Source organism: Labrus mixtus, chromosome 4 (genome assembly GCF_963584025.1).
Source record: "Labrus mixtus chromosome 4, fLabMix1.1, whole genome shotgun sequence".
Taxonomy (NCBI): Eukaryota; Metazoa; Chordata; class Actinopteri; order Labriformes; family Labridae; genus Labrus; species Labrus mixtus.
Window position 1 is genome coordinate 31,539,476 of NC_083615.1, and position 288,358 is coordinate 31,827,833.

The following is a 288,358-nucleotide window of genomic DNA, read 5'->3' on the forward strand; positions in this document are numbered from 1 at the left end:
CATTGTTGTCTGCAGAGGGGAGACCTAGTGAAGCTGGCAAGAGTTCAACCCAGCAGAAGATCGAGAGAGAGAGAGAGAGAGAACAGGGGAGGGAGAGAATGATTAAGGGAGATAGGGAGACAGTGTGCTTAAGGCTACATAAATATAACATGAACTCTATCCGCTAGTGGCAGGCTAGCAAGCAGCACAATGGGCTGATGTTCAGGAGCGCTTTGAGCAGACGTGGAGAATACACTGTGCTACCTCCTCACCTCAGGAATATCAGTCTTTGATACCTGAGAGATGGAAAGAGTGGTACAAGGGAGGTTGTGTGTATGTGTATGTGTGTGTGTTTGTGTGTGTGTGTGTGTGTGTATGTATGTGTGTGTCTGTGTGTGTGTGTGTGTGTGTGTGTGTGTGTGTGTGTGTGTGTGTGTGTGTGTGTGTGTGTGTGTGTGTGTGTGTGTGAGTGTAAGACAAAAGGAGGTAGAGTTCAGTATACACAAACGTGCAGTTTCAGCAGTGTGTGTGGCCCTAACTCTACACTCAGTAGAGTTTGTGTGTAATCACTCTGCTGAAAGATTCTGTTGTGTTATTGGTCATATTTTACCATCCTGGCAGAACAGTTGGTTTAATGGGTAAAGTTGTATTTCAGAACCCAATGCCTCAAGTTCTCAAGTTTTTTTTTTTTGCCAAAGACTGTATCAATAAATCATGGACATATTCTAAGTGATGTCACCTATTGGGTTCTGAAGATGAGTTTTGAAGCCCAAGGATGGTAGTTGCCATAATGGAAAAGCTGTCTCAACTTATCTTACAGTCAATGTGAAATCACAGGAACTGAGGTGTCCTCCAGCCTCCTGGTAGACATACAGCTACAATGTGCCCACCTTTAAAAAATCTCAACCCCTACACTTCCTTGGCGCTGGCACGCTCTGTAGATGTGTGCTTCGGCACGGTAAAGTTCATGCACGAGCACAGGCATGCAGGTACATAATGTGGACAGCCTTCATTATGGTGAACTGGCTCAGGGTTCTGACTGTATCTGACTAATAAGACTCAAAATAAGCCACAAAGTCAGTAAAGTAGCTGTCATGGTCTCTGTGTTTCCCCGATGTGCAGATGTGGACCCGACTGCCCGTCCTTTTTTTTTTTTTCTCTCAAGTTTGCCTGTCTTGTAAACTGAGCACGCTTCATAATTACTTAAAGCCATGCATGTGTTGTATAACGACGTTATGTACAAGAGATAACCATGCTGAGGCCCGATTAGTCCTGGAGCAGTGTGAGTGCAGGCCAGCGGGGGAATGGAGGGAGGGGGGACAATTGTGCTTAAGCAAAGTACTGGACAACTTTGCTAGTGTGAGTGCGCCCTGATTGTGTGCAACACCTGGTGCTAAATGGCTCCAACAATTACAGTTAAAACATTTCTAACAGTAGGCAACTGAAATAAAAAAGATGCTGCACACAATTATTGTCTGTTGGGAAGTAACAACACATTTTAAGAGTTCTCTGCCTGTTTTCAACTTCTGAGCTCCGTTCATTTAGACCAGGGATGGGCAACTTTGGTCACAGCAAGGGCCACACTCATTTAATTCTCACTGCCGAGGGGCAAAATTGTAGGATTCAAAAACGTTTACAGTCAACTATGTCTCAAATTTAACTCAACATATACCATTGATCAAATATTATTATAGACATATTTCTGGTTTTCATGATTTCAGGCGGCCAGTTGCCCACCCCTGATTTAAACTAACTCTGCTTGTCCGAGGAGGCCTGCAGACCTCTGCACTACAGAATATCTGACAAAGCTACCTTTTTCAACCTGTCTGGACTTAACAAGAAGGAGGTTGTATGTCTAGGTTTGCTAGTAGGGAAGCAGGTTTTTTTTATACAGTATCACTTTTGTTATCAAAATTGTTTATATTTGTTCACAATGGCTATTCTCAAAGGCATGTTTGCTTTCAGGAAAAAAATGACAAAATAAGTTGTGTGAGGTCTTAAAAGGAACTTTAAAGAGAAATTCAAATCCACACTATTTTCTCATCTGGAACTCTGTACATGTCACCAATTCATGAGAAACTTGGCTTTGCTCATAGGATAGTTGGTTCCAGAAACTATTTGACACATATACAAATGTTTAAAAAAAGAATTCTTACCCCTCACTTTGCTGTGACTGACCAATAGTTTCAAATCTTAAGCAGCAACCAGGATGAAAACTGTCAAACCTGTCTGGTTCGTGCCCTGTTAGGGCCACCTCAAAGTGGCTTTCATTTTTCATGCTAGTGCATTTCTCAAAATTGGGAATAATTTGGCTACTTTGAAAATATTTGACATATTTGCCGTTTAACTTGTTATTTTATGTCTTTTACAATTCTACAATTCACTTAGTCTTTTAATCTACAAATTAAAAAATATCTACTTTATTAATTCACTCTATTATTGAGAGACATGCTACTCTAACACATAGGCCTGAAATACACACATGCACAATCAAGTCCTGCTGACATGCATTAATCAGAGTGTAGGGGCCATCCACCGAGAGTGCTCTTAAACTGGTAGGGGTCAGGTGCCTTGCTCAAGAGCACCTCTACAGTCAGCACTCCAGCTAACAAACCAATTTCCATGCTTTGGCCTGTACTGGGACTTCAACCAGCAACCCGTCGTTTATATGTATGGCTGCTCATTGTCTGACAGAAAATGTGATAACTGTGCAGCTGCCTGTCTTGTCCAGGACACTCTTGTTGAAAAAGAGATTTTAATCCCAACAAGCTTCTCACCTGATTAAATACAGGTTAAATTGAAAAACACCTCAGGTATTGCTTCCATCAACCCATTTTTTTTAAACTTCTTTAAACTAAGAAAGCTAAATTTAATTGTTATCACAAAATGAGAACTTTCAAAAGTCTGAATTTATCAAGATTAATCAAAAATGTATTCTATTTAATAAAGCAATGTTTTCTCACTCAGCATGTGTACAAAAAACAAATGTATAGAACCCTGTAATGCTTTCACAAAATGTTGGTGCAGGTGGATTAGACTCAAGATCCTTTAACATTTGTGCCAAGTAACAGTAGTGGTGTTACAAAAAAAATGCTTTTTGGATTTCTTTTGTAATCAGGAGCAACATGTTGCAAAAAGACCTTAAAAACTTGGACTTATAAGTAATGAGGTGACTCATGCAAGCTAGCTGCACTGATTTCAAACTTGACATGATTGTCATTATCAGCAATAACCTGACAAGACCTCCTTCTGATCTGCTGTCTATTTAAGCTGCAGGATTTCCGGCCTCTCCCTCTGCTCCTCCACTGCCTGCACTGGCGCTCTTGCTTTTAGCCTCACCATCACCCCAGCATCCAGCTATAGGCTCAGACTACGGGTTTAAGATATCTTACCATCACTCCTCAAATTTCTGCGTGTAAAAATGTGTGTAAAAATAGGCAAAACAATTTGCAAGTAGTGATAAGGTCGGAGCCTATAGACTCTACACACTATGTTCTGCTGCAATGTGTCTCGGGCTTTCTCGCTCCATGTCCTGTAGTTTTCAGTGAGAAGGCAGACTCAGAGGGCTGAACAAACACCTAGCTGTGGGAGTGTCACCCACCTGGGGGAGGGGTTACTGCCCTTTGTGATGTCACAAAGGGAAAATCTCCAAACAGCCTGTTTGAGCACACATTTTCTGAAAAGTGGAGCAGGCAGAAGATGGAGAGGATGGACTTTTCTCATCATCGGGGGGTTTGTAGACAGACTAGAGACACATATTAGTGTTAGAAAAACAAGGTAAAGTATATTTTGGATAATATGACCTTTAAATCTCAGTTCCAGCTGTGTTCAAATTAAAAACAGAAAGGCAAATTACTTTTCTGTACTACCAGCCTTATCAAGCAAGATATATGATGTCAGGGATGAGAGTTTTACTCCTTAGCACTGACTAGACTGCTCTTAGCTGAGACTGAGAATAGATATTCTCCAGTGGACGCCAAAGAAACAGAAGTAGAGGAGATGATTATACTCATTCACTCATAGAGAAAGTAAATATACAAAATCCTACACATTTGCCTAGGTAGGTAAGAGCTTTATATGCAGATAAGTTAAATAACACCACAATACTTCTCAGTTGATGACGGCCTTTTAATACTTAAAACGTAGTGCAAAAAATGGGTTCAGTTTTGCAGTAAACTTTGTTTTGAATACATTTCTAAAAAATGCTGATCCTCACGCTCTACATAGCATGCAGTTTAATCATCACAACACCACCAGCTGTACTCAGCTTGAATTTATATTGGGTTCAATTAATTCAAATGATGAAATATTTTCACAGCAGAGGAAAAATATACAAATGATCACAGAAAAGATATTAAGTTTCTTTCCTGCTTTTCATTTGTGTACAATATATGTTCTTATTATTCCCACAATGTTGATTACATTTCTGCTTTTGTGTTGTGTCCTTTAATGAAACAGGAGCTTCTTTTTACTCCATGATGAATCAACCACTTTCCATAAGTGATTGGTTCATAGGAGACGATGATCTGGGGTGCTGATGGCATAGCGGTTAGGTTGCGCCTCATAGTCCTCCAAGCGGGCAGCCCAGGTTGGATTCTCCTTTCCCGCATGTCGTTCCCCACTCGCTCTCTCCCCAGTTTTCCTATACTATCCACTGTCCTATCAAACAAAGGCAAAAAAAAACAACAACAAAAAAAATGCCCAAAAATAAATCTTTAGAGAAGTGATGATCTATTTACATGAGTATAAGAGGTTATCTTACAGTGTAGTCAGACAGTGTAATGTTATGTGATTACACTGTCTGACTACATCTACAACATGTTTGTATTAAAGTTCTCAGACTTCTGGCACCGTATTTTCTGTGTCATAATCTCACATTCCACATCATTGTAAAACAGACTGCTGTTAAGGTATGAAGTCTTTAAACCTAATCCCCCATTTCTAGGGCTGTAATTCTACATCTGCCCCCGGTTTATTCTATTGATGTCCTGTCTGTATCAATTCCCACTGCATGTCTGTTGGCCGACTTATTCAGTGGCTGATACTTGATGTTCTCTTGTTGTGAGCATAAAAAAGCCAAATCCGCGCGGAGATGACAGAGGGTGTAATCGCTAGCTATGTGATTCAACAATACAACTCTTAGAAGCTATTCAGACTGGGGCCTGTCCTTGACCCTTAAGGAGCTTGTAATGTGGGCTTTTTTCCCACTCTTTGTATTTACCGGCAGAAACAGGGGTGGAGGGGGGACCAACTACTGAGGGAGGGCTTTTGCCCCTCCATGCCAGCAGCATTCACACTGGGGGAGCTATGCATGCACACACACACACACACACACACACACAAATGTGCACGCTCTGGTCTCCTGGCGTGCATTCATTTCATATGGAGGGAGAGGTGAAGGTTGGAGGGTGAGGCAGAGGGAGACAGAAGGGGAGGAAGGGGGGACAAGGGGAGGGAAAAGAGACAAGAGCCCCCCCACCTTCCACACACCCAGCAGGGGGTCAATCTTAAAGGCTGCTCTGTCTCTCCATGGGAGGACGGGGTGGGGGTGGGGGGCAGGGAGGCTCAATCTGTGGAGGGCAGTGGTCCCGCTGGTCAGCACAGGGAGCTCCACGTTACCCAGTTATCCATGACAACCAGAGAGAGAGAGAGGGAGGAGAGGGAGACCGAGAGACAGAGAGGACGAGCAGGGGAGAGTGAGAGAGATGGAGGGGGGGAGAACATGGAAAAGCTCAGCTGCGGTCAGAGAGCGCTCAGTTGGAGCAGAGAGTGAAGAACAAAGCACCCAGTGATTTTCATTTTTTCCTTCTTTGTCTGCTTTATATTGTCCACAGACGTGTCCCTCTTTTCTTTACTGGAAATAAAGGACCTTTGAAGAGGAGACACAAACAGACACGCACACACACTCATGGACTCACACATGAATGTGTACCCACGTGCACACACTGGTGTGGCTAATTGAATTATTTTTATACAGTAAGTCAAACGGTTTCTTTTCCCTGAGACAGAAAGTGCCCTCCAATGCAAAAATAGTTCTCAGTGAAGAGAAGAAATGTCATAAAAAAAGTGTGGTTCTTTTGAAGGGGCCAAAGCAGCATACAAAAGGGCAGCGGAGGCCACAGAGGTAATTTCTTTTAAGCAAATGGCTCAGCAGTTTTCAAACATTTGATGGTGCGTCCGTGCAGTACAAAGGTCTATGTTCTTGTAAGCCCATGACTGGGAAGAAACATTAATTTCATTTGGTCTCGATCCAATGTGTAAAAGATTTTCATTCTCCACGGATAGGTTCTGCTCAGCCCAAATGAATAGGCTTAAACTAATCCTGTCAGATACTGTCCCAAGGAAATTAATCCACCACAAGTGAGTGAAATGAGAGGAAGGGGAAAACATTAAGGGAGCATTTAAAAATGAGAATTCTAATGTTTCGAAAGAATCTGAAACATGACATCTAAAGGGGAATCTAAGAACCTGTTTTTTTTTATCTCTGTTAAATATGTCCTGACCAAGACTCAGTGGAGTCGAAACGCGTAGACTCATCCCTGTTAATAAAGGATTTTTATCTTGCATCAGAGTGCGTCGGACTTTTACTTTAGACTGATCAGGACAGTCATTTATTCATTATTGAAATTGACCTTAGAGACATCAGAATTCTTGCCCTTATTTCCTGTGAATCCATCATTGCTTTGCCTGCCTTCAATTTGTTTTTCTTCATCATAAAAATCCAGGGAATTACAAACATCAAATTCCAATTTGTGCAAGCATTTGGGTTGCAGTGCATGAGACTTTCTGGCCTATAAAATTTAAATTCAATTCTTTGTAATCTCGCTGCCTTAAATTATGTTTCTTTATTGTGGACTAACAAAAAAGCTTTCTCAAACCAAAACAGAGCGATTCAGTATTTTTCATTTATCTAAATAATCAAGACCAAGAATATACTGAAGCATGATGGTATATGTGTCCTTCATAAAGCCTCACAGATTTGTATCTGTAAACCTATAAGCACTTTCTTAGTGTGAACCATTAAACACTTGTCTGGTTAAGGTTGTTTCCTCTTTCCAGTTGTATGTTATTTGCAGCCATATGTAGGCTACTGTTTGGGAACTGTTTGTTTATTAGTGAGGGATGAGGAATTATTAAACAGGTAGACTTACATTCTGTTACAGTTTAGATGGCCAATCATTCTGCTTACTAATTTAGAAACCCAAGAGAGGAGCATGCTATTTAAATGCACAAACATGCAGAGATACAAAACATTGTTGTATTTGGGTCTAACGGTGATATAGTATTACCACACTATGATGTGTAGATGTGTATGATGTGTCTTCCTCTGCAACAAGTGATGGTAATTTGATCACGAGCAGCTCAACATCTCTCATTTTATTGGTTATTTAATGCAGTTCTTAACTACAGAGCCTCTTCCACATCTCACTTTAATCCAAGCCATATTTTCCCTCTGTCTCCTCTCTCTGTTTTCTCAGAGTCCCAGTTGTAGTTGTGTGTGTCGGCCACAGCTAGGCGCTGTTGCCTCACTCTCCCCTCTGCCTCCCCTCTCTCTCCGTCAGCCCAGCCTGCCTCTCTCCTGCCTTCTCTGCCTCAGCCAACCCGGGCTGTGCCGAGCTGCTCCCTGCGGGATCAGAGCGCTCCCCCGCCGGGACCCTTCTCTCACATCCCCCTGCTGGGACGCGGCTACATTTCCAGCCAAGCACTGCCTGCCTTGGCTTTATTATGTGTGTCTGCGCCGCAGCCCCGCCAGCAGAGGCAGGCAGAGGAGGAGGAGGGAGACTGGTAGCCAGAGTCAGGACAAAGAAAAAGCAGGGAGACAGAGGCTAGCGAAGGGTTAGACTGTTTGCAATATTAGGCTGCTATTATTATCGCCGGTAGGGCTTTGAGAAATATTAATAAAAAAGAAAGTGTGGGCAGTAAAAGCAGCATTCCCCTCGGGGTGAAGATGCAGAGGGAGAGCGCTATGTCCATGCCACCAGACCAACACCTCCACTGCCTAGTGTAGATTAGCGGGACGGAACACAGGAGACTGGTCGGTTCGGGTCGCTTTCCTGGAGCGAAAAGAAAAAACAACACAGACTGAAATAGTTTCGATAAACTAAATAAACCTAGACGAGGACGCGAGGAGCACGGAGGAAGCCACGTTTTCATCTGAAAGCAATTTCCCCAACACATTATCTGCCGCTTCTCATCACCTGGACCGTCACGTAGACACGGTGCCGCTGTCACTTTGATCCCCACACGGCGCGGGAGCTGCTCAGGTGTTTGCTGCGCGAAGAAGCAAGAACCCAAAAGCTGTCTGCACCGGAGCACGCTGTTAACGACGGACAGGGGGGATACGAACGGGAAGTTGATCCCGTTAATTCTACAGGTTGTGCGAGCCCTTTCTGTAAAAAGAAAAAACATCAGAGGAGCCAAGCGACGCTCTCCACCGCTTTCCTCCCGGTGTGTTTGGTTTGTTGTCGCTGGACATTCACAGACTGAAGCTGCCGCATTGCAACAGGCAGAAGAAGCAGCAGCGAAGTGGTGGAGAAGGAGGAAGACAACGCGACTGTGTCAGCCTGTATGCTGAAAACGCGGAACGGAACAAAAAACAACAAGAGATTTAAAAAAAAAAATAATCAAAAAGCTGTTCAAGTCCAGAGATGTCGAGACGAAAACAGGCCAAACCGCGCTCCGTTAAAGGTAAGAAAACTGTCACATTTCTACCTAATTTCAACGACCCGAAGTGGTTGAAGAAGCCAAAAACCTCAGCCAACATTTCATGCTCAACTCTTTAGCCTGTTAGCTAATTTAATTGTTTTGCCTCCAATGAGTTTTTAGAACTCTGTGCGTAGTCCTACAGAAGAGGAAGGCTAAATTAGTACCTTTTACCTTAACAATTAGATTGTGCACTTGTACGGTGGGTCCACAAAATGTTTTAATTCGTCCAGGACACGACTAGAATTTTAATTTTAATCAAACTGTCTACATTGTTTAAAACGGTACCTGCATCGTCCCAAATCATCATTCAAAGAACTACATCTTAAATGTGTGTCTCTTGTCCACACGGCTAATTGTTTTCACTTAGCCGCTGATACACTGTCAGAACCTGAAAGATGATACTCTGGTGTATCGTTTTTCTGACAGCATGGCTTGTGCTTTTAGATCATCTTGTTGTAATTCACTTGGTTAATGGGCCCATGTAATCTGGATTATTCCAAGTCACTTAGCCCCAACATTGTATGTCACTATAATCAATAATTTGCATTTCAGAACCAAGAAAATTATCATAACATTATTATTATTTTTTTTCACAATTTGAAGTTCACTGTACCCTGAGGGAGATGTACATCCTTACTGGACATGAATAGATTTCCTCTCAGATTTCCCCAAAAATATTTTTCCTCTTTTCTCAGGTTTTCATGGGTCACTTTGTATCTTTAAAAAATGTAAGGCTAAATATTTGGAATTAACCAAGGTGTTTTCCTAAAGTTCGAGAAAGTCAACATTTATAGAAATCTAATTCTAAAAAGTTAAATTTTTATGAAAGCAAGCCTCAGTTTCGCATTCATTATGGCGCATGGGTGAGTGGGCATCATGCATTAGGGCATGTGGTGGTCTTGGCCTCCATATTTCCTTTATGGGACCCAGATGGGCAACGGGGCGGGCTGGCCATGTGGTTGCCACCCCCTCCCCCATTTCCTCAAACATATAGGCTTTCCCTTTCTGTGGTTATTTGGGAAGCGAGAAAATATCTGACAGTAGTTAAAACAGGGTGTTGTTCATTTTGCGTGATTTTCATTGCAATGATTTCTGGCATCTCCTGCAGATTCTTAAGTTCGGTCCGTTTCTTCTGAGGTCAGTTTGGATTCAGTATATCCGTAGTAGAGGAGGCCTCTCACACATCACATAAAAAGTATAAGAAGTGTTTGCATTGTCTTCGCTATGAGATATGTTTGTGGGGATAATATTCGTGACTTTGGGCTTTAAGTGTAAAGTGTAGGAAACTGTTCATTGTACAGGGGTGTTGTAGGTAAGAAGATGTGATGCGGTAGTTGTCAGATTCTAGCTTCCTCATTTACTGTAAAGCCTATTTTCATCATTATTTCCAGCCCTCCAGCGTATAATTAAATGTTGACTTGGCGTGAAAAGCATCAATTCTGTTTGTAGATAAGTTTGCCGTGGAGGGAAATTCTATCTAAAAGAGTGTCCTAAATTACCCAATCAACCATTTTTGACATGCATCCTACTTCTGTTACAATCTGACTCACAATCGTTGCAAGACAATCTGCTGACACTATGTTCAAAACATTCTGCTCACTTTATTTCATAATAAAGGACTGGAATTAATGTAGCCACCAACAGACTGTAAATATGTTGACTTATATGTGCACATGCACAGTTGTCTGTGTATCTGTATTATAGATTGAATGGACTGGTGGTAGTGAGTGCTTTAGCCTTTTGACAAAAAAAAAGAAATTTTTACTTTTATAAATACAGTTTCAAACAATCAGAAAACAATTATATTACTTACAATGAAAAAAGTTTGATTTGTGCTAAAAAAGTATTTTTTCAAGTTATTATTTCAGACAACCACAACACACTTTGAAAGAGCAGCACTGGACAGATTCATTGGTCCTCCGCAGCTGATTTGCTCACAACAAAATACAGCGGGTATCACCCACACTGCAGAGGGTAACAGCAACATCCTTCTTAAACTGATTCAAGTCCAACTTGAACGGGAAGTTTTTTTTTTCATGTAAGAGGTGGCTGATTTGGCTGTTGTTGCATCCTGCTGTATTGATTGTCATGCTTGTGAATGCAAGATCACAAAACTCATATTTGTGTTTTTGCACGCTGTCTGTGTGTCTGTGCGTGTCTGGTCTCAGCAGCCTGGATAACCAGAGCTTAGCTTTAGACAGGCAGCCAAGCGAAGCATAGCAGAGACGGACGACCACCACTCACTCTCTCTCTCTGTGTGTGTGTGTGTGTGTGTGTGTGTGTGTGTGTGTGTGTGTGTGTGTGTGTGTGTGTGTGTGTGTGTGTGTGTGTGTGTGTGTGTGTGTGTGTGTGTGTGTGTGTGTGTGTGTGTGTGTGTGTGTGTGTGTGTGTGTGTGTGTGTGTGTGGCAAAGGTAATGCAGCCCTTGTAGTTGAGCTTGCATAAGCACCATGTGTTTTGTTTGTGTGTACTCATGCGTCCTTGTGTGTACATGCATGTTGCTATCTTCACTCCACACCTTGCCCCAATGACAGCTTGGCAAGACCTGGGATTGAGGGAAGATGGAGAGCGGGATGGGGGAAAGAGAGATAGAAAAGGGGGGTTGAAGGGTAAAGGGGAGTGAGAGGAGAGGTGTTCGGGGGGGGGGGGCAGCGAACGGGCACAGAGCAGGTGAGTGGGAGCGGGCGGGCGGGCGGGGGGGGGGGAGCCATTGAGGCCAGGATGAGGTGAGCATCGCCTGGGGATTATCTGTGTTTTCATGTTCTTCTGTCTTTCACCTGCTCACCCAACTCTGACTGGCTGGCTTGGCTTACAGACTCATTGGCCGGCCAGGCAAGGCAAAACAAAAACAAAGTCCCATCTCATCCAGCTTCAGATTTGAGTCAGAGGGGTCTCGGTCTGGAGAGCATTTTTGGTTTAAAGATTTTTAGTTGACGGGTTACATGAATGTCTTGTCATTGTTGCTGTCCTCTACTCCTGTTGAAACACTTGCATAGTACCTTTATTAATCATTTCTGTTGTTTCAGATGTAACCAGCTCTATCTCTTCACTGTAAACACAAACTACTTAAAAAAATATTTCTTCAAGGGTCAAGACCATATGACTTGACAAAACATCCTAAAAATTCTTTAAGCCACAGTCTGGTTTTTTTAATGCCCCTAACGTAACCTGCAATTTAACACGTGCTTTCAGGCTTGGGGTTTATTTTAAAACTTGCAGTGCCACACACCTTTTCTTCTTAGAAACTTTTTGAGATGCTTAAATGAATTAGTGGCTCTGCTGCTGTTTTTAGATGCCTTTAGACTTTATTCAAACTTTATAGTGGACAGCAATATGCTTGAGGTCAAACACTGCAAAACGCAACCACTTTCAGATGGCTGACTTCAATACGCACAGGCAATGTCGCCATTTTCGCACTTGTTCCCCAAAAGAAAAAGGTTATAAACTACTCAAGATTCAAGATTAACTTTATTGTCTCACAAAGTGAGAAATTTGTCTTGGGCTCTTCACCCGTGCTGCAGCCATAAAAAAAGACAAACAATCAACATTATCATTCACATCAAACATAAAACGATAAACATTATTTATAAAAAATTAGGTTTATAAACTGGAGCACAGAAAAACTGTGGCGGCTTCTGACCAACCTAATCCCTTTTCAAAATAAACATCATCCTTGCACATAAAAATTGAATATCATTTATAAAACCTATGAATCACTCTGCTCTTATTAAACTCATAAAAATGTTCTGGAAGTATTTCTTGGCATCGTGAATTTCGATATTGTATAAACGTTACTAAATCAATATGAAAATCTGATGGGTAAAAGTGACAATAATTCACATAGGATTATTTTGATAGGCAGCATGCATAAGAGGTCTGTTTTTATTATTGATTCCTATAAATAGTAAGCAATTTCTTTCCCGTTTGTATACTCCTCTGTAAGGCTGCTATACTGTACATCTGGCATTTGGACGCACCCTTATTACGCAAATCCAAATAGAAAGTATTTTAATCAGTTTAAGATTCTGACAGTATCATTTCCTTTTCAATAGAATTGCGTTGTTTCTTTGAGTTACGCTGCTTATTTACTGATCAATTGAAAAAGCGAGGCCACGTTGATAAAAGCAGCCATGAAAGACAGCATTATAAGTGTTCATATTACTGTTACCACTGTGACTAAATTCCTCTAATACATTTATTTAACTGGTCTAGCCTTCACAGCGATTAGGCCTTGTTAACAGTAAGGGGACTTGACTAATTGCAGTTTGTTAATTGAACATGGACTAATTGTGCAGTGATGGGGCATGAAACTAGCTGATGGGATGAGAGAGAAGGAGGGGTGAGCGGGGGGGGGGGGGGGGGGGGGGGGGGGGGGGGCGCTGCTTCTCTCTTATCAAAATATTATTTCAGTGGATTAAGCCGTTTTTAATGTGTGTCTTTAGCGAGGCGAGGCGGTAAAAATCTCCTCCTCTGCTTGCTCCGGCAGCCTCACTATGCTATCTCTCCCTCTCTCTCTCTCAGCTCTCAGCCCCTCGAGTCTCTCATGCATTATGTAGTGATGATTATTACTTAATTACACATTAATAAATCCGCTTCATTTGCAGGACATTAAATGGGAGTTGAGCGCATATGACAGGGAGATGGAGGAGAGCAGGGAAGACTGGAGGTGGAGGAGGGGGGGCACTTGCTTTTCAGCTTTTATTTGGTGTGTTTCGAGTCTTGTTTTAAGACAGTGGAGCCAAATGAGCTCTTTGACCAAGTAGACAGAGAAGGGGGGGAGGTTTGGTTTCGCCTTGTGTTGAACCGAGCTCTTCATGGCTAATGGGATCATTTCCACTCAATCTCCTCCTTGCTCCATTTTCTGCTCTCTGTCTGAATCTCTCTTGTTCTTTCTCTCACCTCTTCACAATTCCTTGGTTCCACCACCCTGCTGGTTGTTTATGTTTATATACTCAGTAAACAGTCTTTCAGTGAAAACAACTGTTTACTGGTTTTTAGCTGCCTTATGGGATCTGGATATTGTAGCTGTTGTTTGTACTGGTCTTAAAAGTCACACACAGGTACACTAGCATTCTCATTTGAAGAGTGGTTAACATTGATGCTGAAGTTGTGCCCCCCCCCCCCAAAAAAAAGATTATTATGTGCTAAAATATTTTCTTATGGGAACATGTGAGTTCTGGTCAAAGGATGGACTTTTAGTATATATTAATTATCTTATAATTTCTAAATAATGAAACTAAGGGCATCACAACCTTTATGTTTTTAGAATTGTCTAGTGGATGTATTGAAATATAAGACAACATTGAATTAAAGCCTATCAGAAGCCAGAGAACCACAGTTTATACACACGTACAGGGAGCATAACACACACACACACACACACACACACACACACACACACACACACACACAAAGTGCTGTTCCACCCTTCCATCTCCAGTGTTACACATTGCCACCGTTTCCCCCTCTTGTTATACCTCCGGTGGCGGATCATGTGTGGAATGACTTTGCCCAATGGTTTTCACGTCTTGAGTGTGTAACATTGCAGACGAGGCACATCAGGGGCGTAAACATCCAGCCTTGAACTGGCAGTATAAAAGCGCCATTCGACTATGGCTCGGGTGGCAAGATAAGTCCTGTAAGTATGGGATTTAAAATGTAATAGGAAACTCCGGGATAGTAATTATTCACTGCCTGGAGTTAAAGTTATTGTCAATTAACTGCTCAAGACTTGAAATGAACAACTGCCAACTCGCCAAATGTGGGTAAAAATTAATTGGGATGGGAAATGTCATCAAGTTACAATCCATGTCTGGTTGCTGCTGAATCTAATTATTATATTTCTACAAGGGCCAAATAACATTGACCACTCCAAAACGGAAGGTCATGTGTGCAAGGTCAACGACAGTTTAATTGACTCCTTTTGGTCATTTTGTAACCCCTGCATTGTTCCAGTGTCAGACAGAAGCACCAATATGAGAGACGTACAGAGTATCTGTCATATCTTTTCCCCTTGTCCCTTTTCGTCTTTCCCTCTCTGCCTCTCTCTCCCCATCTGGCTTTACTATCAGTGAAATGTAATGTCACCCTTTGGCAGCGCTCATACACTTTCATAGGGCGACTGGCTCCTATTAAACACACAGACCCTACACATGTGGCTTGGATTACTTGAAGGCAACAATGTTTGTTTTCTGCAGGTACATCTGAGTGTGTGAGTGTTGGAAAGCACTGTTAATACCTTTTACTGCTTTTATTGATACTAAAGATTTAACAGCTTATCTTGGTTTTGTTTGTGCTGCTACACATAGTGTGTGTACAACCACAATGAGCACCTCCTGTATAAAAGCTGGTATTGGCTTTGCATTAAAGCTCGCTCAACCATTAAATGGCTTTTTGAGAGCTTTGTTAGATTTCCATTGACTCCTCAGCAGGGGGTGGATTTGAGCTTTTTTTCTCAAAACAAGCTAATGTAATTGTTGATTGGTGGAGCCCAGCAGTATAATACAATAAACATAATTTGACTCATGTTGATCTGGACCCAATTAGATCCAAATTACTACGCAACTGAAGACTCAGGGTGGAGCAGCACTAAGTAGAGAAGGTCATTGATATGGAAACACATTTTGACATGACAATATAAAAAGCACAGGTACACATTTAGGCTGAATTCCATTTAGGGGCTGTGGTGTCAGGATTATGCAAGTTTGTTCACTGTCACATTTTCATGGGCTGTTCATTTAAGTTATTAGGTTCAACTTCGACCCGGGCTCATTTCCCGTCATGTCGTTCTCCACCCTCTCTTTCACCGATTTCTGGCTCTGTCCACTGTCCTATCTCTAGATAAAAAGCCCAAAAACAAACCCGATATACTTTATTTTGTTTGTCTGATCTTCTGATGGAACATTTCTGATGTTGATGAGGGACCAGAAAACTTGACATTTTTACTTCTTCATAGATGCAGCAGAGCATTTGACTTGACTAGAATTGATTAATTGTTTCCAAAATCAGATTTAGTTTGAAACAATGGAGAAGGGAAATATCATCAGGTTGTGTAGTGATTTGATGGTTGGAGTTGTGTGTGTTTGTAAAGTCCCACAGTGAGGTGTATGTATGCCAGTGACAGCTCCTTATCAGTGACCTGCCTGGTGTGTGTGTGTGTGTGTGTGTGTGTGTGTGTGTGTGTGTGTGTGTGTGTGTGTGTGTGTGTGTGTGTGTGTGTGTGTGTGTGTGTGTGTGTGTGTGTGTGTGTGTGTGTGTGTGTGTGTGTGTGTGTGTGTGTGTGTGTGTGTGTGTGTGTGTGTGTGTGTGTGTGTGTGTGTGTGTGTGTGTAACAACAGGGTGTCAAGGGCCAGGACTGTGCCATTGCAGCGGCTTAGCTAGCCCCGTTTATCAGCTGCAAACTCACTGGACCTTAACACACACACACCCCTCATGAGACTAACACACACACAGAACATGCCCATGGCCTCAGCTTCTAAGAAGAGGACGATGATGCTGTTGTGACTGCTCACATTCATGCGCAAACACACACGTGCTTGCCAATCCAGACCTAGATTGCCAATCCAGTATCCACCCACCATGTCAATAGATTTATGTCCTGTAGTACCTGTTGTCTTTTTTGAATCTTAATGGATAACTAGTCGGTTACCATCATCAACCACAAAGCTCTCTATTGCCCACTTTTGCCCCCCTTTCCTTGCTGGGATGTTTATCCTTTTTCTGCCGCCATTAAGCTTTTGGACTTTAACATTGACTTTGCGATGGTGTAATATTGATGTCCTGGTGTGTGATTTGCTTAGGGGTTGTGTAAGAACGAGACAGATGACATGTTAACACACAGGGGAGGTTTACACATCTTAACATGCACATGAACACACACACACACAAAGTAGAGCTGCCCTGTTGTCTCCAACGTTACACTTTTATCCTGCTCAAGTTACGCCTCTGTTACTTCCTCCAATGCTGGCTCAGGGTGTAGAACAACTTCCTCCCACCATATCAACTTACATCGCAGAAGAGGCGTAACAGGGACCTAGATATCCCACCTTGACCAGGCAATGCATGAGGGGCTTTATATTTAGTTACAAACTCCCAGAGCCAGTAGTAACACAACATCAGCACGGTCAGGTTCCAAAGTGGTTTTGCTGACTTACACTGTCCCACTTCACAGTGCCCTCTGTTCCTATCAACTTTCTCCACTTTATTAGTCGCTGCTGTGCTCTGTGGTTGTTTTTGAGGCATGGTTTGTAAGGTTTACAGCCTGCCATGCTGCTAACAAAAAGAACCCACAAAGTGCAACGCTTCTGTATCTCCAAAAGAAAAATTTCAACGTTCATTGAGATGTTTCTGGAAATAGTCGACAGACATGACTCAACCCTTTTTGTAACGAGTTATTGATAATGCAATCTTTTTTAATGATTCGATTTGTATAAAATGTTGATAACATATGCCCAACGCAAGAAAATAACACTGACATGTCATCAAATTGCCAATTGAACGGTGTTGATTCGAGTCAGATCAAATCACAGTAGTTTTAATTTTTTTGTAAATTTTGATATATATTTTTGTAAATTGTTTTTTTATATATTCTGATATACATTACTCGCATGAAGAAATGGTTCCAGGTGTTAGAACTGTTTTTTGTTTCCTATTTAAAAGTTATTTTTAAATTGTACATATGAAAATTATTTAAGCTTGATAAATATAGGATTCTGTGGAAATGGAAATATTTTAATAACAATATAAAGACATGAGGCCTTTTTATCTGTGCTTTCACTGCCTCTTACTCTTGCTCATTTCCTCCTCAACCTCTCCTCCCTCTCCTCAAACCTCATGCAAGATGTCCCGTCACTCTTTCCTCCCTTCTTCTTTGCCTTCTTCCCTCCTCCCTCCCTCAAATACCCCCCCTCCATCTTCCACCTTTTCTGTACATTAAACATTAGTGGTGGGGGCAATTAGCAGCTCCCCTCTGCACACCTGGCTGATGCATTATAAATTTATATTATACCAAGCCTTGCTCACTTTGACACTCACACACACACTCAAACACACACAGCTGTTGATAAAAGAATGACTTTTGGGAAGTGGGAAAAATTGTGTGTGTGTGTGTTTGTGTGTGTGAGGACTCCTAGATCTTTATGCCCTCTGGTCTGACCTCGCATAACCTCGTGAGTTTGAGCTTAAGGCCAGGTCAAAAGTCACTGCAGTCCAGTCAGGTTTTCAGACCGAGTACATGTTTTCTTTTGTTTACTTTTTCTAATCCAGTTGTGTTAGATGGTCATTTCTTAACAGCTCAATGGCTGAATGTAAGATTTTCCGCTTTCAGCCACATCCAGGCCCTGGTTTTCTATTTCCATTTATTGTGTGTGCTTTCTTTTTGCACACAGACACACACACACTCAGACCGTGGCCCCAGACTAATGTGCATTGTCCTCAGAGCGTGGACTTTCCAACAGAACAAGCTGCTTGTGTTGTGTTCCTTTTTTATTCAACACTTTGCCGGGTCTTTGCAGTGCGCCCCACTATAGACCTACCAATGCCTCTTTTTAGTGCTCAAGTCTTCAGTTGGTTTTTCTAACTCCTTCCCATTCACCTCCCAGTCAAAAGGCAAGGGCGCCCTGCTGGGAGACATACAATGGAGCAAGACAGAGAGCAGGAGTGAATAAGCGAGCAAAAGAGAGAGCGAGAGAGATTCTGAACTGAAAAAGAAAGAAAAGAAACAATGTGAAAGAAAATACAAGTTTCTTTATTAGTATTTATTTCCCAACAATACATGATGTTAATCATCAGTAGTATGTAAATCCGTTCAAGTATTCAGTTTAATGATTTATTCTAGCGTAATACTAAATTTCCTTTAAGTTGAAATGTTTTGCAGATACAGTCTTATGAGTTTTTTTTCCACTTTTCCCAAACTTCTCTTATAAGCTACAAGTAATAATAAAGTCATTGAAAAGATTTTTTCAATGCTTAAATGAGCAAACACACAAACAAAAATTAATTGATGTTCGCATTGATTTTCATGAAACGATTCAGTTGCATCTGAGCAATTACACCTTACGTTAGATAGATTGAACGTTGGACATGAGTCTCGTAAGAACGTTTATTAATGACTGAACTAAAAAGTTTAATAAATATACCCCTCCCTTCAGGTCTCTTTCAGAAAATCTGCCTCCTTACAACATGGACATTCATTGCCAACGAGACAACCCTTAACAACTAACCAACTAATAAAAACAATTTGGTGGGATTCAGAGCACCTGCTGTTCAAGGGTCATTTGGCCTCAAAAAAGAGGAAGTGATTATTTATTGCTTTAATGGTGTGCTTGCATTCCTCATGGGAGATGATGTCATGTTGCTTTGGCAGTCATATTTGTAGTTGCAGTTGTTACAGTTGTAGTAAAGCAGAATGCCCGAGATAAGAGAGACTAGAACATGTCATTCATCAAAACTCTTCTGTTTTCAGTGTCTAAGGTTCAAATCTTTTGTTACATCATGATCTCTTTCCTCTGTATATTTCTAAAGAAATAATACTTTGAGGAAATATTTGCTGAATGTAGCAGAGCAAAATGTGCACGTCTGTGTCTGCACAAGCAGTTTCAGAAAAGCCAGGGTGACTTTATTGTGTTCTGTTTCTGAAACAACAGCAGAAAAGAACGAGGTGGTGTCCTCTCCGGTTTGTCTGACCCCTAATAGAAGCTTCATGGCTGCATGAAGACAGAATGAATTAGGAATACAGTGTTGGTGGGAAGGTGCTGGTGTAGAAAGATGGTGAGAAGGTGTGTGTATAAGTGTTTGTCTTCAGACCAAAGTTAAAAATGCAGAAGTTCAGACTGCCGAAGACCCATAGTCTATAAGCAGTCTGGGGAACATTATACATAGTCTTCTCTCCTTTCTTTTCCTCTCCTCTGCCCCTGTAGTATAACACTTTCTCCTGACACTTTTATATTTAATTACTACATTTTAAAAAATATAAATCACAAGCTGAGATAAAAGCTCTTAGTCAGAAAATATCTCTACATGCATTTTGATGATTAACATTGGCATGCAGAGATTTATCTAAACATGTACATCAGATTGGTTATTGGTTATTTGATTTGTGTATGTGGAACTTACACCTATATGCACGTAGTCTACAAAGATTAAATTTGGAGAGTAAATCGGAAAAATATTATCGACTTTTCTTTGTCACAGGAATCTTCAAATATTGATCATTCTCAGCTTTTGTCTTGGACTGAGTCTCTCTTAAGTTTAATGCTTTTAGATTTATTCACGTGTACTTCTTAGGCAAAATGTAGACAGCAGACAGACAAATGCAACTTTCTATTAATATATGATTATTAAAATAAAAGAAACCGAATGTAATTTGGAAAGTGAAAGGAGGTCTGTACTTAGCTTAACCCCTTGTTATATCTGAAACAAAGCCTATGTGTTTCAGAAAGACTACCATATCAGCTACTCGTTGTCATATGTGTTTCCGAAAAGCTTTTAACCACAATGATCCTGATTACACTCCTGTTGCTGTCTGCGTAACTTTCTGAAGCTTCAGTCGTTTACTAATGAAGAGACCCAAAGCAAGCTACAAATTTTTAAATACTACAACAAATATGAATTCAAAAATCAACAGTAAAGAATGAAAAAAAAATGAAACCTACACTTTGCATGTAGTAAAAGATGCTTGATTTTACGTCAACGCAAACAACCACACAACCAGCCACGCTCCGAGCGCACTCGCACCGTGTGTGTGTATTTTTCTTGTTACTCCCAGAAGGAGCGTGACGAGCAAGTTAATCTATCCGCCAGCGATGCAGCGTGACACAAAGCTGTTTATTTCCCTTTTCCTCTCTGCCTCTTTCTCTCTTTCTCTCTTTCTCTCTCCTCCTGTACTGCCTAATCAACTTTGTATCAAGCTTAATAATGCCTTAGTGTGAAATCGGTGTCTTCAGTCAAAAAGCACTCCCCAGCCTGTACTACAAGAGAAGGCAATTATGATCCACTCCCTCCGTCCTCCAACCTCCACCCTCCACTTCCACCCATCCTGCTCCTGTTGTTCCTATACTCTACATCTATGTGTGTGTGGGTTTCTGTGTGTGAATGTGCATGCACCTTACCTGCTGTACCTTATCACAGGTATACCATTTGATGCTGTGGTGTACTGTGCTCTTCTCATGAACTCTTTACTTGACTTGTGTTTGTGTGGTTGTGTGTGTGTGTGTGTGTGTCCCAGTCAGTAATGGTGAGCGGAGGCTGCTAAGGGAACTTCTAGTTCAGTTATTTCCGGATCCTTCCCCAGAGTCGATGTACTCCAGAGAAATGCTCTCCCTCTCCTCCTGCCCTCTCTTTCTCTGTCCTACTCCTTATCTCTCTCCCCTCCTTCACCTCTCAACCTTCCCCTCACTGGTGCTCTCATCTTCACCTCTCTCTCAACCCTTTATCTCCTCCTCTGACCTTCTTTACTTCCTTTCTTTTTCGCCTCTATCTTTGTATCTTTTCATGTGTCCCCCCCTCCTCCATACTCCTCGCTCTCTCTTCTCCTGCCTCTTCACTTCACGTCTCTCTTGATATTGATTCCTCTTCCCGCCACACTGTCTCTGACAGACAGAAAAACAAATGTGGGATCAGAGAGGCTCTTTAATCTCACGCTGTGTTGTTTGGCCCTGAACATCAACTCTGCGCTTGTTTCAGTGAGGGTGTGTGTGTAAAAACAGGAGTTCTGCTCTGAACATGTTGAGAGAGGTGAATGTGTTGTGTTGATATGAAGCTCCTACTTTGAAATGCATGTGTGTGTGAGTTTCATGTTTTTATACAGGTTATTTGAGTCATGATTGTGAGATTTTATCCACTATTTAAGACTTACTAACTAGTGGAGTACGAACATAAAAGAGTAAAATAATTTAGTTTCTCAAGTGATTCATTTAACTTTCATCATGCAAACGTGTGTTTTTATTTTTTTATGCACAAGCCTTTGTCATTTGAAGCTGCACGTTCAGAAAAAGTCAGTGAGCCTTTGTTTTTTGTTATCTTATATTACTGGGGTTAAGTTTTGAGATGTGGGAGAGGTTGCATAGCAATGCAGCTGTACAGAACAGCAAAACTACAATTACCTCATATACAAAGAGAGGAGGTGCAAACAGCAAAATGACTGAAGAGATGAGGATGGTTGAGATGACAACCATCAGTGACAGAAGGCAAAAGTAATGATGATGGAGGAGAAACTTGCACAAACACAACAAATATTTGGAACAGTTTGGATCAGAAGAGAGGGAGGGTAGGAGAAGAACGATAAGTGGAGAAGAGATGGAAAGAGCTGAAAAAAGAGACAGCAGAAAGAGAAAGATAGAGAGGGCGATAGAGAGGGCGATGAAGCTTGTCCGCCAGGCTTTGTGTGGTTGTTGTTCTTTCTGTGTGCCATCCATCTAAGCCCTCTGCTACCTCTGTCCCTTTACACACACACACACACACACACACACACACACACACACACACACACACACACACACACACACACACACACACACACACACACACACACACACACACACACACACACACACACACGATGTCCCAAGCCCCAGACTAGCCTGGTGTTTCTGGCCAATGGCTCAGTGCTCGGGATGTGTGTCTGTGTGTGTGTTTCCTGTTTTAAGGCTATTTTGTTCAGAATGCAGGCGGGCAGAGAGAGCGGTTTTACTGCTGATAAAAGTATTTGGTTAATCAGCTTCTGTCCCCGTCCCCTGACTAGAACTACTTTGTGTGTGTGTGTGTGTGTGTGTGTGTGTGTGTGTGTGTGTGTGTGTGTGTGTGTGTGTGTGTGTGTGTGTGTGTGTGTGTGTGTGTGTGTGTGTGTGTGTGTGTGTGTGTGTGTGTGTGTGTGTGTGTGTGTGTGTGTGTGTGTGTGTGTGTGTGTGTGTGTGTGTGTGTGTGTGTGTGTGTGTGTGTGTGTGTGTGTGTGTGTGTGTGTGTGTGTGTGTGTGTGTGTGTGTGTGTGTGTGTGTGTGTGTGTGTGTGTGTGTGTGTGTGTGTGTGTGTGTGTGTGTGTGTGTGTGTGTGTGTGTGTGTGTGTGTGTGTGTGTGTGTGTGTGTGTGTGTGTGTGTGTGTGTGTGTGTGTGTGTGTGTGTGTGTGTGTGTGTGTGTGTGTGTGTGTGTGTGTGTGTGTGTGTGTGTGTGTGTGTGTGTGTGTGTGTGTGTGTGTGTGCGTGCTTGACACAGGCCGTTGAAGTTAGTGGGGCTTCCCGGGGGGCAGGCTGGGGATGGAGATTGGCATCAGACCTCGGCCAGTAGCATCACAAAGTCATTCCTGAGGGACAGGAGGGGCAGCCAATGGGAGAGTCCCTTTGGATAGGAGAAAGCGGGTTGGGGAGGGGAGGTGGGAGCTATGAAATGGGTTGTAGAAGGGGGAGAGACAGGGAGACAGAAAAGGAGGAGGGATGAAGTATAAGAAGTGTCTGTGAGAGAGAGAGAGAGAGAAAGAGAAAGAGAGAGCGAGAGAGTCAGATGACAATTACCCTCTTGACTTCTGTCCAGCACCAGTTGTCAATCAGCCTGTCCCTCCGGGCGGAGAACCAGCCTATCATTGGCTACACTGACCCATATCCCGCCTCTCTGGGCCGCCTGGCCAATGCATGATTGGCCAGAGTGACCCGCTCGTCAGAGAGATCTGGGAACACCAGAGCCTCGGACCGCCTTGGGAATAAATGGCCCTGATACTGTACCATGCGTGCATGCATGTGTTGTTTAGCAAGAAAAAAGACAAAGGGTTTTTCTTATTGAGGCTATAAGTGCTTTCATGGGACAAAGGAGAAGGAGGGACAAAGATAGAAAAAGAGCAAGTGGGAATGTATAGTGTTGAGGAGAGACAGATCACAAAAGGATGTTTGAACAAACATGAGGCATGAGGACAGGGGATAAGTGATGAAGAGAAAAGATGGCAGGATATGGAGATTACAAGCAATGGGAAACAGTAAGAAAAGTTACCAAGGAGAGAGGAGCAAATAATAATAATAACACATTTTATTTTTAACACGTACATTTTTGGAAAAAAGTATATATAATATAATAATATAATGTTTGGAGTTGTACATTCAGGAGGAAGAGGAGGTAGAGAGAGGAAAAAGTAGAGACGTAGATGTTCAGATGTACTGCTCTGTAATAGTGCATAAGAGTGTGTTTGTGTGCTTATGTGTACAATTAAGGGCAACAACAGTGCAAATATATATTTTTAACAACATCAGTGTGTGTGTGTGTGTGTGTGTGTGTGTGTGTGTGTGTGTGTGTGTGTGTGTGTGTGTGTGTGTGTGTGTGTGTGTGTGTGTGTGTGTGTGTGTGTGTGTGTGTGTGTGTGTGTGTGTGTGTGTGTGTGTGTGTGTGTGTGTGTGTGTGTGTGTGTGTGTGTGTGTGTGTGTGTGTGTGTGTGTGTGTGTGTGTGTCAGAGGAGAGACAGAGGAAGGATGGGATCTAAATAAAGCTATGTATTCTTGTCTAATGAAACACGCTACATTCCCAACAGTCAAATAAGGAAAAATGGGAAGAGGCAGAGCTACCACCAGCACATGAAGTCTTTCTGTAAATTCCTAAAAGCTTTAAAAAAAAAAAAAAAAAAGAGTACGAGCTTGATCATAATTTTACTGTTTTTAATTCGTTAGAGGAAAAAAATCTAAGAATCCCTGTCACATCAAGACCAGCAGAGTGTGGTCACAGCAGGGAGCACTTCTTGTGTTTAATTATTGATTTCAATATTAGATTCAGATATTTGTGCTAAAGTGATAAATATTCCTCTTTTTTGTAGTTGGTAGAAGAGTTATCCTCCATTATTTACATCATTGAGACAACATGTCAACGCAGGGTAACTCAAAATACTTTATGATATGTGATACAAGGCCCACTAAAATGATCATATCACACTACATCAATTCTGCAATAATTGATATATTGCAAGACAATCATGTCATGATACATCAAGGTATCTGAGTAATTGAAGAACATTTAATCCCCCTAAACAATTAAAGTGCAGTATTCATTCACTGCAATTTGATGTCAGATTCACCTCTTTCAAGCTTCAAATACTTTTCACCGCTGTCAGTTGTTGATCCCACTGTCTTCTTCTTCTTTGGCCAATTAACCTCAATTCAAGTGATCCTCATTCATGTCATTTGCACCACCATGAGGAATCATGAAGTGGTGAGGTGATAAGTCAATTGGCAAATTTACGGAGCACCATATTTTTTTTCTAATTTAAATAATGATTTGTGACCAGGGGGTGTGTGTTTTTGACAAGAAAATAACATCTGGACCTAAAATTGTGTTTGTAAAAATCATTTATTTTACTATCTTGTCTTTCGTTATTAATATATTAGATTGTGTTAATGTTATCAACAACAAAAAAATGTTTAAAACCGGGTTTATTTATTGATTTAAAGTCATTCAAGAAAATATAAAACAAAAACACTGAAACCCTAAAACAGAGCAAGTATTGAGATCAAGCACTGCATGAGTAAACAAGTGACCTTCAGGATTTACTTTGTTGAATAATGCATAAAGAACAACAGAAACTATTACAAGAGCATTTTAAACTTGGCTTAGCAGGGTGAATCTGGGGTCCAAAAATTGTAAAACAGTTGTTTGAAGTCATCTCTCTCAACCGCCTTTGCAGTCCTTTGCACATGTAATCGGTCTGTTGCCCTTCTTGTTGTAAGACACTCTTTCGCTGAATGACTTTGCCAAAGTTTGCAGAGTGTGCTTTTGTTTTTCCGGCACCTGAGCTGGTCTGTCTTGGTCGACCTCTGACTCCCAGAACTTAACATACTCTTTATATTCTGTGCTCTTTGTGCTTTGGTTACAGTCTTTTTCTTACTGGCTCAGAGAAAGCACTCTGGTTTTCTTCTGCTTTTCTCTTCCCATACCTTCTCTCATCTGTTTCTGTCTGCTGTGTTTGGCAATCATGTAGTCTTGGTGGGAGGTCTCTATCCCCGCTTGTTTCAGTCCAGGCACATGCACAGCCTTCAGACTCCTGTGTGGGTGCATCTCAAGTGCATATATCTGTGTGTACAAATGTGTTTGTCGAGGGATCCATTAGTCTGTTATTAGTACACTGTGGTCCACATCTGGTCATTACTGCAGAACCAGCTCCAACCCCAGATTCTCAAAAGGAGGTTCCAGACTGCTTGAAGCCTGACCTGGGTTGTTGTTTTTTTTAGTCTTGGTTGATTCAGTTATTCAGTCAGTCATTGAACACTTACATATCAAATCCTCAAGGTTTGGCAGCTTACTTTCACAAGTTTGCTTTTCATTTTACTGTAGTTCACTTTAACATTTGGCAATGCAGAGATGAATAAGAGTTCTGCTCATTCAAGAGATCTCAGTGTTAATCATCAGACTGGCAGGAATATCCAATATGATTTAATTATTCCCAGTTCAGACTTTAAAACCTGAAAACCCAGTTTATCTTGGACTATTGGTTTATGACTTCTTACAGTTATAAATCTTGTGTTGACTGAAGATTATTTAAAGTGAATGGGTGTGATTTGTTCAGCCTCAAAACCTACATTTAACATATAGTATAGCTAGTCTTAAGGGTCTCGATGTCAATCTCAACAAAATATATAATGTCATCCAAATTCTTCAGACATGCAGGATTTTGGTTTCACTTCTGAAGTATGTGGAACAGACATGAAATGTCCCCCTATAATCCTTTTTTAATTTCATAGATGCTTTTAATATTATTGAATATTCAGATTTTGAACATTAACTTCATTTTGCAATGAGGAACATGTGTTTACTTATCAGTTGTGATTTGAGTTATTTTTATTGAATGCTGGCTGGATGGAGAGGGAGGACATTGCGTATTAACAGACCATGATTGATAGGTAACTGCAGCAGCTATGATTTATCAGGTGAGCAATTTGGTCTGGCGATGTTCCCAGGTATGTAGCTATAAAGTTTTAGACAGCTTCTAAAGCACCAAAAATGGTTTGTGGTATTAAGAGACGTAAATGGTAACTGATGTCTGTATTCTAACTGTGTACCGTAGTCCTGTTATAGACCTCAAACAGCTGATCACAATCAGATCCATCATTACATTCATCTTATTATAACTGCAGTGTGTTAACCTGTAAAAGGTCTGACCTGCCCTTGGTTTATGTATCATTATGTGGTGTTAAGTGTCTCCTGACCAAACAGGAGTTTTATGCAGCTGCTCGTAAAAAAACACATTTTGTTTGGAGACAAAACATTCAACATAAGATAACAAGTTATCTTATAATTTCTTATTATTCTATCATTACTGAAACATCAGTCCATAATTTTCCTCCACTTATCTGAGGAGTGCCATACCAAGGAACTTTGATGACGTAGGGACCCTTCTTTTTAAAGTTTCCTTTTCTGACTCATGTAAGTTCTGCACCGTTTGTTTTGCTTTAAAAGGGAACACTTCACTGATTTATTGCTTCTTGTTTTCATTTGAGATTTCGGCTTTTCCAAACTGTGAGGATGGGGTGGGTCAAGTGGGAACCGATGAGGATGTAGAGTGAGGAACATGGGTACAGATATAAAGAGTTAGAAGGGTGGTGGTCAAGGAGAGCGCAGGATGAGATCTAGGTTTTTTTAGAGATCAGAGACAAAGGTGAGTAAGTGTGATTGATGAATTGTGTGGTGGGGAGGGAATGCACAGGAAACCCCATTGTGTGGTGGCTTCAGCCATTTCCTGTTTGTGTGCCAGCTGTACTTCCCTCCTTCCTGTTGTACCCAGGAAGTCAGTGTCACATTCCAGCTCTGATCAGCTCTGTGTGTTTGTGTGTGTGTCACAGAGATCCCAGGACTGTGTCATAGTGTAACCTGCATACTTGTTGCTTCCCAGGTTTATTTTTAGGGGTTTCACAAAACAAATTTACAGCCGTACATTTTGCCAGAGATAGACACATGGAGATAGACACATGCAAAATCATAATTCTCGGAAAACAAATCAACCAATGTGTAATGGTCATGGTTTGGAGAGATTGTTTGTACGTAGGTTTCAAGGTCAGGGATACAAAGCTGAATAAAAAAAACATTTAAACAGAGTTTTTCAACTGTCCTTCAATGGAGAATTTGGTGAACAAAAAAGTCTCTGTGCTTTTTGTTGCACAAATTACAGCAGAAACAGCTCACCAATATTTATTTAACTAAGATGCCAACACACCTGGAACGTGCAAGGACTGCTTGATTAACAGATAGGTTTAATACTTCAGTGATGATGCCCATTATATTTACATCTTTAGATGTTGTTCTTGGTGTGGATGGGTCTTAATTGTTTAAACTCTGCCCAAGGAAAATGTTGGTGTTCGATGTATCACATGCGCCAGTCTGCCAAAAACAAGCTTTTTATTTCTAGGTCCCAACCCATATGGGATTTTTGGAGCCGATATCGATATTGGGAAGGAAAAAAACCTGATACAGATATATCGGCTGATATTTTTCTCAGATCTATGAAATAGATCGATATAAATTTACACATGTATTGCATTGATCTCTCAAATACAGTTATATATATATATATATATATATATATATTTTTTTTTTTTTTTTAAAGTACATGTTAAAATTACTTTAAACAAGTGGTGATGTCTCCAAGTGGGTTGTTCGATAGACAATTCTAAAGCTTAAACCAAGCATTTATTTATCACTCAACACAAAATAAAGCAGAAAATCATGCCTGAAAAGCTATAGTCTAACTAAATCAATTTAGCAAATTCATGAAAAGAGAAGCTTTAACAAGTTATAGTTATCAAAACAAACATTTTTATAATCTAATCTATAAACTTTTTCAGCTGCAAAGGAGAGTTAGACCTTCTGATCTTGTGCTTAAATAAAATCTAAAAGTATTTTCTTTAGTCACTGACAAAAAAATGATAAACCTCAATTTAATTAAAACTTTTTTTTTTCTTTTTCTTTCTCGTCAGCGGTAGAAGAGGGGGAGTCTTCAGAGTGTGGAGGGGCCTGGGATGAATCAACTGTCCAGACAGGTTAGTGTACAGACACACAGACGCACACTGCATAGTGCAACACAGCTCCAGTAAGCTGTCAGATCCACACCATTGGGTTTAAGTCTATATATCCCCCTCACACACACACACACACACACACACACACACACACAAACACACACACACACACACACACACACACACACACACACACACACACACACACACACACATTGTTTAATATCAATTCCACATGGTTTCTAACAGCCTGCTCAGAGGGAAATCAAGAAGGAAAAGATGGGGAGAGTGAACATTGAAGGAATTAGGATATAGAGGGCTTGTTGAGGATATTAGGAGAAGCAAAAACCCTGTATATATAAGAGAGAAAGAGGGAATGAGTGGGAGATGTGGAAGGAAAAAGAGCTTTCACTGGTCCCAGGAGTCAAACTGAATGGAAAGAGAGATGACAAAGGGGATATGGAGAAAGAGAGAGATGGGTGGAGGAGGGACAAAAGAGAGATTTGTGTGCTGTGGTCTGGTGATATCCTGGGAGGAAGTCAGAGAGATCTTCTTTTCTTGTTTTTTTTTAATTTATGCCTCTTCTCCAAACTTATAGCTCCATTTCTCTCTCTCCGTCTTCTTTCTCCTCTTCTCGATTGTTACCATCCTGAAAAATAAATTCTACTCGCCCTGTAACCTGGAGTGAAAACGCAACCGCTGAACAAACTGTATTCTGGAGTTCATGTTAAAAGAAGAAATGACAGATTTGAGTCTTTATAAATTACAATTCATTTAATTTAGTGGATGTATTTCCATATATTAACCACTTATAATACAATATAAATCCTTATTGAAGATACATTTTTTTTAAACTTATGGGACAATTCTACTCGATTTTGAGTAAGTAAGTCTACAGAATATCAGCAAAGGCACAAAGTCAGCAAATCCCATGTGATATCTTTCAATGTTTTCAAAGTACATGGATATTCACATCACTCTTTTTAAACACGAAGACGTTTGAGAACCTGTAGAGAATACAGATTAATCGATTAGCAATACTACAGATCAACTTTCTGTAATGGTTTGACATAAATTGATGACTGGAACAAGAGCATCTCTATGAGCGGTCATTATTTTTTCTAAAGATAATGAGCCAGAGCTTTAAGGGCAACACATAGTGCATCTGCAGGCTGAATAGACTAACTCATAGCACATCAGGTCCATTGACACTTTTCATACTATTTGCACAGTATACATTTTCCGAACTGTGGCAAAAAAAAGTCTGACTGATGTAGGTGTTTGTCAGCTGCAGCTACTTTTTCTGCTCTGGTTTGCAGCCTATCAGAGTTCAGTTAAAGACTTCCTCTGACGAGATCCCAGCAGAGAAATAAGATACTGCTGAATGTGGTAAATATGCAGTTATCTCTCTTCCCTACCTCTCCTGCCGTGTCTCTCGTTCAGCTCTTCAGGGATACAGGGGTAGGAAAGAATGACCCTTGGGGTGTTGATGACGTACTGAACCCTCCCTGCCTTGCCCCCCCTTCTCCTGTGCTAACTCTCCTCCGGGGGCTTTATGTCTGTGTGTGTATCTGATGTATCTGAGTGTGCGTGTTAAGGGGGGTGCTGACTGAGGTCCTGGGTGGCTCACTAGAACTGCTGTGTGTGTCAGTTCCTGCAGGAAGCTTCTGTCCCATGACACACACATATGCACACACACCTATCACACACACTTCCTTCCATAAAAGCACGCTGTCCCATATTCCCTTACTCAGCCAGTCTTTCGGTTTTGGATTGTACCGTCAATTCCCTGTCCCAGCATCCTCAGCGTCTCTTTTTCTCTGTGCGCTGTCTCTTTCTGCCTTCCTAAATCTCTATGTGTCTTGATTTCACACCGACTGACTTTCTCTGTCTACTCCCCCCTTACCATTTTAAACTTTTTTATCCCTGCTCATATTAGAGTGTGTGTGTGTGTGTGTGTGTGTGTGTGTGTGTGTGTGTGTGTGTGTGTGTGTGTGTGTGTGTGTGTGTGTGTGTGTGTGTGTGTGTGTGTGTGTGTGTGTGTGTGTGTGTGTGTGTGTGTGTGTGTGTGTGTGTGTGTGTGTGTGTGTGTGTGTGTGTGTGTGTGTGTGTGTGTGTGTGTGTGTGTGTGTGTGTGTGTGTGTGTGTGTGTGTGTGTGTGTGTGTGTGAGAGAGATATGAAATGAGAATTGCTGCCTATCCCTTATTCAAGCAGATTACAAAGAAAAAGAGACCTTGTTTCCTTTACTCCCTGGGAGATAGTGTCGACAAGGACGGGGTGAGAAAGAGAGGGGAGAGAGAAAGAGAGAGAGAGAGGACCCCTCCTCTATCCAATCTCAGCTTTCTCTTTCTGTCTGTCTCTCCTTTTTGCTTTCTCTGGAAAATGTGTATTGAGTTTGGAAAGACCCGTGGGAGGGAAGGCGGAGGGAGGTGGGAGGGTGACTCGAGGGGAACAGCACCGAGCCAACCAATTCTTCCTCTTCCTACCTCTCTTGCTTTCCCTTCCTTCGTCTTCCTCCCCTTAGTCCTTTCTTCTTAAGAGAAAAGGCCATAAAAAAGTGACCTAAAATGCCTCCCCTTTTCCCCTCTGGCCCTTAAGTGGTACAGTAACACATATAGTCCCCTTTCCTTCTGGTTTCCTCGCTTGTTCACTCGCTTCCCCTGTGTGGTGGGAGAAGAAAGACAGGAGTTGGCAATGATGGAAAAAGTAGAGGAGAGAGTGTTAGGAAAGGCAGGTAGCAGCAGAGATACCTTGTTTAGAAAAGAGACGAGTCATCAAGTCAGACTTTTTCATTGCTAAGTGTGTACAAAGCAGTAGGAGGGAGACATCCTGTATGTCTAACCAGACAGCAGCAGAGCCATGTACAGTATGTCTGCAATGAAAACCTCTCTTTCTCAAGAGTCTTGTTTTCTCAATTCACGTCTGACAGTCTACTGGACTACACACACACACACACACACACACACACACACAGACACACACACACATTCACAAACTTACTGTTTCTTTTGGACTACACACACACAGACATATACAGAAAGAGCCAGTGAGTCAGAGTGGAAAAGGTTTGTCAGGTCCCCAAGCTGAAACCGAGAAACTGAGACCTTACTGCATTATTGTTATTCACAGCTAAAGTGCTGTGTGAATATGAGTTTTGTGTGTGTGTGTGCACACACAGTATGTGTGTGGGGACACAGACATGACTGACTTGCCAGAAAGTTGCCTCCACCTCTCAGACGACAGAAGGGTTTGGGTGTGTGTTTGTGTGTGTATGTATATGTATGTCCCGCATACTGTAACCTCCACCGTAACTCATTATTTATTAAAACTGCAATATAATAATATTGAATAATATGTCCATGATAACAAAGTGCAATATTGAAACAAACAGTGCAATAATCTTGAAAATGTGTGTACCTATTATTGATATCTTACCTATTCCTATTCTATTTGATTAATATTTGTATTACTATATTTCTACTGCTATATTGTTTATTTTGGAGCAACTGTAACAATCCAATTTCCCTCTGGGATTAAAAAAGTATTTCTGATTCTGATTCTGATATTTTAGTGTTCATGGAACTGTAATAACGGAGAAGGTAAAACGTTTTCTTTTCAATATGACTTGTTAATATCTACATGGGAAAATCAGTAAATATATGTTGTGTTAATCTTAGTTAAAATACAACTACAGGTAAAAACCATACTGTATATCATCACTGCAGTGGTTGATGCGCGTGCCCCATGTGTGGGGGGTCTTAAAAAAATGGACGTCTCAGTGACATAACCAAATTGGGCGATGTAATTTTGAAGCTGAACAATGGTGATATCTCCACCTAACTTTCAAACATTCCAGGCAAAGAGCGAGTATTGAAGCAGGTCTTAAGCCTCCTGCTTATGGCTACAACGCCAATCAAAGCCCTGCTCATAATCATTCAAATGTATGTATAACTCTTATCTTAATATAATCAAAATGGATAAGTTCCAAAAATAAATCATCACCCTGTACAGTACGATGTGTACTAGTAAAGAAACGAGCTCGTCAGACCAAAAGCATCTTTGAACCAGACTGTAGCAACGTTAATATCTGCTGTCATAATGGGTATTTTTACATGGGTGTTACAATGGGGATTCCTTGGCTTTTGCAGCCAGCCTTCAGTGGATCTGGAGGTACTGCGCATTGGCTTAATTTTTCACCACCTGCGATTGCTGCTTGGTAAAAATGTAATACACACACACACACACTTTATTGTAGATTAGTGAAGATCTAAGAGGTTCTAGGGTTTGTTTGACCGTTAAACCTGGGATAGCATAGAATCTTCTCCAGCGTTTGATATGTCATAAAAATAAAAATTGTAATAACAAACAGTGTTGGGACTAAATAACGCATTACTAATAACAATAATATAGCAGTGAGTTGTTGTCTGTGTGCAGGAAGGAAAACCTCTCTCATAAGAAAGAATCACCGAGCTAAATAACAACGAGCTTAAACTAGCTGTCAGAGAGACCCGTGCTGCAGACACCCGAGACCCAGGTGCAGCTCACGCACTCCATAAAAAACAGCTAGCTTGATTTAAAACACCACCTGCTCCACGAAGCCGGACTATAGACTGAGAGACAGGTATGTTGTCGGCGACGTGCTTCATATGAACGGTTGAGTCTGTTTCTACACCTTGTCACAGCACAGTCCTGCCACAACAACACTGAATAATGAGAACTTTAACATGAGGATTGAAGCAAATAAAGTAACCCTGAAGTTACTTTCCACAGTAACCAGTTTCTTTTATAATGCAGTAGGTTAGTTATTTTTCATAGTAGTAACTGTCATGTGCCCTACACTGATAACAAATACTGTAAATACAATTCTTTTCATAAAGAAATAATGGGATATCAAGAAAAGTTTGTCCAAAAACAAGACCAGCCAGATAAAAATGATGAATGCAAAACAAATGACAAACGAAATAACATAAAATAAAAGAGTTACAGATGCAGAGAATCCTGTAAAGAATCAGTTGATAGATGTTTTTCTGCTGTTCTTGTTTAGCTCATCTGATAAATGAGAAGCAGATAAGTGATTAAAGAAGATGTTTAATTGGAGAATATCTCTGATGGTAGGGGTAGACAAGTGTGAGGAATGTTTAACCAATGTTTCAGAACACAGCCAGTACCACTGTTCTCCTGGTTCAATGTAATATCTTCCTAATGGTCAGAGCTGAGAAAAACAGGACACTGGTCCTTCTCCTTCTCTCTCTCTCCTCTCACTTCCTCTATCTTTTCCTCTTCCTCTCTCACCGCTACCCTCTGGAGGTCCATAATGTAGTTTTAATTTCCCCAAGGTTACTGCAGGAAAACAGTTCCTGTGTATGTGTGTGTGAACTATTATTGCCTGCTTGTGACAGCACACAGTGCATCTGTGTTTTTGTCCGTATTGCAGCATTTAATCCCTGTGTCTGTGTGTGTGTGTGTGTGTGTGTGTGTGTGTGTGTGTGTGTGTGTGTGTGTGTGTGTGTGTGTGTGTGTGTGTGTGTGTGTGTGTGTGTGTGTGTGTGTGTGTGTGTGTGTGTGTGTGTGTGTGTGTGTGTGTGTGTGTGTGTGTGTGTGTGTTTATTGTGTGTCCGTTTGTGTCTGTGTGTGTATTTGTGTTTTTTTTTCGTTTTGTGTGTGTGTGTGTGTGTGTATATTGTGTGTCCGTTTGTGTCTGTGTGTGTATTTGTGTTTTTTTTTCGTTTTGTGTGTGTGTGCACGGAAATTTCAAATAAGTGAGCAGCTGTCAACTTGTTTGTGAATCTACTTTTCTCTCTGTCTGTCTGTGTCTGTGTGTGTGTGTGTGTGTGTGTGTGTGTGTGTGTGTGTGTGTGTGTGTGTGTGTGTGTGTGTGTGTGTGTGTGTGTGTGTGTGTGTGTGTGTGTGTGTGTGTGTGTGTGTGTGTGTGTGTGTGTGTGTGTGTGTGTGTGTGTGTGTGTGTGTGTGTTTATTGTGTGTCCGTTTGTGTCTGTGTGTGTATTTGTGTTTTTTTTTCGTTTTGTGTGTGTGTGTGTGTGTGTATATTGTGTGTCCGTTTGTGTCTGTGTGTGTATTTGTGTTTTTTTTTCGTTTTGTGTGTGTGTGCACGGAAATTTCAAATAAGTGAGCAGCTGTCAACTTGTTTGTGAATCTACTTTTCTCTCTGTCTGTCTGTGTCTGTGTGTGTGTGTGTGTGTGTGTGTGTGTGTGTGTGTGTGTGTGTGTGTGTGTGTGTGTGTGTGTGTGTGTGTGTGTGTGTGTGTGTGTGTGTGTGTGTGTGTGTGTGTGTGTGTGTGTGTGTGTGTGTGTGTGTGTGTGTGTGTGTGTGTGTGTGTGTGTGTGTGTGTGTGTGTGCGCGCCTTTTCCTGCTTTCCTGCTATGACGTGAGCAGCTCTTTCATCATTCTGTTTCCAGACATTGGTGTTGGGTGCTGCTCTCCCTTGCTGCAGGACGTCTCAGGGGTGTGTTTGTGTGTGACTGGTACTCTGTGGCTCAGCAGATCTCTTCCCAGGGGTTTGGGATGCCTTGTATTGTAAAAAACACACACACATGCTATGTTGAGAGGAAGAACATGAGGTGGGAGGCAGAGGGGAGGAGGTGAGCAGAGATGGCGCCTTTATATAGCCATCTAACACACACACCCGACTGTACACACACACACACACACACACACAGAGGGAGTGGGTAAGAGAGGGGTGTGTGTGTGTGTGGGGGGGTCATTCTCTTGAGAGACAGAGAGCAGGCCTTGTTGTGTCCAGCTGCACCTGTTCAGCCTGTGTGTGTGTTTGTGTTTGTGTGTGTCAGTGTGTGTTTGAGTGTGCACTCTTTGCCAAATGTGTCCACCATTCTTTTTATCTGCCCACTTCTCAACATTTGAGCTCAAATAGGTGACTCATTGTGGTGACAGTACGCAGCACTGAAATATTATATTGAAGGTTATCGCGTTCTCTGCAACATTTGATACAGACACAACCTACAAAGAAGAATTCCCCCCCCCCCTTCCATTAACTCCTGCTGCATCATCTCTCTTTTTTGACTGTGCATCAACAGTCAAAAAAGCCTTTAGTGACTCCTTCTACCTGCGGAGGGATAGAGCCGATTAACTTCCTTACATCAACTTGTATTCTGCATTTTCATGAACATATCACCACCAGTAACTTTTCAAGTCACCATTTAAGACGAATGGAATCCGCTGCAGCTAACAGTTCAAAGTTGTCGCCGGCCACAGACGACACAGAGGTAAGGCAGTTTTGAAAAGAGTTCCCTATTGTTTGTACTAAATCCAGTGAGGGTTGCAGTGGTTTTTATGGATTCTTGGATCCGGAAAAAATAAATCCTCCCTAAGCGAGGACCTCTGCTTTTTAAATTCTGCAGCGAGCTCAAACAGAGCGATGAGCCCAGTGGTTGTAGTTTCTCCGGGTGTTGTCAAGGGTTTCCTTGTTGGTTAAAGGTTGTCAGCTGCAAACGAGGACAGTCCTCCTGCTGCACTGAGCTGCATGTGTAGCTGGAGTCCAAGCATTGTTTGCCATTTTTAGAATTTCTAATTTTGCACTAGAACTCTACACATTACATTTATTAAAGATGATTGTGTTGGAAGTCAGAGGAAAAGTTATTAAAACATTACACTAGGAAGAATTGGACTGGGAACCCTCTTTCGCAGGTCCGCTCTCTACATCCCCACCATAAGTCCAATTCTCAAGTCACAATTTATGGGACTGTCAAGAGCCCTTTTTAGACATTTAAAACCACACAGTTGCATTTTTTTTAACATTCTTTGACAATCACAATATACTATTGAAGGTGTATTCAATCGCTGTAATAAATCCCTATGGACACTCCAAGCAGCCCATGCGCTGCAGGCATGATTTTAACCTTGCGGCTGGTTCACGGCTCTGTTGAAGGTGGTGCCCAGCCAGGTACCTGTGTATCCTGGTCCAGAGAGGAGTGCTGTGGAGCAGAATGAAAGCCTTGTGTCAGGACTGTTTGGTTTCTAAACATTCTGCTGGAAGCTCCACACACAGTTTTCCTCACCTTTTGATGCCTGTTTAAGGCTTACACAGGCATAGATGTGTGTGTGTGTTTTATGCATGCTTGGCCTGCAGATATACATCTCTCTGAGCTGTGGAGAGTGTCCCAGACAGGCCACAGTACCAGCTCCTAGCTGCCAAATCTAACACTTGAATAACTACCTTTGCAGTATTACAGTATGTTTTATTCCCCTTTAACTCTCGCTCTAGTCCTGGCACTCGCTCTCTGTGCACTACTATCACCCTGGGGCGGTTCAGGAACATTTCCCAGAGTTCATTAGTTCCCTAGTTTTCTTCCTGCAGGATATATAGAGATGAACGGTAGTCATGCTGACTGCAAGTGTTTGATTTTTGGTGTTCCAGTTTGTGTCTCTACTAGCTTATCTTGGCAACTGCTTGTGACGGAGCCATGTAGTCAGAGTCAGACTGCGGGATGAAGTGTATCCATATTTAGTGTGTGTGGATACACTGTTGGCGGCTTTCCAGTTTGTATCCCACTTATTTTTAAGATGGACAAAACCTCGATCTCGGTCTGTCTTCTCCCTCTCCAGTCCAGTATGTCTAGGGCTTGTTATCATTTACTATCACTAATTACCTAAATGAACTAATTTTACATTAGTAACGAGAGAACACACAACTTACAAACACACCCATGCATGAACACATACAGACACACACACTCTTCTGAGTCTAACGAGTGGTGATTAGTGGGTCTCAGCTAGGCGTGGTTAGACTGTGTAACAGCATTCTGCACTGTGGACTCTGCTAATTCACTTCTCTTTATCTAATTACCCAGGGTGCTCACAAACACAGACACACACACAACCACACACACAAACACAGACACACACGCACACAACCACACACATGAGCCACACACACACAAACACAGACACACACAGAAAACCACACACGAGCCACAGACACACACACCACCTGCATATATCTTTCCTGCAGATATGCAAAGTGACCTCATTATTCCTGAGGTATCCATTTATATAATTATATTTTTTATCTGTTAATAAACAGCACATTGTCCTCAGGTTACTGAGGCTGCTGGGTACAGCCAACAATATAACTTATTACCGTTCCTCTAGAGACACACACCGTGTAAAAACATCTTCCCTGCACATCCACACCTGATGTTGTGTCCTGTCATATGAAATGCCTTCATATGGAAATGATTTAAAATAGCCTGTAATATAATATAAAATAGGACTTTTTCTGATATGTTTTAGGGACTGATATGTTTTCCTTGAATGTGTGTGGATTCTGATGATATACATAGTGTGGAAGCTATTCTCAGAAATCATGGTGCTGCTGCTGCTTTGATATATTAATGAATCCACAGATGAGACTTTCAAAGATGTTGTCATTGACTGATAGTATATAAATATGTTCTGCTTTAAAGCGATGCAAACAAACAACTGCAGACAGACATGTAAGATGATCGTCTGCATAATCCTATAAACATTGATAAGAAATAGCTAGCACTTTCATAGTTTCAAAAAAGTCATGCTTCTTTTTTCTCTTCAGCATGATGTTGTTCATTTATTGACGATGTCATTAAGTTACATAACGTGAGGTGTAAAACGTGCTGACAATGTGTGAGAGGCAGGTGTTGAAAAGGTTCAAAGGTTGTTGCCAAGTTGAAAATAAAGGAGAGTGTTGTTTGCATTCCCCGTTTTTAAATGGATGTGGAAAAAAAGTGATAACCAGACAACATTTGGTCAACTTTCACAGTCCTGAGGTTGTACATATTTTAGGGACAGAAGGAATGTAAAGACACTTCAAGAAATACATAAAAAATAAATACAGTGTGGGGGGAACTGTTATTCTCTGGGTTGGTAGATCAGGCGCTCCATAACCAGAGGCTACAGTCTTTGGTGCACTGGTTGCAGTTACGGGTCCGAAATCCCAACCCTGTTTGGTGCATGTCTTCCCCTTCTCTTTTACTGCACATTTCCTGTTTGTCATGAGCTGTCCTGTCCAAAGAAAAGCAAAAACCCAAGAAATATAAAGACATTGTATTTAAGAGCATAACTCAATCATTTAAAATAAACACAATTCATAAAATGTCTGGAGTGTTAGTGAATGGTCCTCTCTCCTGTTTTGACTATTGTTTTGACCTGACCAATGTCTAAACCTGACATCTTTAAAATCCCATAAAATATGTTTGACACTTGGGACAAGAAAGTGTTGATACCAAAGGTACTTCATCTGCTTTTTTTTTTCTTTATACATACAGATCCTTATTTCCTGCAGACTCGAATAAGTCTTTTCAATCATAGTCTTTCAGGCCAGACCATTGCTGGTTTTCCATACCACTAGCTAGCTAAATTACTTTAATTGCATTGACTGTGCTTCTCAGGTGTGATTCCTTCCCTGATTACATGCACAGAATACAAATCAGCATGGCTCCAATACTCAAGGACTGGTGAAACCTATTCTTCTTAAACATAGCTTTAAGATGGTGATTAAGACTCTTTCTGCTCATGTTGCTGCATGTAGCTTTCATTTCCAGTGACATTTTTATTTCTCTAGTTAAACTGCATGCAGGACCTGATTTTACTTACTGTGAGTCCCTGTGGATGACATAAGAATATAACAGGGTGTCTGGGCTTGGGATTGGAGAGGTTTATGTTTGTGTGTTTGTGTGTGTGAGAGATTGAGTGTGCAGTTATTCCTGGCATAGGGACATTCTGTGACTCAGAGATAATGGTTCTCTGTAGAGCGTGTGTGTATGTGTGTGTCTGCATGTCTATGAGTAACTGAAGCTATACTCTATACTGTGGAAAAGAACGAGAGTGTGAGTAGAGGGTGCACACATGCTATCTGCGAGGGACCACTGTCGTTCTTTTCAATCAGTACCCCAGTGCGCGCACACACAAACACACATATACATGCCCCTCTGCACCCTGGGCACCCATGGGAGATGCTTTCATTAAGTAGGCCTGCTGCTTCTTTCTGGTGTTACAGGGGTGGGAGTGTTGTAGAAAAGATGTAAGATGGTTTGAGGTAGGTCATTTAAAAAAGAGAAAGCATGAGATGAGATGGGTATTTGTCAAAAATGGCCGAATGTGAAAACAATATTGACACGTGTAAGACTTCGTGAAATGCATTTAAACTTTTCTGAATCACAAAAGATACACTGAAAAACATTTTCCTTTTCTGCGGTCCTACGACTGAAAGTGTGTTAAAACCTCCTCTGCAACATGTAGACTGTTGTTTTATTTTAGATCCTGTCTGAACTGGGCTATTGCTGTCTAAGGCTAAAGGAATCAGAACACACTTGCTCTCTTTGTACAAAGGTATAATATTAAATATCAACAATAAACACAAAAAATGAACAAATAAGCAAAGACTAATATGTACAAGGCTAAATAGGATGATATAAGATAATAGTGCAGTGGTGAGTAGTGCAAAGATCCTGAAGTAAACATGAGGTCGTTTTTACAGTATTTACATTTAAAAGTGTGCGTATATGTTAATTTAAATTAAATAATATATGTATATTCTGCTAAGTGAATTGTAACATTGTATATGTTCATTCACAGTGACAGTTTTGTTCCAGGGTTATTTCACAGGGACAGGTCTGACACTCTGTGACTGTTTAGCGTTCATCAGAGTGACCGCTTGGGGGAAGAAACTGTTCTTATGAAAGGTTGTTTTGGTGTACAGTGTTCTGTAACGCCTGCCAGAGAGGAGGAGTTTGAAAAGATTGTGTCTGGGGTGTGAGGAGTCTGCAGTGATACTACCTGCCCGTTTCCTAGCCCAGGACTGGTACAAGTCCTGGATGGGGGGCAGGTTGACACCGATGATTTTCTTTCTGCAGTCTTTATAGTCCGTTGCAGTCTGTGTCTGTCCAGTTTAGTTACAGATCCAAACCAGACAGTGATGGAGGTGCAGAGAACAGACTGGATGATGGAGGTGTAAAACATGATCAGCAGCTCCTGGGGCAGGTTGAACTTCCTGAGCTGACGCAGGAAGTACATCCTCTGCTGGGCCTTCTTTCTGATTATGTCTATGTGGGAGGTCCACTTCAGGTCTGGCCTGAAGGATTCCACAGTAGATACTGTGCTGTTCAGTATGGTTGGGGGGGGGGGACTCCACAGTCTTGAGTGGGTTCAGCTCCAGATGGTTCTGACTGCACCGGAGAGCCAGCTGTTCCACCTCCCGTCTGTAAGCAGACTCGTCTCCGTCCTCGATGAGACCGATGACAGTGGTGTCGTCTGCAGACTTCAGGAGTTTCACAGAAGGGTCCCCTGAGGTGCAGTCATTCATGTAGAGGGAGAACAGCAGTGGGGAGAGAACACACCCCTGGGGGACGCCAGTGCTAATGGTCCGGGTGCTGGATGTGGTGCTCCCCAGCCTCACCTGCTGCCTCCTGTCAGTCAGGAAGTTGGTAATCCACTGACAGGTGGAGGCCGGCACTGTGAGCTGGGTGAGTTTACGGTGCAGGATATCCCGGATGATGGTGTTGAAAGCCGAGCTGAAGTCCACAAACATGGAGTTGAGGTGATCCAGGATGTAGTTCAGACCCATGTTGACTGCATCATCCACCAACCTGTTTGCCCGGTAGGCAAACTGCAGGTGGTCCAGCAGGGGGCCTGTGATGTCCTTCAGGTGGCTCAACACCAGTCTCTCAAAGGACTTCATGACCACAGACGTCAGGGCGACCGGCCTGTAGTCATTGAGTCCTGTGATGGTGGGTTTCTTCAGGACTGGGATGATGGTGGAGCTTTTGAAGCACGAGGGCACTTACACAGCTCCAGTGATGTGTTGAAGATCTTTGTGAAGACGGGGGCCAGCTGCTCAGCACAGACTCTCAGGCAGGAGGGGGACACACCGTCTGGTCCTGGAGCCTTCTCGATCTTTTGTTTCTGGAAGAGCTGGCTCACATCCCTTTCACAGATCTTCAGTGCAGGTGGGGGGTCAGAGGGGAGGGGGGAGGGGGTTGTGGGGGGAGCAGGTAGATCAGAGTCTGAGTGTTGGGATGGTGTTGGGTGTGAAAACCTGCAGTAGAAGCTGTTGAGGTCTTTTGCCAGCCAGTCTATTGTTACCTGCAGGGTGGGGGGTGGGTCTCCCGTAGCTAGTTACTTCTCGCAGGCCTTTCCAGACTTCTGAAGGGTCGTTAGCTGAGAAACTTTGTTTTAACTTCTCAGTGTAGCTCCTCTTAGCTACCCTGATCTCCCTCCTCAGCTTGTTCCTTGTCTGCTTGAACAGGTCCCGGTCCCCACTCCTGTAGGCCTCCTCCTTGGCCTGACGCAGCTTCCTAAGATGAGGTGTTTGTTGTTGTTGTATGTGCAGAAGGTCCTGGTCTGCACACACATGTCCTCACAGAAGCTGACAGACAAAGCATGCCCATAGAAGACATCAAGACGTAGCATCATTGTTTTTTATTTTCTGTACTTTTTGCTCAAGTGCTCTGAAAAGAGTTTATAATAATTGGAAAACACAGATTTGTTTTACACTTATTACATATCTGTATTACAGATGTTACAGATTACAAATTCCATCATTATATTCTTTACAGCTGAACCTAGGGTACACATCCGAATTTCAACTGCATCTCAGAACGTAAGAGACTTGCCTTTGTGCTGAAAAGCTTGTCACCACAGCTTAATAACACATGCTTCAAACGGATCAGAAGCACATGAGGAACAGCAGTCGCACATACACCCTACGGCAGAGCAGTGGTGTCCTTTCCCACAGCTTGATATGGGTAATGATCACAACGGCTAGAGTATTGAGAAGATCACTGTTGGGGTACTTTTTTTTAAAGGCCTTCCCAGCTTCTTCTCTCAGATCCATAAGAGGACAAATAATTATACTGTCCCTGTGTTGATTTGGAAGGGTGGGTAGGTGGGGGGTAGAGGGCACCAAACGGACCCCTGTGCAAATCAAAACACCACAAACTGTGTTGGCATCGCTCATCCTAAATGTATCTTCCTCTGGTCTGACATCCATCTCTCTCTCTTTGTCAAAGTGCACAGTGATTGAGGGCTGATGACACAATTAAAAGAATCGAGCTTAAAATATCCAAAGAGAGAAGCGAAGACAGAGGTGTGCAGGATTGAGAGGTCTGGCTCTGTGTGTGTGTGTGTGTGTGTGTGTGGATGTGTAATCCTGCTTTTTGCTTTTTGAACTGCATAAAAGTGATGCTTCCCTGAAAACAATTTCCTGACATATCTTATTGAAGAAAAATGCAAGGTTTTCCCGGCAATGCGGCCTGAATTAGTACAAATTGTAATAATCAGTTTAATCAAGTTATTCTGTTGCCCACTAGCGATGGTGACAACTTTAAGTGTTACTCGTCTAATCGTGCGTATCCTTTCAGTCGCCACCTTCAGATAACAGTCGGCATATTTTTTTCCATCTTATGAAGCAATACTAAAACAAACATGCTCCCATTAAATATTAATACATATGTTTAAATATCAAAGCAACAGCTTTGAAGCCAAAAAAGGGAGCCCTAGTATCTTTAATCTTATATCACACATACTTTACACTCAGGAAAGTCAAACAGGCTTTCTTGCAAAACAACATATCAAGAGAAACATGTCATAAAGTATTTGAAGCGGACCAGTAAAATGAACTAGCTGGATCGTAATTTTGGCTTTAATCTTTTTCATGGAGTTATTTGTAGGAAATGTATATGACTGTACTAAAGCGAAGGAGTAGAGCATGCTGTGATTTGAGAAAAAAAAGACAGAATGGTGCCATTGCCTGGAGTGATATGCCAAAGATCAATGTTGTTAATGAACTAAAGTGAGTTTCATCTTAGACATATCATTTCACAATTTTATATAAGTTATTATTATCTCGTGAGTGAAAATAATTTAATATCATTAGTACAACACAACGGCACTTAATTACATTCAACGTGCACACACAAACACACACGTATGTGCCCATCTGTGTGTATGGGTACCTGTCTGAGATTGTACGAGCGTGTGCATGAGTGTGGCGTGTATTTAAGGCCGTGCGTGTGTGTGCGTGTGTGTGCGTGTGTGTGTGCGTGTGTGTGTGTGTGTGTGTGTGTGTGTGTGTGTGTTTTGTTAGCCAAGGGGCCACTTTCTCTCCCTGGCCAGACGGTGCTCTCACCACTGGACAGATGGCCAACACCCTCCCGCTCTTCTTCACTATCCCTTCATCTATCCCTCTTTCTATCCCTCCATTACTGTCTTCCTCTCCTACAGCCCCCTAAACACCACATCACCTCAATCCCTCGTTCCCCACCTCCCAGCATCCCTTTCTCCCATCACACCTCTCCCATAATAAATGAGAGTGGGATGGAGCTGGTGCACCTCTCTCTAATCTGTCTCACTCTCACTCACAAACACATTTTCTTGCTTGAATGATAAAGCTATGGTACTCTTGATTACTTCTAAATTGTTTTCTTTTCCCCTTTAACTGCTCAGGTTTGCTTTGCTGAGCTTACAGCAGGTTTTTGGTTCTGAATTCTTTTTTCTTGAAACAAAATTATTTTGAAATAATGGACATCAGAATATATTATTTGCTGCTTGTTGGAAGCCGTTAATCAACAAAGCTTTTATCCATTACTGCACTCACTAAAGTCAATTTTTCAATAAAAGTAATGCAAGTTATTGATTCCCTCTAATGGCCAGTGCTTCAAGTTTTATATCAGAGATTTAACTTTACAGAGTTGCCTGTTTATTAGCTGCACATACTGTATGTCATTAATGCTCTACAAAAGCCCTGTAGCGAATCCTTTGCAAACCTTTGTCTTGAAAAGGGGTTTCTCACATTTGTTCAATTTTAAATAAACTATAGAGCTGTTTTCACATAATGCTCTCCTGAAAATTTCTTGAACACTTTAGGCAGTTTTGTTACCATTCTGAGTTGGTTTTTCAGACATGCACCTTGCAGCGGGAGACAGTCCCTGTCAGTAAGGAGGGTTGGGGTGTTTAAGGAGGAAAGGCATGACTTAAGAAGGTAAACGCAGAAGATACGGAAGAAGCAACATAGACTGCCCTGAGAATGTTTGGCTTTTTCTTAATTCTACCTTTAGTTTGATAAATACACATTATCAACAAAAGAGCGGAGAAGAACATAATGTTGCCGTCACTCTATTTGAGGATATGCAAATCAAGGCTGGTACTGATACAAATGTTTAAAATAACAATTTTGCTGAATCGTCACTGGAATGTATCCTCCTCTCCTCTTCTCTTCTCTTCTCTTCTCCCTTCCTCTCCTCTCCTCTCCTCTTCTCTTCTCTTCTCTTCTCCTCTCCCCTCACCAGTGTCTTCAGTGTCAGTCGTATTGGATCCTCAGCGTTTATAATGTGATAATAAGGTGTGAAAATGGAGACACAATGGAGCAGTGAGGATTGTGCCGACACAGCCTTCCACTGGTCCCCTCTCACACTCTGCCTGTCTGCTACCAGGACACACACGTTCACACACACATGCTGGAGTAAGGCTCCACACACACTTATTACAATTAAGTCAAGCTTACTCTGATTGAGCAGGTAAATACAATTATTTAGTTAAGGAGGACAATGCAATGTACTGTAAAGACACGGTCATGCTTTTATAATTGTCATTTTTGAAAACTTCATTTTAGGTTTTGCTGCATCTAAATACATTAGCTTTTTTTCTAAAAAGGTCTTGTGTTTTTTATCCCAACAGAAGTTCAAGCGTCTGACAGAGAGTCAGACCCCAAAGATCACCCAGGTCAGGGTGCAGAGGATGGAGAACAGGAGGAACACGATGACCATGATGACAGAGAGCATGATGATGACCTCGACGACGAGTCCATCTTCACCTGTGACAACTGTCAACAGGATTTTGACTGCCTGGCAGAGCTCACTGAACACAGAACCAACCACTGCCCAGCTGGTAAGACTGTTAATATGGACACTGTTAGAGTATTCTTTGGAATTGAATACGTCATTGAATAATGTGCTTGTGTGGCCATTGTGAGGCATTAGTGTTGGATAATGTAATTTTAAGTTTTTGGAGAAATAGTAGGCAGAGGAAAAAACAAATTACAGAACCAAGATGAAGAGTTTTAAACTGTAGGTATTCAGATGAGTTCAATGATTTATTTTCTCACCTAAGGGAAACTTATTCTGTTCTAAGAGTTAATACTGAAAACTCTTTTTTAAATTTTCCATCATTATCTGCATCAGTCCAGGTATGGTCAACGATTAAGGAGATACAGACACTGTATTAGGAATGGGGTAGAACTGAATCAACTTGATCTCTTAAAGATAACATCAACAGTATAAATCCTTTCAGATGCAGTAGTTGTGAAAATAAGGTGATTTAGACCTGTCGAATAATGGTTCAGCATGTTTATTGAGTGTATGATATGCTACCCTTTGATACTGAGGAAGGGATGAAATGTTTTGTTGACTCGAGCAGAATCAGCACTCTCATTGGTTCCTTGGGGAATTGGGCCCGCCCCTGTTACTGAATACCTACAGCTATTGGATTCAGTTATACCAGTTTGTCCCATGGTCACGCGCACGCGCGCACACACACACACACACACACACACACACACACACACACACACACTGAGGCTGTTATTAGTACTGGTGTAATTAATGGAAGGGCTGAAAGGAACGCGGCAGGGGCATCTGGTTCCTACAGATTAATCCAAACGCTCACTTAGCAAGCCAACACACACACACACACACATGCACATACTTCCTGCTACTGCAAGACAGTCTGCCTCTTAGCGTGTGAGTGTGTGTGTATTTACTTTTGATAAAAGAAAAATGGTGGGGGGGAGTTGTGGAGGTCTTTTGTTTAAACTGGAAGAGATAGTGTTTCCTGGGACTGTGTAGTGTAGGAGCTAAGACCCCTGCCTCAGCAAGCTCTTATTCATCCGCTTGGCTTGTCATCTAAGCCTACCCAAACCTTTGGTTTTAGTTCTCACTTACTGTCTTGGCCACATAGCTGAAGATGCAATAGAGAGAATTGTCTTTTTGCATTTATTAGATATTATGCTGTGATAAGGAGTAGAAACTATAAAGTGGTCCAAAGGGATGACGGGTGACGCAAAGGTATCTGGCCTATACAGTGCAGTTATGTCATGCAGTAAACCTTCAAATAAAAAAAACCTGGTACCTTTTTAAAGCTGAGCCCATTTAACTTGCCAGGTGTGGCAGCACATAATTATCTGATTGTCTGACCAATAAATCACCTGTTTTTTTAACTTTCACTTTCAATGCCACACATCACATTTACTGATTGCCCTGGCTGCACGGAGGAAGCAGAATGACATTAAAGGTCCCATATTATGCTTTTTCTTGTTTTATATCCTCTTTAGTGTGTTTTCCAAGTGTCCTGTGCATGTTTAGGCACATCTATGTGCAAAAATTCAAAGTCCGCGGAAACACGGCTTCTCCTACGTCCTCCTGTTAGCTGTAGCAGTAGCTGCATGTAACGCTCGGTTCTAGCCCCCCTTGATAAAAATGTGTCAGTCCGACGTCATTGTCAGTGTGAGATCACTGATCTAAGCCCATTGGCTCGTTGTGGCAAGCCCAGCAGCTCATGTTGAAATTTCCGAGAAGCGTGCTGAGCAACTGACCAATAACGACAGAGTGGATCGGCAGACCAATCAGAGCAGACTTGGCCCACGTGGGGTCTAACAGTGGGGGCTCAGCAGAGTGTAGCTGACGGACTCAGAGCGGAGAGGGAGCAAGGAGGAGCAGTACATGAAAACAGACACTTTTTTCAGGCTATTGTGAACGTACAAAAGTAGGTACATAGATTAAATATACGAACCCCAAAAAGGGCAGAATATGGGCTCTTTAAATATTGTTATTGTTTTGTCAGTCTGCACAGTTAAAATCAGGAGGATATTCAGCAAATGCTTGGCCTGGGCCAGGTGGGTCAGATTGGAGCATATACAGTACATGCAAGAGTACATGGATCCCCAACCATGTAAGTGTGTGTTGAGAAATTCAACAGGATACAATTTTGGTCTGACTAACATGTTCACATGCATTTGAAAAGTCCAACACAATTCAAGTCATTTATTTTACTGCATGTAAACGTACAGACAGATACAGAATCGCACACAGACGCACGCACACACACACACTGCCAAAAGCACAGGGCTGCTGTCAGAGCACGGGATGTGGCCTGTGATTTCAGCACAGGAGTCTGGGGAGGGCTACATGTTGCTCAGCGAGAAAGCAGAGGAAGGGAGGGAGGGCAAGAGGGAGCGCAGAAGAAAGAAATGAAATGAAATGATAAAACATGTTTTTCCCAGGAGTAAGAGCGGTTGAGATTGCAGAGTAATCCCCCAGCTCAGCGGGATGTGTGTGCACTGGCATGCAGGGGGTTTGTGTACATTCATCTATGTGTTTGTGTGTGTGATTGTGCATATGGTTGTACATGTGTACTTCTCTGATGTGCATGCAGGATAGTGTATGAAGTTAGTGGTGGGACCACAGCTCTCTGGTTATTATTGAGGAGAGGGCTAAATTAAAACACATGGACTTAAGAATCCTTTTAAGTTCTCTGTTCCAGGCCCCTGGGAGCCAGTTTAGTAGGAGGGCATGGGACGCACGCGCACACACAAACACAGGAAAATCCACAGCCTACTGGGGATACACACACGTCACTCCGGATCTGAATGAGAGTTAATGTGTTCATGCATTTTGTAGTTTGATGGTTCATGTGTTTTTCCCTAAGCAGAAACCAAACAAGCCAGACATCAGCCATCTTCGTGGGGGTGACAAAGGGGTTGCCATCTTGGAGGCAGTAGCTAGCTATGATTTAGAATCTTTTATCATAATAATATTGGAAGAACAAAAACAAATAACTTATAGTCTTCCATCACCACAAAGAAATGTGGGGTCAATGCTGATTCTAAGACAGATCAGTGGCACCATACTTGATTAATCCTGCACTGACTAACTTGCATTCACACTGAGAAACTAACAAGTTGTGAAGTAAAGACTCGAAAGATTCAAACTGAACACATTGAGTTGAAGTTTTACATCCCACAAAAGTTGAATACATAAAATATGCTGCAAAAAATTAAGTATAAGATGAAACTTGAATATTTTAGTCTTAGTGTCAATCTCAAACTGCGGGCATAATTGGATTATTGAATGATATCAGATGTATTTGTGTGAACCAGGTGTTGCTTGAGAATCATGTTGGTAAGCACTGAATTCTCTTCAGAAGCTGGTATCTGTAATGCTAACTATACTGTTGTCTCCAATGGGTCCCAAGTTAGCAGCTAGCTGTGGCTATAACATTGAATGGGTCCCAGGTGCAAGACTGAAGCACCAAGTAATTCAGTGCCACTCTAGCAGAAGGCCTATAAAGAGGCACCATTAATTTGAGTGGAAATTGAACAAACACACACACAGTGGCACAGATCAATGACACATAAATGTGTGTACACCCACTCAAACACGCAGCATTGTAACAGAACCCACACATCTGGTTAATGTAATGCCACATTAATGTGCATGAGCCTGACTGCTCAGCTGGCTGTGGATGTGATAGAGAATTTTTGTTTCAATTACAACTCCATTGTTATTCTGTTCTTCTGCTGCTTTAAGCCTGTGTGTCGCCTCTGCTTTCAAATTGTGGATAAGATGCTCAGTTTGTTTGTTTGTCTGTGGGTGTGTGTGTGTGTGTGTGTGTGTGTGTGTGTGTGTGTGTGTGTGTGTGTGTGTGTGTGCGTTTGTATAAACCATTTTATATTATGGACAGTTCACCAGCATACGTTGGATTTAATTTTGTAAAACGTAAAGAGATGGAGATGTGCTGTCCATAAGAAAATACAGTCATTGGTGTAAACCATTTTAACACAATCGTGATGGACTAAACAGTTTTGGAGTAAGATTGCACATATCAAGCTCCTGCTCTGTTATTAGGGTACAAAGGAAAACCTGTTATTTGTTTCTAGTCTTTATACTTTTACTGAGGATATTATTATTAAGACACCATGCCTCTGTGCATGTGGACAACAGTATTTTCCTAGAGGGCTGTGAAATGCATTACCCACTGTATATGAGCCTTATCTTTTCATTATCATACAGCCTGATTTCCTAAGCTATTCCACATAATTCAGAGGCTCTGAGCACACTTCATGAGGTGTCCATTGTTTTATAAGTTGAATGTGTTGATGTGTGTCTGCTACTTTTAGTACATAGAGGTCTATATCCGTATGCGTACAGTTTGTGTGAGAGAGACTGAGCATGAGTGTGAGTCAGGGGAATGTCGATGGGTCTCAGCAGGAGTCAGAATGTGGAGCAGAGGCTCCCATGAGGAGAGGAGGAGCGAAAAAAAAACCCTCCTACAGATCAAATGGAGAACATTCTCTGGCCCTGTCACACGATTGCACACGAACACACACGCAAACACTGACAGAGATACACACATGGACACATACATCCCACGAGAGACTCCTAAAAAGCTATCTAACCGGCCACAACATTTGAATGTTGGGTCAATGTGTGTGTGTAAAGTTTTAGACAAAATGTTGTCAAACAGCTATGGAGGCATTGTGTTTGTGCATCCACTTGTATGCACACATTTCCACAGACGTCAACAGTTTCCTCACACTCAATCTAGGTGTGAGTGAGAAGGAGGCGAGAGGGGGAGAGCTGTAGAAGATGTCAGAAAAAATCACTTGAGGGGAAAGAGTGTGTGATGAGAAGTTGACTACATAGTAAAGAAGGGCCAGTCAAGGTAGGGGGGCAGACACTGACAAACAGCAAGTCATTAACCCAGGTAGTAGCTTCATAGATGGTGAGATGGTGTGTGTGTGGAGGGAGGTCAGATGCTGTGCATATTCCTTCTGAAGGTATTAGTGAGGTCTTTGTTAATAGCGCACGTTCAGCTGCACTCTCGTCTATTCTCTCTCCTCTCTAAGCGAGGGAGAGGAGGGATTACTAGGGAGCCTGTCTGGCTGGGAAGGAGGGGGGAGACAGAAGGAAATGAGGCAGTAAAAGAAGAGGGGTTGAAAGTGGTAACAGGGAAAAGGATGTAAACAGGTGAGGTTGAGGAGGAGTTAGGCTGGAAGAACTTCAAATGTGCAGAGGGGAAGTGAACGATGGAGAAGAAAAAAAACATGGGCCAAGGGAAGAGAGTGCACGTCTGTTAGTGCAGGGACCCTTGGGTGACTGGTTTGACTCCCCTTGGGACATCTCCCCACTGCTAAGCTTTTACCGTCTGTTACAACCCGCTGTCACAAACACACACACATGCAGAGAAACACACTCAAGCACAGAGAAGCACACACACACACACACACACACACACACACACTCACACACACACACACACACAGCTCGCTGCGTCTGTCGTCAGGATAGCAGCTGAGTCCTGTGAGGCCAAGACTCTTATTAAAACCACAGATCACTTTCTACGTAAGGGAGAGCAGGAGAGGCAGGAGGGGTGTAATCTGAAACAAAATTACAGACAGCCTCCTGCACTCGACCCTGCCACTGACTGTGTGAGTGTGTGTGTGTGTGTGTGAAAGTGTGTTTGTATGGTTCTACCCAGGCAGCTGTTTTGATTGACAAAATGAACACCTTGAGTTTAGTTGCTCTTCCATGTTTTGTTTTATCCTCTTCTCTGCTATCTTTCCTCCTGGCCCTCCCTTTTGCCCTCTTCATCACTATTCGCCCCCCTTTCCCTCCTCCTGCCTCCACTCCCCCCCTTCCCTTCCGTCCCTCTGTGTCTCTGTACCCGGGGGTGGCCCGAAGATTCCTGTGCTAAGCCCTTGGCATACATACAAGTGCGCAGCGCACACACTGAGACACACACAGACACAGCTGGCTGCTGCTCAGGTTTTCCAGGGAGAGAGCAGGAGCCCGGCACTAGAGGAGAGGGGGATGGAGCGAGGAGAGCAGTGGAAGAAGAAGAAGGAGGGGGGGGGTACACCATGCAGAGAGGGAGGGGGGAGGTATGGAGGGATGGCAGGGAGGGGGTGAGAAGGAGAAGGGTTGTTGTGAAGTCATTTTTCATCACAGGGTTCATTTTTCACCGCAGAGTTCTCCCACTCTCTTCATCGCTCTATTTCTCTTTATCTGTCCTCTCCTCCTCCCGTTCCCCTCCCTTGATCCCGCTTTGTCTCTCTTTATCTTCCCCTTTTCCTCTTTTTTTTTTCCCTGTCGTCTTTTCTCCCTCCCTCCTCTTCCCCCCCTACCTCTCTCTCACCCTCGTGCCTAAACTCTTTCCATCCTCTCTCTGTCTCCGTCTCTCTCTCTTTCAGCCTAGTTTCTCCTTTATGAAATATGGATGGGAGCAGTTTTGGGCGCGCTGAGAGGTTTGCAGTGCGAGGGAGGGAGGGATGGAACTTGGGAACTGGCAAGAGAAGGAGGGGGGGAAGAAAGAGAGAGAAAGTGGGGAGAAGAGGGAGGGAGCTCGTGTCTCAGCAGACGTGCCTTGTGCATGCACCTAAACACCTCACTGAGCAATCTGTCAACATGTCAGCAACACATGTTTGGTAAAAAAAAAAAAAAAAAAGAGAGAGCGGTTGGAGGGAGAGAGGAGAGGGTGAAAAAACCTCTCCTCCTCCAGTGGGAGTAATGGCTCCCACCAGGGCTCTGGAAATGCTTTGAATTCAGCAGATTTCTATTGCGGGGTCCTCCCCCGGGGGCATCTTTTTACAATGCCTGCATCTCAGAAATTTGAGCCCGAGGACCCCTGGGGGCGTCCTTTCATAATGCCTGAAAATGTAGGGTTATATTGTGTGCTCTTCCCCATGGGGCTTTTATTAATACCTGTATTCACTGCCACTGGAAATTACACAGGCGGCGCTGCAGGGGCCCAGGCTCGCTCCAGGAAGGGAGAAAGACTCTGCAGGGATGTTTTCTCTCTTCTTCTCTTTCTTCTCTTCCCTTCTTTTTCCCCTCTTTCCCCCCTCCTTCTCCTCTTTTTCCTCCTCCTCCTACTTTGACTCTCTCCCCTTTTTTCTTACTTAATGCAAGAGTGAAAAAGAAGAATTTGCCAAAGGACACAAGAAAGTGTGTGTGTGTGCGTGTGTGTGGGTGTGTGTGTGGGTGTGGGTGTGTGCGTGTGTGCGGGTGTGTGCGTGTGTGCGTGTGTGCGTGTGTGCGTGTGTGCGTGTGTGTGTGTGTGTGTGTGTGTGTGTGTGTGTGTGCGTGTGTGTGTGTTGGCACCAGCTAACCCCCTTGTATTCAGCCCTACTTTGCTCAGAGGAAAAGAAACACTTGATTAAAAATGTAACTTCTCTCTACTCCTCTTCTTCCTCTCTCATCTTTCCCTCTCTGTCCTTGTGTGCCGTGTGTAGATCTTGCAGAGAGCAAATATTTGTGTGTGTGTGTGCCTGTGTTTGAGAGTGTATGTGTGTGTGTGTGTGTGTGTGTGTGTGTGTGTGTGTGTGTGTGCATAGACAGTAAAAATCCTATAGTCCAGTAGCGTTTAGTTTTGCTAGTTGTGTAACGCATAGACTGTCGACTGCGTCTGTCTCCAAACAGTCATTAGAATTCTTCAGCCGAAGGGTTTGCCGCTCCTCTCTCTGTATCACTGTGTTTGTGTTTGTGTTATTTATTGATCAAATATTTACACAGTCAGATTAAAGAAATATACATTTACATATCGTTGAATAAATAAAATGTGTCTGATCTCCGCGATAGAACTGTTTGGATTTAGGATTTAGATGTAGCACTCTGACTGTAGGCCGGTCTCAGTCATGGCTGGACATTACATTTCCTCAATGACAAGAAGATGCCGAGACTGATTCCACTTTTTCTCATTTTATTATACAGGAAAAGATTAAAAGTAACATTACAGAAGTTAGTGCGCGCTCTAACCACTGCGCCACCAGCGCCCCATAAAGCACATTCTACAGGTAAGCTCAATGAGCTTTACATTGAGAACGTGTGCTTTTAGTGATGGATATCAGGTCAACAGGCAGCTTGTCCCAGAGAGAAAGACCACAGTGTCTCAAGGCCCCCACTTCTGGACTTGGTTCGTTGTTTCCATCCATTTCCTTTGAATGTGATATCTCTGGGTTGCCTCCAGATTTGTTATTTGAACATTGTGTCAGCGACATTGTCAGATGCATCCTACTGGTTATCTGTTGGAGAAACACAGACACGTGTTGGACATTGATCAATGACATCCCTCCACAGCAGGTTTTGTGCATTAAGCTGCTTGATTAATTGACACAAGATTCAGAGGGCTTTATCTGATAGATTGTGTTTTCAATCGTTCCCATGCTAGTTACCTGTTGGCTTGAATTGAACTTTGACTTTGAACAAACAAAGAAAGGCTGTGTTTGTATCTCTCCAAGCCGAGCAGAAATGTACCTTAAAGAATCAGCCTGTAGGTCAATGATGGGACTGTGGTGAGGCATAACTATGCAGGTAGTAACAGTCAGAGACGATAAGTATAATCACCTACATTGTTAGTTAGTTACTTACTAACAAAAAATCAAATCAAAACAACAGTGCTCACATCAATAGCTTCTGACTGGTTTATTGTTTGATCATGCTGCCTTTGCTCTACGGTCTAAGTCTATTTATTTATTCTCTCCTTATTGTTTTCCCTGTTTTATCACTTTTCTCCCTATCTTAATTGTTTTCCTTTTAAAAGCCTCCTGTGGACAGGTGTTGAGAACTAGCATGCTTGCTAAAACACTTAAACAATGCATCTGGTTCGTCCAATGTATCTGTGATGTCCATGCCAAATAAAGTCTATTATTATTACTAACAACAAGCTCAGCCATTATATAAGACGTTTTCAGCACAGGCATGTGGATGTTAACTTGTTAGTGGAACCAAAGGCTGATGATTTTAACCCTGTTAACATTATTCACATTCTTCAAACCAATTTGACAACGTTTATTTGCAGACGCTGTGATTGATCTGAAACATCACATAGTTAATGCTTCCCCTCAACTAAAATACATTTAGCTCAATTTCTGACTGTCATGAGTGTTTTCTTTACTTTAGACTTGTCTGCTAGTCTGAATTTATATTTCTCTTTAAGCAATTAAGCAATTAGTTGCTAGCAACATCCCCATTGAGACCAATGATACTTTGATTCTCTCCTGTATTATACCCCTGCAATGAGTTAAAGTGCAATGAAATACCAGTAACGTTATGAGGCTGGTTGTCTGTTATGGCGGCATTTAATCACGTTAGCATTAAAATCAACATATGTGGTGGGGTACATTGACTGTTTCATCAACATCTATCAGTGTGGAGAGTGTTTGTGTAAACCTAGAAAACAAAATTGCACACCAAAATCTTCTTTACCACAACCCAAAATGAAACGTGTGTGTGTGTGTGTGTGTGTGTGTGTGTGTGTGTGTGTGTGTGTGTGTGTGTGTGTGTGTGTGTGTGTGTGTGTGTGTGTGTGTGTGTGTGTGTGTGTGTGTGTGTGTGTGTGTGTGTGTGTGTGTGTGTGTGTGTGTGTGTGTGTGTGTGTGTGTGTGTGTGTGTGTGTGTGTGTGTGTGTGTGTGTGTGTGGATGGGTCAGGATAGAGTTGTCATGGGGCCATGAGGGGGCCTCTTCCATATATGTGTGTGGATGTGAGGGGGGGGGGGGTCTTGATAATGAGGAACAGGCCATTCCCTTGGATTCCTGCACCCCTGCCAACAACCAGGACCCCCAGAACCTCTACCCCCCTTTTCTTTTCCCCTTTTTTTCCTCCAACCTCCTGCTGACACCTGGGACTTTTTTTTCCTCCCTTTCTTACCTCCCTGTTTTTACCTCCTTTCTTCTTCTTTCTCTCACCCCAAGTGGAACCTGCAACCTCCCTCCATTTGATACACCCCCTTTAGCTTTTCTACCTTTCTTTCACCCTACTTTGTCTATTTTACCTACCTTTTCTCCTTCCCTAAATTCTCATCTTTTTCTCACCCACTGTAACCTTATACCTCTCCTCTCCTCTCCTCTCCTCTCCTCTCCTCTCCTCTCCTCCTATGTCCCTCCTTCCGGCTCCTTGCTCTCCCTCCCTGCTGAGTTCTCAAACTCAAAACTGACCACATCCCTTCTTTTCACCCTCTGTCTCCCTTCCCCCACGCCTTCCCTCCATTCTCTCCCCATCTTCTCTGTTCCCTGTGGAGCTGGCCCCAAAGCTCTGATCCCTTCCTCCATGCCCCCAAACTCCCCCACTGTGCCCTCCCAAGACACACACACATGTACACAACCATACACACACACACCCTGTGGCGACTGGCCCCAAAGCAGCCCCTGTTTGTCTCCCTCCCTCTGTTTTTCCACTCTTTCTTTTTCTCCACCTCTGTCTCCCACACCCTGTTTGATGCCTGAGATTTGTTATGCACTTTGCTTTAGCTATTTTTCTCAAGTCTGTATTTCAAATGACGCAATGTATTGCTTCATTATGACCCTTTGTTGGTATACATTTAATTCAATGCTGCTAGACATATAATAACAGATTATGTTGATGTTTTTGCAAATTACTTATTCATGCTGCACACACTGCAAGTTGTCAATAGATGTAATATTTTGGAACACATTTTCTGGTACTTTTAATCACATGATGCACAAATATATGATTTTTAATATGAAAGCCCCTGCTCACTGTGTCACACCTTAAGTATGAAAATGGAATTGACTATTACACTTATCACATTCCAAGTTTAATACATGGATTTACCCAGGTGTTAAACACACACACACACACACACACACACACACACACACACACACGCACACGCACACACACACACCCCGTTTCAGTCACAGACAGTGGTGGCAAAGGGCAGTGTACCACAGGGAGAGGGCCTATAATAGTTTTAACCCAGCGCTCAGGTGTGACTCGTCTTTGTCCAGCCAAATGTCAGAGAAAAGCACAACTCCAGGGAGAGAGGAAGTGGAAGTGGGCGGGTGGAGGGAAGGACGAAGCAGACAGGAGAAGAGGATCAAGGGAGAGTGAGTCTAAAAGCCCCTTTTACACAGCCTGTTTGACACAAGACTGCTACGTCTCGGTTACGCCTCGCCGTGTAAAAGGTACACAGCCACTATACCGCTGAGCCGGCAGCAGCGTTAGATGCAGGGGAAAAACAGTGTCTGTGTAAACAGCAGAGCCAGCATGACAGGAAAGCACTGCTTGTGCACACCAGACCTTTTCCTTTAACATTGCTAAATTACACATTGGGACACCAATATGACAGAGCTGTTTGGTTCAGAGGGACATTTTGAAGGTGGGGTAAAGGCTGAGATCTGGTACAGTGCTATGGTGGAATCTCTGCAGGAAAAGGGACCAAATAATGGAAATTGCAGTAAAGACGAGTGAGGTAAAATGAAGGTTCATGTATTTATCACTGTAAAGGACAGAAATGCACAGTGAGAAAGGGAAAAATAGTAGACCAAGACACTACACAGTGTGCTGATCTAAGCCTGACTCACTCTGTATTTAAATAAGAGACTGTCTTTTTGTTAACCAGCTGACCGACTGAGTTTTTCGTCCAGTGAGTGAGCGGTTGTTTTTGCGAGCCTGTCTGTCTGGTCCCCTGGTTATGTGGGGGCTGGGAGCCCTGCCTGCTCTGCGCCATTCTCTCCCCACCTCAAGAGCTCCCTAGGGGGGCAGCAGGACCAACTCTGCCGGCCTCTCTCTCACACTCCCATTTACCCCCACTGCAGTGCTGAATACACACACACACACACACACACACACACACACACACACACACACACATATTGACGTCAGCTGCTCTGGGCCTTCTCCCCTGGGTGCTACCAGAACCCTTTGTCCCCCCACACCCCCACCCCTCTTCCAACCTCCCTCTTCTCCTTCCCTTCTTCCCCACTTCACTCCGTTCCCTGTCCTTTGTGCTTAAATAGCTGTCCTGCTTACCGCCTGATTGGAATTCACTGCACTATAGGAAGTCACAGGGGAGAGCCATTGTCAAGTGTGTGTGTTCTGTGTTTTTGTGTTTTTCATTTTTGTTCAATGAACATGAGTGCATGCAAATGTATTTTGCAAGTTCAGCTTATGTGTCCGTGCGTTTCATTTTGACATGTGGCATTCTGCTGGGAGGTGAGCAGTTAAGGAAGGAAATTAAATGAAATGGCATGTATTTGGAGAGGATTTAAAAATCCTTCACAATTGGAAAAAATATGTGTATCAAGATGTGTTTGAATTACCTTCAGTAGATGGTTGTTAGCCCCTGTTTGGAGAAGTCTGTCAGTAAGGTTTGCTGTTTGTTCACATGTTTTAAAACAACACTGTCTCCATCTCACCATCGAAAAGAACTAAGGTTTAAAAAAGCTAATTATCTTCAGTCATATTTTTGACTAAAAGAGAGAGGGCACTGTCTAAATCACACAAATACATTGGCAATGCTTTGGTACCAAGACATTTCTAATGTTTTTGTGCAGTCAAGACAGTGTGCAGGAGTTTGCTTGTAGTTTATGTTAATAAAAAAAACAAGAAATAACCTCATATTGGTTTTCTATACTTATACTTCCTATACTACATACATACTTATATTGAGGACGTTTGATTCTGTTATCATGAAATGCCTACCTGTCAGAGTACCGACTCAGCTTAGCTAGTACCACTATGGACTGCTGGATCACATTTCAGCTACTAAAAAAAACTGTCAAACCCTTAAATGATCTGTGTTAGTTTAAGTGTACATTTAGCTTTTAGCAATCTACAGATTTTTTCACGTTTTTGCCCTGTCATTAATAATAGATTGCTAAATTGAGTTAGCTGATATTCCTGATTGCTTGATACATCATTTGCAGATGGGTTCATGCATTGTTCAACCTGTGTGTCCATGTGTGTACAGTCTCGTTAAGGAAACATTTCGTATGGAGGCTGTTCTTCAGTGTATTCTCTGAGTGTTAGGGGAATGCATGTGGCATTATATGTGTGTATGCATGTGTGTTCATGCGTGCTTCTGCTCCCAGCATGATTCCCAGAATCGGGGTTAAGGAACAAGAGAATTCCTCCCTCGTATTCCCTCCTTTCCTCTCCTCCAGTCTCTCTCTCTCTCCTTCTGTCTTTGCCTCTGTCTCTCTCTTTCCCCGGTACAAGTGGGACGTCTTGAAATATTAACCAATCTGCTCTTCATTTTTCAAATATGATAGAAAACACACTCCTAAATAAGTCAGGAGCAAAGCCTGCCGGGGAGCGCAGCAAGACAGGGCACTCAAATAAACAACAAAACAAAAACAACACAAACAACAACAATGAAGAAAGATGGAGAGGGGAAGACGGGGAGAAGAGGCGAGAGACGCTCTTTCTATCCATTCATCCGAGGGGTTGTCTGTTTATCTGATGTCATTGTCTCTCATTTTTTTCCTGCTATGATGAGAAAGGCTTGATTGGAGAATGACAACACTGGGTGGATTTGTGTTCAGGGGGCTCATTGCTTCTTTACCCCACCAGTGCTGCTGGCTGGTGGCCGGAGGGAGCACTGAGTAATGAACTCCCCCAGGAAGAGGCACCGTTACATAGCTCTGTCCTGTTCTCCTTCCTCTCCTTTCCTGGGATAGAGTCAGGTCCAGGGCTTCCATTGATGGGGGAATGGGTCTTGGATAGAGGGCGTTTGGGGGTTTTGGGTGGTAGGGTGAGTGGATATTTTCTCCCCCCTTGTTGGCTGCCAAACCATGCGGCCTGTGAACGAGCAGATAAAATTGTGTGTGTTTGAATCAGTCAAGAAGTGCTCAGTCTTGTGTGCAGAGATTTGTATGTGCCTGCTTTTTCGAGTGTATGTGGGTATTTGGCGTGTGTGTTGGGGAGTTTGTCCTCAGAGAATAGTGTGTGTGGTGGGGGGTGCAGTGACAGCTGCAGAGGGGGGGGCCGGGGGGGCTGACTGCTCGCTGGCTGATAAGGGGGGCTTCACATTAGAGACACGACAAGAAGACTAATAATTCTGCAATGAAAACGCACAAGACACACACACACACACACACACACACACACACACACACACACACACACACACACACACACACACACACACACACACACACACACACACATAAGAGCTCATAGAAGGGAGGAAGGGTGGGAAAAAGTTAAGGAAAGCGAGATCGGGCTGTGGGGCAGAAGAGTTCGATTGTCTGTATGTGTAAGTTGATTGATGTGTTTAGAAAATAGACAGAATCAGAAAGACATATGTGGATGTGTGTGTCTGTAAGATATTTCATCATAAGCCTTTTTTACATTGAAAGTCTGCAACAGCACCGTCATGAAGCTTGCTGTCACTATGCCTTTGTGCTTTTACGTTGAATCTGCAGCAGCGTTACATGTGTCAGTCTGTGATTTAACAATGTGTCACAGTGTTGTTCAAGCACATGGGGCGTCACATACACTCACAATCAGACATGCACACACTTAGGTTGTCAAAATGATACCACCTGTTTTACAACGATACAATCTCTGTTATTTGAATCATCAAGGTATCGAACACCAAAGCTTAAAATGGAAAGGTCTTAAGTCCTATTTTGAACCTAAAGCATGCCGCAAGTGAAATCAAGGAAAGCCTTGCTCCCAGCATGAACAAGCAAGTACATAATCAAACATAATGCAGCTGTTATCAAAGCAACTAATTACACATGTGCTCTACCTGCTATAAAAAGGGACCTTTTACAGCAGGCACATTTAAATGTCTGTCATTAAAAAAAAAACTTTTTTAGGTAACATGATTGTTGTTTTTCCAAAATGGGTTTGAATCATTTCTTTCATTCTTCACAAAAGAAAGTTTGTATTTTTCCAATAATTATAACACCATGCACATCATCCCTGTGTCAGCTTATTTCCATTTCCTTTTTATTTTTGTAAAGGTTTTTGAAAATTGTTTGTAAATTGCTTCAATGTCATACTGGCATGTGCCGGTTTGAGCACAGGTACCCTTGCAATTAGATCTTCACAGGAGAAAAGATGGACAATACAGTGCACCAGCATACTCACCACGTATCAGAGCAAAATGCTCTTTTCAAACACTTTCTGCCTCCACATCCTGCAGATTGTGCTTCTCAGTGACTGAACATTTCCATTAAATCCATTCCAGTATCGTGTGTTTTTCTTGCTCTTTGCTGATGCAATAATAGCCCCCACCAGTCCTTAATTATTCATTTTTTAGTAATACAATCCAAGTTAACGGTTCAAACATTAGTACATAATAAAACTCCTGAGGCTTCGCTTTTAATTTAATTCCACCGTTTAAATTAATTTTGGGGCATGCTTGTGCTTTTAGCTTGCAGAGGGGAGGGGGTTGGGAAGAGACTGAGTAGAGATGGAGGGCAGGAGGGAGTGAAGAGAGCTTGCTTAGGGAGATGGATGTGCTGCAGGTGGAGGAAGAGCCATACAGGTGTTTATGCATGGTGGGGGCTGAATGATAATGAATGATGGAGAGGAAGACAGGGGCATAAAAAGACAAAGGGATAAATCCAGTGGAATAAAGCAATATTGTAATTGGCACACACATTTTACAACATAGTCCAACAATGCTTGAGTTTACACTGAGCAAATCAGAGCAAACACTTGTCTAGAAAAGTATTGTTGTGCTTTTGGTCAATCAAACAACCACATCATATCTAGGGGTGCAATGGATCACAAAGCATTGTTTGGAGCGATCACAGATATATGTCAAGAATCTCTTCATTATTCGGATTGGCTGGGGGGGGGGGGAGAGATTAAACATTATTTTATAACTTTTCCCTCTCCTGGATTTTCCATGACTCAAACTGTGTATTTAAACAGCACAATGCATCTCCATGCATGTCACTTTATACACACACTGGACTGATCTGCTGCACCTCCAATAATATGACATAATGTAGATTTCTAAAACCTACATGTATATGTGTACAACTCCAAGCAGATAAACGTTAAAGTCAATCTCACTGTTAGTAGCTGTTAAAAGTTGAGATTATGAGAACCAGCTGTGAAAAACTGTGAAAAACCAAAGAGCAAAAGGGCGAGTTAGTGAGGTGGACGAGAGAGAGTTTGGAGAAGGATAGAGGGATTCAGAAACAGAGTAAAGGGATAAACAAAAGAAGAGAAAGAGATTAGCCATGCTAATGCTAGGGGGTCCCCTCTAAAGACATGGAAGCACAATGAAGCCACATCAGTCAAAGAGGTATTTCCTTTTCTCTGCCTGCACCACTCTGTGTGTGTGTGTGTGTGTGTGTGTGTGTGTGTGTGTGTGTGTGTGTGTGTGTGTGTGTGTGTGTGTGTGTGTGTGTGTGTGTGTGTGTGTGTGTGTGTGTGTGTGTGTGTGTGTGTGTGTGTGTGTGTGTGTGTGTGTGTGTGTGTGTGTGTGTGTGTGTGTGTGTGTGTGTGTGTGTGTGTGTGTGTGTGTGTGTGTGTGTGTGTGTGTGTGTGTGTGTGTGTGTGTGTGTGTGTGTGTGTGTGTGGTGCTTTACAATAGTTTGGGTCCTAGAGCAATCCGCTTTTCTGCTGCGGAGACCCACCAGTCAGTGGTCTCCATTGATCTACACCCCTCTGTCACAGACACTCCCAACTCCACAGTGTGCACGTCTGTTTGTGTGTGTCCCATTTCTGACTTACTTTTGTACTTGTGATTTATAACTTATGTGTTTTTTCATGTCTCGACATTTTAACTTTCAAAATTTTAGATTAATCTTAAAACATATTATGAAACTTGCTCTGCAAAGTCCCTGCATATCCCAGTATTTGTGTTGCTTTGTAGTTGCAACATGTGTTTGTACTTTGTTTTTTTCTCTGCTATTGGGCACAGCGATAACAAGAAAGTGTGTGTGTTTGTGTGTTTGGATGGTAACAATGTCTCCTCAAAACAATTCTTCTTACTCCAGCCATGCTTGGTCTACCTGGGTGCATGTACACACACACACACACACACAATCACACACAATCACACAGAGTTACACATGGCTCAGCTTGGCGGATGTAGGTTGTAATTACGGGACCCCCTGGTCTCTCTCTCTGTCTTTCTCCTTCTCTGCCCTGCCGCCCTCTCTCCCCCCTTTGATCTGTTTCATGTCACCAGCTAAAGCACACACACACACACACACATCCAAATCCACCTTTTTTATGTTTGTGCGTCCCTCCCTGTGTGTGTCTGAGCACTGCTCTTTGTTGCAGCCAGTGTGTGGTCTCTTACTCACACAGGAGCCTCTTTTCTGGACGGTTTGTTTTGAAACCTAATTTCTCCACCGTCTCAGTGAACTTGATACTCGGGGATTATTTCCTCTCTTACTGACCTTGTGCTGTCATATGTTTGTGTCTATCTCTCTGTGCATTTTGATACATAAAAGCTGACGGCTCCTTGTACATGTGAAGAAAACCCAAATGGTTTGTGGAATGTGCAAAAGTGGGAAGGTGAAAACATTTAGATTTTGACTGCTTTGTATGACACATTCACTGAAATGAGCTGATTGGTTTGTTTTTAAACACAGTTATACTTGTGTGTGTGGGTAGGGTTAGGGTTAGGGTTAGAGGAGGTGTACGTTAAGAGGTGTACTGAGTGGGACTAAAGGGATGATATGTTTGAATCATGATACATGAAGGTCACTTCAGGAATTAGGAAAATTCTACTTCCTGATTGTGTATTTAGCTGTTGGGCCTCTTCTTAACAATGTTTCAGATACCTTGTGTTTGTGTGTATTCCTGAAACTTCTCATACGTAGTTAACTTCTGAACCCCTACATTTGGTTTTGTTATTATTTGTTTTTTTATTATGGTCCTCTTTTTTGTTTCTTTTTCTTATTGTTTGCCTTCCCCTCCCTGTCTTTTCCTCCATTCCCTCTCTCTCCCTCTCCCTCTCTCTCTCTCTCTCTCTCTCTCTCTCTCTCTCTCTCTCTCTCGCTCTCTCTCTCTCGCTCTCTCTCTCTGTCCTTGACCCTCAGCTGGTAATATCATCTTTCTCAGGGGACCAAAAAGGTTTAACACATGAGTAATTATCATAGAGCACACACACTTTGTCCAGGTGGTATGCAGTGAGGTAGTGACTGACTCAGCCTACATACACGACTATGTCACTGTATGTTGTCAGACTTTCATTACAGACTTATTTTGTGGAATTAGAGTGTAATAAAAAACCTTTGGATTACAAAAAGCCTTAGTTTAATATAGCTTTTCATCAATTTGATACACAAATATTCATTGTGTTCCCAGTATTTGACAACATATTTTTAATTTGGAGCGTACTGAACATGACTGATGACATGACTCTTCAGTTCAGGTCCAAATTGCTATCAAAATCTCAGCAATCTTTATTACAAAATCACATCTAAATCACATCAAACAAAGCTTGCTTACACCTACCAACAACACCTACCATATGTATGTACCATGTATACATATTGTTTCGTAGTGTTCCTGTTCCTGTTAATGTAAAATAAGCAAAACCACCCAGAAAATTAAGTTTGCATGAAAAATGTGTCATGAAATTAGCTTCAACATTCAGTCTGACTCAATGTTTCTGCCTCTTTATTTTTTGGTGCATTGCCATTTGTCAGTGCTCGCATGTGTTTGTGTACATTTATGCATATTACTTTCTGGATGGATATAGTGTGTGCCTCTCCCAGTGTGGATTCTTTCTCTCTCCATCTCTCCTGCCGTCTGTGCCTCTAATCCCTGAGTGTGTCACTAATGGCAGGTCCAGGTGTTCTGCTCTGCTCTGTCTCTTCCCTGGGGACTCCTTTTCTGTGTGTGTGTGTGTGTGTGTGTGTGTGTGTGTGTGTGTATGTATTCATCTCATGGGGGGTTTAGGAGCTGTGAGAAGGGGGCTGTCCACGATCCCATCCTCCAGAAGGGAAGGGAGGGAAGGGGAGCGGTGGGCAGGAGGTACCCGCCCCTCGCAGCTTGCTCTTGGGCTTCCCCTGGGCACAGGACCCCCCTCTACCGCTCTCCCCTGGGACTTCGAGAGCCTCATTGCCCCTCAGTTTCTCTCTCTCCTCATTTTCTTTCCGTCTCTGCTTAAATCCATCTCCTGGCAACTTCCATCCCTGCACTGCTTCAGATATTTTCTCTAGCTAGAGAGGCTTTGAAAGGAAAAGTTTTTTTGGGGTGTATTTATACTACATATATGAAAACGGTTTGTTTGTTTACCTGTGTAGATGTGTGTAACAGTGTGTTTGTGTTTTGAACAGCAAGCTCCAGCTGCCTACATCACTTATTTATAGGTCCCATGTACGCGTAGGTGAATGTGGGAGGACTTGTGTGTGTTTGTGTGTGTTATACTGTTGAAGCATCCTAAGATCAATCACATCTGTTTGTTGTGTTTGATTAAAATGATGACTGCACACATAAACCTATATAAGAGTTTCTGGCTAAATGCTAATTATCCATCATTATTCCCAAGGCAGCACTAATCATGCTTTAAAATTATAACTCAGCTGTTATTATTCATAACTGTACGTGCATTATTACAGCTCCATGGATATTTCCTGTAAATGTCCAAGGGGCCTCCTTATGTGCGTGAGTGTGTGTATTTACAAGAAAGTGTGTGCAAAGGTATGAGGCGTGAATCAAGTGTGTCTGCGTGTGTGTGTGTGACTCAGGTGAATGTGTTTCTAGGTTAGCGAGTGGTCTGTCAGTCCACCAAACCTCTTTCTTATAAATAGATGATATAGCCGCCGGCACCTGCACAATGGGACCGAACCACTGTGTGTGTGTGTGTATTCATGAAAGCATGGGTGCGTATGTGGTGTGCTGTATGTGTGTGTTGGCATGGTGTTGTTGTTTATCTAACACTCTGCCTGACAGCTGGTTCTCATTTCCGAGCAAACAAACAGCAGACGAGATGGACAGAGAGCAGGGAGGAGGAGGGAAGGATGAGGAATTTCCTACAAAGGGAATTTGAATTCGCTCAGCCTCATGATTAGTGTCTTGCTCGGAGCTTTGACTGGACGTAAAGAAGCAGGTAAAATGGAAGCTTAGGAAATCAAGGCATGCTGACAGAAAAAGCTTGTTTAGAGAGAATTTAAGGTGAGAGGAAGGTGGTGGGAGGGAACAGATGCACCCTCCCTCAGCCACATGGTGCATGTTTGACTGTAAAGGTAGCTCACTGTGTATGGTCCAGCATTGTGCACTGTTGAAGCCTATTGTAGTGCACATTATTAGTAAAAGAGGTATTTAGTAATAAAAAATAATCCTAAATTGTAACCATGGTGATCATTGGTTAAGGTTGTTGACTGCAAACTGAACTACTGCAAGTTTATGCTCATCCAGGGACTAATTGGCGTAATCTGTCTTCTTTCATATGCGCTGAAAAAAAACTTAGAACAAGCTAAAAAAAAAATCCAGAAAGCACCTAGTGCCCCAGTTTTAACAAAAGACATCACACCTCAATCTGTGCATTTGCTGAAGGGACATACAAGCGGATTTCTCTCTCGTTCGCGCTCTCTCTCCCTCTCTCTCTTGTGCATGCACAAACGATGGCGATAATACGCAGATTGAAAATGTCTGCAATAATATTCAGGGGGCTGTGAATATATGGGCAGACAGCCTGAGTGTCATGTATGTGGGAAACACAGGCCCATTTGAAAAATGAATATCACAGTTCAAAATCACAATCAAGGAAAACAAAAGTACTTAAGGTATACATTTAAATTTTATATACCAAATGGCGGTGCTCAAAATGCAAATGAGGTACAAGAATGCAAAAAGTAGCCGCAATTTTGTTAAAATTATAAAATAGACTACATTCTTATTTCGCACCTGACACTAACATTGCTAGATCCAGCCACGTCTATCATCTTATCATCTAACAGTTGCAACTGTTTTTAGCCCTTGATACCACAGGGGTCTGCAGTATTGCCTCATTTTTTTCAATGTAATACAAGTTCCCATGACACACTTTTGAATTACCAGTCAACCCAATCATCTGATAGTATTAAATTCCTTCTACTTGATTGGTGGAAGCCTCAGATATATAACAACCTTGTGTTCTTTGAGTCTGAATTGACTTTATAATTCAGTAACCTGCACTGACCTTCAGCGCTATGTCGTATGTGTGTTCTCCACTGATGTTTGTGTACAGTATACTTCTGTTTTCTGTGTGGTAGGGACAAACTTGTCATCTGCCAGCTCACTGTCCACCCACCCCCATCCTTAGCCCCCTGCCCCTAACCTTCTGCCCTCAAACACACTCATACACACACACAAACACACACTGCCCATATGGAGCAGTTGGCGCCCAAAAGCGTCCAAAGCAGCCGGACCCATTCCCAGGGCAGAAGGTGAGGGTCCCCACAGCCTGCTTAGTGTGTGTGTGAGTGTGAGTGTGAGTGTGAGTGTGAGTGTGTGTGTGTGTGTGTGTGTGTGTGTGTGTGTGTGTGTGTGTGTGTGTGTGTGTGTGTGTGTGTGTGTGTGTGTGTGTGTGTGTGTGTGTGTGTGTGTGTGTGTGTGTGTGTGTGTGTGTGTGTGTGTGTGTGTGTGTGTGTGTGTGTGTGTGTGTGTGTGTCCATCCAGTCCTCAAGGGCTTGAGTCTTGACAGACTGTTGTATCGTCCTTTCTGTGTGTCCTCTCTGTGGCACTTTTGTGTATGATTTTGCCTTAAATGTGTGTTTGCGTGCGTGTGTGTATTTGTCCCAACAGACTGTGTCCCGCGTGAGCTAAAGGACAGCAGCAGAGGACTGTGGTTCCTCCAAGCATAGGCCGGGGTTTCAGTCCTGTGCATATGTGTGAACTGCTGCACCTTGTTAACATCTTCTAAAATGTGGCTACATGTAACAGATGAAAGTGTGAGTGTTTACTAGGTTGTTATGTTCCTAGGAAACTGTTTTTAATGCTGACTTCATGCAAATTTTGCTAAAGAAAACAGAAAAATCAGACTAGGCAACAAGTGTAAGGTAAGATCATTTAACTTAGCTAAACACATGAATACACCGTCTGCAGGTAAACAATGTCATTTTCTAAGTTTGGCCAATATTAGGTGTGTTAGCACCACCAGCCTCTGGTCCTCCTTGCAGGTTAAATATGTGCTGGTTACCCATCACTCAGGTACAGTGGTTATATGCCTGTTTAACCTGCCAACATACAACTTTGATTCCATTTTCTAGATCAAAATACTGCCAAATCACCTCACGCTACAAGATGCCATTTTACACCGTGCTAGTGTACATTTTTGTAGTAGAGCATCGATGCAGTCTCACAGCAGCCATTTACCAGAGCGACAGCCTTGGCTAGTAGTATGTGGCCGTGTTACAACATTTGAGCGGCAGAAGGCCCAAATTAAAAATCAGGAAGACAGTAGGAAACTGAATTCTTGCTACTGTATTCTCCTCGACTGCCTCAAACAGACAACACAACAGGTAGTTTCAACCAAAGAGGGTGACCGTTCAAATAGACTTTCCTATTGTGCAGTTATCCAAGTTGTGTCAGGCTTATCAGTGACCATGCCAACCCATAAGGTAATCATAGAGTTAGGTAGGAATCTTTCTTGCATAATCTTGTTAAGCTATCCCATGCACCATATGTAGTGTTCTCATGGTGGAGTTGTGTTTCAAAGCCCGGGAGAGGATCAATATTTGTATTGTGGTCTCTAATATTATTTTGGAAACCTCACTCATATCATAAAACAGTTAAACATTATAACGTTCTAAATAAGATAAAGACAGGGACCAGAGAATGACAGATAAGAGTGTGGTAAGCTTGTTTACAATCAGACTTAGCTTAGTATTGCAAAGAGAATTCTATTGTAATTGTGTTATTGTGCTGTTTGTGTAAATTAATGTTTCAGTGTGTTAGCAAGAAAATAAGATTGTGAGTGTGCTGGGCTGCCCAGAGTGAGCCAAGGGTGGAAGTTGTTTTTCTGCCCCCTATGGTGAGTCTGGAGCTGTGTGTGTGTGTGTGTGTGTGTGTGTGTGTGTGTGTGTGTGTGTGTGTGTGTGTGTGTGTGTGTGTGTGTGTGTGTGTGTGTGTGTGTGTGTGTGTGTGTGTGTGTGTGTGTGTGTGTGTGTGTGTGTGTGTGTGTGTGTGTGTGTGTGTGTGTGTGTGTGTGTGTGTGTGTGTGTGTGTGTGTGTGTGTGTGTGTGTGTGTGTGTGTGTGTGTGTGTGTGTGTGTGTGTGTGTGTGTGTGTGTGTGTGTGTGTGTGTGTGTGTGTGTGTGTGTGTGTGTGTGTGTGTGTGGGCGGGCGTAGTCCTGGGGCCATCGGAGGGGGCCTGGGGAGCCGCGGAAGGAGGGATGAGGCAAGAGAGGGATGAGAGGTCAGCATGGGTCTCACTGGGAAAGGTGCTCGTCTGGGCCGATGGCCAAACTGGAAGGTGGAAAGGAGAGTTGGGTGGTCAGAGGGAGAAACGGGCTGATTTTAAGGATTAAAATTTGAGCAGGTAGACAGCTTAACCCAAGGTGAACATATCCATCTGAGGACGAGTTTGAATGCAGGTTTCTTGATAAAATAACACAAGTTCCAATGAGCTAATGGCACTTGGAGATAACCTGTACCTGTACACAGGTCTGTAACAGGTTTGTTACACTTTTACATGACCTGTTTGAAAAGGATATTTCATACTTAATTAGAATAATATAAAACTTTGTATAAAAAGTATTTTTAAAACCTTTATCATTGTCTTTTAAAGTAACCTAACACTACCTTAAGGTGTAATACATTTTTTACTCTGTAAGTCATTTTATTGAAATCGGTTCTGATAGTTAATTAATTGTGTAACCTTCCAAACGGCTTTGAGTATTATTCATTTCTAATTCTTTTGCATGTGTTTGGAGTCAGTTTTAGAGCTGGGAGCAGAAATATTTTTGCTGCTACCAGCTGAGATCCTTTTGATTTAGATATCAAAGCAATAGAAATTAGAGACTTGCATGGATTATATTTCCATTTCGGGCATTTAGCAGATGCTGTTATCCACGGCACACTAATTGAACTAATGTTCTTGAGAGCTGGTTTTCATGTCAGCCAGCCAAGACGTTTATTACATCAGTTTGTGGGTTTACAACTTCATGGCCAAAACCAGCAGAAACCTGGACATACAAGGCAATATTTCAAATATACTTTCTGATGGCTGATAGATTTGATATTAATTACATTTTAGCATCTAAAGTTTCTTTTTGTAAACTTTGCTGCTTTGATGTATTTTCCCTCTGTGTGACAGCCATGACAAAGTGACAGAGTTTGGATAGGGGGGAAGAGGACAGGGGAGGCAGAAACATAAAGAGAGAATGATCAGCGTGTGTGTCTCTTCATTAGAGTGTTTCACCAAGGCTGTGTCCTCCACACGTTGCCACACTGACTCGCCTATTAGAGAGACACACGGGGAGTGCGTTAGTTGTTTGCATGCCTGTGTTTGTGTGCGTCTGTCATTTCAGGTACACTTAGGCGGTCCGTTTAGTTCTCCTCTTTTCTTTTTCCATTTCTTATCACAGACCCCTGGGTTCTCTTCTCTCCTCTCTTTCTCTCTTTTCTCGTCTCCCCTTTTAAAGCGCTGTCTCTTCCCTCTCCTCTGGAGTTCAGAGTCTGTCCATCTGGAACGTCTCCCCCCCCTCCTCCCTCCCACGGTCCCGTCCAGGCCGAGACACAGGGGTGAAGGCCAACACCAGTAGGGGAGAGGCTGTCGGAGGGATGGAGGGAGAGATGTCAGCACTATAATGAGTAACAACATGAAAGCCGACGGAGGGAGGGAAGGAGCGAGGGAGGGAGGTAGTGGAAGAGAGATGAAGACAGAAGAGTAGAGGGACTGCTGGGGACAGAGGGAGGGATGAAGGATAGAGGGAATGGATGGGAAAGGAAAAAGGACTGCAGAGTGAGAGATAAAGCGGGAGCGGAGCGGTTGGGGCCCTGTGGTCCTCCACTCCGCTCCTCTCGTTCATTTTCATTCACCAGAGAAGAAGAGAGAGGAGGAGGAGGAGGAGATGGGGATATGAACAGCGTGCGTCTGCCTGCTCCTGCCTGTTTCTCTTTCTTTCTCCTACTTTTTCCTCCCTCTTTCTTTCCCTCCAGTCCCCCTCCCTAAACCATCCATCCTCCTCATCTTCTCTCGAGGATGCTTCTCTAATTTAACTTTTCATTGAAATTTTCTCCGCACCCCCCTCCCCACCCTCCAGTTTCTCCCAGTTTGTCATTCGGCCTTGTCTTGCCAGGTCCCCTCGCGTCCGACTGACAAAGGCGCCGTTAAAAAGCCGTGTGATCCTCCATTTTAGCGCCAGCCACGCTAGTCAGAGGATTAGGGCTCTTTAATGACGCTAATCTCTCCTCCCCTTCTTTCTCAACAGCCCCCCCCCCCCCCCCCCCCCCCCCCCCCCCCCCTCCAAAAAAAGTGATTTCTCCCTCTTGCTCTGACTGAATCCCCCTCTTGTTCATTTTCTCGTCGTCTCTCCCTCCCACTTCCCCACCTCACAAACTTGACAATGTAACTGACTCACACTGGTGTGTCTTTTAATGGTCCACATGTGTCCACACCAGCACTGTGAAGAAACACTTAGCCAAAGTACTTTTCTTATCCAAGCATGTCTTTGAGAGTGATTTGTGGTGTTTTTTTCTTTAATTATAACTCATCATTTTGGGTTGAGTGTTTCTTTGTGCCGGCGAAAAAAGAGGCAAATGGTGAAAGTGTATGTTGAATGTGTTTTAGATGGTTGAAGTGATGTTTAGAAGTTTAGAAGTCGACCCTGTTGGGTTTGGCAGCAGGGAATGGCTGGGTTGGCAATTTCTAGATGTGCAGCATTTTAACACCAGTCCTGCTAAATTCAAGATTTTGTTGTACAGCTGCTATGGTCAAACAATCCATTACAAGTCATCACAAAGTTGCATGTTCTCTTTAAAGCTCCGTCTTCAACATCCTAAGCTACCTTTTCTCCCAGGCTTTCCAGCTCCAAAAAAAGCTTCCTCTTCTAAAGCCCAACTCCATTTTTACAAAATATTTCACTCTGCAGTAAAGGCATCGATATTTTACTCAAAAGTACATCCCAATGTATTTATTCCTTTTTTTTCCTTTAATCATTTGATCTTTTACAATGTCAGGATCTGACACCATTCATGCTGGCTCAATGTCTTACTGTTTTGTGGTGAGCAGGAGACTTTTTTTTTTTACATATTTATTACATCTTTTTTAAATTATCCAATCAAGTAAAGACTTCAGTAAAGTCCTTCAGTCCAACAATTATAAATACTATAACATTTAGGATGTGTAATGTCTTTTTTTTGTGTGTAGCCAATCAATCAGAAATCTTTGACATCAAACGTTTGCAAAGCAATTCATTGGTTTCAGCACTATAACATCTGGATGAGATGCACATTTAAATGTTTATAAAGCGTCATGTCAGTGCCACAATATTGATCGATGTAGTGGCACTTTCCATGTTTTTTTGTTGATAAACAGTATCATTCACATGAATTGTAGTGAATATTTCTGCTGCCTCCAACACAGAAATGTCCCCCTCCCTCTCTCTGTCTCGTCTACCGTCCTATATGATACAAACTGGATTTTACTGGATTGTAATGAGGTGACTTGTTGTCTTGTTTCTGATTGGTCTAACGAGGGACATCCTCATTCTTGTTGGATTACATGTCAAGTATAATTTGACTTTGAATACAGTTTTCATGAAGTGCAAAGAGGGACACTCTCTTAGAAAATTCAGACACTTGCAAAATGTTGTCTTAGGACAACTTAGCAGAGAAATCTAAATCTCAGACATAAATTACGATTTTAGAAAAGCAACTCTATTAATCTGAAATGAATGTCAGTCTTAGTAATGCTAATAAATGTATCTACATGTTTCAGTTTTCTTCATTATGCTCCCTATCCCTATTGTTCCTGTTATTCTTCTTTCTGTCTTGCTGTTAACTCTTCTCATCATCTCCAGTATTCCTTTTTTCTGATCGATGTTTGTCCTGCACTCTTGTTTTTAATCACTGTGGGCCCTAGCATGACATGCTGTTTGTTTTTCTCCTTCACCACATATCAATACTGCAATTTACTTCTTCATCCTCCTTCCTTCCCTTCTTCATGCTCTCATTTTTTTCCCTGTCTCCCTCTGCCCCATCTGTCTCTCTCACTCAATCGCTCGCTTTCTCTCTCCCTCTCGCCTTGCTGTTAGGCTTCATGTTGATATCTCTATTTCATATATTTTCTTAAGCCTTTTTTAAAATTATTTTCATTATTGCTTCCAGTCAAATTTATAAGTAATGCTTTTACATTTTTTTTTTTAACCCACACACCCCTGCAGAGTTCTATTTGCTCATCGCCATGCCTACATTTTCTCAGCGATCGATTCATCACAAGAATCTGTTCCACCCCCTCTCTGCAAGCCTCAGTACACAGTAGACCACACACACACACACACACACACACACACACACACACACACACACACACACACACACACACACACACACACACACACACACACACACACACACACACACACACACACACACACAGCAGACACTCAAGATTGTGGTAGGAGTTTGTTGAGGTAAAACAGAGTGTGCTTTGCAGAGGTTTCTAAAATTATCAGGAGAAACTTCCCCCCTGCACATGTGTCTGTGTTCATGTAATGGAGTATTGGCTTTGTGATAAATATTGGCACAAATCAAGTCAGACTTTTTTCACTCTAGTTTTCCTTATTTTCTCTCTTTGATTTGTTGCTGGCCCAGTTGATATAGATATCAGATAAAAGCAAAGAAAACAGCCTCCCTCTCTCTCTCTCTCTCCCGCCTTTACATTTTTCAGGCAAATGCTAAATGGCCTTACTGTGCTTCACAGAGCGCACAAAGAGGAGCAGAACAATATCAAGCATTATTCAGCCCCTCTTTTGTCGCCTTGAACCCACTCTGAAGTGTCTATTATTAAAGGAGTCTTGGCCTTTTTGTCGCCTCTGTGCCAGACTGCACAGGAGGGCGAAAAAAAAAGAGGGAGACAGGAAAAAAAAGGAAAGGAGCAATGCATAATCTCCAATGTATGACAGATAAAGGGAGTGAATATCGCCATCTTTCCGCTCTGCTCTCCACATCTCCTAATCGCTTTTCCGACGTTTCAATCTGCCAAGGCCCTAATGAAAATATGATGAGGCGGATCTATGGTCCTTGGGGACGGATGGAGGGATGGGAGGGGAGGGGAGGTGAGGCGAGGGATGGAACGAGGGATGGCTGCAGAGGGAGGATGAAGGGAGAGAAAATACACTCTGTCCTTATTTCTGGGCTCCGTCGGGGATACATAGTTCTTGGAGCTTTCTATTTAGATGTTGCTGCTGCTGGAGTGTCTCTCTCTCTCTTCCTATTCATTCTCTCTTCATCTCTGCCATCCTCATTTTCCATCTGTTTGTGTGTGTGTGTGTAGCCAGGATAAATGTGTTTATTTTTTTGTTTATATCCTCTTTTTCTCATTTGAACTCCCACAGGGTGGCTCTCCCGCCTCCTACCTTCCAAGAAAGATGTAACTTCTTCATAATCATTCTAATGCTCCCTGTCTTACCCCCACTTTTTTTCTGTCTGTGCATGCCTGTCTCTTCTTTTTTTTTTTATAAATCCTGCAGCTGTGTGCACAATGTTTATGTGTGTTTCTTTCTTACAGATGGATCAATGCATTTTTTAAAATGTCTGTTTCTGTGTCCCTCTCTGTCAGATGGAGATGATGACGCAGCAGGGCTGTCCTGGGTGCCTTCCTCGCCCTCCAGTAAAGATGTGGCATCGCCCTCGCAGATGCCAGACGGATGCTGTGACCTCGGCATGGCCACCGGCGGGGAGGAGGAAGGAGGCGCCGGTCTGCCGTACCCCTGCCAGTTCTGTGACAAGTCCTTCAGGTATAAAAGCTCACATGACACATGGTGTGTTAGAGACATCAACACCAGTGTCATATTTGGCTGTTTAGTTGCATCTTCATATCCCACTCATGAATATCAATATGTACATGAATAAACAGTATTTTCCATATTACCATGGTAACATAGACCACTCAGGCAAACAGTGAAAAGAATGAGGTGAATACATTTCTCACTTAGCTCTCCAGGGACTAACTCGAGACCCATTTTAAGAACAGCTGTCACATACACCATAAAGTCATCATCATAGTTCTCTATTTCCATCTTTTCCCCGGATGTCCTCTTATCTGTCTCCCTGTCATGACGCTGAATGGATTTATGTCGTTATATTTCAGTTTAATTTCAGCTCACCTGAGAAACCTAAAGCTCTGTGAGGAACGTTGGGTGGGTGTTGATGTAGGCGACCTTTGAGGACAAATCTGTGCCCGTTAGCTGTTTTGTTCTTTACATATGAAAGTAGTGCTTAACAAAACAGTCAAATGCATCACTTATCATGAACCTTTGCAGTGAAAAATGTAAAAAAAAGAAGAAGGCTGTTTCTGCAGCAACCGTTTCAGGCTTAAAGAGGTCATATTCTGCCCTTTTTGGGGTTTGTATATTTAATATATGTACCTACTAAAGTATGTTCACAATAGTTAAAGTTATAAAAAAGTGTCTGTTTTCATGTACTGCCGCTCCATGCATCTGCTCGCTTCTGACTCTCTCTCTAAGGCTCTGGAGTGTCCACGTTCAGAGTCCCCACGTGGGCCAAGTCTGATCTGATTGGTCTGCCGATCCACTCTGTCGTTATTGGTCAGTTGCTCAACACGCTTCTCGGAAATTTCAACATGAGCTGCTGGGCTTGCCACAACGAGCCAATGGGCTTAGATCAGTGATATCACACTGACAAATTTTTATCAAGGGGGGCTAGAACCGAGCATTACATGCAGCTACTGCTACAGCTAACAGGAGGACGTAGGAGAAGCCGCGTTTCCGCGGACTTTGAATTTTTGCACATAGATGTGACTAAACATGCACAGGACACATGGAAAACACACTAAAGAGCATATAAAACCAGAAAAAGCATAATATGGGACCTTTTAAAAATAAGAAATCGACAGTATGAAGTCAATCTTTGTGCTAATGGTCTTGTTTTTGTAGCTTTACGGTGAACATGTTTCTGTCAACAGGAATTAACATGCCAAAGCAACAGAAACCAACAGTCACAGTCATCAGTGTGTACATGCTACTTAAATTTTTTTGACAGCTATGATGTCATATTTAGTTTATTTGTCTCTTTTGTAAAATACTTCAGTGCCAATGAAATGAAAGATGATCTTTTCATCTTGACTGTTTTTATCTTGATTGTTCATCTTACTCCTTTTGATCCTCCTCAGCCGTCTGAGTTACCTGAAGCGCCACGAGCAGATCCACAGCGACAAGCTGCCTTTCAAGTGTACCTTCTGCAGCCGCCTGTTCAAACACAAAAGGAGCAGAGACCGCCATGTCAAACTCCACACAGGTAGTTATTTATATCAGGCTTTAAGGCGTGCTAACTATGCATTTTCATACTATGATATAATGCTTGTAGACTCATTTAATGAACTTGTGTTTGTTTTGGCTGTTCAATAATGAATATATGAGAATTGCAGAACCAGAATGGAGTCAGGAGTTTTTCTTCTCAATAGTGGCACCAAGTTCAGGCCACACCTGTGTTCGAGCTGTCAGAGTTTTGAGATCTATAGTTTGTTTTTAAAATGATCTTTCATAAATCTGATTCAGGAGATAAGAAGTATAGTTGTCAGGAGTGTGAAGCTGCCTTCTCTCGCTCTGATCACCTGAAGATCCACTTGAAGACACACAGGTACGAGCGTCTGATTCTGTCATAAAATACAAACTTTATGTTGATTAAAATAAGATGCATTGTAAATCAAGAACTCCGAAACTGCTTGTGAATCATCAGTTTGAATTTGATTTCTCTAATTGAAACATCCAGCTCCAGCAAACCGTTTAAGTGCAGCGTTTGTAAGCGTGGCTTCTCCTCCACCTCGTCACTGCAGAGCCACATGCAGGTAAAAGTTACCCTGTTCTTTTTGATGCTATGAAGAATGTGCTTATTATTTCTTTCTTTACAAACAAAAAAGTAAATCAATAATCAGCATGAGAAGGAGACACAATTAATACATTTTCTTCTTCTAATAAGTACACAAGTTAAAGGGAAAAGTAGCAGGAGGCCTTCAATGGTTGTCATCCTGAAAATGGTTGCCTCAGTATTTCACAACACAAGCAGCTCTAAATCTGAACTACTTTTTGACTGTTTCAGGCTCACCGCAAGAATCGAGAGCACCTCGCCCTGAGAAGTGAGAGAGATGGTGGGAAGAAGGGAGCAGGAGGAGATGGTGACCTGGAGCACGACCTGTATATGTGTGATTACTGTGAGGAGACATTCAGCCTTACAGATGAGCTGGAGAAACACGTCCTGACCAGACACCCCCAGCTGTCTGACCGAGCCGACTTGCAATGCATCCATTGTCCTGAGATCTTTCTCGACGAGCCTTCTCTCCTCACACATATTGAAACACAGCATGCTAACCGCAAGCACAAGTACTGCAGAGCTTTGCTTTTTAAAGTTTTAAAAACAGCTGATTATATTAAAATGCGGTGCTTGATTTGAAACTATCTTTGTCTGTATCCACAGATGTCCTGTGTGCTCAGAACAGTTCCCTTCTGTAGAGGACGTTTACTGCCACCTTGACAGCCATCGCCAGCCTGACTCGTCCATTCACAGCGCTGCTAGTCCTGATCCTGCGCTCGGCAGTGTGGCCTCAATGAGCTCCGCGACTCCAGATTCTAGTGCCAGCCTGGAGAGAGGCTCCACGCCAGACTCTACCCTTAAGCCCGGCCATGGCAGTGAACGAGGTCGCAGAAGAGGCACAGAGTCCGTGGACGACATCGGGATTAGCCTAGTTCATCAAGGTGGAGGTATGGTAGGCCTACAGTAGTTACACAAATTCAGATTTGCCAGTCCAGTTACATATCTTGATTTAAAAGCCAACACTTGGCTTAAAAGTGTAAACTACTTTTAAAGGCTTTATGTGATTTTTCACACTTGAATGTAATATAAATCAAGTCTATCCTCTGAAAATAACTCTGTGAGTCATGACTGTCTACAATGGGTGTAACACCCGAGTCCCACTGTCTGTGATGTTTTCAGAGTTTTCAGAGTCCTATCTTCACTTTGTTTACATCGCCCGGACGGCCGGCTCATCCCCTCTCGTATAAAAGTTGTTTAATTGAGGGACTAGAGAAAAGAAGAATAACATACTGTACTCACTGCTTAACTGTGTTTCTAGATCACGCTCATTTCAGGTAAATTTACATGCAGTGTGAAGACACGAGCATAATAAAGATCACTAGCATTAGCATGCTAACACAACAATGCACCGCAAGTTGTTTTGGTTTCATGCTGGTGCTCAAGGGCGACATCTGCTGGATCAAAAAAATCACATATAAAGCCTTTAAAGTTTGAATGTGGACGTTTATCTGTTTGTCTCTACAGTGGGAGGGGGGAACTGGGGTAAAGTGACCTACTCCTGCCCCTACTGCTCGAAGAGAGACTTCCACAGCCTGGCCGTGTTGGAGATCCATTTGAAGACCATCCATGCAGATAAGCCGCAGCAGAGTCACACATGTCACCTGTGCTTGGAAACACTGCCAACCCTTTACAACCTCAACGAACATGTGCGCAAAGCTCACCGCGGCAGTGGAGGAAGTGTTGGAACAGCGGCAGCGACTTTTCCCCTGTTGCAGTTTACTAATGTCACAGCGTTTCACTGTAACTACTGCCCAGACATGTTTGGTGACATCAACTCTCTTCAAGAACACATCAGAGTGTCGCACTGCCTACCTGGTGGGATTGTGGCAGGATCCACAACATTAGGTCTGTTGTGGAAGAAAGTTACTCGTTCTGATCAATTGAAAATAGCTAAAGTTTAAATTATCATATTCTAAGAAATCTAACAATGTAACTGTATTTCTCAATCTTAGAGGGAAACCATGCCTTCTTCTGCAACCAGTGCTCTATGGGGTTCTTGACGGAGACCTCATTGACCGAACATATTCAGCAGACGCACTGCAACTCAGCCACGGGGGGCGGAGCTTCGTCCGGAGGAGCCGTGGCCAAACTGGAGTCTCCTGTACTGCAGTCTGCATCTCAATCTTTCATGGAGGTGAGAATCAAGAATATGCCAACAATTTCATTTCCATAACAAACTCTTTATCTTGACTGCTTTCTGAGGCCCACCGCATGACTCAACCTTTCAGAGTCTGCGTTTGAAAGGCGCTGTTAATCAGAGGCTGTCCTGATGAGCAGAGGGCTGATTCCTGTTTAATTGGGTAGATTCTTGGACTCCGTGTAGTGTTAAATGGAGCATATTGCTAAATTCAAATGAAGGATCTCGGTTCATTTTGCCATGTGATTAACTTTATGAGCTGAGTCTGCTGTTAATGACTCTTTAGGTTCTGCCGTTTTGCTGGCCTGGAGTTTCTCAGTTCATGGTCACATTGGCTGTGCAACAAATTTATCAATATGAACAACTGTCCATCCATTTCTTTTGTTTCTAACTTTTGTTTATTTTGAAAATGACATGGTTTTAGGTTTCAGTCTCCAAATATTTTATTATATGTATATATATATTACTCCTAATTTTATTATATCTTGTAATTGTAACGGGTGTGCCTGTCCTGCTGAAGTTCTAAACTTCACTGGATGCACATCTGTTACTGGTCGTGATATCTGCGTTGTGTTCTGGTGTTGCGTTGAAAGAAGAAGTACTCGGACCACGATCTGCTACTGGTTTCTCATTTATTGTGAACCGTGCTGGCTGCTGCATCTTCTCTCAGTGAGCTTAGCGCGGACTCAGAGAAGCACAACACATGATGTCACGCACACTGCGACCTCTTTAAGTGACAGTAAAGGTATTAACAGTTGAACTTCAGTGAGCCACAAAACACACATTAAACATTTTAAAACGAATATTTCTTCAATGTTTATCAGGATTTGGTGAAGTTTCAAATATAAAATAATAATAATAATTTTAACCTGGTTACATAATGTAGTGACGACTTTAGTTCCTGACCTGTGCTTTCTCTGTCAAAGAAGTCAAAACAGTATTTGCAAATGTTCCTCTGAAAAAAGTAAAAAATGATTTTCTGTGCACAGGTTTACTCCTGCCCTTACTGCACCAATTCTCCAATCTTCGGCTCACTCCTCAAGCTCACCAAGCATATAAAGGAGAACCACAAGAACATCCCGCTGGCCAACAACAAGCGGCAGGCAAAGGTCGCAGACCTCAGCCCGGCCTCCTCGGATGTAGAGATCTCCTCCCCGAAACGCCACAGACTGGGAGGGGACTCCACACCCTCCATGGGGAGCAACGGGGACTACCCTTGCAACCAGTGTGACCTGCGGTTTGCGAGCTTTGAGGGTTTCCAGGCCCACCTGAAGTCCCACCTGGAGATGCTGCTGAGGCGCCAGTCCTGCCCTCAGTGCAACAAGGAGGACTTTGAATCCCAGGAGGCATTGCTTCAACACTTAACAGTGCACTACACCACCACGTCCACCCAGTATGTGTGTGAGAGCTGTGATAAGCAGTTCTCCTCAGTTGATGACCTGCAGAAACACCTGCTGGACATGCACACATTTGTCCTTTACCACTGCACGCTCTGCCAGGAGGTCTTTGACTCCAAGGTCTCCATTCAGGTAAATGAGACAGCCTCCGTCTTTTGAAAATAATTGTGTTACGGTTTGTAAATTTAATATCATAATGAAATAACCACATGAATGAACCTTCTTTTCTTATTTCCCTCTACTTTATCACTTTCAGGTACATTTGGCGGTAAAACATAGCAATGAGAAGAAGCTGTTTCGCTGCACAGCGTGTGCCTGGGACTTCAGGAAGGAGGCGGACCTTCAGCTCCATGTTAAGCATAATCACCTGGGACAGAGGTCAGGCCTCCCAGGTGGGCTCGGGACAGGTACAGTACACCTTTCCTATTATCATGGTGTCCAATTTAGTATTATTCAGGCCTGAATATCTGAAAAAAGGGCTTATGATCATGATGTTTATTGATCGGTAGAAAATAATGCAAATAAACAAAAAAAAGCATTTAGAAATCAAGTCAAAAATATCTAACATCAACTAGCAAAAGAAAAACCTTAATTGGTTGAGTGTTAATGTGACAGCAATCTTGTAGGTTAAACTGAGCTTGAATCTGCACATCTAAATTTCACGTCTGTCCAACAGGGCTCAAGCCTCGTAAGTGCATCTTCTGTGGAGAGACGTTTGGAACCGAGGTGGAGCTCCAATGCCACATCACCACACACAGCAAGAAGTTCACATGTCGCTTCTGCGGCAAAGCGTTCCATGCCCTCTCACTGCTGGAGAGACACCTGAGGGAGAAGCACTGTATCTTCGAGGGTGGCAACATCACTGGCAATGGAGGTGGTACAGGGAGCAGCGGGAGTCAGAACGGGACACCCAATGGGCTGGCGACGTCCTCTAAGCGAGGAGGAGGAGGAGGAGGAAGTGGTGGAAATGGAGGTGCGGGAGGCATTGAGAGAGCAACAGTGGCAGCTGCTGAACAAGCTGACCTGCAGAACATGTTGCTGAAGAGTGGAGGGGTTGGAGGAGGAGGAGCCGGTCAGGGGGGAGATACAGTCAACAGCCATGAGGCGAGCGGAGGTGAGGAAGAGCTGGACAATTCAGAGCCCATGTATGCCTGTGATATCTGTGGTGCAGCCTACACCATGGAGTCCCTGCTACAGAACCACCGGCTGCGTGACCACAACATTCGACCCGGAGATGATGACGCCTGTAAGATTTGTTTTTATTCAACAACTATGTGCTTTACCGTTTAGTAACTGCATATTAAAAAAATGCTTAAGCCTGGTTCACACTGTGCGATTTTTCCCCGTTTGTATAAAAGTGGGGTGTCATGTCAGCTCACACTGTACGACTGAATTGTTTACGACGCCCAACCAGACCTTGAGATTGACGTGCTCACACTGTACGACCTGATTGTTGGACACGGCCGGAGAGCTCACACTGTACGAGTGAAATCGGGACGGAGCGTTGACAATTGTTAATAAAGTTTGATTTGAAAAAAAAACAAAGGACGACGGTTGGTGAAAGAGAAGGAAGTGGAAGTTGTTGTAGGATATAGAAAAGTTGATACAATTGTACATATATAGATACAAGTTTCAGAAAAGTGCTGCACTGATGATCTGTACAGAAAAGTAAAAAAAAAACAAAAAAAAAACGCTGGGTTGCATCCTGCCGCTGGTTGCCATGACTACAGTCCTCCCTTGTCTCTCATGATTATATTGTAGTCACACACAACTTCTGCCGGACCCTTTCATGATGTAATCTTAAAGATTTTAAATTCTAAATATCAAACATGTTTGAAATAAATCGTGGCATCCCCGACGATCGCCGGGAAGATCGGGGACGTTAAGATTGGATCTTTGTACCGCTCACACTACAAGATAATCGGAGCTCAAATTGGCCCGATTATCCTGCAGTGTGAGCCAGGCTTTAGTCCTATGTAAATAAAGTAGAGCTGTACTCATAATGATGTGTCACTGATGATTTAAAAAGTACCTTTATGTACCAGGTTCTCGAAAGAAGAAGGCAGACTTCATCAAGGGGAACCACAAGTGCAACGTGTGCTCCAGAACATTCTTCTCTGAGAGCGGCCTTCGTGAGCACGCTCAGACACACCGCGGCCCAGCCAAACACTACATGTGTCCGATATGTGGCGAGCGCTTCCCCTCTCTGCTCACCCTCACCGAACACAAGGTACTGTTACATTTACTATTTTTTTCTGAGTGTATTTCAGCCTGTTATTAGGAGCTTTATGTGTAGGGAACAAAGTGAGTGCGTACCCTCACAGGTATAACAACACAGCCGTCATGTTGTTGTTTTTCACTTGTCTTACCTTTTAGTCGCTTTCTGTCTGCGTACCGGTCTTTTGATCCTGAAACTTCTCTAGCTGCTTTGATTGTTAAATTGTCCTTGGAGAGGCAATTTGTGCTGCTCCATACAACATGAACAAATGTTTGCATATTCAGAAAAAAGTATTGTGCAAAGAAATGCAGTCAGTTATGACAACAATTTTATCTGTATGTTTATTTTTATATGAAAGAGTAACAAGTAAGTAAAACATTACTAAGATCACCATATTGATTATGATAATATATTTTTGTTTTGATACATATTTGCAAGTAATTTAATGACTTTATACTTTGTGTTTCATTGTATTTATACATTTTGTGTGCTCTCTGTCTGCAGGTGACCCACAGTAAGAGCCTGGACACAGGAACCTGTCGAATCTGTAAGATGCCGCTGCAGAGCGAGGAGGAGTTTATAGAGCACTGCCAGATGCACCCTGACCTCCGCAACTCGCTCACCGGCTTCCGCTGCGTCGTCTGCATGCAGACGGTCACCTCCACCCTTGAGCTGAAGATCCACGGCACCTTCCACATGCAGAAGCTCTCCACTGGTTCTGGACTTTCAGGAACTGTAGGAGGGAATGGAATTGGAGGAGGAGGAGCAGGGGGAAATGGCTCAGCTTCGTCGTCCCCTAACGGGCAGCTTCAGCAGCATAAGCTGTATAAATGCGCCTTCTGCCTAAAAGAGTTCAAGAACAAAGGGGAGCTAGTGAAGCTGGATGTCAACGGCCTGCCTTATGGCCTCTGTGCCGGCTGCATGAGCAGGTAGGGAGCTGTTTTTTATTATTAAGCTTCCATGCAGACAGACAGAGATTTTTTTCAACAAAAAAAAAGGAATTCTGTGCTTGTTATTTCAGAATTTTCAAACATTTTTATATTAATAATGTTTTTCTCCTTAACACAATCACCACAAAGCACACCTCCTTACAGATTATTCTCCATGGCGTACATGGAAAAACATACCTGCATTTATTTGGACAGAGTTTTGGATAGAGAATAATTGTATTGCACAAGTGTTTTAACATGAAAAAAAAAAAGGTAAAATAAATAAAATGCTCAATCAAAACAGGGGTACAAACGGCCAAAGCCCCAGCCAAGGAGGAGCTGCAACGCCCGGGGATACGCAGGGAGAGAAGGCCCTGGCCGGGCTGCGGTGTCCGGAGTGTGGGGTGAAGTTTGAAAGCCTGGAGGATTTGGAGAGCCACGTTCAGACAGATCACCCCGAGGTCAGCCCTGAAACCAGCGCATCAGGAAAGAAGGCTGAGGCTTCACCTGCACCTAAGGTGAGATAAGATAGACTGAGATATTACTGGAAGGTAAATGCTTTTCTGGAGTTTGATTTGGCTTTGGCAACACTTTTGGCTAAGGTGAGGAGGAATCTTGGTAACCTGAGTCTATTTAGAAAAAAAACAGTATTTATTTTCATTTTATCTAATCTTGACCTTTGAAACAGACTGCAAGTAAAGATCCTAGAACCAAAGATTTTAAGTTCCTGTTCTATTCTGCTTGATGTAGGTCAGATAATATGAAAGGAGCTGATCTAGAATAGCCTGTAAATAAGAATAGGCCAGTAACATGTGGACAGGTAAAAACCAACAAGTGCATACAACAAACAGGGAGTTTACATATTCTAATGTTAAAAACTATCATATGCTCTCCAGGTATAGGGAAAAGTATTTTCAATGACTGGTATTCAAAGGGTCTAAGATTTGTGGCTGATTTATTTCAAAATGGTGATTTTATGTCATTCAATCAACTCCAGACCAAATACAGAATACCAAACAGCCACTTCTTTGGTTTTCTCCAAGTTAGGCATTTTGTCCAATCAGATCTGATTATCCCCACTGATCAACCATTGTTGAGCTCAATTGAAAGTTTTCTTCTCAATTTTAGTTTAAATGCTCTCAATGACAGAAAAATAATTTGCCTTTTTTATGACAAATTACATCCTATTAATTGTGATAGGGTTGAGAGAACTAGGGAATTATGGGAAAGGGACTTGGAGGTTGAACTTAGTGCAGAGGCATGGTCAGGTACCTTTGTTTCAGCTAGGAAAATCTTTACATGTAATCGACTCAAAGAAAGCCAATACAGAATATTACATAGACTTCAGCGAACACCACAATTTTTAAACAAAATGAATCCTCAGATCTCCGCCCTCTGTGTGAAGTGTAAAAAAGAAGTAGGAACTTACTATCACTGTGTTTGGCAATGTCCCTTAATATCCAAGTATTGGAAAAATGTTGCCCAGGAGCTTGGCTTAATTTTTCACAGAACAATAAAACTAGAGCCCGCATTGTTTCTCCTGAACTTACCTACGCAACAGTTTTCTCTATCAACAGGACAGCTCGTTCTAAAGGGTAAACTTCTGCTCCTAGCGAGGCGATGTATTCTGTTTCAGTGGATTCAGGAGAAGCCTCCATCAGTCACGCAGTGGTACAGAGAAACATTTAAGGTTTTTCCTATGGAACACCTCAGTGCTAAATTAAAGGGCAATAACAACCTATTTTATAATATTTGGCAACCCTTCATAGATTATCTTCCCACTGATCTGGTTGGCTTATTGCAGAAAGGGTGCCCACACTTTATCTTCAAAAATACATCATAGTCATGTTTTTCCCTTTGACATGTAATTTAGGTAGATAAGATTGTATCTGGTATGATATATGTTATTACGACCCATGTATGTTATTATTTTTATTTTTAAATATATATATATATTTTTATTTTTATTTTCATTCAGTAATTTGGCTACGTCTGTGCTGTCTTGTTCTGTGTTTGTTATGTTAAAAAAATGAATAAAATATATATTAAAAAAAACAAAAAACTATCATGATTTGCATCTCCAATATTATTACTATTATTATCACAAAAGAGGCTGCGTTAAGGGAAATGAAGCCTCACACTATCTAAATATGGACAAAAAAATACATCTTAATATGAAAAAACTGCATTTAGCAGGTAGAGACATCTTTAGGAGTTAATGAAACCCAAAAATCATGCTGCTGGTGTGTGTGTGTGTGTGTGTGTGTGTGTGTGTGTGTGTGTGTGTGTGTGTGTGTGTGTGTGTGTGTGTGTGTGTGTGTGTGTGTGTGTGTGTGTGTGTGTGTGTGTGTGTGTGTGTGTGTGTGTGTGTGTGTGTGTGTGTGTGTGTGTGTGTGTGTGTGTGTGTGTGTGTGTGTGTGTGTGTGTGTGTGTGTGTGTGTGTGTGTGTGTGTGTGTGTGTGTGTGTGTGTGTGTGTGTGTGTGTGTGTGTGTGTGTGTGTTCTGATGCCTCTGTGTTTTTAGCTTGCGAGCGTGCTCGTGTGTATGTCGGTGTGTGTCAGCTGAACCCCACTGGGTCCTGCGGCTGGGGCGTGCTGAGGCATTGTGGGAGCTGTTCGCTCTACTTGATATTGACAGTCAGCCTCCCCGGGACTTTGCGGCATGTCTGTCTATGTGTGTGAGAGTGTGTACTGGCAAGTGCGTGTGTCTGTCTGTTCGGAGTGTGCGTGTGTAAGAAAGTGTGTGTTGGAGGCAGTTCCAAGGGACACTCTCTGTCTTACCTGCACCTTTGTTTCTGCTTAGTCTAACAGCACAAAGCAGACAAAGTAGGATTTCTGTGTGTGTGTGTGTGTGTGTGTGTGTGTGTGTGTGTGTGTGTGTGTGTGTGTGTGTGTGTGTGTGTGTGTGTGTGTGTGTGTGTGTGTGTGTGTGTGTGTGTACTCAGTTTAGCAGGCTGGAGAGATAGTGGAAGTGGGGCCTTTGTGTATTTTGTATGTGTTTGTGCATGAGTGATCGCTGTGTGCCATGAATGGATAAGCAGAGCCTCCTCTTCTCTCTCTCTCTTTGTTTCTCTGTCTCTCTCCCTTGTTTCTCTGGCTCTTTCTATGTCTTTCTCTCTTTTTTTTGTCCTCTTTTCTTCCACACTCCTTCCTTCTGTTTCTGTTTCATTGCCTCTTCCCTTAATCTTTTTTCCTGTTCACTCCCTCCCTTATTCATTTCTGTCCTTCTCTCTCATTCTCTGCAGAGGTCCTAGATGTGTGTGTGTGTGTGTGTGTGTGTGTGTGTGTGTGTGTGTGTGTGTGTGTGTGTGTGTGTGTGTGTGTGTGTGTGTGTGTGTGTGTGTGTGTGTGTGTGTGTGTGTGTGTGTGTGTGTGTGTGTGTGTGTGTGTGTGTGTGTGTGTGTGTGTGTGTGTGTGTGTGTGTGTGTGTGTGTGTGTGTGTGTGTGTGTAAGCGCAACTTCTCCTTCAGCCCTTCCTCCTTTTCATTCTTGCTTGATTAGTGTGAGACTTTTAAGGTTCACATGTTGTGCATATTGAGACTTCAGTAAAAAAAAACTTCCTTATTTACTGCTTTTTTTAATGGCTTGTCACTGAAAAATAAATTAAGTCCCCTTTTCATCATTTGAGCTTGAGAGTAAATTGCTAAGGTATTTTTTCCATCATAGAAAATATTTTTTTTGATCTATAGAAGTCTTTCTTTGTGTGTTTTTGGTCAGCTATTTCTAACATGAAAAATATAGTTTTAAGTGTTTCGTTTTTCTTTATTTGACAGAAAAAGACCTACCAGTGTATTAAATGCCAAATGACATTTGAGACGGAGAGAGAGATCCAGATTCACGTCGCTAATCACATGATCGGTGAGTGATACTCTTTTCCACACGTTACGCTACTGACTGACTGTGTGTGTGTGTGTGTGGTGTGTGGTGTGTGTGTGTGTGTGACACTGATGTTGCACTTTTGTGACTGTAAATGTCTTGTCTCTTAATTTACCAACACTGCTTTGGCAACTTTTTGTTTTCCCAATCACAATTCAATGAAATGCTTTCAGACACTGTGACACACATAAACAGGTGTGAGACTGAGAGGTGAACTGAATATCTGTCAGACGTCTTGTCTGACACTTGTACCAAAGCTGCCCCTTCTGTGTGTTGCAAACATGTCAGGAATCTGTGGAACTCACAGATCCAAACTTTATACATGGAGGGCCTGATTCACAAAAGGGTTGCACGGATTTGCACATAATAAACCTGTGCGTCTCTGTGCACTGGTGCTGTTTGTGTGTATTTAAATGAGCCATTATGCATACATTTTGGGAAATAAACTGCCCCTCTTTCCAGGCAAATCAGCCTCATTGCAATAACTGTATAAAGGCCCAAACAGTCATCCTGTGCATTTAGAGTGTAAATAATGATATTGCTGCTGTGAGTAAGTGGTAACTGCACCATAGTATTTATACGAGATATCACACCAAACTTTCCAGTAATCAGGACAACTATTCCATCTGAATAGTTAGGTGAATTAAAAATAATGTGACAAAAATTACTGACATTACTATTATTGATACAATGGGGGTTATATCAGTTCATGGCTCACAGTGGCTGGACCATGCACACTTCTTCCACCTTTCTGGAGACAGTTGCGGACAGAGGGGATGCAAGTGTTCCCCTAACTTGCTTCATCAAGGGAGGAAGCTTTAAACAAGTCAAGTTTATTTATATAGCACATTTCATACTACAAGCGTAGACTCAATGTGCAGGGAAATATTATTCGAGTTTGGCATCAGAATTAACTGGAAAAAAGTGTCCCCTCCCCTCATAACTTGTCATCTATGGGTGAACAGAATGAGTTTTGTAGAGAATGTAGGTGCAGATAGCTTCTTTTTACATTGAGTGGCAAAGATTAGATCACTGCGCTGGACAACTTCATAGGCATGTTTGGATCACAAGTGTGCGATATGCTTTGTGAATAAGACCTTGAGACAGAGCAGATAGATGGAGCAGCTGTGGTTCAGTGGTCGAATCGGTCGTCCCTCAACCGTGGGTTGGGGGCTCTTGCAGTCACATGTCAATGTGTCATTGGGCAAGACACTTAAACCCAAGTTGCTCCCCCTGCTTTGTCAGCAGTGTGTGAATGTGTATGAATGGGATAGTTAATACTGATGGACACTTTACACAACACCCTCTGTCATCAGTGTGTGAATGTGTAGGTGTGACCTGCAGTTTATAAACACTTTCAGTAGTCAGAAGACTATATACAAGCTAAAGTCCATTTACCAATAATGGGCAATTTCTGGTTCTAAAAGCGGCCATTTGAAAACATACCTAAGACAAGAATTTAATTTGAGATAAGTTTTGTATGAACTATATTAGGAAAAACCCACACATTTTTATTTTTTCTGAAACAATGCAATCAATAATTATAATCAAAAAACATTGCAACATAATGAGTATGATTAAGAAGTCGCTCCCTACAAGTGTACCTGTGGTCACTTTTTTGTGCCTTCCCAGGCTATAATCTATCAAACTTAATAAGCAAGCCATAGCCACCATGTGTGGTAAGCTTCAACATTTTAGTCTCACTAAGTTCTGTTTAGTGCTGAGAACCTACAAAAGGGTTGTCGAGAGCATCTTTTCTTAGTGTTGTGTGTGTGTGTGTGTGTGTGTGTGTGTGTGTGTGTGTGTGTGTGTGTGTGTGTGTGTGTGTGTGTGTGTGTGTGTGTGTGTGTGTGTGTGTGTGTGTGTGTGTGTGTGTGTGTGTGTGAGATTAACTAAATACTTGTGTTTAGAAGCTGCCTCCATAGTTCAGAGTCTGTTCTTTTGAGCTTCCCCTGTGACAGTTTTCTCTGTTTGCTACTAATTTGCTGCCTTAGCATTTCTGTCGTCATGGAGATTAACGAGGTGGACCTGTGAGTTGTTCTGGGGCACAAATGCTCTGCACCCCCCACCTTCTGCCCTGTGCCAGACCTGACAGGCAATCCCAGAGTCACTGGTGTACTCCAATGTGTCTGTGTGTGCGTGTGTGTGTGTGTGTGTGTGTGTGTGCGTGTGCGTGTGTGTGTGCGTGCGTGCGTGCGTGCGTGCGTGCGTGCGTGCGTGCGTGCGTGTGTGTGCGTGTGTGCGTGTGTGTGTGCGCTGACATTGCTCTGAATCTTCTGGTAGTGTCTTGAGACGTTAGATGAGAGCGTTACAACAGAAGTACAGGTGGAGTAACTTTTCCTGCCTCCCCTGCAGACCCCACACACACACACACACACACACACACTCTGTCATCACACACTCTTTGTCTCCCACACACTATCAAAGATGGACCAACATGGACAAACACCCTGGCACGCACACATGAAAGAACACACACAGGAAGTAAGTTTCTACCATCTTTTACCTCCTGTTTCTCTCTGTCGTCTGCTTCCTTCTCCACCAACATTCCTGACACAACTCCCCTTCATTCTCTCTATTCTGTCCTTGTTTACCTGTGACGCTCCTCTTTCTCATCATCCGACCATCTTTGATCTGTTCCTCCACCCTGACGCTCCCGCCGGTCTCTCTTTTCTCCCATTGCCACCCCTTCCCTTCCTTTAATGACAGATCCTCTTCTGCCTCTGTCTCTTTTTTTTCTTCTTTTCCCAGGATTCCCCAACCCCCCCCCCCCACACACACACACACACACACACACACACACACACACACACACACACACACACACACACACACACACACACACACACACACACACACACACACACACACACACACACACACACACACACACAATCACTCACTCACATACCTACCCACACTCAATCACACATACATGCAGTCCCTCACAGTGGTGGCAGTTTTGGGTTAATTAACATGCTAATTGTGTGAAAACCTTGCACAGATTAATTATGACATTGAGGCAGATAATTTTTTAAGAGCTTGCCCACTTCCTTTTATTACACTTTCAGCTCAGATAGACACTGCCACCCCAAGAATAAAGGAACGAAAACAAGAAATAAACTGTTTTTTTTTGCAAAAAAGCATTTGTGGTTCGAAAATCTAGACATCTGAATTTATTTTTATTTTTTAATTTTCAAAGTTTTTGTTTCTTGAGCTCTGTTAATCCCTGCCTTCACTGAGGTAAATATGTAGATATCTGTGTGTTATGACCTGACGCAACAAACCTTTGAAACATGGATACAGATTTTTATCCAGACCTAGCAGCAACATTTTTTTTTAAATTCTGCTCTGAGGTGAGGTGTCAGACAAAATGCAATTAGTGTGAACTGTTAAATAAAACTTGGATATGTTTGGCGTTACAAGAAAGTTTTCTCAAGCCCTAAAGCTTTTCTCTTCAAGTCTTAGATCAAACTGCATTTAAACTGTATTTGTCTCATATTCAAATGACCTGTTTCTCCCTTTCCTTCTTAGTGAAGGTTATGAAGCTTAAATTAAACTTTCTACAGGGTTTATTACACCTACAATCGATAAGGCCGAGTGATTTATTATTGTGTGCCAGCTTTACTCGTTTGTGAGATTTCCTTTTCATGAATTCATTGTATAAGAAAAGGTATTGTATTCTCTATTAATAGCCCAGGCTTTTGTTTACTCCGCTCTATAATATGAACCTGCCTTTATTTGGTATAGGCGTTGGTACGAGACCGGCCTTTAATGATTTTCAATCAAAACTCATGCTCAGCATGACGGAAAAGACTATAAAATAGCACATTTACACCAGAACGAATATTTAAATGATGTGTAAGACATGAACATACCAATAAACAAATTAATTTACAAATCACTGATTTGATGTTACTTTTTAAGACAGCCCTTCCATACTAACCTGCTGCACTGTGGGAGGAGAGGCAGACAGCCTTGATAATATATTTTTGATCTGCAAACTAATCAACACTTCATGCATTCAAGCCTCTAAGACCTGTCTTTATTTGTCAAAACCAGGCTGGTCTGATTATGGGCCTTAAATGGTGATGGGCTTTTATTTAAAGTTTTACTGTACTTTTACTATAAGAACACACACAAACATGACATGCTGATGCTGAAAAACACGCTCCTCCACATGCTTATGGTGTGGGCGTACTTGACACCTATACACAGAGAAATGTACACGTAGGTATCAGCAGATAAAATATGTGAAAACGAGAAAGCAGTCTCTTTCTGTTCTCTCTGCCTCGCTCATCAGGACACACACTCACATATTTAATCTAGCTACCACTGGAAGGAGTGCTTGTGTCACTTTTGATATTCTCTCATGTATCAGTGAAACACCCCAAGGCTTCAGTTTAACTTTCAGCCTCTCTTCCTGTCTGTTGGTTATTCCAAGTGAGCGAGGGGAAGAAAATCTAAAATAACATGAAACATTAAGAGATGGAAAGAGATTTACTCAAACCTGATACCTTTATCAACAGTTTCACTGGTTGATGGAGAGGAGAGGAGAGGAGGCAGTTTCCTATTGGCTGACTGAGTCCAGTAACGTGATTGTCACATTGCTCCATGGGTAATACATGGTGCACCCCACGGTCCTGTTAATTATGCTGTCAGAAAGAAAGAGAGACAACATTCAGGCAGATAGAGGAAGAAGGGGTCAAAGTGAGAAGTCTGGAGAGGAATCTTTGTTGTGCTGAGGGAGAATCAACACAAACATGACAGCTCCACCTGCATGTGAGCACAAACCAGCAGCAGTCATCATATTCATAAGGATAGTTTGATTTCATTATTTTAAAATGGGTTTTTTTGTTTTTATCTACTCCATATTTACTCATAATAATAATAATAATAATCATAATAATAATACGTTCATTTTGTGTAGCGCTTTTCTAAAAACTCAAAGACGATAGATATACTTTATTTCAGACCCATAGGTCCATATCATCTTACGAAAGCAGAAGAAATATAAATACAGGACATCAACACAGGGATCAAATCACTACAGTTCACCATTTTTCAGTTATTAAAATACAAAGAGACATTTGCACCAGTGTTTCCAAAAATACGGGGAACACCTTGTGTCTCTTAGTGTGGGCTGAGTGAGTGAGACACTATGATTACATTTTCTGAATCAATTAAACAACACAAACCTTTACATACATTTTCTCAATACAGCATGAAATGTGGAGACATTATGAGTAACAAACATTTGACTTGCACTCGTCCAGTTTGGTAATTTGAGAAATATTCTGAATGCATCATTATAAGCCACCTGTAACTTTCTAGTTTTAGTTTTACTGTAATTGCACCACAAGTAAACTGTATACAACAGAGGAGTACAGTAACCTCTGAACAGCTTTGTTTTAACATCGTCTGTGCACAATTTGAGTGCCAGGATATTAGCATAACATTAATCCAATAAAGCCCAATGATAGACTCACAAAAAAAATCCTCCCAATTTGCTGGAAGATGTTTTATTTCTTCATATTGTTCAAATTTTAGCCAATAAGGGAGCATCGTTTTGGGGTTTGTAGAGAGAGAGGTTGAAACTGGTTCAAATGGTGGCAGAATTAAGAAATATCATGAATGTGAGTGTGAAAAGGACTTCACACTGACACGATGAGGATCTAGCATTAAAGAGGAGACCCAATGATACGACTGGTGCTTTTAGCCCCAGTTTCTGCTTCACTGTCATAGTATAGTCACACTCTGTGTGTGTTCCTACTAGCTCTGGCTCTCACACAGCACACAAGTTAATTAAAACACCATGTGGTCAATGTCCTGCTCTGGAGGCAGAGCAGAAGATAGTGAGAGAAGGGAGCATATGATTGTAGTGAAAAAGAAAGTGTGTATAAATGATGAAGAGGCAGAAGGAAACAAATCACTGAATCTAGTTCCCTCTTGATGGATACACAGGCTCTACAACTTTTACTGAGTTTATAAGGTGTCATCATGTAATGTCAGGAAGATTCACCTTTAGACAGACAAGTAAAAAACACAAGATTTGATCTGTTATCAGCGAGCGGAAATTTGCCAAGGGGCAAGAGTGCAAAAAGACCCATACAGCAAAGACTTGCAAATAATATGTCAAGTAGAGCCTAAAGACACAAGAAAATAAAATGACTTATTGTTGAATATTCACAAAAATGTAAACAAAGTAACTGTTGTATAAAGAACCACAGGCTAAAGATAAAATAGGTTACTCTGAAAGGCTCTGTAAGTGTAAGAATACTCTAATAGTTGGTGTATCTTTTAGTGTTTGGATTTCTGGTTCTGAAAATAAATTAGAAATAAAAAATGTGGTTATTTGATTTTTGTTTAAAGATCAATGTTGAGACATTTTATCCCGTGCTTAAAGATCTCTGACACACTGCAATCCATGTGGTGCTCCTGCCCTGTTGATGACAACATCCAGTCTCAGAACATGAAACAACAAACTTATTATTTCATTTCTGCTCTCTCGTAACCAAACAAAAATCCAATAACCAAAAGAAACACAGACTGCTAACGCTAGCTTGTGTTGATTGATTGTTGACCGACTTCAAGCTGTGTTTTCTGGAATGAAGCCTCACCCTGTACATGTTTCATACAAACCAGCTATTTTACTCTCACCACCACAGGCCCAAATTTAACTTCCAAAAGTAGCCCAAGTCTATGTAAATTGATTAAAATAGACCCTTGAAATACCCAGAATGCACTTTACCAAAGAAAGCTTAATATCAAGTAACAGGGAAGAACCACTTGAACATTTGTAATGTTTATACTAGCCTTGAAGAGGGAATAATGTTGAAACATTTGTAGTGCTCACATTTAATGTAGTTGAAAGACACAAGCATTCACACACAGCCTCAGTCCATCTCCCACACACTGAGGAGAGAGAGAAAGAGAGAGAGAGAGAGAGAGTAAAGGAGTTTGTGCCTCGGGTACCGTCTTGCCACCTGAGAATTGTTTTGGTGTATTTGAGTGTGAGACAAAAGCCGAAGAGCAAACACAGGCCACGTTCATATGTGATTTTAAATACAGTTGAATATGAACAAGGATTCTTCAGAGTGATAACAGACTTTAATGAGTGAGCTTTTGTGCGTGCCTTCCTGTGTACATGAATATGTTTCTATGACAGACAGGAAACAATCTGTCTATCCAGGTTTTTGTATTGTGTGGACAGGGGCATATCCCACCTGTGTGTGTGTGTTTGTGTAATCACAGAGCGGTGCATGTTCAGTGCTTCTTGCCCCCCATGCTGCTCAGCAGGTGGGAAGTGAATGTAGTTCTTGAAGAAGTGGAAATGAGAAGAAAATTTAGAAACCTTTCTTTTTTCTCTGGCTGAGCACACAAAGTGGAGAGGTGGGGGGTGGGGGGGGGGGGGGGGGGGGGGTGTATATGGGGGGTTAGCGGAAAGATGAGAGAGGACATAAAAAATAGTCGGAGCACAATGGCAAAGGCCGGCATTGTAAAGGAAGGCTGACAGGTTTCATATCTCTGCATGTTGAACTGCCCGGTAAGATTAGTTATTTCTCAGAAAACAAACCATGTTCACCTCTTTCTATCTGCATCCTCTATAAATGTACCCTGATTATTTTTGTGACAACTGCATCACCTGTGCCATTCACATTTTTATATTTTTTACTCTCAGATATCCAAAGGTCTATCCAGGGTTGCAAGGTTACATCTTTGTTTCTTGTTCAGGTTAACTTTGAAAGTAAACAACACTTTTTATAGATACATAGCCTAGCTTTGCAAAGGCATCCCCACTTTTTGATGTTTACAACAGAAAATGGTCCCAGCCAAGATGCAACCCCCAACCAACACCACTGAACACACAAAGATACACACACTCATGCACACACACACACACACTCATGCACACACACACACACACACACACACACACACACACACACACACACACACACACACACACACACACACACACACACACTCATGCACACACACACACACACACACACACACACACACACACACACACACACACACACACAAACATTCCTAAATAAGGTCCATGACAGCATGTTGTGAGTGTTGCATGCAGCCACTAATGCTTTACTAATCACCTCAGTCTGGAATTCACAGCACGGGTCCTCACTTCTCGAACACATGTAGACACGCATACTTCTCCTCTTCTTCACACGGACAAACACACACACACACACACACACACACCCACACACACACAAATACCTAACATGTGTGTCTGCTCTAAACTAGTGCTGTGTGTGTGTGTGTGTGCACAAAGAGCAGCCCACAGCATGTCCTCTCATGTTTCCACTGGTCTTTAATCAGGGACCAATCTTTAATTAGCATACTAACTGTAACTCTTACTTTGTTCTGCCAAGGACTCTATTTCACAACCTCTTGTTCTCTCAACATACTTGTACTTCTACTAACATTAATAACCCCTGCCGTTACTCCCCTCCCTCCATTTATTTTCACTGTCACTTTAGCTTCCATCTGCAGCAGCATTAAGATGTCCGTTAATGTCTCCATCTTTGCGTCCATGCCAATGTGCCACCACTTCAAAACCAAATGTCTCATGTAGTTCAAGGAACGAGTGTGTGACTTTGTGAGCTCCTCATAGACGTTGCAAAGAAAGGTTTTTCAGCGGTTCATTAGCATTACAGTACAACTGGGAAGAAATGGCCTTGCTTGATGATGTGTCACTATCAAGTTATCAATCCACTTTTTTTTTACCTCCCCCACACACACACCACTTTCACACTCAAATTTACTAACCCTGCCCATTTTCTCCTCCGCTCTCCCCCATCCCCACCTGCCTATTGGATGGCCCGTAGAAGAGCCCACCTGTCGGCAAGGTTTGTCCCCTTTCTGTCTCCTTAGCTCGCACTGTGAGCAAAGCAGCATTGTGCTGTCTCACTGCCTGCACATCAGCATTTCATTCCCTTAATTTTTATGATAACGAAAGAGATGAGTTATCATGTTGAATATGCTATGATTTAACACAAGATGTTTTTAAAAAAAAAGCCACATTGCATGATGTGGAAGAAGATTTGGAGTCAGAAATGTAGCTTAAATTAGGCTACAAATTGTGAAGAATCGGCACAGACCTAAGAGCAGTACAAACTGTTTCCATAAAAATATGAAGGGATGATATTAAATGGGACACTTTTAAACCAAATCTTTGCACTACTGCCCCTCACCTAAACTCCTCATTCACCCTATTTCTTGCTCGAGCTGCATGCTTCATCGTCCCCTCCACCTCATACACCCCACACACACACACACACACACACACACACACACACACACACACAGATGCCTTCGAGGTATTGAGTGGCCACTCACCTGGATCTAAGTGCTCCCTGTGGAGTGTGGTGGCTAATGATGTGTCCTCAGCATGAGCTTTACTTACTTATTTACATCAATGCACTCTAATAGAGTTAGGTAGCCTTCCCCATTCACATTCTCAGCTTATCTGATAATTAGTAGCAGGAGACATACTTTGAAACTGTCTTCTGACACATTTCAACTGGCCAGGGTCGGCATCAGTTCACTCTAAATATTTCATTCTAAAAACCTGTAACAGAAACCGTTTTTTTTTTCTTAAAGGTCCCTGAATGAAGTCAGTTACTTTTCACTTTTAAATGTTAATGTCACTTTGAATACCAAAACTAACTTATGAACCTGGCCGTGTGGAGTGATGCATCACATAAACACAGCTCGCTTTTTTGGTTTCTTGAGGTTGCTCTTATCTGACGGTTCAGAGGAGTCAACCTGCAGTCAGCCTGTCTGTTAGCCTGCAGTCAAATCTGTGATGCGCTTGACTAGTAATGTCGGGCTGCTGTCTAAGCAGCCGTCCCAGGGGCTGTGGCTGAGCTGGTATGTGATGTGTGCACACATCTTTCCGTGCTTCCAAGTGCCCCCCCTCTCTCCTTTTCTGACACACTCCCTCCTTTTTCACACCTCTCTGTATGTGTATGTGGCAGCATCCAGGGTCTGGTGTGGTAACTTTGTGTCACTGAAGACTTAATGAGGCGATAAAGAAGCTTTTAGAGTCAATGGAGGTGGATAATGTGGTTGAGAGTTCGTGTGTGTGTGTGTGTGTGTGTGTGTGTGTGTGTGTGTGTGTGTGTGTGTGTGTGTGTGTGTGTGTGTGTGTGTGTGTGTGTGTGTGTGTGTGTGTGTGTGTGTGTGTGTGTGTGTGTGTGTGTGTGTGTGTGTGTGTGTGTGTGTGTGTGTGTGTGTGTGTGTGTGTGTGTGTGTGTGTGTGTGTGTGTGTGGGGTGGAGGGCAGTCTTTGCCACTGGCTGGCTACATGCAGCTCTCTTTTGCCCTGATGCACCTGCACTAATAAGCTGCAATCCACTCTGCCTTCTGTCTTGTAATGTTTGCATGGGTTCCCTTCAAAAGCCCTGTATGAAGAACATTTATTCATTGAGTCACATTCATTCATAGTGTTTTCCTTTCCCCCTCTGTTTCTACTAATACCAAAAGAGTACTGCAAAATGCAGCATTTCACAGATGCATGAACAGGAAGATGTCAACATCCCCTTGAACCAAAGCAATGTGAAAATAAGTGGACAGTTTGTGAAACTGTGTGACAAACACTGTTATGAAGTACTACAGCTTATTCAAGAGTCCTCTCTTTGATAAACAGGGATTTCTTCAGAAGAATCAAACGTAAAGCTGTTTTCACACCCTTCATCCAGTGGCACCTCCCCTCAGAGACCTCAGCTCATACTGTCACTTTTTAAACTGCACTCATTGTGTCACTACAGGTGTCTTAATGACATTGATTCTGTCATAACTGCTCCTGCAACGTTTACTACTTATCGTCTGAAATGTGAGATTTGGTGTGTAGTTAAAAAGCCATGTTAAGAAATGTGTGTTTTGAGGTGGGGTTGTATGACATGCTTGTCTATAGTAAGCGTGTTACCCACAGGAGATGTCGGTTAGCTCAGCCCCTTTATTGAGAAAAGGCTGCAGTAAACTGGCATGGAAGCTAGGCTATACACTTGGAGCCAAATGTTCAATAATAATAATAATTTAGCTAATTCTAGGAAAACCAACATTGATATCAAGGACGATGTGAGTGTGTGCTATATTTAGAAAATGTTCTGCTTATTACTTTGCCATCTGCAATCCAATTTATTTCAGCACTTCTTATTAATGCACCAAATACGTGTTCTTATGCCTGCAGCGCACTGGCCCTGCAGAGTACGTGTCTCTAGAATTCTGCCTTGTAGACTGATAGTTATATTGTGAACTTTGACATGTTTGAGATTATTTAAAGTAACAGATTTATCAAGATAACCCAGCTGACAAAACACAGGATTGTCTGTAAAGTTTGTTATTCCAGCTCAGTTTTACTACTGGACAGTTTCTCACTAAAGGGGCGGAGACGAGCTCCTGCAGCTAAAACCCTTCAGGTTGACAAGTACCTCAACCATCCCCACTTCAAAAAACAAACAAACTACCAGTTTAGGTGGTGTTACGAGAAAAAGAGGTATCCACATTATACATGGCCAGCATGTATATTTAAGAACCAATCTTTCAGTTTGATCATCCTGTGGAAGAAGTTTTAACTTTGTAGAGTTACACTACTACTAGTTAGACTACATACATTTAAATGTTATTTAAACATGCATATCTAGTCAAAAGTCAATATTGTATGACATATTCTAAGGTTAACATGGTGCATGTTTTTATTTAATGCTAAGACAGAGACATCCAGCAAACACAATCAGTACCAAACACATGGTCTCACTGCACACTCATGATCAGTCTGAGCTGGATGTTGGTCTGCACTGTGATGGTATGAACGTAGGAACAGATGACAACACACAACCCCCCCCCCCCGCCTTCCTGCCTCCCATCCCTCCCTCTATCCATCCTTCCCTACATCCCTTCCTCCCTCCCTCCCTCGCCACCTGGAGCCAGCGAGCCGTGACACCAGAGGGAGGGAGGGAGCGATGATGAAGGGACGAGGGACTGGGATGAGGAGGAGGAGAGAGAGGACTACAGAGGGCTAGATGAAGGAGAGAAGAAGAAAGGGGAGGATGTGAGAATGAAAGATGGGGCATATGTAGGAATATATTAATAGAGGAAGATAGAATTCAGAAAGTTTTTTTTAAGAATAGATTTATTTTTGTGATGTCAAAGTAATAAAGGGATTAAGAGAAGTAAAAAAAGGTGCATAGAGCAATCTTTGTATAATGAAGTATTAAACTCATATCGCTAATAGAAAAGTGACTTATTAGCTTAATGCCTTGCTTGTTTGCAAAAACATCTCTGCTTACATCATTTGCATCATTTCTTTTTTTTATTAAATACTGTAAATAGACAAATACAACACAGTCCATAGGAACATGGGAGACTCTTCCATGTGCAGAGATTTACTAAAGAAAGACACTTTTTCTTGTTGTATTTAAGCATGAACTATCCAGGACTATTTAAATAGTGTTCCTTTGTTTTAGCTCTACTCTGTTTCTTATTTACATAATTACAACGGGAACCTGTCCAGTACAAACATTTTCTACTGCATCTCTGATTTTCTGATCTGGACGCGCTGGAAATATCTTGCCAGTAATTCCTGGAAAAAAAAATATTGATAAAACAACTCTTTTTCAACTCATTGCATAGTATTTCTTTAAACCACTGTGACATCCTGTTTCGAGTATTCCTCTAACCTGCTCTTGAACTGTTAAAAGAAAATGTTTTCTGTTTGTTTAGTCCCCATCACCTGCCGTCGTCTGCTTTATTGACTGTGAATGGATACATATACAGAACTGTCAGTTTCATTCTGGGGTTTTTTGTGTGCATGTTGGTGTGTGTGTTTGTGTTTGTGTTTTGGAGGCTAGGAGCGAACTGGTCCCCTGGAGAGCTCATTTTGTCGTCTTCTCGCTTGATTTACCTTCTTCTTCTTCTGCTGTTTATTACCAGTCATTACAAGCTGTTTGGAAACCTAATAGGACACACTGACAAATAGACTGGGAGACATCCAACCAGGATAGGCCTCAGAAAACAAAATAATTGTGTGTGTGCGTGTATGTGTGTGTGTGTGAGTGACAGAGAGAGAGAGAGAGAGAGTACTTGTGTGTCAGGTTTCTTGTTTGCCTGTGAGAATATTTGTAAATGCACCATCAGCTGTCTTAACTCATGTATAGAAGGTGTCTGCATTGTCTGAAGTGATGTCTTTGTTAGCTCTCCCTGTGTACATTAGTGTGTGTGTGGGATGTGAGTGTGTTTGAGAGGAATGCCCATAGATAGAGCGGTACATACCATAACTCTACCTTCAGCCCCCCCTTTGCGTCCCCCTCTCTCTCTCGCTCTCTCTCTTCCTCCTCTCTTTCTCAACCCGTCCAGGTGTGGCTGCACCAGCTGCTAAAGACAACAGGACAATTACACACACACTTGCGCATACACACACAGTGACATACACACAGGCTCCCCTCTCTATCTCTGCTGGCTAATTGTCACAAGACAAACAAGGCGCTTTGCCTTTATGCGCTTCATAAACAGGGGCCAAGCAACAATTAACTCCCTGCTTAATTCACTAACTATTCTGAATTCATTTTCTCCAGTGACAGGCACATCTGTCACAGCTGGTAGCGAGTGAGAGAGCGTGTGTTTGTGTGTGGGGAAACAGAGTTTGGGCCTGTACAGTAATGCAATTATCATATGGCTCTGAGCGCGATGCATACAGCTGATTTCTACTGTATTTTTGAATGACGGGAAATGCCTTGATGCCGTGTGTGTGTGTGTGTGTGTGTGTGTGTGTGTGTGTGTGTGTGTGTGTGTGTGTGTGTGTGTGTGTGTGTGTGTGTGTGTGTGTGTGTGTGTGTGTGTGTGTGTGTGTGTGTGTGTGTGTGTGTGTGTGTGTGTGTGTGTGTGTGTGTGTGTGTGTGTGTGTGTGTGTGTGTGTGTGTGTGCGTGCGTGCGTGCGTGCGTGCGTGCGTGCGTGCGTGCGTGCGTGCGTGCGTGCGTGCGTGCGTGCGTGCGTGCGTGCGTGCGTGCGTGCGTGCGTGCGTGCGTGCGTGCGTGCGTGCGTGCGTGCGTGCGTGCGTGCGTGCGTGCGTGCGTGCGTGCGTGCGTGCGTGCGTGCGTGCGCGCGTGTGTGTGAACAAACAAGAAGAGTCAGCATTTCAGGGTATACGACCAAAGCCATCATTGAGCATATGTTTAGTTTCTTCGTAAAAATATGACATCTATTCATTCATTTCCTCTATGATGTTATTTTATCTTCCAAAATTCTGCAAACTGGTGAAAAAATTGTTCAGGTGTTGCACTTTCATTGCATTGCACTCTGCATATTTAGTTTGTTTGGTTTCTGAATGTGTCCTACAGTCACATGTTAGATACTTTATGATCTTTGTATTTGTGTGGGAGGGGGAGGCAGCAGCGTAAGCTTTTAAAGCATCATGCTGGAAAGAGAAAGGGTATTTTCAAAAGAGAGAGTGGGATCCAGACAAAGGCAAGACAGCTTGGACATAAGTGGATATGTTCAACCTGGGTCATTATTAATCATAACTTCAATAACATTAAATGAAATCACCTGTGTACATCAAGGAAGGGAAAGACTATAAAAATGTAAATTTACACCAGTAGGGTATTGACCTGTTATGTATACAAAGTCAGGAAACCGATGAACAAATTAAGTAAAAAAAATAAGTAATTTGATCTTGCTTTTTAAGACAATATGCCAACCTGCTGGATGGCTGGTATACATACAATCATCATTATGTTTTTCTTAAGCAGATATGTAATTGTTTCTTTGTATATTTATATATTTAATCCTCTAACTAATCATTACTCAATACATAGGGCCCTCTAATTGAGACGTACCTTGATTTGTCAAAACATCATCATCAACACCAGGCTAGTAAAAGAGACTGGGCTTTTATTTGAAGTTTTACGGTATATCAGATTTTTTTGTTTGTTGAAGAGGGAAACTAAAGAGCAGCAGATAATAGGTACAAGGGAAGTGAAGAAGTGATACACATCACCAGAATGATAAGATGGTAAGTGAGACATCAAGAAAACAAGATGTTGACAGAAGTGGTGGTGATTACGCATCAATTGAGTAGATTTCTACTGATGGCAAACGGCAGGAGAGGACACAGGCTGATGCAGAGAGATAGAATCTGCAGAGGACATGGAGGCGAGGGAGACAACTGAATGCAGATCAATAGGTTGACAAAAAGAGAGAGCGCGGATGGGGATGGGTGGATAAAGATGAAAAAGCGAGAAACGGAAGGAGTGTGTGTCAGGGGCGAGAGACACAGAGAGGATGGGAGTGATTTCTACCACATTTTGGCTCACACTCAGTCCTCTTGCTGAGCAGCTGGACTTCATTAGTGGCTGGTGTTAATTACTGGAACTGTTCACACACACACACACATACACGCACACACGCACACACACACACACACACACACACACACACACACACACACACACACACACACACACACACACACACACACGCTGATAAGTGCCCACACACAAGCACATGAATACACATAAAGATACATGCACGCTCACACAGCCTGTGATTCAGGGTCACCTTGCTAGCCTTGTTTGAACCAGCAGAGAGATAGGGGGAGATGGTGCCAGACAGACAGAAAAACTCAAACTCACTCACACACACACATGTGTCAGTCCACTGTGGGAGTTTTCTGTGTTATAAATGATATTTTGAGCAGCTGCATAGAGAGCAGCTGCTAGATAAACAAGTGATACTGTGGTTGACTCCACACTATCAGAAGAGTGCATCGCACATGTTTAATAAAAGTTACAGGTCCAGATGTTTGGAGATAATTCTAAATATGATTATAAGAAGAAGATACAGATGATACAGTCTGAGGTGGGTTTCCTTTGACATCTTCTGGTGCCAATAAAGATGTTCAATTTCCACATATACCATCACAATGAGACAGTAGACTGCATGTAAGAAATTACAGATTGGGATTTCACAACAGCGCAGTAACAAAGTTCGGCTGTCAGTACACCTTTGTACTTAAACATTGCATCTGCAGGGGCGTGATATTGGTGTCTCAGTGTGTGAATTCACATTGCGTTATAGCGAAAGCATGAGGGGCACAATGTTTAAACAGCGGGAGCTTCCTAAACACACACACACACACACACACACACACACACACACACACACACACACACACACACACAGTGCCGCTCTGCCCTGCAGGCTCTGACTTTATACATTGTCTACATCCTGTTCCGCCTCTCTTAATACCTTTGATGGCATATCACTTGCAGAACATCTTTGTCTCATCATCCTTTGTTCATTACACTTTGCATGGGGGTGTAACAGGGGCGTAAATGTCCCACCTTGAACTGGCAATATGTAAGTGACACAAAGTGAAGCCAATGGGGACAAGGCTTACACCTGCTTTCTTTCTAATTGCCAGCAGGGGTTTTTCTCTACTTGTTGCTATAGGAAGTCAGATTAGATGTTAGACAACTATCTTCATTTATCTCTCCAACATCTTGTATAGTTTCTACATTATTCTCCCGTTAAAGTAAACGGGATAAAAGCAGCATCAAGGGGGATTGAAAAATGTAGGAAATATAATGTTGCAACTTTTTCATTACACCAACTTGATCACCATATGACACTTATAGACAGACATATCGCAGCAAGCTCATCCTGTTAATGCTAATATTAAACGTAACAAAGGCTGTATGTTGTTGTAAAGATGTTTCAGGCAAAAAGATGCTTGCAAGCCGGTGTTTTGGTGTAATGTGTGACCCCAGTTAACTGGTGACTCTGAGCCAATGTGTGTGTAGTCACCATAGTTACAACATTTTTTTTTTTTTAAATGTAGTCCTTGTGATTGCCTCTTTGTTCAAAATGATTAGTACATTTTGACATTATAATGAAAAGTGACTCAGCCTACAGCAACCACAGACCCATAAAGTTAAATGTTGCCAGTTAACACGGTCACTCATGTAACCGAAACACCAACATAAATTTCCAAAGCGTTTTGTTGTACAGCTCCTGGCTTTAGGGTATAAATAATATTTTTAACCAACAAGTTTTTATGGTGCTTGCTAGCGATGGCTTGGAGGTTTCATTGTTTAAAAATAAAAGTAAACGAAGTACATTTTAAGTTCAGGTGTCTGAACCTCTAAAAGATCACCGCCCTACATACTGAAAGAATTTTGTACATGAACAAGAAAGTGATTTTGTATTCCTGGATTCTATTCCACTGTCATCTGGCTTGGTGTACACATATCATGTACTTGGCATACATGCTGTATATTTGGGCCTGTTGCCAGTGGCGGTTCATTACTGATCAAGTGATTTTTGTCAGAGGAGGTTTTACAAATGTGAGTTAATTAATAGAGCAGCTGGGGTGAGAGGGGGATAGAAGGCAGGACTTAAAATATAAGCAAAAAAAATGTTTGGGGGCAAAAAAAACATTGAAAAAGCCCATGTGTGTGTTTTGTTTTAGCAGTCTTTGTAAGTCCAGAATAAGAAATCATGATTTGAGTGACAGTAGAATTCAGCACTAGCTGTTGATTCAGCACTGGACTGAAGATGACCGTTACAGGAGAGAGAGGTTTTAGAGACTGGCAACAACACAGCATGAAGTGGGATGCAAAGCCACGCTGGGAGAGGGTGAAGGGTTTCCTTTGGCTCTTAATTACACGGCAGCAGACAGGAGAAAGCAGGAGTGAAAACGAGGAGGAGAAAAAGGTTGAAACAACGGCATACACTGTCGCTCTTATCTTTCGTCTCTAAACAGATGTCGACCAGGCTGTTCTCTTTATTGCAGTACAAAGGCCCTCTGACAAAAACACACACACACACACTGCCATGTGCACACATCATCCTGGGCAAATCAATGCATTCTAGTTGCAGTAATTTCCCAAGGTGCTTTGTCTTGCCCCCCATGGGTGAGCAAGGTGACAAAGCCAGCCACGGTAGACAGAATCTCTTACTTTCCCTTCCCTTCTTTTTTTAGCCCTTGTGTGCTTTCTTTCTTTACCTGCCTTACTTTATTGCTTTCAGACTATCTGTATGTACATTTACACAATATGCACTGCTCTGCTTATACTTATATATCTACATATATTGTATTACATAGGGCATGTAAGTGATCCATCAATTCATTCATTCAGTCAGACCTTCTTCATACAACTAAATGCAAACAATTGACTATTTGCAGGACTTTGAAATCATATAAAATATAAAATAACATCTGCAGATGTGTGTTACACTGTTAGTTATTGTAGATAGGTTTGCCCAAGGTACTGCAGTGTTTTCATCTCTGTCATAATTAAGCCATTCAAGAGTGCGCTTTAAAATAAAGATTATACGATAAGCGGTTTCTTGTAATGTTAAAATAAATATTCTATTTGTATATACTCTTGTTATTGTGTGTCCACGTTAACCCTTTTCTGGTGCAGAGACGTTGTATTGCCTGAAACAATCAGTAATGAGAGATGAGCCTTTACTCGTCAATAACAGTTTAAGTTGACTCAATGATGTTTTTTAAAGTTATTATTCTACAATTATCCCTTAATGTTATTCAGAAACATGCTTCACACACATACAGTATAGGCCCCGGAAACACACACATGACTGAACAACATCCTACCTACAGTATGTGCTGATTACGTTGTTCTTTCTGAAAGTCAAATTAAGCTAACTTCTCCATTAAATTCATTCTTTTCACTGCTTTTCCTGGTCGTATTTCTGTGTGTCTCTTTAAGTTTCCTGAAACACAGGAATGAATTCCATCCATAAACCTTGACTTGGTTCTTTGAAGAAATCACCAATTAACACAACACCAGAAAGTCCAGTAGAAAGCAGTAGAAAGAACTGGAACTGTTTGATTATTATTTTTGAGTCTGACTCTAAAAAGGTTAATTTAAACTATTATTTAAACAGCCTCTGAGATATTAATATTATAATTAACCTCCAAACATTGATAGTTTGATCGCCAGTATGCAACAGTCCCAGAAATGTCCTGCACAGCATTAAACAGGTCTCCTGCAGAGCGCCATCACAATGCCAGTGCTCTGTTTTAAAGGCGCTGTGATCTGGCTGTACACTGCAGGTTTGAACACCAACATAATGATAATTACAGTCATTATGCTAATATTGTATTGTCATCTAACGTGCCTCTAGTTAAGGTGGAGCAAGTCATTTAAAAAAAAACAAAAAAAAACTTTTTTCCTCTTTCTTCTTCTGTGATCCTTCACTCTCTCCACCTCTACCTGCTCCCCTCTTACTCATCCATCCACCTCTTCATCTCATGTTCTCTAGCTCTACCTCATTCTTCCACCTCTCCTGGATGAGAGACGCTCATTTGTGACTGAGCCAACCTGCTAATGGTGGATGGCATGAAACAAAACTAGCCATGCCAAATATACACATAGGCACAACAACAACACACACACCTACACACACTCACACAGTAATTGTACATAACACGGACATCCATCTGGAAATACTGAGACATTATCTTACACACCCAGGAAACATTCCCAGGTAAAGACACACACACGGACACACATCAATGCATAGACACACAACACACTCACACTAATGTATTCACATAACACTCTGTGTGCTCCCCTCTGCATCGCTCCTGGTGCTGCGCTCCCTCTCTGCTCTGCGCCGTGCCTCCTCCTCCTCCTCTTCGTCCTCCACCCCCACCACCTCCTTCTCATTCTCCCAGTACATCTGGCACGCTCAGCTGCTGAGGAGCGCCATAATTATCCCGCCGGAGACGCACACACACACACACGCTCACGCATAGAAACACTGTGTGACGAAAGCTCACACACACTTGTCTTCGGCGATCCGCGCCGCTCCCTGCTGCTCTCCGTCACTACCGGGGCTTCATTAGAGTGTGTGGAGAGTGTGTGTGTGTGTGTGTGTGTGTGTTGATGCATGGTGCTTTTGGATGCTATCCAGATGTTTTTTTCTTTATAGTTGAGGAGTCGGGCGTGTCCTAGATGCAACTGCCCTGCTCCTGTGTGCTCAGTGTTTGGAGTTTGAGTCTCCTCCACGTGACATGCAATTCCAATTTCTTTCATTCCCTTTTCCACTTTTAACTGGCAGGTCCAGTCTGATTTAGCCATCATGCTGGAGACAGCAAGAAGGCAGCAAAGGGTGTCACTGTGTGTGTCAGGGTTAAATCTTGTTCGGATGAAGATGAAAACATGGAATCTGGGCCTTGCACATTTAAGTCTGGTTCACACTGTGCGATTTTTCCCCGTTTGTATAAAAGTGGGGTGTCATGTCAGCTCACACTGTACGACTGAATTGTTTACGACGCCCAACCAGACCTTGAGATTGACGTGCTCACACTGTACGACCTGATTGTTGGACACGGCCGGAGAGCTCACACTGTACGAGTGAAATCGGGACGGAGCGTTGACAATTGTTAATAAAGTTTGATTTGAAAAAAAAACAAAGGACGACGGTTGGTGAAAGAGAAGGAAGTGGAAGTTGTTGTAGGATATAGAAAAGTTGATACAATTGTACATATATAGATACAAGTTTCAGAAAAGTGCTGCACTGATGATCTGTACAGAAAAGTAAAAAAAAACAAAAAAAAAACGCTGGGTTGCATCCTGCCGCTGGTTGCCATGACTACAGTCCTCCCTTGTCTCTCATGATTATATTGTAGTCACACACAACTTCTGCCGGACCCTTTCATGATGTAATCTTAAAGATTTTAAATTCTAAATATCAAACATGTTTGAAATAAATCGTGGCATCCCCGACGATCGCCGGGAAGATCGGGGACGTTAAGATTGGATCTTTGTACCGCTCACACTACAAGATAATCTGATAATCGGTAGTATGAGCTACCAGAAATGAGGACCATATAAGTGGAAGGGTAAAAGACTGCAGTTATTATAATGTAAATACAATCAAAGAATTCACCACCCACACTCTCTCTCTCTCTACAGTGGTAATTGCAGGGGTGGTTTTAGTCTGTCTGGTGTCACAATGTAATTACTGGCCTGTACAGGTGAAGGAGAGGCCGAGGTCACAGTGCTGCTGCCTGGGGTAGTGTGTGTGTGTGTGTGTGTGTGTGTGTGTGTGTGTGTGTGTGTGTGTGTGTGTGTGTGTGTGTGTGTGTGTGTGTGTGTGTGTGTGTGTGTGTGTGTGTGTGTGTGTGTGTGTGTGTGTGTGTGTGTGTGTGTGTGTGTGTGTGTGTGTGTGTGTGTGTGTGTGTGTGTGTGTGTGTGTGTGTGTGTGTGTGTGTGTGTGTGTGTGTGTGTGTGTGTGTGTGTGTGTGTGTGTGTGTGTGTGTGTGTGTGTGTGTGTGTGTGTGTGTGTGTGTGTGTGTGTGTGTGTGTGTGTGTGTGTGTGTGTGTGTGTGTGTGAGACAGAAAGAGAAAGAGAGAATTTGAATGACCTCAGTGTGATTGGCAGTAATTGTTTGTACTGTAATTGTGTGTGTGTATTTATAGTTTGAGTGGCATTCAGTGTGAAAGTGTGTGCGGGTGTGTGTTTGTGAGTATGGTCTCTCTGTGCCCGCTGTGGCAGCTCAGAGTGGTGCTGGAGGTTTGATTCCCAGCACCACTTTGTGTCAGACTTACCACAGAGCCAAAAGCATTTCAGCTTTGTACAAAGTGTCTGGAAACACCTTTGCACCTTTCCACTCTATTTTCAGACCATGCTTTTAGTGTCACATGAAGCATTGAATAAAAGCACCTGCATCAGTCAAATAGTTGGGTGCTAAAGACCAATCAGGCGACAAGCTTTGATTTTCTTTTATTCACTGACATTTGAGCCTGTTGATTGCAGTCTTTCTAGAGCAGTTTTTACCCAGTCCTTTTTTACTTGATCAAAAAAATACTCTACAGCTCTTCAGAATTATGTGGTGGTATGCCTTTATAATGAAAATAATACACTTGTTTAAGATTTTTTTGACTCATTATATTTGGGTCTACTTGAATAACAGTCAGAACATTGTGCTCCGTGTCTTGTTTAACGTCCATTTGAAGATCTCCAGGACGTCTTTCCTTGATTTAAGTTACAGTTAAATCTTCTGAGGAGTAATCTTAGATATCCCAGTCAAACCAAAAATAATAACAGGTGAATTTCTAGGATTACTGAAGTAGTGACTACAAAGGGCTACCGTTTAAAATACTGCACACTTACTGCTAACTAACTAGCCTTATGGGTAAGTGCTAGTCAGTTAGGCTTTCCCACTAGCATAATAGTATGGAACTTCAACAAAAAAAGGAGAGCTAAAGGAGAAAAACGTTGTTATTTTATCTTAAATTAGGTCCTGTTTACATATTGCACATTACACATTGGGCGATTTTCTGGATAATTATAGTGCCAGATCACGCTACTGTTACAATATTTTATTGGTTCACTCAGCTTTTTACATCCAGACTGTACATTGAGGATAGAAGGCCTGATAACCAGGGCTACAGCAAGTTTAAGCTCCGGTTAGTGCTGGTTGTGTTATAGTTTGAGCACAACATTTGACCGGCATTGAGGACCATCATATAGATACTGTATATTGTTGATATTATTTTAGCAGACTAGTGATTCTTGTGCCAACTAGCAATGCTGAAATGTTTGATTGTTTTGTGGGTTGGCCACGCATATCCCTACAGTACACACACACACACACACACTCTGATATCCAGATTTTCAGCGATGGCATTGTTGGCAGTTTCTCTGCACTAACAGAGAGAAATGTGGATCCAGGCACATTTCAACAGGTCATAGTTTGCTTGATTTGTCCTACATGTAAGGGGACATAGATCCACGTTATACCATATTTATTGATTATACGACATGCTAGTTAAACTGCTAATACATCTAAGGAGAGAATATCTTTGACACAATGACTTGAAATCCCCACGCACATAATGAGAAGCTATGGGACTGGTCGACTGGCCTGGTCTTGTTGGCTTCAGCTCCACTGTCTTCCCCTCCTTTAATCCCTGATGCTCTCTCCTGCACTCCATCATACTATCTCTCCCTACAACTCCCCCCCACCAGTGCCTCCCTCTCTTCATTGTCTGTCCACTTCCCCTAAGGTAACAGGTTCCCCCATGAGATTCTCTGGACTCGCACACACACACACACGGACACACACACGCAGACACACAGTGCTAGAGGCCTAGAAGTGTAATTTCCCCAGTGTTCTCCCTAACCTGGAATATCTGACACTGTGACACCAGAAAAGAAAGGGAGTCTGTGTGTGCGTTTGTGTGTGTGTGACTGTCCATGTGTGGATGGGGAGATTTTAAGTTTTGCAAGAGGGGAGCGAAAAAAGGTTTTCTTCTGTTATTTTCTTCTTTGTGAGTGCTTACAGGAACTGCCTGGTTCCTGTTAGGTTCCTGCCTGGAGGATGAACAGGACAAGTCAGGGGGCTTAGGGGTGAATCACATAACTACAAGGTTAAACAGGACTAGCTTTACTCTACCATTCAATGCACCTGCAGTATGTGAAGACATACCAGTTAGTGAGTTTAACTGTTGTATGAATGAGGGGCTTGGGTCGCCCAAGTGGGGCACTGATGCAGGAGTGACATGAAGTTAAACATTCTATGGTAGTAATACTTTTAAATAGTAGTTTAAAGTAGCAGAAGCACGCTAACTAACATCAACGAAAGATAGATACATGTTTACTCCTGTGTATATATATATATTGTAACTTTAAAAAATCTCTGCACCTTTAAGAAAAATCTAAAGACCCAGCTCTTTATGAACACCTACTAACTTAATGATGATGGTCTCCATATTATTGATGATGATGATGGTAATGATGATGGTTTTTGTTTGATAACGACGACTTATAAGATGGTTTCTATACTGATTAGAGCTCTCAAGAACTGCCCTCACTGTTGTGCTTTGCCTCTGGTCACTTCCTGTCAGCACCTGTGTGTCCAATCAGACTCAAAGCTGATCGTTTGTTCTTACTGACATTGTTCCCTTTTTTCTAGATCCTTGATTGTGTTGTTCTTACTCTCTGATGTACGTCGCTTTGGATAAAAGAGTCTGCTAAGTGAATTGTAGAATTGTAGAAAAAATAACACAGATTGGCAAAATATGAATCCCCTAAACTTCATTCTTAAAGGACACAGTCTATCTTGCAAAAATACATTTAAAGGGAACATTTTGGTAAATGATGACAAAACATGTGTTTTTGCAAGTTAGTGTTATGGACTCATTTCTGTGCCACACAAACATATATCATATAGTTTTTGTCTTCAATTTACAGTACTCACAAAATAAGATTAATCTAAATGCTAAGTAAACTACTAACAGCCAAAAACTAAGCCCTAATAGTTGATGATAACATACGGTTAAGTCTCGCCTCTGCTAAAGCAAATAGCCAATCATCGGTTAGGATTTTGGGGTGGCCCATCAGAATTCAGGGTGGGGCATGTAACCCCTAGCTATCCCTGCTATGAAGTAATTATGTTGAAAAAACGGAGGCAGTGAAATAAAAGTCAGGAAGCATTAGCATGATGGTATGAGACAGTTTCTGTTGCCTTTTGACTGGTTTTGATTTAGCAATGAAAGTTTCACTTTCAGTCATGAAGAGAGGCCTGGGACTTCTTGTAAAGAAAGTATGAGTCTATAGGAAGACTGCCAAGAGGGAAATCAAATCCCAAGCAAGAGCAGCGTTTGAATCTCAGATTAAGTTGTCTCACTGTGGTGGTCCTGACTTAATACAGAAAAAGATAATCAAACAGTGTACTCTCAGTTACCTTTACTTTCCTCCTTCTACATTCTGTTCAACATTATGTGAGTCTGTACAAAATATAGAAAATGCAAAAGACAGAGCATTGATTGATTCATGCTTGATTATTTTCATGGCATGATCAGACTAATGCCATCATAATGACTAGCCCAATTATCAGGCTAAGCACTGTAGTGTCTCATTGTTTCTGTCCATCAGTCACTGTAAAGGCTGCAGACAGCGCTGGCTTCCCGACTCAATTTTGGACAAATGGCTGTTGGATCGATAGCTTCCCACCAGCAATATTTGCTATCAATGCATGTCCTCCTCATTACCGCAGCAGGCTGCCCTCTCCATGGACCTGAATTATTCATACACACAAACAGGCACAAGTGTGCAGCCACACACACACTCACACACATACTCGCAGAATACTGCATCAGAGGAGAAGTCGGCCTTTTGCTTTCTATCTCTGCCTCCCATCCTTCCTTCCTTCCTTCCTGCCTCCTTCCCTCTGTTTCATTTCTTACTTTCTCTCCAGGGCAGAAAAAGAGAAGACCAAACACCAGCCCCCACCTTCATGCTACTACCTTTCTCTCTCCTTCATTTTTAACCTCTACTTCACCCAGATGCTTACTCATGGATAGTTGCCTCGCTCAGCACATCTTCCAGCCTGCTGAGTCTCTTTTTCTTTAGTTTCTAATAATACCACTTAGACCACGCCATTATTTTTTTTTGAATGTAATCCTTCTTAAATGTGTCTTTAATGACTTCATGGTCCCCACAGCAGATTAAGTTTGCAGTTTGTTACACTGAACTTTTTCATGATATGTCTTGGTCAACACAGCAAAACAAATATTGCACGAGTGATGGTTTATTATAAGCTAAACTGGATTTTTTACAGTGTACAGTTTGAGTCAAGTGGAATCAGTCTGAGTAATTGATTAGCCATCTTCTGAACAAAAATAACCCGGGGCGCCAGATAGCCTAGCGGTTATGCTGCGCGCCCTGGGTACAGAGGCCACAGACCTCGTCACAGCAGCCCCAGGTTTCTAATCGACCTTAGCTCTTTGCTGCATGTCATCCTACGCTCTCTCCTCCATAACATGTCCTGTATCTCTTCAGCTGTCACACCCAATAAAGGCAAAAAAAGCCCAAAAGAAACAACCTTAAAAAAAACAGAAATGACCTGCTCTCTCAGGTTTTAGCACCAACAATATTTCTCTCCTTTAGTAGTGATCATAAAGTTTAACAGCCTGCTGATGTTGTAGCTGTTAGCCACTTAATGTTGTCTGCTAATGGTTTGTAATGACAACGTGTCTCTGTGTGTATGTGTGTGTATGTGCTGTCCCTGTGGTGCAATCATGTCTGCTCTGCAACAGTAAATAAATACGGCATCAGTGTTAATTACAGAATACATAGAAACTGGTGTAACGCAGCTTTGGCCCTCGCCTTTCACTGCAACCTTTGATTCACACAGTCTGATGGACACATGGACATGTTCCTATGTTAGAGTTTATGTTCATTTTAATTTGAAATGAAATATATTCTGAACACGTCTCTTTCTTCTATTAAACAACCTTTCCAAATGCTGCTCATCGTAACTGTATTCCTGATCCAGGTAGAGCAGCTGTGCAATATGAGAAGGACAGATTTCTCCTACCTGAGAAAGCAGAATATTTCTTCCATTTGGGTTAGGTTAGGTTGGTTATTTTATTTTTTACCCATATATATATATAGAATAAATAGAAATTTGCTTCTGCAACATCATTGCTGTATGACTTGTTGAGCACACTGATGGCTGCTGGAGCACAGCTATTTTTGTAGTTCTTGCAGTTCTTGCTCTCTTTACTGGCTGGTACTATAAGCCTCCATCCAGATGGAAGAAACAGAAACTCAGGGATTGTTTACAGGGATTCTCATACAGAAATGTCGAGAGCTTTGGGTGCTGGTATAGGACTATGTAACACTGTTCATTTTAAGTTGTTTTAAGGGTGAAACGTTCAAGTTGTGTAGGTGGGTAATTTAGTGGACTACAAATCAGTGGTTGTGATTATGCACTAATAATCACTTGTTGCAATGTCAAATAATGTATCGGTCTTTCCCATGGCACTCTGATGTTCATTAGATGTTGATGTGTTGTACTCTCCATCATCGCTTGTTGGAAAAGTACACTGTTGTGCACAATGTTGAGGGTTGAGGTTGAGGGTTCGATCCCCAGCTGGACAACATGTCCGATGTGTCCTTGGGCAAGACACTTAAACCTGAATTGCTCCCGCTGCTTCGGTGGTGGTGTATGAATGGATTAGTTACTTCTGATGATACTACATAGTAACCTCTACCATCAGTGTGTGAATGTGTAGGTGTGACATGTGGTGTAAAAGCACTTTGAGTAGTCGGAAGCACTATATAAGCTCAAGTCCATTTACCATTTACAATCAGTATTTGCTATTGTCCACTGTACAGTATCAGCTGTTGGTATTGTACATTGTTCCATATAAGCAGGTGTAATAGTACACTGATCATCAGTGTCTCCTCTGCTGTTAAACATCGGCTGTTGCTATGCTAAACTGTTCTTGGTGCAGCAGTGGACTCAAAGTCTTGCGTGTTCAGTATGTGCAGCAGAATCAAGCATTACTCAGGGGCTGAATGCTGATAACATATCTGTGTGTTTACATGTACTGTATGTATTTGGAAGTTTGTGTATTTGTGTGCATGTGTGTGTACACGTGTAGGCGGGGAGCAGTGTGCCCTGAGGCGATCCGTCCTTAGCGGTTGGCTAACGGGGCGCAGAGCGACCCTCGTCCTCGCCCTTATCGATGCAGTGTGTGTGTGTGTGTGGGTGTGCGTCCATGGGTGTATGGAAGTGTGTGGATGTCTCGTTAGCAGGAAGCCGAGGAGAGTCCAGGGACCCCTGCATTCCCTGCCCTGGGACACACACAGGTCCCAGCACCTGGCCCCAAACATACACATGCAGAGATAGTCACACACATAAAAGATATAGATGCACAATCACACACACACAACTGAACGCCTTTCTTTTTCTTTATCCCTTTTTTGTTCTCTTGTTTGTTGCTCTCTTACACACTGTCTGCCTGACACACACACACACACCATGCATACAGATTGAGTACACACAGCAGTCCCAGTGCGCTGCAGTAGCACTAAGCTTAACGTAAAGACACGGCCTGTACCACAAACACACTCACTGCGCAACACAATGCTGCCGGGGGCGTTCATTGTAAACAATATGAAAAAGAGAAACATCCAAAACCTTGAGAAAGACATGGTGAGACGGTACAAAGCTAAAAACTGTTTCTTTTGATTCAGTTATTTTATTTGGTTCAGTAAAATATAAATGTGTGTTTCTCATTGTTAATTTGGTCAAATATTGATGCCCTGTGTTTAACGGCCAATAGACAATCTCATAGACATTTAGGAGGATAAATCTCACCCAGCTGTGTATTTGTAGATTCACCAGATGGACCTGGTAACTGTTGACATGGAAAAGTATATGGATTACAAGACAGCACGTGTGTGTGTGTGTGTGTTTGCGTGTGTGTTTTAATAGGACTTGATGTTCAAGGGTTCAAAAGTGTGAAAGCGGTCTATCTCATTGTCAAGGACACCTTTAATTACAACAGCAGGGGGTCCTCTCTGTGTGTGTGTGTGTATGTGTTCATGTGTGTCAAACATGGTAGATGCCGATTAATGAAATGCATGTAGTCATGTTATTTAAAAGACAGGGCCTCTTATCCCTTTAGCATTATTAAGTATTATGGTGTGTGTTCATGCTACGCTACTGTAGCAAACAATAATGTTTCATATTGTTATAATCGCGTCCTTCAAACAAAATGTAGAATCAGAAAAAAAATCTCCCCTGAGTGATGATGATATTTAAAACTCCTCAAAGCTTTTAGTCTTGAAAACAGGCGGGGTCGATGATGTTTAAATCACGCGACTGATGGACCAGGGGTGTGATTGTCCTGCAAGGAGGGGAAGCTGCTGCCTTCTCTTTTCTGCTTCTGCTGCTTTGTTTCAATTTGTCCTTTTTAAGTCATGTCTTGTCTCCTATGATGATCCCTACCTTTTCATGTCAGACAGGGAAAGTCTCCTGCTATGAGGTGCATACGTGAACATGCAACTGAAGAATGTTTATGTGCAGATGTTAAAGAGCTTGAGTGCAAGATGGGGACACTTATTGAGCTCATGGAACAATCCCATTGGAAAGGTTTTCTAACTATTCTTCTAAAATTGAAGAATAGTAATTTTGCTGACAGTGGAGAACCACAATGATTTATTAACTTTTAATTGGCTGATCAGCTCCTGCTTTAAGGGTCGGTGCTATCAGCTTAAATGTTAAGTATGCGTTAAATGACTTGCTTGACGTTAGAAGATTGATGTGTAGGGGGGCAGTAGGGTAGTGGAACAGGGTCGCGGTTTCAAATCCTGTGTGATGTGGTTGCTGTAGAGGTACCAGTTCATATCCCGTGTATACGTGTGAGTAGCATGTTTCTTAATTACAGAGTTAAAAAGAGGCACAGAGAAAAATCACTGGAAACATTTGGGAACAGTCTAGAAGATCCAAAAATAATAATTCTGACAAAAATTGGACTGTCCATAATTATGGAATTGTTTCAATGATTCCCTTTGTGCTGCAATGGTGATTAAAAAAAAAACCACTCCTGCTGTTCTACATCTCTGTGGCAAATTAAGTACCTGCCTCCAAATGTAAACCTAATGAGGTTTTATAATTAAACACGTTTCAAATCAATATTTTTCCAAATTACTGATGCACTTGATGTTTTTTTTATTACTCTCTCTACCCTCCTTTCTCTGAGCTCCTCCTCTCACCCCCCCTCCCGTCCTCCTCTCTGCAGGAGGAGCTGGAGGTTGGGGGGTTTATGAGTTGGCAGTCCAACTGCTGAAAGGGTGGACACCTATGGGGACCCTCACAGCAGCACACAGACACACACACACACACCAACAATCACATGCGCGCACGCACACACACACACACACACACACACACACACACACACACACACACACACACACACACACACACACACACACAGCAGAGTCAGAGCCAGAGCCCAGGGAGTGTATGTGCAGAGAGCAGCTGTAAGGCCAGTGGACTGTTACTGTAGTTCTTTGTTCAGCCCTGGCTCAGCTCCACTGAGCCTCTCTCTCGTTCTCTCTCTCTCTCTGTTTTTCTTTCATTTCTCTCTCTAGATCTAGTTTTCTCTCCTTGTCATCAGTCTTTGACTCTTAACCTTTGCAAGCATTTAGGAGCTTCACTGTTTTTGGCTCGACTCTCTGTTTATAATGTTGTTGTTTTGCGGTATTTATTCATACGTACTTGTGTTTTTTCAAAAAATATTTGTTTCCATGCAAGGCAGATACAGAGTTCATATCTTCATCAAGTTTTTGTCAGTATTAAAAAAATTGTTTCATACTTTCATCCCTATAAAAATAGGTCAAAGGAAAAATGAGATACAAAGACAGGAAAGAAACAGGTGAATTACAAACAACGTTACACACACAGGAAATGTCTTTCTGTTTCATACTGTCAACTTTTAGTACATCACAGAGATCAAGCTGCCTTTTGTCTTCTTTCCTTTGTATCCCACTCATATGCTGTGTGTGTCTTTGTGCGTGTGTGTGTGTGTGTGTGTGTGTGTGTGTGTGTGTGTGTGTGTGTGTTAGTATGTAATGCATCAGTCCCTCTGGGTTTGGGCTTGGACATAACAGACTTATCAGTCTTGTGTATATATTTTCCTTGTGGCAGTGTGTCTTAGTCTGTCATGCTGGTTTCTGAAGTGAAGGGATGAAGGAAAGAATCTTCTGTCGCCACGGCGATCAGGCTAATTACAGCAGCTTAAGTGCTTTACCCACGGTCATCACACACTGTCAAAATACACCACTGAGTGCTTTAGCTTGTGTGTGTTTTAATTTTTAAAGACCATGAAGGCTTGCTTTTAACCAGCTCAGTCTCACTCTATTGCTGTGTGTGAATGTGTGCTCACACGTACACATGCATACACACGTTTGGAAACACTTAACCTGTCTATGGTAGGAGTTTAAAGGCACTTCCTGCTCAGATTTGGCTATTTTTCTTTAGAGCCCCATCAATTACAAGTATTTCCCAGGTGTGTGTGTGTGTGTGTGTGTGTGTGTGTGTGTGTGTGTGTGTGCGTGTGCGTGTGTGTCCCTGTGTCCCTTTCGCTTTTCCTCGTACATCTAGTAGGTGGTAGATTTAGACTTAAATAGACAAAGGAAGAAGAAGAAATATTCTCTTTTGTGTGCATGTTTTTTTTGTTTTTATTTAAATATGAAGTGAAGAGGACAATGTTCAGGTAAACCACATGTGGGTGTTTTTGTGTGGAGGTTGTGTTCACGCTCCTTTGTGGGTGGATAAAAGAAGAAGTGTGTGTGTGTGTGTGTGTGTGTGTGTGTGTGTGTGTGTGTGTGTGTGTGTGTGTGTGTGTGTGTGTGTGTGTGTGTGTGTGTGTGTGTGTGTGTGTGTGTGTGTGTGTGTGTGTGTGTGTGTGTGTGTGTGTACCTGTGCACCAAGGGTTTTTGGGTTGCATGGTGCTTGTGGAGCCCTAATGGAGTGTGGAGTGTGTGTTTACGTGCTCCCAGGCCGCTGTTTAACGCTTAGCGAGCTGGAACTAATTTACTAATTGAGTTTTGAGTTGGGAAGGAACGACAGCGAAAGAGAGGGAGAAACAAGAGGGAGAGAGGGATGGAGAGATTCGCCAGGGGCTTCTGGAAACACTCTGCTGTGTTTCTTGAGAAAAGTGCAGAGAGGGGGATAAGGGAGCGAGATGAATTTAGTTTTTTAAAGTTGTATAAGTTGTGTGTTGGTGTGTGGCATGACTCTGGTCTTTGTTTTTCTCAAACACACGGGATCCTTTCAGAGCCACTTGGCATCGTCTGTATGTGTGTGTGTCGACATGTCTGTTGGGTAGCTGACAGGCAGCTGTGAAAGCCTGCTGGTAGATTATAAAGAAGCCTGGCATCTCCCAGAATGCACTTCAACTACAGTTCCTCATAGAGTAGGTGGAGGGGCCAGCAGTCCTAGCAGAGTTGGAAGAAAAGACAAAAATGAGGAGTTACAGGCTCTTACTGCACTCTTTATAAGGTGCAGCAACAGTTCTCACTTGGGCAACTTTTTTTTTAGTTGTTTCTTTTTACCAGTACCTACAAACATAATTAACTGACATACACTGACCTGTGCTGAATGTAACAATAAGCTCCCCCTACATAATACTTTTTTTCTGTCTTATACACTGCAAACTAAAACAGGCATTGTCACAATGTTTCCTCTGGTGACCAAACTAATGATGTAGTCTTAAAAGAAAGTAAAAACTACTGAACCTATTTGGTCACTAGAATATAGCATCAGTGTAAATAAGTGCTAAGCATGCACAAAGTAAAGCAGAAGAGCCGATGGAGAAGAGGGGTAAGGGTATCCAGACAAAGGCAGGCGATTGACAAAGGCAGGCGATTGTAAAAGTGAAAGAGGAGAAGGTAAGGCACTTTGGGAATCCTAGAGGAGGGAGCGCGCTGAGTGAGGAAAGAGAGAGAGAAAGACGAGGAAATTGGGCGGTCTTGGATCCATCGGGGGGAGTCATGTCAGTACCAGCTGCCTCTCTTTCCATATTTTCCCATTATCCCCCAGGGGTACTGACAAGAGATTTCTACAAAAGGTCTCTTTAAATCTGGCACACAAAAAAGACCTGATATGTGTTGAGACGTTGTCTTTCTAAACACTACAAATCACTGATTCTCTCAGTAACACATTTATAAATATACAGCGACTATAAAGTGACATAGTTTCATTTGCTTTTAGTGCATTTTTTGAATATTTGAACCTCCTCACTTCCTACACAGACAAACATTTTCAGGATGAACAAACTGTGTATTTTTGCGTTATGTGTGCAGGCACTTTGTGCACTGTGCAGGGGGGGTGTTACAGCTTGCTAGTGTTTGTTTAAGAGATCTTTGAAAGCCATACAGTACAAACACACTCACACACACAAGGCAGTGAAGACATCACAGACCACAGATGCAAGCGACGTGATGAATCATAAACAGCATCTTGTTTTATGCCACAGTCACTGTTCTGTTTCCACACTCTGACACAAAAATGATACAGGTGTAAACATGCACACAGACAGAGATAAAGAAATCCTTTAGTGCTCCTTGTATAAATATACATCAGCACTGATTTTGCTGAGTAATAACTTATAGGATGGACATCTGTCATGACAAAAAGCACCAGCAAACTGTTGCAGCCATGAATTTAGATGAGGCCTTTTAAACCAACGAGAAGAGAACAGAAAAGAGGGGAAAATGTACCTGCATTTTAAGAAATAAAGAGATATTCATATTTTTTTTAAGTGTTGTTCCACTGCGTCTCCACATTAAAATCTCCTGCGCATCACTATGAAGCGTAGGCATTTTTTTTTAACCCAGTGATTTTTATGATTAATCTCGCTCTTTTTCCCTCTTCATCTGTTTTGCCTTTATCCCCAGCCCTCCCTTCATAACTCCCCCCCCCCCCCCCTCGCTCTCTCTCAGTGGTCCTCCTGTTCTCCTCATCTCTCCTCCCCAGCCTCCCTCCATCTCTCTGTCCCTCCTAGGGAGAGCAAATCCCTCTTTTCCTAGGTAGGAGTGTAGGGAGGAGTGGTACAGCTTAGATCTTGGCCCCCTGCTTTGTCCCTTCATCAGACCCCCCTCCAGTCCAACCTCCCTCTCTCTCCATCCCTCCACCATCTTTTTCTCTTGTTAAATTATGGTTTTATGCCTCTTTTCCCTTTCCCTCCCCCCTCTTTCACACTGCTTATTCTCATCTTTTCCATTACATTCACATTTACATTTAAATGTTTGTGCTGAGCTGATGTTCTTATCTAGTATGACTCACTGGAAACAATCCAGCATCACCTGCCTCACAAGAAACTGTTCTTTACAGCAAACACAGGTGCACAATGACTCCTGTTCTTTCTTTCTTTTTGCCACCTGTAGGTCGTGATCTTTAAATCTTCCAACGTCCTTCTAATTCCCCGGTTCTTGCTTTTTTATTTATCATGTCACTTCAAGAAAATAAACAGCCAGTGTCTCACGTTTGATCAACATCTATTCCCCTTCTTTCCATCCCACTCAGCTCTGCTCTGTCTCTCCTCTTTGTGACATCTCCTCTCTTCCTCTTTCTACTTTCTCCTCCCCGGTTATTGTTAAGAACAGATCAACCGCCACGTCTGAATCTCCATCCCCTCCACCTCCTCGCCCCCGTCTTCCTTTGCTCTCTGCTTTCCCTCTGCAGGCTCAGTGCCATGCCTCTGCCCACATCCTCCCAATTCTGCACCTTTTTTGTTTTGGGGGAGCGGGGGATCAGCCGGTCATTAGGATATCTTTTCTCTGTTCTTTCACTCGTTCTTTTCATTCCCTCTCTCAGTACGCTGTCTCTCTTGCGCTTTTACCTGCCACTGTTAAAGGGATGTCTCGACCCAGATGAAGGCCTCGTTTGAGGACAGTGTGTGCGAATGAAAGGGAAAAAGCAGAGATGGAGAAAGAGAGAGAGAGCGAGCGGGAAGAAAAGCATGCAGAGGAGGTCCTTGGGGAGTTGAGATGCATACTGTGTACTCACACCATTATAGGTTAGAATCTTGCCCCCAACCTCTGCAGCCACGTGTATTCAAATGCTTTTCAAACGAGCTGTCACTTAAAATTCACTGGAAACTGTATAAGCAGTCGTGCTTATGTAGGTACATGTGTAGGTATTTGTCACACTTTATCACAATGTAATGAGTTATTAAAAACACATCCATTGATTCATTCTGCTTTTAAAGGCAATGGTCAGTTAACTCATTTTAAAACACTTCATTCGGACCAGGCCAATGTTTGTTATGTCATGCACCCTATGTCTGAGGCTATAGTCCTTGTCGCAGCGTCCGTGGGTTTGAGTCCAAACTCAGCCCTTTTGCTGCATGTCATCCCCTACTCTCTTTTCCCAACGTTTCCTGTTTCTCGTTAGCTGTCCTATCTAACAAAGGCACAAAAGAATAAAAGAAACAGCCAGGTTTTCTGTGAGTAATTCTGCAGAGGGGCATGTGGCCTGCTGACACCTTTAAATAGTGTTATTGTTCATTTAAAGCTGACTGAAATTATTGCAATGATGTATTCTTTGTACAGCTGATTTTACTGATAATGTTTTGGTATCAAAAGTGGAATGATGTATGTCAGAGAGAGAACGAGAGAATGTGAGATTTGAGAAGAGATTTTTTTCCAGTCCCTTCCATCCTTTGAGCCCACATCCTTCTCCCCTAACATTTATCCATCTTTCCTACCTTCTCTCTATTGCTATATCCCGCTCTCTGTGAGGCGGTGGATGGATTACCCATGTGCGGTATCAAAGCAGCTCCCTTAGCTACACAAACACACACACATACCAGCACTGGTTCCTGGTTGGTTTTTGTGCGTGTGTTACAGTTGTGTTAGCATGCTGTGCTGGTGTGTCCGGGGCTGCTGTGGATTAAACAGACTTTGCTGTCTCCTGCCTCTACAACACACCCACACAAGTCGTACTGTACATACAAAAGGGCACAAGCCCTGTAGAAAACACACTCAAGAAATAACCCAGCTCACATGGGGGCTGAGCGCACACACATTTGCACACTCACAGCCTGCAGCAGAGCTCACCTGCCGCCCAACAAATGGACACAAACTTGCCCACAGCCGTCCATACACACGAAGCAACAAACATACCATACTGTACAAGTCGAATGCTCCTCTCTGCTCAGATACAGCTCAGCACACACATTCCCAAATTTATTGGGATTGATCTCCTGGTGTGCAAGCTGTGTGACTGAGGCGTTACAGAGAGTTTAGAGGAAAATGCCAGACAGAGGGAGGGGAGTGGGAGGGATGGAAGAATGTACCAGCCCACACCAGCGGACCCTTGGGGCCCCTTCATTGCCCTGCCACCCTTCTGTCATGCTCCCCTTTTCTCTGTTTCCCATTTGATTCCTTGTATTCCTCTTGACTCACAATACACTTTTACATTAGTTCACTTATTGTATATATACATGTTTCTCTTCTGATGGTACTTTTTCATGACATGGGACAGCTGTGGACAAAGATCAGGTTACCACTTTTGCCACCTCTTCCTCTGTGCTGACACATGTGAGAGAGTGTGTGTGTGTGTTGGCCGTCTGGTCATCATTCACTCCCAGTGTGAGCTCCTCTTCTTCCACTATGTAGTGTGAATGTGTTAGCATCACCGCAGCTCTGTGGCCCCTGTTTTCTTAGCTTGGAAACCCCTTCCAGTCAGACAGGACAATAGAGTGAGCTTGATGTTTTCACAGCCTAAAGAGGAGTTGTCAGACTGAGTCACAGCTGTGTTAAATGATGCTGACTGTATGATAAAAGAAGAAGCTCATATGTTTTTATTTTGTTTAGAAGATAACTGTGCACCAATTTTGATTCTTCCTGTTTGGATTTCACTAATAGTTTGACAGAAACTACAAAAAGGAATTGCAGTAACTATAAGAGGAAGAAAAGGAGAAAATGGTTAAAAAAAAATCTGTAGGTTTGCAAATACCGCTGTTTTCAAAGTCCTTTCAGCGTTAAAGTTACATCAGTGTCTCTCACCAACAGACGGAGAGCAGAGGAGGTGACAACGTCTAAATTGTAAAAATACAGAATATGCTAAAGTTTCTGTGCAATGTAGACAATGTGCACAAGTTCCTTTGCAATCTTTGGAGATCAAATAAATAACTCAATATTGGGTGATTGTTCTTTTTGCAGAGGTTTGGAAACAGGTATTGATATTGTTTAATTTTTGCTAGTAATTAAATTCTGGTGCTGTGACAACCCTAGTATACAGCAAAAGAATTTATCTTGGGCGTTTTGTGCCTTTACTGTAGAGAATGGACAGTGGATAGAGTCAGAAATCAGGGAGAGAGAGAGTGGGGAATGACATGCAGGAAAGGAGCCACAGGCTGGATTTGAACCTGGGCCGCCCGCTTTGAGGACTACAGCTTCCATACATGGCGCAGCGCACTAACCACTGCGCCACCAGTGCCCCACAGCAAAAGTTTTTAAAACTTAGATGGAGTTGTTGACAGGCTGCGTCTTGAGCAGCCAGGTACGTTTATGGACATTCCCACCATGCAGCGTTTCTAACGACCCCTGCTACCTGCTAGAGGGATTTAGAAAAAGTTGCAGAGATGTCTTAACAATGGAGAACATTGTTCTAGTGTGATCTTTTGATGGGGTTTCAAACCAGCCCCACCGCTGATGACTTCTCCTTCTGTTCACAAGATCATAGAAATAATATGCTGGTCAGTGTTGATGTTTGTTTGCTCAGGGTTCCTGCAAGACGCTGATGATTGCTTTGTTAGATTTAATGTTGTCTGTCTATCTGCCAGTGGGTTCATTGGTTAATGGGGTATCATTTAGGAAAGTGTGTGTTGTGTGCCTGGAAGCATTAGCTGAGGTGATTAAACAACCAACCTTTCATCCACGTTGGACCCCCCCCGTTCATCTCCCTGTCTTATCCTTTGTCTCCAGTTTTTCTTTTCTCCTGCTCCCTCATTATATCTCTCCACACCTTTCCTCCTCTCATCTTTTTATACCCCCTCCTTTGTTCTCTCTCCCTCCCCAGCTGCACAACATTAGGAGATAAATGAATTAATAAACTGAATACACACACTCTCTGACATGAGAACACACACGGCAGTGTTGACAGATAGACAGAGTGGGCGAGTGTTTTGCTGTCATTAAGTGGGAATCACCGGCTCTCCATCATTATGAACTGTGCGTGAGCTGTGGAGACATGTCAGTAGCTGACTGCTGGATGTGTCAATGTGTGTGTACCATCCATGTTTGTTAAATAGGGTTGTCCATTTGTCGCCTTTAAAGCTGTCCTGTAAGAGCCAGATGAGTGTGATAGTAAGTACAACAGGCTAACATTGATCAGCTTGTATTCAGTTAAAGCAGTACACACACACACACTCAACCTCATGTTACTGTGGCTGTTAAGTGTGTGGTCATTGGCGCACACACACAGACACACACACAGACATGTATACGTGTGTCTTAAGTGTGTGCCTTTTTGTGCAGACAGCAGGGAGGGCCCATTGGGGGAAGAGAAGGGGAAGAGAAGTGGAGTGAGTGTTTGATATTTGACAGCTGATTAAGGAGAGGAGTGAGGAGCAAGGAGCTCTGACAGGAACTCTCCCCGGGCATCATGGGAGGTACGACCAGGAGACGGGTGGTGATTGCAGGAGGGGGAGGGGGGGGGGGAATGGATAGAAGAGAGATGGGTGAGACAGACAGGGGAGTCAACAGAAGAGGATATAACGGTGGTATGTGAGAGTCGGTGGGGGGTAAGATTGAGATGGAGGAGAGAGGAACGATGAAGAGGAGACAACATGGATGAGAGGAGCTTCCCCTGTAGTTGCAAAGTAAGCAAGCGGGATCAGTGAGGAGCAGGCTGGAAAAGAAAGTGATGGCATGGAAGTGAAGGAAGCGAGGGAACATGGAGCAGCAGAGGAGGAGGATGTGTAGAGGAAATGGAAAACAAGGTGGAAGAGGAGAGAGGAAGGTGGCCCGGCACCCTGCTGCTTATCCTTGAACACTCTGAGGAGGTCTCTCACTCCATCTCTTCCCTCTTTCTTTTTTCCCCTTCACACACACACACACACACACACACACCCACACACACACACACACACACACACCCACACACACACACACACACACACACACACACACACACACACACACACACACACACACCCACACACACACACACACACACACAGCGCACGACTTGCACACGAGGGTGCTGTTGCAATTAAACCGGCACAGCATGGAGCCCAGATTGAGAGAGAGACAGAGAGAGGGAGAGAGGAGTCCACGCCACAGGAACACATACCCCTGGAAGATAGAGATGAGGAGGGAGGGAGGAAGTGATGGGGGAGGAACGGAAGGAGGGGTGGATGGATACAGAGAGGACAGGGGTAAAGTGGTGGAATGATAGGGGGAAATAATAGAGCAAAGGCAGGAAATATATAGTTGTCACAGAAGTTGTTGCTACGGAAGTTAATCAAAAGCGGTAGGAAGTGCAGAAAAAAAAATGACAGCTGCAGTCGTACTTGAAGTAAAAAAAAAGTAAATATAGAAACCAAGCTGAACCAGCAGAGCAAGATTGTTGGAATCAGAAACTAGACATTTTTATAACCATAACATTTTGTCTGAAAATCTTGATTTCATGACTTTCTTTAATAGTCAAAATAATAAATGGTTCTGTTATACAGGTTATAATTAATACCAGACATCTGTAGTATAACTCCACTGAAACTTTAAATATTTAACTCCTGTATTTTAAATTGTTTAACTGCTTTATTAACAGATTCATAAACTCTGTTGTTTATGTCTTGTTACCTAAAAATGTCCTTTAAGCCAACTCCTCACATGCTGTAGCAGAGTTATTGCTTTTTCAAATAATATTTTGCCCCGTTACTGAGACGCAGTGCCGCCAACCTTCCTGCTGTGATTGGTTCTTTAATTAGCTCCTAACAAGAGCCTTCAGGAAGCCAGTGTGCTGATTGGACGTCTTATCATTGTTAATTAGCTCCATTAAGTCATTAGGAGGGTCCTCAGCCCCGTTTCCTGGGGACACCGGTAGAGCTCCCTCCCATTGTGCGCTTCATGTGTGAGAAAGGAAGGATGGAGAAGGAGAGAGAGAGAGAGCAAATAAGAAGCAATTAAGATTGTGAATCAAGTCATTTTTCCAGCAGTGTGTGTGTTGTGACAGGCAATGACGTTTTAATATACAGTGTGAACACCCCCTACACCCACACACTACGAGTAAACATCAAGCAAACGCCATCGCCTTGATTCTGCAGAATTGTCTTTATGTATATATTTGTAACATAGATCATTTGTTTTTGTTTACGTGGATGTGTGTCTCAGCGGTGTCCAGGTGTGATATGGCCTGCAGTGGTTAAAAACACACATCTGGAGGACAGAGAGCTCTCTATACCCAGATGTGGTCTGGAGAGATGCAGACACACACACACTCGGTTTGCAGTTACACTTTGTTTTTGTTTTTTTAAATGTTTGTGTGTGTGTGTGTGTGTGTGTGTGTGTGTGTGTGTGTGTGTGTGTGTGTGTGTGTGTGTGTGTGTGTGTGTGTGTGTGTGTGTGTGTGTGTGTGTGTGTGTGTGTGTGTGTGTGTGTGTGTGTGTGTGTGTGTGTGTGTGTGTGTGTGTGTGTGTGTGTGTGTGTGTGTGTCCAGACATCAGCTGTGTCTGTCAGGTGTTTTTTTTTTACAGAATATGACAGATGTTATTTTGATTTTGCTGAATGTTGAGAGTGACAAAAGACAAAAAGAATAGAGAACAATGAAATACATACAGCTCTTTGATACTTACTGTACACACAAACACACACACACACACACACACACACACAGTCTCTGTTATGAAGTCAGCCATGAGACAATGTTTGGTCAAGCATGGTTGGGTGGAGAGTTAATTAGTAGAAGCTTTGTACATTCGGCTTGGATAAACTGTGTGTCTCGTACTCCAGCTGTTGTGTTCCTACAAATTAGTCAATTATTTCCACTTGTTTGTGTGTCTGTGCACTCTACTTAAAGCAAACAAGTGTTAATATACGGTTCACATCAGCCCATAATTGTTAACACCAAAGCGGTGTTGGATGAACAAAGGACCTGAGTGTCATCCCCCAAAAGCAACACGGGCACACAGATGTTTGTCATTACTGTTTTCGGCCATATTAGCTCCATAAGTGATCTGTTTGTTTTCTCAGCTGAAGTGATGCAGTGTTGTGTGATACAGACTGCAGGGTAGTTCAGTGTGTCTCCACTCTAACCCCCATACTGCTCTGTTTCATTTAAAGTACACAAAGGAGTTCCTCAAGTACACACCTGTATGTACCTGTTAAATATCAGGTTAATATCATGACTCGACAATAGCCAGAAATGAAAAGTGATGAAAATATTAATCAACAAAATCCAATCGCTTGGTTTATTAATCTCAAATGAAGCCTTTTTAACTTTTGTGGATTATAAATGCTGAAACATAACATTATAATACTTTCACAGGGACCAAAAGAGAAGTTTGTCTACTTAACGTTTTCTAACTTCAATAACTTGGATTTAGTCTCTTAAGCTCTTGATCTTATCTATATGGCAAAAGTGGAAAAACATTTTTATCAGTTAAGTTTTTATTTTCAATAATTAATTTAAGTTATGTTAACCAGCTTGGCAAATCAAATCCCGTCTGGCGTCTAAAGTGACTAAGAGAAACAAAGAAATGGGTAATAATGACAGAAAAGTTGACGATAGTAGTTGCACCTTTGACCGATCCAACAATCGGAATCGACACTGGTCGCCTCAAATTAAAGCTAGGGTAGGAAAAGTTTTGAGATGTGATTTTTGGTCCATATGGCCCACCCCCTAATCCCCCTCACCTCGGTGCAGCACCACGCAGTTACTACTTTTGAACTTCTCTGGATATAGATATTGATTTGCTGTCCTCTGAGTCAAATATAACTACTTGAATGTAACAAACGGTTACAGTGACAACAGTTGGCTTTCATGTTTTGTGCAACATTTGGTGGGCGGGGCTTAGCAGAGTGATATGAGTATAGGAGAGGTGGATGTTATTGTTCCACTGGATGTTGCTGTGAGACAATAGGATGTTCTTAATGCAAAGATGTTAACTCTTACTGCTGTTTTCACTTGCACATGAGAAATCCAGACCATAATCTGATATGCAGATAAGACAGGGTACTCTGTGCACAGCCCGTACGTTCTTAGGTGCTCAAGGTTGCAGGAAAATACAATGAAAAATAATTCAATAATCCGTGCCATGGATTTTTCACAATATAAAAAACATTTTGCAATCATATGCATGTGCCACTACAGTTACCACCAGATTATGTAAAATCACCCCAAGAAGAAAATATTTTCCAAATATTTAGTCGATGCAGAAACAAAAATCAAAAACAACAACTGCTGGCTCTAAGTATTTTCTTTTCCCCATTTCTGTCAACAAAATAGTCTACAAAACACAGAGCCGATGTGACTGCCTGAGCACATTTTAAACAGTAGTTATTGTGCGACTCCACTGTATCCATAGAGAGGAAAATCCAGAGAGGAGGAAGAAAAGATAAATGTAGCAAAAGAGGGAGACAGACAGACAGAAAGAAGAAGAGTAGCTGCGGAGGAAGAAGAGAGAGAGAGGCTGATGGAGAGGAAGGAGAGCACCACAGAGACAATGAAACAATGCCCTCTAACCACTGCACTGACATGTCTTTGTTGGGAGTGTGTGCGTCTGTGTAAGCGTGCGCGTGTGTGAGCATGTATTAATATTGATTTAGCATTCTGGCAGGGGGTCTTTGAACCTCACTTTCCCTACTCAGGCCCCCCGGGACATATTGTAGACACACACGCATAAACACACAAGGAGTGGTGTCAGATGTAATTAATGATATAACCTGAAGCCTCGACAGAGAGACAGAATGGTCGTGTATGAAATGTGTGAATATAAACACATCTGTGTGTTCTCTCATGTCTGCCTGTTTGTGAGACTGAGAGACAGAGCCGATGAGTAAGACAAGAGGGCTAAACTGTGATTCCCAGAAGTAGCGCTGCTCTGCATGTGAACCCTCCTAAGCAGACTGGAGAACTATTTTATTGAGCACTTGTCTTTGCATGTGCACGGAGTTGCATCCTAGTGTGCGTGTCAAGCTGAATGTTTAATCCATACTCCTGTGTCATACTGTCTCCATCAGCTTTTTATGCTTATTAGCAGCAGAATGGAGACGTGTTTTATTTGAGATTCCAGACAGCAGGAGTTAAAGTCATGAGTCACAGGTTTAATGTCAAACAGACACCAAATGTAATTTACTTATATTCCATATAAGAGACACTACTATATATGATTTGACCTTCCATGATGAGTCATGAAAGCGTCTTGCTGAACAGTGATGCCTCTATGACGTACAAAAGAGCACCAGTACAGCAGAAAGATGTTTCACTATTCCTTTACAGTGATTCTTAACGTCGGTCTCCTCCATCATTACGTCATCTAAAGTAACTAAAAACAGATACTTGGATCCCAATTATGCATTCTGAACACAGTTTAAAAAAATCATAAAGAATACGATGTTCCTCTCACATCCCAAACGGCCTTGTGGGGGGGCCTTAAAACTGCCAACCTTCTCTGGTCCAAACAAATGCAGACCATTCAGGACCAGAATCTAAACTTAGATAGGGGGCGCCCCCTGCAGCAGGCCGCCCCCACCAATGATCTAGAGGAACCTACAAGACAAGAGAGCTCAGTAACTCCCAGGAATGGATATGCTTAGTAACTTAATGGTTAGTACATGAAGATTTACAGATATGCAGTAATATGATGAGAGAGAGAGCAGCTCAATGTGCTAGTTCCCCCGGCACTCGACATCCTCTTCAAAGAATATACGGCTCTTTAGCTAGTAACTGTTGGTGAAAGAGCCTGAGACACTTCAGATGCTATTTTGGTCTTTTTTTAAATTTACAGTAGCTCTGGGTCAGTGTTGGTCATTTAGTTTATTGCAACGTTTTTCACTGCTGATTCTGGAAACAACACTGAAGAGAGCAGCAACATGGAATAAGAGGTGTTCAGGTTTAGATCATATCATTAAAACAAGTGATAAGAAGACATTAAAATGTTCTATAGAGCCGAGGGGAACTGTGGAGGTGGGTCATAATTCTTTGTAAAACAGAAGATAATGTATGGTTCTGAATGTTAACAGTTAATATGTTTTTGTTCTATCTATCCCTCAGTTTCTCTGCTGGTCTGTCTGTCTGACTATCTTTTGGGATTCATTTTATAAGTCTGCACACGCTCACACACACACACACACACACACACACACACACACACACACACAAATCTCTTGACACATGTATATTTGATTCCTGCCTCAGAATAATTAATAACTTTGTGTTCATTTATTTATTTGTTTGTATTTGAGGCTGACAGAAGTGAGCAGTGTATGTTTGTGCTCTTGTGTGCACGAGGGCATGGAGAAGGGATTATTTTTTATTATTCAAAGCAGTGCATCGAAAATTGCTTCATTATTTTGGCAGGTTACACTACTGTATCAATGTCACTCCTGTCTCTGTAACATACAGTACACACACTACGCGTCATTGATGATCAGAGGAACAAACAAAGCAAACAGTCACATTTGACATCTGTCTTCCTGTATGTCAAAGGTCAGTGATTTTATTCCAGGATTCAGTTTTACATCTTGGTTTTTGGTTTCATATCCATTTTCTTCATCTTATATAAATAAACAGTTGCTAAGAGCATGTTAGGAGTCCCTGCTCAGCCTCTTTTCTGATATTCTTTGGGGTGCAGAGGTGAGCTTTTAAGCACAGGTAAAGGACCATCATATTTACTGTAAGAGTTTTGTCTGGATGTATTTATTACCAAGCTGACAAACGTAGCATAATGAAGCATTGCAGAAGTGCAATAAAAAAAAAAATCAGTTCCTAAGGTGTCCACTTGAGGCTGACTCTTGTGACACCCACTGTCTACATTTCACAAATACGCAAAGTTGAACAATAATGTCTGAAATCCAACCTGAAGCTCCTATCCCGCATGTCATTCCCCACTCTCTCTCTCTCTCTCTGATTTCAGACTCTATCCACTGTCCTATTTCTACATAAAGGCAGAAAAAGCCCCAAATGAATCTAATTAAAAAATGATATGACTGAAGATCTGTAGTTTTTGAAAGCTTTGTTTTTTCCCCCCGATACTATCTATCACTTAAGTAACAGAGGTTGTATGATTTTACAAAGTGCGGTATTGAAAATGTTTGAACATTTTTGACAATCCATCAACATTGTGCTTCAAAGTCCGCTTCAGGAACCAATTGGTGATGTCACTGAAACGATTTCAATGTTTAATACAGTCTAGTTTTTTATTCTGGATCAGAATCTGGTTCAATGTGAAGCTAGTTTTTTTTTATTTCTGGTGTTTTGCTGCAAACAATAAGCATAGAAGTAAACCGATTATATTTTACGAGTACACTTGTGCTTGAAATATCTCAATGCATGTTTCATTGTTTTATCTTATAGTTAGAATATAAATACGATACATCAGGTGACACTACCTTTTTTTCCCCAAGTGTGCTCAAAAAACATTTAAAATGACCTTAAGCTTCACATTGATTGTAACAGAAGCGACCATGGTGGTCTCTGTGATTCAGGGGTGATTGTGCTCTTTGTAAGCTTGATCATTACCCGGTCCACCCAGCTGGGGCGGTCTTTTTTCTAAAACGTTACCTTGATTAGGTGTTCTTGGAGTAGCTTGTAGACGCATGCTTACCCTCATCCACTGTAGTTTAAAGTCTGAATGTGTTTAAAGCTTCAGCTCAGTGCCCTGTAATTTCAACTGTGCCTACCCCCTTAAGTTTTCAAATATGATTGAGGCTCAATCTGGTTTTATATAATTGACATAATAATTCAATGAATCATTTTTAAATTTTGCAGCTAGCCACTGATTGCGATTGGTTTCTTACATTTAGCCGAAGAAAAGAACAGCATGTGTGGTACGGAGCATGTTTCTTCAGATAGTTGTGTGAAACCGCGTCTTCCCCTCTGTCCTGCTGACTTTGTTGAGTGACAGTTGGTCTTGCAGGTGCTTCCACAGATTGTGTTTGGTTAAATATAGAGAGAGTGATACTGTAAACACTGGTGATGCATACTGTAAGTTTTGGGCTTTTTTGTGCCTCTTCAGTGCTCGCTCTGTTTTAGCATAACAGTCATGTTTACAGCCAACAGGCATCCTCCATCTCTCTTGCTCACCCACCCACACACCCACACACACACACACACACACACACACACACACACACACACACACACACACACACACACACACACACACACACACACACACACACACACACTCTCACACATACACAGTGTGTGGCTGAGGGAGGTCTCTAGCCATGGATGCAGGTATCTGGCAGGCTTTTCCACACATGACCTAGTAGTGATTTACTGTCTTCATTAGCATGCTACGGTTCTCTGTGTGTTTTTGTGTGTGTGTGTGTGTGTAGGCGATACGTTTGTGCTTTAGGGAGGATTAGAGTTGGCTAACTGTGTGTGTTTTGTGTTGAAGTTTCGTGAGTTTGGGAAAAATTTGAGTTTTTGGAGGGGGGGGGGAGAGAAATCAGATATTAGCCTCCCCTCTCTTTTCTATTCTTTACTACTCTGTGCCCTGCTATCCTGGTCTCTACTGGTCTGTTTGTTGTAATGTTTCTATGACCACAGCATGGTTGAGTTTGGCATGGTCTGGTATGGCACTGTGGTGTGTGTGTGTGTGTGTGTGTGTGTGTGTGTGTGTGTGTGTGTGTGTGTGTGTGTGTGTGTGTGTGTGTGTGTGTGTGTGTGTGTGTGTGTGTGTGTGTGTGTGTGTGTGTGTGTGTGTGTGTGTGTGTGTGTGTGTGTGTGTGTGTGTGTGTGTGTGTGTGTGTGTGTGTGTGTGTGTGTGTGTGTGTGTGTGTGTGTGTGTGTGTGTGTGTGTGTGTGTGTGTGTGTGTGTGTGTGTGTGTGTGTGTGTGTGTGTGTGTGTGTGAGAGAGAGGGAGAGGGAGAGACAGCCAGGGTAACTCGGTGGGGGATGCGGCTGGCCGGGGCAGGGGGCGAGGACAGACAGGCTGGACCAAGGTCACTCCTACTGTGTTTGTGTGTGAGTTTGCGTGAGCACGTGTGTGTCCCCTTGTAAAACCCAGCTAAGGATGCAGCCAACATTCTCTCTCTCTCTCTTTTTCCTTGTTTTTCTCTCTTTATGTTCACTTTCAAGAATGGATTCCAAAAACTATTGATCTGAAGATAAATTTGCTTACAAATGGATCACTTTTGAGATTCCACAAGTCATATATGATGCAAAAAGACTTAATTCAAGTTGTATTCAGAAATCTCAATGTGAGTATTTTTTGCAATCCTGTTATTGCAGTTTTAGTATTTTGGGATTTTTAATTGTGGTCAGACAAAACAGCTAAAAGCTCTGGGAAATCTGCAAATTCTGAGTTTTTGAGACATCTCACAGATTTCTCAGTCTTTTCTTGTGTTACTCGCTCGCTCTCCCTGTCTGCCTCTGTCTCTCGCTATATATCTCCCTGTCCCTCTCTCTCTCTGGGTCCAGATGGGCAGTTTGCAGGTTAACCGGTACAGCTGGAGCTGCATTATTAGCATCCTGCTGTGAGCTCTTATTGGCTCTGCTCCTCTTCTCTTTCCTGCTCCCGTCTTCCCTCTTCTTCCTCTGGCAGCTTTAGGTGTGTTACAGTATATAGACACGCTGAAAGACGTGTAGACCAATAAGGAAGCCATAATAAATTACTCTACAGTACATACATATACATGAAACCTTAACTTTTTGAAGGTGTTAGATTTTTTTCATATTTGGTGAATTGGATGCTTTTTTTCGATATTTTTGTTGTATGAAGATGAACATTTCAGATTGTATCTAATGCTTTGCTTTTTTAATCTTAATCGAGTGTATGCTCAGGATACAGTCACCATGCAACACACTCCTACTTTGGTTGATTCGAAGCTTGATGCAAAGGTAACTTGAACGGTTAAAGATCTTGAAGACGTTTTAATCTAATCCTCTAAAATGTCTTCAAGATCTTCAACCAGTCCAGTTGCCTTTGATTCAAGCTTTGATATTACGATGACCTGGATCACTGAGAACCTACACAGACATCCTACTTTTGATTTGGTAGACTAGTGAAGAAAAAGGATATTTTCAGTAAAAGGTCAATTAAAGAAAACTCAGTGAGATGACAACCTTTTAAGCTGCTTTCTTTATAGGATGCAATGCCAAATGACAGAATGGGTGTAATGTAATGGGGGGGGGGGGGGGGGGTTACAGTTGGTGAACAAAAAATTAAGCAAATCTCTCCGGCTTTCCTCTCCAGTTTTTGTGTGTGTTTGTTTGTGTCAGCGCGTTCCTGTGTGTGTGTTAATGTTGTTGTTGTGGAATGGAGATTGGCTTTTTAGTGGTATTTGGGAGATGCAGCAGGGATAAGCCTTCTAGCTCCCTCTGACTCCCCCTGGGAGCGCAGATTAAAGAAACACACACACGCACACACACACACACAACCACACTAGTAGTAAACAGCAGGATAGGATTAGATGGAGGTAGGTAAACACACTCACACATACAAACATATTTGTTAGATTTAGCACTGAACAGGAATGAGAATTGAATCCTTAATCAACACGGCACACCTCTGCTTAACCTTTCTCCGTCAGTGTCTGTCCTGGCTTTTCACCCGTCCTGTCCTGGCTTTTCACCCTGTCCCCATTGGACAGAATAAGGACGCTTATAAAAGTTGTTAAAAAAAAAAAAAAAGGAGCTAAAAAGCGATTTAGAGAAAGGGGGAACCGTCAGGGGTGACCCCCTCTCCATCACCTTGACAACTAGATCAGAGCCTTGATTACGGTTGCCGTGGTGATTACCCTTGGAAACAGATATGCTTGCTAACCAGGTGGGGTGGGAGTGTGTGTCTGTGTGTGTAGGTGTGATTTTTTTTATTGTGTGGACTAATCTATTGCTCCATGGTGGCCTCACAGGTTTGATCCACCTTACATCTAAATCTGGCTTTTAAAAGCCTGTCGCCTTCTGGCTACGTCAAATGTGTGTGTGCAACTCCTTATATTTTTAAAGTAACCTTTAAAGGCTGCGACTAGATTATCCAGTCATGTACACAGCATATACAGTCTCTTGAAGAAAAAAAAAAGCTTTTCACTCTTTATTCAAGTAAAAACTTAAATCGTTTTTTGAAAGCTAAAAAATTCCAACTTCTATCTTTGAAGAAGGGAAGGGCATCATTACTCTCGCTACCTTGTGAACGAGTAATCAGATCACTCAGTGGTCTGCTGAGTTTTCTGCAGTGTTCTCTTCATTAGCACTGCATGTCTGCCGGACAGCTGCCTTTAAAATCTCAGTCCTGAATGAAATGACGTGTGATTGTAACATACGACTCTGTGCTAAGACCCGTCCACAAGTCTGCAGGAACAAAGTAACACCTTTGCTGTGCTTTCCTTTATGCATCTCTCCACCTTAGATGCTGTTGTACACCATGAATGATGGTGGCTTGTTCTGCAGCTCAACAGACGCCATCAGCTTGTAGATGCCTTCTCTTTTCTCAAAATTAATGGGAGCATATCTCCAGTCACCATTTTCATTATTAGCAGGCTAATATGCTCCGCTATGACATCACGACAATATGTGCTAACATAGCTAGCAAGTGGTGTGAGACTGCCTTTTTTCTGTCTCTGCTGTTTTCTCCTCCTGCTTTTGGCGCATGTGTTTAAGCATCGAACTGGTATTTCTATGACATGCAAGTTTAACGCTACATATCTAGCACTGAATGTTATTGTATTTTACTTCACTACATCACTTTTTCCTTGTCACAGCTGACAAGTTGCACTTTAAGCTAGGCATGTGGAGTGAATCATACTCAATTAATGATGTGATAAAACAAGTCCTGGAGTTATCGTACCCATCTTTACTTTTAAATACATAAGATGTAACACCAGTGGCTGAATGAAAATCATCCATAGTAAAAAATAAAAATACCTGTAATTAATTAGGGCAAGCCCTCATCCACCATAAAAGCTTTTTATGGATCCTCGTGGATGTTTACTATAGCTTTAACCAGCATCCACGCAAAAACAGCTTAACACACATACTGGTGCTGTTTATGCTCATCGAGGGGGCTGTACTGTGGTTGTGTTTAACATATGTAAACAGATGGGAGAATCCAGTGAGTGTGGAAACAAAACAGGAGGAGGGAAAAAAGAAGGTAAAACGGACAACAAAGGGAGGGAAGGAATGACTGGACGCAAGAGAAAGAGAGGTACTTCAGTTTAAATGTTATCCAAGGGAGTGGTGAGCTTCTGCATGTGTGTCTGTCTGTCTGTCTCTGTTTGTGTGTGTGTTGATGGTTTATTCACACACAGTGATTAGGCTTATTCCCTCCTGGCCACTTTCAAGCTTTCAATTAAGATTCTAAACACAAATATACTCTGCATTTATTACTCTCATCCCTGCTAACGAGCTACAAAGAGGTGTGTGTATATAAGTGTTTGTGTGTGTGTGTTTGTGTAAATGTGTGTACGTGATCCTGGATTTCTGTGTGGTTATTGGAGGAAACAGTAATTCCCCACTTTCCTGTGAAAGTCCTGAGCGATGATTTCAAGGCCAGAGCGATGATGTGTGCACCTCTCCTGTTTGAATATTAATTAAAGTCTCATTACATATGATAATACAAGACTTACATGTCAGCTGCTCGTTGTTATGGTCAAGTGCTCTCCAGATGACACTGAACATCCTGTGTTAGTGTGTTTTTCATGTGTGTGAGCAGCAGAATGCGTGGGTCTTAACTTCACTTACATGTGATGTTTTAGCTGCACTTGCTTCCTGCTGGGGGAGCCTGGCTCTGTGTTTTAAAGAGTTCAAAGAAGACAGAGGTTTAATACCTTCACTCACCTGCCATATAATACATAAAGAGGGCTTATCTTTATTCCTTACCAAAAATGGTAACATCAGTCATTTTTTTCATTGTTACTCTCTTAGTACTTCAGCTTTTTTGTATTTTCTGTTTTTGTATTTCTAGCTCTGCAGTCTTGGATTTAGAAATGTTGTAATCACTTATGTCATTTCATGGCCAGCTCAGCTTTACAAGGCAATGCCAATGCCCTCAAACCATGGCAAAACTGTATCTAACATCATCCAGAGGTAAAAAAGCTCTCATCAAACAATGTGACTATCTCTTTAGCTAGAAAGTTCATTCAATCCAGAGCGGTTGGTAAAATAGAAATGTTCCTTTTATTACGTCTGACGGTCCTTCTCTCTATGAGCTTCTTTGTCTGCTTTTATAAAGTTCATGCGTTTATTGATTCTCTTCTTTTAGTCATGTTTTTATTAACTTAATAACATGTGTTTAAAAAACAATCCTGTGTTTCCTCTGCTGCTAATCCTTTAACATCGCTAACCAAACGGCTAACGAGCTAACAACTTCAAAATGAAAAGGTGATGTACTCAATAACCAGAGAGAGAGAGAGAGATAGAGAGAGGAAGGGACATAGAAAAGAAGAGATGATGATGTATGATATGTCTGTGTGTGTCTGTGTGTTAATATGTGAGAAGGCTTTTGGCTTCTACGGGACCGAGCGCTCCAGCTTCCTACTGTTATGTAATGTGATCGGGAAAATCCAAGCTGCTAAACAAACACACACACACACACACACACACACAGACAGACAGTCTCCTTCCAAGACACACATGCACTTTTGCTCTACACAAATATGCTCAATTTATGCTTCCTTTCATGGAGCACACAAACACAGACTGGTTAACGCCATATGCCGCACTAGTCTGCCAATAGTGTGTGTGTGTGTGTGTGTGTGTGTGTGTGTGTGTGTGTGTGTGTGTGTGTGTGTGTGTGTGTGTGTGTGTGTGTGTGTGTGTGTGTGTGTGTGTGTGTGTGTGTGTGTGTGTGTGTGTGTGTGTGTGTGTGTGTGTGTGTGTGTGTGTGTGTGTGTGTGTGTGTGTGTGTGTGTGTGTGTGTGTGTGTGTGTGTGTGTGTGTGTGTGTGTTTCCACTAGAAATATGTATCACAGGATCCTTTCAGATGTGCAATGAGGAATGAAGCCGGCATTGAAAAGTAGAGGATTCAGGAGTATAACGAGAGGGACAATAGTAACATGTTGACATTGTTTTAGCCTCTCTCTCTAGTATTTTTTTTTTTTCCAGGAAGGCCATTTTCCTTTTTTTTCTCCTTTCATTATTTTTACAGTGGTTGTTCCAATAACTGGCCTTTCCTCTAGGGTGAGAGGATGATGTATTTTTTCACCACTTGACTTGTACCATCTGCAATCTCAAAAGCCAAAGATGTTGCCAATGAAGGTGCAGAGCCTTCTTTCTGTTCTGACTCTACAAACTCTGATCTTTTAGATCTCTAATGTTTGCTTTTTAAATCCATAAGATGCCTAGTAAGAAGCAATTATTTGTAGTTTTTCTTTGTATTAAATTTTTAATTATTGGATGTAATGTTGTCACGGCAGATTATTAAACTTCCATATGATTCTGGTAAAAATCAGATGTTACCAATACCTGTTTAAATACCACGGCAACACATATACAATTCCTAGGCACCAGATATTGGGTAATTTCTTTATTTTATTTCCCAAAAAATATGCAGGCATAATCCTGTGTACTATATAATTGAAATTGCACAAATGTGTTGGCAACCTTTTAGTACCGAATAAAGTGAGGGTTTTTTTCTTTTCTTTTTCTAAAGATTTGTGCCTTGATTTAAGAGACAGGACAGTCGATAGAGTCTGAAATCAGGGAGAGAGAGAGTGGGGAATGACATGCAGGAAAGGAGCTACAGGTCGGATTCCAACCCGGGCCGTCCTCTTGGAGTAACACAGCCTCTGTACGCGGGGTGTGTGCACTAACCACTACCCCAGCAGCCCCTCTAAAGTGAAGGTTTAATGGGGTTTTCTTAAGTTTTGGAACTTTTTGATATTATACAATCATTAAACTATTAGAGATTATATCCTCTTATGCATGGTATCACAGAGTGTAACCTTAATAACCTTAACAAGGTGTAAACTTTGTGTGGCTCTATGATATCTAACCTGTCACACACCTCCCTCTGACCCAGCTTCAATGTGAGAGGTACAAAACTCAGCTACATTTAACAGACCTTTTTGACCTTCTGATGTTCTAACTAGCTGTCTAACAAACCGATGAAAGACGTGCTCGAAGGCAAGAAACTGAGGCAGAAAACAGAAACTTTATTATGCTGTGGTAAATGTTAAGTATAAAGTCGTTGTGTTTCATTCTGTGGAAAAAGCAGAGATGTGTTTAGAGTTTAAGCTCCAGATTGGAGTAAATGTAAACTGTGAGGACCATAAAAGCAAAGTAAATGGTTTGAAACGAGGACGTTACAGTGGAGAGTATGGTATGATATTGTTCTGTATGAAAGTCGACGTCCTTATTGAGCTGCATGTTTAAAACCCACACGACGCACGAGGAGTAAACAAACGATGAAAATATTAACAATTACCTCACAGAGAGAGAGTGATGGAAACAGAGAGGGAAAACAGAAGATGAGAGGAGGGAGGGAGAATGTGTGTGGGTGTTAGGTACTCGCGGGACCTCAGCACTGCAGCATTCTTTCTCTCTCAGTGTGTGTGTGTGTGTGTGTGTGTGTGTGTGTGTGTGTGTGTGTGTGTGTGTGTGTGTGTGTGTGTGTGTGTGTGTGTGTGTGTGTGTGTGTGTGTGTGTGTGTGTGTGTGTGTGTGTGTGTGTGTGTGTGTGTGTGTGTGTGTGTGTGTGTGTGTGTGTGTGTGTGTGTGTGTGTGTGTGTGTGTGTGAGAGAGAGAGAGGGTGAGTAAAGGTGGGGGCACTCTTGGGACCCCTCCAGCACTGCAGCAGGTTGTGTGTGTCTGTGCGTGAGTGTGTGTGTGTGTATTCTCCAGCCCCCACACTACCAATGGGTCAAGCTCACTCCCCCCTTGCTTCAGCCCCCCCACCCCTGGTTGCCATGGAAACACACCTTGAGCGAGCCCCCTAGAGAGGTGCATACTCCTCCTCGTTCCGTCCACTGCTCTCTTCTTTGCTGCACTCTTTCTTTCACCCAACGCCTCTGTTGCTCTCCCCTCTGTCCGTCCCATCATCCCTCACTCCATCCCTCCCTCTACAGTCATTCTGTCTCTCTGTCTCTCTCGCTCTCTCTCTCTCTCTCTCTCTCTCTCTCTCTCTCTCTCTCCCTCTCTCTCTCTCTCTCTCCCACTCTCTCTTTTTCTTGCCACCTCTCCCTTGCTGTCCTCACCATCAATCGCCTGGCTTGGTTTACGGCCTCTACGCCGCAAGGGACCATACACTCACACACACACACACACACATACATGTTCTGCCACTCCTTCATGCGCACACACTTACCCTCACAGATTTTGGGGATGGAGGGGGTTGACAGGAGTATGGAAGGGCAGTAATGGGGGGTAGACACCCATGGGACCTCCATGCAGCCAATACAGACACAGAGAGGAGGAGGTTCAGGTTTGTGGGGGCTCTGCACCCAAAGGAGTTTTGCAGCCAAGACTAAGAAAGGGTTAAGAGGTTTGTGTGTGTGTGTGTGTGTGTGTGTGTGTGTGTGTGTGTGTGTGTGTGTGTGTGTGTGTGTGTGTGTGTGTGTGTGTGTGTGTGTGTGTGTGTGTGTGTGTGTGTGTGTGTGTGTGTGTGTGTGTGTGTGTGTGTGTGTGTGTGTGTGTGTGTGTGTGTGGAGGCACCCTAGGGATCCATCCCCCAGCACAAACCAAGGAGCTCATTTATGTTCTGCAGAGGTCTGTGATGAGGCCAGCATGAAAATGTTTTGTGTGTGTGCGGGGGGGGTGTTTGTGTGTGTGTGTGTGCGTGCATACATGCATGTGACTGTTGTATGTGTGTGTCACAGGGATGATGCCACCTGGTACCTCTCCTCTGGTCAATTAGTAGAGAGAGAGAAAGAGGTGGGTAACGAGAATGGTATGCCATGTGTAATGTGGTGTGTGTCTGTGTCTTTGTGTGTTGATTGTGAAATTGTAATGATGAGTGTGACTGCAGTGTGGACTACTGTGTGTGTGTCCGCCCTCCCTCATTCACAGATTTCATTACATTCTGTCTTCACATTATTTCAGTTTCCTCTTTCTCTCCAATATTTCCTCTCTGCCTCTCTCTGAGGTGAAATCTCATCAGTAATTCTACAGATCCGCAGCAGCCACCCTCCAATTACCTTTTTATTTGTGTGTGTGTGTGTGTGTGTGTGTGTGTGTGTGTGTGTGTGTGTGTGTGTGGGGGTGGGGGGGGGGGCTCAGTTTAGCAGAAAGATAGGTTTGGAGTCAGGCCAAGCTCTCTCTTCCTCACCGTCATATTTAAAAGCTGCTTTTTCTCGATCTTGTTCCCCGTGTCTGTCAGCCTTCCTCTCCGATGTGTTGTTTGAATGCTGTTACTGGTTGGTTCTGCTGCCCACTGTGACAATAATAACACACCATGAAATGTTCATGTCAATTAAAAGCAGAATAGGTATCGGTAACACTTTAAAGTAGAGTTTTCATAAAGTCCATGAAGAAAACCCATGGTCAGGTGTTATACTCCATGTGGAGAAATGAAGGAAATTGTCTTAACTAGTGCCCTGCTTGCCACATTAGTTGGCATAGCAACCAATCATGAACAGCCAGGTGTGCATTATGGGGATTGTCAGCACAGCAGGAACATGTCTTGGACTAATCAGACTGGTCATTCTTTTACTTTCTACAAAAATCTGATAATGTTTTACGATAATTAGTGTTTGAAAAGAGGGAGAGATTTTTAAAAGTATTCAAAGATTGTTCCTTAAGATTGTTTTCTAAAAAAGGAAATTAACTTAAGGCATAACATTGTCCACAAACTTGCTCTGATGTGCATTAAAATGCAGAAAAACTTTCTGTTATGTGATAACTGGGAGACCTAACCTTCACCCTGCCTCTCTATCTCCCTCTCTCTCATCCCTCTCTCCCCTGTGTTCTCCGTCCCAGCCTAGGCCTCCCAGGGTTATGTGTATGTGTGTGCTCGTGTGTATGTGTGTGTGCGCGCTGGTGGATCAAATGCACTCTGTGAGACAAAGCGTAACAGCAGGATGCTCTACGACTCTGTCATCTCACTATGGGTCACACACACACACACACATACACGCTCACACATTCACGCACACACACACACACACACACGCTCACACACGGCCCGGGTCTCAGAGGGAGACAGCATACAGAGACTGCAGTCCCCACACACACTGATCAAAACAATGTATTTGTCACAAAAGAGAACTCTTTCATGGGACACACACACACACACACACACACACAGGCATTGGAGGCCTCTCTCCATGCCCTTGTTCCGGACAGCCCAATTATCTCTCTGCACCTCACTGTTCTCCCCTCAATTCTCTCTCTGTCTCTCTCTCATCCTGTTTCTCTTTCTGTCTCTCTTTTCCCCATTTTTACCTCAGGTTAGTCATTCATCACCTGGAGCCTCTTTTTCACTTACCCTATATTTGATTGACTGTTAATTAGTTTATTTTTGTTAAACTCACCGCTTCAACTTTTGAAACACAAATAAAGGACATTTTTGCACTAAATAAATGCTGAAACCAAACCACTCCAATCAAAATGAAATGTAATCCGATGCAAACAAAAATGCAATTTAATAGATCATTCACAGTTTCTTATCCAAGGTTTTTTGTAATGTGAGGATTTGTTGCTTTCCTATGCAACGTTTTTCCCCACACACTCCTGAAAATGTAAAGGAAATTTCAGTGTTGCTTGTTCATGCATGTACTTCACAGTGCGAGAGAATCACTATCAGACTGAAGGGGGGGAGGGTCATCTCAGGAGGCAGAACATGACGTAAAAAGGACGTCGCTGAAATGGTGGCCAAGTAGAATCCTATGCTGTGATTTGTCTTTGTGACAACTTTGTCTTTGTGGCCTTACTGCAGGAAGTTGAACATATTCATAGTATCAACAAAAGAGCAGTGGAGAGCATACTAGCAGACAGAAAAAAATAATGAAGCAGTGTCCTCAGTCATCCTCTCCTCCATTTTCTGAATATTTCCCCCTGCCTTATCACATCAGCTCAAACTGACTTTACACAGAATATTTGGGGCTTTCAAATTGAAGATGTAGTTGTTGTGTTTACACATCCAGCTCACCACAAAGATTCAGGACGTTTTCAGGAGTTTTGTAAATATGTGAAGAGAGCTTATGCTAAATATTTTGGTTTTCAATTGTTGCCTACAGATGATCTGAAATGCCACCTTTACCTGGTACTAGTGCCATTGATGATTTTTTTATTCACCCAACGAAAACTTAAAAACCATCTCAACTTTTTGTCAGTGAAGATGTTAAGATCCACCTTTACTGTACATGTTCACAATGATGTGCCTTTTACTCAAAAGTGACCACATTGTCTGATCCTGGAGGCGTGGGAGAGTTTGAGCCACCTTCTGAAGAGAGAGTTACCCCTACTGAGGGCAAGAGCTTTTAAGATGGCTTTAGAGAACCCTAACACACACACACACACACACACACACACACACACACACACACACACACACACAGTGACTACACTGAGATCCCTCAAATATCGCATTACATATACACACTCTCTCTCTTTGTCTATTGTATGATTGCGTCATTCTTTTACAAAGACAAGCCAAATGTACAAGATGACTAAATTATAAAACATGACAATTGATTAAACTGGTGGTGCTGCACACTCCTCTCTCCCTCTCTCTCTCTCTCTCTCTCTGTCTGTCTGTCTCTCTCTCTCCCTCCCTCATCCTCTCTGTGTGTCTCGCTTCATGTGACTCTCTCCTGCTGTTTCAATCTCCTAGTAAATGATAATGAACCTCTATCTGTCTCAGTGTGCCTCGGACACACTGGCGCCCCTCACAACCTTGCAGCCTTTGAGCTTTCTGTGTGTGTGTGTGTGTGTGTGTGTGTGTGTGTGTGTGTGTGTGTGTGTGTGTGTGTGTGTGTGTGTGTGTGTGTGTGTGTGTGTGTGTGTGTGTGTGTGTGTGTGTGTGTGTGTGTGTGGACATGGGATGTTTCGGGATCGGGACCGTGGAGCATACCATCTCATCCATATAAGCTCATGTGGCACCCACCATGCACAGACACACACAAACACGCACACTGCTATTGAGGTGGGATTAGGGCACCCTTGTGTGGGCCTTTGAGGCAAGGAGGGATAGGAATCTTTGTGTGTGTGTGTGTGTGTATGTGTGTGTGTGTCTGTGTTAGTCAGTATGGGTGTCATGGATGTATGATTGAAGACGTTATTAACCCTGCGATCCCCTGCAGCTCTGCAGCTGAAGTTCTGCTGTGTGTGTGTGTGTGTGTGTGTGTGTGTGTGTGTGTGCGTGTGTGTGTGCGTGTGTGTGTGTGTGTGTGTGTGTGTGTGTGTGTGTGTCTGCAGACATACAGGACATGAGATAAGTGACGGAAAGGGAAAAAAAGACATCTCTGATTCAGTATGTGTATGCATGTTTTTATGTGTTTGTGTGTGTGTGCATGTGTGTGTTTGCCACTCCACAAGGGGTCACAGATTGGCCCACAGAAGACACCATCTGATGTCTCCAGGCTGCACAGTCCTATGGTGTGCGTGTGTGTGTGTGGCCCCTCACTGTGTGTGTGTTTGTGTGTGTATGTGGGTGACCGGGGTATTGGTCCTGTATGGTACAATGATGATAAGGACAACAGGCGGGAGACCTAAGCCCCTAGAGGTGCAAGTGTGTGTTTATTACACCCACCTTTCATCTGGCCTTCCACCATAGGTGCAGTGATGTCACTCACACCTTCTTAAAATAAACACACACACACACACACACACACACACACACACACATAGATATTGGTAGAATCCTAAATGAGAACAAGAAGGGAAAGAGGCCTGGTCTTGATGAAGGTATACCTGGTTATAGTTGAGTCTCTGTCAGTGTGAGGTGCTCGTTACATAAAAATGACAACACAAAAAAGGTGAAGCAGAGGGTGGGGGAAGAATAGTTTATGTGAGGAGAGGATGAGAGGTTTGAATTGGATCCCTAAAAATGTATAAGGAAGTGATGGACCAGAGGAATGATGAGGGGGGCCTGGAGGGAGGAATGGGCAAAGTGAGGGGATGAACGAGTGACTGCAGTGGGTGAAGGCGGATAACAAGGACAGAGGGAAGGATGACTATAGGAAGGGTAGATCATCTATGGCCCCGGTGGGGAGGACAGGCAATTACCAGTTGGGGCCGTCATGGCACTGGGACTGGTGTGTGTGTGTGAGTGGGAGAGCAAATGAGGGAGAAAGAAAACGTGAAGGGAGAGGAGGGGGGGGGGGGGGGGGGATTCAAACTGTATTATAATTCTGTCTAAACAAGTTAAATAATCATCATTTATCAAAGTTAAAAGATGCTTTTGTCAATAATTTTGGAGAAATCAGAATTCATTTTGTGTCTAGTTTTCAATTATTCATATTTCATAATACAGACACAAAGGGTGGTTTCACACTAGTGACCCGGGCCTGGATCAGAGTACGCTTGACCCTAAAGTCTGGTTTATTCGATCAGTGTGAACACAAAAGTACTGTACTGGACTCTTACTGTACTCAGGTACTGTGCCAGAGACGGCTTAAAAAGGTGATCTCGGGCACGATTCATGTGTCTTCGAGTACGGTCTGCAGGAGATATGAACCGTGCTTAAACAAGGAAGTGGACCGCTATATGATGTCATTCTAATCGGTTCTTGCCGCTTCAGAAACCGCACAGCGCGGGCCCGTTTTGTGCTCTGAGCTGCACGGTAGTTGTGGAAGTAGAAAGAGGGTGATGATGTCTCAGAAATAAATAAAACCTCCACAGTTAGCAGGACGGACAATCGTGCCTAATGTTAAAACGCCCTTAGTGAAGGCACTTCATATATTCCAATTCATATTCCTGCCATGGCAGTAAAGTTAACAAGTGCAGTCTTTCTTTAGTGACCAGTATTTTCTGTATTATCGTTGACATTTCTTTCACACATCAGTTTATGATAAACCACTGTCTGACATATGTGTATAAGACATCTGTTGTGAGTGTTGTGTTAATAATAAAACATGTCACATGTTACTGTTTCTTCATGTTGCTTAATCCAGCCCACACATGCGTTTCTGTCTCCTATTTGCAGAGGAGGGCATCAATCACGAGTGCAAGCTGTGTAACCAGATGTTTGATTCACCTGCCAAGCTGCTCTGCCACCTGATAGAGCACAGCTTTGAAGGCATGGGAGGTACCTTCAAGTGTCCCGTCTGCTTCACAGGTGAGAGACAGACACGCGCAAACACACATTCACCTTCAAGGACAGAGGCAAAAAGAACTGTTCACAAGTCTCCTCTCTGCTTTGCATTTAAAGCCGATACACATATGTGAACATCCATCATATATCACAAATGAAATATAGATGCTTTAGGTTAACACATGAACACTGTAAGACTAATTTGCATTTTATTTATGTTACATGAATAAAGACCCAAAGGGTTTTAACCTTACCAGCCAGGTGTTTATGATTCTTATTAAAGCCACAAACTGAAATAAAATCAATAAAATGTGTTAACCGCACGTTCTTTAAGCACCAAACTGCTCACATCTTTTTGCTTATTTGGTAGAAAATGCAAGATCTGAGGAAAGAGGGTAAAAGTGTACACTTCCCAAGAGGACATTTGTCTTGGAACACGGCTGGGGTCTCTCGCTTCACATTAAAAAAGATCACAAAAACTTGAAAAGCGCTTGACACGATACTAGACATTTGCTTCACATAAAAACACCTTGAGGTTAATATGGCAGATGAAAACAAGGTTTGCACTTAAATCTTCCCAGGCATCAGCTCCAGCACGTGTTGTGGCTGGAAAATGGCTCTCCCTGGGATACCTGCGTCATGATACATTGAGTAACAGTGCTTTAATGGCTGTGAAGTTTTTTTCTCAGTTTTGGCTCTACAGTAAGATAACATTAGGAATATTCATTGTTTTAACATTTCTAACTGGGGGAGTAATATTCCAGCAGGGTGCTTCTGCTAAAGGAGAACTAGAAAATCCTCTGCGTGTGCAGAGTTCAGCTCAGTGCAATGCAGTAACTCCTCCAAACAGGACACATAACAAGTACCTTATATATCTGAAATCCACTGGGGGACCTGAACAAAATGCTGGATGATCAAATTAGGCCCAAGGCGTTCAGAGTTCACCTCCACACCTACAATATTAAACTCAGTCTGCACCGCCTCTCTCCATCCCTGTACCCTTTCTTCCTGCATCCCCTCTCTCTCTCTCTCTCTCTCTTTCCCCCGTCACTTCATCACTTCCCTTCCCTCCACGTGTTGTTGTGTTTGTCTTGTGTTGTGTGCCCCCACTACCCACCCCCCAGGTACACAGCAGCCCTTTAAACTTTAACTCTATTCCTTTGTGGCTTATGAATTAGTAAGATGGGCACCACTCCTATGGGGGGGCTGAATAATTCAACACACAGACACACACACACACACACACACACACACACACAGTGAAATCCAAAAGTTTACTGAAACAAAGAGGGGGAGAAAGAAAAAAAGAAAAAAGTGAGTGAGACAACACTGGAGCGGAAGTTAAAAAAAGAAGAGATAATTTATTGATAAAAATCACAAGGTCTGCAGAGGGGAGCTCTTCCTGTTTCCTCTCATTCCTTCTCTTGCACCCTTCTGTATTTTCTTTGTATCTCGTACATTCCCTCCTTTACAGTCAACCAGGTATTTTCACTGTTTTAATTTTTTTAGTCTGTAAAATTTAAGACCTGCAGTCCTGGTAAGCATTGGCTGATCCTTTTCCTCTATAGTCAATCTAACTGGTGCTGTATTTGTTGTTGTTTTTCTCAGTGTTTGTGCAGGCCAACAAGCTCCAGCAGCACATTTTTGCCGTCCATGGCCAGGAAGACAAGATCTACGACTGTTCCCAGTGTCCGCAGAAGTTCTTCTTTCAGACAGAACTACAGGTAGGTCACCTCTTCTCCGTCTGTGTGTTGAACCTGACCAGAATGTGTTTATTTGTAAAGAGTGGTTCTTGCATGGATTTAGAGATCTGTGCAGGGCCTGACACACACTGTAGTAGTTGGACTTGTGCCCAAGAAGGTTTGTATTAGTATTCTTAATTTAAATATGAAAAAACAATCTTCTGGCAAAGACCTGAACAGCCAATCTGTAAAAACACTCCCTCCCTTTTTCAAACGTGTCCATTAATCTCTCAGTGTACAGTCACTCTCTTTAGAATCTCCTTCCAAACTTCTCGCATACTTATCTATTTTTTAAATCAGAATCCCTTAATCTACTGTAAATCTCTTTATTTATACCTTCACCCTCTCTCTTTCCATCTCTCCTCATGAGGTCTGAGCAGGGTTCTGGCAAGCTTCATGTCATTAAGGTTATAAGTCACCCAAGAGTGGGTCCTGGGCCAGCTGTGTCCAGGTCTGTGATGATGTAAACCCCCTTGTCCTCCTCCGTTTTTTTCCTCCTCCTCGTCTCTCACAGTCTTTTGGCACCAAACTAGTAATCTACAAAATCTGCAGGTCAAACATCAGCCCTTTTTGAAGGTGAAATCTGTCGCTAACTTTCCTCAGACGTTTGCTAAATTAAACAGAGGTCAATGTTAAAGGTTGCAGAAAGCTTCTTTGGAAGATTTTGTGAAAGCGTGAAGTTTATATGAAAACCAATATGAAAAATATCAGTGTATGTACTCACTTGAAGCTGCTATTCTATAATAATTTGAATAAAATACCATCAAAAACAGGACATCATTAAATCTGCAAATAAATAATGAATTGTCCAGTAAAACATCTTTGGCCATGACCTTGCAGTCTAAATGTATAAAAGGTCGATCTTGAAAGGACTCAGTCAAGTTTGCGCCAAACAACGATGTTGAATCACTTATTCAGTCAATGATATTTTTATTAAATGAGTCTGTCATTACAAGATATGTGTGCTGGTGTTCTGTCGACATGTCCTGCTCTAGAGGCTTTCTGTATCTCCCGTCAAATAATGCTAGCAGTCCATAATAACTTATACTAATTCACTAATCACTCCATATGCATTGTCAGAGTTTGGGGAGCAAGTATTGGTACTCTGTTACTAAAGATTTAGGGTGTAGCGTATCTCGATTGATGCATTTCCCCCCCGGTACAGATTCACTTCATAATACACCACTACTCGCTTCATTTGTACTCTGAGGAAAAGGGAAGCTTGTTTTGATAACCCTTAACTGAACATGTTACCTATAATTTTAGAGGAAGCATATCTGGATAGATGAAAAACCCTATCAAGTAATGTTCCCTGTACTGTGCTGAGCTGCTCGACAGCACATCTCGATTGGTCGCACTATTCAATAGAACACCCACAGTTGGTTTAAAATGTAAAAAGAGACGAAAACTCTGCTAAAGAAATTAGATAAGGGATATTTTTCTGAATCCATAGGCCTAGCCTGCACACTGAAATACACACATACACACACACACTACCCCTCACATACAAAGTGGCAGTGATGTAGGGCCGGAGGTGGTGGGCATATGGCTGACCAGTCCATTTAACAGCAGGGTGACTGCTGGACCCTGTCGGTTAATGTCCACACACAGGCACCACTCACAACTCACACACTCCTGCTCACCTCCACACTCATCTACATTCACACACACAGTGGGTGTATCGTACACAAAACATCCCACACCCTTCCTCTTTATACACTCCATCCAAGATGACTCCTAATGCTTGTTTAATACAACTCCACTTTGTCTCTAGAAATGTAGATCAAAATATCTGTATGTTTTGTCAACTGAAGGTTTTCCTTACATTAAAACATTGCAGAATGCGAGGCTGTCATGATTATCTATATTTCAATCATTGTTCCATATCATCAGTGTTGTTTTAATGATCAAAAGTATCAAAAAGTACTGATATTTTCAAAAACTACATCTAATTCATAAGACAGGTGCAGAGTAGAAGAATGAATCCATCATTCAGTCCCCAAACATTCCCAGAAGTATGTCTGCATTTTAGCAAAAGAAAAAACTGAAATTTTCAAATCTTTATTGCCTAGGATTCTAGGAAATTCTTTTTTTTGTTGCAGTGGCATCAAAACAGCTCTCGATATTGTTTTTTTTTTGTTTTTTTTAATTCTGGTATCGAGAAAACCCGTGTTAAGGGAAATCAACTACCAGCATTCTTAGGCCTCGTGTCCACCTAGCGTTTTTTCTACTGTATGACCGACACTGCTCCGTTACTTTTTACTGCATGTTTTATATTTGAGATAATTTATATCCTGATCAGACACGCAGTGAGGAGGATGTGGGTACAAGACACGATCCATAGGAGGCGAAAGTAAAGGGAATATCAAACATTTGGAAAAGAGCGCAGGTGACGTCAACAGCGCCTATCTGAAAAGTTGAAAGATTCTCAACTTGAGCGCTCGGAGCGGCCACAAAAAAAAAAACAGGCAAAGCGCTTGGAAGAAAAAACACTGCGCTTTTACTGCTGCAAACGCTCTCTACTCATTGAAACAATTGAAAACAGACGCTGGCGCTCAGAAAAAAAACGCTAGGTGGATACGGGGCCAATTAAGTCAGTTTTTCAGAAAAGAAAAAGAAAAACAATGGTGTTATTTATTCAGCTGCTGTAAACAGTAGACTGTGTCTCATTCAGGCTCATAAAAAGTCTTATGTGAGCTAAAATATTTAAATTAAATGTGATAGAGTCAAGCGTAACATGAAAGTTTTTTAGAAATGTCTGAGAGAAAGTAGATTATATAACTTAATTAGTCAACAATAAACAGCAATTTTTTTTCCTCAAATGTACACTCAGCAGAGTTTAGTGAGGTCAGACAAGTTTAATTCTGTTGTTTTCATTTCTGCTAAGTTTAGCTCAGTTCAACTTTTTCTTATCCCCCAGCTCCTTGTGCTTCTTCCTCGTTGGCTGATATACTCTGGCTATATCCATCTTGTTACTCTTTGGTCCTGGCCCAAGTGTGTCCATGTATGTGTGTGTGTGAGTGTGTGAAAACTTGCAGCCCGAGCCTGACCTGCCACAGCTCCATTGCCCCATGGGAGGGCTCTCTAAGTGGGCTAGACAGAAAGGCTGACTGGAGGAGATGGAGAGCTACAACCATGGAGGTTAATGTCACTGCTAGCGCATGTGTGTGAGAGTGTGTGTGTGTGCTTGTGTGTAAAGTAGATGCATCTGCCAGAGAAAGTGGAATGGGGTAATTTGTGCGTGTTTTAATGAGGTGCGGATGGATGAAGAAGGCTGGTTGGCCAGCTAGAAAAGGCTTTGGCCTCTTTCAACCCCCTCAGAGGGACCATATGATGTCCAGCTCACTCTCTCTTCCTCTCTCTCTCTCCCTTACACACACACCCAAGGGCCTCTGCTGCATGGACACGTCGCTGCATCATCCTCTCTCCCTCCTGATTGCACTCTTTCTGTCTCATCTTCATCTCTCCCTCAGCATACAAAGACCTTCACTTTCTGCCTCCCGCCCTCTTTATCACTTGCTTTTACCTTCATATCAATCTTGTGCACATCCATACCACAAATTTTCACTTTCTCTCTTCCTGTCTCTCTCCCTCCTCTAGTTCTGTCTTCCTCCTTCTCTCCGACTCCCCCCTGTCTGTCCCAGAAGAACCAGCCCCTATGCATATTTTAGCCCCTCTCCTCTCTTCCTCTCTTCTGTGCCTCTCCCCAGTGCCCCATAAATAGTGCAGACGTAAGCTGGTAAATAAGAGATGTTTTGGTGTGTGTGCATGTGTGTGTGTTTGTGTGTAAATAAGAAATGCTGTGGCCCTGATCCTGGTCCTTCTGGATTCTTCTCTCTCTGCCTTTACTCCCAAACTCTACACACAACTTATCGTATTCTCTCAATGTCTCTCAAAAAAATGTTCCTTATTTACCAATTAGCATAATAGTAGAAAAACTTTGCCTACACGTTTTCAGAAAAATCAAATCTAATGAGCAAAAGTACACGATTCCCTCTATTTAACCAGCCCCCAAATATCTCCTGCATGTATTGTCTCAGGTTTGTTGGAGTTGTTTACGTCCTCTGAAAGTGAACCCGGTTTGAAAAAGTCATCCCACTCTATAGAAGCTCGCCCTCTTTCCCATGTTACATTTTTTTTAGATTCTTCTGAAGCCCCAAGGGGGTGCTATACTGCAGCTTCTGCCCCCAATGCTTCCTCCATGCGCTCACTCCATCTATCAATCTTTCAATTCTCCCCAGTCATCCCTCCTTTTTTTTCTGCCTCTGCGTCCATCATGGAACAGGATTTCCTTTAGCTTTAGTAAATATTTAATCACAGCTGGATGGATGGATTGTTGGTCAGATGAATACATGGACGGTTGTGTTATTTCGGTGTGGGGCTTTGTGTACGTTTGTGTGTTGACTACCTCTGAAGAATCTTCCTCCTTTGCCCGTGTCCCAGAGGTGTTGAATATTTGAGAGTTGAGTGTGCATATACAACCAGAAACATGAGCACAGATCATTTCCTTCATATAGACGTGGTTAAAAGAACATGAAGTGTACACAGTATGGATGCATAAATGAAGGTATGGACTGACTAACAGATGGAAAACGAGGAGATGTACAAACAGATATAAAGCGAGGGCTTAACAAATACACAGCTAGACAAAAAGGCAGACACCTGCAGTATAATTTATATACAACAAACAATAAACAATTTGCTTTTACATTTCATCACAGTGGGACCACTTTCTATCATCAGAGCGTCCACATTAGCATCGTGTTATTATCTGTATGCAGCCAGGATATGATATCTCCTCAGCAGGTAGTGTGTGGTGTACATACCTGCTAGATGGAAGAAATAAAAAAAGCTTTCCCCTCAGAATGAAAGTAAGCTTTGAAGACTTTCCAGTGCCTGTGGTTGTGATCAGGGTGAAGTGTGTGTGTGTGTGTGTGTGTGTGTGTGTGTGTGTGTGTGTGTGTGTGTGTGTGTGTGTGTGTGTGTGTGTGTGTGTGTGTGTGTGTGTGTGTGTGTGTGTGTGTGTGTGTGTGTGTGTGTGTGTGTGTGTGTGTGTGTGTGTGTGTGTGTGAAACAAGCTGTGTTTAGTAGTCTGTCTGTGAATAATGTTGTCTTTGTCTGAAGAGGCTCACCGTCTGCCTCTAACTGAATTATGGAAAGGTGTGGATGTGGCTGAACTGGCAATAGGGTTTATCCATGAGTGTTTGTGTGTCTGTGTTCACCAAAGTCTGGCTGTTGCAGTCAGATGTGAGTGTTGTGTGAAATCACATTGTGTACTCTCTGATCCATGTATTCTTTGGCTGTGTGTGTGTGTGTGTGTGTGTAGATGTGTGTGTGTGTGTGTGTGTGTGTGTTTGTGTGTGTGTAGATGTGTGTGTGTGTGTGTGTGTGTGTGTGTGTTTGTGTAGGTGTGTGTATGTATGTATGAATTTGATCCGTAGATCCCTGTGGCGTTCCAGGGGAGCGCACTCAGCTGCCCCAGCACTCACTGGGAGACTCTCTGTTATTAGAATGGGGACCTGGGACACACACATACACACACACACACACACACACACACACACACACACACACACACACTCTTACCTCCCTTAATCCCAGGACTTGAAGGTATTTGCAGCCAGGGAAGACAGACAGAAACAAAAACAAAAAAACAAAAAAATCAAAACAAAAGAGAGAAGCTGGCGAGATGGAGAGAGAGTGTAAACCATCCAGCCTTACCTGATACAACAACAACTACTACTTCCACTGTATCAGTGCTTAATGTGACCAGCTTTACTAGAAGTATCTTCTCTTTTTACAGAGCATCATAAAAAAGCCAATTACTGTACATTGGCAATGGTAAAAATAATAAGATACATGTAATTTTACTCTCTGCATGTACACATCCTCAGTCTTGGTGGACGTTTCTTTCCTCTGACCACCTAAGGAAATATACAAATTGTGCCCGTGACAAATTGATCCACACTGAGAATGCAAAGCACATTCTATTCTGGTTGGATTTGAATTAAAAAAAGAAAATCACAATGTGGGCCCTGTTAATCATCTGGAAATATTACAATTAATTGTGTGTGTGTGTGTGTGTGTGTGTGTGTGTGTGTGTGTGTGTGTGTGTGTGTGTGTGTGTGTGTGTGTGTGTGTGTGTGTGTGTGTGTGTGTGTGTGTGTGTGTGTGTGTGTGTGTGTGTGTGTGTGTGTGTGTGTGTGTGTGTGTACGTGTGTACGTGTGTACGTGTGTACACCTACGTGTGTTTGCGTTTGTGCTTTGAGGACGTCACCACCAGAAAACAGTGAGAGAGAATGAGGGGGGGAGAGGGAGGGTAAAATGAGTCTAAAGTCACTTGTTGCCTTGATGTAAGGTGGAGGCACACATAGGCAGATGCATGGAGACAAAGACAGCCTGAGTGAGATAAAGAGGGGGACACAGATGAACAGAATTGGGGACGGATACAAAAGGAATGACACAATGTGAGCCAGCACCTGGAGGGTTTCTAACAGCTTGGACCATGTTCCTGTCATTTGGTTTGTGTGTGTGAGCGTGTGTGACAGGTGAACACAGGCAATGTGTCACAGAACAGGACAGACTCTGCATGGCTTTCTATCAGCCCTGCCAAAAAAACACGGCACACACACACAAAAACACTACATCTCATCACATCAACAACTGAAAAATACAAGTCAGTCATTTGTGTGGCACTGTATAAAGATTTTAGAACAGTGGTACTCTTAGTTCAACTATTAGGTTTTTTTATTCTCGTTGAAACATACACAAGAAACTTGTTTCAATATTTTGACCTGTACTTTAAAGGATCAGTGTGTAGGATGTGTGTGTGCCATCTAGCAGTGAGGGTGCAGGTGGAAAACGTTTCTTATCAACCTTCTTTTCCTTTCTTTTTAAAATGAGACCAGACAGAAACCTTCCTTCTCTCATTACTAATACACCTGTGGTTGTAAAAATCATTAAAAATATTGGCAAGGCAAACTCCAGAACCAGTACAATGATTCTTTAAAACAAAAACAAAAAAAACATACTTCTGGAGATCACATTCAATGTTTGCCAATATATCTCTCTTAGTCATGAACACTGATAATGAAATGTAATGTCTTATTGTATCCTTTTTTTTTTCAGACAGACGAGAAGATATTTAGTTTTCTGCCTACAAGAAAACTTGATTACACACTTAAAATGTTTGGTAAACTAAGTGATAAAAGAATCTAAGTTGACAATCCAATAAATCAGTCGTCAAAAGAGGAATTTATGGAGGGCATTTAGAGCAAAGATTAGATAAACATTTTGGTCATCATATTTGTTGATATCCCTTCTTAATGAACTTCTAATCATTAAAGTGAGTCACAAATACCCATAAACACATGATTTCACTTTTTGGTTGACACGTTCTTCAGATGAACTCATGCACATACAGAACATTTTACAGTCTCTGCTCTCACTTTGTCACTAAAATCTTCATCCATCTTAGTCCAACTACTCCAACATCCCCCCCAAACACACACACACACACACACACACACACACACACACACACACACACACACACACACACACATTTTATGTCTCAAACTACTGATTCTTGCTCTTACCTTCTCTCATCCCTATCCTCATCCATGATCTCTCTGTTTTTTTTCTTTTTGCCTTTCTGCCAGTTTAGGGTGCATGGTAATCAAAAAAAGCAGGCCCCCATGGGACTCATGGGGATCGGGCGTGTGCAGTAATATGACAGTGACACGGAAAGCTAGCACGCTCTGCTGAGTTGTGAGCTCATGTGTGTGTTTGATGGATCATGTCTGCGCATTTATTTGTTCATCTGTAACCTTTAAGCACGTTTTTTATTTACTATTGTCTGCCTGTTATTTTACATGTTGCAGTGTGAGTGTGTGTGTGTTACATATTATACATTCAGATTATTCCTGTATTTTTAGGACTTAGTTTTTTTTTATGCTTGTGAGTGTGTTTGTGTGTCTTGTCACCCATGTCTGCAGGCTCCAGTCATCATCTGTCACTAAGCTTCACAGTCTACAAGGACCACATTCCTCTTTCCTGAGAGTACTGCACTGTTTGTATGTGTGCATGTTTGTGTGTATGTGTGAGGGACAGAATGTGTGCAAGATCATTTTTTGTGAGCATATACCCACATTTTTTTTTTCGGCTTTGACACAAACGTCATATGGGGAATGATAGGTTATTTGTGCTGCAGGTGAGGTCACTTCCTAGTTTGTGTAACAAATTCCAGCAGGGAGCCCTCACCTCTGCTGTGAATCTGGTGATGATCCATGTGTGTGTCTGTGTGTGTGTCCTTCATGCTGTGAGTGTATTTTCAGTTGTGTTTACTGGTCCAAACCCGGCTGTTTGGGCCAGTAGCAACAGGAGAGGGGAAGTCCCCTCAGAGAAAGAAAGGGGGGGAGGACAACTCCAAACAGGACATGATCAGAGAGGTCACCCTTGGCGGCTTAAAGAAAAAGTGTGGGTTCTCGTGACTTGGCTGGACAGAGAAGTTTGAGATGAATCATGTGAGTTAATACACTACAGGAGGAAGGAGACAGAGGGTTGATGGGTAGCAGTGAGGACAAAGACAGACAGAGAAAAATGTAGGAGTCGGAAGGGAGCAAGGGAATACGTGTCGGCGGGATGTTAAGGGCAGGGGGTGCGTTTATTTTCGATCTGCTCCCGAGGCAGCATCCTGTCCTGGACGGGTGGGGCTAAAGACAAGCCAGGGAGCAGAGGAAGAGGGCTAAGACAGCCCATCTGCTCGTCCCAGACACACACACACACACACACACACACACACACACACACACACACACACACACACACACACAGACAGACAGAGCTCTGTGTAGCTGACTAGCTCACTCGGTTGGAAGAGTGTCAACTCTGAGCTATAAATATACTGAACCCAAAGAAGACCACTAGGCGACTAAGGTGATTTTTCATTTGGTGTTAAAAACAGCATTAGAGATGGGGCACTCTCTCTCTCTCTCACACACACACACACACACACACACACACACACACACACACACACACACACACACACACACACACACACACACACACACACACACACACACACACACACACACACACACACACACTTACACACACAGCTTTTGGACTGTCTCCATTACTCCCCCCCCCCCACACACACACACATTGACACAAATACTGATACTGACAGACTCTACTGATACGTCACCCACACAAACACAAGGCATTGTTCCAGCAGCAGCACTTCCTCTTCCTGTTGTCTGTTAGACACTTGGCACCCACGATTCTCAGACTCACTGTTATCATCATTACACAGCATTGCAGAATTTATTTGGTGTTTATTTTCTGTGGTTGTTTTTTCCATCTTATTGACTTGGCCAACACAAACAAGGTCATTGTCATGTGAGTCAGTGGAGAAGTGTGATTGTTGTGATTGTTCTTCTGATCTGATGAGAGAGTTCTCCCCCTCTGCAGCTCAGTTCAGATCAAAGAGTGTATGAAGACACACACATACATGTTTCCACTATATGGTCATTGATTACATGCATGTACATAGACACAAAATAAAAGCGGCAGCAGTGCTCCTCCACTCGTCAAACACACCCATCAGCACGGCAGCACAAATACAAACACACATTTATTCCAGTAATGCAGATGTAGATAGCAGAGAGTAGCAGGACGAGGGAGATTAGATTTTTCTGTCTCTATCTCTCTGTTTCTTCTGTTGTGTCCTTGTCCCTATGCCCATGGGACTGTGTGTGTGTGTGTGTGTGTGTGTGTGTGTGTGTGTGTGTGTGTGTGTGTGTGTGTGTGTGTGTGTGTGTGTGTGTGTGTGTGTGTGTGTGTGTGTGTGTGTGTGTGTGTGTGTGTGTGTGTGTGTGTGTGTGTGTGTGTGTGTGTGTGTGTGTGTGTGTGTCTGTGTGTCTGTGTGTGTCTGTGTGTGCGTGTGTTCGGGTAATGCGACAGGGCCATATTTCCCCTGGGCTCAGGGCTCTGCAGGCTTTAGCCTCGCTCTCTCTAAGCAGTTTAGGAAAAACAATGACGGGCCTCTGTATTGACTGGCCTGGAAGAAGGGCTGTTCTCACTACAGCACACACACCCTCTGTTATCAAAAAAGCAGCAGAAAAATGATAAATAAATATATATATATAAATATCCAAAACAGGCTTGAAGCATTTACTTGAAGTGGGTTTATAGAAAACACCAACAGCTATCCTGAGCTAGCCGGGTATCTTCTAACCTGTGCACACACTTGTATTGAGATTCATATTTCTTGTGATTTTTTTAAAGCTGATTTGGACCTGTGATTTGGACCATCTGAAATAAAGTATAAAGTTAAATGAAAAGACAGTAGAAAACAGCAGAATGGAATAAAATAAAAGACAAACCAAAAAACGGCTCCAGCCTTATATTTATGCTGAACTGTTGTCAGTGTGCTTCTGCATTCAAAGGGAGCTGTTCTATTGTTATTTTATTTTATTCCTGACAAGGAGCCTTCATCCTCTCTGACAAGTCTGTATTATGGCCTCTTTAAATGTGCTTTTAATTTAACTTTCATTTGGTAAACACACACAAACAAACAAACACACATAATGATCAGATTTCTGTACAAAGTCCTCCTTTTGTTCTTTTGATTTTCACTCGAGAGCAGATTCTTGCACACTTGCTTCATCCGTTTCTTATAAAACCCCCTTACAGCAGGGATGGAAATAATCCCCTTACTTAACTTTTATTGCAAAACATCCGTGTTGCGTTAATAAAGGCAGCCTGTTTGAACATTGACCACATAGACCTGGAACCACAGTGAACACAATTTTTCTTCAGAATATATCAATTACTCTGCTGTAAAGCAGATGTCACAATCTGACTCACACACGCACACACACACCCACACGCACACACACACACACATTTCTAATCGATAGCAGTCCTGCATAATCAATACCAAGCTCGCAACATCAGTGATGAAGAGAAGTAACTGGGAGGTGTGTGTGTGTGTGTGTGCCACATGCAGAGTATTGCATTGCAGGCTGTCATCTATCTGTCTCTCTCTCTCATCTCTTCCTCTCTCTCTCCCCTCTCCCCCTCCTATGGGCTATTTCCAGCAGTCCACTGCAGCGCTCCGGGCTCCTCCGGGAGTGACCGCAGCCTTCCCTCCCTCCTCTTCCTCTGTCCTTCCTTTCCATCCCTCGCTCCGTCTACAAATCAATACGGCAGCAGCAGGACCCAGAGAACCTGAGGGAAAACACACAGACACACACTCTCCCTCTCCTTTCTAGTTTCTCCCTCCTTACATCCTTTTTTTTCCTTCTTTATAATTCAATGGGATCTATTTGTATTATAGTTTAACAATAACTGTTGCCAAAACAAATCATACAATCCTTCTTCTTTTTGCTCCGTTTAATGTTTTCTGTTGTTCTCTCCACTCACAATTCTGATGCCTCATTCATGACCTCATTGTTAGAGGTCATACATGAGTCAAGTGCGTGATGACGAAAGCCAGACATGGGTGTTCAGTCCCAGGAAACAGGATCCAGATCTTCCTATCTCCTCTCCTCCTCCCCCTCTGTCTCCCCTCTCTCTCCCCCACCCTCACTCTGTCTCCTGTCCTGTCCTCTCTTCCCATCATTCCTGTCCTGTCCTCTGGTCCCTTAAAGAGGAATGAGCCTGACCTCTTCTGGCGGCGGAGGGAACTGCAGCCAGTTGGCTTGCAGACGAAGCGGAGACTCTTTTTTTTTGCCATGAGCCAGTGATGGAGTGAGAGTAAGCAGACAGAGAAAGAGAGAGAGAGACGGAGGGAAAAAGAGAGCGAGAGTAAGCGAAGGGTTTTCATTCATAATGGGGTCAGTGGCTCCCAATGAGATCTGCTTCCTCGCTAGAGAGGCCTACACACAAACACACACACACAGACACTTAATTTTTCACTGTCCTGACTGTTATGTTTCTCATTGACTCACCCATTTCTCTGAAAGTCTTCTACTGAGGGAGTGAACGTGTGTGTGTGTGTGTGTGTGTGTGTGTGTGTGTGTGTGTGTGTGTGTGTGTGTGTGTGTGTGTGTGTGTGTGTGTGTGTGTGTGTGTGTGTGTGTGTGTGTGTGTGTGTGTGTGTGTGTGTGTGTGTGTGTGTGTGTGTGTGTGTGTGTGTGTGTGTGTGTGTGTGTGTGTGTGTGTGTGTGTGTGTGTGTGTGTGTGTGTGTGTCATTAATACCCTTTGGTTTCCCCTGGACAGGCTTGGCCTCTAAAGCCGGGTGCCAGACACTCTACAAACACAAAATACACACTCTCTCATAGACACACATGCGTACACACACGTACATACCAAAGGGCTCAGCGAAACATGCACAGCGAGATAAGGGCCATAGAATGACAAATAAGTATTTATCAACCCCAAACCACATATAATCCTTCACATTACTGTCCCCATCCACCCCTCCTCGTCTCTCTGTTCTGTTCATCCCCCTATCCCCTCCTCTCTTTTTTATTCTCCCATCCACTGTTCTTTTTTGTCCCTTTTTCCCCCCTCTTTCCGTAGTGGGGCCTATCAGCGAGAGAGAGCGATTAATCTGAAAAAGCTGCTTTTAGTGGTGATGAAGGGTGGAGTGGCAGGGAAGGGGGGGGGGGTGTTGATTGGGAAGATCTCCCTGGGAATGGGGGGTGTGTGTGTGTGTGTGTGTGTGTGTGTGTGTGTGTGTGTGTGTGTGTGTGTGTGTGTGTGTGTGTGTGTGTGTGTGTGTGTGTGTGTGTGTGTGTGTGTGTGTGTGTGTGTGTGTGTGTGTGTGTGTGTGTGTGTGTGTGTGTGTGTGTGTGTGTGAGAGAGAGTGTGTTTCATAGGGAGAAAGCTGAACAGTCTGGGGAATATGAGGGAAACATCCAAGTTGAAATTTCACTGACAGACACACACACACAAGCTGACAAATTCCCAGAGAAATCTATCCAATCATCTCTCCATCTTCCACACAAACATCCACAGACAGTATCCCCCAGCTTTAGATGGGATGCTAGCTAAATTCCAAACCAGCAAATCCAGATTATCACGAGTTCAGTCCCACATTGCAGCTGATATGGAATGTCCACAGAGGACTGAGTGTGTGTGTGTGTGGGTGTGAATGAACATGAGTGTTGAAAACGTGCTCATGTTTGTATTCTACATTCCCAATACTCAGCGTGTAGCGGTCTGTAATCATGCATGTATGTGTGTTTATCTCTCAGTCAAAAGTCTTCCTGCCTTCCTACCTCCATTAGTCACGCATTAAAAACTATCACTTAGTTTCTGCTCCTCCGCTCCCATTTATACCCACAGATCGCTGCAGTGTCTCCCTTTGTGCTCTCACTGCTGCTGTGAATTTTAATTTTGAAAAAAGGTGTTTTTTTGCATTGTGATTATGAATTGATGTGAAGAGAGCTGATGCCTTTGGAGAGATGTGAGTGTAGGCGTCTCCGAGGTATGGAGACGGTCTCTCTAAAATATTAATCACAATATCAAAAGACACAAGGGTTTCACAGATCTGAATAAACAAAATCGAGGCGCCGGGTTCCCAAAGATAAGAAATAAAACAAAAACAGAACAAATATGATTTTCAAGGTTCTGACTGAAACCAGGTTCTGAATGTTTGTAGGTTTCTTGCACCATTGTATGCAAACATATGTAACAATCTTGCATCACCTGTTATTTTTCTTATATTGTTAGTCCTTCATATGCTTTCATCTATGTGAACTGTCATCTCCTGTGAAACAACAATTCCACAGGACTGAACCGGCTCGTTTATGTTGTCTTTTCTCTTCTCTATTCTCTTCTCTTATTCTGCCTCCTCTTTCATCAGACTATGTATAAAGCAAGGAGGCCTCGCTGTCTGTACTGTGGGAGGCAGTTGTGTTTCTGTTCTCTTCTGTTCTTTTATTGGATGGGGGTGCAAGTGGAAAGCACTATGCTCACGTAGCCCATTATTTCTCTCATCATGTGTTCTCACTTTTTCTCTCTATCTCTGCCTCTCCCTCTCTCCCTGCAGAACCACACACTGAGTCAGCACGCGCAGTGAGACCGAGGCCCGGCAGGATCTCTCGGCTCAGCCGGGGCCCCCGACCCGGTGCCGGCAGGGGACTCCCATCTCCACATCACAGCCAATCAAAGTGTCATTTGCTACTCACATGTAAAACTCTAACGATCGCGCCACTGGGCGCGGCTATTAGGAGCAGCGGGGGAAAGGAATATTAATGGGATATGCTATTAAATAAAGAAAGGAAAAAGTGGGTGAGAGAAACGGTGAGAGCCACATGAAGGAAAGAGAGAAGTTAAAAAAAAAGGTATTGTACGTGCAGTATTTTTTATTGTCCCTGCCAAACCCTCCCTCACCAGCTTCCTCCCCCTCCCCTCCTCCCTCCCTCTGTGTCCACCCATTGCTCCCCAGGTCAGGCATTTTATTTTTTTTAACAAATAGAAAAGCAAAAAAAGCAAAACAACCTTTGTTTAGTTTTTTTAATAGATTGTAGAAAATGCTTCACTTTCTTGTCCCCTCAGTTGCTTATTGTATCTAAAATCATAGGTGCCGATTGATTTGACTTCCTTTGCCATATGCGCTTATTTTCTTGTTCGTTTTTGTACCTTTTATTTCTCGCCGTAAGTAGGTACTTGTGCTGTGTTGTGATTGATTGTTTTGCCAGTCGTAAATTCCTGAGTTTCTTCCTCTGACTCTCCTTTTTATGATTATTGTTATATATATTTTTTTCCTTTTTGTAATTACTATGAAAAAAAGACATCAAACAAAATAAAGTGCAGAAAACCATACAGATGTTTCTTTTTTGGATTGGGTTTTCCAGTCGCTATGGGGCCTAAAATGGTTATTGTAAAAATAAATATAATCGATTTCAGTGCGTCTGGTCAATGACTGCTTTTTAAATGTGAATTTACCAGATTGCAATAATCTAGTACAGACAAAAAAAGATAAAACAAATAAATAAATGACAAATAAAGAATTTCTGTGTGATGTGCATTTCTTCAAAAAAAAAACAACCTGTGAGCTGTGTTGAAGAAAACATATTATTTCAGGTCTGATTTAGTAGCAGGTTCAGATGATTTCTATTGCCCTGCCCAGTGCACAGAGACGGTCACAGGATGCTCTAGAAAGACTGACTTGGGTGAGATCAAATCAAGATTAAAATCCGAATTAAAGGTAAAAGCTGGTTTTCTAAAATCAACAAGGGGCGATACACAGACATCAAATGAGATGTATTGTGTGTCACTCTCAGAGGAATGTTCAGGAGACTCAACTCACGGAGGTTCACATGGAAAAGGATGTAGCATTACAGCTACATGATAACAAACGCTTCAAAAGAAGATCACTACAGGAGCTACCTTTCGGAAACATCATTATCTTGATTAGCACCTCACTGATGCAATACACTGCTCTGAAATGACACAGCTGTTTGGATAACTCAAATGTAAAGAATTACAGATAAATAAAAATATGTTTACCACAGTTATCCCATTAGATACATTAAGAATTACAGCCAGTATTTTGTTTCCACAGCTGCATGCAAAGTGTCATCAATTGTTAGTTTCTCTAGTGCTTGCTGCAATTCACCTGGAAATCTGAATGCAGTTAATTCAGAGCTACATGTGAAAGTCCAAATTAAGAACAGCACTTTTAGGTGGGGGTTGTTTCTGTATTAAATGGACAATTGTGAAATTGTGAAACAGACTGTGGATCATCTTAGATTTATTCATCCATGGTCAGACAACATAGAAACACAACACACATGGCTGACGTGGATGTTGAAACCCCCTCCCGTTTGCCACCAAGAACTCTGGAATAATAACTAATTATCAATCCGTTTAATGCACACTGCACATATTGCACAAGTTTGCTTTTTCTTAAAATTGTATTTTATTTATTTTATTTACCATTTTGCACAATTTAGAATTTATTACTGTAAATATTATTTATCTTATTTTTACCTCATTTTATTTTATCTTTTTACTTCATTTTGGTTGTATTGCACCGCGGGTCGGAGACAAACGCAATTTCGATTCCACTGAAATTGACAATAAAGTTGACTTTGACTTTTGACTTTGACAAAGTGTAGACCATCGCTGACCAAGATCTCACAATCATTGACAAAGTGGCAAAGTCTTCATCTTCACAGTGTTGCTTATATTCTGCTAGAAAGGTACAGCCCACAAATTCCTGGCTGCTTCGGTTCATCTCTACAAGGCTAGAAAGAAGACATCACCTTGACTCTTAAATATCAGACATATACATTTCTTCAGTCTCAGAGTCACATTTCCTTCTCTGCTCACAACAGACTCTTCAATCCAAATATAACTCTGATGCTATGAGGTCTCTTACACATATGTATTACAGCTTCACAAACCTAAAAGAAGAATTAGTCTGAGATGGTTGACACAATTTAAAGATATATCCACAAAATGATCAAGATCAATGAATCCATGAAAATACGTACTAACAAGCACAGTTAATGCAAAAAGGCAGAGCTTCACATACAAGTAAGGGCGGCTGTGGCTCAGTGGTAGAGTCTGTCGTCTCTCAACCTGGAGGTTGGGGGTTCGATCCCTAGCTCATAAAGCCACATGTCTGATGTTTCCTTGGGCAAGACACTTACCGTTAACCCCTAAACCCAAGTTAAAGATTATTAAATACTGATGGACACCTTGCATACAGTATCAGACTCTCTGAATGGATGTGAAGGTGTGACCTGTGGTGTAAAAGAACTTTGAGGAGTTAGAAGACTAGATAAGGGCTGTACAAGCTCAAGTCCTTTTTCAATCTACATAACGAGATATTCTGGTTAGGAGGTTCCAAACATGAATCATGTCTAGGGTCAAAAGGTCATGAACTGAATAGAAAAGTACGAACGGTCATATTGTTATGTCTTTCCTCGTTTTATTTTCCTCACCTTTCTGAAGATTCTCATTTTCTTAAGACTACTAAAAAGTAACCGAATCAAGAAATTAAAAATGAAATTTCGGAAATTCAGCCAGAATGCATTTGAACTTAATTGCTGGGCCTTAGGCTCCTGCACGTTTGAGGACAGTCGTGCTCTTAAAAGCCCCTCAGCTCAGTGTTGATGTCACTGCAGTGTTAAGCCTCCTGTGCATCCCTGGTGTTAATTACCTGCAAACAATACTGCTCCAACATGTAAGGTCGACACACACCTCCATCCTTAGTGAGCATAACGTTAGTTCAGGCAGGCCACAAAGTCAAACTCAGGCCACAAAGTCTACTCCATCTGCTCATAGCAACTGGTCTAAAGCCAACCCACATCGCTGATGGCTCATGTGAGTCTCGTCTAAGAACCAATTGGCATATCTCAAACGTGGTGCCTTGTTTAAACCGCTCCAGACTTTCTGCTGTCTCTGTAAGCTGCTTTGCAAGTCACCTCAACCCCTGCTCCTCCTTTTCATGCTGTGCTTTACTCACCCATGTCTTTCTGTTGTCTCTGATGCCTGATCTGTTCTATCAGATCTCTACTGCTGTTCTAATCAGTCAGCTAAAGGAGGTCACAAAACAGAACCATACCACCAGATATTATACTTTCTTTGATTCAAGTTGTCCGGGCAGCATTACAAATACTTACTCACCTCAGAGAGTTTCTAAATTGAATTTCCAAGACAAAAAAGGAGAGCGATTAGATTAAATTGGATCACAGTCAGAGGTGGCCATTGAACTGTGGAGGGCACATTACAGTTGAGGTGACATGAAGGAAAGTGCTGTCAATCACACTGAATAGAGGATCCACACACTGCTGTGTATTAGTAGCATTGCCCTGCACTAAAGCCAATAAATGTTGGCAAATACATCAATCTGAACTTCAGTAAAAATAGAGGAAAGATCATGCTGGAGCAGCCCTGGGTCTGTGCTGTCAGCTGGTCGACACTTTGCCACAATCATCTCTACTGTTAGAGAAGACATTCTGCTTACCGTGTGTGTGTGTCCTCTATTTCACTCATGAAATAAGCAAGTTGTGATTTATGTTACCCTGTAAGCAGGACGTCCAGCTTTAATGGTGAGTTTAATGGTGAATTGCTTACTTATAAAATCAATGTTTTAAATGACAGAATTTTTATAAAATGACATTTAGGATTTATTGCTTCAATTAAACACTATTATAAATGTGTTTTGAGAAAAATATAAAGGGCTTATAGAATCGTAAAATATGAAGGATATAGTCAAGCCTCATACCATGTAAGACAATTCAAAATGTATTTAGATAAACTTTAAATGTTCTGTTACTAAAACAATATGAATAATCCATTGGAAACATTATTGAAAATAAAATGGACAGCATCAGCCTGAAAAGTCTAAATAGTAATTTCCTTCAAGTAATGATGTAGAGCGGTTTTTAAAGAAGTGCATTCAAATTGATCACAGATGCTTCACAGGTGACTAAAGCATTTTCAAAGGAAGCAGCAAACATGGCGCTTCTTGTCTCTTGATTTCTATGAAACACATTTGAATTCCAGCATCCCAGGAGACTGAATTTTCAAACAGTAAATATGAAGATACACAATTTACAACCACAGCTTTTTGTGCACCACTGTCGCTAACATGCTATAAAATAACTGCCAAACGACACATCTACTAGAAACATCACATTGAACAGGCACCTGTTGCATGTAAGATTAGGTGATCTGCGGCTGTGGCTCAGTTGGTAGAGTCGTCATCTGTCAAGCACATGGGATTCGAGGGTTCGAATCCCCAGCTCCTGCATCAACGTGTCTGATAAATCTTTGGGGAAGACACTTAACCCTGAGTTGCTCCCGCTGCTTCATCAGTGACGTATGAATGTGATTAGTTATTGTGATGGTCTCACTTCATAGCAGCCTCTACCATCAGTGCGTGAATGTGTAGGTAGTGTAAAAACACTTTGAGTAGTCTGAAGACTAGAAAAGCTCAAGTCCATTTACCATTTACCATTTGATATGAAGGGGCCATAAGACTCACCAGTACAGTCACACACCATTTTATTAAAACCAGAATGAGACACTTTTATTCGTACAGCTGAACAAAAAATATTTTCATCAGGGTGAAAACTCGACTGTTAGCATTCACACATGCCCAACCCTAAAACTTTGGGACGTTTTTCAGAAGCACAGTGCATGTGTGAAAGGGGCTTGAGCTTCAAACCCTCATGCTCAGGGCCATGTGTCTGTATGTGGGTTCATGATAACTGACACTTACTGGTTGGTTATCCTTCATGAAATATCAGAGGATCAACTAAGACAAGACTATTTCTAATGGCTGATCATGTCACTTTAAGGGGACTTGGTTTATTGTGTGTTAAGCATGTTAGAGCTTCCCACAAAAAAAGGATGAGAACTGTTATTGGACTCTAGAGCGAAAAGAAGATTTAAAAGCTATTTCAATGTTCATTTCGGGACCTTTTAGTTCGAGAAAAAAGAAAAGAAAAAAGTTGAGACATTTAAGCGGCGTAGGTGTTGTTTCTGTGTATGATTGACAGGTGATAGGCTAACAAATTAATGTTTTGAACATATTTTTTAGGAGTTTTAAATAAATAATTAACATTTTCTGCCACCCTGTAAGATTGACATTTTTTAAATGTTCTACTATAGGCCTATATGATTTTTTTTTCTGAGCAACCCGGGTAAGCATACTTCTTTCCTAAACCGAACTGCATTTTCGACCTTTCATTTATTTGTCTATAAAATAAATAATAGCCTACATCAACATTTGTACCAAAAATGACATTAAAATAAGGATCCTCTTCAAATAGCCTAACTTTTATTTTGACATATAGGCTACATATTTTATTTCCATAAACATTAATTTGACATTCGCCTATAGTGTGGCGTTATTTTTATTTATTTTTTAAACACATTTAATTTGTTACTTCTAATCTATGGAGGTGACTCTTGCCTGGTATTCTAGAAGCAGCACCTGAAGGCAGCACTCGAGGTAACGCCACTAAGTGCATTAAACTGTCGTCATTTCATTGGATTATAAAACGCTTGTACTAAATGCAGTGAAAAGCGTCGCTTGTAAACACAGACGCATGCAGTCTCTCCCGTTTGAAAACTAACAGCTGTTCATGGCTCAAGTCTGAAATAGGTCTGTGTGTCAACGCAGCTGCGTCCGGGTATTTCCGGGTGGCGAGAGGCTGCTCTGGTACAGCTAGCATCACTTTGGTCCAGCCTCCTTCCTCCATCCAGCCTCCTTCCTCCATCCAGCCGCGACAGCAGCCACCTGAGGCCGGAAACACAAACCGGACCAACAGTTATTGACCGGGACAGATCAATAATTGATGTGTTCTAGCTGAAAGCCAAAGCGGGGAGCAGCGAGCAGGAGTCATGGCGGCGTCGCTTCTCTCCGAGACCGACATCATGCACCGGTCCATGGCGGAGGAGGATCCGAATGGAAATGAGCACGGAGCGGCTTCACGCAGCGCTGCACCTCGCTGGGGACCGCAGCACGCCGGGGCCCGACAGCTAGCGCGGCTCTACTCTCCCGGTGAGGACATGTTCAGTGTCCCTGTTTGTGTTGATGCTGGTGTCACTCGCTGTGGGGGTGACATGTGGAAACAGCAGAGGCCTAAAAGCTAAGACAGTAAGTCATGAGGTGCACAGGTGTGAAGAGAAAGGATGAGGATGGAGTCAGTCCTGTTTGCAAACTGCTCACAGTACGGTTAAATGCTAACTTAGCAATGATATATGAATAGTCATTAGCACTTGTCTGGTCCTCATTAAGGCTGCACTGTGCAGGCTGTAAACCTGATGTAAAAAAGTGTGCAGGTCAACTGTCCCCAACTTTAAGGAACACACTTTAGTCTTATTTCAAATGAACTATTTTGTAACATGATATCTTCTATTTATAATATAAACTTAGGACCAAAAGTGGGCAGGAAACAATAACAATAAGAACCTATACTTTCCCTTATGTACAGAAGTTTACATAGCCTAATAGTTAGACAATCAAAATAAATACAGAATATTCAAATGTCAATGAAGACGAATGAAGGTCAAAATGAAGTTTAACCAAGAGGAGAGAAAGTTGTAAAATGCTGCAGAAAGGACACAGAGTGAAATTAGTTGTCTGAAGTTTGTATTGAGATATCAAGAAACACAAATGTAACACATTACCACTACTCATTATTTAAAATCTCACCCAATGAGTAGGGGGCTGTTTTTGTTACAAACCCCAACCTCATAACCACATCATGGACTTGTTGTAGCAGCAAACATGATCTGCAGCACCATGATCAGAGCATGACCTGCAACATCTTGTGTCCAGGCCAGAGACTGTTGTAGTATGTACTGTATCAGGTGTTGTAGCATGCACATCCTGTTAGATCTGTCCAAAATCCAAGTTTGCCTTGAATTTGCAGAATGTTCAAGAAACAGCATGCTTTGCTGAATAGCTTTGCATTGTATTGCAGTCGTATTTAAAAACTGATAAAAAATCAGTGTGTTTTAAAAAGGTTTTAAAATTCATGATCATTCTCCAGGCATGTATCTGTCATTGAGTGGGACCCTGTATTTTTGGAGTTTGACCCATCCGAGGGTCTTATAGTCACGAGGGTCCAAGAGTCACGCTATCTCATGCATCAAATTTCATTGTTCTTTTTAGAACATGTCCATCCCAATCCATGCCACTCTATGTAAGTACAATAATGACATTTCCCTCCCCTTTTCCATTTGAAAAAATGGGATTTTACTGTGGTGAAGGGCCTATGTGTTTGTCATACGACCTTATGACCCCAACAGCATTGATGGTTAGATTTGTAAACTGCTAGTGAACTTGTTTCAGCTCAGAAGACGTTTAAAGCTATGACAAAGTCTACAACAGTAATCCTGACATCCAGTCCTCAGGGTCCCAGGGTGATGCTGGTCAGCTGGGGGGGGGGGGGGGGGGCTCCCGAGGTAAGGCTTGATGTTAAAATAATATGCAGAAGGAGCGGACAAAGCAACAGAGTCCTCTATACAATGCTATAATGAGAATATTTGACTTAATATCAATGCTACATGTAATTATTTGGTCAACAAAAGAGATCGTAACGGTCAATGCACTGACTCCAGTCACAGTATATAAACGTCATTCCTCCCTCCCATCATCTCGAGGTGAATTCTCTGAATAATATCCTGTTGCGTTCTCACATCAGCTCACTCAGACTCTCTGCAGAAAAAATACTAGGGGTCTGGCAGGAGAAAATCCGGGTGAAGTCCGAGTGAAAATTTCAGTTCACACCTACAGCTCCTCCTGGAAATAGGAGCTTTCTGCAAGTGTGAAAGCCATAAAAATAAACTCTGATAAGACTTAAAGAATGCAAACTGCCAGGTAAATGAAGAATGAGTAACAGTCAAGACCGTGGAGCTGATGCTCAGGCTGCAAAAAGTTCACAAAACTTCAAAAGATTATCACAAGACTTTGATAAATTCCCAGTGGTTGTAATTTTTTTGGCATGGTTGGCTAACATGCATTTGTATCATCACGACCAGATTTCTAGTAATCTCACACCTTAACCGTTGTGAAGCTCAAAGACAGCTTCTTCATTTTGTTTCACCATTCATTCCTTTCAGCAAAATTCTGCTCAAGATTTGCAGGATTTGTCAGTTTGCTCCACACTTGTGTTCTCAGGTTCCCAGGCTGGTTTTCACTCTGCTGGTTGACATCACATCTCAACTCTGGCATATATTTGCCTTCACTGGTTTTCTATCAGATGTGGGAACAGAGTAGTTTAGGGGGAAAACATTCATCCAAGAGGATACACTGCTGTTTTTTTGTTTTTTTTTAACTGTAGATACGTTGATGGAGGACACATGTGCTTCAGACCTTAGCAAAGAAAACCTGTTTAACCAGTTGTGCATCAAGCTGGACTGTGCCACATTTTGCCCGACCATCTGCCCTGTTTCTCACTTCACTGAGCATTTTAATTGCCTCTGGTCAGACCACATTGGCCACTTGTTAGCACTTCCTAAAATAGGACAGACGATCAGATTAAAAAGGAGGTTTGCATCGCTATAACCACTTTTTTTTAGAGTTAATATGAGGGCACAACATGCGTCACGAGGCTGGCACTTAAACCAAGAGCCTGCACAGCCCTCTCTGTTTACGTTCACTTAGCACTGACCCCGGTGTCAACTCTGCCTTCCACGACTCACTGAGCTGAAAACACAACTTGACTCGTCTGCTGAGTTAAGACCTTTTAAACCTATTTCTGGTTAACATCTGTGTAGTGTGTTTGTGCAGACTGCAGGACAAACCCTTCACTTGTATGGAAGATGGTGACACCAGCAGCAGTCCAATTTGACTGAGTGATGATGACAACCTCTGTTGTTGACAAATTAAGCCAATGTCGAAGTGAAAAAAAAAACTGCAGTTCCTCAAGTGGCTACAAAAGACCCCGGAAGTCACATACACACCCATTTAAAAGTGCCAGATCTTGTCATAACACATCAGTTTTTGTTATTATGAACAATACGAGTTATTCATGTGTGTGTCTGACCTGACTGATGGGTGGGCGCTGTGTAACTGTTTGTCAGGAGGCTTGAACCTCGCCTCAGCTCCAGCTCTTATTCTGTCGTTAGGTTGAATTAAAGTTAGGTTGAGACGGCATTTCCAGCATGGCCATTGATGAGCTTCCCAAGCCCCCTTCAGTAACCAACTTTTATTTACAGTCTATGGTCTTAATCATAGACATACTACATTTGACAGTAGTATGCCAGTCAGTGATTATGTTGCAGTATTTTTGGGTTAGGTTTTTGGTCTTGGAATGAGGAAGTAGACAACATCCCAGCTGAGAGCAAATGCCACTACAGTGTAGCATCCACTTACAGTCTGAAAAAAGCTGACGAGTGATTTTTTGTTGTTGTTTGGTCTAATTGTTATTGGTGGTGGCTGTGAATGTCAGTCATTTTTTCTTCTTCTGTTTTTTTTTTGGCAGTTTACATTCATAAGTGTTGCATTACTGCCACTTACTGGTGTCATTTTGATCTGACCTGGCGCTTTGAATTGTGGGAAACAATACATGATCCCTACATGATCCCTACATGTCAACAAGAATATATTTGGCAGTACAGTCAAATTCATTGCTTCAAACAATCCTACAAAGACTAGAAATTAAGGAATGAATTAACTTCTTTTTAATTGGCAAGCAGATTATAAGCATCAAACATGACAACAGCAGAAAAAGAAGTGACAGCAGAGCAACCTGTAAACACAACAACATAAGAACATGATTAAAAAAACATTATTGGTGGCGCTGGTGGCGCAGTGGTTAGTGCGCATGCCCCATGTGTGGAGGCTATGGTCCTCCGGGCAGGCGGCCCGAGCTCAAATCCAGCCTGTGGCTCCTTTCCCGCATGTCATTCCCCACTCTCTCTCTCCCTGATTTCCAGCTCTACCCACTGTCCTATCTCTCCATTAAAGGCACAAAAGCCTCCAAAAAACAAACAAACAAACAAAAAAAAATCTTGGAATTAGTACTTTTTGACAAAACTTCCCAAAACTTCATAGTGCATCTTTACCTCCTTAACAGTGTTCAGTTGATAAAAGCTCTTTTTTTATTTTGTTATAATTACAAAACATACATGATCAAGATGCACATTGATCCTGGGCTGTGATGGGTTTTTTTTGCCAGCCTGTTGTTGTTAACTGTAGTGGTGTCTGATGCTTAAGAGGATCACACATGCATTTGAGGTCCTGACACTTTATCCTCTCTCACTTTAGTGGCTGCACAGCTTAGTAAGCAGACTGACTGTGGCTCCAGACGAGGCTGCGATGTGAGCAGGAAACTGATGATGTAACAGAGGCTCTGCTGGTCAACCCCCCCAAAATAATAATAATGCAGTGAATGGTCGGTCATTAATTCAGAGTTTAGGTGAGTTTTTGTTTTAAAATTCAATTTTAGTAATTAATTATAATCACTTGATCTTATATTTCCCCAAAATGTTCTTTTCAGATCAGCTTTTTTTTTTTTTTTTAAGTAATGCACTCCTGCTTCCATATGAACATATATTCTACAGTGCTGGATCATTTTTGTACATTAAATACATTAAACTTTACTTAGGGCGCACTCACACGAGGTAATCCGTCTCTAAGCACGCTTCACACCTAAAGTCCAGTTCGTTTGACTAGTGTGAGTGCTCAGATCCGAGCCTCAAGCACAGTACACTTCCTTGGCCCTGGAACTCTTCAAAGAGGTGTGCTTCCACACGGTACAGTTAACGCATGAGCACAAGCACGCAGGTACACAACGTTGACAGACTTCATTATGGAGACATCTCGTAGTGTTCTGGCTGTATCTGAATGAAATTAGTCCAAATAAGCCACAAAGTCAGTATCTGTCATGTTCTCTGTGTTGTTTTCTGATGTGCCGACCAGACCCGACAGCGCGCCCCTATTTTTTTTTTCTCTCGAGGCGGCCTGTTTTGTTAACTAAGCATGCTTCATAATTACTTAAAGCCATGCATGTGTTGTATTACACCGTTCTGTACAAGAAGTAAGCGGACTCAGGCCCGGTTAGTCCTGGAGCAGTGTGAGTGCAGACCAGTGGGGGAATGGGGAGGGGGGGACAATCCTGCTTAAGCACGGTCCTGGACAACTTTTCTACTGTAGTTCTTTTCAGTAAGCTTGAAGTAGCTTTATTGGCCAGTTGGAGCTGGCCAGCTTAACGCTGTTCCCTTAATGTGATTGAATTGTTCCAGTCTCTGTAACAGGATTTTACGGACATTTCAGTCAAATACACTTAAACCTAACAGGACTAGTCTAGAGACAAGTCCTCCTGTCCGGAGTAATCATGAGGTCATTGGTTACATTAAGCAGTGCCGTCTCTGTGCTGTGGGGAACTCTAGAGAGTGGCTGAAAATCATCAAACTGTTGTGTCAAAGAAAGTCACATAAGGATTGGCCAACTTTTTCTCTTCGTAAGAATAAGAATGGTGTTTTGGCCCCGGTGCCTGGATCAATAATTTGAACTAGATTTAGTTACAAAAAGGTTTAATCACAGCTACTTGAACTGTCTTTGGTAAATAGCCTCTATATTTATCCTATCAAGCAAAGAAGTGCTAACTTAGGCTAAGACGTCTAGTTGGAATTGAACCATGAGAAAGGTTGATGTCTTACATAAAAAAATCATTAAATGAAGTTCAGGGAGGTCAGTAAAAACAAAATGTTTATTCAAGGTTATAGAGCTGTTTCTTAAGTTATTTTGCTCCAAAGGAAAGACGGAAAATCCCATCTATGCACCAATCCATTATATGATCTATGCTGCCCTGTCCCGTTTGTTTGTTTGTTTGTTTGTTTATTGTAAACTATGGGAGGAAACAATAAGATAAAAGATGTAGAAGGCGTTCATGCTCTTCTGAAATAAAACGAGTGCACATCAATTCCAAAGATTCTATAAATAAAGTATTTTGTGCCTTTCTTTTGGGATGGTGGGAGGTCATGTTGGGTGGTGGGCCACCAGGACCTGGTAGAGGAAATACTGAAGATTTACAGTTTTTTAAAATAGTTATTACAAATATTTTGAACCATTTTGGTGACGTAGATGTCAGACCAGATGAGTTGCAGAAACAGATGTTCACAATTACAGAAGGATTGACTTTTTAAAGAAAGTAGGATGACTTTTTTGTTGTTGTTGAAAAAACTTCTTACATAAAGAACAAAATTAGAAAACATAACATGCCCTGCTTTGTCAACAGGGGGTGCTAAACATTGACAGGAAGCAAAAGTTCCTCACAGGAGCTCCATCTTACAAGATCAATTTTTCAAAGTTAAAACATGAAGGATGGCGGTAGCTGTCATCCACACGACATTCAAATATCAAATTAGATCAACTTCTGAAGTGTGTTATAAGAAAGCTTCAACCCCGGTAGATGACTTTTTAGAGAGATACATTCTCAGTAGTTCTCTGGCTGTAATTGTAGGTTAACGTGGTCATTGTGAGTCTTTGCACTTTTACCAGGTAAACAGGAAGAATGACTTATAAGCTTTCCCTAATTGTAGTCAAAGGGCACAGCGGGCTGCGAGTGGAAGACATGCTCAGCGACACCAACAACGTTGCAGAGCCATTTTATGAAAACTTAAAAGCAAAAATGTTTCCCACATGCTGACAAGTGTTGGTAAGAGAAAAATAAACAGCCTACATTGAAAAATGTCAGCGTCCATTTAAGGGAGCACCACGCTGTTATGTGCTTAGTTGTCCGGGTCCGGTTCAGCGCTGGTAGGAGGTAAATCTAAATAGCCGTTTGGCTTGTTAGAGTTTGGAGAAGTTAGATGAGGCGTCGGCGATGCGCCGTAGAGCCAAACATGGGCTCATTACAGCAAAGCTTGGATGGACAAACAGCTGGATGCATCTCCCTCTCCCCCTGTTTCTGCGTCTCTCCATTTCTCTAACAAACTCACTATTCATCCTCTCGTCTCTCTTCGGTCCTCCCATATGTCTGAAGTGCCACGGTCCGCCGACTTCCTCTCCTCTTCCTCCCTCTCTTTTCTCCTGCTCTCGCTCTTTTGCAAGTCATCTCAGTCTGGTCACATGCAAGAAATGTGTGTCTGTCTTTTAGTGTTTATTTACTTGTTGTGTGTGTTAGGGCTCTGGGGCATGTATGTGTGATCTCAAGTTATCCAAAGGATAAGATGTCAGCGCCTGTTAGCGATCCTGATCTTCAACCGACAGTTCATCTTGCTCCCTCTTGCTCACGACCTGCTCCCATTAAACACACATGAAGACATTTACGAACAAATCGCTCAAAGAACTCTCTTAGACTTTTATGTTCCACAAACATCTTGTTCAACATAAACATCTACCTCTGGATCAAAATCAAGCAGAAGAAAAAAAGCCCTGTAGATATTTTTTTTCTTAAACGTACATGCGTGATTACATTTACCCTAACAACATAAAAACAGCATTTCTATTTGGCTCCTTTTGACGACATGTTTTCAGTCCGTCTGAATGTGTTTTCTATGATGATGATGTAAAAGGTCTGAATCTTAAAAGGCTCATACCGTGTCCCAACAGCACGCGAGCGTTATTTATCGCACCGCATTGCGCATGATCACCCGCTGACTGTCCACACTTCATCCGTTAAATCTAAAATTCTTTGCTCTGTGAATCTCAGTTTCCCCTTGCAAACGATATGACATCTAGTGCTTTTGCATTGAAGGTGGACAAACTGAAGTGTGATGCTTTGTATTGACGAGCTGCTGTATCATATCACAACCCAGAGGCTCGTCAATAACCGGCTCACGGTTAGCAGGAAAAAAAAGTTTTTCTCCGGTGTTGTTGAGTCAAAGTTCAACAATTCAATCATGGATGTGGATATTGTTAGTGCACTGTTATCTCCCCTTTGTACAACAAGCTAACAAGCTAACAAGATCTGTTGTTACAAGCTAGCACCGGCTACACAATAGTGTGTTCAAGACTATCGGACAAACCAGGAAACACAGCTTAAACCCATTCTCTATTCTCCCCTTGAAAACCAGTCCAAAGTAATTAACAAAACAGACAGATAAGGATGAAGAAGAAGAACCTTACTGATTCCTAACATTCCTCCCCCCTTATAACAAAAAAAACATTTTTTTTTTTTTTTAATCAATTTTATATATATTTTTTTTCCTTTTCTTAAAACTGAGACATTTGCATGATGTTTACTTTGGAGTTGAGATTGACTTTTCATTTTCATTTTAGAATGAAAAATGTACAATCCTAGTAGTCGCATCACTCAACTTCTTCAAGTCTGTAGACTACTATCTAATGTCAACATCTAAACACTTCCAAAAATACAAAACACACTCAGGCTCTCGACAGGGTGTCGGCTATCACATTTTCTTTACCCGGTAAATGCCGGACTGTCAGGTTATATGGCTGGAGAATCAGACTCCACCGGAAAAGTCTCTGACTTGAGGTTTTGAACTTTGCAAGAAAAGGAAGTGGATTATGATCTGTCAGAACCTCCAGATCCCCACCACTACTAGAGACATAAACCTCAAAGTGTTGGACAGCCAGAACAAGAGCTAGGGCCTCCTTCTCTATGGTGGAATAACGCTTTTGATGGCGATTCAGTTTCTTAGAGAAGTAGGCAACAGGCCTGTCTATTCCTGACCCATCCGTCTGCAACAGCACCGCCCCCACTCCTACATCACAAGCGTCAACAGCCAGCTTGAATGGGGCTGAAAAGTCAGGAGCGACCAGTACTGGCTCACTAGCAAGGATGGCTTTAACCATCTCCAGAGCCTTTTGACAGTCTACTGACCAACTAAACTTAACCCCCTTTTTTAGCAGGTTAGTAAGTGGTGTCGTCACAGCAGCAAAGTTGGGAACAAAACGACGGTAAAAGCCAGACATACCTAAGAGGCGCATCAGCTGATGTTTAGACTCGAACAGCTGTGTAATGTGTTCAATGTGATCAGCCCAGGAAGAACTAAAACAAACCACATCGTCTAAAGATATCACAGTGTTTTTCAGTCCAGAGGTTATTGAGTTCATTAACCTTTTGAACGTCGCTGGCGCATTTTTCATGCCAAAAGGAAGAACCAGACAACGATACAAACACTCGGGCGTCACAAACGCAGATACTTCCTTTGCCTGATCTGTCAAGGGCACCTGCCAATATCCTTTCAATAAGTCAAATTTTGACACGTACTGAGCGCTGCCAATCTTGTCAATGCAGTCTTCCAGTCTCGGTATAGGATATGCATCAGTTTTGGTTACATTATTTACCTTTCGGTAATCAATACAAGGACGAACAGTCAAATCTGACTTGGGAACAGGGACTAAAGGAGAACTCCACTCACTTGAACCCTGTTCAATCGCACCAATTTCTTCCATATACAGAAGCTCTGGTTTTACCTTAACCCATTTTTGTGGATTAATCCGGTACGGATGTTGCTTAATGGGAGTAGCTCCACCTGTATCCACGTCATGGGTAATTAAATTTGTCAAACCAGGGGTATCTTTAAACAGGGGTCTAAAGTGATCCACTAGCTGCAGTACATCTTCTCTCTGGTCTGTGGTGAGATGACTCAGGGACTCACTGAGATTGGCCAGAGCACTGGAATTCTTAAGCCTAGCTGTGACTGGCTCCACTGACCCAACCTCATCTTCCTCACTCTCATCCTCCTCCACAGCCGTCTGAGACACCAGACACACAGCAGATGGAGTGTCACGAGCATAATGTGGCTTCAGAAGATTGACATGACACAGTCGAGACTTCAGTCTTCGATCTGGTGTCTCCACAACATAGTTACACTCACTCACTTTCTTGATGACCTTATAAGGACCATAAAACTTTACCCCCAACTTCTCTCCACCCATGGGCAACAACACCAAGACTTGATCTCCAGGTTTAAAGGAACGGCTCACTGCTCTCTTGTCATACTGAGCCTTCATCTTTCCCTTAGCAGCCTGCAAATTACTCCTGGCCAAGTCACAAGCTGTATGCAACCGGTCCCGAAAAGATGCTACATACTCCAACACACCCCTGGGAGCACCTGTGGGCCCTGCAGATCGCAACAACTGTTCTTTGACCATCTTCAGAGGTCCTCTTACCTGATGTCCGTAGACCAGCTCAAAAGGGCTAAAACCTGTAGACTCATTCACAGAGTCTTGGACAGCAAACAATAGAAAAGGCATAGCTACATCCCAGTCACCCGAGTAACTCAAACAATAGGTTTTAATCATGGACTTTAACGTCTGGTGGTATCTCTCAATAGCACCCTGGGACTGGGGATGATAAGCTGATGACATGATCTGCTTAATGCCTAGCTCATGCATCACTTCCTGAAAAACACCGGAAGTAAAGTTGGACCCACGATCATGTTGAACTTCTTGTGGTAAACCAACCCTGGGAAAAAAATGCAAAAGAGCCTCAACTATGACCTTGGTCTTAATAGATCTTAATGGAACAGCTTCAGGAAACCTTGTGGAAGCATCCATAATAGTCAAGAGATATTCATTTCCTTTCTTAGTTTTTGGTAGAGGCCCAACACAATCAATCACTACTCTGGAAAAGGGTTCTTCCATGACAGGTAGAGGACAGAGAGGAGCAACCGGAATAGTTTGATTTGGCTTGCCTGTTACCTGACAAGCGTGACAACTGCGACACTACAAAACGACATCTTTATGCATCCGCGGCCAATAAAAATGCCTACTGATGTTCTCTTGAGTTTTCCGAATTCCTAAGTGGCCAGCCATGGATACCTCATGAGCCAAACGCAGGACTTCTTTCCTAAAACTCTCAGGTAACACAATCTGTGTCATACCTGTCCACAGCTCATCTGCTGGACGGTCACGAGGGCGCCATTTCCTTAACAAAACTCTGTCTTGGATAAAGAAACCTTCAGCTACCCCCTTCAGGTCTTCAGCACTACCAGCCGTTTGTTTCAGAGAAGCTATAGAGGGATCCTTCTCCTGCTCTAATACAAGGGCATCACGAGAAAACCGAGAGCAGGGGGCTACCTCAGCTGACCTAGCGAAAAATGTGTCGGCCAAACCCCCAGGAAAGTCGTCATCCTCACTGGAGCTCTCTTTTTCAACCGCACGGGACTGAGCTCGTGTCACCACACATGCTGTAAACACCTCAGGGTGTTCTCTCTCCAGAGCCAAGGTCTCTGGGACCTCACAGGGTTGCTCACTCACAACCGGTGTCACACAAACACGAGTACCGGCCAAATCATTGCCCAACACAAAAGCCACCCCTTTTATGGGCAGGTCTGGTACCACACCTACTTCTACTGGTCCATTCACAATGTTGGACTGCAGAAATACTTTATGCAAGGGAGCACTAACAAAACCATCTCCCACGCCTTTTACTGGGGTTGATACATTCAAATAGGTTTTGGGGGAAAGACCAAGAACCCCTTGCAGCAACAAGGACCGGTTTGCACCTGTGTCCCTCAAGATGTTGACAGGGACCTTTTCACCCTCAGAGGTACAAGAAACAGCACCTTTGGACACAAAACCCTCAAATCCTTCCGTTATTGGGCTAAACGGCAGGCTCAAACTGCCAATGTCACCAGGAAATGGTCTGAATCTGGGCACCAATCAACCCCACAATATTGGCTTCGCCATTTTTCTTTTTAAGACTCAGGCAATTGGACTTCAAATGGCCGGGCCTTTTGCAGTAATGACAAATAATGTCATTCCTAGATACGTGTGACTTGTCGTGCCTCTTCCATGAACCTTGTGACTGAGCAAAGGTAGGAGCAGACTTTGTCATGACAGCCTCAACAGGTCTGTCAGAAACTCCCTGTCTACCAATTTTACCTTTCCAAGGCCCATCTTTATGTGTTAACTCATAGGAATCTGCAGCCATAGCAGCTTTCCTCAATTCAATAACTCCCAACTCATTTAGGTGTACCTCCATATGCCGTGGTAAGCTAGTTTTAAACTGTTCGACTAACATCAGTTGTCGCAACTCTTGAAAGTTAAATGTTTTAGTGCCGGCCAACCACCGGTCAAACACAACCTCCTGTTGTCTCGCCAAATCGAGGAAAGTCTCTCCAGGTTTCCTCCGCAGCGATCTGAAAGTCTGCCTGTACGCCTCAGGCACCACTTCATACGCCCCTAAAACCACTTTTCTCACAGACTCATAGTCTCTGCTGTCATTAGCATCCAAGGCAGCATAAGCTTCTTGAGCTTTTCCCTCCAACACACTCTGAACAAGCAGCGCCCACTTATCCTGAGGCCAGTCGAGCTCCATGTCAATTTTTTCTAAAGCTTCAAAGAAAGAACCAACATCATCACGATGAAATCTCGGCATGAGCTTCAGACAGCTTGAAATATGAAAACGAGCTTCGTGTTTACGTTGTAAGGGATTATTGTTAGCTTGTAGCTTCTCCTTCTCTAATGCCAACTTCGCTAATTCAAGCTTTTGCTCCTGCTCTCTTGCTTTCACCTTTGCAAATTCAAGTTGAAGCATCTGATCCCTCTCTTCAGCCATTGCCTTCTCCCTTGTCAACTCGAGCTGACGCTCCTGCTCCCTCTCTCTCTCCTGTACAGGATCAGGCAAACGCAGCTCTTTAATGAGAGTCTCCACAATCGCTAACTTCTTAGCTTCGGGATCAATTTCCACTTCGAAATGATCAGCAACTGCAAGTAAGCTCACCTTTCTTAGCTTATGCAACTCACTGCGTCCAAAGTCGCTGTCACAAAACTCTTCTACGCTGAAAGTGGTCATGGTTACAGTCAGTAACCTCACAAAAGAGCTAGGCTAAACAAAAACGGGCAAAACCGTAAACCAAATTACCTCTAAGGTAATCAATACAAAATAGCCTTACCTACACAACAAATGACCAGCTAACAGGTAGTTTACTGGACCAACGAGAGAGACACGGAGATCCACAACGCTACTCAGCAAGACGCGTAACTGAAGTGCACAGCCTTCAGCGGCCTGATCGCACCGGACGGCTTTTAGAGCGACGAGCCCAAGCTTTGTGTTTGAGTTCAGTTTGGTTTGTTGGTGTTGGATCACATAAGATACGGCTGGCTACTAAAACAAGTTCATGGGAGTGGGTCATCGGTTAGGTCCGACAGCTTCCAAGTTGGCGTCCATACGGGTCCTCCGTCAGCTGCCACTTCACCTGTCGTATTACGTCATTTAAAGCAACAGAGCACCGCTCTGAGCGCACCTCAGGAATAGTGTGTTCAAGACTATCGCACAAACCAGTAAACACAGCTTAAACCCATTCTCTATTCTCCCCATGAAAACCAGTCCAAAGTAATTAACAAAACAGACAGATAAGGATGAAGAAGAAGAACCTTACTGATTCCTAACACTGTTAAGAAAAGTGCTAGAAACATGCTGATTATGTCTCTAATGGATCATTTCATGTTTTAATTTAACAGCTCACATTTGACTGTTTAAAAGATTTATAAAAGCTTGTCCAGTTGGTATAATCAACAAGTAAAACATTCATACTAACTGTGACTTCACTGTACTATTCAAAGCCCTTAGATTATAATGAAGATATTACACATGACACCTTCCTAGAGGCAAAGTCTTGATTTTGTCAAACAGATGTCCAGAACACATGGTCTGTATTTTTAAGTTGACAATCAGACTAAGTCAGAGGTTCAATGTCAGATTGACTTTCATTCATTCTTCTATCAGAGCTGACAGCGGAGCTTTGTTTCCATATGTCATGGGCCTGTTATCAAACAACAGAAGCGGAGATGGTCATTGAGGAAGGTCCAGTTTGAAAACTCCAAGCCCTTTTCAAAAACAGATTATGTCCCTTTGTTAGAGGTATGCTTAGAGTTTTCCTCTGTGATTGAATACTTCTTAATGCATCGTCCAGCCTCTAACTGTTTCTAAACATGATACTAATACATCAGGCCTCTGTACTGCAGGGGAGTGGTAGTCCTGAAATCTGAAATCTGTTTCTGCTGGAGACATGTTGCTGTGAAAACACTCACCACTCACATGTGACATGTGACACATTTCACACACAACAAGAGACTCCCTGAACTGCTGACCTCAAGGTCATAAAGGTCAGGGGTCAGAAAAATGAATGTGAGCATATGTGTGCGGCTTGGGGTTGACATGGGCTGTTTTTGGCTTTGCCCTTTGTGTGTGAGTGTGTGTGTGTGTGTGTGTGTGTGTGTGTGTGTGTGTGTTTGAGACCTCAGTGCACATGACTAGAATGGGATGGAGTGTTTTAGCAGAGTCAGCAGAACCAGTCGATCTTACAGCCTCACTGAGTTACATGTGCGTGTGTTTTTGTATACTCTGTATTTTTACTGACATGTTTACACTCTGTCTCTCTATGAACGATATATCCAGGCTGTAAACGGTTTCAGAATTCAACATGTGAAAGAATAAATTATATACGTTTGTAAAAATGACATAGTATGTTATGATTCTATAGTGCAGGAAGCAGTCAATACATTACTCCTTAAGTTCACTGTTTTGTTATTCCATTTGATTGCAAACGTAATTTTGTCCAAAGTTTAAATCACAAGTGAAACCTGTCATTGAAACCCTAACATGACTTTATAAATTATATGTGTAAATTATACAATGCTTTGTTTTTTACATCCTATCTTTGACCTCAAACACAATGTATTCAGTCGGTCATGGAGAGTGATTTAGTGTTCCATAAAACTGAAATAAATGATGCTTATTGAATGATATCAATATTACCATCTTTCTTTAGTTAAGTTTTTCTTTTTAACCATGTTCAAGTTTTTTTCGGGTAATAATTTCTCCTGATGTCGTGAACGATGTACAGTACTTTACATATTCTAATAGATGGCACATCTCCTTGCTGTCTTTCTTTCCTTCACACTCTCTCACCACCAGTGTATTTCCTCTTTTTCTTTGCACTTCTGGTCACATTTTTCTCTTCTCTCAGTCTCTCCCTCTATGGTCATTTAAAGGTCCAATATGTAGGATATCTACCTAATTCAATGATAAGGTGAGCTTACTATATGATCAGACATTAATGAAACATGCTACGTTGAAGTGCTGGCTTCTCTGACAACAATGCAACAGCCAGTATGTCCTCGTAAGTTCCAATTCCGGCTCTATTTTGGACGCCCCTCGGTTTGCCAGGCATCCCTCAAACCAATAGGTGTTGCAGTGATGGAAGCGGGCAAGCAAACTGGTTCAGATAGAAGTGATTCTACTCTACCTAAAAAGCCTCTGCATGTTCTAATAAGTTCTAATCTAATAAGCTCCACGAGCAGAAACGTGCTCAAACTAGGATCAATATTGGAGATGCTTTTGAAAAATGGAGAGAGGTTAGAACACAGAAAGGTTTACAGACCGATGCAGAGCTGGTTTAATACTGTAGCCTCCGTGTCAGTGACATGGCAACCTGCATGCACCTCAACTGTAGGGGGGAGGAGACAAGGGGGAGACAGCTCTCTCTAATGTTTTGAATTTGGACTGCAGAACCAGTTTTAAACACTACAAGTCCGATTTACATATTACTCCTTTATAGTCACATCGATTGTTCTCCCATTCCTCCTCCTGTGGTCAGCTAGTGTTCACCCAGACACATGTTGATGTTTAAAGTGTTGTCATTTTTGGGGGGGCCATTTTCAACAAAGAACAGTGAAAATATTTGATAAATGATTTAATTTCCAGATCAGATAAGTACAAGTGTTACGATATGTAACAAGTGTTATTAATAGTTATTACAATTACATTTTTTCCTGGTTAAAAAATCATGACTGTTGGATGTGATGATACTCCCAGACAGAGATGAACCCTACATTCATTTCCTGTAGTAGCAGTGCACACATATTGAAACAAAGGCTTGCACACATACTGTGGACTCACTGTGTGCACACTTTGCACACCTACATGCGTTTATGGCTTTAGGCGAGCCTTCTAGGCAGGATTTTGCTTTTGACCTTGACCAGCACAAGAGAGGAGCTGGGAATGTTGTGCATTTTTTAGAGATGAGCTGTGTGTGTGTGTGTGTGTGTGTGTGTGTGTGTGTGTGTGTGTGTGTGTGTGTGTGTGTGTGTGTGTGTGTGTGTGTGTGTGTGTGTGTGTGTGTGTGGGTGTGGGTGTGGGTGTGTGTGGGTGTGTGTACACATTGGTGTGTGTGTGTGTGTGTGTAATTATCCTTATGAGGGCCGCAGATGAATATGGTGGTAGCAGAAAGCCCAGGAGATGTGAGGATGGCATACAGCACACACACTCGCACACAAAGGAACACACACATGATGGGATCTGTCCATCCTTTTTTTGTCTCCACAGGGGAGGCAGGCTGGAGCAGGGCCTACTTACACGGACTCTCGTGTGTGTGTGTGTGTGTGTGTGTGTGTGTGTGTGTGTGGGGTGGGGGGGGGGGGGGGGGGGGTGTTAGTAACTGTGCCTGGATATATACATCTGTTTGTGTGTGTGTGCCATTGTGTCGGTATGCAGTTATTGAATTTCAGTTGCCACATTCCTCTCTTTGTTGCTGTTGAATCTACAGGGTAATGGATTTATTAAGTTTGTGTGTGTGTGTGTGTGTGTGTGTGTGTGTGTGTGTGTGTGTGTGTGTGTGTGTGTGTGTGTCACATCTACATAAAGACATACATATTGTGTTTCAGCTTGTGTGTATGATCGTTTCTTCATCTGTGGTATGTGTACTTTGCGTTGATGTTGGTTTTGTGTGTATGTGTGTGCCAGTAAGTGTGTGTGTGCTTGCGTCCCTGTGTTGTGTACTATTATTGTGTGTGTGTGTGTGTGTGTGTGTGTGTGTGTGTGTGTGTGTGTGTGTGTGTGTGTGTGTGTGTGTGTGTGTGTGTGTGTGTGTGTGTGTGTGTGTGTGTGTGTGTGTGTGTGTGTGTGTGTGTGTGTGTGTGTGTGTGTGTGTGTGTGTGTGTGTGTGTGTGTGTGTGTGTGTGTCCCAGGTTCTCTGGTCCGCTGAGATCAGATGAAAGGAAAGAGGCCTGTGACTGATCCACTCCTTCTGAACAGGGGAATTCGACCTCCCCTCGCTCTCCCCCTCCCTCTCTCTCCCTCACCCTCTTTGTGTCTCTCTCTCTCTCCCTCACCCCATCTCTCCCTGTTACTGTCATTCTCTCTCCCTGTCTCCCCCTCTTTCATTCTCTCTCTCTCTCTCTCTGAGCATGTGACCCACTTTTACCACCCACATCTCTCTCTCTCTCCCCTTTTCCCTCTCTCCCAAAGTCCCATCTGAAGACAGTCTACTGAGAGTAAACCAGGGGACACGGAGAACAAAAAGAGAGGCAGAGCTTTTCTGCATTCTGCTCGAACATACAGTAACATCCTCTGTGAGTTAGAGTGGAATGTGTGAGTAGTCTGTAAATCAGTGTTTGTAAAGGCATCTAAGTACTCGGTAGAAGGGTGTGGGTCTTGGAAACAAAATATAAAGTACAAAAATGTGTGATCATTTTGTTTTGCCTAACCTTAGAGATGTCCACAGTCTTCCTGTTTGCATTAAAGATTTCTGTTCATAGAGATAAATAAAAGTTGTGGGGTCGCCATTTAGCCTAGTGGTTAATGAGTGCACCCCATGGATGAGGCAATGGTCCTGTAAGCGGGCAGCACAGGTTCAAATCCCACCTGTGCCTCCTGTCCCTGCATGTCATTCCCCACTCGCTCTCTCTCTCTCTCTCTCTCTCTCTCTCTCTCTCTCTCTCTCGCTGATTTCTGACTCTATCCACTGTCCTATCTTTTAAGAAAGAAAGGCATAGACGACCCAAAAATAAACCTAAAAAAAAAGAAAGGGCAAAGTTGTAATAAAACAACAGCTGGCAGAGAGCAGGGTTACTTTTTGGACAATGTTCCACTTCTTTTATTTATTTTTATAAAAGATCCAGGTCCAGGCACTCAGGATGGTTTAAAACTTAAAAAAGGCCTTTAAGTCAAAGGAATAGAAACATACAACAACACATCTTCTTCAGGGTTAAGGGACACACAGAGACTCTCGGTCTCAGTCTCAGTGTGTCACAACACCTGAATAAGGCACAAGCTGCTAAGCGTTGGTGCATTTGGTTGTGTATATGTATATTTAATTTGTAGAAACTCTCCCTGTGTGTCTTATAACTGCACTGCAGATTTTGTAATAGATATATTGACTTCTTCAGAACAGTATTTATGATAAGAACTTTCACTGAGGTTGATTCATGTGTGATTCAGAATCTGCTCCCATGACGATTGTGCTAATTTTTGTGTGTTTGCTCGCATTCTGTCACATGAATCTGGGTTTTAATCTTTTGTTTGCTCGTTAGTCGACACACTGTACATATTTGATCACGCCCCTCGCCCACCTCACCCCGTTGCCTTGTTCCTGAAAAGCTGCAGTGAGAGAGGTAAAGGCGTCTCTTCATTAGTCCATTAGTATTCAGGATGTGTTGCCTGCCTGCCTGCCTGCTTGCTGGCCGCCACTCATTCCCCAGACAGCGAATCAGCCGGCGTTGATTAATTTCAGCCTATTAGCACCCCTCGTTCTCCTCCCCCGGCTCCGCCCAGGTTAAATCCCTGCACGCACCCGTGTGCACGCTCGCAGGCGGGGGGGTGCTGCTGGGTGAGCGATGGCGGAGGGGTTGCCAGGGAGCCAGTTGTTGTCAGAAGGATATTAATGAGTGCGCTGCTCTGGCCAAAGAGTCTATGAAGGCGTGTGTGTCCAAGCATGTTTGTGTTTATGTGTGTCTCAGTTTACATCCTGAATTTTGCTGTTTATATGCCAACTGAAGCTTTGTATATGTGTGTGTGTGTGTTTGTTAGTTTTTAAAATAAGAGCTTTGTATACGTGTGTGTGTGTGTTCGTTAGTTTTTAAAATAAGAGCTTTGTGTTCAGTGTGTGTGTGTGTGTTGTTACATGTTAGCATATGTCTGTCTATATTTACATCCTTGTTAAGGCTGTTTTTGTGTGTCTTTCTGTTGCTGTGTGTGATATCTAGCAATGCCATGGCCTGAGGGACGAGGGCTTATGTGAGTGTGAATGTGTGTGTGAGAGACATAGAGAGAGAGTGTGAGTGTGTGTGCTCTGCGGAGGCCTGTCCTAGTTTCCTTCCCATCACCAGGGAGCTGGAGGATCCAAGGACTGACGCACATCACCTGACAGCCGCCCCACTGCTCCACGGCCCTGCACTGTGTATGTGTGTATATGTCTGTGTGTGTGTACATGACGGAGATGAAGTGTGTGTGTGTGTGTGTGTGTGTGTGTGTGTGTGTGTGTGTGTGTGTGTGTGTGTGTGTGTGTGTGTGTGTGTGTGTGTGTGTGTGTGTGTGTGTGTGTGTGTGTGTGTGTGTGTGTGTGTGTGTGTGTGTGTGTGTGTGTGTGTGTGTGTGTGTGTGTGTGAGATCGATGTGAGAATGTGTTAGGAAATCCATCAGTTGGATCATCATTCTATGTGATATGTGTGACATGATGTGTGTGTGTTCAGAGTTTGTGTGGGTGCAGATGCCATGAGAGAGTTGAGAGAGTGAATTCTGCTCGGATCCCTCGAGGTGTGTGTGTGTGTGTGTGTGTGTGTGTGTGTGTGTGTGTGTGTGTGTGTGTGTGTGTGTGTGTGTGTGTGTGTGTGTGTGTGTGTGTGTGTGTGTGTGTGTGTGTGTGTGTGTGTGTGTGTGTGTGTGTGTGTGTGTGTGTGTGTGTGTGTGTGTGTGTGTGTGTGTGTGTGTGTGTGTGTGTGTGTGTGTGTGTGTGTGTGTGTGTGTGTGTGTGTGTGTGTGTGTGTGTGTCGGAGCAGAGAGGAGAAAATGGTGTCACATTGGAGACAACAGAGCTGACTGTGCTCTATTTAACCTCACTGTGGTCTGATTACCTGAGCCACATTACATAAACACACTACATTACTTCACCAGACCTGTGCTACATGTGCAGAGCAGAGTGTGTTAACTCAGTCTGCGCCGTAAATACCTCGATGCACCTACACCGTGCTGTCACCTGCTGCCTTTAGACCAGTGCTGACTGTTCACACAGAGGCTCGCTGCTAAGCTCCGTCAAGCCTTTCTTGTATGTCTACAGGTTGAGCATATGAGACATATCTTTGTTTTTCAGTTGTTGTCAAGCATAAGGTAATAAGAAGTAAAAGGTGTTCAGCAGGACCACCTGTTATAGAACACAGTGCAGCCAAGGAGGGAGCAGGAACCATGTATGAAAATGTTTACTTCATTACAGTCATCCCTCTATTCCAATCCTCTTTTTATTTTTAGTTCATTTTTATGAATCTTAAATGTGTTTAATGACGGGTTGTGCTAAAGTTAAGTGCTCCTTTTTGCACAGCTAATGCAAACTCATTTTCCATCACTGCTGCCTTATGGCTTTTTCTTTTACTGATGTATTTACTGTTAGCATCCAGCGAGGGCAGAGTGCTACAGTCACACTGCAACAACCATTCTAGTTTAAGATTACAGAAGCTGTCAATTAATATCAAAAAGTCTAACTCTCATGTCATTTTCAGGATGAGAATGAAATCAAACAAGGAACAAATAAACCTTTCAGTTCATGATAAAATTGTAAATTTTCATATTGATCACATTTTCATTTGCTGGTAGGATTTGTCTTTGTCTATAAGGTGTCTGAACCTCTTCTGATTGGAGGCTTTGTAAACATTTAGTCTTGAAAACATATCAATAACAGATTTTCAAAATGTCTTACTTGTGATGCAGTATAGCTATTCTTATAGAGTTGGTATTGTTATACATTGAATCATCCATAAAGACAGTGAATTATGCAGAGGCTCTACGATTCTTGGGCGGCCCAGGCTCCATGCCCCCTCACCCCCCCTACAGGACCCAAACAGAAAAAAGTGATACATTTCTGTTAAAATAAACAAACATGTAATTGTTTTCATTATAACCTCAATAACAAGTTTGGCTGAATAAGTAGTGTGAGGAAACTTTTTTTCCACATTGTCTTATCAACAGATATTTGAATAAACGATCCAGGAAGTGAGTTAGCATTGTTGTTGTTAATTTGCGAATCCAACTCCTTTCCAGCATGTCATTTCCCATGCTCTCTCTCTCTCTCTGTCCCTCTCTCTCTCTCTCTTTCCCTGTCTTCTTTCTCTTTCCACTGTCCACTGTCCTGTCAGGCCAAAAATAAACCTTGAAAAAAAAAAGTCTTAGATAAAAATACTTAATCCAACTACAGTCTGGAAAGAAAACATTTGAGATTTTCATAACATCCTTCAGTTTCAAAGTCAAACTCATCTAAAAGCCATACTTCTGTCTCCTCTTGAATCAGCCATCTGTCTCTTCACAACTTTGATAGCGTCTATTTTTAGAAGGTGAAGGGTCACATTTGATGATTCGTAAAATATCCATAATCACATATCTTAAATCTCCCGTGACAACTTCAGTCCATACCTTACGAGAGGCTGATAGCATATTCATTGTCACACAGGTCTATAGGCGCACACACTCACACGGCTGTGTGCTTTATTAAAAAAAGCTGTCATGAATATCTTATAGGCTGCTAATGCTGTGTGATATATTAGGATCTGAAGACATTAAAGTTTAAATAGCACATTAGACTGGCAAAGAGAGGAGGATGAGACAAAGGGTGACGGAGGGGGTGTTAAGAGACAAAGAACAAAAGAGAGTGGTGGTAGTTTATATTTGTACTTTTTATAGTTTATTTCTGTAAGCGGGTTAGATTAGCTGCTTGGGCAGAGAGGTCAGACCAGTCAGAACAAAGAAAAGATGAAAAAAAAAAGGGGCCAAATCCAAAGACGTCTCAGCTCCTGAAAGACGTAAGACATCTGGAAAGTTACAGAAAAGCCTGCAGAAGACGAGCTGCAGATCAAAATGTGTGTTTTCAATAATTCATCTTCTCTAATCTTTGGGGCTGTGTGGTAGATAGAGTTTCAGTTTGACCCTCTCATCTCATTCATAATGTTGCTGATCTGCCAGTTTAGAGTATGCATACTTTAAGTAAGTCCTTTTTCCTTTATTACTGCTGACCTATGAGTTTGGCCTTGTCCCCGCAGAGGTCCGCCTCCCACCTGAAAAGGCCTATATGTGCTTGTCCATGCGGGTGCCTGATGCTGCGTCAGCGCTGGTGTTTCACATATGAGAGGTCGTGACCCTGCAGCCTGGAGTACACTTGTCTTCATCTGACTGATTACATATTAACAACCTGGAAGCACACACACACACACAGTCATTGTAGTCGATGGTCCTTTGACCTTTTGTAAGGAGTGAGTTGTTCTCTCAGTGGTTGCACAGACCTCACTCAGCTCATTAATACAAAACATCACAGCTCTCAACTTCTCATTGCTCCCACCCTCAGCTTCAGCTTCATATCGTGAATGATAATAAACTACTCAACAAGACGATTTGTTCTGTGATGATGCTTCGATATATGATTTCTGTTGTTGTTTCTCTCCTTCTTCTTCAGGTAAGCGCCTCCAGGAGTGGGTGTGTGTCATTCTGTGCCTCTTTCTCTTCATCATCAACTTCTCCTTCCTCCTCCTGCACTTCTCCACCGTTCACATCTACAAGATCGTCCTCGGAATCGGTGAGCAGATCGTAGATATATTATAAAAACGATGATCAAGCTTCTGTCTGTTAAAGAGGACATATTATCCCCCTTCTCCACCTTTTCAAACAGTCCCCCTCTGGTCTAAATGAAACATCTGTGCTGTGCTTTAGTCAAAATATAACATGAATCAAGCACCAGAGGAGGTTTGGGACCCTGTATAAACCAGCTCTCTCAGAACGCTCCGTTTTGGTGTGTCTGTCTCTTTAAATACAATGACCCCCCCTGAGTTTTCCCCGTAGACATCACTCCTCTGTAGTGAGAATAAAAATGGCGGACCTGCACAAAAGTTTTGTTCTAGATTGGGGGTGGAGTCCATGGGTGGAGATATCAGGGGAGGGGGAGGGGATTTTTTTTACCAGAATCCCACTGTGACATCACAAGGAGAGCACATTTTTCTCTGTGTTGTAAGACTTATACAGACCACAAACAAAGGACTGGATGGGTTTATTTCTCATTTTGTGGTTCAGTAGACACTCAGGTTACTCAAATAAATGTTCAAAAACACTGTAGAAGTGGATTATTCATATTATGTCCCCTTTAAGGTATCAATGTTGCTCTTCCAAATCACTGTCCCACATTAGCTTTGTAATATAGTGGCGGTGTGTTTGCTTGCACATCTGATGACAACACGTGTTATTCCTCCTTTGTGTGTGTGTCTGTCTGCGTCTCTGTTGGTGTGCCAGTCCTGGGGATCGTGACGGCAGACTTTGCATCGGGGATGGTCCACTGGGGGGCGGATACCTGGGGATCTGTGGACATCCCTGTTATTGGCAAGGTGAGCCTGCATACATATATTGTCTATACTCACACAGTAGCACTGCATTAAAGAGCATACAGTACTTCACAATCAATCAGGCTTTATCAGTACAAAGTAAAGCCTTGTATCCCTCATGCTCCCCTGAAATCACTGTTCAGCCTCACCTGAATTAGGATGTGAATAAAAGCCCTGAAACGGCTGGTGTGTGAGTGGAACATTCAGGCTGATTTTTGTTTCTCCCTGTTTTGCCTTTTTTTGACAGCATAGAGCGAGACGTAAAACCCTCTCTCTCTTTTGTTATGTAGCTGTTTTTAAATGTCTTGAAACAACTCTAATAAATTTTCCTGGGACTACATTATCCCATTATTGTCAGTTCCCTTGAGTTCCCTTATGCTGATACAGCTTTATGTTTGTAAAAATATAAAGTTCATCATTAAACTATCTAACATTCTGAGACCCTCACCAACGCATTCATCACCTCCAGACTAGACAACTGCAGCAGTCCCCTCTATGTTTCTTCATCCAAAACACTAAAGAAACTACAATAAATCCAGAACTCCGCTGCTCGTCTTCTCACACACCGTGACCTCATCACCCCCGTCCTTCATGACCTCCACTGTCCTCCCCATCCCCCTGCGATCCACTTCAAACTCCTCATCATCACCTATAAAGCCCTACATAACCTGGCTCCCCCTCTACCTGTCTGAGCTCCTCCACCGGCACACTCCCACCCGCACTCTCAGGTCTGCTGACGCAAACCCCCCCCCCAGCCCTGACGGGGCCTTCTCAGTTTCTTCTCTCACCCTCTGGAACTCACTCCAAAAAAGCCTCACTCACTCTCCACCTTCAAGAAGTCCCCAAAAAACTCACCTCTTCAACATCGCCTATAACCACTAACAAACTCTCTTGTCATCCTCCTTCTTTTACATTATTTCTTTGTTGTTTTCACTTTTTTCTTTGTTAAGCCTCTTTGAGTACTTTGAGTGTGCCATAAACATTGAATGCATTTTTATTATTACTATAATAATAACCATTGAATCTATAATTGTTAGAAATAATTACAAGTAGCAGTAGTTTGTATGTGTTATAAATAACAAATGAAGTGTGAGGTGCAGGAGAATTCAAAATGGAAAAACATAATAAATAAAAGATAACCTTAAAAATCATATGAGGAGCGAAATGATTCAGAGAAATAAATTCAAAAATAAGGCCGACAAATGCTTGAATGACTTTATAAAGTTCCAATGTGTTTCTTCTTGGTGCCTTGAGTTCGAGGAAATCTGACTTCTCTGCATCACATTAAAAGTTCACTACTACATTACCCATAATTCAAGATGTTAGATGTTTGATGACATGAATTTGGTGTATGACTCACTTTTTTCTAAACACTTGTGTATGTGTTGCTCAAGGCCTTTAAACAAATGTGTGAAAATAGACTAACCATCACTGTGGCCCTTTTTCAAACCGGCCACTACACCCTCTCCCTACCCACTACTCCTCCGTTTGCACGTCCCCGCGGAGGGTCCGCCATATTAAGTCCGTCCCAAACCAACTAGCGGGGAGTGGTAGTGGGTTATAAAACCCTCCACCAGCGAGTGTGCACCAATGCCGACTTTCGGATCACGTGCAACGCCTATAGTGTACGGTCGTCATGGAGGAAGCAACCTGTGAGTTCAAACACTGCTCCAAATAAGATAGACATTTAATATCATCATACAGACGTTAACTACTTCAAATGTGTACTGAGGATCAAATATATGTTTATTTATTGTGAAGTCTTTTATATTTACAGGGACTGTCACAAAAACAAAAGAATATTAAATCATGTTGCAGACAACTTTTCACTGTTAATATTTATTTCTTATTTTTCTACTTTTGATGTCTTTGTGAAATCTCAATTCAAAAAAAAAAAATACACTTTGCAGCTCTGATGTTCAACGATATTATCCTTGTCTTTGCATTAACTTAGGACACCCTGATCTAAAAATTACAATAAATTAACTGAAATTATAAATTACAGTAAACAATGTAGGCTCAATCTAATAGTTTTGTTATAAGTCTACACTAATATAACTAAAGAAGAAGAATAATAATCTAGGCTACATAAATATTTTTACAGAATGCATTAGCTACAAAAAAAAAGCTGTTCCCGCAAGATACCGCTGAGTAACCATGGTAACACACAGTTCCTGTTTCCACCTGAGAGAGGGAAGTTTGTCCCAAAGCCTGCCGCTGTATTTCTACCCTACACCTTGATGAAGGGGACTTCATTCAGCTGAGAGTGTGACTTCTGACGGAGTGCACTCCGTAACGGAGGGGGAAGGTGTAGGGTTTGGTTTGAAAAAGGGCCTGTGGGCATCATACCAGCACCCCCTCCAGCTCAACGCCCCCTCTCCTGAGGCCTTGTTACCATGGCAGCATGGTGGCAGCACCTTAGTCCCCTGAGCCTCAGGACTGCATTGTGACCTGGAAACTAAATGTCACAGTCTCACAGAGGGATTTCCCTCGACACAGTAATGGCCAAGGTCCCCAATACACACAACACACGTACACACACTCACACACTCACACACTCACACACACACAAACACACACACACACAGACTCGTTCTGTGAATGGCCTCCGCATGGACCTCCACAAACTGTCAGCACGCAGGCTCATACAGAGTGTTTGTAAAGATGGATGTACGTACATTTAATTTAGACATTAAAACAAGTTCCACTCATTAATGCACACACTCATTTGTCCCGTTTCCCTCCGACAATTAGAGGAAAGGTCATCCTCATTTCAGCCAATTAAAAACAGTGTGATCAGGTGCAGCTTGCTGATTGGTTTATGTGAAAGTTTTGATTGATGAGGTGTGTGTGTGTGTGTGTGTGTGTGTGTCTTTAACACATATGACTTGGACACCTGAGGAAGCCTCATTAAAACGAGAGTTAGCATTTATTCTGAACTCGTGTGATCAAAGTAGGATTAATACTGATGTAGAAGAATTCCCTTTTCAAGTCAAATTCAGGAAATCAAATGAAATTCTTTGCATAAAAAAACGAGCAGAAAGAACTGTTGAAAGTGAACTAAACCAAATGAGATCATACTTGTGAGCCTGATTGTGTATTAGAGAAGATAAAATCATCCTTTATAGATCCCCAGTGGGTAAATTCAAGTGCTGCATCAGTAAAAGACAAGAAGACGAGCGTGCATATGAGTGCAAATAAAATTAGAATGTATAGGAATAAAATAAAAATAAAGATAAAGGTACGTATTTACAACTATTATAAGCAAGTATTATTTTAACTTTACACCAATTAACATCTTAACTACACACTAAAAACTATACAGGACATTGAGACATACAAATATTATTATCATTATTATTATTATTATTATTAGAGCAGAGAGTTAAAGGGGTATCTAATGTCTTTAGAACTAGGGTCAGACTGATATTTGATTTTTGGGGCCGATAAAGATATCAGGGAGAGAAAAAAATCACATACCGATATATCGGCTGATATCTGTCTTAGATCTATAGATATACAGTTTAGATATAGATATAGACATTTATTGCATTACTGCAGTTATCAAACACATTCTATAAATATATATAATGAAGACAAGATGGTCACTCTACTGGAAAGTAACTGAGCATGTACGTACATCACCGCTTGACATTCTGGATTGAAATGAGGATTTTAAAAGGACATCAAAATTAAAGGTAACTTTAAGGTGAGATAATATTAGCTACAGATGTATTAAAATACAAAGTGACACTGTAAACAATATCTTTTCAGTTATGCATTTTTTTACATAGCTTTTTCTTAACATGAGTTAAACGTTTAACTAAATAGTCATAGTTAAATACTTTTACACAGGAGACTGTTTGTTGAGATGTCGTCATGACAACTTTGACAAAATCCCTTTAATGTAATTAAGTGACACATACACACGTGTGTACCACTTTGATGTCTGTTCAGTGTGATGATAGATTTGAAGTTAAAGATGATTGTTTTATTCAGTGTATGTTGAACCTGATATACTTAGTCAAAGAGAATCATTTAGTTTCTACATCGTGTTCTTCAGAGACTAACATGTATTATACCTTCAGCACTCTGAACAATGCTTTATTTTTTGCTCTTTGTCTCTCTTTGTGGTGTGATGTTTATTTATGATGCGACAGTTACGGGCTTCACAGTAGTTAAAGGCACCAAAGGCACGGCGGCAGCCACAGATTTGCATGGTGCGTGGAACACTGTTGGAGACCTCTAATAAAGACTTCAACTGGAAAAGAAGAATGGACCTTTGCAGAGAACAGAGGGATGACAATGAGCGGCTGGAACATTTGTATATATGTGTGTGTGGAGACAAAAAAAACACACTGCAACCCATGGCACACACCTCAGTAGGGTTTTTAAGGCTGTGTGAGTTTTGAGGCCGAGAATAAAGGCGGACTGTGCTCACAGTTAGAGTTAGTTTGAATATCAAAGACGGGCACGATGGAGAACACCTAAGGAGAGTTATGGAGGAAACATTTGAAGGAAGTGTAGTTTTTGTATTTGTTTGTTCTGTTGTTTTCTTGTTTTTTGTTGTCATGTGTGGACTTTTGGTGTGTGTCTGTGTCTCATGCTCTCTGCTGTTGTTTGTTAAAAACACTTTTTAAAGAGGCTGAATTCTAGACACCATGTTGAAGCATTTAACGTGGACACCAAGTTGTTGTCTGCACATGAACCGCACGCTCTCCACAGCTATAGCATAAAAGGATACCTAACAGTCCTGAGAGTCTGTTGTCACACTGTCATAAATAACGTCTCCAGCAGTGAAGGACCACAGAGATGTTACAGCTGCAAGACAGAAAAACACATTCTCTGTCCCGATCATCGGCAACAGAAGAGCCACTAAAGTGTGCTCAGAGAGAGTCGATGACAGACCTGAGGTGATGAACAAACTGATATCTGGGCTGTAATGGAATTGTTGATTTCTGTTGGGGCCAAATGACCATATGAATTATTTATGGTTAAAAATAGAACAGCCAAACATTAATGAATTTAGAATTATTTGTTTATATTATTTTATTATTATTTTTTTATTTAGCTTTTGTTAATTGATTTGGGGGTATTTGTGCATTATTTCTCCCTGTTTGGGGCGGAGCCGCGGCGTATCAGCAGTGTAATTTAAGTTGATTAAGGACACCTGGGGTGAGGGTGAGAGTGGGGAAGCGGAACAGTTTTTTGACTGCAAAGGGCCGCTTAGGATATACATTATATAGCGATCTGTTTATTTTATTTTGTGAAGTTTAGTTTCTGCTGAAAAGTTTTCTATTAATAAATGTAGTTTATAAGTTGACTTTGGATCCGCGGCTGCCTTTTGTTTTTATTTGATAGCGTGTTAAACACGCTCAGCAATGGCTTACCTAATTGATTTTGTTTGAAGCCATCACAATTTCAATATAAATCTTTGACAGGGGTTACCAAACATTTTCACTCAGGACCCCCAAAATTACTGTGTTAGAGACTGGAACCCCCACTGTCCCTATTCTCGTCATTTATTTTAAGGGTGCAATCACAAGAGGTTTGGTCCGTTTGAATTGACTCTGGTGTGCTGTGTCAGATAGTCCGTTTTGGTTGGGGTGGTGTGAATGCTCAAACAAACCCTGGGCCTCTTGAAAACAGGGGTCTCGGTTCGTTTCCAAGTGCGCCACAGTTCGGTTTGCTGCAGGTGAGAACGCATTCTGGACCAAATGAAAAATGCTTCACCCCTGAATCGCACAGAGTCAACGCTAGAAGCAGAACACACATGATGTCATTGTAGGACTTTGTTGACAAACATTTAAAACACAGATCACTTTCATTTCAGCATAAAATCTTACTGAACGACTAGAGGTGTATTTAAAAATTCAACTTCTACATTCAACATTTTTTAAATGTATTTTCACAATTATGGGTCAAATGCGCAAATCCAACTCATTCAACTTTTTTATTTGGTTACGGAAGGCATCTCACGACCCCCTGTCTCAGATCTCACAACCCCCCAGGGGGTCCCGACCCCCACTTTGGGAACCACTTATCTATGATATTAAAAAAGAAAATTCAAAAATGCTCTTTTTAATTTTCTTAACTGAGCTCCTGTCCTGATCCTGTCCTGTGAAAAGCTGAAACAACAGAACGTTAAGCCTTGGTAAAAAAAAAAAAAAGACTCAAAAGGTTGAATCATCGCTCAATATCGTTTCTGTGAATTAATAAACGTATCGTTTCACCTCCAACTGATATGATACCTCTCAAACTGAGGGATGGCTCTGTCTTTCTTTGCACTCGGCTCTCTGTTGTACGTTTAATGTCCATCTGTTTTATCACTATTGAGCACACTCAGAGCACACGTTTAATCCCCCACACATCCCTTTATCTCATTAAGATTTTCTACCTGAAAGTACATCTCTGACATATTGCTCACTGCAATGCTCTTTATTAGAAATGACACATCTATAATTGGCTTTGATTGTGTGTCCATAAAAGTCTTTTCACTCCGAAGTACAAAAACTGCTACACTATTTTTAGAGTGCACTACATGTTCCCAGAAGTGTTGAAAAGTATTCCTCGGCGGAGCTTTGGGCCGTGCTGCTTTTTGTCGTCATCATGTCGTTGAGCTTTAATTGACTCAACAAGGATTTAGCAGTCCCCTAATGACACCACTTTGAGGACAGAGTCACGCTCATTAGTTCCCAATGATGCTCCATTCACAATGAAATTTGGCAGATGTGCTTTCAGTTGAGAGGTGTTTTAGTAGATCTTTTGTCTCTGATTGTTTCTTTCTCATATTTTACCAACATCACTGCTTCTCAGTTTTTTCCTCACATCTTTTTCTCACATTAGCTAAATCTTTAACACTCAATTGTGAGGCTGATCAGAGGGAGTAGTTGGGGTAATTGAATGACTTCAGTCAGTTTCTACTTAAAGGACAGAAGGTAAGAAAAGGGAGGGGGGGGGGAGGTAGGAAGAAGTAAGCATAGTCAGACATGATGGCCAAAAGAAAAAGAGAGAACAAGAGAAACCAAAAAGTGAGACGAAAATACAGAAAAAGGTCGGAAGGACAAAAAAATAAGGGGGTGGAAGGGGTGTGTCTTTCCAGCCTGTGGGACAGCGCTGGTTGCCGGGGTGATGGGCGATGTGGGCTGGTGATTAATGGACTTCGTGCGAGGTGGGCCGTTTAACAGTGTGGGATTAGAGGACACGCAGCCACCGGTGGCCCACCGTTAACTGGGAGCCCCGATGCTGCCCCGCTCGGCACGACCTCCGCAGCTTAGCCGGGGCTTTCATCTGGCTTGAGGGCTGCTGCGAGAGGAGGGGGGTGATGTGAGGGGAGAGATGGGGAAGGGGCTAGACGATAACAGAGATAGGTACATAATTGTGCAGATATCGACAGATAATTTCTCTGTTTGCTTTGGCACCTAGCAACAATGTTCACCGACAGGCGTGTGCCATTTGTTGGAGCTGCTAACACTACAATAATGAGTTTTCATGCTGATGCTTCCACACACACACACACACACACACACACACACACACACACACACACAGATGCAAAGATGCAAACCTTACTTTTCTGCCTTTTCCACAGAGGGCAATAAATTACCTTTATCCTTTATGTGCGTGTGTGTGTGTGTTTCTTTTTGTCCTCTTTTGTGCTTTTGAGATTCATATTCAGTCTTTCATTTGAGACCCCCGTGCTCTCACAGACAGGTGTCTGCCTCTGCACAGTGCAGGTGGGGTTTGTGTGTGTATGTGTGTGTGTGTTTGAACATTTTTCAGTTTTTGCAGGGCGTCCATGGGTCATTTATGCTTATGAGTGTGTTTGCGCAAGCCAACTGCTGTTCTGTGGTTTATTAGGATGCTGGATATGAGCTTTGGGGTTGCGCATGAAGCTCGGCACCGCTGAGTCGTGATGTGTGTGTGAGCATTTGATCTGCATTGGTGTAAGAACTGTAAACAATGCTTTCCACAGCATCAGGTTTGTGTTCCGATTGAAAGTGAATGTAATCTGATACAGTATTTACCGCTGCACTTTTAGCTGTACTTGTTAATCACATCAGTTCCAATCAGAGAAAAGATGGATGTGTGTCTGTTTGACTGAGAGTTTCCAGACCCCGAGGAGAATGTGTGGTTTTCTGTTTCTTTAAATGGTTTGGGCTTCATTTCTGTATCTTTGACAGTCTGGTTTTAGTAGAATATTTGATTTCCTCCAAAAACATCCAATATAAATATATAATATCAAGCCTTTCTTAAATGGAATAAAACTATTATCACTGCTCAAATTTGATAAGTTGTTTCAAAAACTCTATCTTTTGTGCCACAGCCTTCATAATGAACTTATAGAAACATCAACTGAATGTGACAAACAATACTGTGCTGTCCATTTCTATAAGCTTACATTCAGAGGGCCATTTCAACTGAATGGTAAAAGGACTTGAGTTTGTATCACACTTATCTAGCCTTCTGATTACTCAAGACGCTTTTACACCGCAGGTCACACCTACACATTCACACACTGATGGTAGTGTTTGCTATTTATAAGAACTAATCACATTCATACACCGCTGCTTGGGGTTAAGTGTCTTGCCCAAGGACTCATCGGACATGTTGCTGCAGGAGCTGGGGATCAAATCCCTGACCTTCCGGTTGAGAGAAGACCAACTCTACCCACTGAGCCACAGCCGCCCCTGCATTTAAATTGCTATTCCTCAAAATGATTCTTGTGGTTGCTTATCGAGGATCCCGCCTGTCATTTTAAATCTACAACACAAAGATACTGATTTAGAGAGGGCAGAAATTATAGAAGTATTCAGTGAATCTTTACAGCCATAAATGCTTTCTCTCTTTCTCTCTTTCTTTCTCTTCTCTGCAGGCATTCATCCGTCCTTTCAGGGAGCACCACATCGATCCGACCGCCATCACTCGCCACGACTTCATTGAAACCAACGGCGACAACTGCATGATCCCCATCCTACCACTGTCTTACATGGCCTACAAGTTCCTCACATGCACACCAGGTGAGCACACTCACTAAATTGAATTTTCCTCAGTCGGCTTCCCAAGGAAGGGAATTCACACATGGCAGCAAGGTGAGGTACAAACAGAGAGGAGGGAGAGGAGTGCAATCTGTTCCTGTGACTGTGTAAATGAGGATGCTGAAGCTCTGGTGTTTTGTATTCTGCGTGAAAAATCTTCTCCCTCACACCTGTGAGTGAGAGACTATGGGGTGCAACACCTGCAGAGGTTTGAGCTCTCGCTGTAGATTCTTCGTCATCTGCACCGATGCTCTGAGAAAGGGGCGGTAAATCACAAGTGCTGCTTCACACATGTGATCCCTCACCGGCTTCCAAACCAGTACCACAGCCAACATGCTAATAATCAGATTTAGATGAAATGAGAATGTAAGGACTTGGAAGGTCAGCTTCACAGAGTGGTCCAAACTGCTGCAGTGACTCAGTGATCCAAGTTGCCAAAGGTAGCGTCGACTCTGGCTGAAGAGTGTCCACTGATGATGGGAGGGCACGGGGCAGTGTTGCTGGTAATCATGTGCGCTGACCTAACAAGTGCAGGGCAGGGAGGGGAGGGACGGGAGGAGGGAGATCAGCAGGGGAAACAGAGCAACCTGTTATTAAGGCGGTGACATCTCCACCTGTCATGTCTGCACTTCAACTTTAGCTGGAAGGTCACTGACGGGTAAATAGGGGGGGTGGCGGGGGGTGTCGACATCAGTGAGCCATGTTGAGGGCTAGCTTAGCTGCAGTTTTACACTCTCACAAGTACTGATGATGTGTCTTATCTGCTGCCCTGATTAAACCACCTCTCTGTCTGGATGATTATCTTCCCACCTCACCTTTCTTTGTGTTTATTTATAAAAGACTTCAATCAGTTCACCATGCTTTCCCTTTTATCCTCATCCACACACCTGTGCCTCGTGTCTCTGCTCACAGGCTTGCATAATAATGCCTCTTTCTGTCTCTCTCTTGTCTGTTCACTTTTTTATAAGCAGTGTGTTTCAATAGTTCCAATAAAGAATCCATTACATTTCCCCAGTGCTTTCAGATTTGGACTTGGACTAATAAATAAACTATATTTAGTGTTTAAGAAGCGCAAGATTTTTATATAAACCACTGTTAACACAGAGAGCGCTTCATAGTGCTTTACAGAATGAAAAACTGAACATTTGGAATATTTAGAGTATTAAAGGAGGTATGACAAAACTAAGGCATTAGAATATCTAAAAGAACGAGTTATGGCATGAGGAGGAAATATGCATAAATAAATAGTGATTGAATTTAAAGGATTAATTAAAACATTAAAAAACTAAGACATTAGAATACAAACTATATTAAAATACAGTTTGATTAAAAAGTAAATAAAGAGCAATTCAATTAATATTATAGTGGAATGAAGAACTTAAGGGAAGGCAGCATTAAATAAAAATGTTTAAAGATATAAAAAAAAAGAAAATGGAGGAAAATTTAAGACCAAAACAAACTGCATTAATAATCCAGGTGCAGGCACTCAGGATGGTTAGAAAAATATAAATGGTCTTTAATTGACTGGGCTAGAAACATTAAAATACACGCATATCGGCTTTCGCCTTCTTCAGGGTGCACTGAGACAAAGAGAGTCATTGTTGCTGCAGTCACCACAGGTTTGCTCTGGTGAAGGCATGCAGCATTTTCCCTGGCCTTTAGAAGCATCACATAATAAACACATCAAATACAAGTAAAAATACAAAGAAGAAATGGTAACTTGACTTGAGCTTGTACAGCACTTTTCTAGTCTTCTGACTACTCAAAGACACATTGGACATGTGACTGCAGGAGCTGGGGATCGAACCCTCGACCTTCCGGTAGAGAGATAATGACTCAACTGAGCGACAGCCGCTCACAATCCTAACCAGGAAGACATCATCAAAACAAGTGCATTCAAGTGAAACACATAACGTCAAAATAAACACTGTGATGGGACAGCAGATGTCGACTAAACATTCAACATGCACAAAATGAGAAATCAATTTAAATACATCATACCAAGACGATCCACAAACAGAGGAAAGAAACCAATGGCAAATCAAAACTATAAAAAGGAATAGAGGTCAAAGTCAATATCAGACATCACTCAATATCACAGTTTGTTATTTGACGCTGGCCGTACATTACGGTTGTTGCTGCTGTTATTACCTTGTCATAGTGTTTTTTCACATTCTTTACACATTTCTGTTGCTGTTTGTGGATTAGCTGCATTTAAAGGACACAATTAGACACGAGAGGGGAACCTGTGAAGAACACTGTACTATGAAAAATGCTGTTCACTGATTGGTCACATTAAATCGCCATTTCTGGGACAATATTTTGGTAAGTTTGGCCGTTACGCTTCACTAGTGAACCTTAACGTCCCTGAAGTGGTACCAAACACTTACTGTACACGTGTAGGACCTGAGAGGTCTCATAACAGACTAAGAGGTCTGATAGGAACTTCGTACCAAGACCATTTAGTTCTTTACATAAGAAGAGTAGAATTTTACAATCTGTTCGTTGACCCACAGGAAGCCAGCGTTGAGATGTGAGGAGAGATGTGCTCTTCTTTTCTTGGTGTTGGTGAGATCTGTGGAAGCATCCTGGATGAGCTGCAGCTGTCTGATTGATTTTATTTTAGTCAGACCTGTAAAAATGATGTTATTAGCTAAAGTTAGCAATTTTAACAGCAGCACTTATCGTTGGCATTTTATTATTCTTGCTTCAAATCTGCAGCCTCACAGAGTCACTGACATGGCTGCAAAACAATTCTTTAAACTTTTTTGACAGCTATGTCCCCTTTACTACACAAGTCAGGTCTATAAATAAGAGAATCTGGAGTGCTAGTTTTGAAAGTTGATAGAGCAGGAGCCCCGTGTACAGAGAGGCTACAGTCTTTGTCGCACATGGTCACAGGTTCTTCTCCCAGTCCTGGAGCATCCCTCTTTTCCTCTCTCTCCCCATGTGTCATGTCTCTCTCCACAAAAAGGCATAAAAAGCCCCCAAAAAAACTCTGAAACCAATGAAAATCCTGTGAGGAGTTTTTTATATATTAAGTATTGAAGGGGGAAACTTGCAAAGGTCAGCTGATTGTCCGCAGCAGGGAGCAGCTAATGGGGGGTGAGTGAGGGAAGATTAGAGGGGTAGAGAGTGGTAGTGAGGTTTCTCTCGTAGGTGACATCCACACCTGTCATGTCACACACCGCAGGGAGTCAAGAGGTCACCAGACAGAGACGGGGAGAGACGCAGTGACATCTACACCTGTCATGTCTGCACAATAAGTGGTCACCTCTAAGAGTTTGAGACAGAGGGTGAGAGTGCAAAGAGGAGAGACGGAGCGAGAGAGCGTGGGGGGGTTTGGCGGTGGCAGAGGGTCATGTAGCGGTAAGATGACATCTAAATCTGTCATGTCAAGCTCCACATGGTGTCAAGCGGTCACCAGACAGAGACAGAGACAGAGACAGAGGTAAAGAGGGGGGGAGCTGAAAGCTGTGAGGTGACATCTCCTGCTGTCATGTCTGCACTTGAACAGGGGTCATAGGATCACTGTTAAAACTAAAGAGAGGGGAAGAGCGTGGAGGTAGACAAAGAGAGGACAGCTGTAAGTCATATGGAGAGAAAGACTTCATAAGAGTAGACAGCCGTGTTAAACACTGTGTTCATGCATGTGGATGTTTGAAGAATTGAACAATAAAACTGACCTTTTGTCTGACACCATCTTGTCCTTCATTTTGGATTAAAGTCTATTTCTTCATGTAGAAACCTGACTGGATTAAGATCATAAAATGCTCAGGTGTATAAGATGCTGTCTGTTACTCCAAAAGGGATTGTGGGTTTCCATTGTGTTCAGTCAAAGTCTTGGTAAGAGCAGGAACTCTATTCAAAACTATTCTGGTTTGCTAATGATTTATTTATGGTGAGCAGAAGACAATGGGGCACCTCTAGTGTAGTGGTTAGTGCTTGCACCCAATGTACGGAGGCTGTGGTCCAGGCCGGCTTCAAATCCGACCTGTGGTTCCTTTCCCACAGTTCATTCCCCACTCTCTCTCTCTCTCCCTGATTCCAACGCTATCCACTGTTCTATCTCTACATTAAAAAGCCCAAAAAGTTTTTTTTCTCTCTCAATACAGAACTTAGATGACATGAACATATTGTAAATAAAACACAGTACATAGTATTCAAATCACTGTCCATCCTGTCTCTGATCTTTCTCCTCTTGCTTCTTCCCCTCTTCCTCCTTCTCCTATGCCTCCTCCTCCTACTCATCCTCCTCTTCCTCTAACCTTTTCTCCACAATTTGTCCTCCATTGTTGTGCACACCAAAAAGCCAAACCAAACTCCTAATGATGGTGTTCAAGCTCTCATTTCTGATTGGTTACTGGTGTCTTCACATGTGCATTCTGAGTGCAGCTGGTTGTTGATTGAGTGTTTTAGTGATGGTGTTCAGCACAGGCTTTCACTTTTGAATGATCTGTCTTTATGTAGAGTAGTGTGTTCAGTCAAAACCCTGTGTAGTGTTGAGGCTGAGAGTGTGTGTAAAGTTGTGTAAGTCTGGGCCGACAGTTTGGACCTTGTGAGTCGACTTTCAATAACTGTAAGCAACTGAGCTGCCAGGTCCCTTAAGTTAAATCTTGTCATCATTTCATTATTTTACAGAATTTAAAACATAAATAAAGGAGAAAAAACAAATCTCATTGTCTTTATTCCATGTTACACTCTGAGTTATTTAAAGGTCACTCACTCTCAACCCAAATCATTTTTAGAAACAGATTCTTTCAAGATTTTTCCCTCTCTAGTGGCCGCCGGATAGCCTAGTGGTTATGTCGCGCGCCCCTTGTACAGAAGCTACGGTCCTCACAGCAGTGACCACAGGTTCAATTCTGACCTCTGCTGCGTGTCGACCCCCACTCTCTCCTCCCAACACTTCCTGTCTCTGGTCAGCTATCCTATCTAATAAGGCAAAAAGGCCCCAAAAATACCTTTTCCCCTCTCTCTCTTTTCACCTACTAATCTAGCTTCTGATAACCTCTTATTGTGTGACGTGCTGGGCTCCAAAGACAATACATCCCAGTAAAGAAAGATGCACTCATAAGAATGCTGTTTTAGTGTGACATTCTCACTGAGCCAGTAAACTCACCTCCCATTTCCCCAGCCTCCAACTCCACCTTCATCTAAATATCACATTAAAAAACAAAAAACAAGACACACATTATGTCCTGTCCCTGAGTGTCTCTGTAGGACTGCTGTGCAGCTCTCATGGAGATTCAGAAAGCAGGAGTCCTTTAAATATTAAAAGGAGGCTCAGATGATGACTCACAGTAGCTTTGAACCTCAGTCTGACTTTCTCTTGGTCAATAAACAACAGACAGAATGCGTCAAGACTGATTTTCTTGTAAGATGGCACACAGGTGAGGAGAGTCTCACTCCTGACTGACTCACTTAAATGTCTCTCTTGATGCCTGTGGTGTCGGGGTGTCAGCACTGTGATGAACAGTGTAAACAATGTGACTAAAGTCCTGAACACTGATGTCAGATGACTCGCACTCCGCTTGGCCTCTCTGTTATTGGCAAACAGTCTCTGTCGTTGTTGTTTTTTTAATGTTACATTGAGATTATTTTTACCCTCTCTCCTCGTCTTCCCACTTGTCTGTCTTTGTCTTCCCCTGCTGCCACTCTTCCTCGCCTCTCTCCGTCTTCTCTTCTTTTCCCCCCTGTTCCTCTTCCTCCCCCCTCGGTCTCTTCATCTCTCCGAGGCTCCTGCCAGCATCCTCTCTGTGGGAGTGCTACGCCTTCATGCTGGCCTCTCTTCATTACATTTAACAGTTTGATCAATAATTCTATTAACTTTACTCTCTCCTTTCTTTCTCACTCTGTGTACACATGTCTCTCTCCTGTCACCCCTCAGAGGCCTTGGCGGCGTCCTATCCCTGGGACTGCTACGTCTTTGCCCTGGCCGTTTTTGTGACATTGACCAATCAGATTCACAAGTGGAGCCACTCCTACTTCGGCCTGCCGTGCTGGGTCATGCTGCTTCAGGACTGGCATCTGGTGTTGCCACGGAAACATCATCGCATCCACCATGTCTCGCCACATGAGACATACTACTGCATCACTACAGGTGAGAGCCTGTATGACCACCACCAGTTAATGATGTTTTTGCATGGTTACCGTGTGTGTGTGTGTGTGGTGTGTGTGTGTGTGTGTGTGTGTGTGTGTGTGTGTGTGTGTGTGTGTGTGTGTGTGTGTGTGTGTGTGTGTGTGTGTGTGTGTGTGTGTGTGTGTGTGTGTGTGTGTGTGTGTGTGTGTGTGTGTGTGTGTGTGTGTGTGTGTGTGTGTGTGTGTATTCATTCAAATGAGTGCGTAAGTATGTGTTTGTTCTGTTTGGTGAATAACCCTAACCCTAAAGAAGGGGTAGAATGTGAACTCATCCTTCTTAAACTATTTAAGCCGACAAGATGAAACTTGCTATTCTCCTCAGTGATTGATTCAACAGTTTTGAAGATGGATGGATGATGGACACTTTATTGATCCCGAGGGACATTCAAAGTATGAGTAGCAGCAGTAACATTTTAATAACAATAATATCTTTATAATGCAGGAATAAGAAACAATATCAAGTTAAAATTAAAACGTAACAAATTACAGAGTACAACAGCTCAGCAGCATTCATTTTTGAAAGGTTCAGCAGAGTCTGTATGGAGGTAGGGCATTTTCAAAAGAGTCTGCAATTTAAGATGCAGGTAAATTATGTATCCAAAGAAACATTAACGCGTCAAATAATTGAAATGTTTTATTGGAAAGATAACCGCTTGAGGGTTAGGGTTAGTTTTCCAGGGGGTCACATAGTAAGAGGCTGTCAAATGTTTGTAGTCTCCGAGTAGATCACTGCTTGCTGCCCCCCCCCCCCCCCCCCCCACCATAAGAAACAGGTGTTTTACAGTATTGTTGTAGAAAAAATAAGATTAACTGTTACATTTTGTTATGAAGGAATTGTAGACTGTTCATAACAGAAGAAAGAGGTCGAATGAATAACACAAGATAAATTATACAAACAACATGTTTACTGTTACTTTTAATGTTGATTATTGTAAGATAGAAAAAAATAGACTGATTAAAAATACAACTGTGAGGAGATGTACAATATTAAGAAGCTTTATATTTACATTTTGATATGTAGAAGATGTTTAAGACATTTTGAAGAGTGGGGTCCCCGCCAGACTATAACGGGAGCCTTGGCATGGAACCTGTTGGGAACTCCTGGCTTAGAAAACTCCACATCTCAAGTTCAGATGGCATTTGATGTTCTGCAGTTTGGTCTTTTGGTCTCCTTGTTACTCTTCCTATGTCAGAGTAGCTATCTCGTTAAGTTAAAACATACTTTAATAAAAAAAATTTAGTCTGGATGATATCAGCTGCATCAGAGGGGCGGAGCCAAGCTTAGGAGATCAAAATAAATCATACCAGAACTAAAACAATGTTCCTGCCCTCATATTGTACCTCATACCATCAAAGTGTGAAAACACAGAAGGATGATGTGACTCCCGGACGCTATCGTTGTGTATTTTGTGGGCGGCCATTTTAGATCGCCATAATTGCAGCTGATGACTCCAGAATAATTTCCCGTTACAATTCTCAGTAGATTGGGACAAAATGGTGGCAGTGTCTGTCTGTCTGTCGGTTTCTTATAAATAACTAAAAGACAATGTTCTGTTTTTGTGCATGTGTGTCTTTAGAGACACATTCAGTATTCTGCATGCATCTGGGTGAGAGGGAGGGAGGGAGGGAGGGAGAGGGAAGCGGGAGGATACACAAGGGGGATTGAGTTTGTACGTCACCCTGCGCCCCTGCGGACGACAGATGTGTGTGAGTAAGTTGAGGGGGGTTGGCATCAGGAAAGTGTGTTTGTTCACGCGCACACCCGCTTACATCTGCATACTCGAGCATCTGTGTGTGTGCTCGTCTTTTTGACCTCCCCTCAGTCTCTAACCTGTGTGTGTGTGTGTGTGTTTGTGGTGGGAGGTGGGTTGGTGGTGGACGGGGGGCCCACAGGGGACGGCGACGGCCCCCACGCTCCCCCTAGCCTGCCTGCCTGGGCCGGGCCTGGATTCCACTGGGGCCCGCCTAGCTGCCTTTGTGTTTGCCACCGGCTGACAATCCCCATGTATATTTAATGCTAACCTGCTGTCTGTTCTAACAAATAGGACTTCACAGGCAGAGGGGGATGGAGGACATGGGAGGGTGGGTGGGGGGGGACGGGAGCAGGAGGGTGAGGAAAGGAGAGGATGGGAAGGAAGCGGGGATTTAGAGTTAAAAAAGAAAGGAGGAGTGTGTGGTAAGAGAAGGAGAACAAGGAGAGATGGAGAGAAAGAATCAAACAGAACCTCTGGCTGCTTTACTATCTTCCAGCAGAGCGAGGGTCACTGGAGACACACACACACACACACACACACACACACACACACACACACACACTACCCTGTAGCTATAGTATTCATCCCATGCAAACACATCATGGGGTGGTTGTGTATGAGCATCAGACAAGGGTTGCCTAAGTACACACAGCCCATGTGAATGTTTATATTTGTGTGTGTGTGTGTGTGTGTGTGTGTGTGTGTGTGTGTGTGTGTGTGTGTGTGTGTGTGTGTGTGTGTGTGTGTGTGTGTGTGTGTGTGTGTGTGTGTGTGTGTGTGTGTGTGTGTGTGTGTGTGTGTGTGTGTGTGTGTGTGTGTGTGTGTGTATGTATGTGTGTGTGTGTCATTCAGTACCTTTACATGATGTTAAAAACATTCATTTATTGACTAAACTACTGACCTTGTGCATGCTGCACAGTTCCTGTGCCCGGCTTTGACCCGGAAGTAGAACAGCATAAATGCCTTGAAGAGAGCGAAGAAGAAGACATGTCAAAAGGTATCAAGATGGCGAGTGTTCGGGGCGCTGAATAGCCTAGTGGTTACGTCGCACCCCATGAAGAGACTGTTGCACTCCAAGCTGGTGGCCTGCGTTCAAGTTTGGTCTTGAAAAAAATGCTACAGCGAGAACCTCGTATTCTTTGCCAGACGAGGAAAGACACTTTATGTTATGTCAGAGATGTTAAATGGTAAATGGACTTGAGCTTTGATAGCACTTTTCTAGTCTTCTGACTACTCAAAGCTCTTTAAACCTCTCTTAAAAGTGTCTGTCAGTTGTAACTCATCCATTCATACACATTCATTTGCTATCGATGAAGCAGCAGGAGCAACATGTGGCTGCAGGAGAAGGAGATCGAACCCTGGACCCTCCGGTTGAGAGATGACTGAATCTGAAGCTGAATCTCCTAAATGACCTGTAACGGTGTGTGTGTGTGTGTGTGTGTGTGTGTGTGTGTGTGTGTGTGTGTGTGTGTGTGTGTGTGTGTGTGTGTGTGTGTGTGTGTGTGTGTGTGTGTGTGTGTGTGTGTGTGTGTGTGTGTGTGTGTGTGTGTGTGTGTGTGTGTGTGTGTGTGTGTGTGTGTAATCTGCACAGCAGATGTATGTTTACCTCAGAGCAGTGTGTGAGCACAGAGACAATGGTAGCTTCATGCATGTATGCATTTGAACATGTAAATGTTCCTTGGCCTGTAGCCATACATACATTCATGTATTTACCTTAGACATACAGTAGATGCAGAGCTATAAGAGTTTTATGAAGCATAAAGAAGAGAGGCTGAGGATATGTGTGTATGCATGTGAGTGTAATGTGTGTGTGTTTCTTGGGTTGGTAGGGGCTGAGAAGACCCCCTCATTGCTCTACCTCCCTGGAATTTAATCTGTAAATGATGACAAGCGTTAGACGAGAGGTTAGATTTTCCTGGGGGAATAGAGGATCGGGGTCAGATGGGAATAAAGCAGTAAAAAAAAAGATGACGTTAAGAACAGAGGAGTGAAATCTGAGGTGAAGCCAAGAGATTAAAAGGAAACAACACACTTCAAGAAGGAGTTGACTTTGTTTGCAGAAGAAGAGGGTGTGTAGAATTTGAGAAAGGAAGGTTACAAATGGATTAACACAGGTCAGTGTTTGCCCTGTGGGTGCTGCTGGAGAACAGGGTGGGGTTGAGGATAAGACTAATGTCAGGAGCAAGACGCCCGTTAGGGGTCCAAGGCTATGGACTGATCTGTCTGAAACACTTAAGTATATACACCGGTGTCAAAGTCAGATCATTGCATAGCTGCGGTCCAGTGTGACTGAGTGTTTGACAGACAGCACAGTCAGCAGCCCTGCAGGAGAGGCTCCACGGTGTGCAACCATTTTTATGACTGTGACCAAGACATGCACCTTTACTTTCTGTTTGGAAGATTTTTCTTTTCTTCATATCATAAACACAAGCAATACAGATCAAACATGACACTCAATATGCTGATGGGGAAGTTAAATCAGGGGCGTTTTTCCTGAGATGCCCTGAACTGACAGAGGAGTGAAGAATAAATATTTTATTAACATGTAATCTTAATCTTAAACCCTAGCTTTAGTTATATCGAGTATACACTTCAGGGATCATTTTGAGTGTTTCTCTGAAACTCCGCTAATGCAACTCAGTATAGTGGACACATGTTAGCACTGAGCATGACCTTATGAAGTTTGTAAACCCAGAGTTTTCCTGAACTTATGTCTTGTCTTCCTTTGAAATCAGCTTTCTTTTTAAGCAGCCATTCACAGACTCAAGATGAGAAATAAAAAGAAATGCCAGGGCACACCCAACTTTTAACCATACGTCTTTGATTAGTGTTAAATACAAATGTGTATTTCCCAAAGTGAAAGCAGCCTATGGCAATTCAGTGCAAAGAAAAAAGAAAATCTCTGCACACTTCCCAATTTTAAGCTACTGCATGATTAGATATATCTTTATGGTAAAAGAGCTCTTGCTGCCACCTGCAGTACCTTCAGCGACCTTCTGGGGGATGAGGCCAGGACCTTGAGATTGGCTGACTTTTGGCTCACTTTAATGTCAGAACTCTGATTTTTAAAGTGAGTAAAGTGAGAAAATAAATGTCTGCGCTAAAACAAAAAAATGTCAGTGTCCCTAATCCTCGAGTAATTTCACCAGGTCAATATTTCAGTTTGTCAAATGACTTTTGTCAGCAATGAAACCACTTTACTGTCAGCCTCAGCCCGACTTTCTGTTGCAAATTCAAAAATGGTAGCTTGTTAACTTTTCCTAAAGTTGGAAACACTGTGAACTTTATCTGCCAAATATCAAGACGTTCACATGCTGATGTCAGTATCACTGTGAAGCATCACTGTGCCCACACACAGCCTCAAACATAGACTTAGGTGCAAAGTCACAGTACAGTTGTGCAAATTTGGCAGCCACTCAACCTGCAAAAAGATAAAAAAAGAAGAAGGTAAAAAGATCCTTCAAAGGACAAGATACCCCAAAGCTTTTTTTTACTTGTGCGTCATTGTCATGTCTTCTCTTCTCTCTTTTCTAAGCTAATGTTTGAACATTGACATACAGACAATCATTCTCAGCTGCAAAATGTTATTGGCTTTTCCTTGTATTAATTTATTGCAGTAACTTGTAAATTCACTTCATTCATACAGCGGCTACTTCCACCTGCCATCACTGGGTATACTGAAATACTTAAACATGTTAAACATATGGCCGTGCAGTCCTTCTCTTTCGACACACATTTATTTTGGGCTCATCTTAATTCTAGAAGCTAACAAACCTTCACTCCTAAACTCTTCATCCTTTTTTTATCAGTGTCTTGCTTTTTCTTTTTTTCTTCCTCTCCTCATTTTACGTTCCTCATTCTCTTCGTACTGCCTAACAATGTGTCTCCTCTTCTTGTTCTCCACATCCAAAGGCTGGTGTAACTATCCGTTGGACCAGCTGGGCTTTTGGAGACGGATGGAGCAATTGATCCAACGACTAACAGGGCAGAGACCGCGTTCAGATGACCTGGCGTGGGCCAAGAAGACCGACAGATAAACACACAAATGGATGGAGGGGGAAAGGGGCTTTCAGCTGCAAATGTAGAATAGAGATGAGGAGAAACACACACACACACACACACACACACACACACACACACACACACACACACACACACACACACTGTACCTATGTCTCTATGCTTCTTGCTTTTTTGCAAAAAGAAAAAAAAATCAAAGACAGTCCAATTGATTTATTTGCTTGCTTTAGTCTGTACTTTAACAAGCTTTGAACGTACGAGGCAAAACCATTAACACTCTGCTGTGACAGCCAATCAGCTTTTAGTCCTGTTGACCAATGATGTGTGGAGGCGTTGTGGTGTGTAGGTGTAGGAGGTTTCTGGAGGTTGGGCTCTCCAGGAGTGACATCACGCTGCTTGTTTCAGGCAGCTTCTTACACCACACACACACACACACACACACACACACACACACACACACACACACACACACACACACACACACACACACACACGAGAAAACCATGTTAACAAGAGGTAAAAATAAATACTCTGTCTTCTATATAATATTTATTATGGCTTTACTTTAAACCACTCTCAGCATCGTCTTCAATACATTGTTAGTGCATACATACAAACCTATGTGAATCATGTGGCCCACTTTGGATCTGTTGGGATTCGTGGAGCTCACACACACACAGATAATCCTCATTGATGTTTTTCATCAGAGATGAGTTTGGAGAAGTCTACTTTTTTTTATAGCTTCATGATAAACCTCTATCAGTTCAAAGCTCCTAAATGAACATATCTAAAGCTTAAAATGAGCCAGAAATATCTTTTTCATCTTGAAGCCATTTTAATGACTTTCTCTCATTTGACGTAAAGAAGCATTTCATCTTTTTGCACTTTCATGCTTATAAGATCGATTTTTTCACTTTGTGACATCTTTAGTCGGACGATATCCACTTAAAATAAAAGTATGTCTGCCGTCAGATTTCCATATTTCTTAACAGACAGAGATGACACACAGCTGAGCTTGTTAGTGATCTGAATGGAAGTGGCATGATATGTTTATACTTACAGGATTTTTCAGAAATGTTTGCAAAGATCTATACCACTCTGAATGTCAGGATGAAAAACACAAGGTCAGTTAGTAAATCTTAGCATAGAGACTAAAAACAGCAAGAAACGCAAAACTACACCTTTACAGCCCGAATTTAACCCTTCATTTTCTTGATGTACGATAGATATTTACCTTCAAACACAGCCAGCCATGCTTTCTTTCTCTGTTTTTCTGTCTTCACTGCGAGCTTCAGCTTTCCATTAGGCATGCAGACTTAAGCTGGTCAATCTTCTGACCCTTCATCAGCAAGAAAGTAAACAAGAACATTTCAAAAGATGACATAAAAAAAGGTTAAACGCAGAGAGTCTGGCATGACTCGAGTCTCTTTCCTCAGCTAACAGAGTGGCACAGACACAAGGGGGAGAACCTTCTTGGCTTCTGTAGTTTCTCCGTTTTCTACTCGTGCCTGCAGACAAATCTTTTCAGCTAAAGTTTTGTTTCTTGGAGGATGCTTTTGGCTGCCCTTAAGGCCAAAAATGGAGTAAAACATGTTTTATGAATTGTTTTTCACCTCCACACTGGAAACCTCAGGGCAGGGAAACTTAGCTGGTAATCACCCTTAAGTCCTGCTTTCTTGTCACATTCTGCATCACAAGAAATTCAGCTTGACTTCAGTCCAGAATAGCAAACAGAAAACGGATTCCCCTCCTCATCACTTCAGTTACTGGACCGTTCTTTTTCTCAATAGATTACACTGAAGTGAACAGAAGTAATAAGGGATGTGCACATTCAGTCGAATAAACTGTTCAATGTCTTAACCCTCGCTAGTCAGCAACAGGATTACTAGTTGGTTAAACAAATAAATAATATTTGTGTTCAGCTCAAACAGCAACGCAGCATCACGCCCCCAGCCGGCTGTAACTCTGGTCAATGGGTCTGCTCTCCCCGCTCTACTACCCGGATGTAAACAAGCACGGTGAACGGATAACATCTTGTAGGAGCAGCAGGGTTTGGTAATATTTTGATTGAGAAAATTGAGTTAAAAATAAAATCAGGCGTTGTCAGATTAAACTGGCATATTGATCTGAGCGGTGTGTAATCGTACTTAATACGGGCATGTGGATATAAACCTGCAGGGAGGACTGAAGGCTGGAGGTGCTAGCGCTGCTAATGTTAGCCACACTCTGCTAACCAAATTACTTAGTTTACCTGCACAATGTAAAATTCATTTTGACAGTTTTCTGAAGTGAGTTCGTAGCTTTAGACTGGTTGACCTTTCACATCCATAATACTCCAGTTTAAAAGTGAAAGGGAGTTTGGTCATTCCTGCTTTTCTGTCATTTTAAATACAAACTAAACGAAAATTTGTTACAAACCCTAAAACCCGTCACACATTAAAAAAAAGATATATTCATGTGTTAAAAAATCCTGGAAACATTTTTATAACAATTTGTCAGCTGATGTGAAAAAGAGGAAGAGAGCCTTAAAGTAATTTTAATAATATTTAATATAACTGTCATTAATTTGCTTACAATGTCTCCATCATCTGGGTCTTGTTTCAGTCTTTACAGATGCACTTTAGTCGTCTGTTACTGACTCTGTAAAAGAGGCTGGCTGCTTGAAGCGTTCTTTATTTTTAGGCTGTTAATCATTTCAGCCACAGGTTGGTAATAACTGCACTTTATTGTTTTACTTTTGTTATTATCTCAAAAGGCACTCATGATAACACAGTATACAAATTCAATCAAACATCTCACTAGCATGCACACACACACACACACACACACACACACACACACACACACACACACACACACACACGTTGAATGCAGTCACACAAACGCACACATGCTCTTTATCACTTTGTGTTCTGTGTCCTCTAGCTTTATCATTTTCTAGTTTTTTATGAATGGATCAAGCCTTGTATAGTTACATTTTGACGTTCCATTTTGCAGCTCGATGCTCACTGCTCGTCTTGCCTTAATGTTTTTATCTGCTCTTTGGTTTTAATAAAGGGTTATTGACACCAACGTCTCACTTCCTATTCTCATCTTTTATTAAACTTGGTTTTGTGAAATGTATTTGCAGGATGTGAGATGCTCTGCTTTGGGTGTTGAAGAGGAAGTTTAAGAGTTAGATGATTTTTTTTACTGTTTGCAGAACTTATGTTGTGGTTGGTTTTGGTGCTGAAGTTCGAGGCCTTTGAATGTGTGCAGACAAAATGAGAGCACTGAATGAGGACACACTAAAGGATGTGTGCTTTTCATTAATCTTAACACATGCTTCTGTGTCAGCGTTAATGCTCCGTTCTAAAGTGTCAGTATGGGAACGGCTTCAGACTGTATTGAAATTCAACAGCGCCCTCTAGTGTTGAAAATAAGCGTCTGCTTTGTATGCTTTCACCCATCACAGATCAGTCAGAAACGATATATAGAGTACTGCATAACTTCTCGAATGACAGTCCTCAGCAGAAGTCTGCTTTGCCTACATATTTTAATATACATATTTTTTCTCTTGAAGTGGTTTCAAAATTAATCTGGACATTAAGTTCAAACTGCTAAAATGTAATAAGACATACATTTATATTAAATATATGAAAAAACAGTTCTGTCCATTAATTTCCAGTATGATGTTTTGTAGTGTACATCAAACTAAAATATGTTTAAATATGGCAGAAACTTGAACAAGTGAAGTATACATTGATAGAATTGGGTTTAGGATGACCAGATAAAATGATACCAGAATGAAAGAGAATTGTACAGACCAGCCGTAGAATCCGAAACAAAGTAACTAACAGTGTAAAAAAAATAGAATTTCAAAGACCTAAGGTGATTGTCCTGATCATGCAAACCTCTAAAAACGTTTTTACAAATGCATATATGTATTAGTGGCTTTGTGATGCTGCAGAATGCACATTGCTGTGTATGTGACACAATATTTACCAATCTCGTTTAGTGTGTTAGCACGCTTACAAATTATAAATAGAAGTTAGCAAATCTGAAAGAAGTTAAGGTATTCGGTCTTAAGTAAGTACAGCCCCGAAAAAAATGAAAGGCCCACTCCAAACCCCACACCACACTCTGCTCAATGGGGCACCGATCACCTGACGAGCCACCAAACAAAGCTGAGCTGCTTGAATTATGCGACATTAGTGGCATAACATCACCCAACAGCAGACTGAAAGACCTCTAGAGAGAATGCCAAGACGATTAAAAATCAGTGTTAAAAAACATAAGATGGATTTCTGGAGGTGCTGGTGTCGCAGTGGTTAGTGCGCTCGGCCCATGTATGGAGGCTGTAGTCCTGCAAGCGGGCGGCCCAGGTTCAAATCTGACCTGTGGCTCCTTTCCCGCATGTCATTCCCCACTCTCTCTCTCTCGCCCTGATTTCTGACTCTACCCACTGTCCTGTTTCTCCAATAAAGGCACAACACACCCACAAATAAAACATCTTTAAAAGATGGATTTCTGAACTCTTTCTTAGTTGAAACAAAATATATGAACTTGTTTTTTGTTGCATTATTTACGGTTCATTAATACTGCATCTTTGTGTTGTCTTGTTGTAAGTGAGAATAATTTATTTGTAAGTTGGCCGAAATGTTGTATACAATAACACAAACCTGTTTATGTCATACAAACCTATAACTAGAAGAACCAGAGAAATTAATATTTTTGTGATTTCTGGACATGAATGAATTAATATAATCTTGACGTGATGATGTTAAGGAAAGTATTTTTTCTGGGTTTAGGTGGGGGTCTGAGTTCAGTCTGTAGGGACTTGGGTTCGGGAACCAACAGGTCCCTGGTTCAAGTCCCTATGCAGACAAAGTCTTGAAATTGGTCTGGTAGCTGGAGAGGTGCCAGTTCCCTTCCTGAGCACTGCTGAGGTGCCCTTGAACAAGGCACCAAACCCCCCATCTCTCCATTAGTGCATGTCCAGAGGAGCTTGTTTGAACACGTGTGTGTATGGCATGTCTTAAAGGTCCCATGTTATGCTTTTTCTTGTTTTATATGCTCTTTAGTGTGTTTTCCAAGTGTCCTGTGCATGTTTAGGCACATCTATGTGCAAAAATTCAAAGTCTGCTTCTCCTACATCCTCCTGTTAGCTGTAGCATTAGCCACATGTAACGCTCGGTTCTAGCCCTCCTCGAAAGAAAATTGTCAGTGTGACGTCATTGTCAGTGTGATATCACTGATCTAAGCCCATTGGCTCGTTGTGGCAAGCCCAGCAGCTCATGTTGCTTGTCCATTAACTTCTGTAGCACGCCCACGATATGCCGTAGCCTGCGGTAGCACAGTAGTGCTAAGGTGCTAATGTTTTTGCTCTCCTCGGAGCCAAAGTGGCTGCATTCCCAATATGGTAAAAGGGGCGGGACATTTCCGAGAACCGTGCTGAGCGACTAACCAATTACGGCAGAGCCGAGAGGCCGACCAATCAGATCAGACTTGGCACACGTGGGGACTCTGAACGTGGACACTTCAGAGCCTTAGAGAGAGAGTCAGAAGTGAGCCGGTGCATGGAGCGGCAGTACATGAAAACAGACACTTTTTTATAACTTTAACTGTTGTGAACATACTTTAGTAGGTACATAGATTAAATATACAAACCCCAAAAAGGGCATAATATGACCCCTTTAAAAACAGAGTGTGAAATTGAATTTCCCCTCGCGGGTTTAATAAAGTATATCTTCTTCTATAATGACACTCAAGGAAAGGTCAAGGAAAACCAAATATATTTCATGTCTTCCCTAGGAAGCATTAACTTCCACCCATCCCTGGTCATCCCTTGAGTTGTAAAAAAATTAGAAAGAGTGGAACAGAAAATCAATCAATCAATCAATACATTTTTATTTGTATAGCGTCAACTCATAACAAGTGTTATCTCGAGACACTTTACAAGAAGCAGGTAAAAGACCTTACTCATTGTTATGTTACAAAAAGCAGATAAAAGATCTTACTTATTGTTATGTTACAAAAAGCAGATAAAAGACCTTACTTATTGTTATGTTACAAAAAGCAGGTAAAAGACCTTACTTATTGTTATGTTACAAAGATCCGGCCTATCCATCATGAGCACTTTAGCAAAGCAGCAAAAGTTACAGTGGTAAGAAAAAACTGTCTTATTAAAAGGCAGAAATCTTCGGCTGGACCCCCGACTCATGACGAAACAGTCTTCACAGGTCTAGACTGCGCCGGGCTTGGAAAGGGATAGGGGGAGAGCAGGCCGTCAACCAACGGTCTTGAGGAGCCTAAGAGATAAAGTAGGTGGTTAGTGACTGAGATTTATAGATAGATACATGCAGTAATATGATGTACTGTATATGCACAGAGAGAGAGAGAGAGAGAGAGGAGTTCAGGGTGCCAGTTCCCCCGGTAGTCTAAGCCTATAGCAGCATAACTAAGAGCTGGTCTACACCAGCACCAGCCCTAACTATAAGATTTATCAAAAAGGAAAGTTTTAAGTCTATTCTTAAAATAGAAGAATGAGATCAAATCTGAAATGAGAAAAATGAGAAAAACAATCACAGTTCAAACATGATGAAAGTATTTGATGGATTGGCACGCTGAGAAAACTAACTTAGAAAATGGGACATTTTAGAAAATTGTCAATGCACAGAATAATTTTGCTCTGTAAAACTGCTAGCTTGCAATGATTTCATCAAAATGTTGCCACTGCTAGACAATCACAAATTCAAAGATTGTCAGTTTTAGTAGCAATCAGTACTTACTTTATATGTACATGCTATTTGTTGATTTATAGAAACATTTGTTTCCAGTAAGTGGATCAATAGAAACATTTAACTTATTTTGGGGCCTAACTTTTTATTTCACTGTGAAAGAAACAGTAGATCACACATTCAAACCTTGAGACTGTGCATAGTACCTGAGTGTGAAAATGTGCACATACACCCAGTCAGACACACACACACACACGCACACACACACACCAGGGGATGTGACATGTAGCAGCACTGTTGCTGATCTCACACGTCTTCATATAGCTCACAGTAAGAGCTCCTTTGTCATTCCCACATTACTGCCATCACTTCTGCTGTTACACCCAGCGCTAACGAGACACACATGCAGCTAGCTTTCCTTTCAGACACACACACATATACAGACACAAACACACCCTCGCTCTCTGCGTGGTGGTGACATATTGGATCTCACTATGCTGATGTGCTTGGCTGATCAGTGTCTCATGCTGGTAGCTATTAAAGTTTCTATCAGACACACTGAGACACTGGGATTGATAGCAACACTTGCAACCGTTAGAGGCAGGGACATGAATGTGCAGCTTTTAAGTTGATACTTCAGTGAAGTATAACAGGAACTGTTTTTTTTTTCTCCAAAGCAATAGCCTGAGAAAGCACTGCACTTACAATTCTACAATTCACTTAGCAGACTCTTTTATCCAAAGCGACGTACATCAGAGAGTAAGTACAACACAAGCAAGGATCTAGAAAAAAGAGAACAATGTCAGTCACACAGGTGACTGACATTGTTAGGACACACAGGTGCTGACAGGAAGTGACCAGAGGCAAAGCACAACATTGAGGGCAGTTCTTGAGAGCTCTAATCAGTATAGAAACCATCTTATAAGTCGTCGTTATCAAACAAAAACCATCGTCATTACCATCATCATCATCAATAATATGGAGACCATCATCATTAAGTTAGTAGGTGTTCATAAAGAGCTGGGTCTTTAGCTTTTTCTTAAAGGTGCAGAGGGACTCTGCAGATCAAATGGAGTTTGGAAGTTCATTCCACCACCGGGGGGCGACAGAGGAGAAGAGTCTAGTCAGAGACTTAGGACCCTGTTGTGAAGGTTGGATCAGACGCCTTTCATTGGCAGAGCGTAGTGGGCGAGAGGGAGTGTAGACCTGGATCAGAGAGTTAAAGTAAGGAGGAGACATTTCTGTGTCTGTTTTGTAAGCGAGCAGCAGAGTTTTAAATCTGATGCGAGCAGTAACTGGGAGCCAGGAGATGAACAGCAGAGTGACATGTGCTCTTTTAGGAGGGTTGAAGACCAGTCGTGCTGCTGCATTTTGTATCAGTTGCAGGGGTTTGATAGTGCATGTAGGAAGACCTGCCAGTAGAGAGTTGCAATAGTCGATGCGTGATATCACAAGAGCCTGTACCAGGAGCTGTGTAGCATGCTTTATGAAGTTCATAGTAATCATGGACTTCATAAACCAAGTAAATCGCTCTTGGGTCCCTTTAAAGGTGCTTTATAAATTCAATCTATTACTATTATGTGTGTCTATCTCACAGTTAAGTCTGTTTAACACTTTCTATTGTTGTCATGATGTCATAGTGGAGTCTCTGATGAGTATACTGGATTATCTCCGCAGAATAATTTGTTAAAAACAAAGAAAGGGAGGAAACCTCTCTGTCATACTTTTTTGAATTTGATATAAACAGAAGGTACTTGTGCCCTCATGAAAGGATAAACGTTCAGTGAAGACACCCCTCTGATGAGTAACATACCTCATGGCTCTTATTTGCCCCCACTAACCAAAAACAGCATTCCCACCTTCAACTGACCCAGGCCCAGTTGATGCGAGCTCCAGGTAGTGACATTGTCATGATTTGGTCTTATTTAGTTTTGTATTTCAGCGTCTAGGTTTCCATGTTTTAATTTCTCCTGTCCATCCTAGTGTGGCTTGTTTCCCGAACGTGTTTTTGTATTAATGTTCCCTTGTGTGTTTGTTAGTTGTTGTAAGTTCAGAGTAGTTGTCCGTCAATGTCAGAGTTTCTTGTGTCTCCAGTGTTTCCTTGTTGCGCCTTGTTTTCCCTTTTTGGATTTTTGAAGTAAGTTTTGTTTGCCCTTTGGCCTTTTTGTTTAAATAGATATTTTTGGTTATTCTACACTTGGGTCCACCTCCATTGTTTTAAACACCGATCCATGACAGACATCGCCAATACTGCCTACCCTACCACATGGCCCCTTCTCGCCCGACAACGCCACTGTGTAGAATGATGTACACAAAAGTCAGGACATGACCAGGGTTATCATGGGAAACCTCCCATCGCCAGTGTGTCTTCTGCAGACACCTCAGAAGGGGCGGATAGTGAGTTCCAGCGTCCCAGAATCATCCCCCTCCCTGCTATTCTTCTTCTAAATCTTACCTTCCCTACCACATGGCCTTTACAGCCCAAACAGCGTTGTCTACTTCAACAGACCCAAAACAAAAAATGTTGATACATTTTTATTTTGTGCAATTATACAGGTTCAAATTAATGCTTCAATGCTTACCTGCTAAAATTATTGAAGACGTAATTTCATTATTAAGTTCCTATAATAACTGTTTTACCCCAGTTATCAATTATAAAAAAGATGGGCTACATGGATCCGTTACTATCCAGTTTATACAATGTGCACTGTGCATAGCCCACAGTAGGCTACACTACGAAGATCGTCAAAATGTTCAAGTCTCAAATTTCAATGGTAAAAGTTGGTATTTGACTTTCGCCATGTCTCCGTTAAGTCTTTACACCTCGTCAGGATGGAAGAAGTCCTCATTGAAGCGTTATTTTGAAATAAATTTGTTGAGTGAAACTTGCGAGAAACTTTTCTTGGCTGTTTGAGGTTTTGTTTTTTTAAATGATAAACTGTGGAGAACCATGGAATCATCCACAAACATGATGTATACGCAGGTTATTCGCAGGTATATGGAGTATATATCCACTTATTTTTCAGTCTCTATAGGTATACTCACTTCTACATCTCCACTGATTCACAACATTAATTGATTGCTGCAATTCCTAGGATGGTGAATCGATGACCCTCTCTACTCTGCCTCTAATTGGCTAACAGGTGCACTGACTAAATATGCAAGAGAAGTCTTATGTCACTGTTAGCAACAGAGGCCGTTTATCCACCGCTGGATGGGACACTTAAAAAAATCATCAAGAGTACTCCCACTTCTTCAGGCACCACTTCGTAAGATTTGATATCAAGTCCATAGAGACGTCACGCAGACGCACTCACAGACAGCTCAGCAAGGCAAAAAAACACATCACATCTTAACAACTCTCATCCAAATTAATAAACTAAAATGCTCATCCAAAAATGATTGAATGAAAATACTTTTCAGGCTGAAACCTCAGTTTGTTGGATTGGCAGGTCTGTAGCTTTCGTTCCTTTAATTTGCAAATTATATATTGTCACTACACAGATGCAGGATCGATTTGTTGCATCTCCAAATGAAGAGATGAGCTGCGCATTTTACACACGTCACGCGGCCCGGGATGGTTATTATCTTTCTGCCAACAAAAAAGACATGATTATAGATGATGTAACTTTACTGGCCTCCAGGTGCCGTATCTGAAAGAAAGATAGCTATAGTTTTATTGACACTGAGTCATAATGAGTTCCCAACGTAACTTTTATTCACATGAACGTTAGCGTGCCAGACGAACATACTCAGGCCATCATAGCAATAACCTTCTAAGTCCCGTTTGTTCTTACCAAGTCTCACGAGACTTACACTGAGTATGGCAACACTCGAGGGTCACAACAGTTTAACAGTACAACTGTCTACACTGACCCAGCCGGTATCATTATCGTTAGTTAGCCATGCTATTAAGGTCCAATGGTAGGTTTTTTTTATGAATTTTCTGAACATTTATCGTTTGCTGGCTTTGACAAACTTATTATTGCTGGTGACTTTAATATCCATATTTATGATCCCTCTAATGGTCTTTCAACTGAGTTTTTAAAAATCACTGATTCTTTTAACCTTGTACAGCATGTATCTGGGCCAACTCACACCAGGGGCCACACATCACACTCAGATCATTTGTGTGTCTACTTCAGCACTGTGTTTGATACTGCCCCAAAATACCCCAGTGGTACTATTTGTTCACGTATCTTTAATGAACATAGTGCTTCTAAATTTTCGAATTCTTTTTCCCTTGGCCAACTAAAACAAACTCAATCTTTACTATCTCAACCCAGTGACTTAGTTGACTTAGTTAATAGCTTTAAAAGTAGCGGCCGAAGCAACAGAGTCCGCTACACAACGTTATAATGAGAATATTTGTCTTTATATCAATGCTATGTGTAATCCAATGGAATGACAACATCCACAAAAGAGAGGAGAACAACATACTGACGAACAGAAAACAGAATGCAGCCGTTTAATTAGAGCATGGAGATCGTAGTGGTCGCGTGCAGACACTTTAGGCCAGGCATGGGCAAACTACGGCCCGCGGGCCATATACGGCCCGCCGAACTTGTCCAAATTATATTATTATTAAATAAAATTTTATTATAATTAAACCTCGTTCGTTTTCCCCTGTAATGCCCGCGTTTCCCCAATAGATGGCGCACTATTATGCCCTTCTTCACTTTTTCGCTTTGCCCTATGAACCCGTATGAGCCCTTCTGTAAAAATGAGCGGATCAAAGAAAAGAAAAGTGGACAGTGAATGCCGAGTGTTTAATACAGAGTGGACAACTAAATATTTTTTCACTGAAGTCTGATCAAAGGCTGTATGCCTGATATGCCAAGAAACTGTCGCAGTTTTCAAAGAGTACAGTATCAGCCGTCACTTTGCTACGAAGCATGCTAACTACGCTAGCAAGCAGTCCCCGCAAGAACGGGCGGCTGCGGCTCAGAGGTTGAAGGCTAATTTACAGACTCAGCAACATTTTTTTCACCAACAAACTGCGATTTAAGAGTCAACTACCAAGGCAAGTTTTTTGCTGGCATTCAAATTAGCAAAGGCTAGCAAGCCTTTCTCTGAAGGCGAGTTTTTAAAAGAATGCATGATAGAGACAGCAGGTCTCTTGTGTCCGGAGAGCCAAGGCCAGTTTGAAAAAATCAGTTTATCACACAGGACTGTGACTCACCGTGTGGAACTGATTGACGAAGATATAGCCAGCGAATTAAACAAAAAGGCTGAGTCCTTTAAGTTATATTCACTAGCGCTGGATGAAAGTAATGACGTAAAAGACACTGCTCAGCTCCTCATTTTTATCCGAGGGATTAATGACAGTGTTGAGATAACGGAGGAGTTTTTGACCATGGAGTCCCTGAAAGGAAAAACGCGAGGAGAGGACTTGTATAACCAGGTGTCTGCTGTCATCGAGAGAATGAAGCTACCTTGGAGTAAACTTGCCAATGTCACAACGGATGGATCGCCAAATTTAACTGGAAAACATGTTGGTCTGCTGAAAAGAATCCAGGATAAAGTGAAAGAGGAAAACCCTGACCAGGATGTTATTTTCCTTCACTGCATCATCCATCAGGAATCTCTGTGTAAGTCTGTATTGCAGCTTAATCATGTCGTGAATCCAGTTGTAAAACTTGTTAACTTTATACGAGCAAGGGGACTTCAGCATCGTCAGTTTATTATGTTCCTGGAGGAAACTGATGCGGATCATCAGGACTTACTGTACCACTCTCGTGTCCGCTGGTTAAGTTTGGGCAAAGTGTTTCAACAAGTGTGGGAGCTGAAAGAGGAGATCAGCGCATTTTTGGAGTTAATGGGGAAATCCGACAAATTTCCTGAGCTAAGCGACAAGAACTGGCTTTGTGACTTTGCATTTGCTGTGGACATATTTTCACACATGAAGGAGCTGAATGTGAAACTACAGGGGAAAGATCAGTTTGTGCACGACATGTACAAAAATGTTAGAGCCTTCAAATCCAAGCTAACTTTATTCTCCAGACAAATTGCAAACAAATCTTTCGCTCATTTCCCCACACTTGCCATGCAGAAAGAAGCGACGCGAAATGCAAAGAAATACAGCAAATCCCTTGACGACCTGCACGGAGAATTCTGCCGTCGGTTTTCTGATTTTGAAAACATTGAAAAGTCACTTCAGCTGGTGTCCTGTCCCCTGTCAGAAGACCCTGAAACAGCACCACAGGAGCTGCAATTGGAACTGATCGATCTTCAGTCTGACTCCGTCTTAAAGGAGAAGTTCAACTCTCTTAAACTGAATGACTTTTATGCTTCACTTAACAAAGCCACGTTTCCAAACCTCCAGAGGACGGCACAGAAAATGCTGACTTTGTTTGGCTCGACCTACGTATGTGAGCAGACATTCAGCGTCATGAACATCAACAGAGCCCCTCACAGATCCAAGTTAACTGACCAACACCTCGGATCTATCCTGAGAATTACCACTACAAAACTAACTCCAGACTTTAATGCACTGGCAAAAAAGGGAGATCAACAACACTGTTCCCACTGAAACTGAACGTGAGTTTCTCTACTGTGTTTATTAAAATTTAAATTAATTAAATGAATGCATTTGGAAATCAATTTGTACAATGAGCCTTGCATATTCATGCTTTGCTACCTGTTAAAGGCCAAATCCTTTCATGTAATGGTTTTTACATGTCATTTATATTAGTTCACACAAACACTCCATCCATCTGTTCCTGGCCCGGCCCCTCTGTCAAATTTTAGAACCCATTGTGGCCCACGAGTCAAAAAGTTTGCCCACCCCTGCTTTAGGCAGTCACTGTATATAAACGTCATTCTCTTCCCATTGGCTTGAGATGAATTCTCCTGAGAATCTGTGCGAATAATTTGGCTCCGGGGAGCCTAATCTCCAGAGTTTTTCAGTGTTTCATGTGTGAAAAGGCTTTTATTAACCCTGCCCCCCCAGCTCTGTCAGCTTCCTCAAATGCTGACTGTGAAAAGTTCTTCTCTTTTTTCCTGAAAAAAATAATTGATTAGGTCTAATATTGTACCAACGACAACTGCACATATTTACGGTTATCCTGTCCGCTCTTAACTGCTCAGCCATTTTCAATTAATTTCTCTTACTGAGCTTATCGATACTGTGTCTCACAGGCGTACCACCTCAAGCCCTGTTGATATCTTACCTACCTCACTCCTGAAAGAGGTTATTGGTACAATTGGCCCCAGTTTACTTAACATCATTAACTGTTCCCAATTATAAATAATATATATTATATATATCTTATAGACCCATTTGCAAACTCCTGTTCATATCTAAGGTTCTTGAAAAGGTTGAAAAGGTGTTTTTTAGCCAGCTAACATCTGTTTTAAACAATAATGACATCTGCGACAAGTTTCAATCAGGGTTCCGCAAACGACACAGTACCGAAACTGCTCTTATCAGGGCAACAAATGATTTGCTGATGAGCCCTGATAATGGGGAATGTTTGGTTTTATTGCTGTTGGACCTAAGCGCAGCATTTGATACTATTGATCATAAAATTCTAGCCTATAGACTTAATCAGTGTGTGGGCATCACCGGAACCGCACTCAAATGGTTTGGGTCATACCTGTCAAATAGAGGATTTTCTGTCTCAATTGGTAATTTTGTGTCTTCCTCGGCCCCCATGACGTACGGTCTGCCACAGGGCTCAATTCTTGGTCCATTCTTGTTTTCCCTTCATATGCTCCCACTAGGAAATATTATGAATCACTTTGAGGGGGTCTCCTATCACTGTTATGCTGATAATGCGCAAATATATCTGTCCTTCAAGTCAGACAATATCTGAGTGCATGGCCACCATTGAGAAATGAATGAGCTGTCATTTTCTGCAGCTAAATACAGGGAAGACATAGGTCATTTTCTTTGGCCCCCGATCATATAGCAAGCAAATTCAAGCCGCTCTTTGGTCCTCTAACACCCAATATAAAATCTACAAGTAGAAATGTAGGTATTACATTTGATTCACAGCTTAACTTCATTCCGCACATCAATAATCTCATTAAATCCTGCTACTACCAACTAAGAAACATTAGTACATTAAATCAACTCTGTCTTTCACTGATCTAGAGAAGCTTATTCATGGCCTTTGTCTTTTCACGTTTGGGCTACTGCAACTCACTTTTCACTTGCCTTAGTCAGTCCTCAATGGCCAGACTGAAGTGCAGTGCAGAATGCTGCTGCTGGGATTTTAACAAATGCAAAATGCAGGTCAAACATTACCCCAATCCTTTCCTCCCTCCATTTGCTACCCGTTACTTACAGGGTTGATTTAAAAATGAGTTTAAAAACACAACACGGTGTAGCCGCCCCCCTCCCTTACTTTACAGAACTTTTAACCTCTTATGCTCTGAGCCAAATCTGAGATCATCAAGAACACCTTTATTAGTCGTTCCTGTATCTAGGCTGGTTACCAAGGGCGACCGGGCATTTGCCAACAGAGCACCTAAGCTCTGGAACTCACTACCTGTAGATATTAGGCTGGCAAACTCTGTTCCTATTTTTAAATTCTTGCTCAAAGCACATTTTTATAAGAAGGACTTTTTAACGATTGATTAGTAATTAATGTCCTGCTTTAATTAATTTAATACATTTTTATAACTCACCAATGTTTTATCCTGATTATTTTGTGAAGCACTTTACAGAATGCATACAATCAAACAAAATAAAAAATACATGAAAAGCACTTTGTCACCTTGTTTGGATAATTTTTATTAGTATTAAATGCACTATTGTGGGCACATGCGGGACAATATAATGTTAACCATATTCTTAATGATGGGAGGAGGTGGGTGAATGTAGTGAGGCAGGTGGTGGGCCAGAACCATCTCCCAGGCATCCACCAGCTGAACATTAAGTCCTTTGAACACAGCTCTGACCACCTTGTCCTGTTGAATAGCATACCAGTCATTAAAGGCAAATATATAGGGGTTTGTACCTCTGAGGTTTGGAGTCCTGATGACCACCAGCGTGTCTGGAGCCCTGTTTAACAGACGAATCACCGCCCTGCGGATGCCGTAAAGCCTTCTGATGTAGAATTGCATTGGGAAAGGAGTGAGGTGGGCCCAGATGCCAAAAATTACAACTGTGTTGGTGCCACCAACTACATCATCTATTTCATTGGCAATGTAACGCAGCTCACTGGTTGGGATAAGGACGGAAATACTAAGAGGAGGACCGTGTAAGTGGAACTTCACCAAGATGTTTTTTGCATTGTCCCATATCATGAAAGGTCCTGATTTCTTCAGATTATTCCGGTTTATCTCCTTGGCATCTGAAAGTATGAAAAAAGGAGCAGATTAAGCTGTGATATCAATACAATTAAACTGTTGCCTGAAATCACTGTGAATCAACTACCTGGAAGTGAAGCATCAAGGTACTCAAACCACTGCCTGACGGTGGAGTCTCCATACAGGTGGATCACCTTTCCTTTCAGACATTGACTGATGGCAGAGGAGTTGTTGAATTGGTGGACTTTGGTGCCACCTAGTGATCGCCACACACCCTGGTAGTAATACCCAGAGAGTCCAGACTTCCCACTGCCTAGACTATCCATGGGTTGTTCTGAGAATTGTTGATCAAAATAAACATTTGGTTATTGAAGTCATTGTTGTATCATTTGTCAACAGATCCCCTAAAAAGGCCAAAACAAGGTCTCTGCTTTACCTTACTCATTTTACACTAATGAGGACATTATACATATAAAAGCATTTGTAGTGGTAATTTTCATAAACAGTTTTTATCACTTAGTAGGAGCCTTAATTCTGATGCATGTCCTCAAATTGGCTGTGGCTCAGCTGGTAGAGTTGTCGCCTCTCAACCGGAAGTTCGAGGGTTCGATGCCCCAGCTGGGCAACATGTCCGATGTGTCCTTGGGCAAGACACTTAACCTGCATTGCTGCTGCTTCAGTGGTGGTGTATGAATGGCATTAGTTACTTCTAATGGATGATACTACATAGCAACCACTACCATCAGTGTGTGAATGGGTGGGTGTGACATGTGGTGTAAAAGCACTTTGAGTAGTCGGAAGACTAGAAAAGCTCTATGTAAGCTCAAGTCCATTTACCATTTAAATCAATCATTACCCGCGGAGCCGTTGACCTAATTCTCTGTTTATTTCACCCCAGATTTTCCATTATTTCTTTGCCATCCAAACTTAATAGCCACAAGTCTTAACTTAAAACATTAAATATTTACTGTAAATTATATTCTTATGATCTAAATGTTGTGTTTTACTAACTTGAACTGAAATCAAAATTCTTAAATTAAATGGATCATGATTAAAATGGCTTCTACAGAGTTCTTTGATGTTTTTCTAAAGATTAAGTTTATGCTTTACTACAACCGTGAGTGTATGTCTCGAATGCACATGTTTATTGTGGTTTAAGGAAAATGTTACCAAATGTCTTTTATTTGACAATGTTAATTATTTAAAGTAAAATTTTTACAGAAGTGGTTTGAGTTTTTTATTAGTACACTGGTACTGTTTATTTTATTTAAATTTTTTGATTGTAAATGAGATAGGCACTTGCAGCTCTTCCTCAGTTTTGTAGATAGAAGCTGGTTATATTTTGCCTTATATGTATATCCGCTTGAATCCAGAGAGTTAGGTTGTATGCATTTTTACCAAACCATTTTTTTCAAGGTCACATTGAGTTTTTTTTTTTTTTAAGTTGAAAGTAGAAAAGTTGTGCTTTACCTTTCCTTTGAGGCAGCACAGTAACATTGGCCGGTCCTGAAGCCTGAATGAAGACTTGCATGTTGACATTGCTTGGGGGGGAAAGCTCCCATGATTAGGTATCTCTTAAACACACTACAATATGTAAATGTCAAATGTGATTTACCAAAAGGTAGCACTTTAGTCACCATAAATTACTTTGCCTCCATATTTGGACACTTTATAGTTGTGTTGATGAGAGAGACTTTAATTGTTCAGACTAAGTATTTACTTTTATCTTACACTATAAACATCTTAAGATTTCATCTTTGCCTCCTGTAGTTACAAACACAACATTTCCCCCCAGGAGATACATACTTTACACTTTGTTTATAGTCATTACATGTAAAACTAGATGCATCGTTTCTATTACTGTGCTCCCTCACCTTTTGAAAAGGTTTGCCTCATTAGCCTTGAGTTTTATACCCATTCCTCCGTTTATGTGGTTCATCCTGGTATCACAGCTCAGTTTCTTTGGCTTGTAGCAGAACCACGGGTCACCAGTACGGAGGTCAGTGTAGTTGCACTGTGGCTGGTTGGTTTGACGTAGACAAACATTACAGATGGTAGTTTCAGAGATTGAACCTGAGCGGAAGAGGCTCTTTAAGATAGTCCTATCAGGCTCTTCTCTGTTTAGCCTACGGAGGACTGTGATAGCCTCGCTTGAGTGGACAAGCGTCACCTGATAAAACAAAACAAAAGAGTTTAAAGTTATAGCATACAAGTCATGCCTACTAATTATTAATTGTATAATTAGAAAACAAAGTTGTATTTTTGGTGTCAGCTGACTGAAGTTGTTCATTTATTTTAAATTAAAAGCTTAAGAGACATTGATGGAAATGGTCAACTCCCCACTAGCTGGCCAGTAGAACTTGTTATCTTCAACATGTATATTTTTGGACAGGCCAATTCTGCAACCATGAGTGAGAGCCAACCCAAGGTTCTGCTACTTCCACATCAATCATATTAGCTGGGTGTTGAATCGCAACCAATAACTGAATTGTATTATTTGTGTTGTAAAGTTGGGCATTTTAACAACGGGATCAAAGGTGAATTACTCATTAGAGACCGCCAGAAGAGTCAATTGGAGGAACTGAAGTTTTTAAAACTTGTCTTTTCTCTTACTTTTCATGTTGTTTGTTGGCAAAAGTAAGTCGGTTTAGATTTCATGAATTAAATGACCAACAAGACATTGCATTAGGTAATTATTTTGGCATCGCTTATTGTACATTAACAATTTAAAGATATAGGCTTGAACTTTACCTCAACCTGTGCACTTCCTTCCCAGAGTAAAGGGAATACAGCAGAGTAGGAGCCATTAAGGTGATCCACCACTCGCCCAGCCACACCTGCTTCAAGAGCCCCGTTGTGCAATCGGGCAACAATTGCATCTCCTCCAGACTTCTTGGGGTTACCTTGGAAGTCGTACATCTTTATCATAACTTCCAGCTGGTCTCCTACATGCCGCTCGTCTCCCACCCCCCCTGGGAGAATGGTGAAGGTGCTGTGGGCGGCGTTACTTGTCTGATTCAATGAAAAAGGAGCTGGCAGAGGAGGAGTTTCAGGCCAAGCAATGGAGTCCAATATGAGACGTTCCTCCTCAGCTTCTGCAGAAGACAGTGGCTTGAAGGTGCAGAAGTCGTCAGAGACGGGAGGAGCAGTGTGGGGAGCAGTGGGAGGAGCTCTGGGAGGAGCAGTGTGGGGAGCACTGGGCTGAGTCGAGGTCACTTTCTTGTTGATGATGGTAGAGGTTTCTTTATAATTTAGCTGGTAAGGATTTGAAAAAGAAGGATGTGACAAAGATGCATCGAACAAATTTACTGAAATAAAATAAACAAAAAAAAGATGGAATATTTGTCCAAATAAATTTGTATTATTAATAACTATTTATTTTTTAGAACTTTAAGCTGCCAGAAGTCACTTTGAAATTATTCATAACTTGACCTAGGGACAATAGTCGTTTACATTTCTTGATCTTACAGCATGCTCTCCCCTTATGAACATTTCATTTACAAATGTACTCTTTTCAATTATCAAAGTTGTGTTTTAATTTTTCCAATTATATATTGTCTACTTTTCCCTCTCAAAGTTAGGTGTTTCTGTATCTTGCGCATTGTTAATTTAATTTAAAAAAGTGTTTTGGGACAGAATTGCTCGGGATCTAATATGATGATGTCAGGGGACAAGAAAACAAAGGATCCTTTCTTCTGCCCCTTCATCAACTCCATTTGCCATTGTATGAGCAATTGCACTGCTACGTAACTGTCAGTCTAAGTGAGACAACAACTAACAAGATGTGTGAGTCACTTGAGACAACAGAGTGCCACCAAGATGTCACTATGTTAATTATGTGATTCTGCACATCTTTCTATCAAACCAGGAGTGTACAGTAAATGTACAATATGTCACATTTTATTACGCCCTTTACACAAATATGTAAATTAATTACAAATTGACTAAGCCTATGTTATAAAAACTTTATTTCTATAGTTATAGACTAAGCCTATGTTAGCCGGCTGACTCCTCCCCTCACGTATAAAAGTTGTTTAATTGAGGGACTAGAGAAAAGAAGAATAACATACTGTACTCACTGCTTATTTGTGATGTAAGCATTTTAGACCACAATCATTTAGTGTAAATGTACATGCAGTGTGAAGCTACGAGCAAAATAAAGAGCATTAGCATGCTAACACAACAATGCAGCACGTGGTCAACATCTACTGGATCAAAAAGTTGCGTATTCTTCCTTTAAGGTGTAATTGTTCTAATATATTATTAAAGTGTCCAACAAGGCTGCCTCTTTAAAACAGATGTGCAGCTGAAAAATCTCCAAGTCCAGGAGTAGATTACTGTGTACTTCCCCCTTGCAGAGTACATTGTGTGACCGTAGTCTAGATAACATCAGAAGAATGTTTAATGTTTTTTGACACACGGCTAAACTAAGCTCGACAGTTAGCCTGGTACGAAGCAGACTTGTTCCTAGTGCAACACAAATTACTACGGTAACTCAGCGGGGATTCATATAAACCACGGAGATGGAATGACGCTCCCACTTAAATAAGACAGACACACAGAAATAAGCGAGGATTCGCCTCTCCCCTCACTCAGTATTTATCTACTGCATATATCTCTGTTTACATTTGTCCATTATTCAGTTTACTTAGTCCGATCACTGTCCACGTCTATCTATATTCTACTGCATCTATTTTGTATTTTAACTTTAGTATTTAAATTGGTATTTTATATTTTTAGTTGAAATGTTTTAGCCTACTTTGCACTGTCGTCATGCTCCTGCTCTGGGTGCCTTTGAATTGCCCCTTTGTATAAACTTACCGACTGAGTGGACATACAAAATGTAATAATCAAGAGAGCTGATATGTGTGTTTTTATTTTTAGGGAGCAGATGAACACTTTCATTGTTACACTTCTGTGCAAACTTACATTTAAAGGATTTTTTACACATCACTTTCATTTCAGCATAAATCTTCCTTAACTATCGTTGTATTTTAAATTCAACTACTTTTTGTATGTATTTTCACAATAATGGGTAAAATATGCATTTTGCAAATCATAAAACTTTTGTTTATGGAAAGCATCTCGCGACCCCCCTTTCAGTGTCTCAGGAGCCCCCAGGGGGGCCCAATCCCCACTTTAGTACATTGAAAAACACTCAATAATCACCTTTAAAGTGTTATCATTAATCCCAGTTCTCATCTCGAGCAGGTCCATGTTTCTTAGTTTAAAGAACAACACAGTCAGAAGGAGAAGGATGACACAGGTCTTCAGAAGTTTCATGATGACATGGTTACTTGTAAAACCTTTTAGCCACATGGTGAGTCCTCCTCTGGTACTGGATTAAAACAACAAAAAGATGGAAACGGACTCTGTGTTAAGTTTATAATATAAATTCTTCTTGAAGACACTTAACTCAGTCATAAAAACCTCTGAATATTAATAGTGTCATCATGTCTCTCTTCCAACATCCAACTAAATCTATTCATTCAAGAATGTGATGATTATGTGTTACCAAACAGATGGTGTGCAACAAAACAACTTTTGTGTGCTTGAGGTTTGCTGGAAATGTAGTTTACGTGTTCACACTAGGACCATCAAAAATTGTGATAAAACGCTAAATTTTAAAAGTCATTAGCAATGAATCACATTTTTAATTTCATGATTAAAATTTCACTTAGGATTATAAACAAAAATTATTTAGGCTTTTATTTTGAATTTGTGTACAGTCTTAAGCTGAGAGTACTTGACTTGCTGCTTGAATTCTGCTTTTATTTTGATATAAAGTAAGGACCTCCTGTTAGATAGACAGGTTACCATTTAAATGTAATCACGGAAAAAGTAACTCGTTACAGGTCAAAAACTAAATAAAAACAGCAAAGAAGCACACTCGAAAATAAATAAAGTTTCAGGTGCATGACCGCGACAAGACTTAAAAAGAGACAGGATAGTCAGCACACTTTAGTGTCCTTCAAGTTTCCTTTATCTGGGTAAGAGCAGCACTGATGAAGGCCCAGCGCTGAAACGCATCCATTGTTTTGTACGCTGCTCTTAACCAGATAAAGGAAATTTGTAGGACACTAAGAGAAAAAAATAAATGAAACAGGAACAGTAAAAAATGTTTATTTTAAACATTGGATATTACTTTTGACTTGTCAACTGAGCTGTCTACAATTTAAATGAGACATTCAGATGCAGCTGTGTTGTTCTTTCCCTCACTGTGCCTACAGAGAGACTACGGATGCTTATCCACAGTGTGCCCAAAGGGACAAAATATCATGAGCTTAATGTCGATTAAAACGAAAATAATGCATTAATTTGGCACCTCAATTCATCGAATAAAATCACTTCTGCTGACAGCCCGAGTTCACACTAAGCGTCAAATTTTCACAGTCAGGTGTGCTAAGGTTACATGAACAGCAAATCTGATTTGAAGTCATTTGTGGAAAGTAGGTTGTAAGGTAGGGTTAGTTTCCCTGCAGGCACACAGTAATGCCTGAATGAAGGAAACATACACTTAGCCTAACTAAAGATTATTTTTTAAAGGTACTATTTTGTTACTTTATACTTTAACATAATTACATTTCAGATTCTAATTCTGTTCCATTTATTCCTCAATGTTTTTTCTTCAGTTTCACTTTCAGATTTAAAAAAATCAATGATTCTAAAAATCATGTTTAATTTTAGGTATTATACATTTAATCAACCTCATCAACTCTGTGACTCCCAGCTTCAAGATGTTATGGTTAGAAATAGCTCATTCTTCCCAAATGACTCAACTTAATTTGAGGCATTTAAATACATTTTGAACTTTGATATAAAAAAAAACAAAAAAAAATGTAAATGGAGGACTATGTTTAATAAGATTTTTTTTAATTGGTCCTATGATTTTTTTTAAACTGATATAATCATTTAATACAGTGGTTCTCAAACTTTTTAGACTGCGTACCACCTCCGAAAATATTTGGCTCTCCAAGTACCACCATTATGGTTAAAATACACTGTAGGCCTATTTCTACACACATTTTACGCAGGAGGTTATTTATTATTGATTGTTGGCAGCCACACTATAGGACTACTAAGGGTTAGCGCTAGAACTGGCACTTAAACTAACACAACTCTGACATTCACCCAAATCACAAAAAGTGCAGAACAATAAAAATGACAACTTTATACCAACAACCTGTTTAAGAATATTTAATCTCCAGTGTTTCCCACACAAACACGATACCTGGGCCCAAGTATATTTCTGACCTGTTCTCATTTATTCATAAAAAATAGCTGTGTGCGCGAGAGAGAGCGGGTGAGAGAGAGCACGTGAGAGAGAGTGCAGGCGCGCGCTCCGCAGGCTCTGTGCAATCAGAGCCTCTGTATTATAAGTCTCATAACAAAACTGTCTTTAAAAAAAAATAAAAAATCCCTCTGGACTCCTGAGGAGTGTTAACACTAGAACCGCCAAGACCGTCTGCCGGACGGTTTGGCTTTTTATAATACAAATAACTCTTTTTAAATAAAAACTACGAGCCTCTCATCCAATGACTTTTCTTAAATATGTGTCCTGTATGTTTTCTGAAGCCTATCTGTAACTAAAATAAAACACACAAGATTTCTGAGCATTTATACCTCTAACCGCCGCCTTCATATTGACAGCAGTTGAAAAGTTGATACTTTTCCCTGGATTGTTTTCGCGCGTCGTTTTAATTTCTTATTAGTTATTGTTTCTATTTATAGACTTCATATATATGCGCAGGAATTTAACAAAGAGCGACAGATAGATATACAGACAGATAAATAGAGACCATAAACAGATAGATACATGCTCATTCTTTGGGAACAGAGAGAGGAACACCTGCGTGTCAAGGCCAGTCTGACGTCGGTGCCCACTGAGCCACAGCATCCACAAGAGCTGAGAAGGAGGCAGTGTCAGACAAACACGCACTGCAAGAAAAACATGACCATTGTCTCCTGCAAGGGGTTCAAGCACCCTGTGAGTGGGAAGTGCACCGTAAAGGTTGAGCACTTGTGCAGCAGGTTTGTGCATGACGTGCCGCGGCGCTGTCCAAGGTGCCGATCGTTCATTTGTTCATCTGTTTGTTTGTTCGCCACTGCATCTGTTATGGATTTCTGCAGTTCTTTTTGTAGGCTATATAGTTTGTCATGCCCATAGATAGCCGTGTTTTTGTTGTTGTTGGCGTTGTTGGTGTGCGTGCGTGTGTTGGTCAATGATTTCCTCTATGTCGGGGAAACAAACCCAGTTGCAGAGAGGAGGAGCATCGGTGTTTTATCTCTTTTTTTGCAGTGTTTTTATTAAAATGCATACCCTAATATATCCAACAATATAATAGACTAAAACTAATGCATGTTTAATTATTGTAGAATGTGTTTTATCAACGGGAGACGTGGAGCAGCAGTAAAAAACGGCGCACTAAAAAAGCTGACAGATATTGTAAATTGACATGCGACATTTAGAAGGTTACCAATCCTGCTTTATGCTGATAGCCTATTTGGTTTGTAGATAAAAGTAAGTTGTATTTAACTTCATCAAAAAAATGTCATTATTTGTGTGCTTCTGAGCACAAACGATTTAATTTGCGTATGCCGTCTGAAAGATGGCTGCGGCGCTTGGAGGGGGGTCTAGAATGATCAAAAAGTGAAGCTTCTCCTGGCTCCGTTATGTACAGCTGCTTGCTGTTGTTTCAGGACTGAACTATAACGTAATATCGAGTGGAACTTTTCAAAACACGAGGTGTACTCCTGTTGTTGTTTATGTCTGTGTACGCACAAGCATAAATTGAGCAGATTAAAGTTGTTTGTTGCAAAAACTAGATACATTTAGAGGGGAAAACACATTTGATATAAATACAACTCAATAGATACAAGCCGGCTAAGATAAGAGTATGACAAAAATATAAAATGTCGTTTTATGCGGAACAGGTTTTTTTTTTTTTATATTGTGGAGATTTCTTTGCGTACCACCACAGGGAGCCCACATACCATAGTTTGAGAACCACTGATTTAATAGATTGATAAAGTATGCTGTAACAGAATAATTGTGACACAGGAGTACATCCTCCAAAAGGTTCAAGCATAGAATTATTCAGCAGCATAGAAGGGGTTTAGAACAATTACCTATAAAATGCACTTTGGTGACTGCCTTAAGAGAAAACAGGAAGATACAGTTACTGATAGGAACATACTGTACACCAGGTAAACATTCTCAAACCCTGCAGGTGGTATCCTGAATCAAACCACTTTTACAGGATTTTTTGTTCTCTAAAAAGGTTAAAGTTGTTCTTGCCCAGGTTGCCACGCTGAGTTTCAACTGAATTTTCCAAACTGGACTCACTGAATGTGAAAAAAGAACAAACTCCATCCACAGTTAAAAGGAAAGAGCCTTCAACTAGATTGGTAGTTGTTGTAGTAACATCCCTCCTAGATGCTCTGACGACAAGTGAACAGCAATCAGGCATCTGCCTTGAAACATTTCATTGAGATCACAATTCACTTTCCTGCCTCACATGCAAATAAACACCTGCCTATTTAAAAAGACTGAAGTCTCTAACATTCAGTGTTCAGAGCTATATATGGGGACAGATGTGCGACAGGGGTTTGGACATTTTTTGTTTGTTTTAATTTTGTTTTCTATTTTTTGATCTAAATACTCATTTGTTAATCCTTGAAAGATTTGTATTGTTTGTTGGATGCAGTGATAGACAGTCCTCTACCAAACTCACTGCTCTTAGCAAATCTGCCAGTTGTATTAAATCTCTTCTTTAGGCTTTTTGAGTCCTGGCGGTTTTTGTACCCCACTGGGAGACAATTTCAAACCTGAAATCTTGATACGAGCATTCTTATTTTTATGCTCCCATTGTTCTTACACTGGCCTTCCAAGACTTGGATATAGCAAGGAAACACTGGAGACTAGACTGCTGCTTAAGGATGAGAGTTTTTTGACACACATCTCCAACCACATCTAAACATTTCTAAGCACCAATAAAACACCAGGAATGTCCAATAAAACAATTTGGGAGGTCATGATAGCATATCTGAGAAGTTAAATTATATAATTTGCAGCATATAAAAAAAAAACTGCTCAAAACAAAAGCTAACGGCAATTGCTAGTTTGATTTTGGATATTGATAAACAGTATGCAAATTCACTGTTACAACCCCTAAATTGATGACTCGTTTTACAGGGAGTCGAACATAAATCAACCAGTCAGGTTAAATCATTTCAAGAAAAAGGCTTATTTTTACAATCCGAAATTGTTGACAACATTAATAATTGACCAAGAAACAACAAAACTATAAGCTGGAAGTCTGGTTTACAAAACAAACAAAAAAAAGGAAAGGTAAGTCACCCAACCAGCCCGGACCAGGCACTCACCCTCTACCACAAGCCACAGGATCCCTTAACACTGAACCAAAGCCATGAGAAAAGGATAAACCCTCTACCAGATTACTCAGCCAACATTAACGCAGAACAGGTGAGAGTGAGAGAGAGCCGAGCAGTTTCTGCCTCCTTATCTGCACCGTCCTTAATTACCCCCAATCATACACACCCTAGAGAGAGACAAAAGCAATCAGTCAACAGGTTACAAACAGTTACATATTACAACCAGCAGAGGGGGACAAAACAACACACAACATAATATTCACCCTCACCTGAACTGTATAAGAAACCTTTAAAACTCCAGACAGAATTTAATCTTCTGTCGCCTCATCAAGTTGAGAGCGAAGTCAGACAAATTGTTAACCAATCAACTGCGGGGTATGAGGGCAAAGCAGTTTATTGCCGGGTTACGGACAGACAATGAGTGTGTAACATCTGATCAGAACGCAATCAATGAAAAGTTTAGAGTTTTTTACTCAGACTTATATAATTCAGATACAGATATCATGGACAAATTCTTCAGTAATTTGGATGTAACATCCATTTCTCAAGAATTGAGGCATAATCCCTGAGCACCTATCACCCAAGGTGAAATTACTGCTGCAATCTGGCAAATCTCCTGGTCCTGACGTGCTCCCATCAGATTTTTTCAAAACGTTTTCTGCTGAGTTTACTCCTTTTTTGTGCTTAATGTTTTCTGGCTCACTTGACTCAGGCGAACTCCCTCCTTCATTTAACCAGGCCTGCATTTCTCTTTTGTTGAAGAAAGATAAGGACCCGCTAGATTGTGCCTCTTACAGGCCAAAATCATTGTTAAATACGAAGGTAAAGATCCTTGCTAAAGCTCTGGCTCACAGGTTAGAGTATGTCCTCCTGTCCGTCATATCCCCTGACCAAACTGGGTTTATAAAGAATCGCCAATGTTTTTTTAAATATTCGTCGCCTGAAATGCTCGATGCTGAAAAAGCATTGAACTATCTCTTTACGACACTTAAAAAATTTGGTTTCGACTCTGTTTTTTGTTCTTGGATTAAACTACTTTATACCTCTCCCTCTGCCTCTGTATGAACTTGATTTGGGTCATCCTTAAATGTCTGTGCTTACATCAGATAGATCTAACCCTATTTTATTTAAACAACCAGGATAAAAGTGAGTTGCACTAGTGATCCTAGGGAGACAGAAAAGTGGATTACCTAATCCAGATCATTCTTATGTGGATTAATTTGAAAAACTGGGCTCAGATAATTCTTTAAAGATAACAGCTTGGGGATATTGAGGTAGAGTAAAGCAGCTGGTTTAGGAGAGATTTCAAGTATCAAACACAACAAGGCAGGTCCGATGTGTCCATGGGCAAGACACCTAACCCTGCGTTGCTCCCTCTGCTTTGGTGGTGGTGTATGAATGGATTAGTGTTGTACTTACTCTCTGATGTACGTCGCTTTGGATAAAAGCATCTGCTAAGTGAATGTACACACACAAGGTTGAGATTTCACTGATCCTGTGGTACAGCCATTTCTCATTTTCCTTTCAATCTAAAAATTGTCCAAAGCAACTCTTGATGTTCTTCTACAGGACACTCTAAAGGCACCAGACCTTTGAAGGAACAGTGTCTTTCCCTTATATAATGACAATGGACAAGGAATGCCAACTAGCAGCAACAAAAGAGTTGTGGATGCATGATGGCCAGGATGAAGAGGAGAAAATTCTCCTGATGGAACCTTTTATGTTCTCCTTCAAGCTGCAAAGGGACTATGAAACATTCCTAAAGGAAGTGGTGGACATCAGGGGCTGGAAAGTTTTTGCTTCATTTGAGAAGAATGCCTAAATGCTGTGACTAAGGAGATAAGGTAGGCAGAGCTAGGTAGAAAGAGGATAGGATGTAGGTAGAAATAGAAGGAGAATAGGTAGGGTGATAGAGAAGGAGATGAGGAAGGTAGAGAGAGACAAAGACGAGGAAGGTAGAAAGAGAAGGAGAGTAGGTAGGGTGATAGAGAAGGAGATGAGGAAGGTAGAGAGAGAAGGAGAGTAGGTAGGATGGTAGAGAAGGAGATGAGGAAGGTAGAGAGAGAAGGAGAGTAGGTAGGATGGTAGAGAAGGAGATGAGGAAGGTAGAGAGAGAAGGAGATGAGGTACGTAGAGAGAGAATGATAGTAGGTAGGATGATAGAGAAGGAGATGAGGAAGGTAGAGAGAGAAGGAGACGAGGTAGGTAGAGAGAGAAGGAGAGTAGGTAGGGTGATAGAGAAGGAGTTGAGGAAGGTAGAGAGAGAAGGATAGTAGGATGATAGAGAAGGAGATGAGGAAGGTAGAGAGAGAAGGAGACGAGGTACGTAGAGAGAGAAGGAGAGTAGGTAGGGTGATAGAGAAGGAGATGAGGAAGGTAGAGAGAGAAGGAGACGAGGAAGGTAGAAAGAGAAGGAGAGTAGGTAGGGTGATAGAGAAGGAGATGAGGAAGGTAGAGAGAGAAGGAGAGTAGGTAGGGTGATAGAGAAGGAGATGAGGAAGGTAGAGAGAGAAGGATAGTCGGTAGGATGATAGAGAAGGAGATGAGGAAGGTAGAGAGAAAAGGAGACGAGGTACGTAGAGAGAGAAGGAGAGTAGGTAGGGTGATAGAGAAGGAGATGAGGAAGTTAGAGAGAGAAGGAGAGTAGGTAGGGTGATAGAGAAGGAGACGAGGAAGATAGAAAGAGAAGGAGAGTAGGTAGGGTGATAGAGAAGGAGATAAGGAAGGTAGAGAGAGAAGGAGAGTAGGTAGGATGGTAGAGAAGGAGATGAGGAAGGTAGAGAGAGAAGGAGACGTGGTACGTAGAGAGAGAAGGAGAGTAGGTAGGGTGATAGAGAAGGAGATGAGGAAGGTAGAGAGAGAAGGAGAGTAGGTAGGGTGATAGAGAAGGAGATGAGGAAGGTAGAGAGAGAAGGAGACGAGGTAGGTAGAGAGAGAAGGAGAGTAGGTAGGATGATAGAGAAGGAGATGAGGAAGGTAGAGAGAGAAGGAGACGAGGTAGGTAGAGAGAGAAGGAGAGTAGGTAGGGTGATAGAGAAGGAGATGAGGAAGGTAGAGAGAGAAGGAGAGTAGGTAGGGTGATAGAGAAGGAGATGAGGAAGTTAGAGAGAGAAGGAGAGTAGGTAGGGTGATAGAGAAGGAGACGAGGAAGATAGAAAGAGAAGGATAGTAGGTAGGATGATAGAGAAGGAGATGAGGAAGGTAGCGAGAGAAGGAGACGAGGTACGTAGAGAGAGAAGGAGAGTAGGTAGGGTGATAGAGAAGGAGATGAGGAAGGTAGAGAGAGAAGGAGAGTAGGTAGGATGGTAGAGAAGGAGATGAGGAAGGTAGAGAGAGAAGGAGATGAGGTACGTAGAGAGAGAAGGAGAGTAGGTAGGATGATAGAGAAGGAGATGAGGAAGGTAGAGAGAGAAGGAGACGAGGAAGGTAGAAAGAGAAGGAGAGTAGGTAGGGTGATAGAGAAGGAGATGAGGAAGGTAGAGAGAGAAGGAGAGTAGGTAGGGTGATAGAGAAGGAGATGAGGAAGGTAGAGAGAGAAGGATAGTAGGTAGGATGATAGAGAAGGAGATGAGGAAGGTAGAGAGAGAAGGAGACAAGGTACGTAGAGAGAGAAGGAGAGTAGGTAGGGTGATAGAGAAGGAGATGAGGAAGGTAGAGAGAGAAGGAGAGTAGGTAGGGTGATAGAAAAGGAGATGAGGAAGGTAGAGAGAGAAGGATAGTAGGTAGGGTGATAGAGAAGGAGATGAGGAAGGTAGAGAGAGAAGGAGAGTAGGTAGGGTGATAGAAAAGGAGATGAGGAAGGTAGAGAGAGAAGGATAGTAGGTAGGGTGATAGAGAAGGAGATGAGGAAGGTAGAGAGAGAAGGAGAGTAGGTAGGGTGATAGAAAAGGAGATGAGGAAGGTAGAGAGAGAAGGATAGTAGGTAGGGTGATAGAGAAGGAGATGAGGAAGGTAGAGAGAGACAGAGACAAAATTTAAATTTTGTTGAGAATGTTTTATTGCCCATATTAAGTCGAAATGATGAGATAAAAAGTTAATGCACTCCAAAATAAATAAATACAAGTATTTTTTGCATTTTAGGGTTGCATCATGTCCACTCTGGTGGAAATTTCGTCAGAATTCTGAATTCAAAATCAAATAAATAATAATGTCACTTTGCATGTCCTAAAATTGCAAATTGCATTTAAAAAAAAAAACTGGTTACCTGATATTATAATTTATGCATGGAAGGGTTAATATGGGCAAAATAAAAAAATCTCAACAAATCTGTGGGGAATGTTATAGGCTACATGCAGAGTGTGTTTTCATGGTTAGAAGACTAGAATTAGAATCAGCTGCAAAAACAGAGTTTGCAAATCAAATCTGAATAAATATAGAGCCATGAATAATCTCTTCTGTCAACTGTTGGTATTTTCTCTTTATTTTGATGTAGGGGTCATTTATATATCCTTAATAATATCACCTCATGAAGGAAAAAACCAGGTTTTCTCAAAAATGTTTAATATCCTGACTCTGAATTATTTAATTTGAAGTTTATGTTTTGCTGCTGTTATCATACCCAATATGATGCAATCCTGAAATCGATCTTACTCAACAGAGGAGTTGATCAAATTTCCAATTTCAAGTACATATTTGACAAAATATCTGTTGAAAGACATTTATATTTTCTTTTGGAGAAAGATCCACAGTGGAGAGTAATTGTGTCTGTATTGTGTCAAACGATATCAAAACATGGAAGAAAGGCTGCTCTTAGGCTGCAACAAAAACAGGAGTCGAAGATGATATCTTCCAAAATAACACCAAATTTATTTACAAAGATCAAATGATTGTGAGAACAAGGTGAGAGAGAGAGACCGTCTGTTCTGAGAAGAGGATTATATGGATGTTTCTGTTGAACCAGCAGTTTGGCACTATAGGTCTCACAGCCGCTTGCATCCTGGTGTGGTCAGTCCTGGATGTGCCCACATAAACATGTTGCAGATATTTACATGAAACAATTAAATGAGATTATTAAACAAAGTAGGCGTTTGATTTAATTGCTCTTTGCAGCAAAGAAGATTTTCATTTGTAATTTCAAACTTGAGACGGACAAATTGACAACTTTTTTTCCATTAAAAACATTATGAAAATTGACTAAATTCCTCCTGAAAATATGCAATTCTAATTTTCATAGGTCCTAAGTACATATTAAATAGATTTCAATAAACTCAGTTAAAGTGATTCACTTGATGTGAAATGTAATTATGGTTTCTGGAGCTCTTGATTTATAAATAAGCTAAACTTAGGTGCACCAGCTTTGCTGAAGTTCAAACGTAATGAATATGAATCCAAATATAGGATGCATAGTTTACACACTACTAACATGTGAGGTGTTGCACCAGTTGCGATAGTTTCAACGTAGTAATAATTTACAGCTTAAATGTTACACCTAGCTTGTAGAATAATATAATAATAATATAAAATATAAAGACGCTGTACAAACAGTCGTCATGGTGTATTGTTTGAAAGGTGGGATGTCTTGCAGGGATGAGGAGCAGCAGATGGTTTTACCAGCTGTTTGGCGTCGGCAGTGCGCTCCCCTGAAATAGATTACATCCTCCTGAAATTGTAGGATTACTTTGTTTTATACTTCCCCTTGAGGAGAGATAATTTAATCTTCCCAAAACAGATGTGAAATAACGGTGATGTAATACAGCAAACACGTTGCATGACCTCATGTTGTCACTGCTGGATGCTACTCTTGTTATTTGACTCGAGCTGTAGATTGAGTTTTCAGGCTTTAGTTATCAACTCATCATGATGCTGTGTAATATATTCAACGGCAGCTATTCTGTTCATGGACAATTAGGAATGAGAGGAAACACTGCGATGGACATTGCATTAAGAAAATGATTACGTGACAATATTTTGTAGGGCTGAATGATTCTTGCTAAAATGTGAATCAGGATTTTTCACCCTGACAATATTGAGATCACCATTCTTTCACACGATTCTTATTTATTTCAGCTTTAAAGTTAAGACGTTAAGTTAAGAAGTGTCTGCCTCCTTCCTGCTTGTCTACATGGGCCACTGCCTACGCCATGAGTAGTAACTATAGTAACTGACAGGTGACTGACAGCAGAGCGCCATGAATGAGAGATGAGATGGGCGATTGAGTTGTATGGTGCAATCATAGGCTAGTCTATGGTCTGATGAATTCATTAAATGTATGTTATTTTTATGCTGAGTTTGTGACTGATATAGCAACTGGGATTGTTGTGAAGCATATAAGTGAATACTGGGGGGGGATATATATACCTGGGCGGTCCACCAGAGTATCGTCTATGTGTGGGAAACACTGACGTCAATGCAACTTGTTCTGAATGCATAGGTAAGTACAGGCAAGTGAATGGCCATCATTTAGAATGACGATTGCTTGTATGAGTCAATGGAGATCGTGATTTTCTACAATTAATGATGCAGTCCTAATAATTTGATTAGATTGGACGTCACACTCTTCTAGTAAAGAGGAACTTCACATCCATGTAGTGCAGTGACCCTTTCTATTTTTCTTTGAGAGCTGTGCAGGACAAAGTCAACAGGAGAGCACCTTTTAAACCAAAAAAGCCACCAGTGTCTTCGACACATATGGAAGGGGAGGGTGAGTTGAGTGGAGAATAGTTGTGAGCAATTTGCAACTTCACCATAATGTTCCAGGAAGTACTTCATTTACTCCTTCAAGTCACAAATATAAAGTTTTTACCAAGGGTAAATGATTGCTGTAGACACTATAGGACTAAATCAAGCGGCAACCTTGTTTGTTTAAAAATTAAGCCAATGAGGAAGTGCAAAATCCTGCAGTTCGTCGAGTGTCGTATACCCATGTGTGTGTGCTTGTGCATGAACTGTACCGTGCTGAAGCACACCTCTTCGAAGTGTGCCAGGGCCAAGGAAGTGTACCGTGCTTGAGCACAGATCGGAGCGCTCACACTAGTCAAACAAACTGGACTTTAGGGGTGAAGCGTGCTTGGACACTGTACAGATGCATAGTGTGAGTGCGCCCAGACTGATAGGCTGAGACAGCATTTCCAGCATGGCGGCTGCCACCGTTGAGCCTCCAGAGCACCCTGCTGTAACAGATGGGTGATGTCACTCAGGCTCTGTCCATTAATATTACCATCTACATTGGACTAAAAACGACATTAGACGAGGAGTAGCAGTTTAATGGATCCAGTGATGGAGAAAGCAGCATATTGTCTTAGTGAGTCAAAATAAACTAACATTGTGTGAATATGGTTATCATATGAGGTGTAAATTATGAGGTGTAAATTACTATGTCGTTAAAAGTTTTTAATCAACATATAATAGTGGGCGGCAGTAGCTCAGTCTGTAGGGACTTGGGTTGGGAATCGGAGGGTCGCTGGCTCAAGTCCCGGCACGGACCAAGTCCGGAAATTGGTCTGGTAGCTGGAGAGGTGCCAGTCCACCTCCTGAGCACTGCCGAGGTGCCCTTGAGCAAGGCACCCAACCCCCCCCCCCCCCCCCCCCCCCCACCCCACCAGCCCAGGCGCGCCCACCGTCTCCGAGGCAGTCAGGAGAAAAAGATACGGTGGGCGCAAACAGTCTTAAACTGAAATAATACATGATGAAATTATTATTAATAATTAAATTTAAACTTAAAATAAAGCAGTGTAGCTGTGGAGTCTTTGTAGCTTTTCCCTAAGATCATCACAATAAAAAAATAAATCACTGTTGCTATGTTTTAATCGTTGTAGCTACTTTGGGTAGCTGCAGGACAGGGGGGCGGAGAAATCCTGATGCATCTCTTAATTTAATTTGATTAAATCTATTTTATTTAAACAATACTAAAGTGCTGATGCATTTAAGAAACTACATTTATTTTATAAGTAGGGTGGAAAGTAAGATTAGTAATTACCCAATATTAGGTGCCTGGGACTGATATTTTTGTTGCAGTGGTATCGATATTGTTTTCATTTTGACTAGTATCATATTGGAGTCTAAAATTCTGGTCTCTTGACTACTAATAGCTATCTTTGTTTTACATCATCTCTGAATCTGAAGGTCGGGGGTTCGATCCCCAGCTCCAGCAGTCACATGCCGAAGTGTCCAAGATACTGAACCCCAATTTGTTCCTGCTGCTACATCAGCAGTTTGTGAATGGGATCATGGGATAAGTAAAGACTGATGATCACTTTACAAAGCACCCTCTGCCATCAGTGTGTGAAGGTGTAGGTGTGATGTGCGATGAAAAAGCACATTGAGTAGTCAGAAGACTAGAAAAGTGCTTTTCCATCTCAACTCCATTAAGCTATTACACCCAAAACAATCTGTCCAGTTTAAATTGAAGCATGAATTCAACTATAATATATTCATCTGTTTGGCATTTTTTAAATGTCAGCATCCAGAATTTTTAGAATAAAAAAGTAATCAATTTAAAAAAACGAATTCTCTATTTTTTCGTGAGTGTTTGAGTCCTGTGTGTTGATACAATATCTCTAGGTGACTAATGAATGGTCAAATCATAAAGGTGAGGTTGTGCTGAAAAAAATGATACCAGACACTTATATGATAAACATTTTTGAGGTAGTCAGATATAAGTAAAATGACAATTATAGCAAAACGGCCAAAACAGCCTCAGACCTCAGAGGGTTAAGAGTTGAGATCAAGTTAAGTTATTCTGCCAATTTTACCTTCATGACAGTTATGACTTCCAGAGAAACATATCAAACCCATGATATGTATTTAAAGGCCCATCTAGGGACGGGCATCACAAATTAGCTGAGGCTATAAATGAAGTGTGTGGCAACGGTTTAGTTGCTCCATACTTGTCCCGAAACAAATAACCATGAAATAATGAAATAATAAAATATTTTAGGCAAATAATTTAGGGCCCTGCATGGTCAGTCCCATTTTCTCCACCGTTATGAAGCTCATGATGCCGGATGCTGATAATCCACTACAAAAGCCCAAACCAATGAGATCAGTTATTTATTTCAATTCATACTCCTGATGGAAAAACAAGGTGTACATTTAAATAAACACTGTAACATGATTGAACGGATGATGCAGTTAAAGTGGTCTCGTATAGAACTCAGCAGTGCAGAGGGGGAGTTTGAAGGGGTAGGGGTGACTGGGGGAGGGATGGGTCGGGGGGGGGGGGGGGGGGATATATAGGGGAAAGGGGAGGAGTGTGATTGTGCGGAGCAGAGTGGGAAATGGGGCATTGCTGGTATCCTGGGACTTGTGATGAATAGCTGACACAGGACTACAGGGACCCTGAGCACTGTCAAACTGTCACACCACTCCCACTCGCAATCACACACACACACACACACACACACACACACACACACACACACACACACTTCACACTTCACAGATATGTGCCTTGTATGCACCTTTGTGTGTGTTTGGTTAGAATAGTTCTGATGAGATCATGAGGTAAAACTTTGTGTGCTTGGGGTGCTGGATAGCCGAACAGTTATGACGCACAGCCCATGTAACGGAGGCTACAGTCCTCGTCACAGGGCTGTAGGTTTGAGTCTGGCCTCGGCCCTTTGCTGCATGTCACCCCCCCCTCTCTCAACAACAATAATAATAAAGACAGAAAATAACTTTAACAAAAGAAAGAAGAAAAAAAAACGATATTTTTGTGCCTTAACGACCACAAAGAATCAAAGTTTCAAGCAGGAAGTAAGTCCTTTAAAATATTGTAATTTACTTAGCTGTTACTACAACTTATTTATTTTTTTATTTTATTTGTACTTTTCTATTATTTTTTTCTTATAATGTTATTCTATTTTCTATATAATTTTAACTTTTTTGTAGAAGCTGACTCTGGGAGAAATGCACAAGAATTTCAATGTACCTGTACTGTCCTGTACCTGTGCAAATGGCAATAAACATCTATTCTAATCTATTCTATTCTATTCTAAATCTGAGCTCTAAGGTGTTGACATGAAAAATGTTTTACAAACACTTTTACACATGAAAAATGTCTCACCCCTGAAATCAAACTAAGTTTGCTTATTCACACACATCCCTCACAGTGTGAAGTTGTCTCTGAGGACATGATGAAGCTGTGATGTCAGTTTTTTTTCCTTTATAACATTGATATGTTTAATTGGACATATTCACAGTATCAATGAAGGAGCGAAGAAGAACATACTGGTGCACAGAAAACATAATGAAGTCGTTTCATTTTTATATTAAAGTGTGGTTATGGGGTGCTTGTCAATATTAAGACATATTCAAGAAAATAGAACGTGTCCATAGACTGTAAATAAAGCAAGTCTGAGTGACATCACCCATCTGTTACAGCAGGGGTCCCATCAATGGCGGTCTCCATGCTGGAAATGCTGTCTCACCCTAACTTTCAGTCAACCTAACGACAGGCTGAGAGCTGGAGCTGAGGCGGGTTTTAAACCTCCTGACAAACATCTACATCACCTGTCAATCATGTCAGCTACAAGCCTTATTGTGAATAACACTTTTCCTTCATAAAATCAAAACAGATAAGTTATCAAAAAATTCACGCCCTGTACAGTGCGTGCCGATCGAGACTAATCAGACTAACTTTGGTTTTTGAACCAATTTGTAAACATGTTGATTTCTGCTGTAAAAAGAGCCTTTTTTTGAATGGGGTGTGTATGTGACCTCTGTTGCTTTTGCAACGAGCCTCAAGCGGACCCTCGATGAAGTTCAGGCTTTTGCAACTCTGCATTCTGCTTAAGTTTTTGACACCAGAGGTTACTACTTTGTGACTTCACATATATGAATACACTCTAGAAAGAAAACCAGTGAGGAAGCTTTTGCTTCCTATAAAGTCTGGATGATCCATATGAGTGGCATGATCAGGCAAAATGGCACAGGTGCTAAATAAATAAAAATTATTATTTAAAAGCTTCCCTTTCTTTTGAATAAGGCACTTTTAGTTCAAACCTAGTTAAAGTTTAAACATATGTTGGCACAAAATGTTGTAAAAGTTGTACTTTATGTGTCATATTTAGTGTCAGTCAATACCATTAGTACTACAATTAAAGTCCCTCATCGCTCTGTAGGTTGATTCAGATATTCTCACATGTACTTATTATTTAAATGTTCTCAATGAGACACAGCACATGGCATGGATCTATTTCAAAGAACAACATTATGTTTTATGTACACCTTTAATATTTTCATCTGTTAAGTTGCACATAATTAATTTGATGAAAAGAGGAAGAAATAGGCAGATATATTTTAAGAATATTTTAAAACAAACGGAGGGAACGTCACACTCCCTCATATTTCTTCTTAGTTTTGGAAGTGCAAAGTGTCTTGGGATGGTTTTAAACATAGAGTTGGAATGTGAACATTTTTCTGAATGTCCAGCAGATGGCAGCATAGCTATTCAAACTGCAGGACGGAGGTTTCAAACACAGTCGGCAGCTGACCATAGCTGAAAGTCTGGGACGTGGAAATGAACGCCTTTGATTGAATTTGTCTTGTCAGAAGCCCACTGTCCACTTTGAAGATTAAACACAGATCGTAGCTGTATTTAATCCCAGTTCCACTTGTTTTAACTCAATCTGCTTGGAACCTTTATCAGCCTGGTCCATCATCCATTCATCCCTCTTTGCCTCTGCCCTTCTGCCATTTCTTGTCATTATTCATCTCTCATTCATTTGGCCAGATATTCAGCTCCCTGCCCGCCATTATGGAGCCATCTTCTCCCATCATTTCATATCTGTGGCATCCATGAAGCTCTCTTTCTTCTGTGATTCCCTTTAAAAAGATCACTGCCGAACAAATGCAATCTTCTTCAATCAGAGATAAATGGACAAATGATGAAAGTATAGAAAATATACCAAAAATTAGCTTTTGCTTCAATTAAAAACTGACAATGACGTCGTGTTAACCAAATTATGAAAGGACATTAAAGGAATGTAAACAAATATATTATTTTCTTTGTCAATAACTTCAGTTGTGTTTGAAAGACTTGAGAACAATTGAAGTTTTCAGGTAGTTTTCTTTCTATATATCAATGGAAAGCTCAGATCTTGACATACTGCATGTGTGTGTCACCATCGCCCAGAAAAGATCATCGGCTGCCCCCTCCTCTCCCTGGAAGATCTGTACAGATCCCGCTGCCTCAAAAAAGCTCAGAGCAGTCAGAAAGATCCATCTCACCCCGGACCCTCTCTGTTTGAACTGCTGCCCTCAGGCAGGCGTTTCAGGACAATTAAAAGTAAAAACTAACAGACTGAAAAACAGATTCTGCCCGAGAGCTGTAACTGCACTTAACACTGCGAAACAATGATCTGTAATCTTTAATCCTTAATCTGTAATCTGTACCCCAGCAGAATGGGATTGTGTGTGAAAGCGTGGTGTGATGTGTTTTTATTTTTATTCTTTTTAAATATTATTTTAGAAGCTCTTTTACAACAGGCACTTTATGAAGGGTTTTTTGCATTGACCAAATTTCATTGTACATGTACAATGACAAATTAAGATATTCTATTCTATTTTTTTTTTTTTATACAAAGGCCTTACAGAATCATGTCTTTGTGCCTGTGTGTATTTTGTGTGTGTTTTTGCAGCTGGCACAAAACAAAATCTTAGTCTTTGTTTAAAGATTTTTGACGTGCAAATTGACATGTTAAAAAAGATGCATTCATTACACATTCTCAGTCAAACGCAAACACAATTTGTATATTTTTGTTTTTAATCTTGTGAAAAGTCCTGTGAAAAAATTTTAAAACACAGAAAAAAATGTGAATAAATGGTGAAGAGGGAAAAATGTGCAAGAAGGAAGAGGAAAAGAGGCGAAGAGAAAATGAATGCAAAAGGGTCAAATGAGGAATAATAAACAAAGGGGTGAAGGTAGAGAGAGAGAGAGAGAGAGCTGTCAGTGGGTTGAAAAGACGTGGGTTGTTATTTTATTTCCTCTGTGACTACACAACAACAGCGCTGTCTGTCTGTGGTGCTGACACAGCAGAAATACAAGGAGACTTTTTACACACACACCCCAATGAATACATGCACACACCCACACTTTGAAAATCACATACAGTTAACACACCTGCATGCAAACACTCTGAGACAGCAGACAAAAACATGTTCTACACACAAACGTGCATGACAGCATCCGTCTGTGTGTGCTTTGCATGAAGAGAGGCCAGATCTGCTTTGCATGTGTTTGTGTCTCCTTGTATGTTTGAATCTTCAAATAACACTCTGCTATGAGCACTGCTGGTGGGTCTTCAAACTTGAAACTCATCTCTAAATCTTCCAGTGACAGTGACGTTTGTGTGTGTGTGTGTGTGTGTGTGTGTGTGTGTGTATGTATCTGTGTGTGATTGTGTGTGTCCCTCCCTTGAGCTTTGCAGTGATCTGGGTTTAATTTGACCAGTCAGGTGGTCGAAGCCAGGGCCTCAGCAAATGTGTGTGTGTTTGTGTGTGTGTGTGTGTGTGTGTGTGTGTGTCTGTGTGTGTGTGTGTGTGTGTGTGTGTGTGTGTGTGTGTGTGGGTTGACCTTATTGTTGAGGTGTGGCAAAGATCAATGCCAAGGCAAACAGAAAGGTTGAGACAAAACCCACCATCCTCTCTACCTTTCACTCCTCAGTCTTGCTTTCTCTCTCCTCCTCATCGCTTGCCCTCCTTCCTCCAACCTTTCCCCGAACAATCCTCTCCGAGTGCTGATATTAAGTGTATGCGTGTGTGTGTGTTCTTGTGCTTTGTTGTTTGTATGAAGAGGATCAGTACAGGGCTTGATTGATCGACAGCTAATAACCACAGGTGACTATCACACACACACACACACACACACACACACACACACACACACACACGCACAAGTACACCTCCAAACCACTAGAACTTTGCTAGATTAGAAACATCTGTATTTTTGTCGTTTGTGTAATAGATGGAGATAGAAAGAGAGAGAGAGAGAGAGAGAGAGAGAGAGAGAGAGAGAGAGAGAGAGGTGTGTATGAGCCAGCTTTGACCCACCAGACAACAGTTATATTCCTCCAGTTTTTTTCAATTGACGAGCCAGTCATTACAAATATGATCAGTATGGATCTCTTTGTTCTCAGTTGGTATATGAATGAGCCCGCTGTGCATGCACTCAGTGTGTGTTTGTGTGTCTGAGAGAAACATGGCAGTAGGGTTTTCTCCCTGGTTTCACTCACATACAGTAAGTGTGATCTGAAGGACAGTAGTAGCAGTCCTTTGTGTATGTTACAATTTCAAATCTCAGGGTTCCTGTAAAGGGTAAACACACTGTACTTCCTGTATCACTCTCTGGACTTCCCATCAGGGTCTAATGTCATCTTTCACACACACTTTTATATACTGTACCTTTGGGCAGTGGCGTCACTAGGCTGTTTTAAAGCCCCGGATATTATTTAATTAGCCCCGAATAAGAAAAAAAAAAAACTTTGGTCCTTGAACGCCCCTCGTTTACCGCACGACAACAGAGCAACAAAATCTCCGTATTCAACCGTGGAATTTATGGACATGATATCTGATATGAGTTTACACATCTGAGAAAATACAGCTTCTATGCACCGTTAGCCTACTGGTACTATATTGTCAGCTAAAGTAACGACGCTAACTGCTGGTCAGCCGTTAATACTAACCTTAACTGTGTAAACTGAGTGACACTAGAAAGAAACATGGGGATTCCAGGGACATCTCAAAATAAAGTAGCCTAGTCCTTCTAGATCAGGCATGGGCAAACTACGGCCCGCGGGCCATATACGGCCCGTTGGGCTTTTTAATCCGGCCCGCCGAACTTGTCCAAATTATATTATTATTAAATTAAATTTTATTATAATTAAACCTCGTTCGTTTTCCCCTGTAATGCCCGCGTTTCCCCAATAGATGGCGCACTTCAGAGTGTGGTGTATTATTCCCTTCTTCACTTTTTCGCTTTGCCCTATGAACCCGTATGAGCCCTTCTGTAAAAATGAGCGGATCAAAGAAAAGAAAAGTGGACAGTGAATGCAGAGTGTTTAATACGGAGTGGACAACTAAATATTTTTTCACTGAAGTCTGATCAAAGGCTGTATGCCTGATATGCCAAGAAACTGTCGCAGTTTTCAAAGAGTACAGTATCAGCCGTCACTTTGCTACGAAGCATGCTAACTACGCTAGCAAGCAGTCCACGCAAGAACGGGCGGCTGCGGCTCAGAGGTTGAAGGATAATTTACAGACTCAGCAATTTTCCTTCACTGCATCATCCATCAGGAATCTCTGTGTAAGTCTGTATTGCAGCTTAATCATGTCGTGAATCCAGTTGTAAAACTTGTTAACTTTATACGAGCAAGGGGACTTCAGCATCGTCAGTTTATTATGTTCCTGGAGGAAACTGATGCGGATCATCAGGACTTACTGTACCACTCTCGTGTCCGCTGGTTAAGTTTGGGCAAAGTGTTTCAACGAGTGTGGGAGCTGAAAGAGGAGATCAGCGAGTTAATGGGGAAATCCGACAAATTTCCTGAGCTAAGTGATATACCTACGTATGTGAGCAGACATTCAGCGTCATGAACATCAACAAAGCCCCTCACAGATCCAAGTTAACTGACCAACACCTCGGATCTATCCTGAGAATTACCACTACAAAACTAACTCCAGACTTTAATGCACTGGCAAAAAAGGGAGATCAACAACACTGTTCCCACTGAAACTGAACGTGAGTTTCTCTACTGTGTTTATTAAAATTTAAATTAATTAAATGAATGCATTTGGAAATCAATTTGTACAATGAGCCTTGCATATTCATGCTTTGCTACCTGTTAAATACCAAATCCTTTCATGTAATGGCTTTTACATGTCATTTATATTAGTTCACACAAACACTCCATCCATCTGTTCCTGGCCTGGCCCCTCTGTCAAATTTTAGAACCCATTGTGGCCCGCGAGTCAAAAAGTTTGCCCACCCCTGTTCTAGATAGTCCTTCTGGCAAGAGACTAAACGGTTTAAAAACATAACCAGACTGTTTACCACCTCAAGTGAATTAACCTATCCTATCCCCAGTCAGATCCATATAGGTAATGTAAGGTCTGTCTCACTTGTATTAATTTTACTCTGAAATAACTTGAATGGAACTTTAGATGTCTGGGGATAAGCAGCACAGCAGTCAGGTAGTTATTTAAAGCTATAATAAACTGCATATTTTGTTTATTTAGGTAATGCATTATGAAAAATCTTGCATGCGCAATAAAGCATACAAAAAAATGTGCCATTTCCCTCTGGGCTAAGCCCCGGATGTTTCAGGAACCTAGATACGCCCCTGCCTTTGGGAGCAATTCAGGGTTTCAGTGTCTTGCCCAGTGAGCGTTGGTGGTTTGTTAATAAGGGGTGCTTGAGCACTGTTCCCTCCAAACATCGAGAGAAGAAAGTCTACTTCAACATACGTGTAACATATCTTAACAGGGTCCTAAGTCTCTGACTAGACTCTTCTCCTCTGTCGCCCCCCGGTGGTGGAATGAACTTCCAAACTCCATTTGATCTGCAGAGTCCCTCTGCACCTTTAAGAAAAATCTAAAGACCCAGCTCTTTATGAACACCTACTAACTTAATGATGATGGTCTCCATATTATTGATGATGATGATGGTAATGACGATGGTTTTTGTTTGATAACGACGACTTATAAGATGGTTTCTATACTGATTAGAGCTCTCAAGAACTGCCCTCAATGTTGTGCTTTGCCTCTGGTCACTTCCTGTCAGCACCTGTGTGTCCAATCAGACTCAAAGCTGATCGTTTGTTCTTACTGACATTGTTATCTTTTTTCTAGATCCTTGATTGTGTTGTTCTTACTCTCTGATGTACGTCGCTTTGGATAAAAGCGTCTGCTAAGTGGATTGTAGAATTGTAGAATTGTAGAACATAAATTAATTACATAATGAGTACAATACCCCCGGATACACTCTCAGCGCACCTGTCAGCATTCATTAAAAATGGGCTGAAAATCATCCTGGCTGATTCATGTGTGACTACATGCTTCCTGGATGAGGGGCTCCAGACAAGCAAAAGTATATGTTGGCTATATTCCCCCAAGCGGGTGGTCCGGGTTCAAGTCTGACCTGTGGCTTCTTGCATGTCATTCCCCACTCTCTGATTTTCTGGTTTCTTACTCTATCAACTGTCCTATCAAATAACAGCAAAAGCCCAAAAATGAATCTTAAGAAAAAAAAAACACACACTCCTGGGTTGCACTCTCCGATCATGTGACTAGCTGCCATGGTGATTGTCAGGAAACACAGTGATTGATCAAAGAGATGCTTGACAGGAGGTTGCAGAACAAACATACGCTCTAACTTTAATCCCACACAAACGCACAGAGAATGACAACAAAACACAGAACACTTACAAAAACAGTCTGATTGTTTTACCTGTTTGTTTACGCAGCAGGAAATCGGTCAGTTTTTCCCCTTTTTATTTCATGCTAACAGCGTCACTCTAGAGATGACCCTCTGGAATCTTCTCATCAGCAGTTCTAAGGTTTGACTTGTCCTTGAAATAAGACTCGACAGATTTAGCTCAAACGTTTGGTAAGATATTCATGGTCTCCAGAAGATGAGTCCTCATGTCTTCTACTGCTACTTTTCTTATTCCCACCGTTGTAGCTGGTAGGTTGATCGCAATTGGTGTTGCCGTGTGTGCACTACAACCAAACGTGTGTATTAGTATATATAAACTGAGCCAACTACATTATATACAGTAGAAGAGGAAGGAGGAGGTCACCCAGGCCCTGATCCAGGCCAAGGGGAAGACACCAGCCAAGAAATACCAGCAGCTGCTTGAAGACCTCAGAGGACAGTCTGAAACTTCACGGGGAACTATTCAAAGATTATTTGTGTGATTTTTAAATGCTATATGGCCTTAAGCTTGTACAGCCCTTTTCTTGTTTTCTGACCACTCACAGCCTTATCACCGTGTGTGCATCAGAACATGAAAAAGTAAACACCTCACTTTAACCTCTGCCCCTTTAATGTCCTGTGTGTGTGTGTGTGTGTGTAACCTCAATTAACCAGCACTGGGGTGAGGTGCTGGTTAAAGCTGTGGCCACACATACAGTAGATCATTAATGGCGCTAAACAAACCCTTAAATTGGTTACCGCTGTGGGCCTTACAAACGGACAATTAATGGGAGAGTCCCTTTGTGTGGCCATAGCAGCAACCAGTACTACCGTGATAGCTGGAATACAGTTACTTGAAATTGCATACTTTTGTGAATTCTTCTTAAATGCTTTATTTTTTTTCTAAATAAATGAATGGACATTTGAATTTTGAAATACCATGACCCGTCTTTAACTTATACAGGTCTTTGGTATCTCTTGCAAAACAAACCTGTACATTTGTGTAGGACAGTCTCTGCAGAGAATACCAGAAGAAGAAGAAATGAGCAGGGCTGAATTGTTCCCCTCTTCAGAACAGAAGCATGGTTTGATGCAGTGGAACTGGGTGTCTCATCCTGATGATGTTCAGGATGTCAGTTGTTTCTGTCTTCATTATTCCCTGTGGACTGACACATTGCCCCCTTGTTCTCTTCTTCTTCCTCACATCTTTTCTTCTGCTTTCTAGTCCTCTTTTGCACTAGGTTTGTGTGTGTGTGTGTGTGTGTGTGTGTGTGTGTGTGTGTGTGTGTGTGTGTGTGTGTGTGTGTGTGTGTGTGGTGTGTGTGTGTGTGGTGCCTCTTGAGTCTTTCTGATGATGAGAGGAGGGAGGCAGTGACACTTCAGTCAGTGACTCTCATCTGTCTCCCACCTCTTGCAAGTGCATTCGTCCTTAACACACACACACACTCATGCTCTGACACACAGATACACACACCTGGGCAAGCAAGCCCTCGCTGAAATCTTCTTTAATCGTTATCAGTCCTCCTCTGTTTCTATTTCTGTTTTCCCCCTCTCTGGAGCTCACTGGCCTTTTTTATATTGTCTTCTTTTCTCCTTCGATTTTTTTTCCTGCTCTCCACAACAACCTTTTCCTCCTTTCTGCATCACTCCCCCACGTCATATTTCTTTGTTGGTCCCCCTCTCTATTCATACATCCAGGTTTTAGCCTTGTCGTCCATATTTCCTGGTTTAAGACGTCACCTTGTTCTCTGCTCTCCTGCTCTCCTGCTCTCCTGCTCCTGCTTTTCCCCCAGGGAGCCATTTGTGAGATGCAGCTCGCCTGTGTCCCTGCAAAAACATCCCCGATAGTATAAGAAATTAAGTTAAATGGAAGTTGTGGGAAGAGGGGAGAGGTCTGTGTGGAGCAGCCTGTCGACCTGCAATCCTCAATATTTTAAAGGGACATACCGTAATATGAAAAATCCACTTCTACAGTGTTGGTGAACATATATTTGAGTAACCTGAGTGTCTACCGACATACAAAATGTTAAATAAACCCATCCAGTCCTTTGTTTGTGGTCTGTATAAGTCTTACAACACAGAGAAAAATGCTCTGTTTCTAATGTGCTCTCCTTGTGATGTCACAGTGGGATTCTGGTAAAAAAAAATCCCCTCCCCTCCCCTGGTATCTCCACCCATGGACTCCACCCGCAGCCTAGAACAAAACTTTTGCACGAGTTGTTTGACGTGTTGACTGAACATGGAGTATTCTTACATCTTTTGGCTCTTTATCAAGATGATTAAAAAAACAAACATACATTTTTCCATGACCATTAATGCCACTTTCTGTCTGTACCAAATCCCAGAAGTCAGCTCGTTCTGTTCAAAATAAATGCAGAGTCTATTTTCGACTGAGCTGCTTCCAGCATGCCTCAAGCTGAACGGAGCAGATTGACCCAGACAGGAAGCAAAAAACTGTAAATCATAGAGTATCCAGTCAATTTCAAAATAAACGTTCGTACAGCCAAACATAAGTTTAGTTTAGTCTGCTTTTAGAACAAGTTGCAGTTGACAGAGCTGTTCTTTTATTAAATCAAATGTTTGCTGAATATTTGACTTGTGCAGGCATATTTGCACAGAAATTAATGTGCCATCAGAGTAGAAATGAAAAGCAGATTTGGGGATATTCTGTCAAAGGCAATTAATGCAGATAAATAATAGTTTCTTTCTATCTAAGTACTTACAAGTAATAGTGCTTTCTTCCTGAATTTGAAACCTGTTTTTTTTTATTGTAAAAGATGCTCTGTACATCTGAAACTGACACGACATCTGACATTTTAAGCCCTTGGTATAATAAAGATGATCTGATATAACTTTTAATATATAGAATTTAGCACTTGATTCAAGGTCATAGCAGTGGTTAAATATGGTTGAAAACCATCAAGGTTTAGGTGTTCAGGTGTGCTTTGGTGGTTTGCTTCTACATGTGATGATGATGAGCAACCTTGTATGTTGTAGTCATTATTGTATGAATGTGTGTGTGTGTTTGTGTGTGTGTGTGTGTGTGTGTGTGTGTGTGTGTGTGTGTGTGTGTGTGCTAAATGGGGTCAATGTTAATGCAGTGTGAATCACTTTGAGGGGCTGGAAGATTAAAAAACCTCTACATGAATGCAATCCATTTCTTCTTTACCATTGAAAAAGGCTTCTCTGACTCTCCAGCTTTCCATTGTGCAGCAGTTTTAACACTGATGTCAGTCATGCCAAGTGCAGAGCAATCTTCAGGAAAAAAAGTTGCTTTGACAAACTCCAATTTTCTTTCGCTGCGTCAGCATAAATTCTCAGTCAATAGGTCCTCCATTGTGAAGACAAAAAGCCAAAAAATCCTCCACTGTTCAGACTTAACACACTTATTGCAAAGTATCTTTCTCTTGACATCATAGACATGAAACGGACAGATTAAAAACCACCAAACATATACGATTTTAACTTAATAGTCAGTGCTGGAGAATGTTTAATTTTCAGAGATGTCAAGCTTAGGGTAAGATAAAATCTCCTGCTATCCCTTCCATATTCCATTAAATCCATTACAATCAACAGGTAATACATTTCAACAAAATGTCACAACCTTAAACATAAGCCTTTATAATGGCTCCTGCAGGTTTAGGTATGACCTCTGTCACAGTTTCAAAAACTTGCCTCAGTCTCAACAGGAGCAATCTGGGCAACTGTGGACCTAAAGTGGGTTACAGAGGTAAGATGCTGTGGAACAAAGTATCACTGCCAGTGTTTCTGTGGAAAACAAATTAAGACATTAAGTGAAAGCAGTTGTACTTAAAAACGTTTTATAATGCATTCAGTCCATGTTAATTTCTGCATGTGTATGAGGAGGTATTCATTAAAGTATTAAAGTATTCTAAAGCCAAATTTGACTTGGGATTAAGCATTAATCAAGCTTTTATACTATGGGGCATAAATAAGTAAACCTGTTTACCTTGAGTATAGATAACAGGTTAGAGTTTTCATTATTAAAAAAAAAAACAATCTATAGCCAGTCTATATGGGGACTGACTGCAAAGTAAACAATATTTAAAGGTGGTGGTGATATACATCAAAGTTCCGGGTTTTAATCACAACCTCAACCAAGCTATCTGAACATTATTTTATTCCTAACAATAATAAATGAATAGGAGTTAGGTGTTAAGAGTGTGATTTTCTTAAACACAAGTGAGACTTTGTTCTGACAGCATGTTTAATCTGACACAGATGGATACAAAGTCCGACTCAGATTCAGAGCGCTCTCAGAAATATTTGTGTTTTGTTGATTTCAAACAGAGAACACTGGACGTTTCTTGTGTCTTTGCAACGGAATTGACAGATTTAACTGTTTTATCTTTTGTTTCATTTGTTGCCTTTGTTTATACACTTCTATCTACCACTGTACCTCGAAGCAACAGCCTTGCAGATCTGGTATGACGTAACAATTGTAAAATACATCCAAACTGCTCAACCTTGACTGTAAGCATCCTCCATGCTACATTGGCTCTGCCTTGCAAAACGCACATGGCTACCACTGCTCTGATGACAGAGCTGTAGTCCATGTATGTGCTTGCTGTAAACACAGAATAATATTGACTAAACTGAATTACATAGATCGTCCTCATGGATTGGTCGTTTGGATCGGCTCATTTTCACCAATTCCTGATCTAGCTGTTGGAGTCAGGATCGGACCGATACCCAGTACCAAGCACATCCATTGGAAGTATGTATGTCTCGTGACCATGTCTGCAGTGTAGCATAGCTGAGCTTCACTCTGGTCTGCTTCTCCAAACAGTTGACTGTTATCTACTTGGGATGCAACAACATCGCAGGTTTTCGGTTTTGCTTACAACAAATTTCCATGCATTTTATTTCCCTCCGAATTGGCTCTGTCTGTGTGTGCCTGTGAGTCCATGTGCTGGGATCAGGAAACACCCTCCCCTCGAGTCAATATCCAGTTGAACTGTGGGCTGACTGTATTGATGTCTTCCTATAATCTACGTTTATTATTGACAAGTGTGACATATCTACTAGCTCCCTCATTAAGACATCTTTAGGCAGGCTGATGTCACAACACTGTTAATGAAGACACAAGTGTTTGACTGTATTGCCTCTTCTCTGATTTAGAAGCATTTTTCAATGTGTCAGTCAGTAGGGTTACATGGCGCTAGATATTCAAATTTCTGATCGTATCAGACACTGTTTGGACTTTTTAAATGCATGTAAACATCTTAGTCCGACCTACATCGGACCAAAATCGGACATCTCATAATCGGAAAAGAACACCTAGATAAGTCGTTCATAGTCTGCAAACTAACGGCATGTAAACTCAGCCATCGTATCGTAATCGGATTTTGCGTTCTGCGCATGCTCGAGAATTTCCACCGGGGCTTTCATCTGGAAGTGGAAGGAGACGACGTAATAAATAGTAGTGCTGTTGCCGGAAACGGCGTCCTTCTGCTGTTATCGCTGCTGCCAAAAGATCCGTTGTTCTTCTAATATGCATTATTAGAATGTAAATAATGCATGAAATGTTCGTAGCTGTAGCGTTGTCCATCTCCTTGTACGCCATCTTTGTTTGAATGCTGCCAGATAGTTTGTTGGCTATATGGCTTAATCCTATCAAGCTATCCCATGTAAACGCACTGACTGAGACCAACCCGAATAGATAGGGATTAAACTGTCAGTTTGTCTGATAATCTGTTCATCTGTCCGTCCATCCATCCATCCATCCATCCGTCCATTCATCCATCCAATTATTTGCCTCCCTGCTCTATATATCCATTCATCATCCATCTGTCCAGTCATTTAGCTAAACTCTCCTCCTCCTTCCCTCCACCCATCAGTCATCCATCTCCCTCATCCTTAATGTCTGTTTCTGCACACAGTCCTCCCTCCATCGCCTGTCTGTCTTTGTGTTTTCCTCTGTGCGCTGTTAGCAGCATTGCTAAAAGGCTGTCAGCTTTGACCTTTAACTGCACCCTCCCACCAGCCCCAAACCCTTCACCACCAACGCACACACACGCACACACACACACACACACACGCACACACACACACACACACACACACACGCACACACACACACACACACACACACACACGCACGCACACACACACGCACGCACACACACACACGCACACACACACACACACACACACACGCACACACACACACACACACACACACACACACACACACACGCACACACACACACGCACGCACACACACACACACACGCACGCACACACACACACACGCACGCACACACACACTCACACACTCACACACACACACGCACGCACAAACAGTTTGAAGAAAGGTAGAAAGATGTTTATTTTTCCTCGTTGTATAGTTTGGTGAACCAGCAAAGAAGATGGGTCAGAGCACATGAGGGAAATAAATTAGATATTGGGTAAAGAAGAAAAATAAGGCGTGGGAGGGTGAAGAGAGAAGTGCCAAAAAGACCAAAAGTGAAGGGTTGCGGGGCGCTGGTTGCGCAGTGGTTAGTGTGTGCGCCCCATGTATGGAGGCTGTAGTCTTCCAAGCGGGCGGCCCAGGTTATCATTCCCCACTCTCTCTCTCTCTGATTTCAGACTCTATCCACTGTCCTGTCTCTACATTAAAGGCACAAAAAGCCCAAAAATAAATACAAAAAACATTAAAAGTGAAGGGTTGCACCAGACATGCAGCAGATATTAGATGTTTGTAGATCAAATGATGACCGTTTGACTCATGAGAATTCAGGTCAACTAACTTTGCAGCAGAAATCCAACTACTCTTTAACTGACGTGAGGCATTTCCAAAGTTTATTTGCTTTTAGGTAACGTGTTCAACTTGATTTTATAGTGGGAAAATAATAACAAACAAGTATAGATATCCTCCGTGTTTTCAGAGGGCTACAGCTCATAAACAGGACAAAGTATATGTTTCTTCTCTGCTTCTCTCTTTTGCTTCAGTTTGTTAAAAATAGAAAGATGTGACAAGAGAGTGAGAATCTGACATGCTGTGTATAGGGAGTGCCTATAAGGACTATTGCTGTTTTACAAACGACAGGAGAATGTAGAGTGCAGGACTTTTACAGAGAGCACTGCTGTTTATTTCCCAGGAATAATCAGACTTGTAATTCGAGTGGACAGGTGCAAGTGTGTGTTGCTTTACACAGCTGTCAGCCTTCCAGGCACATCAGGTCGGTGATTTTTCACAGAGAAGAGGTAGGAGAGGCTGTGACCGGGACGCTGCAGTGACTCACCCTGCTAATGGACTGTCTTTGAACCTTTTTGGTAAAAGACAAACAATCCTAATGATATCCCAGCTGCAACATTTAGATTAATTCTTATCACATCAGTGTACCCCCCCCCCCCCCAAACATTAGATGTAATGATTGTGTGAGGGCAGTGGCAGAGAAAGTCGTTGATTTGTGACCTTTATAAACATCTTGACGAGCTCCGTCAGGTAGATCCTGCAGTACAGCAACTTGGCAAATTAAAATGTGGGCACATTTTATGATAATCAAATAATACTGCCTATTAAGTTTAATTTCTTGAGGATTTCTTAAGTAATGATGATGTCTTGTTTTTACCAGGAGCAGGTGGCCTTTCCATCCTCAACAAGATAATTTCAGGACAACCTCGAGGGGGTCATGGCAGGGATTACATTTCTACTGGTCAAAGACATACAGTAGTGTGTCAATTTAACTGTGTGTGTGTGTGTGTGTGTGTGTGTGTGTGTGAGTGAGAGAGAGAGAGTGAGTGAGTGAGTGAGTGAGTGAGTGAGTGAGTGAGTGAGTGAGTGAGTGAGTGAGTGAGTGAGTGAGTGAGTGAGTGAGTGAGTGAGTGAGTCTGGGTTGAGTGATATATGCTCTCACTACACAACTACACTGTACAGCCCCATAATGGTGGTCGCCATTTTGGCAAATTCTTTCAATTGAACAATATAGTAACAAGCAAGGAGATTGGAAATTTCATAGGTTGGTTATTGACACCAAAAAACCCTTAAGAGGGAGAATTTAGATGCTTTGGGTGGGTAAAATACATTATTATTTAATTTTAAAAACTGAAAATAGGCCTCTCTGTCCTCTGAGTCTACTTGATTTGAAAGAATGTCTTTTTGCCTTACACCTGCAAAGTACTAAAGCGCTGCAGTTACTGTACTGAAAGGACGAGTTGATTATTTAATAGCGTGACTGACACTCATTAACCAGCTGCCTGAAGCCTTTTTTTATCAAATACGCTGTATGGGCACGAGTCTTCACACACAAAGCATAAAAATGCTTTTCTGAGCTTCCTGTTTAGAAGATGAGGGACATTTTTGACTTGAAAGCATCATTCATCAAACTGTTTTAGCCTAGCCTAGCTGTTGTTGCTGTATGTTTACTACATAGCTTATATGATTTTTGAATTTTTGCATGACTCAAGTCCAAAACCTGATTTCCTGGCGTTTCAAAAATTCCGAAATGCTCCCATAATCTTTGCTTTCAGTTTTTCTTGTGGTGCATAGAGTGTCTCATGCGTGCTTGTATGTTTTGGATTAGGAATGTGGGCCTATTGGCTTTTCTCTGAACTACATTATGAGCTTTGCGGCTGTTTTGATACTGTAAAATCTGCATCCATGCATATATTGGCATGGAGCAAATGATGATATATTGCTGTACCTGAGCCTTTTAAATCTATGTTCGTAATTGTCTGCATCTCTAGTAATGAACTTGAACTAACACTTTATAACGTCTGAGTAGGTTCCACCGTCAGCCATGTGCTGCTTGTAGGTGGAGTGAGAACATCTTTCATTGTGATATCGGTGTGAAAGGTATTCCTGTGGAGAGAAAGTGAAAATCACACTTGACATGTCTAATAACCAAAATACATTCTGGCACGTTAAGAAACAGACGTCTTCATCTTTCTGTGATAGATTTTTTTTCCCTGTGTGTGGCTGTTAAACTGTACGGTTATATTTAGTCAGTCAGCACTGCGGTCCTTTATCTTGGATACTGAACAATACCTCACTGTGGATAACTTAGTAAACCATACAGGAACTATCTAATACCACTGCAGCAGGGTTGGTGTCAGATGAAGTGATTATCCGCACGCTGCGAAACATTTATTTATTTTTACTTGGCACAGATTTACAGAGAGTGACACATTAACTGCTTATAATAAAATTAAAATGGGCTACACCACAAACTTTTTCCACTATTTGAAACAATATCACCAGTTAGAACACACTGAGGGAATAAAATGACCAAACATCCCAAACGAGTGTTTGTGGACCCTCAGCAAGCAGCAGGCCATGTGTGACTACACAGCAGAAAACTGTCATATCAGCGTTTTTCAGCTCCTTGCACTGAGCTTATGATGGTGAAATGTTCCTCTGTTCAGGTACAGTTTGTTGTGTTCTGACAATAACGAATAATTAAACCACAATTAACAATCGGGTGTCTACAACTTTCACTCAGAAGTTAAAGTTTTATCCTTTCAATTGGAAAGAAATAATGATTTGCGATTATCGTGATAATTATTGATATTGACTGATATGACATTTTTTCATAGTGATAACATTTTTTTGTCCTATTGCCCAGCCCTGCACTTAGCATAAATTAAACAGTCAACAGAACATGGTTTGGACTATGGTCCAAAAAGGTAAAGGCAACATATATGGCAGTCAAATCTCAAAAAGGCGCTGTAGTGAGCCATGCAGGGGCACTGTTAGCATCCAAAGAGTACAGAAGGAGACCCAACAGACTTTCCAAACTGAAGACTTTGTTCTGTCTAAAATACTCCAAAGAAATAAAAACTGAATCAACTCTAAGGCTGCATACCTACACACGGCTCCACTTGATTGTAATACAAAGTAGGGACGGGGGAGGCGGTGTGCTGAGGGAGACTAATAGACTTGAGCTGAAGTGCGCCATCTACTGGATGGAAATTTGGTATTAAACCTGTAGGGTTAAGAGTTATTCATAAAATAGCTTAATCAGGGTCTAGTTGATTGGACAGACAGATGGGCGTTGTGTATTTATTTAATTTGTTTATTTAACAATGAACATTGCTTCATATGTTAATAATAAGCAGATGACTTGCATACAGGTTTAGCTGTGACTAATGTGCATCTCCTGTCCCTGGATCGGCTTTTAGGAGCAAAACAGAAACATCAGACATAAAGAAATACAGAAACAGTGATAGTATACAAATACAGATAAGAGACTAAAATAAGGACAAACTGTAAAATAAGGATTAGAAGAGGAAACACAGTCAGTGCCAACAGACTTCAGTTTCAGCATTGTTTGTCTTTGTAGTTGTTTTCCTCTTACTTTTGATAGAAAGTGAGGTGGAGAGAGCATTGCTAATATGGCGATGGCCACTGTTTGGCTTCAAAACATCTCCTCAGAATCCAAGGGGTGAGGTCACTGAGACATGCGTCCGTTTATGATCCAAACAGAATTATTGTTTTGCAGATGAAATCAATTCAAATCCAAAACAATTAACTATTTTCCAAATTAATGTTTTGTGTGGGATCACTAATTACTTTAGGAAGTTGATATTGAGAAAGTGAGCGAGCAGACCAAATGGCATCAAAGATAACGCTGACTTGTCTCACCTTGTAATTTGTCTCTTATGTGGTGCCTTTTTAACCAAGTCATGATTCTCTAAATGAACATGAAGAAGACATGTGAGCTATCTTTACATACTCTTGACCACCTAACCCATTTCTCTCCTCACTCACAATCTTTCTATCCCTCCATCCATCACTCCATCTTTTCCATTAACAGTACATGACCCCCCCTCGGTAAGTGCTGGTTGAGTTGGTCCTTCCTCTCTTCACTGTGTTTTTTAATAGCGCTGCCTTTCGATGCCCTCAATGTCGTTTGAGCTCTTAGATTCTGTCCCTGTCACTTCCTCATGATCTCCCTCCCAGCATCCCCCCTCCTATCTCGCATTCATCTCAGAGTTTTTCAAAATGTGTTTTACACCATGGCAGCTCAGTTGTTACTGCCTGTGCTGCTGATTTTACCCTTCGTCCTCGGATTGTGTGTGTGGATTTTGCATGTTGGTTGTGTGAGCTTACTTTTAGATTAGAAGTCCTGCAGTTGTTATTGTGTTTGTCTGTATGGTAATGTGGTAATCACTGTAATGAATGTGTGACCTTTCTGACTCATTTTCCTGCCTCCACCCACTTTACCCTGGTGGACATCCAGGCTTACTGCAACCCTGAGGAAACTGTTTTATCTCCTTTTTTTCCCCTTCTTAGTTAAGGTGTTGACTTACTTTTCTTCTAATGGAAGGGAAAGTCCCAAATTACATTTGACAAAAAGTAAAAAGTATTGCTACCTGTAATGCTACATAATTGTGCTTTCTGTTAGAATAGAAAGACAAGTCACTTTAAAAGTCACCTAAAGATCTAGTATTTATCTAGGGAGACTTTTGAACTTAAGAAACATAGGTGTTACTTATCACCAGAAAGTCACCAAAAATGATATCATAACATATTTTAGATTGTTTACAGTGCAACACTTTGGCATTGTCGGGCTTTTGCTTTCATGCTGTACCATATAGATATGAGTGGACTGAATATAAAGTCAATAATATTTGGAGGTGATGGTGCTTTCAAAGAAAATCATCATTTGATTCTGCATGATTCATGTCTGATAAAGTTAAGTGTTTTACACACAATCCTAACTCAATGTCAAATTCTGATCAGGATTTTGTTCAAAATGATAAACAAGTGAGAGTTAGTAAGCGTTTGAGTATGGGGCGCAGGAGAGAGAGAGTGAGAGAGATAAAAAGAGAGAGTGATTAGTCCACTGACCGTACGTCCCTCCAGTATGTTCCTTCTGTATATGAAACGATTGAGGTGCTAGTACATCTACACCTCATTTGTTTTAATGTTTTTCTTCAGCTGCAGTGACTGAATATGTGTGTATTCTGACAGGTAAGTAATGCAGTTGATTCACTTCAGTCTGATTTTTTTGGTCTAACATCAGAGCACTGGGTCTGTGTCTGAAATCGACGTTCACAATGAATAGGTTCAAGGCAGATTTAGATTGTGGATGTAGGCTGCCGACCCAGTCACAAGTTGTGTATTGTTAGCCTGCTTGGCAGTGACTGGTGACCAGCCATTTACTGAAAGTATAACCGGTTCGTAGCCAATCACAGACTCACAAATGAGCTGTTTCATGCCATGTGCACAGAGGCACAAATATGGCATTGGTGTGGATTTGAAAAAGACATCTTAAATGTTTTTCCTCACTCTTAATCCGGATTTACTGTCATTCCACTTCTCACCAGCATGACCCCCCACCTTCCCCCCAAAACACCCCTGCCCCCCAAACACCCCTCAGTGTCTACCTCCCTTACTGTGTGGATATGAAGTGAATGGGCCAGCCAGGCTCTCCTCTCTGCATACATTTAAATTAATTGGGGGCAAAACTCAAGTTTTCATCTTCACAATCCAATCGGGTGCATTTAGCACACCAAAAGACAAATCAAAACACACACACTGAACACACACACACACACACACACACACACACACACACACACACACACTGGGACTGTTAATTAGTGTGCTGAGCCCCTTCTAGGTAAAGGTATTTGCAATGGAGTTTAAGATAAAATATATTTTTCCTCATTTTTTGGTGCTGTCTGAAAGTGATCGCCTTTTCTAATGTCATTATTGAGTCTGCAAAACTCTGTTTGAAAATATACATCATTATTTCAATTTTTCCATTGGTTTCCTGTTATATTGGTGTACAAGTAATTACCGTGCAATGTAGTCGGATTTGCTGGACCTCATTGTTTCTGTATTTTTGGTCTTAAAAAAGTCCTCCCAGACTTGTGCTTGAAAAATAAATGAATACAACTTTTCTGTGGAGACTTTTCAGGTTTGATATGCACTAACTCTGTTGTGTTCTTCTTCAGAAAGTAGCCATTAGAAGTGATCTGTTTACTCATTTAATATATAAAACATAATTATTTAAGTCCAACAAAAATTCTAATTTAGATAACTTTTGCTCTATGCTGCAAAGAGGGGCGCGGGTAGCGTAGTGGTTATTGTGCATGCCCATGTATGGAGGCTGTAGACGTCTAAGTGGGAGGCCTGGATTCCAATCTGCCCTTTGGCTCCTTCCCCGTATGTCATTCCCCACTCTCTCTCTCTCTCTCCCTCATTTCCAACTCTATCCACTGCCCTTAAAAAAAAAAAAAAAAACGTTGAGCTCTCTGGGCGTTTTTAAAAGTCAACTAAAGATCTATACCTTTTTAATCTGGCTTTTAATAAGGAGCAACTTTACACCTTTTTTCAGGTTTTTTTTTTATCTTTAACATTTGTTTTATCTCTAGTTTTTATTTGTCTTTGTCAACTGTTTACCATGTGTTATTCAGTTCTGATATGTCTTCTATTGTTTTGATTTCATGCAAAAAGCAGGCAGAATTTCATCCTTACTGATGACATACCAGCTCCCACCAGCAGTCGCATAATATATATTTATCTCTATAAACAGATATTTATATTTATTTATATAAAGTGGCCTAATTATATATTTATAATTTATAATTAGGCCACTGAGGGTTGAATTGGATCTAGTTCTTGTCAATACAACAAATCTAATGTCCAATGCATATCATCATCTTGGATACCCAGATCTGTTTAGTTACCTTTGCCATTAGGTCGTCAATAATATATGGATTCTAATAACCAAAGCATAATATAAGACACTTAAATATCCTTGCTGCACGATGACACGGTCAAACTTTGCCTTCACTCACACACCTGCCTGCAGTCAACTGGAGTCTTGCTTTAGTCCCAGCATAAGCCTAGACCCCACCTACAGTTCAATGTTGGAATGACACCCATAAATACAAACAAACAGTGTAACCAAGGGTCTTCTGCAGAGATAAAATACAACATTTAGGAAACATGCAGTTTGGCTCCAACAGTGTTTTAAAGTTAAATTGAATCCATCAACCTAATGTAGACGATGCAAACTAATGTGTTGGAAGAAATTAAAATCTCCAATTCTGTGACCAGGAAATGAGCCAATACTCTCATACTTTACAGAAGTTTAAGCACTATTAAATTAAAGACAATACAATCTGAATACCTACTCTAAAGCGAGGACAGATAACACCCTTACTTTCTACCATGGTACAACACAAAGTATAAACATATCAAGCCAAGTATGGAGCTTTTTTTTGTCTCTGGCTTTTTTCATTATTGCTGCTGCACCTTGTATCGTTGGTTGTTGGACTTTCTTATTTCTCTACAAAGAGTGTTGAATGAAATTTGCAACCCTCTGGGCTATAAAATCTGTTGAAGAGACCTGAATAATTTACTGATGATTTGAAACCACATCAGTGAAAGAGAAAGCACTCAAACCTTGTTGTAATATGCTTGAGGAACGTGAAGTTTTTGTCCTTGACTTTTGCATAATGTGGTCGTGACACACAGAGTAAAAAAAAAAAAACAAGTTCCAGCATAAAATAGAAGAAAAGATGTAGCCAGAAATCCAGAATGACTCATGTGTATGTTGTCCCAGTGAGATGAAAGCCGTGGTTATAATGTACTGTATGTCGACTGCATGTTTTCTATTACTTGTTGTATGCACAGACACACATGCAGGGACAGTGTGCTCGTGTTGTTACAGTAGAAGATTGGCCTTTTCTTCTTCCTGAGAGATCAACCATTGATCTTCAGAGTCAACACAACACCTCACACCTCACTGATATTTGCACACAGGTGCAAACAAACGTTAAAACAGGGACACACATGCAATACGCAGCTCTCCCTTCACATGGGAGAATAGACGTGGATATGCACACACACACACACACACACACACACACACACACACACACACACACACACACACACACACACACACACACACACACACACACACACACACATGCTAAGGAATGACACCTTGACCCGACAAGATTTTCATTTAGATAAACAGAGATGCAAAAGAGTCTTGTGTCCTGCTCACCCTGTTACACATCACATGCTTTCTTCGGGGCTGATTCACACTCAGAGCGGGAACATGTTTTTCTTCTAGGGGTGCTGCATACCAAATGTTCTCCAACATGTCGGGCTTCCTCTGGTGAACAGAGCAGTGTCTTCACTGACTGCCCACTTTACACCTCCCATATAACTCTATTTAAATCGCTCTTTTCAAAGGAGTCTGCCTATTTTTGTTCTAGCTGTTTACTCAGTGCCTGCCCACTTCACATGTCTTCTTGGACGGGTAGAAAATTAACATCATGCACAAAGCACCACAAAAGTTGATGTGAGTAAATAAGAGGTTTTATTGAAGACAAAGAATTCACTGAAGAGCTGAAAAACTTCAACATCGCAATCATGAATTGTGTGTTTTTATAATCAATATTAGATTAATCAGCTAATCTGTCCTTTAATTATTGGATCAAAGATCTTTGTCACTTATTTTATATATTACTTAAACATTTTAAAGGTAGAATGTGTGATGTTTTGATCCAGTAGATGTCGCCCATGAGCACCAGCATGAAACCAAAACAAACCGCTGTTTGGCGACACCTCCACCATAGTGAAGCATCTGCTCTCCTCCATCAACACACCTCCAACCCCCTGCCTTTGCTTTCTCATGAAGGAGTCAAACTCAAGTGGTGGACAAAACTGTCACTGGCTCGAGCTGCAATTGTTGTTACCACATTTAAGTTAGCTTGTAGCTTCACATACTGTAGCATGTAAATTTACACACAATGACCCTCACTTATCAAACGTACCTACGGCAGAAAAATGGGTGTACGGTCATTTCCACGCAAAGTTCGGCACATGAGCGGAGGGTACGCTCAAATCCCACGTCAGGTCTCAGCTTGTGTACGCACGTTTTCAACTCAGGGTGGACTTGCAGTGCAGCGAATCTGTCTGTGTTGGAGAATAATTAGATCATACTATAACAGTGCTTGTTAAGACGGATAGATAGAGGTTCACAGATTTACTGTTAGATAAGATATCTCAAATATATTTTATATTATGCTCCGCCTCTAACGATCTCTGTAGGCTACATTGCTTTTTAAATAATGTTGAGCATCGCGAGCTGTCAGGTGATTTCTTTAGTTGTGTTTTATTTGATGAATTTTCTGTTTGTTTAATCGATTTACTTTTAAAGATTAGAGAGGCTGCTTTCAGTAAATACATGTTAAACGTTCATGCACACAGGAATATCACTGCAGAAAATACTGAGACAAATTAAAACAGAAAAACTAAAAACAGTTAGCCTACTTTAAAAGGACAGAAAAACTTCCAGAGGATAGTAAATACAACCTTTAGCCTCTGAAATATGAAATATTTAAGAATTCAGAACATTAACATTAGATCATAACCAATCGGTATGTCCGGAGACACAGCAGAAGCACATAGGCCAGACTACATGTGACATAATAACAAATAAAGAAATCCGGGGGCTGTAAGACGGAGTCAGGACCTTCTTTAATGTAAGTGTTAAATTCTTATGTTTGGAAAGAAGGCTAATCGGATGAGAAGTGCACATTGCACAGCATTTGATCAAACACTTTATTCATGTGATGCAGGACGTTTCAGGATTCTCTTCTCTTTTAAAGTCTCATTAATGGCAAGCTGCCAGTGCAGCCGACATTATCCGACACAGATGCAAGTTCGCCTGTACCACTTGTGCCTGATATTGAGGCTGACTGATGAAAGAAGCCACTCGCTCCACGATCTGGGATAACGCTAGGCTACATTGTAGCGATCGTATGGTCTGACCAGGTTTTTTAAACTAAAAGTATAAAAACAAAATTATATTATAGCCTAGATTATGTACGTTACATATCAAATTAAATTAAATATTAAAAACTCCGCTGGAGTTTGGTTATCCACACCATCCCTGTTGGGATTCCCATGCAGGCCCATTTCTTCTGAAGCTCTTTAATCCTACATTTCAGGCTGCCAAACAACACAATGTTATTCCTCTTTACTTTTCTCTGTTATGGTGTCACTCAGGTCATATCTCGTTTCTCTTCTTTGCCGTATTAAGTAACTCCGTGCTGTAAACTCTGGGGGCAAGGACAGCTGAGCCGTGAATATATAGGGGTGTGGTATTTAAATGACGATCGTTTCCAGCCGCCACACTTATCAACACCCGGTCTTGTGTACGCTGTGATCAGCCAGATACGCACGTTTCATAGGTCCCACATGGACCCTGTCGTACGATGATTTCTACACCAAAATCTGCGCTGGTTTCTACACCAGATTGATAAGTGAGGGCCAATGACCGTGATCTAAAAACACTTATGTGACATTAAATGAAGCAATGCGTTTCATATTCTTCTTTTCTCTCGTGCTCGACTAATACAGTATACAGTCCATGTAAAAGAGAAATAAACACATGTTAGTACACATTTTCATGAATTTGTTCATCTTGGTAACTTTGTGAATGTACCATTTAAATCTGTTGACCATCTAAGAGTAACTCTTCTCTTAGGTTGAAGCTGTAACCATATCTATGTAAAACATCTCATAGCAGCAGAGTTATATTTGGATTGGAGATAACTGTCTGTTGTAAGCAAAAGTTTGCTAAGAATGAAATGTATATGTGTGACAAGTCAAGCTGATGTCTTCTTTCTAGCCTTATAGAGATATATCCAAGTGGACAAGAATATGTAGGATGTACCTTCTAGAAGAATATAATCAAGTCTGTTAACATAGAAACTTTGTCAGTTCTTTGTCAGTCCATGATTATTAATGATTGTGTTCTATTGCAGTGTGATCTGACCTAGGTCGATTAAACAGTAAAAAAATCCAGTCTGTACTGCGATTTCATCATTGAGTTTATACAGCAGAAACAACCGCCACCTAACAACACAGCTCCGACAACAACACTGCCGGTGGGACTTGTGCTTCACACTTATTTTCAACAGTATTAGAGTGTTTTACAGAGGATGTTCTTGATTTCTGCTGTTTTTATGCGTAAAATGTCACACATTCTTCATTTAACAGGTTCTCTTTTCAGTTTTGGAATCATACACCGATTCCTCCACCCTACTCCCTCTTTATTGAAGCTACACCTGCCTTACAGCTACGTATCTACAAATATATATTGGTGTCTCTCACCTCTCCCAAGTTTCTTCTTTCAATTTAACGCCCTCACTCCCGCTCTCACACTTGTCTCATCGCTTCTCTGCCTTCAAACTGTCACGCTCACACATGGGTGGTCTTCTAAGCTTTAACCCTCTCACCTTTAATCATTATCTGTCATCCTGCTGGTCCCTTTCTTTTACACAATGGTAGGTATACATGGTAGCTCTCCACATTTTGTCTTTCAAATACCTGGCTTTGAAAGACTTCAAAATAAAGGGAGAAAAAGTAAGAAATACAAAAAAGTTTACAAAAAACGTTTCTGTTCAGCATGTATGAAAATATAAACCTACACTTTTTGAAAAACAAGGTTTTAGATTGGCTCATAACCTTAGTAATAACTTGTTACTTTGCAACATACTATATTTAACTTGTTGTCAGTCGTGAAGGAGCTAGGGACAAATGATCCTTTTGCACTTTTGTTGCCACATCATATGTGAACCAATTCACACCTTCTGGTCTGAAGAACAGGTGAGAAGAAGGAGGAGGTCTCTCAGGAGGAGTAGATATAAAAGGAGCTACAGTCTTTCTAAGGAGGATTCCAATCAGGTGTGAATTCTTTCACCCTGCATGAAGAACCCTGGGCTTCTGACAGGAACTGTTTCTGTGTTAAACATGAGTTCTTTAGGTTGAAGAGGGGGTTCCCAAACTTCACAGCTCATGGTTCAGCTCACAACCCAAAAAACAAGGGTACCAGGGACCACGGACCCCCACAGTCCCTGAAGGTGGTAGATGTATTTAACATAGTAGAAACAAACTAATAGGTCTAACCAAACACTGTTAACACAAATGAACAATACAAAATAATAAAACCATAAATATATGTATTTACTTCAGAACTGAGTAAACATAGAAAACTTGATAGACAGGTGTGTACATCATTGTGTCTGGGTTTGAATCCGACCTATGGCTCCTTTCCTGCATGTGATTCCTCACTCTTTCTCTCTATCTCCCATATTTTCTCATATCTCTATCCACCGTACTGTCTCTCCAATACAGACAGAAAAAGTCTCCAAATAAAAATCTTCAAATATGCTCCATCTTACAAAAGCATATCAACATGCAACACGCACAAAAAAAAAAGAATTACAAAACAGTGTGAAAAGCTATGAGCCATTTAGTTTTAGATTAGCAAGTAAGAGAAGAGCGGGAGTGCTCCAAAGGTGAGAGGGAGGACAGTGGATGAGGGAGAGAGAGAGAGAAGTGATGACAGGTTATTTTTCACCTTTCCTCTCCTGACGGCTGATGTTATTTCCCATCCTCCTCGGACACACAGCCGATCTAATCTAAGGCTTCTCTGGACGCCCCTTCTGCAGCCCCGTAACCAAATGAAAACCTTTATTACATACACCTTACACAGACCGCTCGCACACATGCTCACACAAACACACACAAACACACACCGACTCACAAAAGAACGAAAGAACACATACCATATATCCCTACAGAAAAAGGAAAAAAAAAAACGAAATATGACATTGGGTTTAGCAACTCTTATGTTCTATAACGTGTTAGAATAAGCCATCTTAGGTCTGCACAACACTTGTAGTTTGTATGAAGATGCAAATGAATGCATGTTCCAAGTCTTGAGTGGTGCTCTCATTGTGTGGGCGGTGTGCTCTGTGTGCTCGACGTGAACAGACGTTTATGTTTATTGTGTGTGTGTGTGTGAATGTGTGAGTGTGAGGGTGGGGTGAAGGTTTAATTCTTGGCTGTTAGTTTACGGTGGTTTTATTGTTCACAAAGCTGAGGGGGCACACTTGAGACATACACATATACACAAGCAACATGCATGTACACGTACACCCAGGCGCTCACTGGAGAGCCATGTGTGTACGCCCATAAAACTAAAAAACCCACAGCAGACCTCTACTGTGAGTACTGATAAATAATTATCCTACCATTTCCTGCCTCCCTGCCCACTTGGATTCCCTCCTTCTCTTTTCCCTCTATAATCACCCTAATATATCTCATGTATGTATGATCTCCAGACTGTGCTAACGTGGTATTTATTCTCATTCTTGACATAAGATTGGGACTTTTAAAAAAGAGATATTCACATAAAAGACGGAGGCCCTCACAGAGATTTGAGTGAAATCTAAAAGATGGAGAGAGCGAGATTCAGAGTAAAAGGCGGCTCTTGGTAGAGAATGACGGGTCATGAAGGAACACTTGGAGGAACACAGAGTGACTGGAAGAGAAGAGAAGTGAGAGGATGATAAAGACAGAATGAGAGGGTGATGACAGATAATCAGATAGGTGTGAGAGAGGAGAATCAAGGTGACTGTTCACTTAATACACCTCTACTACTATCAGGTTATTTCAGTCTATTAGAGTGACACAAAGAAGGGTCGTACTCTGGGAACTGTGGGAAATTGAGTCTTTGTATGCGCTAGGGGTATGAGTGTGAATGAGAGAAGAACGTAAAGGTCAAACTCTGCCTCTGACATTTCTCACATGCAGAAAACCAGATTCTGTGATAGACTTTTGTGTCATCTAATCCCCCACACTATTTACACGTATCTATCTAAGAATAACTTTTAAATGCATGTACTGTTATAGTACACATTTATTTATATACTAGCTTTAGAATTGCCTTGGCTCTATATTAGTGATCATCAACTGGCAGTGGTCCACATCTGGCTCCCCAAAGCCTCCCTCCCGGCATAAAAACAAAATAAAATCAGAAGGCTGAAATACTCGCATTAGGTTAATGGGAGAGAGTACATTTCCCTCTGACACCAACTTCTTCACGTAGGACTTGACAGCTGTTATATGCAAGCATTTTATTTTAAATTTATTTTGGGCTTTTTATTGGAGAGATAGGACAGTGGATAGAGTCAGAAACAGATAGAGAGAGAGAGAGTGGAATGACCACCGCCATTTTTAAAGTCCAGCCCCTACAGTGTCGGTCAAGAAAAAGCTGGCCCTTTAATATACAGTAGTTGTTGTCCCTTCTCTATTTGTTAGAATGGAACATCTACTCACTGCTCTATTTTCTGCTCTAAGGGCACTTGAATCAAGAAAATGTTTTTCAAGATTCCATGTTTTTTTTTTAAAACAGTAAAAAATAGAGCAAATGAGCACAAATGAATCATCAGCATCATGAATGTTTGTGCTGACTGGCTAAATAAATACTAACAGAAAGTTTTATTTGAATGAACTCTGCAAATAAATCTAATGTTTATCACATGCTGACGGTCTGATACAGTCTTTGCAGTCTCAAAATCCTCTTATGCAAAGGAGACATTGATCACCTCTCCATTAAGAGAGAAAAACCTCAGACATGAGTTAGCACCGGTTACACACACATAACAGATAGCCCTAACCTTGAAAGAAGACAAGAAAGGACTGGTTTTCATGACAGGGAACACACTAACGCCAATCTGCCGGCTTTGCTTGCACTGGACGGCGTTGTGGGGGGTGACTTTCCCAGGCTTCGTCTGTGAATTCAGTTTTTATTTAGTTAAATCTCGAAACGAGATAAAAGGCTAGTTTCATCTGTTCATGAGTTTGGGTCGGCTATCGAGTTGATACAGGTCCTCTCTCAGCTGCAGGCTTTACCTGAGTGTGGTTACTTTATTTAAAAGAGACAGAGCACCTGCTCTGTGGGCACCTCAGGCATGGCGGGCTTAAGACCACCGGACAACCCAGTTAAACACAGCCTAAACACATTCTTTATTTTCCCCATTTAAAACCAGCCCAATGTAATTTACAAAACAGAAAGATAAGGACAAAGAGGAACCTTACTGTTCCCTTTAATTCAGAACAGTATGGAGGCATATTGCTAGTCTGCTTAGGAAAAACAACCTTTATGCTAAGCTATTAGCCTGATAGTTAACAGTATGCTAACAAGATTCATAGCTAATAGCTTTGTGTACAGTTGACATACAGTAAATAGTCTTTCACAGCACGTTTTACAGCTAGAACTGACCTTGCCTTTGCCCCTATACAAACATTTTCATGATCAGCCATGTTGAAAGCATGGACTGTATATAAACATGGACGTCACCCATTCACTTTTGTAGTGGACCTTTGAGGACCATTCATAGCGGCCGCCATTTTGAAAATGCTTTCTCAAACTATCACTTTTGGGCAACCTTGTACCAGGATATCACCAAAACAGATGAGTTATAAAAAAAAAAAACATCAACCCCAGTACAATGCGTGCTATAGCTGTTAAATTATAATGGGTTGACGTATCCCCCAGACACAACATCTTTTATCTGAAGTTCACAGTGGAGCTGAACATGACTCTTTTCCCAACGACAAAATGTGCTGAAACATGTTCCCAAATCCTCTGAACGAGTAACAGCTACACTCGGATAAACCTGTCCTCAGATAGAAAGACTGTCAGACTGTCCAAAGGGTTACAGTGAGAATCACTGAAGCCCCGCAGCTTTCCAACTGTAAGGAGTACAACATGAGCAGAATTATGAGCTCTGAAGTCTGACAGAATTCAGGATAAAGGGTTTCTCTGTTTGGATACCCTTTTAAACATTGAGCAGAATGGACTGAGGATGTGGGCATTTATCACTCGTATATACCAGTTAAAAGCATGTTTCTTTTATCAGATGGTCCTTCCCAGATATAAACTATGCTACAGCTGTGTAGCTGTGTTCACTTTTCATTTACTATCTAAACATAGAAAGAAAACATATGCACTTACGGTACAGTTTCAGATATTAAAACGGATGGCTCTGAGTGGGTTTACTTTGTCGTTGATCGTAGATGGAAATCATGTAATATTGATGCTGAGTTTCTAAGGGACTTTGCTGCTTGTTTCTGCTGAGTGCTCTCTCCATGGTGAAAAGGAGCAAAGCTGCAAATAAAGAACATTTTCGTTTAATTCCACAGCATACATTAAATGAAACCTGTACGGACAAAAACACAACATTTTTAAAACCATTGACCCACTTTAATATGCCGCAGAAGAGAAAGGCCGGTGAGTAATTGTGTGCATCACTTGCTTTGAAAGACCGGCTGGTGATTTGAAATCAGCCTATTTATCAGCCTTTTGTGCCGTGATTGATTTTACGGCCGGTCCTCTCAAATGTATCCGGTTCTGTGAAGATCTCAGATTTAAACACATGAGCTACATGTTTTGTGTCATGTTCACAAAGACACAAACACTAATGTAACACCCATACACTCACAAGCTAACGTGTTTGTAGTGTGGACGCGAGTTGCCAATCAGCAGACGTGATAAAGCATTGACATACAATAGGATGAACAAAGACTGTTTTCTAGCACAAGCTACTCATGCAAGAAAGTACCTCTTCCAGTTTTTCTTCATCCATGCCGTCCCTATGTATGACATAAGAGCCCATTTTGATTTCATGTGCATGCCGATTATGAGACATTTTTTAACACTGAGTTTTAATAAAATTTCAGTGCACTGGTTTAATGCATAAATCTGCTTTGATGTTTAAATTGTGTTCTTTTGAGGCACAACTGCTAATATCATTGGCAACTTAAGGCTCTAAAACAGCCCGATCCTTAGAACCAAACTTTAATTTAGTTATTTTGTTTCTCCCTCATTTTGGAGCTGCAAGTCTATAAATACTGATTACTACATTAATATAAAATGGTACGCACTGGAGATATTCCTTCTGTATAATTCTGTGTAATTCTCCTCTGAAAAAGAAAAAATACAGAGAAACCAACCAGTCCATAAAACTCCAGTCCTCCGAAACCTTCACTGGGAAGCTGTTGTTTTCAGAATACGACTTGAAATGTCTCCTCTTGGTTCACAAAACACAGTTGCAGGTCTGGCTCCACAGTACATTTTCAATCCCAGTAGATCTCTCCAGTCACAAGGTTGAAATCTCCTCCATGAGCCGGAGGCTGCTGACGTCACTCAGGCTTCGTCCATTAATAATGACAGTGTATGGGTTTAACCAAACAATACTTTCAAGTCATTCACGTCTGTTAGGTAGGGGGGATTTTGGGGCTGTAAATGTTGGATGATGAAATCATAAGACAGACTGTACATCATTTTATAGTGAGGGGTGGCTGTGGCTCAGTTGGTAGAGGTGGTCGTCTCCTTAGCGGAAGGTCGGGATGTCGATCCGCAGCTCCTGCAGCAACAGTACAAGTCCGATGTGTCCATGGGCAAGACACTTATCCCAAAGTTGCTCCCGCTGCTTGGTCAGTGGCGTATGAATGTTTACGAATGGGATTAGTTTCTTCTGATGGTTACTTTACGTTTGTAGAAACCTCTGCCATCAGTGTGAGAATAAAGATAAAGATAAAGATAAAGATAAAGATAAACTTTATTGATCCCCCGTGGGGGAAATTTGTGCATTACAGCAGCTCCAGAAAACAGGGGATGGGAATATAATTATTAAAAATAAAAATAGAAGTTAAAATCAAATCAAACATATTTACATCAGTTAAATAAAAAAAATACAATAATGTAAAATTACACAGTAACTACACAGGAAAAGGGTTTTGATCTTAAAAAAACACACACAGTGTGTAGCATGAGGTGGTAGCAATAGGTGTGAATGGTTAGGTGTCACCTGCAGAGTATAAGTAAAATTTGGGTACAATACAATACAATACAATACTTTATTGGCCCCCAGGGTGAAATTTGTTTTCACAGCTTTGCACACACTTCTCATAGGCTAGAAAGAAGACATTACCTTCACTTGAAACTGTCAGACATCTACATTTCTTCAGCCTCATATTTCCTTTTCAGCTCACAACAGACACTTGGCTCCTATCCAAATATAGATCTGCTGCTGTGAGGTTTCTTACACATACAGTATGTATTACAGCTACTGTACACATACCTATAAGAAGAATTACCCTAAGATGGTAGACAGATTTCAAATCCTACATTCACAAAGCCAAGATGAATGAGTTCATGAAAATACATACTAACAATATCCATCTTAAATTAACATGCATCACAGGAATTTTGAGCCATGTGATATGGTGGGAAAACAATACTTCAAACACATCATAGCCAAGTTAACACCTTTTTAGTTCACACTTTCCTATTAACGCATCCGCTGGATGACTCGCAACATTATTTTTGAAGTCCATCTGAATCACCTTCGCTCTCCTTTCAGGCATGCTGTAGTTTCCAACACCTGGGTGGGTTGTGTACAGTGGTACAGCTAGGAAGCTTAGTCTGGTCATTCTTTGCAGAGATTTTGAACAGTTAGGATACTGCAAGGTCCAGTGTATTCTGGTTCTTGCACAACATTACATTGCACTATAATAATAATAATGCCAATCTAATTTCATTTGCTTGTTTACAACCCATGATTGTCTGCCTCCCAACTGTCTGATACATTTTTTTGACCTATCCATTTTCTAGCCTGGTTTCTTCTGCCTTCCTATTTAAGCCTCCACTCAACACTTACAACCATTGTATTTGAAAATAATCCTGGATACGTGGTAGTAAAAGTCAGCATCATTGCTCTTTTTATATAGGACGTGACAACCTTGCAGCGCACTAGTCTGTCACACCCAGCAACCGTCAGAGCCTCCAATGTCCTGTCAACCAAATGTAATCAGGTTTAGAAAATGAGATTAGAGGCTGCACTTTACATATCTGATTTGATTATTTCAACACAAGTGCTGGATGTGGTGACAGACCATAATTCATTTAATGGCAGCACTGCTTCAAAAATATTCCTATAAATAGCCAAGAGTGTATGTTAATTAATGTTACAGCAGGACAACTGTATATTAAATCACTTATTAGATTGTGTGCCAGCCTGCTGCATCAGAACATCACAATGCTGAGACATCAATAAAAACAGGAATAAACAATGATACTGCAGGGTTTACCGAAGAGGTCAGCAGCAGGTATGAGCGCACAGCCAGATTAAAACTGTAAAGGCCAGATTTACTAAAGGTTTGCGTGTCTTCAAACGTGTGCAAACTTGATACCACCAGCAAAAAAGTGCTATCTGATCTACTAACGGCGTGCAGTGAGGATTGCGTCTTTCAAATGAGCAAAACAACACGCATTGACCATTTAGTACGTTTGACTTAATGAATGTGCAATACGGGGCGTTTCTGACCCTAACGTGCAAAATACTGGGAGGAGAAAATGCAAACAAGTTAAGTTAGTACACGCGTTGAGATTTACCAAACCTGACAAACACTGCGGTGATTGTGACTGTGTCTGTATTTAACACCTTTGAAAGGAATGTGCTAATCCAGGACACCAGTGTTACACACAACATGCTGCTGTTATTGTAGTTAGGAGGAGACATGCACAACAAACAACAAAAGAAGGCATAAAGATCGCATTTTTCCCCACATGTGTTTACATGTTTCAAATGACAGAAAAGTAAATGGCATGATTCAAAATTCTAATCGTTAAGGAAGAGAAACACCATGATTAAATTACAGGCTATTGTTGCCATAGCCTACAGCCAAAGAAAACTGAACATTCACAGCCTCTGAATTCTATAGAATTTCAACATTGACATTTATTTCTTCCTATTTCCCTCTTTTCACCAACATTACATTTTAAACTGGGGATTTCCTTTTTCTCTGGTCTCTCGTCTCTCCCCCAGCTCGCCCCCTCCGGTGCGCTCCTCTCCATAATGCGCTCGTCTCCTTCCTCTAAAGCCCGCTGCTGCTACGCTGTAGGACGCTTGGTTTGGGGGGCCTCACCACTGTTTGTACCCCCGTCTTCGATACCTTTTTCCAGAGCATTTATGTCCGATCAGACACAGCGCTGGCCAGCTGTCTGGTGCGCAACAACGGCGAGTGTAGAGCGCCCGGTCCACAGAGGACACAGCTCAGACCTCCTGCGCAATGTATGACACTACATTCTTAAGATTAAGGGAAGAAAAGAGAGGCCCTGTTTAATGCCGATGTTTTCTTATAATCAAAATTTTCTTTGTAATATTCAGATTTATATCCTATAACTAGAAAGTATTGTGCGTTTATTTGCCTCTCCCACTAATACCTATTTTGTGCTTGCAGTCATCCTGCTTTCTGTCCAAACTCTCCGTGATGTAAACCAGTAGCCCTAAGTGTATCTTTAAATCCTATGTAGCAGTGTTTGACTGGGGAGAAAAAAAAATACTTATATATACAGATAAATTCTCAATTCTATCTTAACACATTTTACACATGGGTACCATTACTTTAAGGTCGCTTTACTCACATTACTATTATCCTCCTTTTAAACAAGTTTAAATAAGTCTCAGAGCTCCCCCAAATTGTCTTGCCAAAAATCCACTCTGATCCTGTATTTGATCATGCCTATAAACCCCTCTATTTCAGCCCTGCTCAGAACAGGCTGTTTCTGTGTCTGTACCTTTGAATATGTAAATGAGCTGTGTCTGACCACGCCCCCTCTCTGGAAGGCGATGTGGCTTTCTTGCTCCATGTCCTATTGTTTACGGTGAGAAGGCAGACTCAGAGGGCAGAACAAACACCTCGCTGTGGGAGTGTCACCCACCTGGGGGAGGGGTTACTGCCCTTTGTGATGTCATGAAGGGAAAATCTCCAATCGGCCTGTTTGAGCACACATTTTCTGAAAACTGGAGCAGGCAAAAGACGGAGAGGATGGACTCTTCTTATAATTGGGAGGTTTGTAGACAGTCTATACAGGCACATACTGTATTAGCGTTTAAAAAACATGTATAAGTGTATTTTGCATAATACGTGACATTTATGTACTCGTTGTTGACGTCATTATTTGAGTACTCACACACCTGCGCATTAGAGCTGGGCTTCATTACCTCAGATACATATCATGGTATTTTCTTTGCTTTTTCCGGTAATGGTATCAAATCACGGTATTACAGTATTAAAAGGGATCATGCATACGAACACATATTCACACACTAAGGCCCCATGAAAGAAGCCTGTTAGATGGGATATCAAACTTATCTCCATACATGAAACCGTTTAGATCTCAGTAGTTTGTAACTGAATCTGTGTAGTTTTAAGCTTAATTTATCTCCTGTGTTAACATAGTGTTAAAAACACCACGTTCCCTGATAAAGCTCTGTCATTATATTAAAAACCTTGAAAAGTGGGGACTTGATAGAATGTGTTTTTTTTTTGGTGCGCGCTGTTGTTATTTGATTAATTTGGTTTATCTACAAAATTGCCCTATTCAGATCTATTGCCATTTTAGACTGCTGTCAGAATTTGAAATTCTAAACCCCTCCTACCAAAATAAAGTGCCTCTTGTTTTAAAGCTCGTTCCCCGCCTGGCTTTTTCCAGATAGAAGTTTAGATCACCCGAGGAAAAGGCATGAATAATCTTTCTGGTGCTAGCTGTGATAAAAGATGTAATGTGATGTAAATTGCTCCTTTCATTGAGAAGAGCACGGAAAGATTAATGCTGCATTCAGGTACTCCTCTGTTGGTCCGAGTTTCCGAGTTGTTTAAAGATAAAGATAAAGATAAACTTTATTGATCCCCTATTGGGGGAAATGTTGTTGTTAAAACAGCTCAAAAAACAAGAGTTTTCACTCCACTCGACAAAGTCCATGATGACCTGCCTGTACTCCTGTTCGCTCCCCTTAGACACACACCCCACGATGGCCGTGTCATCGGAGAACTTAAAGTCGGCAAGTTGGGAACTAATACCTCCCTGAGTTTCTGGGTTGTTGTTCGAACTTGAGAAGGCGTGCATGTACATTTTCCAACCTCAGGAACTTGTTTTTGCATTGTGTCGGACATCACATGAATGCAGGGTGAGAACCAGTTTGGTGCATACAAAGAGGAGACTGACCATCTACTGGAGGAATAACCGGGACGAAACACAATTTTGCAAACAGCTCCCGTGCCTGCTCCGTCAATGGCTCCTAAAACGCTCACTCTATACTGTCCCAGCGGTGGACTGCATACTCTGCCTATTTACTTTTCCCTTCGTGTTTAGTCATCTTCTATTTCTGGAAAATGTATGACATGTACAAGCAAGAAGAAAGCAGAGATAAAGCTCCCATATGAAACAAAAGGAGGCAGGCAGAAAGCTGAGGGCAGTTGGTTTTTTCCTCTTATTTCTATTTCTTTGAGACAGTCAGGAAAAAAGCCAAACTGTACCTCAGGCAATGTTATGACACAATGAGTATGCATGCTCACATGAACCTATCCCCACACACAAAGATTCCTACAGTGTAAGCACAGGTTCTCAGGAGGGAGGCCACCGCTCACCAGACAGCACATCCCACTAATGCCTGGTTAACCTCGATCCCTCTGTGTTTACCTGCCTCACTGTGTGTGAGCATGAATGTGTGTGGGTGTATGTGTGCACGTTTTCTTCTGGAAGACTGCTCCTGTCTGTGTGTGAGCTCTGTGGGTGTGTGTTTTTGTGTGTGTGGTGCATTGCAGAAAAATGTGGGACCTGAGAATTCTCCCCTGAGATGTTCTTTTTAGCTGATGTCAAATCACAGAGAGTATGTCTCTTTGTACATTTGAGCAACACTTAATGTGTGAGCATGTGTTCACACATGTGTTCACACATTCTTTCCACTCCTTGTCTATAATTAACACTTTACCTTTAAGGAGCAAGTTTAGTTCAGTTTCCAATCCAATTGTATTTTTGGTTGACAGAGGCGCTGCTTGTCAACAGACAAGGCAGGCAACTGCTTGGGGCCCCAGCCCAGTAGGGGGCCCCCAAGGGCCGACAAAGCAAAGTTTGCAATGACACTAAGAAACCTCCCTAAGGGGGTCCATTCAGACAGCACTTACTCTTTCTGCGCTGCTTAGCATGGCTTGTTAATGCTTTAATGGTGTTGATGAGTACTGTCTTCAGAGCTGGTTAATTTCCCATAGGACTTTTAAAAAAAGATAAATACAGTATTATGTGAATGTTTATACAGTTTAGTTTTTCATTGTAAGCTTTTATAATATGTTTTATATTCATTCTACTAATATGAACACTTTTTTTGTAGAGCACAATTATCAAAGGTATGTACATTTTGATTGTTGATACTGATATTTTGAAATGACAAGGTTACTATAGTTTTTTACATTTTTATTTTATATATAACACTTATATGAATCTCAGAAATAAGAAAATGTAGACATTTAAGAATTCTTTTGTTGGTGTCAGATTATTTCTAACATATTGGTGAGGAACGCTGGTTGGGGACCACTGTGAATCACCGAGGATCACTGCTGCTGGTTGAGTTGCTTTACACTGTGTTGGAAGAAGAATTCTGAATGTGAACCGCAGTGAAGATGGTAACCTTGCAATTATGATGTCAATCAAAATCAGCGATGCATCTTGGTACATGTAGTGAACGAAAACAGCTCGGCGAGCAGGGGCTCAAAAAGGATAGAAATAGTTGCTCACTGACTGCAAGTGAGTTTGGTGGCTCATTTGTAGCAACCCTGACGATATCCCCGTGGTTTGTTGACTAATTTCTAAAGCCACAAGTTGTTTTGTCTTTCACCATGTTGGTTTTCCTGAGACAGAAGTGACTGTGTTTGAATGAGGAGATAGCGCTGGAGAGCAGCGAGGGATAGACAAACTCTAAGCTATCATATCGATTCCATCTCCATGTATTGTGCTCAACCATACTGTGACGGAGACTCTGTTAGTGGTGTTAGGTGACCAGAATTGTTTAGAAGTCTAAAGGGGATCATAGCTGACACACCCTTGCTTTTGCATGGGTGATGAGCAACGTGTGAACCAGACAAATCCAGTTTCAATCAGGAGAGACTTAATTGAGAATGAACAATTATTATTTAACAATAAATGTGCAACAATTTAGATTTGAATGTGCAAAGTCTTTGGGGGATTAGACTTCATGTACTCGGAAGGGTAATGAGGCCGACAGCAGGATAGGATACCCCCCTATGGAGTCTAGACACTGGTGGTGGTGAAGAGGATGGAGGCTATGATGAGCCTGAATCTGGACTCTGCTGAGCTGGAATGGAGGTGACTGGGGCGGTGATGGGTTGCAGCGGTTGCCCTGAAATGACAGAATGACTGTGGAAGAGAGAGAACTGTTTTAACATTTTGCCGCTGCAGGATGATTGGTTGAGAGAGGTTGTGCCCGAATCTGGTTGGTTAATTACTTAAAAAATAAAAGTCCATTATCAGCTGATCACCAGAGCAGGTAGACAGAGGAAGTAGTTTAGGTTGAAGTGAAAGGATGAATGAATTTGTGAAAGAATATAACCAGTCTTCCTGTCTGAACTTACGCTGAGCTCCATTTCTTAAAGAATGTTTTCTCATCACTACAGCCTGCCTTCTTCTTTTGGGGGGAAAAGGCCAACTAAGATTATACTGACTGGTATGCACCTGACAACAATAACAGGCCAAAACAACTGATGACAAACAGTAAATAGGCTAAAAGTGCTTTTAAATGTACTTTTCACAAACCGAATAAAGTGGAGCAAAGACTTAATGAATTGACTGTTGAATAAACAGCAAGACTGGAAATATCTTTGTCTGATTTGCATGAGAAAATGCCCCTAATGGGGCGACCCGGTAGCCTAGCCGTT

General features: G+C 41.8%; 3 protein-coding genes across 8 annotated transcripts; 2 read left to right on the top strand and 1 right to left on the bottom strand.

Annotated features, from left to right (window-relative positions):
- Nucleotides 1-7,551: 7,551 nt before the first annotated feature.
- On the top strand, nt 7,552-163,365 carry znf423 (zinc finger protein 423). Of its 6 annotated transcripts, none has more exons than XM_061036931.1 (22): nt 7,552-8,667; nt 28,614-28,676; nt 45,341-45,550; nt 74,151-74,328; nt 75,723-75,847; nt 76,108-76,189; nt 76,322-76,397; nt 76,649-76,929; nt 77,024-77,307; nt 77,885-78,265; nt 78,373-78,554; nt 79,547-80,086; nt 80,211-80,361; nt 80,631-81,200; nt 82,000-82,184; nt 82,677-83,101; nt 83,406-83,619; nt 86,874-86,958; nt 95,835-95,855; nt 146,543-146,674; nt 148,259-148,374; nt 162,402-163,365. In XM_061036931.1, exons 1-22 carry the CDS (start codon nt 8,628-8,630, stop codon nt 162,429-162,431), a joined length of 4,371 nt encoding a protein of 1,456 aa, XP_060892914.1. In that variant the 5' UTR covers nt 7,552-8,627; the 3' UTR covers nt 162,432-163,365. The 6 variants fall into 6 exon arrangements, with proteins under 6 accessions (XP_060892914.1, XP_060892913.1, XP_060892915.1 ...); XM_061036930.1 differs by having other exon boundaries at nt 75,723-75,846; nt 76,101-76,189; XM_061036932.1 differs by lacking the exon at nt 95,835-95,855 and having other exon boundaries at nt 75,723-75,846; nt 76,101-76,189.
- Nucleotides 163,366-168,427: 5,062 nt separating this feature from the next.
- On the top strand, nt 168,428-216,117 carry si:ch211-212o1.2 (uncharacterized protein LOC492735 homolog). The gene is made up of 7 exons (XM_061036937.1): nt 168,428-168,878; nt 191,177-191,296; nt 192,004-192,095; nt 200,968-201,112; nt 207,021-207,233; nt 212,938-214,807; nt 215,352-216,117. The coding sequence occupies exons 1-6, from the start codon at nt 168,719-168,721 to the stop codon at nt 213,060-213,062; spliced, it is 855 nt and encodes a 284-aa protein (XP_060892920.1). The 5' UTR covers nt 168,428-168,718; the 3' UTR covers nt 213,063-214,807; nt 215,352-216,117.
- A 12,366-nt stretch (nt 216,118-228,483) lies between these two features.
- Nucleotides 228,484-234,356, bottom strand: LOC132973449 (NXPE family member 3-like). The gene is made up of 6 exons (XM_061036938.1): nt 234,192-234,356; nt 231,774-232,277; nt 230,897-231,192; nt 230,493-230,563; nt 229,150-229,356; nt 228,484-229,066 (listed from the first exon to the last, which is right to left on the bottom strand). Exons 1-6 carry the CDS (start codon nt 234,339-234,341, stop codon nt 228,522-228,524), a joined length of 1,773 nt encoding a protein of 590 aa, XP_060892921.1. The 5' UTR covers nt 234,342-234,356; the 3' UTR covers nt 228,484-228,521.
- Nucleotides 234,357-288,358: the final 54,002 nt, after the last annotated feature.

Coding starts and splice junctions, on each gene's coding strand:
- znf423 (XM_061036930.1), top strand. CDS start 8,628: ATGTCGAGACGAAAACAGGCCAAACCGCGCTCCGTTAAAG. Junction 45,551..74,150: donor AACCAACCACTGCCCAGCTG/GTAAGACTGTTA, acceptor CCTCTCTGTCAG/ATGGAGATGATGACGCAGCA. Junction 76,930..77,023: donor CATGCTAACCGCAAGCACAA/GTACTGCAGAGC, acceptor CTGTATCCACAG/ATGTCCTGTGTGCTCAGAAC.
- si:ch211-212o1.2 (XM_061036937.1), top strand. CDS start 168,719: ATGGCGGCGTCGCTTCTCTCCGAGACCGACATCATGCACCGGTCCATG. Junction 168,879..191,176: donor AGCGCGGCTCTACTCTCCCG/GTGAGGACATGT, acceptor CTTCTTCTTCAG/GTAAGCGCCTCCAGGAGTGG. Junction 192,096..200,967: donor ACATCCCTGTTATTGGCAAG/GTGAGCCTGCAT, acceptor TCTTCTCTGCAG/GCATTCATCCGTCCTTTCAG.
- LOC132973449 (XM_061036938.1), bottom strand. CDS start 234,341: ATGTGGCTAAAAGGTTTTACAAGTAACCATGTCATCATGAAACTTCTG. Junction 230,564..230,896: donor GAGGCAAACCTTTTCAAAAG/GTGAGGGAGCAC, acceptor TTCCCCCCCAAG/CAATGTCAACATGCAAGTCT. Junction 229,067..229,149: donor CCTTGATGCTTCACTTCCAG/GTAGTTGATTCA, acceptor TCATACTTTCAG/ATGCCAAGGAGATAAACCGG.